Genomic DNA, 257,500 nt, shown 5'->3' on the forward strand with positions numbered 1-257,500 from the left:
GGAGGAGACAGGACACCGTGTAATGCAGCTATAGGAGGAGACAGGACACCGTGTAATGCAGCTATAGGAGGAGACAGGACACCGTGTAATGCGGCTATAGGAGGAGACAGGACACCGTGTAATGCGGCTATAGGAGGAGACAGGACACCGTGTAATGCGGCCATAGGAGGAGATAGGACACTGTGTAATGCGGCTATAGGAGGAGACACCGTGTAATGCAGCTATAGGAGGAGACAGGACACTGTGTAATGCAGCTATAGGAGGAGACACCGTGTAATGCAGCTATAGGAGGAGACAGGACACCGTGTAATGCAGCTATAGGAGGAGACAGGACACCGTGTAATGCAGCTATAGGAGGAGACAGGACACTGTGTAATGCAGCTATAGGAGGAGACACCGTGTAATGCAGCTATAGGAGGAGACAGGACACCGTGTAATGCAGCTATAGGAGGAGACAGGACACCGTGTAATGCGGCTATAGGAGGAGACACCGTGTAATGCAGCTATAGGAGGAGACACCAAGTAATGCAGCTATAGGAGGAGACAGGACACCGTGTAATGCAGCTATTGCAGGAGACACAGTGTAATGCAGCTTTAGGAGGAGACAGGACACCGTGTAATGCAGCTATAGGAGGAGACAGGACACCGTGTAATGCAGCTATAGGAGGAGACAGGACACCGTGTAATGCGGCTATAGGAGGAGACACCGTGTAATGCGGCTATAGGAGGAGACACCGTGTAATGCAGCTATAGGAGGAGACAGGACACTGTGTAATGCAGCTATAGGAGGAGACACCGTGTAATGCGGCTATAGGAGGAGACAGGACACCGTGTAATGCAGCTATAGGAGGAGACAGGACACCGTGTAATGCAGCTATAGGAGGAGACACCGTGTAATGCAGCTATAGGAGGAGACACCGTGTAATGCAGCTATAGGAGGAGACAGGACACCGTGTAATGCAGCTATAGGAGGAGACAGGACACCGTGTAATGCAGCTATAGGAGGAGACAGGACACCGTGTAATGCAGCTATAGGAGGGGACAGGACACCGTGTAATGCAGCTATAGGAGGAGACAGGACACCGCGTAATGCAGCTATAGGAGGAGACACCGTGTAATGCGGCTATAGGAGGAGACACCGTGTAATGCGGCTATAGGAGGAGACACCGTGTAATGCGGCTATAGGAGGAGACACCGTGTAATGCAGCTATAGGAGGAGACACCGTGTAATGCAGCTATAGGAGGAGACAGGACACCGTGTAATGCAGCTATAGGAGGAGACACCGTGTAATGCAGCTATAGGAGGAGACACCGTGTAATGCAGCTATAGGAGGAGACAGGACACCGTGTAATGCAGCTATAGGAGGAGACACCGTGTAATGCAGCTATAGGAGGAGACAGGACACCGTGTAATGCAGCTATTGGAGGAGACACCGTGTAATGCAGCTATAGGAGGAGACAGGACACCGTGTAATGCAGCTATAGGAGGAGACAGGACACCGTGTAATGCAGCTATAGGAGGAGACAGGACACCGTGTAATGGAGCTATAGGAGGAGACAGGACACCGTGTAAAGCAGCTATAGGAGACAGGACACAGTGTAATGCAGCTATAGGAGGAGACACCGTGTAATGCAGCCATAGGAGGAGACAGGACACCGTGTAATGCAGCTATAGGAGAAGACGGGACACCGTGTAATGCAGCTATAGGAGGAGACACCGTGTAATGCGGCTATAGGGGGAGACAGGACACCGTGTAATGCAGCTATAGGAGAAGACGGGACACCGTGTAATGCAGCTATAGGAGGAGACACCGTGTAATGCGGCTATAGGGGGAGACAGGACACCGTGTAATGCAGCTATAGGAGGAGACACCGTGTAATGCAGCTAGAGGAGACAGGACACCGTGTAATGCAGCTATAGGAGGAGGCAGGACACCGTGTAATGCAGCTATAGGAGGAGACAGGACACCGTGTAATGCAGCCATAGGAGGAGACAGGACACCGTGTAATGCAGCTATAGGAGGAGACAGGACACCGTGTAATGCAGCTATAGGAGACAGGACACCGTGTAATGCGGCTATAGGAGGAGACACCGTGTAATGCAGCTATAGGAGGAGACAGGACACCGTGTAATGCAGCTATAGGAGACAGGACACCGTGTAATGCGGCTATAGGAGGAGACACCGTGTAATGCAGCTATAGGAGGAGACAGGACACCGTGTAATGCAGCTATAGGAGGAGACAGGACACCGTGTAATGCAGCTATAGGAGGAGACACCAAGTAATGCAGCTATAGGAGGAGACACCGTGTAATGCAGCTATAGGAGGAGACAGGACACCGTGTAATGCAGCTATAGGAGGAGACAGGACACCGTGTAATGCAGCTATAGGAGGAGACACCGTGTAATGCAGCTATAGGAGGAGACAGGACACCGTGTAATGCAGCTATAGGAGGAGACACCGTGTAATGCAGCTATAGGAGGAGACAGGACACCGTGTAATGCAGCTATAGGAGGAGACAGGACACCGTGTAATGCAGCTATAGGAGGAGACAGGACACCGTGTAATGCAGCTATAGGAGGAGACAGGACACCGTGTAATGCAGCTATAGGAGGAGACAGGACACCGTGTAATGCGGCTATAGGAGGAGACACCGTGTAATGCAGCTATAGGAGAAGACGGGACACCGTGTAATGCAGCTATAGGAGGAGACACCGTGTAATGCAGCTATAGGAGGAGACAGGACACCGTGTAATGGAGCTATAGGAGGAGACAGGACACCGTGTAATGCAGCTATAGGAGGAGACACCGTGTAATGCAGCTATAGGAGGAGACAGGACACCGTGTAATGCAGCTATAGGAGGAGACAGGACACAATGTAATGCAGCTATAGGAGGAGACAGGACACCGTGTAATGCAGCTATAGGGGGAGACAGGACACCGTGTAATGCAGCTATAGGAGGAGACACCAAGTAATGCAGCTATAGGAGGAGACAGGACACCGTGTAATGCAACTATAGGAGGAGACAGGACACCGTGTAATGCAGCTATAGGAGGAGACAGGACACCGTGTAATGCAGCTATAGGAGGAGACAGGACACCGTGTAATGCAGCTATAGGAGGAGACAGGACACCGTGTAATGCGGCTATAGGAGGAGACACCGTGTAATGCAGCTATAGGAGAAGACGGCACACCGTGTAATGCAGCTATAGGAGGAGACACCGTGTAATGCAGCTATAGGGGGAGACAGGACACCGTGTAATGCAGCTATTGGGGGAGACATCGTGTAATGCAGCTATAGGAAGAGACAGGACACCGTGTAATGCAGCTATAGGAGACAGGACACCATGTAATGCAGCTATAGGAGGAGACAGGACACCGTGTAATGCAGCTATAGGAGGAGACAGGACACCGTGTAATGCGGCTATAGGAGGAGACAGGACACCGTGTAATGCAGCTATAGGAGGAGACACCGTGTAATGCAGCTATAGGAGTAGACACCGTGTAATGCAGCTATAGGAGGAGACAGGACACCGTGTAATGCAGCTATAGGAGGAGACACCGTGTAATGCAGCTATAGGAGGAGACAGGACACCGTGTAATGCGGCTATAGGAGGAGACACCGTGTAATGCAGCTATAGGAGGAGACACCGTGTAATGCAGCTATAGGAGGAGACACCGTGTAATGCAGCTATAGGAGGAGACACCGTGTAATGCAGCTATAGGAGGAGACACCGTGTAATGCAGCTATAGGAGGAGACAGGACACCGTGTAATGCAGCTATAGGAGGAGACACCGTGTAATGCAGCTATAGGGGGAGATAGGACACCGTGTAATGCAGCTATAGGAGGAGACAGGACACCTTGTAATGCAGCTATAGGAGGAGACAGGACACCGTGTAATGCAGCTATAGGAGGAGACACCGTGTAATGCAGCTATAGGAGGAGACAGGACACCGTGTAATGCAGCTATAGGAGGAGACAGGACACCGAGTAATGCAGCTATAGGAGGAGACAGGACACCGTGTAATGCAGCTATAGGAGGAGACAGGACACCGTGTAATGCAGCTATAGGAGGAGACACCGTGTAATGCAGCTATAGGAGGAGACAGGACACTGTGTAAAGCAGCTATAGGAGGAGACAGGACACCGTGTAATGCAGCTATAGGAGGAGACAGGACACCGTGTAATGCAGCTATAGGAGGAGACAGGACACCGTGTAATGCGGCTATAGGAGGAGACACCGTGTAATGCGGCTATAGGAGGAAACAGGACACCGTGTAATGCCGCTATAGGAGGAGACACCGTGTAGTGCAGCTATAGGAGGAGACAGGACACCGTGTAATGCGGCTATAGGAGGAGACACCGTGTAATGCAGCTATAGGGGGACACACCGTGTAATGCAGCTATAGGAGGAGACACCAAGTAATGCAGCTATAGGAGGAGACACCGTGTAATGCAGCTATAGGAGGAGACAGGACACCGTGTAATGCAGCTATAGGAGGAGACACCAAGTAATGCAGCTATAGGAGGAGACGGGACACCGTGTAATGCAGCTATAGGAGGAGACAGGACACCGTGTAATTCAGCTATAGGAGGAGATACCGTGTAATGCAGCTATAGGAGGAGACAGGACACCGTGTAATGCGGCTATAGGAGGAGACACCGTGTAATGCAGCTATAGGGGGAGACACCAAGTAATGCAGCTATAGGAGGAGACACCGTGTAATGCAGCTATAGGAGGAGACAGGACACCGTGTAATGCAGCTATAGGAGGAGACACCAAGTAATGCAGCTATAGGAGGAGACAGGACACCGTGTAATGCAGCTATAGGAGGAGACAGGACACCGTGTAATGCAGCTATAGGAGGAGACACCAAGTAATGCAGCTATAGGAGGAGACAGGACACCGTGTAATGCAGCTATAGGAGGAGACACCGTGTAATGCAGCTATAGGAGGAGACAGGACACCGTGTAATGCAGCTATAGGAGGAGACACCAAGTAATGCAGCTATAGGAGGAGACAGGACACCGTGTAATGCAGCTATAGGGGGAGACAGGACACCGTGTAATGCAGCTATAGGAGGAGACACCGTGTAATGCAGCTATAGGAGGAGACACCGTGTAATGCAGCTATAGGAGGAGACAGGACACAGTGTAATGCAGCTATAGGAGGAGACACCGTGTAATGCAGCTATAGGAGGAGACAGGACACCGTGTAATGCGGCTATAGGAGGAGACAGGACACCGTGTAATGCAGCTATAGGAGGAGACAGGACACCGTATAATGCAGCTATAGGAGGAGACACCGTGTAATGCAGCTATAGGAGGAGACAGTACACCGTGTAATGCAGCTATAGGAGGAGAGAGGACACCGTGTAATTCAGCTATAGGAGGAGACAGGACACCGTGTAATGCAGCTATAGGAGGAGACAGGAAACCGCGTAATGCAGCTATAGGAGGGGACAGGACACCGTGTAATGCAGCTATAGGAGGAGACAGGACACCGCGTAATGCAGCTATAGGAGGAGACACCGTGTAATGCGGCTATAGGAGGAGACACCGTGTAATGCGGCTATAGGAGGAGACACCGTGTAATGCGGCTATAGGAGGAGACAGGACACCGTGTAATGCAGCTACAGGAGACAGGACACCGTGTAATGCAGCTATAGGAGGAGACAGGACACCGTGTAATGAGGCTAATGTGTAATAATAAGTGTTCCTCTATCTCCCCATAGTGCCCATCACCTCTCTCATTATATCCTATCAGTGTGTAATAATAAGTGTTCCTGTATCTCCCCATAGTGCCCATCACCTCTCTCTCATTATATCCTATCAGTGTGTAATAAGTGTTCCTGTATCTCCCCATAGTGCCCATCATCTCTCTCTCATTATATCCTATCAGTGTGTAATAAGTGTTCCTGTATCTCCCCATAGTGCCCATCGCCTCTCTCTCTCATTATATCCTATCAGTGTGTAATAATAAGTGTTCCTGTATCTCCCCATAGTGCCCATCACCTCTCTCTCTCATTATATCCTATCAGTGTGTAATAATAAGTGTTCCTGAATCTCCCCATAGTGCCCATCACCTCTCTCTCATTATATCCTATCAGTGTGTAATAATAAGTGTTCCTGTATCTCTCCATAGTGCCCATCGCCTCTCTCTCTCATTATATCCTATCAGTGTGTAATAATAAGTGTTCCTCTATCTCCCCATAGTGCCCATCACCTCTCTCTCATTATATCCTATCAGTGTGTAATAATAAGTGTTCCTGTATCTCCCCATAGTACCCATCACCTCTCTCTCTCTCTCATTATATCCTATCAGTGTGTAATAATAAGTGTTCCTCTATCTCCCCATAGTGCCCATCACCTCTCTCTCTCATTATATCCTATCAGTGTGTAATAATAAGTGTTCCTGTATCTCCCCATAGTGCCCATCACCTCTCTCATTATATCCTATCAGTGTGTAATAATAAGTGTTCCTGTATCTCCCCATAGTGCCCATCACCTCTCTCTCTCTCATTATATCCTATCAGTGTGTAATAATAAGTATTCCTGTATCTCCCCATAGTGCCCATCACCTCTCTCTCTCATTATATCCTATCAGTGTGTAATAATAAGTGTTCCTGTATCTCCCCATAGTGCCCATCCCCTCTCTCTCATTATATCCTATCAGTGTGTAATAAGTGTTCCTCTATCTCCCCATAGTGCCCATCACCTCTCTCTCTCATTATATCCTATCAGTGTGTAATAATAAGTGTTCCTGTATCTCCCCATAGTGCCCATCACCTCTCTCTCATTATATCCTATCAGTGTGTAATAATAAGTGTTCCTGTATCTCCCCATAGTGCCCATCACCTCTCTCTCTCATTATATCCTATCAGTGTGTAATAATAAGTGTTCCTGTATCTCCCCATAGTGCCCATCACCTCTCTCTCATTATATCCTATCAGTGTGTAATAATTAAGTGTTCCTGTATCTCCCCATGGTGCCAATCACCTCTCTCTCTCATTATATCCTATCAGTGTGTAATAATAAGTGTTCCTGTATCTCCCCATAGTGCCCATCCCCTCTCTCTCATTATATCCTATCAGTGTGTAATAAGTGTTCCTGTATCTCCCCATAGTGCCCATCACGTCTCTCTCATTATATCCTATCAGTGTGTAATAATAAGTGTTCCTGTATCTCCCCATAGTGCCCATCACCTCTCTCTCTCTCATTATATCCTATCAGTGTGTAATAATAAGTGTTCCTGTATCTCCCCATAGTGCCCATCACCTCTCTCTCTCATTATATCCCATCATTGTGTAATAATAAGTGTTTCTGTATCTCTCCATAGTGCCCATCACCTCTCTCATTATATCCCATCAGTGTGTAATAATAAGTGTTCCTGTATCTCCCCATAGTGCCCATCACCTCTCTCTCATTATATCCTATCAGTGTGTAATAATAAGTGTTCCTGTATCTCCACATAGTGCCCATCACCTCTCTCTCTCATTATATCCCATCATTGTGTAATAATAAGTGTTCCTGTATCTCTCCATAGTGCCCATCACCTCTCTCTCATTATATCCTATCAGTGTGTAATAATACGTGTTCCTGTATATCCCCATAGTGCCCATCACCTCTCTCTCTCTCATTATATCCTATCAGTGTGTAATAATAAGTGTTCCTGTATCTCTCCATAGTGCCCATCACCTCTCTCTCATTATATCCTATCAGTGTGTAATAATAAGTGTTCCTGTATCTCCCCATAGTGCCCATCCCCTCTCTCTCTCATTATATCCTATCAGTGTGTAATAATAAGTGTTCCTGTATCTCCCCATAGTGCCCATCACCTCTCTCTCTCATTATATCCTATCAGTGTGTAATAATAAGTGTTCCTGTATCTCCCCATAGTGCCCATCACCTCTCTCTCTCATTATATCCTATCAGTGTGTAATAATAAGTGTTCCTGTATATCCCCATAGTGCCCATCACCTCTCTCATTATATCCTATCAGTGTGTAATAATAAGTGTTCCTGTATCTCCCCATAGTGCCCATCACCTCTCTCTCTCATTATATCCTATCAGTGTGTAATAATAAGTGTTCCTGTATCTCTCCATAGTGCCCATCACCTCTCTCTCATTATATCCTATCAGTGTGTAATAATACGTGTTCCTGTATATCCCCATAGTGCCCATCACCTCTCTCTCTCTCATTATATCCTATCAGTGTGTAATAATAAGTGTTCCTGTATCTCTCCATAGTGCCCATCACCTCTCTCTCATTATATCCTATCAGTGTGTAATAATAAGTGTTCCTGTATCTCCCCATAGTGCCCATCCCCTCTCTCTCTCATTATATCCTATCAGTGTGTAATAATAAGTGTTCCTGTATCTCCCCATAGTGCCCATCACCTCTCTCTCTCATTATATCCTATCAGTGTGTAATAATAAGTGTTCCTGTATCTCCCCATAGTGCCCATCACCTCTCTCTCTCATTATATCCTATCAGTGTGTAATAATAAGTGTTCCTGTATATCCCCATAGTGCCCATCACCTCTCTCATTATATCCTATCAGTGTGTAATAATAAGTGTTCCTGTATCTCCCCATAGTGCCCATCACCTCTCTCTCATTATATCATATCAGTGTGTAATAATAAGTGTTCCTGTATCTCCCCATAGTGCCCATCACCTCTCTCTCATTATATCCTATCAGTGTGTAATAATAAGTGTTCCTGTATCTCCCCATAGTGCCCATCACCTCTCTCTCATTATATCCTATCAGTGTGTAATAGTAAGTGTTCCTGTATCTCTCCATAGTGCCCATCACCTCTCTCTCATTATATCCTATCAGTGTGTAATAATAAGTGTTCCTGTATCTCCCCATAGTGCCCATCACCTCTCTCTCTCATTATATCCCATCATTGTGTAATAATAAGTGTTTCTGTATCTCTCCATAGTGCCCATCACCTCTCTCATTATATCCCATCAGTGTGTAATAATAAGTGTTCCTGTATCTCCCCATAGTGCCCATCACCTCTCTCTCTCATTATATCCTATCAGTGTGTAATAATAAGTGTTCCTGTATCTCCCCATAGTACCCATCACCTCTCTCTCTCATTATATCCTATCAGTTTGTAATAATATGAGATATGGTAAGAACTTACCCTTGTTATCTCTATTTCTACGAAGTCCATAGGGTTCCACAGGATACCTTGGGGTATAGGCGATGGCGGCAGACATCCAGGCACCACAGAGTTAAATTTTCAGCCTCCCAGGATGCACTGGGGTCCCTCTCCTATACCCCGCCCCCGAGCCTCAGGCCACTCAGTTTCGTAACAAGCCATAGGCCGGAGCAGGAGCAAAAAGGAGAGAGAAGACAGTCTGGAACACACAAGAATCACATTCTCACCAGAAGGAGACGGAGAAACCAGTGACCAGATCAAAGCCCATCTGCAGTACAGGTGCGACAGGGCGGGAGTCTTGTGGAACCCTATGGACTTCGTAGAAATAGAGACAACAAGGGTAAGTTCTTACCATATCTCATATTTTCTACTTCAGGGTCCATAGGGTATCCACAGGATACCTTGGGGATGTCCCAAAGCAGTATCCTTTAAGGGTGGAGACGCTCCTGTGCTGTAAGGAGAATCCGCCGCCGAAAGGAAGCATCCTGAGAGGCGAAGGTATCAAAAGCATAATACCTTACAAAAATATGGACAGATGACCACGTGGCTGCCAATCACCGCTGAGGCGCCACGTCGAGCTGCCCACGAAGGACCCACAGACCTAGTGGAAGAGCTTTAAATAGAGAATGGAACAGGAAGACCTGTGAATCCATCCTGCCAAAGTTAGCGCAGTGGCAGGCCAACCCTTTTTATGGAAACCAGAAAGGACAAAACCGAGAGTCTGATTTCCTAAATGGACTGGTACGGTCAACTTAAATTCTTAGCGCCCATACCACAGCCAAAGAGGCCTCACCAGCAGACAGGACTGGGGAAGTAAAGGGCGGTACTATAATTTCCTCATTGATGTGGAAACTAGACACCCCCGTAGGTAAAAAAACCAGGGCAAGTGCGAAGCACTGCCCTGTTCCTAGTAAAGATGAGAAAAAGGGAGGTCTACATGACAGAGCCTCCCATTCTGAGATCCTACTGGCCAAATTAAGAGCCAGAAGGAATACAGTCCTAGCCATAAGCCATCTGAAATCCACTGAGCCCAGTGGATCAAATGGCGGTCCTCAGAGAGCCCTAAGGACCACAGCCTAATCCCAAGGAGCCACAGGTGGAACAAAGGGATGCTGAATATAACGTACACCCTGCACAAAAGTGCGGACATCAGGAAGAGTAGCAATCCTACACTGAAACCATACTAACAGGGCAGAAACCTGCACCTTCAGGTAAGCAAGGCGAAGATCGTTATCTAAGCCCACCTGTAGGAAAGCCAACCTCTGGATATCCGGAATACCTGAGGAGCCTAGCCTCTAGGACGACACAACTGAAAGAAAGTATACCATACCCAATGGTAAATTCTTGCAGATAAAAGCTTCCGAGCTCTTAGCATGGACAGAGCCCCTGTTAACTATAGAGCTGGAAAAACTCCTAGACCTTAAGAGGGCAGTCTCCACCGCCACACCATCAAGGACAGACAACCCAGGTCTGGGTATCAGCCAGGATCCCGAGACAACAAGTCCGGGCGTAGAGGCAACAGCTTCGGAGTGTTAACTGAGAGGCTTCGAAGATCTGAGTAATAGTGCCATCTGGCCCACGCTGGAGCTATCAGCAGGAGCGTGCCTCCTTCTTGCTATTACTGGAGGAAGAAGGGATAACGGAGGGACGAGGTACACCACCTGGAAGGTCCACTGGACCTACCTACGTCTATCAAAAGAGTCTCATCTCTGAAAGGCTCCACTTGTTCACCAGAAGATTGAACATCTCCTGATAAAGAGGACATTTCTCTGAATGCACGTCTTGACGGCTGAGAAAGCCTGCTTTCCATCTGAGGATTCCTGAATGAACACTGCCGATGACGGCAGGGATATAGCCTTCCACCCAAGCCAGAATTCGGGACACCACTGTTAGTGTCGCCTGACTTCGGGAACCTCCTAGGTGGTTTACATAAGCCATCCTGATGGCGTTGTCAGACTGTACCTGCACGGTATTTCCGTGGAGGACCTATCCTGCATGCTGGAGAGCCTTGAATACTGCTCAGAGTTCTCAGATGTTTATGGGAAGCGCAAACACTACTGGTGTCCAACTGCCATGGAACAAGTGTGGACCCGCCACTGCTTCCCAGCCACGGATACTGGCGTCCGTCGTCAGAAGGACCCTGTCCGCAATCCCAAAGGGGGTGCCCCTTGTTTAGGTGAGCTTTCCGCAGCCACCAGGCCAGAGAGAGACAAACCTCCGGGGAAAGCCTATTGACTTTATCCGATGGGGCAACCCATCCCATCCGGAGAGGATCAAGTTTTACAGAGGTTTAGAGTGAAGCTGGGTACTCTCCACCATGTCGAACAGCGACACCCTGGAACCACATTGCCAAGTGAATAGACACTCGGCGACTCTGCAGGCAACTGCGTACCTTTGCCTGTAATGCAGAAATCTTTTCCTCAATCACAAAGATCCTCCGATGTTGGGATATGGATCATCCTCTGTGAAGAATCAGAGAGGACCATTTCCAGTTTATCAGTCAGCCCTAACGTAGCAACACAGATATTGTCCGTTGCATATGGTACTGAAGTATCTCTGGTTGCCCGGATAGGGTAACAAGCAGACCCCCTGCATCCGCAGGAGGGCTGCCATAACTGCCATGACCCTGGTAAACCGTGAGGCGCGGAGGCCAGACCAAGGGGCAATGCCAGAAACTGGAAATGCTTATCGACCACTGCAAACCTGAGGAAAACACTGGTGTGCTAAGAAAAGAGGGATATTCAGGTAGTCACCCTGAATACATCCAACGATACCACAAATTTCCCAGGCTCCATTGAATTATGGAATGCAGGGTCCCCCTCCCGAACCGAGGAACCCTTAAGAATTTGTTGAAGCATTCGAGGTTGAGAATGTCCTGGTAAGACCCATTGGGTGTCTGTACCAGAAAGAGGATGGAGTAATACCTCGTTCCCCTTTGGGGCAACGGAATGGGTACTATAACTCCTGCCTGGAGTGTAACACCCTCAAAAAGTACAGGGCCTTGTCCTGAATTGACAGAAGACCTGTAACGAAAAACCGTCTGGGAGGCTTTTACCGGGAGGAGAGGACATACCTTCAAGAAAATACTTCTCTTACCCCAGTGTCCGTGGTGGTCAGACACCAGCACTGGGCGAACTGGAGAAGCCGGCCTCCAACTCTGGGGTCTCCCGAGAGGAGGCCCGTCTCGTGAGGCTGAAGGCTTATAGTCCAACTTGGGAGTAGGGCGTCTTGTACTCCAAGCCTGTTCTTATGGCTGAGCAGATTTCCTGGCTACTGACTGTCTTGGAAAGCTGTATTTTAGACTTACCCTAGCCTCACAGGGCCGAAAAGACAAAGCCCCAGACCCTGATGGGACTGTAGCCGATGGCAGACACGCAGACCTAGCTGCTGCCTGTGGGGCCACAATTGCGTCCAGACGAGGGCCAAACAGGACTTGTCCCGTAAAAGGCAAAGCATTCCAAATGGAATCTGCGTCCGCTTTCCAAGAGCGCAACCACAGGGAGCGGCAAGCCGCTACTGCTGCCGAGGAGATTCTGGAAAGGAGTAGGCTATATGTAAGACTGTCTCATTATGAACGTGGCAAAGTCTCTTGAGAACTTGCCACTATCCACCGGCTCTGCTGGAGAGTCAGTGTGCAGAGATCCAGTTACCTACCCAGCGCTCCATGAATCTGGCCCCCCAGCACACGGCCATAGCCGGTCTGGAAGCCCCTCCAGCAAGGGAATATTGGATTTTAGATATATTTGCACCTTGCAATCTGGAACCTCCTTCAAAGAGGACCTGGAGGGCATGGGCAACGTAGCACTCCTCACTAGGCGTGTAACATGAGAATCTACCCGTAAAGGTAACTCCCATTCGGAAAAGTAATTATCCACAAAGGGGTATGCAAAAGGTCAACCGTTTTTGAGGCTGGAACCGCTTACCCGGATTTTCCACGCCTCCTCTAAATGATCCTCCTGACCAGATAGAGGAATTACAGTGGCAACACCCTTATCCTTAAAGAAGGCATATTTGGATTTAGCCACGGGGGATATGTAATAACCAAAGCCGCACGGACTGCCCGTAGAAGGCCAGGTATATAGACTTTAGACCCAGACTATGCCTCCTTTGCACTAAGGGGCTCGTGTCTGAAAAAGTCAATAATGTCACCGTCATCAGACGTCATGCCTTTACCCGTCTGAGACCCGAAAGGCCATTTAGAAGGCCGAAATGGTGACTCCCCCTGTAAAACGTCCATCAGGTGCTATACCATTTGGACAATAAATTCACCCACACAGGCTCCTGCGAGACCTGGGGCGGCGAAAAACAGGATACACTGGGGTACCATCAACTGTCCATGGACCCCTGCATGTGATGAGACCACCACAGGCTGCGATAACCCCTATGGGGAAACGCAGGGGGCGTTGCCCACAAAGGCTGTAAGCAGCTTAGCCAGCCGAGGGCGGTCCCCTTTTTTTGTGCAGGCACAGTGACAGAAATGGGGCGTGATATATAATACAACATGCCCTCCATAAACCCTCAGCGTCTACATATCCCTCCGCTAACTGCACATGATATCAGTACATTATAGCTGGAAGAGGATATCCTCGTTCACTTTCAGACATGAGGATTGTGAACGGAGCGTATGTGACCTCCCACACAGAAAAACCACGTTTACTGTGAGGTAATAAACACCCTGCAACACCGCACCGCAAGGGCTGTAGCAGAAGAACAGGGATAGGAAAAGGCTGACAGTCAGAAATGAAAGTACAGGCAAACAGCGCTAGCATTTAAGTCACATACAATGCACAGATAACATCCTGCATTACAAGCACTGCGATCAACTACACAGACCCGAGCCTGGTAGGAAACAGTGCTGCATACACTGACCTTAATTGAAGGAGAGGTATGCGGGGGACCCGGACCGCAATGGCACCTGTAACAGCTTCCAGCAGCGTTTGTCATTCCCAGCACATGTAGTGAGAAAATGGCCACCGAGGAGCAGAGAGGAGGCGGGCCCGGTGGAGGAGCGCTGACACAGCCCGCTGTGGAATGGCACAGTGCAGCGGGGGAGACGCCGGCTGTGAGACAGGGAAGGCATTCTCCCCTGGCGTGCTATTAACCCCTGGGACGCCACGCTGTACCGCACATGCTGCGGCCCGCTGTCCCTGGTGGTCTAGTGGAAGGCGCAGGATCAGTACCTGGCCCAACGCGCAGCCGGTCCCCAGGAAGCCCCCTGCCTGGGGACCAAACAGGACTGTGTTACCGGCGGGTGCCCACCGCGGGACCCCGCCGCTTACCTTGTTCCCCGTGCATCCGGCCACAGTCCAGGTAGCCAGGATCACCGCTAGCTGTGACCCCAGCTACCTACCAGCATCCCCAGATCGGTACCGGTGTTCTGGTACCGGCGGGGTGTAGGAGTGACAGCATGGACGTCAATACTGACTGTCCTATGCTGGAGCACTCTAGTTGTGCAGCCACAGCTGCGAAGAAATATTCAGGGGCCTTAAAAAGACCCCCCTCTGTACAGTGCGACTGGTCCGGCCAGGCACCTACGAAAACTGAGTGGCCTGAGGCTCGGGGGCGGGGAATAGGAGAGGGACCCCAGTGCATCCTGGGAGGCTGAAAATTTAACTCGGTGCCTGGATGTCTGCCGCCATCGCCTATACCCCAAGGTATCCTATGGACCCTGAAGTAGAAAATAAGTGTTCCTGTATCTCCCCATAGTGCCCATCACCTCTCTCTCATTATATCCTATCAGTGTGTAATAATAAGTGTTCCTGTATCTCCCCATAGTGCCCATCACCTCTCTCATTATATCCTATCAGTGTGTAATAATACGTGTTCCTGTATATCCCCATAGTGCCCATCACCTCTCTCTCATTATATCCTATCAGTGTGTAATAATAAGTGTCCCTGTATCTCCCCATAGTGCCCATCACCTCTCTCTCATTATATCCTATCAGTGTGTAATAATAAGTGTTCCTGTATCTCCCCAAAGTGCCAATCACCTCTCTCTCATTATATCCTATCAGTGTGTAATAATAAGTGTTCCTGTATCTCCCCATAGTGCCCATCACCTCTCTCTCATTATATCCTATCAGTGTGTAATAATAAGTGTTCCTGTATCTCCCCATAGTGCCCATCACCTCTCTCTCATTATATCCTATCAGTGTGTAATAATAAGTGTTCCTGTATCTCCCCATAGTGCCCATCACCTCTCTCTCTCATTATATCCTATCAGTGTGTAATAATAAGTGTTCCTGTATCTCTCCATAGTGCCCATCACCTCTCTCATTATATCCTATCAGTGTGTAATAATAAGTGTTCCTGTATCTCCCCATAGTGCACATCACCTCTCTCATTATATCCTATCAGTGTGTAATAATAAGTGTTCCTGTATCTCCCCATAGTGCCCATCACCTCTCTCTCTCATTATATCCTATCAGTGTGTAATAATAAGTGTTCCTGTATCTCCCCATAGTGCCCATCACCTCTCTCTCTCATTATATCCTATCAGTGTGTAATAATAAGTGTTCCTGTATCACCCCATAGTGCCCATCATCTCTCTCTCTCATTATATCCTATCAGTGTGTAATAATAAGTGTTCCTGTATCTCCCCATAGTGCCCATCACCTCTCTCTCTCATTATATCCTATCAGTGTGTAATAATAAGTGTTCCTGTATCTCCCCATAGTGCCCATCACCTCTCTCATTATATCCTATCAGTGTGTAATAATAAGTGTTCCTGTATCTCCCCATAGTGCACATCACCTCTCTCATTATATCCTATCAGTGTGTAATAATAAGTGTTCCTGTATCTCCCCATAGTGCCCATCACCTCTCTCTCTCATTATATCCTATCAGTGTGTAATAAGTGTTCCTGTATCTCCCCATAGTGCCCATCACCTCTCTCTCTCATTATATCATATCAGTGTGTAATAATAAGTGTTCCTGTATCTCCCCATAGTGCCCATCACCTCTCTCTCTCATTATATCCTATCAGTGTGTAATAAAAAGTGTTCCTCTATCTCCCCATAGTGCCCATCACCTCTCTCTCTCATTATATCCTATCAGTGTGTAATAAAAAGTGTTCCTCTATCTCCCCATAGTGCCCATCACCTCTCTCTCTCATTATATCCTATCAGTGTGTAATAATAAGTGTTCCTGTATCTCCCCATAGTGCCCATCACCTCTCTCTCTCTCATTATATCCTATCAGTGTGTAATAATAACTGTTCCTCTATCTCCCCATAGTGCCCATCACCTCTCTCTCTCATTATATCCTATCAGTGTGTAATAAGTGTTCCTGTATCTCCCCATAGTGCCCATCACCTCTCTCTCTCACTATATCCTATCAGTGTGTAATAATAAGTGTTCCTGTATCTCCCCATAGTGTCCATCACCTCTCTCTCTCTCATTATATCCTATCAGTGTGTAATAATAAGTGTTCCTGTATCTCCCCATAGTGCCCATCACCTCTCCCTCATTATATCCTATCAGTATGTAATAACAAGAGATATGGTAAGAACTTACCTTTGTTATCTCTGTTTCTACGAAGTCCATAGGGTCCACAGGGTTGACCTTGGGGTATAGGTTGGGAACCAAATCCGGGCACCACGCAGTTAAAGCTTTTAGCTCCCAGGATGCACTGGGTCCACTCTCCCTATAACCCCACCCCCAAGCCAGAGGCACCTCAGTTTGTAAGTAGCCAAAGGCCGGAGGAGGAGAGAAAAAGAGAGAGAAAACTGGAACACTCAATAACCATACTCACAGAAATGGGAGACGGAAAACCGGTGACCAGCCACACAGCCCATATGAAGCCAGGTGCGTCAGGGCGGGCGCCCTGTGGACCCTATGGACTTCGTAGAAACAGAGATAACAAAGGTAAGTTCTTACCATATCTCTTGTTTTCTACTTCAGGGTCCATAGGGGGTCCACAGGGTTGACCTTGGGGATGTCCCAAAGCAGTTCAACCAAGGGTGGGGACGCTCCTGTGCTGAGAGGAGAATCCGTCGCCAAAAAGGAAGCATCCTGAGAGGCAAAGGAAACCAATGCCTAGAACCTTAAAAAGGTGTGGACAGAAGACCACGTGGCCACCTAGTAAGGCAAAACAGCCGAGGCGCCACAGCGAGCCGCACACGAGGATCACATGGCCCGAGAAAAAACAAGCATCAACAACAGGAAGGCCTACCCATGGGTAGGCCCCTGAGGAAGACCTACGAGGCCATCCAGCCAACATTTGGTTATAGGCCGGCCATCCTTTCCTGTGAAAACCAGAAATCTCAGACCACCAATAAGGAGTCCGATTTCCGTAAGGAACCTGAACGGATCACATAAATCCAAAGAGGCCAGACCACAGTCAATGAGGCCACACCAGCCGAGAGGACTGGGGACAGAATGGCCGTACCATAAGTTCCAGAATAATATGGAACCTGAAAACCACTAAGAAGAAACACAGGGCGAGAGCAACTCACACCCTGACATGATGCCCTCCAGAAGAGGGAGCCACATGAGAACGCTCCCAATTCAGACACTCTCCTGGTTGATATAAACACCCTGAGAGAAAGAGAGAGCCTAAGCAATAGACCATGTAATGGCTATCACAACCAGCGGTTCCATTGACTGTCCCCGGAGGTAACGAAGAACCACTACTTACTCCCAAGGAGTCCCTAGGGAGGACAAATGGAGGCATAATCAAGAAAACACTCCAAAGGATGAACTGGATACCAGAGTGGAGCAATTCCATATCTTAACCATACTGACAGTGTAGAGATCCGCACTGTCAGGAAGACCAGGCCAAGTGTGAAACCCAAGCCAGCCGGAAGGAATGCCAGAATATCTGGAAATCCTGGACACCGGAGGATTGTATCGACAGGTACAATACCATAAGATTTATGGCTGCCACAGTTTGTGGTAGGTCCCAGCAAAAGCTGATCCATGTGCTCTAATCATTCCAACGATGACAAAGCCAGGGAAGCCGTAAGACCACTGTAAGGACACAGTCAAAGACAAACGACCCAGGTCCAAGGCAAAACCAAGGACCCTGAGACAACAGGTCCGGGCAGTGAAGCATCAGGGATGGAGTATCGATGTAGAGACTCCGAAGATCCAAGTACCCCTGACATCTGGGGCAATCAGGAGCCACCAGCAGGAAAGCATCTCCGTCTCGATTGAAAACACTTCCAAAGACCTCGAGGAAGAAGGGAGACCGGAGAACACAGGTACACAAAGTGGAAGGACCACTTCACCGACAAAGAGTCGCTGAAGGTTGCTTCAGAATCCCCAGAGCTGGACTGTAACACCATAGTGTGATAAAGTCAGAAGGCCATGAGGGTCACCTCAGGGGGGCCCCCCCTGCTCACCAGGAGATGAAACCTCTCTTGGGGAAGAGACTAGTCCCCGGGATGCACGTCGTGACGGCTGAGGACTCCCGCTTCCCAATGGAGAGCTCCTGAAATGAACGCTGCCGAGATGGTCGGGAGGAGACCCTCGGACTATGTCCGAATATGTGACATACCTGTCATTGCCACCCAACGAACAGTGTTGCTAAAAAGGAAGCCACTGTCCTGACCCTGTCGGACTGAACCTTTTCAGGTTCACCGGGAAACAAGAGTTATGCCAGAGTAAGTTAATTGACAGGGTGGAATCGACAGACGTCCAACTGCACTGAAAAGGATTCGATCCAGACACTGTCCATAGCAAAGAAAACCCTGGACGAGATGGCCATAGCCACCCGGACAGGGACCGACTTGCCTCCGGAGAGAGCATCATCGTTTGAACAGTTATCCGACAGAAAAAACTCGTTCCATCTGGAGATGAGCCAATTATGGAAAGGCCTGGAATGGAACTGAGCCCATTCCACCATGCATCCCAGAGTGTAAAGACATCTGTCGACTGCGCAGACAACCATGTACTCCTAATGGAAGAGTGGAGATTCCGTCTTACGCCAGAAGAATTCTCAGATTCTGAGAATCCAGCAGGGATCCTAGATGAAGAATACCCAGAGAGGGATGCAGGGAGGACTTTTTCCCCGTTGATTAAACGTCTGCACCCTGAAGAAGCCACAGTCATCCTGACCTGGCTGTAAAGTACCCCGGTGATCCCGCTAAGAGCAGGAGGCCGTCCAGGTACAGGAGCATTGGGATATACTGAACAGAAGAACTGTCAGAAAATCCAAAACGCTGGTAAACCCCTGTGGGGCTGAGGACAGTCCCAACAGGCAGAGCCCGAAAAATTGTAAGTGTTGCTGTGATACAGCAAACCTCAGCCCATGCTGAGGAAAGGTCTCTGTAAGTACCCGTAGGCACGCGTCCTGTATATCCAGTGATACCATAAAGTCCCCAGGTTCCAAACATCGTATGATGGAGCATAGGGATTTCCTCCTGAGCCCAGGTAGCTTTAGGAACTGGTTCAGGGAATTGAGACAGAGAATAGGCCAAAGAGGACCATTCAGCCACCGCACCAGAAAGAAAGCAGAACAACCAGTCCCTCACTGAGATAGTGGGGATGGCCTAATTAGCTCCGCTTACCGCAACAACTGCATAGCTTTCTGGATCTGTAAGGCCCTTGTAAAGAGGCCGCCTGAGCAAAGAGGGCATACCCTCCTACCCACGTAGCCGCGGCAACTTGACACTAGTACCGGGCGAACTGAGAAAATCGGTATCTCCCAGTTGTAGGCCTGTCCCGTCAGGCTGAAGAGATATCCGTAGGTTCAGAAGCAAGATCGGCTGGCAGTCCAGGCCTGCTCGGTACTGGATATGTCGGCCCTTGTAGATGCCGACAGTCTACGAAGAAACAGACCTTTAGGCTGACCCAGAGGACAAAAAGACTTAACAGACTTAGTCTGAGGCCTTGTAGTGGGCATAGCTGAAAGCGGTAAACTTGTCGTTAGTAATACTGCCAATGTTACTACAATCTTGTCAAGGTCAGGACCAAACAATATCAACCCTAAAGATGGTATCTGCACCTCTGCATTCCCAGAGCGCAGCCATAGGGTATTACGGAGGATACAGTCGCAGCCGGAACTCTGAAAGTTAGGAGACTGGTATCCAATATAGGCATTTCCACCTATGACAACTGCATATATTACGTGAGCGACCAAATACCTTTGAACCCCCGACGTGTTGGAGGGGAAAAAACGTTACAAATGCATCAACCCAATATGCAATAGTATTAACCAACCATGCTATAGCCATGGTAGGATGGGTAACAACTCCTGAAAGCAAGTATACTGATTTCAGGCAGAGTTACCACCTACGGATCCGAAGAATCCGACCACGCAGGAATGGGAGGCGTAGTAACGTCTGTAATCAGACGAGTAACACGCCCATCCACCCCAGGAGGGGCTCGTGATGACCCTCAGGGAATTTGGGACAGGAGGCCAAACACTGTTGTAACACCTCCTATCTGGCAACAGCCAGAGTCCCGCTATGCGATCCACCCGCTAGTCAGCAACAGGGAACCCGAAGGCACGTAATACTGAGGGTGTATGATACAGGTGCAGGTCAACATTCACTCTAACCAGAATGGACCTGCTACCAGCCCTAAAGCAGTGATAATAATACCTGAAATAGGCTTCCCCCCGTGTAAGAGGGAAAGAGCCCCAAACAGTATCCAGTTCACGGCAGAGCCAACTGGGAAGTAACCACAGGGCGTCAACCACGCCAATTAGCGTTTCGTAGAAAACGACATCCACCCAGGGTGGCTGTTGTGGTAATCCCTGCAAGGGGAATGACAGACTATTGTGGCACCAGGGGGAATTCATATACTGCGAAAAACCCCTGCAGGGAGCGGTAGTCTGTGTCACAGGGGAAGAGTGCAAGAAGCTGCGAGATACCCTGAGATGAAAAGGGCAGTATGGTGAAGTAACCCCAAGTGAGGTACAACAATGGGGCCCGCCCGGCGATCCGCAATTGAGAGGATCCCGAGAAAACAAACCGCCCAAGGGGGTCGTGTAAGGGGCCCAGCACCAGATGACGCCACATACAGAACCCTTTATGAGTCAAATCCTCCGCACTAACACCTGCAGCACATGACTTGCAGGATAGTAAAAATGGGTGCAGTATAACGCTCTATCTTCTGGTCAGACATATCTGACCAATCTTGGTGGAAATATTAAGCAGCGCTATACTGGTCCTGACTGATGCCAAAAATTAGCTGCAGGGACCCATTTTCAGCGTATGCAACACACAGTTCCATCTAAAATATGGCAACGTGCAGCACGCAACAGTATGTGACAAACCACACAAATATTAACCAGTATATAAATGTGAGGTCTCAGAACCACCCTAAGTACAGCTGTATTAGGGCAGATAAAGAAAAGGGATAGATATATACTGACAGGTGAGAGAATAAAGTACAGACAGTCAGCACTAGCATAAGTCACATACAATGCAGATATATACATATATACATAAACATGTCATATAATATACTGCACTATTACACTGCATTCAACTGCCCAGATTCAGTGTCTGGGAAGGCTACAGCGCTGTGTACACTGACCTGATGGTGAGGTACGCAGGGGGACTGGGCTCACTGTCATCCTAAGAGTTCTGCAGCACCACAGAGATAAAATGGCCGCTGGAGACCTCAGAGGAAGCGTGGCCCGCGGAGGAAGCAGCTCAGCGACGCCAGACTATGGATACTGAAAGGCGCGCTGAGCTGAGGGGAGGAGCCGCTGTAACAGGGAAGGCTGCCTCCCCTGGCCGGCTATTAACCCCCGGGACGCCGGCTCCCTGCACCGATCGTTAAGTCCCTGGTGGTCTAGTGGACACACGGGGTATGGGGGGCCCGCCGCCACTGCCGGCGCCTCCGGTCTGTCCCCTGAGACCGGAGGCACAGGACTGCATTTGAAATGCGCGGATCACCGCAAGCGGTGATCTGCGACCTTACCTGCTCCCCGTGGATCCGGCAGCAGTCCTGGGCGCCCGCAGAGTCCGGCTAGTACAGACACTGGGGTCCCGCTGAGATCCCCAGATCTGTACTGGCGTCTCAGCGCCGGCGGGGTGACGGAGCGGCAGCTTAGACGTCCTATGGACAGTCCGACGCTGCCGCTCTGAAGAGTCCAAAGTCCATGGAAAAAACTTTGTCCCTAAAAAAATAAAATAAGCTTAGGGGCTGCTAATCAGCTCCCCCTGCGCTAACGGTGACCCGACTCCGGCCGGGCACCAACTTAAACTGAGGTGCCTCTGGCTTGGGGGTGGGGTTATAGGGAGAGTGGACCCAGTGCATCCTGGGAGCTAAAAGCTTTAACTGCGTGGTGCCCGGATTTGGTTCCCAACCTATACCCCAAGGTCAACCCTGTGGACCCCTTATGGACCCTGAAGTAGAAAATAAGTGTTCCTGTATCTCCCCATAGTGCCCATCACCTCTCTCTCTCATTATATCCTATCAGTGTGTAATAATAAGTGTTCCTGTATCTCTCCATAGTGCCCATCATCTCTCTCTCTCTCTCATTATATCCTATCAGTGTGTAATAATAAGTGTTCCTGTATCTCCCCATAGTGCCCATCACCTCTCTCTCTCATTATATCCTATCAGTGTGTAATAATAAGTGTTCCTGTATCTCCCCATAGTGCCCATCACCTCTCTCTCTCATTATATCCTATCAGTGTGTAATAATAAGTGTTCCTGTATCTCCCCATAGTGCCCATCACCTCTCTCTCTCTCATTATATCCTATCAGTGTGTAATAAGTGTTCCTGTATCTCCCCATAGTGCCCATCACCTCTCTCTCATTATATCCTATCAGTGTGTAATAATAAGTGTTCCTGTATCTCCCCATAGTGCCCATCACCTCTCTCTCTCATTATATCCTATCAGTGTGTAATAATAAGTGTTCCTGTATCTCTCCATAGTGCCCATCACCTCTCTCATTATATCCTATCAGTGTGTAATAATAAGTGTTCCTGTATCTCCCCATAGTGCCCATCACCTCTCTCTCTCATTATATCCTATCAGTGTGTAATAATAAGTGTTCCTGTATCTCCCCAAAGTGCCAATCACCTCTCTCTCATTATATCCTATCAGTGTGTAATAATAAGTGTTCCTGTATCTCCCCATAGTGCCCATCACTTCTCTCTCATTATATCCTATCAGTGTGTAATAATAAGTGTTCCTGTATCTCCCCATAGTGCCCATCACCTCTCTCTCATTATATCCTATCAGTGTGTAATAATAAGTGTTCCTGTATCTCCCCATAGTGCCCATCACTTCTCTCTCATTATATCCTATCAGTATGTAATAATAAGTGTTCCTGTATCTCTCCATAGTGCCCATCACCTCTCTCTCTCATTATATCCTATCAGTGTGTAATAATAAGTGTTCCAGTATCTCCCCATAGTGCCCATCACCTCTCTCTCTCTCATTATATCCTATCAGTGTGTAATAATAAGTGTTCCTGTATCTCCCCATAGTGCCCATCACCTCTCTCATTATATCCTATCAGTGTGTAATAATAAGTGTTCCTGTATCTCCCCATAGTGCCCATCATCTCTCTCTCATTATATCCTATCAGTAAGTAATAAGTGTTCCTGTATCTCTCCATAGTGCCCCTCACCTCTCTCTCTCATTATATCCTATCAGGGTGTAATAATAAGTGTTCCTGTATCTCTCCATAGTGCCCATCACCTCTCTCATTATATCCTATCAGTGTGTAATAATAAGTGTTCCTGTATCTCTCCATAGTGCCCATCATCTCTCTCTCTCTCTCATTATATCCTATCAGTGTGTAATAATTAAGTGTTCCTGTATCTCCCCATGGTGCCAATCACCTCTCTCTCATTATATCCTATCATTGTGTAATAATAAGTGTTCCTGTATCTCCCCATAGTGCCCATCACCTCTCTCATTATATCCTATCAGTGTGTAATAATAAGTGTTCCTGTATCTCCCCATAGTGCCCATCACCTCTCTCTCATTATATCCTATCAGTGTGTAATAAGTGTTCCTCTATCTCTCCATAGTGCCCATCACCTCTCTCTCTCTCATTATATCCTATCAGTGTGTAATAATAAGTGTTCCTCTATCTCTCCATAGTGCCCATCACCTCTCTCATTATATCCTATCAGTGTGTAATAATAAGTGTTCCTGTATCTCCCCATAGTGCCCATCACTTCTCTCTCATTATATCCTATCAGTGTGTAATAATAAGTGTTCCTGTATCTCCCCATAGTGCCTATCACCTCTCTCTCATTATATCCTATCAGTGTGTAATAATAAGTGTTCCTGTATCTCCCCATAGTGCCCATCACCTCTCTCTCATATCCTATCAGTGTGTAATAATAAGTGTTCCTCTATCTCCCCATAGTGCCCATCACCTCTCTCTCTCATTATATCCTATCAGTGTGTAATAATAAGTGTTCCTGTATCTCCCCATAGTGCCCATCACCTCTCTCTCTCATTATATCCTATCAGTGTGTAATAATAAGTGTTCCTGTATCTCCCCATAGTGCCCATCACCTCTCTCTCATTATATCCTATCAGTGTGTAATAATAAGTGTTCCTGTATATCCCCATAGTGCCCATCACCTCTCTCTCTCATTATATCCTATCAGTGTGTAATAATAAGTGTTCCTGTATCTCTCCATAGTGCCCATCACCTCTCTCTCTCATTATATCCTATCAGTGTGTAATAATAAGTGTTCCTGTATCTCCCCATAGTGCCCATCACCTCTCTCTCTCATTATATCCCATCAGTGTGTAATAAGTGTTCCTGTATCTCCCCATAGTGCCCATCACTTCTCTCTCATTATATCCTATCAGTGTGTAATAAGTGTTCCTGTATCTCTCCATAGTGCCCATTACCTCTCTCTCATTATATCCTATCAGTGTGTAATAATAAGTGTTCCTGTATCTCTCCATAGTGCCCATCACCTCTCTCTCTCATTATATCCTATCAGTGTGTAATAATAAGTGTTCCTCTATCTCCCCATAGTGCCCATCACCTCTCTCTCTCATTATATCCTATCAGTGTGTAATAATAAGTGTTCCTGTATCTCCCCATAGTGCCCATCACCTCTCTCTCTCTCATTATATCCTATCAGTGTGTAATAATAAGTGTTCCTGTATCTCTCCATAGTGCCCATCACCTCTCTCTCATTATATCCAATCAGTGTGTAATAATAAGTGTTCCTGTATCTCCCCATAGTGCCCATCACCTCTCTCTCATTATATCCTATCAGTGTGTAATAATAAGTGTTCCTGTATCTCCCCATAGTGCCCATCACCTCTCTCTCTCATTATATCCTATCAGTGTGTAATAATAAGTGTTCCTGTATCTCCCCATAGTGCCCATCACCTCTCTCATTATATCCTATCAGTGTGTAATAATAAGTGTTCCTGTATCTCTCCATAGTGCCCATCACCTCTCTCTCATTATATCCTATCAGTGTGTAATAATAAGTGTTCCTGTATCTCCCCATAGTGCCCATCACCTCTCTCTCTCATTATATCCTATCAGTGTGTAATAATAAGTGTTCCTGTATCTCTCCATAGTGCCCATCACCTCTCTCATTATATCCTATCAGTGTGTAATAATAAGTGTTCCTGTATCTCCCCATAGTGCCCATCACCTCTCTCTCTCATTATATCCTATCAGTGTGTAATAATAAGTGTTCCTGTATCTCCCCATAGTGCCCATCACCTCTCTCTCATTATATCCTATCAGTGTGTAATAATAAGTGTTCCTGTATCTCCCCATAGTGCCCATCACTTCTCTCTCATTATATCCTATCAGTGTGTAATAATAAGTGTTCCTGTATCTCCCCATAGTGCCCATCACCTCTCTCTCATTATATCCTATCAGTGTGTAATAATAAGTGTTCCTGTATCTCCCCATAGTGCCCATCACTTCTCTCTCATTATATCCTATCAGTATGTAATAATAAGTGTTCCTGTATCTCTCCATAGTGCCCATCACCTCTCTCTCTCATTATATCCTATCAGTGTGTAATAATAAGTGTTCCAGTATCTCCCCATAGTGCCCATCACCTCTCTCTCTCTCATTATATCCTATCAGTGTGTAATAATAAGTGTTCCTGTATCTCCCCATAGTGCCCATCACCTCTCTCATTATATCCTATCAGTGTGTAATAATAAGTGTTCCTGTATCTCCCCATAGTGCCCATCATCTCTCTCTCATTATATCCTATCAGTAAGTAATAAGTGTTCCTGTATCTCTCCATAGTGCCCCTCACCTCTCTCTCTCATTATATCCTATCAGGGTGTAATAATAAGTGTTCCTGTATCTCTCCATAGTGCCCATCACCTCTCTCATTATATCCTATCAGTGTGTAATAATAAGTGTTCCTGTATCTCTCCATAGTGCCCATCATCTCTCTCTCTCTCTCATTATATCCTATCAGTGTGTAATAATTAAGTGTTCCTGTATCTCCCCATGGTGCCAATCACCTCTCTCTCATTATATCCTATCAGTGTGTAATAATAAGTGTTCCTGTATCTCCCCATAGTGCCCATCACCTCTCTCATTATATCCTATCAGTGTGTAATAATAAGTGTTCCTGTATCTCCCCATAGTGCCCATCACCTCTCTCTCATTATATCCTATCAGTGTGTAATAATAAGTGTTCCTGTATCTCCCCATAGTGCCCATCACCTCTCTCTCATTATATCCTATCAGTGTGTAATAATAAGTGTTCCTCTATCTCTCCATAGTGCCCATCACCTCTCTCTCTCTCATTATATCCTATCAGTGTGTAATAATAAGTGTTCCTCTATCTCTCCATAGTGCCCATCACCTCTCTCATTATATCCTATCAGTGTGTAATAATAAGTGTTCCTGTATCTCCCCATAGTGCCCATCACTTCTCTCTCATTATATCCTATCAGTGTGTAATAATAAGTGTTCCTGTATCTCCCCATAGTGCCTATCACCTCTCTCTCATTATATCCTATCAGTGTGTAATAATAAGTGTTCCTCTATCTCCCCATAGTGCCCATCACCTCTCTCTCATTATATCCTATCAGTGTGTAATAATAAGTGTTCCTCTATCTCCCCATAGTGCCCATCACCTCTCTCTCTCATTATATCCTATCAGTGTGTAATAATAAGTGTTCCTGTATCTCCCCAGAGTGCCCATCACCTCTCTCTCATATCCTATCAGTGTGTAATAATAAGTGTTCCTGTATCTCTCCATAGTGCCCATCACCTCTCTCATTATATCCTATCAGTGTGTAATAATAAGTGTTCCTGTATCTCCCCATAGTGCCCATCACTTCTCTCTCATTATATCCTATCAGTGTGTAATAATAAGTGTTCCTGTATCTCTCCATAGTGCCCATCACCTCTCTCTCTCATTATATCCTATCAGTATGTAATAATAAGTGTTCCTGTATCTCCCCATAGTGCCCATCACCTCTCTCATTATATCCTATCAGTATGTAATAATAAGTTTTCCTCTATCTCCCCATACTGCCCATCACTTCTCTCTCATTATATCCTATCAGTGTGTAATAATAAGTGTTCCTGTATCTCCCCATAGTGCCCATCACCTCTCTCTCATTATATCCTATCAGTGGGTAATAATAAGTGTTCCTGTATCTCCCCATAGTGCCCATCATCTCTCTCTCATTATATCCTATCAGTGTGTAATAATAAGTGTTCCTGTATCTCCCCATAGTGCCCATCACCTCTCTCTCATTATATCCTATCAGTGGGTAATAATAAGTGTTCCTGTATCTCCCCATAGTGCCCATCATCTCTCTCTCATTATATCCTATCAGTGTGTAATAATAAGTGTTCCTCTATCTCCCCATAGTGCCCATCACCTCTCTCATTATATCCTATCAGTGTGTAATAATAAGTGTTCCTGTATCTCCCCATAGTGCCCATCACCTCTCTCTCATTATATCCTATCAGTATGTAATAATAAGTGTTCCTGTATCTCCCCATAGTGCCCATCACCTCTCTCTCTCATTATATCCTATCAGTGTGTAATAATAAGTGTTCCTGTATCTCCCCATAGTGCCCATCACCTCTCTCTCTCATTATATCCTATCAGTGTGTAATAATAAGTGTTCCTCTATCTCCCCATAGTGCCCATCACCTCTCTCTCTCATTATATCCTATCAGTGTGTAATAATAAGTGTTCCTGTATCTCCCCATAGTGCCCATCACCTCTCTCTCTCATTATATCCTATCAGTGTGTAATAAGTGTTCCTGTATCTCTCCATAGTGCCCATCACCTCTCTCTCTCTCATTATATCCTATCAGTGTGTAATAATAAGTGTTCCTGTATCTCCCCATAGTGCCCATCACCTCTCTCTCTCATTATATCCTATCAGTGTGTAATAATAAGTGTTCCTGTATCTCTCCATAGTGCCCATCACCTCTCTCTCTCTCTCATTATATCCTATCAGTATGTAATAATAAGTGTTCCTGTATCTCCCCATAGTGCCCATCACCTCTCTCATTATATCCTATCAGTATGTAATAATAAGTTTTCCTCTATCTCCCCATACTGCCCATCACTTCTCTCTCATTATATCCTATCAGTGTGTAATAATAAGTGTTCCTGTATCTCCCCATAGTGCCCATCACCTCTCTCTCATTATATCCTATCAGTGGGTAATAATAAGTGTTCCTGTATCTCCCCATAGTGCCCATCATCTCTCTCTCATTATATCCTATCAGTGTGTAATAATAAGTGTTCCTGTATCTCCCCATAGTGCCCATCACCTCTCTCTCATATCCTATCAGTGTGTAATAATAAGTGTTCCTGTATCTCCCCATAGTGCCCATCACCTCTCTCTCTCATTATATCCTATCAGTGTGTAATAATAAGTGTTCCTGTATCTCCCCATAGTGCCCATCACCTCTCTCTCTCATTATATCCCATCATTGTGTAATAATAAGTGTTCCTGTATCTCCCCAGAGTGCCCATCACCTCTCTCTCATATCCTATCAGTGTGTAATAATAAGTGTTCCTGTATCTCCCCATAGTGCCCATCACCTCTCTCATTATATCCTATCAGTATGTAATAATAAGTTTTCCTCTATCTCCCCATAGTGCCCATCACCTCTCTCTCATTATATATTATCAGTGTGTAATAATAAGTGTTCCTGTATCTCCCCATAGTGCCCATCATCTCTCTCTCATTATATCCTATCAGTGTGTAATAATAAGTGTTCCTGTATCTCCCCATAGTGCCCATCACCTCTCTCTCATTATATCCTATCAGTGTGTAATAATAAGTGTCCCTGTATCTCCCCATAGTGCCCATCACCTCTCTCTCTCATTATATCCTATCAGTGTGTAATAATAAGTGTTCCTGTATCTCCCCATAGTGCCCATCACCTCTCTCTCATTATATCCTATCAGTGTGTAATAATAAGTGTTCCTGTATCTCTCCATAGTGCCCATCACCTCTCTCTCTCATTATATCCTATCAGTGTGTAATAATAAGTGTTCCTGTATCTCCCCATAGTGCCCATCATTTCTCTCTCATTATATCCTTTCAGTATGTAATAATAAGTGTTCCTGTATCTCCCCATAGTGCCCATCACTTCTCTCTCATTATATCCTATCAGTGTGTAATAATAAGTGTTCCTCTATCTCTCCATAGTGCCCATCACCTCGCTCTCATTATATCCTATCAGTGTGTAATAATAAGTGTTCCTGTATCTCCCCATAGTGCCCATCACCTCTCTCATTATATCCTATCAGTATGTAATAATAAGTTTTCCTCTATCTCCCCATACTGCCCATCACTTCTCTCTCATTATATCCTATCAGTGTGTAATAATAAGTGTCCCTGTATCTCCCCATAGTGCCCATCACCTCTCTCATATCCTATCAGTGTGTAATAATAAGTGTTCCTGTATCTCCCCATAGTGCCCATCACCTCTCTCTCTCATTATATCCTATCAGTGTGTAATAATAAGTGTTCCTGTATCTCCCCATAGTGCCCATCACCTCGCTCTCATTATATCCTATCAGTGTGTAATAATAAGTGTTCCTGTATCTCCCCATAGTGCCCATCACCTCTCTCTCATTATATCCTATCAGTGTGTAATAATAAGTGTTCCTGTATCTCCCCATAGTGCCCATCACCTCTCTCTCATTATATCCTATCAGTGTGTAATAATAAGTGTTCCTGTATCTCCCCATAGTGCCCATCACCTCTCTCTCTCATTATATCCTATCAGTGTGTAATAATAAGTGTTCCTGTATCTCCCCATAGTGCCCATCATCTCTCTCTCATTATATCCTATCAGTGTGTAATAATAAGTGTTCCTGTATCTCTCCATAGTGCCCATCACCTCTCTCTCATTATATCCTATCAGTGTGTAATAATAAGTGTTCCTGTATCTCTCCATAGTGCCCATCACCTATCAGTGTGTAATAATAAGTGTTCCTGTATATCCCCATAGTGCCCATCACCTCTCTCTCATTATATCCTATCAGTGTGTAATAATAAGTGTTCCTGTATCTCCCCATAGTGCCCATCACCTCTCTCTCATTATATCCTATCAGTGTGTAATAATAAGTGTTCCTGTATCTCCCCATAGTGCCCATCCCCTCTCTCTCCTTATATCCTATCAGTGTGTAATAATAAGTGTTCCTGTATCTCCCCATAGTGCCCATCACCTCTCTCTCATTATATCCTATCAGTGTGTAATAATAAGTGTTCCTGTATCTCCCCATAGTGCCCATCACCTATCAGTGTGTAATAATAAGTGTTCCTGTATCTCCCCATAGTGCCCATCACCTCTCTCTCATTATATCCTATCAGTGTGTAATAATAAGTGTTCCTGTATCTCCCCATAGTGCCCATCATCTCTCTCTCATTATATCCTATCAGTGTGTAATAATAAGTGTTCCTGTATCTCCCCATAGTGCCCATCACCTCTCTCTCTCATTATATCCTATCAGTGTGTAATAATAAGTGTTCCTGTATCTCTCCATAGTGCCCATCACCTCTCTCTCTCTCTCATTATATCCTATCAGTGTGTAATAATAAGTGTTCCTGTATCTCCCCATAGTGCCCATCCCCTCTCTCATTATATGGATATACAGAAGGGGATCTGAGTATGTCTATGAGGATGCTTGTGCTATATCCCTATGTAAGTAATACAAGGCTGGTCCATGTGGTACGCCAGGCACTGTACAGAGATAGATGCGGCACAGGCAGGCAGTGTCAGTCTTACCCTGGCACACAGCGTGGGTTTCCTTTATGATGGAGAAGACAGAAGACGTCTGCACTCTGGTAAAAGCGCTCTCCCAGCAGAATGTGAGAGTGTAATAATACAGGTCCAGCAGGACGGAGACGCGCGGATCACAGAGGCGGCCGTCCAGGGACAGCAGCGCAGCCAGAGCTCTGCGGGAACAGGACACATAGTGAGGAGCCAGGAACTTACTACTGACTCAGTGATGTCATATTCTAGGTCACGTACCTGCGCTGGTCATCCGCATGCTCCATCGCCTCCAAGTCATCCACACTCACATCTCTCCTAAGCACACAGAAAGCACAGCAATGCATAAACAATAATATATATATATATACACACACACACACACACACACGTATATATACATACATATACACATATATATATATATGTACACACACACACACACACACACACACACACACACGTATATATACATACATATTTTATATATATATATATATATATATATACACACACACACATATTATATACATACACACTCACATCTCTCCTAAGCACACAGAAAGCACAGCAAGGCATCAACAATACAAAAAAATATACATACATATACACACATATATATACACTGTTATATACATACACACACATTATATACATATACACACATACACATTATATACATACACACATAATATACATACACGTTATATACATACATACATACATACACATATACATACACACATATAAATATACATACAGTATTCACACAGAATACCCGTATGTCTACAAATAGTGCATAAACATATTTAAAATTTTTAAAAGAACCACAATGCAGATATCACATAGTGCCCGTACCTAGAACATAACTGTGTGGCTGATTACCACATGATTCATAACCATGTCCACCAGGCAATGCACCATCTACTGTCACCTCGTCCTCCGGTCACATGTACCAGGAACGTCTCCTGCTGGATGCAAACCACGCCGTGTGCCAGTACCTGAGCCCAAAGTGCAGCATGGGAACCACGCCGTGTGCCAGTACCTGAGCCCAAAGTGCAGCATGGGAACCACGCCGTGTGCCAATACCTGAGCCCAATGTGCAGCATGGGAACCACGCCGTGTGCCAGTACCTGAGCCCAAAGTGCAGCATGGGAACCACGTTGTGTGCCAGTACCTGAGCCCAGAGTGCAGCATGGGAACCACGCCGTGTGCCAGTACCTGAGACCAATGTGCAGCATGGGAACCACGTTGTGTGCCAGTACCTGAGCCCAGAGTGCAGCACGGGAACCACGCCGTGTGCCAGTACCTGAGCCCAGAGTGCAGCATGGGAACCACGCAGTGTGCCAGTACCTGAGCCCAAAGTGCAGCACGGGAACCACGCCGTGTGCCAGTACCTGAGCCCAGAGTGCAGCACGGGAACCACGCCGTGTGCCAGTACCTGAGCCCAGAGTGCAGCATGGGAACCATGCCGTGTGCCAGTACCTGAGCCCAGAGTGCAGCAGTGGAACCACACCGTGTGCCAGTACCTGAGCCCAAAGTGCAGCACGGGAACCACGCCGTGTGCCAGTACCTGAGCCCAGAGTGCAGCACGGGAACCACGCCGTGTGCCAGTACCTGAGCCCAGAGTGCAGCACAGGAACCACGCCATGTGCCAGTACCTGAGCCCAAAGTGCAGCACGGGAACCACGCCGTGTGCCAGTACCTGAGCCCAAAGTGCAGCATGGGAACCACGCCGTGTGCCAGTACCTGAGCCCAGAGTGCAGCATGGGAACCACGCCGTGTGCCAGTACCTGAGCCCAAAGTGCAGCATGGGAACCACGCCATGTGCCAGTACCTGAGCCCAAAGTGCAGCACGGGAACCACGCCATGTGCCAGTACCTGAGCCCAAAGTGCAGCACGGGAACCACGCCGTGTGCCAGTACCTGAGCCCAAAGTGCAGCACGGGAACCACGCCATGTGCCAATACCTGAGCCCAATGTGCAGCACGGGAACCACGCCGTGTGCCAGTACCTGAGACCAATGTGCAGCACGGGAACCACGCCGTGTGCCAGTACCTGAGCCCAGAGTGCAGCACGGGAACCACGCCGTGTGCCAGTACCTGAGCCCAAAGTGCAGCACGGGAACCACGCCGTGTGCCAGTACCTGAGCCCAAAGTGCAGCACGGGAACCACGCCGTGTGCCAGTACCTGAGCCCAGAGTGCAGCACGGGAACCACGCCGTGTGCCAGTACCTGAGACCAATGTGCAGCACGGGAACCACGCCGTGTGCCAGTACCTGAGACCAATGTGCAGCATGGGAACCACGTTGTGTGCCAGTACCTGAGCCCAGAGTGCAGCATGGGAACCACGCCGTGTGCCAGTACCTGAGCCCAGAGTGCAGCATGGGAACCACGCCGTGTGCCAGTACCTGAGCCCAAAGTGCAGCATGGGAACCACGCCGTGTGCCAGTACCTGAGCCCAGAGTGCAGCATGGGAACCACGCCGTGTGCCAGTACCTGAGCCCAAAGTGCAGCATGGGAACCACGCCGTGTGCCAGTACCTGAGCCCAAAGTGCAGCATGGGAACCACGCCGTGTGCCAGTACCTGAGCCCAAAGTGCAGCATGGGAACCACGCCGTGTGCCAGTACCTGAGCCCAAAGTGCAGCATGGGAACCACGCCGTGTGCCAGTACCTGAGCCCAAAGTGCAGCATGGGAACCACGCCGTGTGCCAGTACCTGAGCCCAAAGTGCAGCATGGGAACCACGCCGTGTGCCAGTACCTGAGCCCAAAGTGCAGCATGGGAACCACGCCGTGTGCCAGTACCTGAGCCCAAAGTGCAGCATGGGAACCACGCCGTGTGCCAGTACCTGAGCCCAAAGTGCAGCATGGGAACCACGCCGTGTGCCAGTACCTGAGCCCAGAGTGCAGCATGGGAACCACGCCGTGTGCCAGTACCTGAGACCAAAGTGCAGCATGGGAACCACGCCGTGTGCCAATACCTGAGCCCAATGTGCAGCATGGGAACCACGCCGTGTGCCAGTACCTGAGCCCAGAGTGCAGCATGGGAACCACGCCGTGTGCCAGTACCTGAGACCAATGTGCAGCATGGGAACCACGTTGTGTGCCAGTACCTGAGCCCAGAGTGCAGCATGGGAACCACGCCGTGTGCCAGTACCTGAGACCAATGTGCAGCATGGGAACCACGCCGTGTGCCAGTACCTGAGCCCAAAGTGCAGCATGGGAACCACGCCATGTGCCAGTACCTGAGCCCAAAGTGCAGCATGGGAACCACGCCATGTGCCAGTACCTGAGCCCAAAGTGCAGCATGGGAACCACGCCGTGTGCCAGTACCTGAGCCCAAAGTGCAGCATGGGAACCACGCCGTGTGCCAGTACCTGAGACCAATGTGCAGCATGGGAACCACGTTGTGTGCCAGTACCTGAGCCCAGAGTGCAGCATGGGAACCACGCCGTGTGCCAGTACCTGAGACCAAAGTGCAGCATGGGAACCACGCCGTGTGCCAATACCTGAGCCCAATGTGCAGCATGGGAACCACGCCGTGTGCCAGTACCTGAGCCCAGAGTGCAGCATGGGAACCACGCCGTGTGCCAGTACCTGAGCCCAAAGTGCAGCATGGGAACCACGCCATGTGCCAGTACCTGAGCCCAAAGTGCAGCATGGGAACCACGCCATGTGCCAGTACCTGAGCCCAAAGTGCAGCATGGGAACCACGCCGTGTGCCAGTACCTGAGCCCAAAGTGCAGCATGGGAACCACGCCGTGTGCCAGTACCTGAGACCAATGTGCAGCATGGGAACCACGCCGTGTGCCAGTACCTGAGCCCAGAGTGCAGCATGGGAACCACGCCGTGTGCCAGTACCTGAGCCCAGAGTGCAGCATGGGAACCACGCCGTGTGCCAGTACCTGAGCCCAAAGTGCAGCATGGGAACCACGCCGTGTGCCAGTACCTGAGCCCAGAGTGCAGCATGGGAACCACGCCGTGTGCCAGTACCTGAGCCCAAAGTGCAGCATGGGAACCACGCCGTGTGCCAGTACCTGAGCCCAAAGTGCAGCATGGGAACCACGCCGTGTGCCAGTACCTGAGCCCAAAGTGCAGCATGGGAACCACGCCATGTGCCAGTACCTGAGCCCAAAGTGCAGCATGGGAACCACGCCGTGTGCCAGTACCTGAGCCCAAAGTGCAGCATGGGAACCACGCCGTGTGCCAGTACCTGAGCCCAGAGTGCAGCATGGGAACCACGCCGTGTGCCAGTACCTGAGACCAAAGTGCAGCATGGGAACCACGCCGTGTGCCAATACCTGAGCCCAATGTGCAGCATGGGAACCACGCCGTGTGCCAGTACCTGAGCCCAGAGTGCAGCATGGGAACCACGCCGTGTGCCAGTACCTGAGACCAATGTGCAGCATGGGAACCACGTTGTGTGCCAGTACCTGAGCCCAGAGTGCAGCATGGGAACCACGCCGTGTGCCAGTACCTGAGACCGATGTGCAGCACCAATCCTGATCCCCTGGCTCTGTCCAGACCTCCGGGCTGTCCTGCAGCTACATGCACCCGGGATTTTGATTTCTTGAGGGTCTTCGGCATTTTCCTTGTGCCTCCCCAGCCAAGTACAGTCACTGGGCCCCACAAGGGGGGAAATCCTTATTCCTTTAGCAAATAAACGGCAGGTCATAAGCCAAAAAAAAGGCCGAATAAGCTGCCCCAGAGCAGCGGCCACACTTCCCCCAGGCAGAGGCAACTTGCCTGGGGAAGCTTGCAGGGGAAAGCCCCCTCCCACTCAGTCACCTACATTCACCAGGAGCTGCAGCAACACACACCCTCTCCTGATGTAGGCACGCAGGCTATAGACATAGGATGTAGGCACGCAGGCTATAGACATAGGATGTAGGCACGCAGGCTATAGACATAGGATGTAGGCACGCAGGCTATAGACATAGGATGTAGGCACGCAGGCTATAGACATAGGATGTAGGCACGCAGGCTATAGACATAGGATGTAGGCACGCAGGCTATAGACATAGGATGTAGGCACGCAGGCTATAGACATAGGATGTATACAAGCAGGCTATATATGATGTATACACGCAGGCTATAGATATACAGTCAGGTGCATAAATATTGGGACATTGACAGAACTGTCATATTTTGGCCTCTATTCACCACCACAATGGCTTTGAAATGAAACAAACAAGATGTGATTTACCTGCAGACTTTCAGATTTAATTTGAGGGTAATTACATCCAAATCAGGTGAACGGTGTAGGAATTACAATGGTTTCTATATGTGCATCCCACTTTTTAAGGGGCCAAAAGTAATGGGACAAACTAAACAATCCGACCCTGCCCCTGCACCGCCCCTTAATTGCGTCTGCCTATCAGGCAGTGGCATTCAAGGGCTTGCGTGCATCTTTGCAGAACCCATTCTGCAAACTCGTGGAATGGGTCCTGCGCGATAATTGGGAATCTGCGTTCAGCAGGGAATCGGCATGTATTACCACCAAACCTCAGCCCGGCGGATGAAATCCTGACGCCGGCAGATGAAGATCCTGACTGAGGTGCCTAACCCTAACGCCCCGCCCCAATACCTAACCTCCCCCCAGGGGTGCCTAAACCTAACCATCCCTCCCCGCGCCCTAAACCTAACCCCCCCCGGCAGAGTGCCTAACCCTAACCCACCCCCTCCCACTACCTAACCTCACCCCAGGGGTGCCTAAACTCAATCCCCCCTCCCCACACCCTAACCTCCCCCCCTAGTGCCTAACCCTAACCTCCTCCCAGGGGTGCTTGTCCCTAACCCCCCCTTCCCTTAGCCTAACCCTCCCAGCGGGTGCTCGCAGGCACCCTAAGTCTCCCCCGGGAGACCCTAAACCTAAAACTGCGGCTATCCGCTCCCGACTCCCGGGTTACCTACGATCGGTATGCCGAGCGTCGGGATTTCGGCGTTGGATAATGATAGGCGTCGGTATTTAGATGCCTATCATTAGGCCCATGCCGGGATTTCACTGTCGGCATTTCGACCACCGGCTTCCTGACTACATCCCGTTAAACAGGGCATTTGCGTGCACTGCTGAATGAGGCCCTCAGAGCCTTACGCTGGCCAACGTTTCCTGCTCCAACACATCAACTTCAAGAACTGAGCGTTAATGTTATTTCCTGATGAAGGTTTCTCCTCCACATTATAAGCTGGATCTGCCGGAGTCATCTCCTCAATGTTCCCCTATAGGCATGTAAGGATCATACATGTAACAGCGGCCATAGACAATGACAGATTATTTATTGGCTGATGTTGATCTCACAGCGTGTGGCCGGAATAAGAGAGAGGTAGTTTGTATGTAATGGTATAAAGAGTTCCCCGTGACTTGTGTATGCAGCCGTGGGTGCCTCTGGGTAAATAGGGTGAGACTTCCCCGTGACTTGTGTATGCAGCCGTGGGTGCCTCTGGGTAAATAGGGTGAGACTTCCCCGTGACTTGTGTATGCAGCCGTGGGTGCCTCTGGGTAAATAGGGTGAGACTTCCCCGTGACTTGTGTATGCAGCCGTGGGTGCCTCTGGGTAAATAGGGTGAGAGTTCCCCGTGACTTGTGTATGCAGCCGTGGGTGGCTCTGGGTAAATAGGGTGAGAGTTCCCCGTGACTTGTGTATGCAGCCGTGGGTGCCTCTGGGTAAATAGGGTGAGAGTTCCCCGTGACTTGTGTATGCAGCCGTGGGTGCCTCTGGGTAAATAGGGTGAGAGTTCCCCGTGACTTGTGTATGCAGCCGTGGGTGCCTCTGGGTAAATAGGGTGAGACTTCCCCGTGACTTGTGTATGCAGCCGTGGGTGCCTCTGGGTAAATAGGGTGAGACTTCCCCGTGACTTGTGTATGCAGCCGTGGGTGCCTCTGGGTAAATAGGGTGAGACTTCCCCGTGACTTGTGTATGCAGCCGTGGGTGCCTCTGGGTAAATAGGGTGAGACTTCCCCGTGACTTGTGTATGCAGCCGTGGGTGCCTCTGGGTAAATAGGGTGAGACTTCCCCGTGACTTGTGTATGCAGCCGTGGGTGCCTCTGGGTAAATAGGGTGAGACTTCCCCGTGACTTGTGTATGCAGCCGTGGGTGCCTCTGGGTAAATAGGGTGAGACTTCCCCGTGACTTGTGTATGCAGCCGTGGGTGCCTCTGGGTAAATAGGGTGAGACTTCCCCGTGACTTGTGTATGCAGCCGTGGGTGCCTCTGGGTAAATAGGGTGAGACTTCCCCGTGACTTGTGTATGCAGCCGTGGGTGCCTCTGGGTAAATAGGGTGAGACTTCCCCGTGACTTGTGTATGCAGCCGTGGGTGCCTCTGGGTAAATAGGGTGAGACTTCCCCGTGACTTGTGTATGCAGCCGTGGGTGCCTCTGGGTAAATAGGGTGAGACTTCCCCGTGACTTGTGTATGCAGCCGTGGGTGCCTCTGGGTAAATAGGGTGAGACTTCCCCGTGACTTGTGTATGCAGCCGTGGGTGCCTCTGGGTAAATAGGGTGAGACTTCCCCGTGACTTGTGTATGCAACCGTGGGTGCCTCTGGGTAAATAGGGTGAGACTTCCCCGTGACTTGTGTATGCAGCCGTGGGTGCCTCTGGGTAAATAGGGTGAGAGTTCTCCGTGACTTGTGTATGCAGCCGTGGGTGCCTCTGGGTAAATAGGGTGAGACTTCCCCGTGACTTGTGTATGCAGCCGTGGGTGCCTCTGGGTAAATAGGGTGAGACTTCCCCGTGACTTGTGAATGCAGCCGTGGGTGCCTCTGGGTAAATAGGGTGAGAGTTCCCCGTGACTTGTGTATGCAGCCGTGGGTGCCTCTGGGTAAATAGGGTGAGAGTTCCCCGTGACTTGTGTATGCAGCCGTGGGTGCCTCTGGGTAAATAGGGTGAGAGTTCCCCGTGACTTGTGTATGCAGCCGTGGGTGCCTCTGGGTAAATAGGGTGAGACTTCCCTGTGGTACTCAGGGGAGAAAACGTGGGGGGGAAAGCTGGTGGGCTATATATCACATGAGGGTCTTACTTACCACAAGCAGATCTGAGGTTTCTTCATCTTCAACTGAGGAAACAGAAGAAAAAAATGTGCTCATAATACAAAAGGAAAACTGATCATCAGTAACGGTACTTCCACATAGACAGCGCAGGGAGACCGGGCACCGGGAGGGGACACCTGACAGACCGGGGACCGGGAGGAGAAGGAAGAGGAGGAGGAGGGGACACCTGACAGACCGGGGACCGGGAGGAGGAGGAAGAGGAGGAGGAGGGGACACCTGACAGACCGGGGACCGGGAGGAGAAGGAAGAGGAGGAGGAGGGGACACCTGACAGACCGGGGACCGGGAGGAGGAGGAAGAGGAGGAGGAGGGGACACCTGACAGACCGGGGACCGGGAGGAGGAGGAGGAAGGGACACCTGACAGACCGGGGACCGGGAGGAGGAGGAGGAAGGGACACCTGACAGACCGGGGACCGGGAGGAGGAGGAGGGACACCTGACAGACCGAGGACAGGGAGGAGGGGGAGGGGACACCTGACAGACAGGGAACCGGGAGGAGGAGGAGGGACACCTGACACACCAGGGACCGGGAGGAGGAGGGACACCTGACACACCAGGGACCGGGAGGAGGAGGAGGGGGAGGGACACCTGACAGACCGGGGACCGGGAGGAGGAGGAGGGACACCTGACAGATCGGGGACCGGGAGGAGGAGGAGGGACACCTGACAGACCGGGGACCGGGAGGAGGAGGAGGGACACCTGACAGACCGGGGACCGGGAGGAGGAGGAGGGACACCTGACAGACCGGGGACCGGGAGGAGGAGGAGGAGGGGACATCTGACAGACCTGGGACCGGGAGGAGGAGGAGGAGGGACACCTGACAGACCGGGGACCGGCAGGAGGAGGAGGGACACCTGACACACCGGGGACCGGGAGGAGGAGGGACACCTGACAGACCAAGGACCGGGAGGAGGAGGAGGGGGAGGAGGAGGAGAAGGGACACCTGACAGACCGGGGACCGGGAGGAGGAGGAGGAGGGGGAGGAGGAGGAGGAGGGACACCTGACAGACCAAGGACCGGGAGGAGGAGGAGGGGGAGGAGGAGGAGAAGGGACACCTGACAGACCGGGGACCGGGAGGAGGAGGAGGAGGGGACATCTGACAGACCGGGGACCGGGAGGAGGAGGAGGAGGAGGAGGGACACCTGACACACCGGGGACCGGGAGGAGGAGGAGGGACACCTGACAGACCGGGGACCGGGAGGAGGAGGAGGGACACCTGACAGACCGGGGACCGGGAGGAGGAGGAGGGACACCTGACAGACCGGGGACCGGGAGGAGGAGGAGGGACACCTGACAGACCGGGGACCGGGAGGAGGAGGAGGGACACCTGACAGACCGGGGACCGGGAGGAGGAGGAGGGACACCTGACAGACCGGGGACCGGGAGGAGGAGGAGGGACACCTGACAGACCGGGGACCGGGAGGAGGAGGAGGGACACCTGACAGACCGGGGACCGGGAGGAGGAGGAGGGACACCTGACAGACCGGGGACCGGGAGGAGGAGGAGGGACACCTGACAGACCGGGGACCGGGAGGAGGAGGAGGGACACCTGACAGACCGGGGACCGGGAGGAGGAGGAGGGACACCTGACAGACCGGGGACCGGGAGGAGGAGGAGGAGGAGGAGACACCTGACAGACCGGGGACTGGGAGGAGGAGGAGGGACACCTGACAGACCGGGGACCGGCAGGAGGAGGAGGGACACCTGACAGACCGGGGACCGGGAGGAGGAGGAGGAGGGACACCTGACAGACCGGGGACCGGGAGGAGGAGGAGGAGGGGACATCTGACAGACCGGGGACTGGGAGGAGGAGGAGGAGGAGGAGGAGGGACACCTGACAGACCAGGGACCGGGAGGAGGAGTAGGAGGAGGAGGAGGGGACACCTGACAGACCGAGGACCGGGAGGAGGGGGAGGGGACACCTGACAGACCGAGGACCGGGAGGAGGGGGGGAGGGGACACCTGACAGACCGAGGACCGGGAGGAGGGGGAGGGGACACCTGACAGACCGAGGACCGGGAGGAGGGGGGGGGACATCTGACAGACCGGGGACCGGGAGGAGGAGGAGGAGGAGGGACACCTGACAGACCGGGGACCGGGAGGAGGAGGAGGAGGAGGGGACACCTGACAGACCGGGGACTGGGAGGAGGAGGAGGGACACCTGACAGACCGGGGACCGGCAGGAGGAGGAGGGACACCTGACAGACCGGGGACCGGGAGGAGGAGGAGGAGGGACACCTGACAGACCGGGGACCGGGAGGAGGAGGAGGAGGGGACATCTGACAGACCGGGGACTGGGAGGAGGAGGAGGAGGGACACCTGACAGACCAGGGACCGGGAGGAGGAGTAGGAGGAGGAGGAGGGGACACCTGACAGACCGAGGACCGGGAGGAGGAGGAAGAGGAGGAGGAGGGGACACCTGACAGACCGGGGACCGGGAGGAGGAGGAAGAGGAGGAGGAGGGGACACCTGACAGACCGGGGACCGGGAGGAGAAGGAAGAGGAGGAGGAGGGGACACCTGACAGACCGGGGACCGGGAGGAGGAGGAGGAAGGGACACCTGACAGACCGGGGACCGGGAGGAGGAGGAGGAAGGGACACCTGACAGACCGGGGACCGGGAGGAGGAGGAGGAAGGGACACCTGACAGACCGGGGACCGGGAGGAGGAGGAGGGACACCTGACAGACCGAGGACAGGGAGGAGGGGGAGGGGACACCTGACAGACAGGGAACCGGGAGGAGGAGGAGGGACACCTGACACACAAGGGACCGGGAGGAGGAGGGACACCTGACAGACCGGGGACCGGGAGGAGGAGGAGGGACACCTGACAGACCGGGGACCGGGAGGAGGAGGAGGGACACCTGACAGACCGGGGACCGGGAGGAGGAGGAGGAGGGGACATCTGACAGACCTGGGACCGGGAGGAGGAGGGACACCTGACAGACCGGGGACTGGGAGGAGGAGGAGGGACACCTGACAGACCGGGGACCGGCAGGAGGAGGAGGGACACCTGACACACCGGGGACCGGGAGGAGGAGGGACACCTGACAGACCAAGGACCGGGAGGAGGAGGAGGGGGAGGAGGAGGAGAAGGGACACCTGACAGACCGGGGACCGGGAGGAGGAGGAGGAGGGGGAGGAGGAGGAGGAGGGACACCTGACAGACCAAGGACCGGGAGGAGGAGGAGGGACACCTGACAGACCGGGGACCGGGAGGAGGAGGAGGAGGGGACATCTGACAGACCGGGGACCGGGAGGAGGAGGAGGAGGAGGAGGGACACCTGACACACCGGGGACCGGGAGGAGGAGGAGGGACACCTGACAGACCGGGGACCGGGAGGAGGAGGAGGGACACCTGACAGACCGGGGACCGGGAGGAGGAGGAGGGACACCTGACAGACCGGGGACCGGGAGGAGGAGGAGGGACACCTGACAGACCGGGGACCGGGAGGAGGAGGAGGGACACCTGACAGACCGGGGACCGGGAGGAGGAGGAGGGACACCTGACAGATCGGGGACCGGGAGGAGGAGGAGGGACACCTGACAGATCGGGGACCGGGAGGAGGAGGAGGGACACCTGACAGACCGGGGACCGGGAGGAGGAGGAGGGACACCTGACAGACCGGGGACCGGGAGGAGGAGGAGGGACACCTGACAGACCGGGGACCGGGAGGAGAAGGAGGGACACCTGACAGACCGGGGACCGGGAGGAGGAGGAGGAGGAGGAGGGGACACCTGACAGACCGGGGACTGGGAGGAGGAGGAGGGACACCTGACAGACCGGGGACCGGCAGGAGGAGGAGGGACACCTGACAGACCGGGGACCGGGAGGAGGAGGAGGAGGGACACCTGACAGACCGGGGACCGGGAGGAGGAGGAGGAGGGACACCTGACAGACCGGGGACTGGGAGGAGGAGGAGGAGGAGGAGGAGGAGGAGGAGGAGGGACACCTGACAGACCAGGGACCGGGAGGAGGAGTAGGAGGAGGGGGAGGGGACACCTGACAGACCGAGGACCGGGAGGAGGGGGAGGGGACACCTGACAGACCGAGGACCGGGAGGAGGGGGAGGAGGGGGGAGGGACACCTGACAGACCGGGGACCGGGAGGAGGGGGAGGAGGGACATCTGACAGACCGGGGACCGGGAGGAGGGGGAGGGGACACCTGACAGACCGGGAACCGGGAGGAGGAGGAGGGGGGACACCTGACAGACCGAGGACCGGGAGGAGGGGGAGGGGACACCTGACAGACCGAGGACCGGGAGGAGGGGGAGGGGACACCTGACAGACCGAGGACCGGGAGGAGGGGGAGGAGGGGGGGGGGACACCTGACAGACCGGGGACCGGGAGGAGGAGGAGGAGGGGGGACACCTGACAGACCGGGGACCGGGAGGAGGAGGAGGAGGAGGGACATCTGACAGACCGGGGACCGGGAGGAGGGGGAGGGGACACCTGACAGACCGGGGACCGGGAGGAGGAGGAGGAGGAGGGACACCTGACAGACCGGGAACCGGGAGGAGGAGGAGGGACACCTGACAGACCGGGAACCGGGAGGAGGAGGAGGAGGAGAAGACCCGGATAACGCCGGGCTATAGTCACTTACCCCGCACAGGGCCTCAGACCTCGGCCTCTCGTACTGGCTACACACAAACATCTCTCGGCCTCTCCCTTTGATTTGTGGTCTCCATGACAACCGCTTCTAACCTGTTACTAACAGTAACGCCACTGTCCAGAATTTAAGAGATTGAACCAATCAGAAGATTGCAAATTATAACTGACATCAGCATCAGCCAATCAACGTAAGGATTTCATGTCACAGGCCGGAAATGACGTAGTTAAGGAGTCTGCGTGCTGCGCACGCGCGTAACTGTCCCGATTGCCACATCCGGATGTCCCGGGAGGAAGATGGCGGCGAGTGTAAGAATCTCCATCACTGTAATATCATCTAATATGTCATAGAATGTCTATTATATCATTCTCTAATGGGGGAGGGACAGAGAGAGAGGAGAGGGAATGATGGTGACAGGACAGAGAGAGAGGAGAGGGAATGATGGTGACAGGACAGAGAGAGAGGAGAGGGAATGACGGTGACAGGACAGAGAGAGAGGAGAGGGAATGATGGTGACAGAGAGAGAGGAGAGGGAATGATGGTGACAGGACAGAGAGAGAGGAGAGGGAATGATGGTGACAGGACAGAGAGAGAGGAGAGGGAATGATGGTGACAGGACAGAGAGAGAGGAGAGGGAATGATGGTGACAGGACAGAGAGAGAGGAGAGGGAATGATGGTGACAGGACAGAGAGAGGAGAGGGAATGATGGTGACAGGACAGAGAGAGAGGAGAGGGAATGATGGTGACAGGAGAGAGAGGAGAGGGAATGATGGTGACAGGACAGAGAGAGAGGAGAGGGAATGATAATGACAGGACAGAGAGAGGAGAGGGAATGATGGTGACAGGACAGAGAGAGAGGAGAGGGAATGATGGTGACAGGACAGAGAGAGAGGAGAGGGAATGATGGTGACAAGACAGAGAGAGAGGAGAGGGAATGATGGTGACAAGACAGAGAGAGAGGAGAGGGAATGATGGTGACAGGACAGAGAGAGAGGAGAGGGAATGATGGTGACAGGAGAGAGAGGAGAGGGAATGATGGTGACAGGACAGAGAGAGAGGAGAGGGAATGATAATGACAGGACAGAGAGAGGAGAGGGAATGATGGTGACAGGACAGAGAGAGAGGAGAGGGAATGATGGTGACAGGACAGAGAGAGAGGAGAGGGAATGATGGTGACAAGACAGAGAGAGAGGAGAGGGAATGATGGTGACAGGACAGAGAGAGAGGAGAGGGAAAGATGGTGACAGGAGAGAGAGGAGAGGGAATGATGGTGACAGGACAGAGAGAGAGGAGAGGGAATGATAATGACAGGACAGAGAGAGGAGAGGGAATGATGGTGACAGGACAGAGAGAGAGGAGAGGGAATGATGGTGACAGGACAGAGAGAGAGGAGAGGGAATGATGGTAACAGGACAGAGAGAGGAGAGGGAATGATGGTGACTGGACAGAGAGAGGAGAGGGAATGACGGTGACAGGACAGAGAGAGAGGAGAGGGAATGACGGTGACAGGACAGAGAGAGAGGAGAGGGAATGATGGTGACAAGACAGAGAGAGAGGAGAGGGAATGATGGCGACAGGACAGAGAGAGAGGAGAGGGAATGATGGTGACAAGACAGAGAGAGAGGAGAGGGAATGATGGTGACAGGACAGAGAGGAGAGGGAATGATGGTGACAAGAGAGAGAGGAGAGGGAATGATGGTGACAGGACAGAGAGAGAGGAGAGGGAATGATGGTGACAGGACAGAGAGAGAGGAGAGGGAATGATGGTGACAGGACAGAGAGAGAGGAGAGGGAAAGATGGTGACAGGAGAGAGAGGAGAGGGAATGATGGTGACAGGACAGAGAGAGAGGAGAGGGAATGATGGTGACAGGACAGAGAGAGAGGAGAGGGAATGATAATGACAGGACAGAGAGAGGAGAGGGAATGATGGTGACAGGACAGAGAGAGAGGAGAGGGAATGATGGTAACAGGACAGAGAGAGGAGAGGGAATGACGGTGACAGGACAGAGAGAGAGGAGAGGGAATGATGGTGACAGGACAGAGAGAGAGGAGAGGGAATGATGGTGACAAGACAGAGAGAGAGGAGAGGGAATGATGGTGACAGGACAGAGAGAGAGGAGAGGGAATGATGGTGACAGGACAGAGAGAGAGGAGAGGGAATGATGGTGACAAGACAGAGAGAGAGGAGAGGGAATGATGGTGACAGGACAGAGAGAGAGGAGAGGGAATGATGGTGACAGGAGAGAGAGGAGAGGGAATGATGGTGACAGGACAGAGAGAGAGAGGAGAGGGAATGATGGTGACAGGACAGAGAGAGAGGAGAGGGAATGATGGTGACAGGACAGAGAGAGGATAGGGAATGATGGTGACAGGACAGAGAGAGAGGAGAGGGAATGATGGTGACAGGACAGAGAGAGGAGAGGGAATGATGGTGACAGGACAGAGAGAGAGGAGAGGGAATGATGGTGACAGGACAGAGAGAGAGGAGAGGGAATGACAGGACAGAGAGAGAGGAGAGGGAATGATGGTGACAGCACAGAGAGAGAGGAGAGGGAATGATGGTGACAGGACAGATAGAGAGGAGAGGGAATGATGGTGACAGGACAGAGAGAGAGGAGAGGGAATGATGGTGACAGGACAGAGAGAGAGGAGAGGGAATGATGGTGACAGAGAGAGAGACGAGAGGGAATGACGGTGACAGGACAGAGAGAGAGGAGAGGGAATGATGGTGACAGGACAGAGAGAGAGGAGAGGGAATGACGGTGACAGGACAGAGAGAGAGGAGAGGGAATGATAATGACTGGACAGAGAGAGAGGAGAGGGAATGATGGTGACAGGATAGAGAGAGAGGAGAGGGAGTGACGGTGACAGGACAGAGAGAGGATAGGGAATGATGGTGACAGGACAGAGAGAGAGGAGAGGGAATGATGGTGACAGGACAGAGAGAGGAGAGGGAATGATGGTGACAGGACAGAGAGAGAGGAGAGGGAATGACGGTGACAGGAGAGAGAGGAGAGGGAATGATGGTGACAGGACAGAGAGAGAGGAGAGGGAATGATGGTGACAGGACAGAGAGAGAGGAGAGGGAATGATAATGACAGGACAGAGAGAGGAGAGGGAATGATGGTGACAGGACAGAGAGAGAGGAGAGGGAATGATGGTAACAGGACAGAGAGAGGAGAGGGAATGACGGTGACAGGACAGAGAGAGAGGAGAGGGAATGATGGTGACAGGACAGAGAGAGAGGAGAGGGAATGATGGTGACAAGACAGAGAGAGAGGAGAGGGAATGATGGTGACAGGACAGAGAGAGAGGAGAGGGAATGATGGTGACAGGACAGAGAGAGAGGAGAGGGAATGATGGTGACAGGAGAGAGAGGAGAGGGAACGATGGTGACAGGACAGAGAGAGAGAGGAGAGGGAATGATGGTGACAGGACAGAGAGAGAGGAGAGGGAATGATGGTGACAGGACAGAGAGAGGATAGGGAATGATGGTGACAGGACAGAGAGAGAGGAGAGGGAATGATGGTGACAGGACAGAGAGAGGAGAGAGAATGATGGTGACAGGACAGAGAGAGAGGAGAGGGAATGATGGTGACAGGACAGAGAGAGAGGAGAGGGAATGACAGGACAGAGAGAGAGGAGAGGGAATGATGGTGACAGCACAGAGAGAGAGGAGAGGGAATGATGGTGACAGGACAGATAGAGAGGAGAGGGAATGATGGTGACAGGACAGAGAGAGAGGAGAGGGAATGATGGTGACAGGACAGAGAGAGAGGAGAGGGAAAGATGGTGACAGAGAGAGAGACGAGAGGGAATGACGGTGACAGGACAGAGAGAGAGGAGAGGGAATGATGGTGACAGGACAGAGAGAGAGGAGAGGGAATGACGGTGACAGGACAGAGAGAGAGGAGAGGAATGATAATGACTGGACAGAGAGAGAGGAGAGGGAATGATGGTGACAGGATAGAGAGAGAGGAGAGGGAATGACGGTGACAGGACAGAGAGAGGATAGGGAATGATGGTGACAGGACAGAGAGAGAGGAGAGGGAATGATGGTGACAGGACAGAGAGAGGAGAGGGAATGATGGTGACAGGACAGAGAGAGAGGAGAGGGAATGACGGTGACAGGAGAGAGAGGAGAGGGAATGATGGTGACAGGACAGAGAGAGAGGAGAGGGAATGATGGTGACAGGACAGAGAGAGAGGAGAGGGAATGATAATGACAGGACAGAGAGAGGAGAGGGAATGATGGTGACAGGACAGAGAGAGAGGAGAGGGAATGACAGGACAGAGAGAGAGGAGAGGGAATGATGGTGACAGCACAGAGAGAGAGGAGAGGGAATGATGGTGACAGGACAGAGAGAGAGGAGAGGGAATGATGGTGACAGGAGAGAGAGGAGAGGGAATGATGGTGACAGGACAGAGAGAGAGAGGATAGGGAATGATGGTGACAGGACAGAGAGAGAGGAGAGGGAATGATGGTGACAGGACAGAGAGAGAGGAGAGGGAATGATGGTGACAGGACAGAGAGAGAGGAGAGGGAATGATGGTGACAGGACAGAGAGAGAGGAGAGGGAATGATGGTGACAGGACAGAGAGAGAGGAGAGGGAATGATAATGACAGGACAGAGAGAGGAGAGGGAATGATGGTGACAGGACAGAGAGAGAGGAGAGGGAATGACGGTGACAGGAGAGAGAGGAGAGGGAATGATGGTGACAGGACAGAGAGAGAGGAGAGGGAATGATGGTGACAGGACAGAGAGAGAGGAGAGGGAATGACGGCGACAGCACAGAGAGAGAGGAGAGGGAATGACGGTGACAGGACAGAGAGAGAGGAGAGGGAATGACGGTGACAGGACAGAGAGAGAGGAGAGGGAATGATGGTGACAGGACAGAGAGAGAGGAGAGGGAATGATGGTGACAGGACAGAGAGAGAGGAGAGGGAATGATGGTGACAGGACAGAGAGAGAGGAGAGGGAATGATGGTGACAGGACAGAGAGAGAGGAGAGGGAATGATGGTGACAGGAGAGAGAGGAGAGGGAATGATGGTGACAGGACAGAGAGATAGGAGAGGGAATGATGGTGACAGGAGAGAGAGGAGAGGGAATGATGGTGACAGGACAGAGAGAGAGGAGAGGGAATGATGGTGACAGGACAGAGAGAGAGGAGAGGGAATGACGGTGACAGGAGAGAGAGGAGAGGGAATGATGGTGACAGGACAGAGAGAGAGAGGATAGGGAATGATGGTGACAGGACAGAGAGAGAGGAGAGGGAATGATGGTGACAGGACAGAGAGAGGATAGGGAATGATGGTGACAGGACAGAGAGAGAGGAGAGGGAATGATGGTGACAGGACAGAGAGAGGAGAGGGAATGATGGTGACAGGACAGAGAGAGAGGAGAGGGAATGATGGTGACAGGACAGAGAGAGAGGAGAGGGAATGACAGGACAGAGAGAGAGGAGAGGAATGATGGTGACAGCACAGAGAGAGAGGAGAGGGAATGATGGTGACAGGACAGATAGAGAGGAGAGGGAATGATGGTGACAGGACAGAGAGAGAGGAGAGGGAATGATGGTGACAGGACAGAGAGAGAGGAGAGGGAATGATGGTGACAGAGAGAGAGACGAGAGGGAATGACGGTGACAGGACAGAGAGAGAGGAGAGGGAATGATGGTGACAGGACAGAGAGAGAGGAGAGGGAATGACGGTGACAGGACAGAGAGAGAGGAGAGGGAATGATAATGACTGGACAGAGAGAGAGGAGAGGGAATGATGGTGACAGGATAGAGAGAGAGGAGAGGGAATGACGGTGACAGGACAGAGAGAGGATAGGGAATGATGGTGACAGGACAGAGAGAGAGGAGAGGGAATGATGGTGACAGGACAGAGAGAGGAGAGGGAATGATGGTGACAGGACAGAGAGAGAGGAGAGGGAATGACGGTGACAGGAGAGAGAGGAGAGGGAATGATGGTGACAGGACAGAGAGAGAGGAGAGGGAATGATGGTGACAGGACAGAGAGAGAGGAGAGGGAATGATAATGACAGGACAGAGAGAGGAGAGGGAATGATGGTGACAGGACAGAGAGAGAGGAGAGGGAATGACAGGACAGAGAGAGAGGAGAGGGAATGATGGTGACAGCACAGAGAGAGAGGAGAGGGAATGATGGTGACAGGACAGAGAGAGAGGAGAGGGAATGATGGTGACAGGACAGGGAGAGAGGAGAGGGAATGATGGTGACAGGACAGAGAGAGAGGAGAGGGAATGACGGTGACAGGACAGAGAGAGAGGAGAGGGAATGATGGTGACAGGACAGAGAGAGAGGAGAGGGAATGATGGTGACAGGACAGAGAGAGAGGAGAGGGAATGATGGTGACAGGACAGAGAGAGAGGAGAGGGAATGATGGTGACAGGACAGAGAGAGAGGAGAGGGAATGATAATGACAGGACAGAGAGAGGAGAGGGAATGATGGTGACAGGACAGAGAGAGAGGAGAGGGAATGACGGTGACAGGAGAGAGAGGAGAGGGAATGATGGTGACAGGACAGAGAGAGAGGAGAGGGAATGATGGTGACAGGACAGAGAGAGAGGAGAGGGAATGACGGCGACAGCACAGAGAGAGAGGAGAGGGAATGACGGTGACAGGACAGAGAGAGAGGAGAGGGAATGACGGTGACAGGACAGAGAGAGAGGAGAGGGAATGATGGTGACAGGACAGAGAGAGAGGAGAGGGAATGATGGTGACAGGACAGAGAGAGAGGAGAGGGAATGATGGTGACAGGACAGAGAGAGAGAGGAGAGGGAATGATGGTGACAGGACAGAGAGAGAGGAGAGGGAATGATGGTGACAGGACAGAGAGAGAGGAGAGGGAATGATGGTGACAGGACAGAGAGAGGAGAGGGAATGATGGTGACAGGACAGAGAGAGAGGAGAGGGAATGATGGTGACAGGACAGAGAGAGGAGAGGGAATGATGGTGACAGGACAGAGAGAGAGGAGAGAGAATGACGGTGACAGGACAGAGAGAGGAGAGGGAATGACGGTGACAGGACAGAGAGAGGAGAGGGAATGACGGTGACAGTACAGAGAGAGAGGAGAGGGAATGACGGTGACAGGACAGAGAGAGAGGAGAGGGAATGACGGTGACAGGACAGAGAGAGAGGAGAGGGAATGATGGTGACAGGACAGAGAGAGGAGAGGGAATGATGGTGACAGGACAGAGAGAGGAGAGGGAATGATGGTGACAGGACAGAGAGAGGAGAGGGAATGATGGTGACAGGACAGAGAGAGAGGAGAGGGAATGATAATGACAGGACAGAGAGAGGAGAGGGAATGATGGTGACAGGACAGAGAGAGAGGAGAGGGAATGATGGTGACAGGACAGAGAGAGGAGAGGGAATGACGGTGACAGGACAGAGAGAGGAGAGGGAATGACGGTGACAGGACAGAGAGAGAGGAGAGGGAATGATGGTGACAGGACAGAGAGAGAGGAGAGGGAATGATGGTGACAAGACAGAGAGAGAGGAGAGGGAATGATGGTGACAGGACAGAGAGAGAGGAGAGGGAATGATGGTGACAGGACAGAGAGAGAGGAGAGGGAATGACGGTGACATGACAGAGAGAGAGGAGAGGGAATGACGGTGACAGGACAGAGAGAGAGGAGAGGGAATGATGGTGACAGGACAGAGAGAGAGGAGAGGGAATGAAGGTGACAGGACAGAGAGAGAGGAGAGGGAATGATGGTGACAGGACAGAGAGAGAGGAGAGGGAATGATGGTGACAGGACAGAGAGAGAGGAGAGGGAATGACGGTGACAGGACAGAGAGAGAGGAGAGGGAATGATGGTGACAGGACAGAGAGAGAGGAGAGGGAATGACGGTGACAGGACAGAGAGAGAGGAGAGGGAATGATGGTGACAGGACAGAGAGAGAGGAGAGGGAATGATGGTGACAGGACAGAGAGAGGAGAGGGAATGATGGTGACAGGACAGAGAGAGAGGAGAGGGAATGACGGTGACAGGACAGAGAGAGAGGAGAGGGAATGATAATGACTGGACAGAGAGAGAGGAGAGGGAATGATGGTGAGTACAGAGAGAGAGGAGAGGGAATGACGGCGACAGGACAGAGAGAGAGGAGAGGGAATGACGGTGACAGCACAGAGAGAGAGGAGAGGGAATGATGGTGACAGGACAGAGAGAGAGGAGAGGGAATGATGGTGACAGGATAGAGAGAGAGGAGAGGGAATGATGGTGACAGCACAGAGAGAGAGGAGAGGGAATGATGGTGACAGCACAGAGAGAGAGGAGAGGGAATGATGGTGACAGGACAGATAGAGAGGAGAGGGAATGATGGTGACAGGACAGAGAGAGAGGAGAGGGAATGATGGTGACAGGACAGAGAGAGAGGAGAGGGAATGATGGTGACAGAGAGAGAGACGAGAGGGAATGACGGTGACAGGACAGAGAGAGAGGAGAGGGAATGATGGTGACAGGACAGAGAGAGAGGAGAGGGAATGACGGTGACAGGACAGAGAGAGAGGAGAGGGAATGATAATGACTGGACAGAGAGAGAGGAGAGGGAATGATGGTGACAGGATAGAGAGAGAGGAGAGGGAATGACGGTGACAGGACAGAGAGAGGATAGGGAATGATGGTGACAGGACAGAGAGAGAGGAGAGGGAATGATGGTGACAGGACAGAGAGAGGAGAGGGAATGATGGTGACAGGACAGAGAGAGAGGAGAGGGAATGACGGTGACAGGAGAGAGAGGAGAGGGAATGATGGTGACAGGACAGAGAGAGAGGAGAGGGAATGATGGTGACAGGACAGAGAGAGAGGAGAGGGAATGATAATGACAGGACAGAGAGAGGAGAGGGAATGATGGTGACAGGACAGAGAGAGAGGAGAGGGAATGACAGGACAGAGAGAGAGGAGAGGGAATGATGGTGACAGCACAGAGAGAGAGGAGAGGGAATGATGGTGACAGGACAGAGAGAGAGGAGAGGGAATGATGGTGACAGGACAGGGAGAGAGGAGAGGGAATGATGGTGACAGGACAGAGAGAGAGGAGAGGGAATGACGGTGACAGGACAGAGAGAGAGGAGAGGGAATGATGGTGACAGGACAGAGAGAGAGGAGAGGGAATGATGGTGACAGGACAGAGAGAGAGGAGAGGGAATGATGGTGACAGGACAGAGAGAGAGGAGAGGGAATGACGGTGACAGGACAGAGAGAGAGGAGAGGGAATGATAATGACTGGACAGAGAGAGAGGAGAGGGAATGACGGTGACAGGACAGAGAGAGAGGAGAGGGAATGATGGTGACAGGACAGAGAGAGAGGAGAGGGAATGATGGTGACAGGACAGAGAGAGAGGAGAGGGAATGATGGTGACAGGACAGAGAGAGAGGAGAGGGAATGATGGTGACAGGACAGAGAGAGAGGAGAGGGAATGACGGTGACATGACAGAGAGAGAGGAGAGGGAATGACGGTGACAGGACAGAGAGAGAGGAGAGGGAATGATGGTGACAGGACAGAGAGAGAGGAGAGGGAATGAAGGTGACAGGACAGAGAGAGAGGAGAGGGAATGATGGTGACAGGACAGAGAGAGAGGAGAGGGAATGATGGTGACAGGACAGAGAGAGAGGAGAGGGAATGACGGTGACAGGACAGAGAGAGAGGAGAGGGAATGATGGTGACAGGACAGAGAGAGAGGAGAGGGAATGACGGTGACAGGACAGAGAGAGAGGAGAGGGAATGATGGTGACAGGACAGAGAGAGAGGAGAGGGAATGATGGTGACAGGACAGAGAGAGGAGAGGGAATGATGGTGACAGGACAGAGAGAGAGGAGAGGGAATGACGGTGACAGGACAGAGAGAGAGGAGAGGGAATGATAATGACTGGACAGAGAGAGAGGAGAGGGAATGATGGTGACAGTACAGAGAGAGAGGAGAGGGAATGACGGCGACAGGACAGAGAGAGAGGAGAGGGAATGACGGTGACAGCACAGAGAGAGAGGAGAGGGAATGATGGTGACAGGACAGAGAGAGAGGAGAGGGAATGATGGTGACAGGATAGAGAGAGAGGAGAGGGAATGATGGTGACAGGACAGAGAGAGAGGAGAGGGAAAGATGGTGACAGGACAGAGAGAGAGGAGAGGGAATGACGGTGACAGGACAGAGAGAGAGGAGAGGGAATGATAATGACAGGACAGAGAGAGGAGAGGGAATGACGGTGACAGGACAGAGAGAGAGGAGAGGGAATGATGGTGACAGGACAGAGAGAGAGGAGAGGGAATGATGGTGACAGGACAGAGAGAGGAGAGGGAATGATGGTGACAGGACAGAGAGAGAGGAGAGGGAATGACGGTGACAGGACAGAGAGAGAGGAGAGGGAATGATAATGACAGGACAGAGAGAGAGGAGAGGGAATGATGGTGACAGTACAGAGAGAGAGGAGAGGGAATGACGGCGACAGGAGAGAGGAGAGGGAATGACGGTGACAGCACAGAGAGAGAGGAGAGGGAATGATAATGACAGGACAGAGAGAGAGGAGAGGGAATGATGGTGACAGGACAGAGAGAGAGGAGAGGGAATGACGGCGACAGGACAGAGAGAGAGGAGAGGGAATGACGGTGACAGCACAGAGAGAGAGGAGAGGGAATGATGCTGACAGGACAGAGAGAGGAGAGGGAATGACGGTGACCGGACAGAGAGAGAGGAGAGGGAATGATGGTGACAGGACAGAGAGAGAGGAGAGGGAATGATGGTGACAGGACAGAGAGAGGAGAGGGAATGATGGTGACAGGACAGAGAGAGAGGAGAGGGAATGACGGTGACAGGACAGAGAGAGAGGAGAGGGAATGATAATGACAGGACAGAGAGAGAGGAGAGGGAATAATGGTGACAGTACAGAGAGAGAGGAGAGGGAATGACGGCGACAGGACAGAGAGAGGAGAGGGAATGACGGTGACAGCACAGAGAGAGAGGAGAGGGAATGATGGTGACAGGACAGAGAGAGAGGAGAGGGAATGATGGTGACAGGATAGAGAGAGAGGAGAGGGAATGATGGTGACAGGACAGAGAGAGAGGAGAGGGAATGATGGTGACAGGACAGAGAGAGAGGAGAGGGAATGACGGTGACAGGACAGAGAGAGAGGAGAGGGAATGATAATGACAGGACAGAGAGAGGAGAGGGAATGACGGTGACAGGACAGAGAGAGAGGAGAGGGAATGATGGTGACAGGACAGAGAGAGAGGAGAGTGAATGATGGTGACAGGACAGAGAGAGGAGAGGGAATGACGGTGACAGGACAGAGAGAGAGGAGAGGGAATGACGGTGACAGGACAGAGAGAGAGGAGAGGGAATGATAATGACAGGACAGAGAGAGAGGAGAGGGAATGATGGTGACAGTACAGAGAGAGAGGAGAGGGAATGACGGCGACAGGAGAGAGGAGAGGGAATGACGGTGACAGCACAGAGAGAGAGGAGAGGGAATGATAATGACAGGACAGAGAGAGAGGAGAGGGAATGATGGTGACAGGACAGAGAGAGAGGAGAGGGAATGACGGCGACAGGACAGAGAGAGAGGAGAGGGAATGACGGTGACAGCACAGAGAGAGAGGAGAGGGAATGATGCTGACAGGACAGAGAGAGGAGAGGGAATGACGGTGACAGGACAGAGAGAGAGGAGAGGGAATGATGGTGACAGGACAGAGAGAGAGGAGAGGGAATGATGGTGACAGGACAGAGAGAGGAGAGGGAATGATGGTGACAGGACAGAGAGAGAGGAGAGGGAATGACGGTGACAGGACAGAGAGAGAGGCGAGGGAATGATAATGACAGGACAGAGAGAGAGGAGAGGGAATGATGGTGACAGTACAGAGAGAGAGGAGAGGGAATGACGGCGACAGGACAGAGAGAGGAGAGGGAATGACGGTGACAGCACAGAGAGAGAGGAGAGGGAATGATGGTGACAGGACAGAGAGAGAGGAGAGGGAATGATGGTGACAGGATAGAGAGAGAGGAGAGGGAATGATGGTGACAGGACAGAGAGAGAGGAGAGGGAATGATGGTGACAGGACAGAGAGAGAGGAGAGGGAATGACGGTGACAGGACAGAGAGAGAGGAGAGGGAATGATAATGACAGGACAGAGAGAGGAGAGGGAATGACGGTGACAGGACAGAGAGAGAGGAGAGGGAATGATGGTGACAGGACAGAGAGAGAGGAGAGTGAATGATGGTGACAGGACAGAGAGAGGAGAGGGAATGACGGTGACAGGACAGAGAGAGAGGAGAGGGAATGACGGTGACAGGACAGAGAGAGAGGAGAGGGAATGATAATGACAGGACAGAGAGAGAGGAGAGGGAATGACGGCGACAGTACAGAGAGAGAGGAGAGGGAATGACGGCGACAGGACAGAGAGAGAGGAGAGGGAATGACGGTGACAGCACAGAGAGAGAGGAGAGGGAATGATGGTGACAGGACAGAGAGAGAGGAGAGGGAATGATGGTGACAGGACAGAGAGAGAGGAGAGGGAATGACGGTGACAGGACAGAGAGAGAGGAGAGGGAATGACGGTGACAGGACAGAGAGAGAGGAGAGGGAATGACGGTGACAGGACAGAGAGAGAGGAGAGGGAATGATGGTGACAGGACAGAGAGAGAGGAGAGGGAATGATGGTGACAGGATAGAGAGAGAGGAGAGGGAATGATGGTGACAGGACAGAGAGAGAGGAGAGGGAATGATGGTGACAGGACAGAGAGAGAGGAGAGGGAATGACGGTGACAGGACAGAGAGAGGAGAGGGAATGATGGTGACAAGACAGAGAGAGAGGAGAGGGAATGATGGTGACAGGACAGAGAGAGAGGAGAAGGAATGATGGTGACAGGACAGAGAGAGGAGAGGGAATGATGGTGACAGGACAGAGAGAGGAGAGGGAATGATGGTGACTGGACAGAGAGAGGAGAGGGAATGACGGTGACAGGACAGAGAGAGAGGAGAGGGAATGGTGGTGACAGAGAGAGAGGAGAGGGAATGACGGTGACAGGACAGAGAGAGAGGAGAGGGAATGACGGTGACAGGACAGAGAGAGGAGAGGGAATGATGGTGACAGGAGAGAGGAGAGGGAATGACGGTGACAGGACAGAGAGAGAGGAGAGGGAATGATGGTGACAGGACAGAGAGAGAGGAGAGGGAATGACGGTGACAGGAGAGAGAGAGAGGAGAGGGAATGACGGTGACAGGACAGAGAGAGGAGAGGGAATGATGGTGACAGGACAGAGAGAGGAGAGGGAATGATGGTGACAGGACAGAGAGAGGAGAGGGAATGACGGTGACAGGACAGAGAGAGAGGAGAGGGAATGGTGGTGACAGAGAGAGAGTAGAGGGAATGACGGTGACAGGACAGAGAGAGAGGAGAGGGAATGACGGTGACAGGACAGAGAGAGGAGAGGGAATGATGGTGACAGGAGAGAGGAGAGGGAATGACGGTGACAGGACAGAGAGAGAGGAGAGGGAATGATGGTGACAGGACAGAGAGAGTTGAGAGGGAATGATTGTGACAGGACAGAGAGAGAGGAGAGGGAATGATGGTGACAGGACAGAGAGAGAGGAGAGGGAATGACGGTGACAGGACAGAGAGAGTGGAGAGGGAATGACGGTGACAGGACAGAGAGAGAGGAGAGGGAATGATGGTGATAGGACAGAGAGAGGAGAGGGAATGATGGTGACAGGACAGAGAGAGAGGAGAGGGAATGATGGTGACATGACAGACAGAGGAGAGGGAATGACGGTGACAGGACAGAGAGAGAGGAGAGGGAATGATGGTGACAGAGAGAGAGGAGAGGGAATGATGGTGACAGGACAGAGAGAGAGGAGAGGGAATGACGGTGACAGGACAGAGAGAGAGGAGAGGGAATGACGGTGACAGAGAGAGAGACGAGAGGGAATGACGGTGACAGGACTGAGAGAGACGAGAGGGAATGATGGTGACAGGACAGAGAGAGAGGAGAGGGAATGACGGTGACAGGACAGAGAGAGAGGAGAGGGAATGACGGTGACAGGACAGAGAGAGAGGACAGGGAATGATGGTGACAGAGAGAGAGACGAGAGGGAATGACGGTGACAGGACTGAGAGAGAGGAGAGGGAATGATGGTGACAGGACAGAGATAGAGGAGAGGGAATGACGGTAACAGGACAGAGAGAGAGAGGAGAGGGAATGATGGTGACAGGACAGAGAGAGAGGAGAGGGAATGATGGTGACAGGACAGAGAGAGAGGAGAGGGAATGATGGTGACAGGACAGAGAGAGGAGAGGGAATGATGGTGACTGGACAGAGAGAGGAGAGGGAATGATGGTGACAGGACAGAGAGAGGAGAGGGAATGACGGTGACAGGACAGAGAGAGAGGAGAGGGAATGGTGGTGACAGTACAGAGAGAGAGGAGAGGGAATGATGGTGACAGGACAGAGAGAGAGGAGAGGGAATGATGGTGACAGGACAGAGAGAGAGGAGAGGGAATGATGGTGACAGGACAGAGAGAGGAGAGGGAATGATGGTGACAGGACAGAGAGAGATGAGAGGGAATGATGGTGACAGTACAGAGAGAGAGGAGAGGGAATGACGGTGACAAGACAGAGAGAGAGGAGAGGGAATGATGGTGACAGGACAGAGAGAGGAGAGGGAATGATGGTGACAGGACAGAGAGAGAGGAGAGGGAATGATGGTGACAGGAGAGAGGAGAGGGAATGACGGTGACAGGACAGAGAGAGAGGAGAGGGAATGAGGATGACAGGACAGAGAGAGAGGAGAGGGAATGACGGTGACAGGAGAGAGAGAGAGGAGAGGGAATGACGGTGACAGGACAGAGAGAGAGGAGAGGGAATGACGGTGACAGGACAGAGAGAGAGGAGAGGGAATGATGGTGACAGGACAGAGAGAGGAGAGGGAATGATGGTGACTGGACAGAGAGAGGAGAGGGAATGATGGTGACAGGACAGAGAGAGGAGAGGGAATGACGGTGACAGGACAGAGAGAGAGGAGAGGGAATGGTGGTGACAGTACAGAGAGAGAGGAGAGGGAATGATGGTGACAGGACAGAGAGAGAGGAGAGGGAATGATGGTGACAGGACAGAGAGAGAGGAGAGGGAATGATGGTGACAGGACAGAGAGAGGAGAGGGAATGATGGTGACAGGACAGAGAGAGATGAGAGGGAATGATGGTGACAGTACAGAGAGAGAGGAGAGGGAATGACGGTGACAAGACAGAGAGAGAGGAGAGGGAATGATGGTGACAGGACAGAGAGAGGAGAGGGAAAGATGGTGACAGGACAGAGAGAGAGGAGAGGGAATGATGGTGACAGGAGAGAGGAGAGGGAATGACGGTGACAGGACAGAGAGAGAGGAGAGGGAATGATGGTGACAGGACAGAGAGAGAGGAGAGGGAATGACGGTGACAGGAGAGAGAGAGAGGAGAGGGAATGACGGTGACAGGACAGAGAGACTAGAGGGAATGATGGTGACAGGACAGAGAGAGGAGAGGGAATGATGGTGACAGGACAGAGAGAGGAGAGGGAATGACGGTGACAGGACAGAGAGAGAGGAGAGGGAATGATGGTGACAGGAGAGAGGAGAGGGAATGACGGTGACAGGACAGAGAGAGAGGAGAGGGAATGATGGTGACAGGACAGAGAGAGAGGAGAGGGAATGATGGTGACAGGACAGAGAGAGAGGAGAGGGAATGATTGTGACAGGACAGAGAGAGAGGAGAGGGAATGATGGTGACAGGACAGAGAGAGAGGAGAGGGAATGACGGTGACAGGACAGAGAGAGTGGAGAGGGAATGGCGGTGACAGGACAGAGAGAGAGGAAAGGGAATGATGGTGACAGGACAGAGAGAGAGGAGAGGGAATGATGGTGACATGACAGACAGAGGAGAGGGAATGACGGTGACAGGACAGAGAGAGAGGAGAGGGAATGATGGTGACAGAGAGAGAGGAGAGGGAATGATGGTGACAGGACAGAGAGAGAGGAGAGGGAATGTCGGTGACAGGACAGAGAGAGAGGAGAGGGAATGATGGTGACAGAGAGAGACGAGAGGGAATGACGGTGACAGGACTGACAGAGAGGAGAGGGAATGGTGGTGACAGGACAGGGAGAGAGGAGAGGGAATGATGGTGACAGGACAGAGAGAGAGGAGAGGGAATTATGGTGACAGGACAGAGAGAGAGGAGAGGGAATGATGGTGACAGGACAGAGAGAGAGGAGAGGGAATGATGGTGACAGGACAGAGAGAGGAGAGGGAATGATGGTGACAGGACAGAGAAAGATGAGAGGGAATGATGGTGACAGTACAGAGAGAGAGGAGAGGGAATGACGGTGACAAGACAGAGTGAGAGGAGAGGGAATGATGGTGACAGGACAGAGAGAAGAGAGGGAATGATGGTGACAGGACAGAGAGAGAGGAGAGGGAATGATGGTGACAAGACAGAGAGAGAGGAGAGGGAATGATGGTGACAGGACAGAGAGAGAGGAGAGGGAATGATGGTGACAGACCAGAGAGAGGAGAGGGAATGATGGTGACAGGACAGAGAGAGAGGAGAGTGAATGGTGGTGACAGAGAGAGAGGAGAGGGAATGACGGTGACAGGACAGAGAGAGAGGAGAGGGAATGACGGTGACAGGACAGAGAGAGGAGAGGGAATGATGGTGACAGGAGAGAGGAGAGGGAATGACGGTGACAGGACAGAGAGAGAGGAGAGGGAATGATGGTGACAGGACAGAGAGAGAGGAGAGGGAATGACGGTGACAGGAGAGAGAGAGAGGAGAGGGAATGACGGTGACAGGACAGAGAGAGGAGAGGGAATGATGGTGACAGGACAGAGAGAGGAGAGGGAATGATGGTGACAGGACAGAGAGAGGAGAGGGAATGACGGTGACAGGACAGAGAGAGAGGAGAGGGAATATTGGTGACAGAGAGAGAGGAGAGGGAATGACGGTGACAGGACAGAGAGAGAGGAGAGGGAATGACGGTGACAGGACAGAGAGAGGAGAGGGAATGATGGTGACAGGAGAGAGGAGAGGGAATGACGGTGACAGGACAGAGAGAGAGGAGAGGGAATGATGGTGACAGGACAGAGAGAGAGGAGAGGGAATGATTGTGACAGGACAGAGAGAGAGGAGAGGGAATGATGGTGACAGGACAGAGAGAGAGGAGAGGGAATGACGGTGACAGGACAGAGAGAGTGGAGAGGGAATGATGGTGACAGGACAGAGAGAGAGGAGAGGGAATGATGGTGACAGGACAGAGAGAGGAGAGGGAATGATGGTGACAGGACAGAGAGAGAGGAGAGGGAATGATGGTGACATGACAGACAGAGGAGAGGGAATGACTGTGACAGGACAGAGAGAGAGGAGAGGGAATGATGGTGACAGAGAGAGAGGAGAGGGAATGATGGTGACAGGACAGAGAGAGAGGAGAGGGAATGACGGTGACAGGACAGAGAGAGAGGAGAGGGAATGATGGTGACAGAGAGAGAGACGAGAGGGAATGACGGTGACAGGACTGAGAGAGAGGAGAGGGAATGACGGTGACAGGACAGAGATAGAGGAGAGGGAATGACGGTAACAGGACAGAGAGAGAGAGGAGAGGGAATGATAATGACAGGACAGAGAGAGAGGAGAGGGAATGATGGTGACAGGACAGAGAGAGAGGAGAGGGAATGATGGTGACAGGACAGAGAGAGAGGAGAGGGAATGTCGGTGACAGGACAGAGAGAGAGGAGAGGGAATGATGGTGACAGAGAGAGAGGAGAGGGAATGATGGTGACAGGACAGAGAGAGAGGAGAGGGAATGATGGTGACAGGACAGAGAGAGAGGAGAGGGAATGACGGTGACAGGACAGAGAGAGGAGAGGGAATGACGGTGACAGGACAGAGAGAGGAGAGGGAATGATGGTGACAGGACAGAGAGAGAGGAGAGGGAATGATGGTGACAGGACAGAGAGAGAGGAGAGGGAATGACGGTGACAGGACAGAGAGAGGAGAGGGAATGATGGTGACAGAGAGCGAGGAGAGGGAATGATGGTGACTGGACAGAGAGAGAGGAGAGGGAATGACAGGACAGAGAGAGAGGAGAGGGAATATTGGTGACAGAGAGAGAGGAGAGGGAATGACGGTGACAGGACAGAGAGAGGAGAGGGAATGATGGTGACAGGACAGAGAGAGGAGAGGGAATGATGGTGACAGGACAGAGAGAGGAGAGGGAATGACGGTGACAGGACAGAGAGAGAGGAGAGGGAATATTGGTGACAGAGAGAGAGGAGAGGGAATGACGGTGACAGGACAGAGAGAGAGGAGAGGGAATGACGGTGACAGGACAGAGAGAGGAGAGGGAATGATGGTGACAGGAGAGAGGAGAGGGAATGACGGTGACAGGACAGAGAGAGAGGAGAGGGAATGATGGTGACAGGACAGAGAGAGAGGAGAGGGAATGATTGTGACAGGACAGAGAGAGAGGAGAGGGAATGATGGTGACAGGACAGAGAGAGAGGAGAGGGAATGACGGTGACAGGACAGAGAGAGTGGAGAGGGAATGATGGTGACAGGACAGAGAGAGAGGAGAGGGAATGATGGTGACAGGACAGAGAGAGGAGAGGGAATGATGGTGACAGGACAGAGAGAGAGGAGAGGGAATGATGGTGACATGACAGACAGAGGAGAGGGAATGACTGTGACAGGACAGAGAGAGAGGAGAGGGAATGATGGTGACAGAGAGAGAGGAGAGGGAATGATGGTGACAGGACAGAGAGAGAGGAGAGGGAATGACGGTGACAGGACAGAGAGAGAGGGGGAATGACGGTGACAGGACAGAGAGAGAGGAGAGGGAATGATGGTGACAGAGAGAGAGACGAGAGGGAATGACGGTGACAGGACTGAGAGAGAGGAGAGGGAATGACGGTGACAGGACAGAGATAGAGGAGAGGGAATGACGGTAACAGGACAGAGAGAGAGAGGAGAGGGAATGATAATGACAGGACAGAGAGAGAGGAGAGGGAATGATGGTGACAGGACAGAGAGAGAGGAGAGGGAATGATGGTGACAGGACAGAGAGAGAGGAGAGGGAATGTCGGTGACAGGACAGAGAGAGAGGAGAGGGAATGATGGTGACAGAGAGAGAGGAGAGGGAATGATGGTGACAGGACAGAGAGAGAGGAGAGGGAATGATGGTGACAGGACAGAGAGAGAGGAGAGGGAATGACGGTGACAGGACAGAGAGAGGAGAGGGAATGACGGTGACAGGACAGAGAGAGGAGAGGGAATGATGGTGACAGGACAGAGAGAGAGGAGAGGGAATGATGGTGACAGGACAGAGAGAGAGGAGAGGGAATGACGGTGACAGGACAGAGAGAGGAGAGGGAATGATGGTGACAGAGAGCGAGGAGAGGGAATGATGGTGACTGGACAGAGAGAGAGGAGAGGGAATGACAGGACAGAGAGAGAGGAGAGGGAATATTGGTGACAGAGAGAGAGGAGAGGGAATGACGGTGACAGGACAGAGAGACGAGAGGGAATGATGGTGTAAGTGTGTGATCTCTGTGTAAGGGCGGTATTCAATTGCCGGCGAAAAGTCACAGTTTTTTTGCATGGTGTAGTTTCCGCCGTCATCGCTAGTTTTGCCCCCGGGAAAGTATTGCGCTCGTCCCCACTTTTCGCCCTATTCAATTGGAAAATTACGCAAGAACGCGTCCCGAAGAAACTCAAATAGGCGAAAAGTGCTGTCAGATTTGGGAAATTAACCTGACACCCCCCAAAAGATGCACTGATAGGGGGGATCACTATGGATACCACCGAATAGCCCTGCTGAAAGTATTTGGGGTGCTTAAATGTTCTCAATTTCTGCTAATTAGAGAATTTGCACAAGTTGTGAATAATTGTATTTTACAGGTTTTTTTGGGCAAAAATAAGTAGTCTCAGCAAATTAGGGGTACCTGCAAATGGGTGCAAGCATGGTTATAAATCGCTAAAGTGATGTTTTAAAAAAACGCACCTTCAGCAAACACCTGCAATCAAAAAAACAGCTTGGGTATACTTCTGGGACCCCCTGGAGTCTATTTAGCTAGTTTTTAACTTTGTCCCCCAACTGTGGTTTTTTTATTTGCCCCCAAAACGAAAGTACTTTTTTGGGGTGATCTTAAGTACATTTTTTGACGCAGTTTACCTTTGGGGGACATTCCCAAGGCTGCAGGTGTGTTACTGCAACTTTGCACCCCAAACCCCCAATTCTGCAATTTTTTCCACCTCCTATCAGAGGCGAATCTTTTCCGCTGGTTACAAGGCACAGACTTTTTGTAGCGGCGAAAAGTCTTTGCAATTGAATACGGCGGAAAGTTTCCCGACAGGCGAAATGACGTCATCGCCAAAAACTTTTAGCCGGCAATTGACTACGACCCTAAGTGTGTGATCTCTGTGTAAGTGTGTCTATTGTCAGGTAAGTGAGCTTCTTAGTGTAAGTGTGTGATGGTGGTATAGGTGTAATTATAAGTGTGATACGACGGTGTACATGTAATAATAAGTGTCTAATGTGGCGGTGTAAGTGTAATAATAAGTGACTGATGTGGCAGTGTAAGTGTAATAATAAGTGTGTGATGGCAGTGTACGTGTAATAATAAGTGTGATACGACGGTGTACATGTAATAATAAGTGTCTGATGGGGCGGTGTACATGTAATAATAAGTGTCTGATGGGGCGGTGTACATGTAATAATAAGTGTCTGATGGGGCGGTGTAAGTGTAATAATAAGTGTCTGATGGGGCGGTGTAAGTGTAATATAAGTGTGTGATGGGGCGGTGTACATGTAATAATAAGTGTCTGATGTGGCGGTGTAAGTGTAATAATAAGTGTCTGATGGGGCGGTGTAAGTGTAATATAAGTGTGTGATGGGGCGGTGTACATGTAATAATAAGTGTGTGATGGGGCGGTGTACATGTAATAATAAGTGTGTGATGGGGCGGTGTAAGTGTAATAATAAGTGTCTGATGTGTAAGTGTAATATAAGTGTGTGATGGGGCGGTGTACATGTAATAATAAGTGTCTGATGTGGCGGTGTAAATGTAATATAAGTGTGTGATGGCGGTGTAAGTGTAATATAAGTGTGTGATGGCGGTGTAAGTGTAATAATAAGTGTGTGATGGCGGTGTAAGTGTAATATAAGTGTGTGATGGCGGTGTAAGTGTAATATAAGTGTGTGATGGCAGTGTACGTGTAATAATAAGTGTGATACGACGGTGTACATGTAATAATAAGTGTCTGATGTGGCGGTGTAAGTGTAATATAAGTGTGTGATGGGGCGGTGTAAGTGTAATAAGTGTGTGATGGCGGTGTAAGTGTAATAATGAGTGTGTGATGGCGGTGTAAGTGTAATAATAAGTGTGTGATGGCGGTGTTAGTGTAATAATAAGTGTGTGATGGTGGTGTAAGTGTAATAAGTGTGATGGCGGTGTCGGTGTAATAAGAAGTGTGTGATGGTGGTGTCAGTGTAATAAGAAGTCTGTGATGGAGGTGTAATTGTAATAAGAAGTGTGTGATGGCGGTGTCAGTGTAATAAGAAGTCTGTGATGGAGGTGTAAGTAATAAGAAGCGTGTGATGGCGGTGTCGGTGTAATAAGAAGTGTGTGATGGCGGTGTCGGTGTAATAAGAAGTGTGTGATGGGGCGGTGTCGGTGTAATAATAAGTGTGTGATGGGGCGGTGTCGGTGTAATAATAAGTGTGTGATGGCGGTGTCGGTGTAATAATAAATGTGTGATGGCGGTGTAGGTGTAATAATAAGTGTGTGATGGCGGTGTAAGTGTAATAATGAGTGTGTGATGGCGGTGTAAGTGTAATAAGTGTGTGATGGTGGTGTAAGTGTAATAATGAGTGTGTGATGGCGGTGTAAGTGTAATAATAAGTGTGTGATGGCGGTGTAAGTGTAATGAGAAGTGTGTGATGGCGGTGTAAGTGTAATAATGAGTGTGTGATGGCGGTGTAAGTGTAATAAGTGTGTGATGGCGGTGTAAGTGTAATAATAAGTGTGTGATGGCGGTATAAGTGTGTGATGGCGGTGTAAGTGTGTGATGGCGGTGTCGGTGTAATAATGAGTGTGTGATGGCGGTGTAAGTGTAATAATAAGTGTGTGATGGCCGTGTAAGTGTAATAAGAAGTGTGTGATGACGGTGTAAGTGTAATAAGTTTGTGATGGCGGTGTAAGTGTAATAATAAGTGTGTGATGGCGGTGTAAGTGTGTGATGAAGCGGTGTAAGTGTAATAATAAGTGTGTGATGGCGGTGTAAGTGTAATAATAAGTGTGTGATGGCGGTATAAGTGTAATAATAAGTGTGTGATGGCGGTGTAAGTGTAATAATGAGTGTGTGATGGCGGTGTAAGTGTAATAATGAGTGTGTGATGGCGGTGTAAGTGTAATAAGTGTGTGATGGCGGTGTAAGTGTAATAAGAAGTGTGTGATGGCGGTGTAAGTGAAATAAGAAGTGTGTGATGCGATGTAAGTGTAATAATAAGTGTGTGATGGCGGTGTAAGTGTAATAAGAAGTGTGTGATGGCGGTGTAAGTGTAATAAGAAGTGTGTGATGGCGATGTAAGTGTAATAATAATGGTGTTCCCTCTAGCTTCGGCAGGAGGCAGGGCGCCGGAGCTAGAAAGGGCATGCGCGTGCGAGACAGAGAAGGGGGCGTGGTCATCGGAAAAGGGGGCGTGTCTATAAGACGCGTCCCCTTTTCGTCACTCTTGGGGGCGTGCCCGGCACTTACGGACACGCCGTGCAGCCCCCAAGCCCTGCAGACAGGGAGAAGAGATGCCGGGCGCATGCGCCCGGCGTCTATTCTCCGGCGGTGACCAGGTCACCGCATGTTTCTCCACCCGCGGGACACTGCGTCCCACGGGTGAGAACGGCTCCCGCAGGCTGTGAGGCCAGGGCGCTTTTTGCCCTCCTCATGGAGTGCAGGGTGCTTTTTGCCCTCCAGAAGGAGGGCAGGGCGCCACGCCCCGCTAAAACAGCCTAGCGGGAACGCTAAATAAGTGTGTGATGGCGGTGTAAGTGTAATGTGTGATGGGGCGGTGTAAGTGTAATAAGAAGTGTGTGATGGCGGTGTAAGTGTAATAATGAGTGTGTGATGGCGGTGTAAGTGTAATAATAAATGTGTGATGGCGGTGTAAGTGTAATAATAAGTGTGTGATGGCGGTGTAAGTGTAATAAGAAGTGTGTGATGGCGGTGTAAGTGTAATAATAAGTGTGTGATGGCGGTGTAAGTGTAATAATAAGTGTGTGATGGCGGTGTAGGTGTAATAATAAGTGTGTGATGGCAGTGTAGGTGTAATAATAAGTGTGTGATGGCGGTGTAAGTGTAATAATAAGTGTGTGATGGCGGTGTAAGTGTAATAATGTGTGATGGCGGTGTAAGTGTAATAAGAAGTGTGTGATGGGGCGGTGTAAGTGTAATAATAAGTGTGTGATGGCGGTGTAAGTGTAATAAGAAGTGTGTGATGGGGCGGTGTAAGTGTAATAAGAAGTGTGTGATGGCGGTGTAAGTGTAATAAGAAGTGTGTGATGGCGGTGTAAGTGTAATAATAAGTGTGTGATGGCGATGTAAGTGTAATAAGTGTGTGATGGCGGTGTAAGTGTAATAATAAATGTGTGATGGCGGAGTAAGTGTGTGATGGCGGTGTAAGTGTAATAATAAGTGTGTGATGGCGGTGTAAGTGTAATAATAAGTGTGTGATGGCGGTGTAAATGTAATAATGAGTGTGTGATGGCGGTGTAAGTGTAATAAGTGTGTGATGGCGGTGTAAGTGTAATAAGAAGTGTGTGATGGCGGTGTAAGTGTAATAAGAAGTGTGTGATGGCGGTGTAAGTGTAATAAGAAGTGTGTGATGGCGATGTAAGTGTAATAATAAGTGTGTGATGGCGGTGTAAGTGTAATAAGAAGTGTGTGATGGCGGTGTAAGTGTAATAAGAAGTGTGTGATGGCGATGTAAGTGTAATAATAATGGTGTTCCCTCTAGCTTCGGCAGGAGGCAGGGCGCCGGAGCTAGAAAGGGCATGCGCGTGCGAGACAGAGAAGGGGGCGTGGTTATCGGAAAAGGGGGCGTGTCTATAAGACGCATCCCCTTTTCGTCACTCTTGGGGGCGTGCCCGGCACTTACGGACACGCCGTGCAGCCCCCAAGCCCTGCAGACAGGGAGAAGAGATGCCCGGCGTCTATTCTTCGGCGGTGACCAGGTCACCGCATGTTTCTCCACCCGCGGGACACTGCGTCCCGCGGGTGAGAACGGCTCCCGCAGGCTGTGAGGCCAGGGCGCTTTTTGCCCTCCTCATGGAGTGCAGGGTGCTTTTTACCCTCCAGAAGGAGGGCAGGGCGCCACGCCCCGCTAAAACAGCCTAGCGGGAACGCTAAATAAGTGTGTGATGGCGGTGTAAGTGTAATGTGTGATGGGGCGGTGTAAGTGTAATAAGAAGTGTGTGATGGCGGTGTAAGTGTAATAATGAGTGTGTGATGGCGGTGTAAGTGTAATAATGTGTGATGGCGGTGTAAGTGTAATAATAAATGTGTGATGGCGGTGTAAGTGTAATAATAAGTGTGTGATGGCAGTGTAAGTGTAATAAGAAGTGTGTGATGGCGGTGTAAGTGTAATAATAAGTGTGTGATGGCGGTGTAAGTGTAATAATAAGTGTGTGATGGCGGTGTAGGTGTAATAATAAGTGTGTGATGGCAGTGTAGGTGTAATAATAAGTGTGTGATGGCGGTGTAAGTGTAATAATAAGTGTGTGATGGCAGTGTAAGTGTAATAAGAAGTGTGTGATGGCGGTGTAAGTGTAATAATAAGTGTGTGATGGCGGTGTAAGTGTAATAATAAGTGTGTGATGGCGGTGTAAGTGTAATAATAAGTGTGTGATGGCGGTGTAGGTGTAATAATAAGTGTGTGATGGCAGTGTAGGTGTAATAATAAGTGTGTGATGGCGGTGTAAGTGTAATAATAAGTGTGTGATGGCGGTGTAGGTGTAATAATAAGTGTGTGATGGCAGTGTAGGTGTAATAATAAGTGTGTGATGGCGGTGTAAGTGTAATAATAAGTGTGTGATGGCGGTGTAAGTGTAATAAGAAGTGTGTGATGGGGCGGTGTAAGTGTAATAATAAGTGTGTGATGGCGGTGTAAGTGTAATAAGAAGTGTGTGATGGGGCGGTGTAAGTGTAATAAGAAGTGTGTGATGGCGGTGTAAGTGTAATAAGAAGTGTGTGATGGCGGTGTAAGTGTAATAATAAGTGTGTGATGGCGATGTAAGTGTAATAAGTGTGTGATGGCGGTGTAAGTGTAATAATAAATGTGTGATGGCGGAGTAAGTGTGTGATGGCGGTGTAAGTGTAATAATAAGTGTGTGATGGCGGTGTAAGTGTAATAATAAGTGTGTGATGGCGGTGTAAATGTAATAATGAGTGTGTGATGGCGGTGTAAGTGTAATAAGTGTGTGATGGCGGTGTAAGTGTAATAAGAAGTGTGTGATGGCGGTGTAAGTGTAATAAGAAGTGTGTGATGGCGGTGTAAGTGTAATAAGAAGTGTGTGATGGCGATGTAAGTGTAATAATAAGTGTGTGATGGCGGTGTAAGTGTAATAAGAAGTGTGTGATGGCGGTGTAAGTGTAATAAGAAGTGTGTGATGGCGATGTAAGTGTAATAATAATGGTGTTCCCTCTAGCTTCGGCAGGAGGCAGGGCGCCGGAGCTAGAAAGGGCATGCGCGTGCGAGACAGAGAAGGGGGCGTGGTTATCGGAAAAGGGGGCGTGTCTATAAGACGCATCCCCTTTTCGTCACTCTTGGGGGCGTGCCCGGCACTTACGGACACGCCGTGCAGCCCCCAAGCCCTGCAGACAGGGAGAAGAGATGCCCGGCGTCTATTCTTCGGCGGTGACCAGGTCACCGCATGTTTCTCCACCCGCGGGACACTGCGTCCCGCGGGTGAGAACGGCTCCCGCAGGCTGTGAGGCCAGGGCGCTTTTTGCCCTCCTCATGGAGTGCAGGGTGCTTTTTACCCTCCAGAAGGAGGGCAGGGCGCCACGCCCCGCTAAAACAGCCTAGCGGGAACGCTAAATAAGTGTGTGATGGCGGTGTAAGTGTAATGTGTGATGGGGCGGTGTAAGTGTAATAAGAAGTGTGTGATGGCGGTGTAAGTGTAATAATGAGTGTGTGATGGCGGTGTAAGTGTAATAATGTGTGATGGCGGTGTAAGTGTAATAATAAATGTGTGATGGCGGTGTAAGTGTAATAATAAGTGTGTGATGGCAGTGTAAGTGTAATAAGAAGTGTGTGATGGCGGTGTAAGTGTAATAATAAGTGTGTGATGGCGGTGTAAGTGTAATAATAAGTGTGTGATGGCGGTGTAGGTGTAATAATAAGTGTGTGATGGCAGTGTAGGTGTAATAATAAGTGTGTGATGGCGGTGTAAGTGTAATAATAAGTGTGTGATGGCAGTGTAAGTGTAATAAGAAGTGTGTGATGGCGGTGTAAGTGTAATAATAAGTGTGTGATGGCGGTGTAAGTGTAATAATAAGTGTGTGATGGCGGTGTAGGTGTAATAATAAGTGTGTGATGGCAGTGTAGGTGTAATAATAAGTGTGTGATGGCGTTGTAAGTGTAATAATGTGTGATGGCGGTGTAAGTGTAATAAGAAGTGTGTGATGGGGCGGTGTAAGTGTAATAATAAGTGTGTGATGGCGGTGTAAGTGTAATAAGAAGTGTGTGATGGGGCGGTGTAAGTGTAATAAGAAGTGTATGATGGCGGTGTAAGTGTAATAAGAAGTGTGTGATGGTGGTGTAAGTGTAATAATAAGTGTGTGATGGCGATGTAAGTGTAATAAGTGTGTGATGGCGGTGTAAGTGTAATAATAAATGTGTGATGGCGGTGTAAGTGTGTGATGGCGGTGTAAGTGTAATAATAAATGTGTGATGGTGGTGTAAGTGTAATAATAAATGTGTGATGGCGGTATGTGTCTGATGGCGGTGTCGGTGTAGGCTGCAGGGTGAGAGAGTGTGTAGTGACCCCTTTTCTTCCTCTATTTAGGAGTGGGAGAGGAGACATTGACCATCCATAGAGTGATACTCTGTTCTCAGCAGCTATGTCTGGTGCTGGCAGTAAGAGAGCCTCAGGGGACGGGGTGTCTGGTCCCCCAGAGAAAAAACCCAATCATGAGGAAAAGACGCCAACCACGCTTATTGAGCCCATCCGTCTGGGGGGCATCTCCTCTACGGTTAGTGCACTCCGTATAACCTGGCCAGTAGTGATAGTAGCACATGGGTCTGTTACAGAGCTGGGTGGAGGCCATATGCCAAGTGTAGCTTCTGTGTTTTTGCTCTGCATATTCTCCGAATTAAAGTGCATGCGGCAGAGGGGAGTAACTGGGGTGTAACAAGGCTTAGTTCAGCGAAGGTGGGTGGCCGGGATTGCAGGCTGGCATAGTTGGCCACACTTAGTATAGGGCTGGTGCACATGTGCAGGGATAATGGCGGCTTTGCTGTACAGGCAGGGATTGGCCCAGACGTAGAGATAGGTACAACTCTGCATACGGGAGAACAGACGCATTTAGTTCAGCGAAGGTGGGTGGCCGGGATTGCGGGCTGGTATAGTTGGCCACACTTAGTATAGGGCTGGTGCACATGTGCAGGGATAATGGCGGCTTTGCTGTACAGGCAGGGATTGGCCCAGACGTAGAGATAGGTACAACTCTGCATACGGGAGAACAGACGCATTTAGTTCTGTGGGCGCACCCATGCCGCATTGGCTAAGATGGCCACCATCTGTGCTGGAACGCCATGTAGGGGAAATGCCGGTGCTATGTGCCTAATGTGGGCTGAATATATATCTCACGCTGTGCACAGTGTATGTAAACCTGTATAGCCATAACAGTAGTAGGCTGTATAGGTGGCAATCGGGGAGCTGCGTGGCAGAAATGTGGCTTTGCTGCGTTGTGCTGGCACGTGGGGCTCCTTCTCTACATCCTAAGAGGGGCGAGGATGATAATTAGGGAGCGGACCGGAGGACATCTTCCTCTGTGCCTGTCTGTGTGATTGATTTGTTTCCTGATGAATACATATTCTGTGTGGTAAGTGATAAATATTCCAAAGATGGACAAAATTGTGAAATTGCTGTCAAATGAGTTTAAACACAAATAAATATAAGGGGTCGTTTCTGAATGTGAGCGTCTATTCACCCGGTGCAACTTTTCTCACCCACGGGACACTGCGGCCCACGGGTGGCGAAGGCTCAGGGCAGGCTGTTTTAGCCGGGAGACTAGCCTAGCGCGAACACTACTATTGAACATCTTTAACTTCTAATTATGTTTGCATCTGCTTTTTATCCTATGGCTATATCCATTCTCTGAGACCAGTGTCTCAAAACCCGCTCCCGGCTCGCTAAGGTGAACTGGTCCACAGTAAGTGGCTAGAGGGGAATTACTGGAGCCTATTACAGCGTAGTAGGAGGAGTCGGTAACAGGTGGAGACTGACAGTATGCTGTGACGGGTGATAAAGTAGGCCCATCCAGTTATAGCATGCAATACAGGAGCCATTCAAACTCTGTGTCAAGCCCATCTTGTCCTCCCTGCACAAGGTGATAGAGAAATTGGGTCTTATGTGATTCAAAGAGCCACAGGATGATATAGCATATTATGTTTAATGGAAATAACGCTCCCTCCACAGGGTGATAGAGACCGTGCCTACTATGTTCTGTGGTAATAACCTTCTCTTCTCAGGGTGATAGAGACACTGCCTATTATGTGACATGGAGATCTTCCTCCACAGAGTGATAGAGGCACTGCATATAATGTGGCATGGAGATCTCCCTCTCTCCACAGAGTGATAGGGACACTGCCTACTATGTGACATGGAGATCTCCCTCCCTCCACAGGGTGATAGAGACACTGCATACTATGTGACATTGAGATCTCCCTCCACAGGGTGATAGAGACACTGCCTACTATGTGACATGGAGACCTCCCTCCACAGAGTGATAGAGACAGTGCCTACTATGTGACATGGAGACCTCCCTCCACAGAGTGATAGAGACATTGCCTACTATGTGACATGGAGATCTCCCTCCACAGGGTGATAGAGACAGTGCCTACTATGTGACATGGAGATCTCCCTCCACAGAGTGATAGAGACACTACATACTATGTGACATGGAGATCTCCCTCCCTCCACAGAGTGATAGGGACACTGCCTACTATGTGACATGGAGATCTCCCTCCCTCCACAGGGTGATAGAGACACTGCATACTATGTGACATTGAGATCTCCCTCCACAGGGTGATAGAGACACTGCCTACTATGTGACATGGAGACCTCCCTCCACAGAGTGATAGAGACAGTGCCTACTATGTGACATGGAGACCTCCCTCCACAGAGTGATAGAGACAGTGCCTACTATGTGACATGGAGATCTCCCTCCACAGGGTGATAGAGACACTGCCTACTATGTGACATGGAGATCTCCCTCCACAGGGTGATAGAGACACTGCATACTATGTGACATGGAGATCTCCCTCCACAGAGTGATAGAGACACTGCCTACTATGTGACATGGAGACCTCCCTCCACAGAGTGATAGAGACAGTGCCTACTATGTGACATGGAGACCTCCCTCCACAGAGTGATAGAGACACTGCCTACTATGTGACATGAAGATCTCCCTCCACAGGGTGATAGAGACACTGCCTACTATGTGACATGGAGATCTCCCTCCCTCCACAGGGTGATAGAGACACTGCATACTATGTGACATGGAGATCTCCCTCCCTCCACAGGGTGATAGAGACACTACATACTATGTGACATGGAGACCTCCCTCCACAGAGTGATAGAGACACTGCCTACTATGTGACATGGAGACCTCCCTCCACAGAGTGATAGAGACAGTGCCTACTATGTGACATGGAGACCTCCCTCCACAGAGTGATAGAGACACTGCCTACTATGTGACATGGAGACCTCCCTCCACAGAGTGATAGAGACACTGCCTACTATGTGACATGGAGACCTCCCTCCACAGAGTGATAGAGACAGTGCCTACTATGTGACAACGAGACCTCCCTCCACAGAGTGATAGAGACACTGCCTACTATGTGACATGGAGACCTCCCTCCACAGAGTGATAGAGACACTGCCTACTATGTGACCTGGAGATATCCCTCCACAGAGTGATAGAGACACTGCCTACTATGTGACATGGAGACCTCCCTCCACAGAGTGATAGAGACATTTCCTACTATGTGACATGGAGACCTCCCTCCACAGAGTGATAGAGACACTGCCTACTATGTGACATGGAGACCTCCCTCCACAGAGTGATAGAGACACTGCCTACTATGTGACATGGAGACCTCCCTCCACAGAGTGATAGAGACACTACATACTATGTGACATGGAGACCTCCCTCCCTCCACAGGGTGATAGAGACACTACATACTATGTGACATGGAGATCTCCCTCCACAGAGTGATAGAGACACTGCCTACTATGTGACATGGAGATCCACCTCCACAGAGTGATAGAGACACTGCCTACTATGTGACATGGAGATCTCCCTCCACAGAGTGATAGAGACACTGCCTACTATGCTACTATGTGACATGGAGACCTCCCTCCCTCCACATGGTGATAGAGACAGTACATACTATGTGACATGGAGATCTCCCTCCCTCCATAGGGTGATAGAGACACTACATACTATGTGACATGGAGATCTCCCTCCCTCCACAGGGTGATAGAGACAGTACCTACTATGTGACATGGAGATCTCCCTCTCTCTTAACACATCCTCCTTCATATTGATGCCTCTCTTCTGCAGGAGGAAATGGATATGAAGGTCTTACAGTTTAAGAACAAGAAGCTGGCGGAGCGCTTGGAGCAGCGACAAGGATTTGAAGATGAGCTTAGAGAGAAGATAGAGAAGTTAGAGAAACGACAGGCCACAGATGATGCTACCCTTCTAATCGTCAATCGCTACTGGAGCCGAGTGAGTTGAATTTACGGAGGTTTTGGTGGCAAGTATTCACCTGGGTTGTGGGAAGACTTTATTTTGTAATATGTTCCCATTCACCAAAGTGATTCATGGGCTATTCTGCAGGATATAAAGTGGCTAATGGGGTACAGGCCGGTAGTGTATGTATGAGATGAGGTAACAGGCCAATAGTGTGTGAGAGATGGGGAAACAGGCTGAGGTAATGTGTGTGTATAATACTGTATGTGGGAACAAGCCGGTAGTGTGTGTGTATGATATAGAGGAACAGGCTGGGTTAGTGTGTGTGTATGATATGTGGGAACAGGCTGTGGTAGTGTATGTATGAGATGAGGTAACAGGCCGGTAGTGTGTGTGAGATGGGGAAACAGGCTGAGGTAATGTGTGTGTATAATACTGTATGTGGGAACAGGCTGTAGTGTGTGTGTATGAGATGGGGAAACAGGCCGGTAGTCTGTGTGTATGATATAGCGGAACAGGCTGGGTTAGTATGTGTGTATGATATATGGGAACAGGCTGTAGTGTGTGTATGAGATGGGGGAACAAGCCGGTAGTGTGTGTATGATATAGAGGAACAGGCTGGGTTAGTATGTGTGTATGATATATGGGAACAGGCTCTGTAGTGTGTGTATGATATAGAGGAACAGGCCGGTAGTGTGTGTATGATATAGAGGAACAGGCTGGGTTAGTATGTGTGTATGATATATGGGAACAGGCTCTGTAGTGTGTGTATGATATAGAGGAACAGGCCGGTAGTGTGTGTATGATATAGAGGAACAGGCTGGGTTAGTGTGTGTGTATGATATGTGGGAACAGGCTGTGGTAGTGTGTGTATGAGATGAGGTAACAGGCCAGTAGTGTGTGTGAGATGGGGAAACAGGCTGAGGTAATGTGTGTGTGTGTATAATATGTGGGAACAGGCTCTGTAGTGTGTGTATGAGATGGGGGAACAAGCCGGTAGTGTGTGTGTATGATATAGAGGAACAGGCTGGGTTAGTGTGTGTGTATGAGATGGGGGAACAGGCTGTGGTAGTTTGTGTATGAGATGAGGTAACAGGCCAGTAGTGTGTGTGAGATGGGGAAACGCGTGTGTATAATATGTGGGAACAGGCTGTAGTGTGTGTATGAGATGGGGGAACAGGCCGGTAGTGTGTGTGTGTGTGTGATTGGGAAACCAACTTGGGTAGTGTGTTTGTATTAGATTGGTTACAGACCGGTAGAGTGTTTGTGTATAAGATAGGAGAACAGGCTGGTAGTGTATGTGTATGAGATGGGGGTACAGGTCTGTACAGTAGTCTGTGTGTATGAGATGAGGTAACAGGCCGGTAGAGTGTGTGTGTGAGATGGGGAAACAGGCTGGGGTAGTGTGTGTGTATGATATGTGGGAACAGGCTGGTAGTTTATGTATTACATGGGGAAACAGGCCGGTAGTGTGTGTATGAGATGAGGAAACAGGCTGGGGTGGTGTGTGTGTTTGAGATGGGTTACAGAGCAGTAGTGTGTGTGTGTGTATAAGATGGTGGAACAGGGTTGTAGTGTATGAGATTGGGGTACAGGTTGGTAGTCTGTGTGTATGAAATGAGGTAACAGGCCTGTAGTGTGTGAGTGGAACTGGCCAATAGGGTGTGTATGAGATGGGGGAACTGGCCACCAGGGTGTGTGTATGAGATGGAGGAACTGACCGGTTGGGTTTGTGTATGAGATATAGGAACTGGCCAGTACAGTGTGTGGATGAGATGGGGGTACTGACCGATAGTGTGTGTATCAGATAGGGGAAATGGCCGGTAGTGTGTGTGTGTTATGAGATGGGGGAACTAGCCGGTAGGGGGCGTGTATGAGATGGGGGAACTGGCCGGTAGGGTGTGTGTATGAGATGGAGGAACTGGCCGGTAATTTGTGTGTATGAGATGGGGGAAATGGCCGGTAATTTGTGTGTATGAGATGGGGGTAATGGCCGGTAGTGCGTGTGTATGAGATGGGGGAAATGGCCAGTAGGATGTGTGTATGAGATGGGGGAAATGGCCAGTAGGATGTGTGTATGAGATGGGGGAAATGGCCAGTAGGATGTGTGTATGAGATGGGGGAAATGGCCAGTAGGATGTGTGTATGAGATGGGGGAAATGGCCAGTAGGATGTGTGTATGAGATGGGGGAAATGGCCAGTAGGGTGTGTGTATGAGATGGGGGAACTGGCCTGTAGGGTGTGTGTATGAGATGGGGGAACTGGCCGGTAGGGTGTGTTGTATGAGATGGGGGTACTGGCCGTTAGGGGATGTGTATGAGATGGGGGTACTGGCCGGTAGGGGATGTGTATGAGATGGGGGAACTTGCCGCTAGGGGGTGTGTGTGCGTATGAAATGGGGGAACTGGCCGGTAGGGTGTGTTGTATGAGATGAGGGAACTAGCTGGTAGGGTGTATGAGATGGGGGAAATGGCCAGTAGGATGTGTGTATGAGATGGGGGAAATGGCCAGTAGGATGTGTGTATGAGATGGGGGAAATGGCCAGTAGGGTGTGTGTATGAGATGGGGGTACTGGCCGTTAGGGGATGTGTATGAGATGGGGGTACTGGCCGGTAGGGGATGTGTATGAGATGGGGGAACTTGCCGCTAGGGGGTGTGTGTGTGCGTATGAAATGGGGGAACTGGCCGGTAGGGTGTGTTGTATGAGATGAGGGAACTAGCTGGTAGGGTGTATGAGATGGGGGAACTGGAGGGTAGAGTGTGTGTATGAGATGTGGGAGCTGTGTGTGTATGAGTTGGGGGAACTGTCTGGTAGGGTGTGTGTATGAGATGGGGGAACTAGCCGGTAGGGTGTATGAGTTGGGGGAACTAGCCGGGAGGGTGTATGAGTTGGGGGAACTGTCCGGTAGGGTGTGTGTATGAGATGGGGGAACTGTCCGGTACTTTGTGTGTATGAGATGGGGAACTAGCCGGTAGGGTGTGTGTATGAGATAGAGGGGATCAGGACGGTAGTGTGTGTGTGTATGAGATAGAGGGGATCAGGACGGTAGTGTGTGTGTGTGTATGAGATAGAGGGGATGAGGACGGTAGTGTGTGTGTGTATGAGATAGAGGGGATCAGGACGGTAGTGTGTGTGTGTGTGTGTGTAATCAGCCTCTTCCTTAGTAATTCATACATTGTGTCCTCCTCCTACCAGCTGGATGAGAATGTGCAGTTGTGTTTGAAGCGTTATGATAGCGAGGCAGCTTTCCAGAACTATGCCCCTGATGGCCCTTCAGAAGAGAAGGAGAGTTCCCTGGAGACAGAGACTGGAGTGAAGGGGCTGCCGCCCTCAGAGGGGTCTGATCTGAAAGGTAATACGATGCAATATCTCTGAGTTGTCCTGATGGCAAGGGGTAATTTTGTGTCCTATAAACCAGAGCCCTGGTGACCGACTCAGCTGTACATCCTCCATCAACATGGTCTTTCCTGGGTATGCAGAGGTCTGTAATGTTGGTCGGCTTCATATGGCTCGGGACTGGAGGGCAGGCATGGGCATTTGCTTTTACTTTTTGTACATCTTATATATACAATTCATTGGTCTGTCCAGTTATGCCGTCAGACACCCCTGCACCGATTGGGATGAAACCAAAGCGAGGTGGTCCAGTTGGATCCTGGCCAGGTTTTAGGGGACTTAGGGTCCCGGTCGGACCTCCCGTCGGTGTACGCTGGGCAGAACTTTGACCCGTGAGCCTGTTCTGGGCCTTTCACTGGATGGATTTATACGAAAATTTCAGAGTGGTTACATTGGATCCCAGCAGACATACTAAGGGGGGGGGGGGTTGAGCTCCCTGTCGGACCTCCCATTGGTGTCCACTGGGCAGAACTGTGACGCGGGGAGGCTGTTCTGGGCCTTTCACTGGATGGATTTGGATGAAAACGTAACGCACAGAGGGGCAGCAATTGATCCGAGAGCCTAATGGAGTGTTGGGGTGCCGGTCTGACCTGACAATTCAGTGCGCTGAGCAGAACAGGGAGCCTGATCTGGGTCTTCCACTGGATGGATTTGGACAACATCACATAATAAAACGTAATAACTTGAAAAGATTTAAACACGGGCAACGCCGGGTACTTCAGCCAGTGTTTTATATTATAGAGATGACGTGTAATGTATCATTGCGTGATTCCTTCTGTGGCTAAAGCGGGCCAATTATCTGACGGGCGAATCTCCGATTTCTATTCAGCGTTTTAATTCGCAGTTCAACGGACTTTGATGAACTATTTCTTCGGTTGGTAGACAAAATACAACAGGTCACATATCCCAGACTCGCCGATTCTCATCAATTTTTGGTCGTAATCACCTATTCCAGATTGTCCAACATGTTAGGTTTTGCTTTTCCCCTGACCCAGGCATCGGCAGAACGGGAGAACGCGCCGTAACGGAACATACAGGGGCCTGGCAGGAGAGGGGTGCGCTTCTGTGGGCGACAGCTGTATCTTCCAGTGGATTTTGGGAAAGTTTTTAATAATTACAAAAAAAAAATGCAGACAGAATTTACAATCTGACTCAGAAATATAGATACACATGTTTAGCACATACAGGATTATTTTCAATATTTATAAAATAAACTAATTACATGAGTAGTGACATGGCAGAATATATGTAAATCAGCCTTAAGGTGCGTACACACGTAGCGATTCTTTGAACGATAGCGATGTCATTATCGTTCAGTCGTCCAAACAATCGTTCAGTTTCTGCCCTAAAACGATGAACGATAGCGACCAATGCGTGCTCCCGTTTGCAGTTGGTAGTTGCCGTTCATCGCCTGAACCTCCCGTCCTTCCTGACGATAATGTCGGGTTGAACATGTTCGGGGACCCCGGCACTGAGCGAAATCGTTCTTGATTTCATTCAGTTTTTGTGCTTCGTGTTATTATGGACACTAAGCAGACCCCTGCCGGGGACACACAGGACCATTTCGTTTGGGGAGAAAATTGTCCGTGTACACGCACCTTTACTCTGCAATATTCATAGTATATACCGGTGTTTCCCAAACCGTGTGCCGCAGCGCACTTAGAGGGGTGCCGCAGAGCACTTAGGAGCTCTTTCAGACCCGCTCGCTAGATGCGTTCGCTCGCACCCAGCGTATGCAAATCCTGCGCACGTCCAGCAAAGCAGGCGATCGCAAGGCATTAGCACGTCCACTATGTCTTGGCGTGCGATCACTTTGTGTATGCAGACACCCACCAGCCTATCTTTAGATGCCCACTTGCGCACGTCATCTCCAGAAAGTGTATGTAACCATCGGTACATCGAGGAACATCGGATGTGATCGCAGCGCTTGAGGTTGACTATACCCTGCTGCAAGCACTGCGAACACTTCAATGTGAGATACAACCAGATGATGTGTACTATGACGCTGCCTGTTTAATTATGCACGCCTCTGAAACGGCGTTAAGACGCTCAGACACGCCTGCGTTTGCACCTCCATTCCCCGTTTTTAGTGGCCTGCTCCTGTCACCACCCACAAACGGCCTCTCCTGTCACGCCGGGCTGCATCAGCTCCTTAGAGGGGCGCCGCTCTCATATGGTGACATGATGGGACTGTATAGATGTGTTACTTGGAGCCAGATCTCTCCCCACAGTATCCCTACAATTATCACACTTACAGCCATGGCCAAAGGTTATGAGAATAACACGAGTATTGGTATCACAAAGTTTGCTGCTTCAGTGTTGTTAGACCTTTTTGTCAGATGTTACTATGGTATACTGATGTAACATTACAGCATTACATAAGTGTCAGATGTTACTATGGTATACTGAGGTAGCATTACATAAGTGTCAGATGTTACTATAGTATACTGAGGTAACATTACAGCATTACATAAGTGTCAGATGTTACTATGGTATACTGAGGTAGCATTACATAAGTGTCAGATGTTACTATAGTATACTGAGGTAACATTACAGCATTACATAAGTGTCAGATGTTACTATGGTATACTGAGGTAGCATTACATAAGTGTCAGATGTTACTATGGTATAAAGACGTCACATTACAGCATTACATAAGTGTCAGATGTTACTATGGTATAAAGACGTAACATTACAGCATTACATAAGTGTCAGATGTTACTATGGTATAAAGACGTAACATTACAGCATTACACAAGTGTCAGATGTTACTATGGTATACTGATGTAACATTACAGCATTACATAAGTGTCAGATGTTACTATGGTATAAAGACGTAACATTACAGCATTACATAAGTGTCAGATGTTACTATGGTATACTGAGGTAACATTACATAAGTGTCAGATGTTACTATGGTATACTGAGGTAACATTACAGCATTACATAAGTGTCAGATGTTACTATGGTATAAAGACGTAACATTACAGCATTACATAAGTGTCAGATGTTACTATGGTATACTGAGGTAACATTACAGCATTACATAAGTGTCAGATGTTACTATGGTATACTGAGGTAACATTACAGCATTACATAAGTGTCAGATGTCACTATAGTATACTGAGGTAACGTTACAGCATTACATAAGTGTCAGATGTTACTATAGTATACTGAGGTAACATTACAGCATTACATAAGTGTCAGATGTTACTATGGTATACTGAGGTAATATTACAGCATTACATAAGTGTCAGATGTTACTATGGTATACTGAAGTAACAACATTACAGCATTACATTAGTGTTAGATGTTACTATGGTATACTGAGGTAACATTCCAACATTACATAAGTGTCAGATGTTACTATGGTATACTGAGGTAACATTACAGCATTACATAAGTGTCAGATGTTACTATATTATACTGAGGTAATATTACAGCATTACATAAGTGTCAGATGTTACTATGGTATAAAGACGTAACATTACAGCATTACATAAGTGTCAGATGTTACTATGGTATACTGAGGTAACATTACAGCATTACATAAGTGTCAGTTGTCACTATGGTATACTGAGGTAGCATTACATAAGTGTCAGATGTTACTATGGTATACTGAAGTAACAACATTACAGCATTACATTAGTGTTAGATGTTACTATGGTATACTGAAGTAACATTACAGCATTACATAAGTGTCAGATGTTACTATGGTATACTGAGGTAACATTACAGCATTACATAAGTGTCAGATGTTACTATGGTATACTGAGGTAACATTACAGCATTACATAAGTGTCAGATGTTACTGTGGTATACTGAGGTAACATTACAGCATTACATAAGTGTCAGATGTTACTATGGTATACTGAGGTAACATTACAGCATTTCATAAGTGTCAAAGACTTTTATTGACAATTACACCACTGGAAGAACACCAAGAGAAGTATGTATGCCAAATCCGATGATAAACTCTAGCGGATGAGGGCTACCGCGCATTCACATGGTGCGAATGACAGACAGTGAAATCCCTTATCTCTCAAGACAGATGTCTCAAGGGCCACCCCGTCTAAGCAAGGCGAGTCAGGTCCGGGTGGAAGCACGGGCCGTGTGACAGATGATCCGGCCGTGGAGGAACACGCAGTACAGCATCGATGGAGAGGTTCAGAAGATCCGCGTACCAAGCCCTTCGCTGCCAATCGGGAGCTAGCAGAATCACGGTGCCACATTTTAACTTTAACTTGCGAAGAACCCTCGATAGCAGCGAGATCAGAGGGAATATGTACATCCACCAGAAGGGCTGGTTCTCATGTGCGAGACTCATACCTTGGTACCTTATGGTTGTGCTAGACGCCATCAGATCGACATCCGGCAAGCCTCAAAAATGAACTAGAAGCTGAAAGACTTCCGGATGAAGGGCCCACACGCCTGAGTGGACATCTGGCTGCTTAGAAAGTCCACTTCCCAGTTTTGGACCCCCGTAATGAAAACCTCCAATAAAGCTGGTACATGATGCTCCGCCCCGCAAAGAATGAGACTCTCCTCCTTCATGGCGCTGTGACTGCGAGTGCCGCCCTGATGATTTATGTAAGCAAAGGCTGTCACATTGTCGGACTGTACCTGGACTGGGCGATGTTGTAGGAGTTGCTGAGTCTGACAGAGAGCCCTGAAGACAGCTCAAAGTTCCAGGATGTTGATCGGGAGGCGGCTCGACCCTGGAAGGACTGCTGGCAGGGCACAGCCCCCCACCCGCGAAGACTGGTATTTGTGGTGAGGAGGACCCATTCCTGAATCCAAAAGGGGTGATCCCTGTCCAAATGGGAGCTCTGGAGCTACCAAGCAAGGGAAAGACGAACCTCCCGAGATAGGACAATTGTCTGCAGCCTGATCTGGAGAATGGGATCCATTCTATTAAGCCAGAATCTCTGCCTGGAGTGAAACTGGGCGTACTCCACCATGTCGAAGGTGGAGACCAGTGAACCCAGGATTCGCATGCAGGTGTGTATTGACACCATAGAAGTTAAGATAGCAGTGTCCATGGTCGCTACGTCAATATCGTGCAAGCAGGGAGCCGCCTTACCTCTGTTGTCTTCGGTGTTTGGCTGCGGCTGGGATCCTCCGTGTGCTATGCTATGGGTCCCAGCTGAGGTCGCCAACCCGCACGCAGGCAACGGCGGCCACTTTGGAAAAGTGTTTGTCTATAGAATGCCCGGTGTTGCCTGCCCCAAAAAAATAAAAAGTAAAACTGAAGATAGAATGAGGCTGCTTTAGAAGCCTCGCTACATAGGTGCACGCTATTGCAGTAACAAACCTTGACTGGCCTGTCTGGGCGGGGTATAGGGGAGGAGGAGCCTAGGCTGATGGCAGGGTATAGGGGAGGAGTAGCCTGGGCTGGGGTTTTGGTATAGAGGAGGAAGAGCCTGGGCTAATGGCAGTGTATAGAGGAGGAGGAGCCTGGGCAGGGTATATAGGGGAGGAAGAGCCTGGGCTGAATGGTGGGGTATAGAGGAGGAAGAGCCTGGGCTGAATGGTGGGGTATAGAGGAGGATGAGCCCAGGCTGATGGTGGGGTATAGAGGAGGATGAGCCCAGGCTGATGGTGGGGTATAGAGGAGGAAGAGCCTGGGCTGATGGCGGGGTATAGAGGAGGAAGTGCCTGGGCTGATGGTGGAGTATATGGGAGGAGGAGCCTGGGCTGATGGGCTATAGAGGAGGAAGAGCCTGGGCTGATGGCGGGGTATAGAGGAGGAAGTGCCTGGGCTGATGGTGGAGTATATGGGAGGAGGAGCCTGGGCTGATGGCGGGGTATAGGGGAGGAGGAGCCTGGGCTGGGACGGGGTATAGGGGAGGAGGAGCCTGGGCTGATGGTGCGGTATAGGCGAGGAGGAGCCTGGGCTGATGGCGGGGTATAGGGGAGGAGGAGCCTGGGCTGGGGCGGGGTATAGAGGAGGAGGAGCCTGGGCAGATGGCGGAGTATATGGGAGGTAGAGCCTGGACTGATGGCGGAGTACAGGGGAAGAGGAGCCTGGGCTAATGGTGGAGTATAGGGGAGGAGGAGCCTGGGCTGGGGCAGGTTATAGGGGAGCAAGAGCCTGGGCTGATGGTGGGGTATAGAGGAGGAAGAGCCTAGGCTGATGGTAGGGTATAGGGGAGGAGGAGCCTGAGCTGAAGTCGGAGTATAGAGGAGGAGGAGCCTGGGCTGGGGCAGGGTATAGGGGAGGTAGAGCCTGGGCTGATGGTGGGGTATAGGGGAGGAGGAGCCTGGGCTGGGGCAGGGTATAGGGGAGGAGGAGGCTGGGGCAGGGTATAGAGGAGGAAGAGCCTGGGCTGGGGCGGAGTATAGAGGAGGAAGAGCCTGGGCTGGGGCGGGGTATAGGGGAGGAAGAGCCTGGGCTGATGGCGGGGTATAGAGGAGTAGGAGCCTGGGCTGATGGCGGGGTATAGGGGAGGAGGAGCCTGGGCTGATGGCGGAGTATAGGGAAGGAAGAGCCTGGGCTGACTGCGAGGTATAGGGGAGGAGGAGCCTGCGCTGATGGCGGAGTATAGGGGAGGAGGAGCCTGGGCTGGGGCAGGGTATAGGGGAGGAGGAGGCTGGGGCAGGGTATAGAGGAGGAAGAGCCTGGGCTGGGGCGGAGTATAGAGGAGGAAGAGCCTGGGCTGGGGCGGGGTATAGGGGAGGAAGAGCCTGGGCTGATGGCGGGGTATAGAGGAGTAGGAGCCTGGGCTGATGGCGGGGTATAGGGGAGGAGGAGCCTGGGCTGATGGCGGAGTATAGGGAAGGAAGAGCCTGGGCTGACTGCGAGGTATAGGGGAGGAGGAGCCTGCGCTGATGGCGGAGTATAGGGGAGGAGGAGCCTGGGCTGGGGCAGGGTATAGGGGAGGAGGAGGCTGGGGCAGGGTATAGAGGAGGAAGAGCCTGGGCTGGGGCGGAGTATAGAGGAGGAAGAGCCTGGGCTGGGGCGGGGTATAGGGGAGGAAGAGCCTGGGCTGATGGCGGGGTATAGAGGAGTAGGAGCCTGGGCTGATGGCGGGGTATAGGGGAGGAGGAGCCTGGGCTGATGGCGGAGTATAGGGAAGGAAGAGCCTGGGCTGACTGCGAGGTATAGGGGAGGAGGAGCCTGCGCTGATGGCGGAGTATAGGGGAGGAGGAGCCTGGGCTGGGGCAGGGTATAGGGGAGGAGGAGGCTGGGGCAGGGTATAGAGGAGGAAGAGCCTGGGCTGGGGCGGAGTATAGAGGAGGAAGAGCCTGGGCTGGGGCGGGGTATAGGGGAGGAAGAGCCTGGGCTGATGGCGGGGTATAGAGGAGTAGGAGCCTGGGCTGATGGCGGGGTATAGGGGAGGAGGAGCCTGGGCTGATGGCGGAGTATAGGGAAGGAAGAGCCTGGGCTGACTGCGAGGTATAGGGGAGGAGGAGCCTGCGCTGATGGCGGAGTATAGGGGAGGAGGAGCCTGGGCTGGGGCAGGGTATAGGGGAGGAGGAGGCTGGGGCAGGGTATAGAGGAGGAAGAGCCTGGGCTGGGGCGGAGTATAGAGGAGGAAGAGCCTGGGCTGGGGCGGGGTATAGGGGAGGAAGAGCCTGGGCTGATGGCGGGGTATAGAGGAGTAGGAGCCTGGGCTGATGGCGGGGTATAGGGGAGGAGGAGCCTGGGCTGATGGCGGAGTATAGGGAAGGAAGAGCCTGGGCTGACTGCGAGGTATAGGGGAGGAGGAGCCTGCGCTGATGGCGGAGTATAGGGGAGGAGGAGCCTGGGCTGGAGCAGGGTATAGGAGAGGAGGAGCCTGGGCTGATGGCTGAGTATAGGGGAGGAGGAGACTGGGCGGAGTATAGGGGAGGAGGAGCCTGGGCTGGGGCAGGGTATAGAGGAGGAGGAGCCTGGGCTGAAGAAATGTAACTGTTTGGTGAGCAGACTTTATCTCCCTGCCTATACCCAGCGTTGTCCCTGTGTCCCCTGTGGAAGGGTGAAGAAGAAATTAAAAGTCCATTAGGCATAACCATGTGAAAGGAGGCATTTAGTGTAAAGCACCCAGTGCCAGTTTTCAATGGACAAATTCACTGAAGAATAAAACAAACTGTTTATATAGAGCACACATATGCCCCAGCGCTATACAGAGAATATTACAGTCCCTGCCCCAGAGCAGCTTACACTCTATATTCCCTACTACGTGGGTGCACAAATACACAAGGTTTTCTTTTTCTTTGAGATGCCACTTAACCTAGCAGTATGTTCTTGGTTTGTGGAAGGGAGCCAGAGCACCAGAGGAAAGCCATGTAATCTTGGAGAGAACATACAAAATAACAACACACAGGCCCTTGGTCAGGATTTGAGCCCAGGGCTGTGAGGCAGTAATGCTATCCTCCGGTTTTCACTACGGATTCAGGATCTCATATTCTATAATTACTGCTACATATCCCTGATTCTGCAATGTCTATAGAAACGGAATTCAAAATCTGACCTCATCACTTGCACCACAAAAGTTCCTACATGCCGAGCTACCATTTCTCTAGTGCTCATGTAAGGATCGTGTATCTTGTGCCCTAGGTGGCTGCCTCGCCTGGTACCTTCATGGGTAGGCAGAAGAATACATGGATCTGGTGATTATGTAAGGATCGTGTATCTTGTGCCCAAGGTGGCTGCCTCGCCTGGTACCTTCATGGGTAGGCAGAAGAATACATGGATCTGGTGATTATGTAAGGATCGTGTATCTTGTGCCCAAGGTGGCTGCCTCGCCTGGTACCTTCATGGGTAGGCAGAAGAATACATGGATCTGGTGATTATGTAAGGATCGTGTATCTTGTGACCAAGGTGGCTGCCTCGCCTGGTACCTTCATGGGTAGGCAGAAGAATACATGGATCTGGTGATTATGTAAGGATCGTGTATCTTGTGACCAAGGTGGCTGCCTCGTCTGGTACCTTCATGGGTAGGCAGAAGATTACATGGATCTGGTGATTATGTAAGGATCGTGTATCTTGTGCCCAAGGTGGCTGCCTCGTCTGGTACCTTCATGGGTAGGCAGAAGATTATATGGATCTGGTGATTATGTAAGGATCGTGTATCTTGTGCCCAAGGTGGCTGCCTCGCCTGGTACCTTCATGGGTAGGCAGAAGAATACATGGATCTGGTGATTATGTAAGGATCGTGTATCTTGTGACCAAGGTGGCTGCCTCGCCTGGTACCTTCATGGGTAGGCAGAAGAATATATGGATCTGGTGATTATGTAAGGATCGTGTATCTTGTGCCCTAGGTGGCTGCCTCGCTTGGTACCTTCATGGGTAGGCAGAATAATACATGGATCTGGTGATTATGTAAGGATCGTGTATCTTGTGCCCAAGGTGGCTGCCTCGCCTGGTACCTTCATGGTTAGGCAGAAGAATATATGGATCTGGTGATTATGTAAGGATCGTGTATCTTGTGCCCAAGGTGGCTGCCTCACCTGGTACCTTCATGGTTAGACAGAAGAATATATGGATCTGGTGATTATGTAAGGATCGTGTATCTTGTGCCCAAGGTGGCTGCCTCGTCTGGTACCTTCATGGGTAGGCAGAAGATTATATGGATCTGGTGATTATGTAAGGATCGTGTATCTTGTGCCCAAGGTGGCTGCCTCGCCTGGTACCTTCATGGGTAGGCAGAAGAATACATGGATCTGGTGATTATGTAAGGATCGTGTATCTTGTGACCAAGGTGGCTGCCTCGCCTGGTACCTTCATGGGTAGGCAGAAGAATATATGGATCTGGTGATTATGTAAGGATCGTGTATCTTGTGCCCTAGGTGGCTGCCTCGCTTGGTACCTTCATGGGTAGGCAGAATAATACATGGATCTGGTGATTATGTAAGGATCGTGTATCTTGTGCCCAAGGTGGCTGCCTCGCCTGGTACCTTCATGGTTAGGCAGAAGAATATATGGATCTGGTGATTATGTAAGGATCGTGTATCTTGTGCCCAAGGTGGCTGCCTCGCCTGGTACCTTCATGGTTAGACAGAAGAATATATGGATCTGGTGATTATGTAAGGATCGTGTATCTTGTGCCCAAGGTGGCTGCCTCGTCTGGTACCTTCATGGGTAGGCAGAAGATTATATGGATCTGGTGATTATGTAAGGATCGTGTATCTTGTGCCCAAGGTGGCTGCCTCGCCTGGTACCTTCATGGGTAGGCAGAAGAATACATGGATCTGGTGATTATGTAAGGATCGTGTATCTTGTGCCCAAGGTGGCTGCCTCGCCTGGTACCTTCATGGGTAGGCAGAAGAATACATGGATCTGGTGATTATGTAAGGATCGTGTATCTTGTGCCCAAGGTGGCTGCCTCGCCTGGTACCTTCATGGGTAGGCAGAAGAATACATGGATCTGGTGATTATGTAAGGATCGTGTATCTTGTGACCAAGGTGGCTGCCTCGCCTGGTACCTTCATGGGTAGGCAGAAGAATATATGGATCTGGTGATTATGTAAGGATCGTGTATCTTGTGCCCTAGGTGGCTGCCTCGCTTGGTACCTTCATGGGTAGGCAGAATAATACATGGATCTGGTGATTATGTAAGGATCGTGTATCTTGTGCCCAAGGTGGCTGCCTCGCCTGGTACCTTCATGGTTAGGCAGAAGAATATATGGATCTGGTGATTATGTAAGGATCGTGTATCTTGTGCCCAAGGTGGCTGCCTCGCCTGGTACCTTCATGGTTAGACAGAAGAATATATGGATCTGGTGATTATGTAAGGATCGTGTATCTTGTGCCCAAGGTGGCTGCCTCGTCTGGTACCTTCATGGGTAGGCAGAAGATTATATGGATCTGGTGATTATGTAAGGATCGTGTATCTTGTGCCCAAGGTGGCTGCCTCGCCTGGTACCTTCATGGGTAGGCAGAAGAATACATGGATCTGGTGATTATGTAAGGATCGTGTATCTTGTGACCAAGGTGGCTGCCTCGCCTGGTACCTTCATGGGTAGGCAGAAGAATACATGGATCTGGTGATTATGTAAGGATCTTGTATCTTGTGCCCAAGGTGGCTGCCTCGCCTAGTACCTTCATGGGTAGGCAGAAGAATACATGGATCTGGTGATTATGTAAGGATCGTGTATCTTGTGACCAAGGTGGCTGCCTCGCCTGGTACCTTCATGGGTAGGCAGAAGAATACATGGATCTGGTGATTATGTAAGGATCGTGTATCTTGTGACCAAGGTGGCTGCCTCGTCTGGTACCTTCATGGGTAGGCAGAAGATTACATGGATCTGGTGATTATGTAAGGATCGTGTATCTTGTGCCCAAGGTGGCTGCCTCGTCTGGTACCTTCATGGGTAGGCAGAAGATTATATGGATCTGGTGATTATGTAAGGATCGTGTATCTTGTGCCCAAGGTGGCTGCCTCGCCTGGTACCTTCATGGGTAGGCAGAAGAATACATGGATCTGGTGATTATGTAAGGATCGTGTATCTTGTGACCAAGGTGGCTGCCTCGCCTGGTACCTTCATGGGTAGGCAGAAGAATACATGGATCTGGTGATTATGTAAGGATCGTGTATCTTGTGACCAAGGTGGCTGCCTCGCCTGGTACCTTCATGGGTAGGCAGAAGAATATATGGATCTGGTGATTATGTAAGGATCGTGTATCTTGTGCCCTAGGTGGCTGCCTCGCTTGGTACCTTCATGGGTAGGCAGAATAATACATGGATCTGGTGATTATGTAAGGATCGTGTATCTTGTGCCCAAGGTGGCTGCCTCGCCTGGTACCTTCATGGTTAGGCAGAAGAATATATGGATCTGGTGATTATGTAAGGATCGTGTATCTTGTGCCCAAGGTGGCTGCCTCGCCTGGTACCTTCATGGTTAGACAGAAGAATATATGGATCTGGTGATTATGTAAGGATCGTGTATCTTGTGCCCAAGGTGGCTGCCTCGTCTGGTACCTTCATGGGTAGGCAGAAGATTATATGGATCTGGTGATTATGTAAGGATCGTGTATCTTGTGCCCAAGTTGGCTGCCTCGCCTGGTACCTTCATGGGTAGGCAGAAGAATACATGGATCTGGTGATTATGTAAGGATCGTGTATCTTGTGACCAAGGTGGCTGCCTCGCCTGGTACCTTCATGGGTAGGCAGAAGAATACATGGATCTGGTGATTATGTAAGGATCTTGTATCTTGTGCCCAAGGTGGCTGCCTCGCCTAGTACCTTCATGGGTAGGCAGAAGAATACATGGATCTGGTGATTATGTAAGGATCGTGTATCTTGTGACCAAGGTGGCTGCCTCGCCTGGTACCTTCATGGGTAGGCAGAAGAATACATGGATCTGGTGATTATGTAAGGATCGTGTATCTTGTGACCAAGGTGGCTGCCTCGTCTGGTACCTTCATGGGTAGGCAGAAGATTACATGGATCTGGTGATTATGTAAGGATCGTGTATCTTGTGCCCAAGGTGGCTGCCTCGTCTGGTACCTTCATGGGTAGGCAGAAGATTATATGGATCTGGTGATTATGTAAGGATCGTGTATCTTGTGCCCAAGGTGGCTGCCTCGCCTGGTACCTTCATGGGTAGGCAGAAGAATACATGGATCTGGTGATTATGTAAGGATCGTGTATCTTGTGACCAAGGTGGCTGCCTCGCCTGGTACCTTCATGGGTAGGCAGAAGAATACATGGATCTGGTGATTATGTAAGGATCGTGTATCTTGTGACCAAGGTGGCTGCCTCGCCTGGTACCTTCATGGGTAGGCAGAAGAATATATGGATCTGGTGATTATGTAAGGATCGTGTATCTTGTGCCCTAGGTGGCTGCCTCGCTTGGTACCTTCATGGGTAGGCAGAATAATACATGGATCTGGTGATTATGTAAGGATCGTGTATCTTGTGCCCAAGGTGGCTGCCTCGCCTGGTACCTTCATGGTTAGGCAGAAGAATATATGGATCTGGTGATTATGTAAGGATCGTGTATCTTGTGCCCAAGGTGGCTGCCTCGCCTGGTACCTTCATGGTTAGACAGAAGAATATATGGATCTGGTGATTATGTAAGGATCGTGTATCTTGTGCCCAAGGTGGCTGCCTCGTCTGGTACCTTCATGGGTAGGCAGAAGATTATATGGATCTGGTGATTATGTAAGGATCGTGTATCTTGTGCCCAAGGTGGCTGCCTCGCCTGGTACCTTCATGGGTAGGCAGAAGAATACATGGATCTGGTGATTATGTAAGGATCGTGTATCTTGTGCCCAAGGTGGCTGCCTCGCCTGGTACCTTCATGGGTAGGCAGAAGAATACATGGATCTGGTGATTATGTAAGGATCTTGTATCTTGTGCCCAAGGTGGCTGCCTCGCCTAGTACCTTCATGGGTAGGCAGAAGAATACATGGATCTGGTGATTATGTAAGGATCGTGTATCTTGTGCCCAAGGTGGCTGCCTCGCCTGGTACCTTCATGGGTAGGCAGAAGAATACATGGATCTGGTGATTATGTAAGGATCTTGTATCTTGTGCCCAAGGTGGCTGCCTCGCCTGGTACCTTCATGGGTAGGCAGAAGAATACATGGATCTGGTGATTATGTAAGGATCGTGTATCTTGTGCCCAAGGTGGCTTCCTCGCCTGGTACCTTCATGGGTAGGCAGAAGAATATATATGGATCTGGTGATTATGTAAGGTTGGTGTATCTTGTGCCCAAGGTGGCTGCCTCGTCTGGTACCTTCATGGGTAGGCAGAAGATTACATGGATCTGGTGATTATGTAAGGATCGTGTATCTTGTGCCCAAGGTGGCTTCCTCGCCTGGTACCTTCATGGGTAGGCAGAAGAATATATATGGATCTGGTGATTATGTAAGGTTGGTGTATCTTGTGCCCAAGGTGGCTGCCTCGTCTGGTACCTTCATGGGTAGGCAGAAGATTACATGGATCTGGTGATTATGTAAGGATCGTGTATCTTGTGCCCAAGGTGGCTGCCTCGCCTGGTACCTTCATGGGTAGGCAGAAGAATACATGGATCTGGTGATTATGTAAGGATCGTGTATCTTGTGCCCAAGGTGGCTGCCTCGCCTGGTACCTTCATGGGTAGGCAGAAGAATACATGGATCTGGTGATTATGTAAGGATCGTGTATCTTGTGCCCAAGGTGGCTGCCTCGCCTGGTACCTTCATGGGTAGGCAGAAGAATACATGGATCTGGTGATTATGTAAGGATCGTGTATCTTGTGCCCAAGGTTGCTGCCTTGCCTGGTACCTTCATGGGTCTCTCATTCCCATGCATTACTTGCTCCCACTCACGGTTACAGGACTTTCTTCGTGCTGCATCCACTCTGTGGAATGCCTTACCACACACAATACAACTTTCCTCTAGTCTCCAATCCTTCAAGCGTTCCCTGAAAACTCACCTCTTCAGGCAAGCTTATCAGATTCCAGAACTGACCACATAACCTTCATAGCTTCCATATCTAATTACATCCCCTCTCACAGTCCACACATAACCTCACACATTGTCTTTCTCTCACATGCTCCTGACATTTGGCCGACATTCCTGTGTGACTGGATCAAGCAGCCCACCAAGAAACTCTGCGTTCTGGCCGGACCAAATGCGATAAATAGCACCTATCCTTGTGTATCAATGCCTATTTCCCTATAGATTGTAAGCTTGCGAGCAGGGCCTTCCTACCTATATATCTGTCTGTTATTACCCTGTTTTTTCTATTAATGTTTCCAATTGTAAAGCGCAATGGAATATGCTGCGCTATATAAGAGACTGTTAATAAATAAATGAGTAGGCAGAAGAATTCATGGATCTGGTGATTATGTAAGGATCGCGTATCTTGTGCCCTAGGTGGCTGCCTCATGGGTAGGCAGAAGAATACATGGATGACCCAAAATGTCTGCCTCACCTCTGCATTATATTCATGGTCTGTGTAGCACAGAGAATCCTATTGGAGAAAAGCACGAATATATATATATAATATATAATTTAAACAAGGGTGCACTCCCCAGACTTAGGAAAGACGGCAGGGATTAATCACAACAGGTCCATAGTTCACACTCACAAAAGAAAACATATATGTACATCAATAAACCTATACACGCGTGTACACATACACCTGGCCATATACAGTATATATATATAGGACTGTGCAAGGTGGTGAATATATGCATTAGAAAAACCTTTGTGTGGATGTAAAGGTATTGGTTGTCTGATAACTTAATATAACAACGGTAACTGAGTAGAAGGACTTGTTTGGAGCGAAACATGTCCATATATAGGGGCTTCCTAACCACTTATGTGAGTCCATGTCCTTCTGCTCGGCCACCGATCTGCCTAATTATAAGGACACCCGTTACTCGTGCAGAGCTTAGTGTACCTGGATCAGTGTACCCGGTAATCAAGCTGACAGCCATTCTGTAGCGGTCACTACCTACATTGCAGCCCGGGGTTTTCCGCATTGCCAGAGGACGCACAGCACACGGGAGCATGGAGTATATGGTATAAAGCCAGCTCGTGTTACGCACTGCCGAGTACACACAGGTTGTATCAGCCCAACATACAACAGACTTTGCCAATTTACAAGCATACTAACGGGTAAGAGAACAATACTGTTTTTACTACCTCGGCCGATGAGCAGATTACAAACTTTGTGTTACCTATATATCTTTTATTATGAGAGACTCAACACTTTTAAGGATCAAAGGTTTCTTGGACTAATAAGGATTATCATTCCACTTATACACACTGAGCCACGAGTGGTACCAGCAATCATTTTTATCATTATCATTTATTCATTGCATATATTTAACAAATGTAGTGTATTGTTGTTTCTACTTCAGGGTCCACAGGGTGACCTTGGGGTATAGCTGGATCCTGGATCCTCTGGCACCACGGAGTTAAAGCTTTTAGCTGCTCCCAGGATGCACTTGGGTCCAACCTCCCCCATACCCCGCCCCCGAGCCACAGGCACCTCAGTTTTAGATGGTGCCCGGCCGGAGTCGGGTCACCCTGCGGGGGGGGCTGCAGGAGCAGCCCCCTAAAGCTTTTTATTTAACTAGGTTAAATTTATTTTTACACTAGTTTTGTTCTCCAGAGCGGCAGCGCTGGGCTGTCTGTACAGACGCCCACGCTGCCGCTCCTTCTCCCTGCTGGCGCCGCGACGCCAGCACTGAACTGGGGATCGCGGCGGGGGAAGCCAGAGTCTGTACTAGCCGGACTCTGGCTTCCCCCGGGACTGCTGCCGGAAGACGCCGGGGAGATCAGGTAAGCCGCGCACCGCTGATTAGCGGCGGTGCGCGGGTTCCTTTTAAATGCAGTCCCATGCCCCCGGTCTAGGGGGCGCTAGCGGTGGCGGCGGGCCCCCCCTCCAGCGGAGGCATACCCCGCCAGACCACTAGACCACCAGGGTTAATATCGCGGCAAGCGGGATGCCGGCAACCCGGGGGTTAATATGCTAGCCAGGGGAGGAAGCCTTCCCTGTCAGCGGCTCCTCCCCTCAGCTCAGCGCGCCTTTCAGCTCGGAGTCTGGCGTCGCTGAGCTGCAGCTACTCGGCCACTCCTCCTCTGAGGTCTCCAGCGGCCATTTTCTTACTGGCAGCGTGGATACTCTCAGGGAGCACGCGGACCGGTCCCCCTGTGTACCTCTCCCCCGACAAGGACAGTGTACACAGCGCTATAGCCCTCCCAGACACTGAATCTGGGAGGTTGATTGTAGTGGAAAGGTGCAGTGAGTATATCTTCCTGCATGGTATGTGACTTTTGCTAGTGCTGCCTGTCTGTGTCTTTTTTCTACTTACTGTCAGCCTGTACCTATCCCTTTCCTTCTCCTACAAGCCCTACAGGTGTGCGGGGGAAGGGTGTTTCTACTGACCTCACCTATATAGATCACGTATTTGTGAGGTCCGTCACATACAGTTGTGTGCTACACGGTGCCATATTGTGGGCTGTTGTTCAGCACACTGGTGAGTGCGCACGTTTTCTTCCTAAGTCATGTCTGAGGAGGAGATTGAGCACTCCGGGGCTCCGGTATTGTTCTCCTGCAGGCGCTGTTCTGCAGGAGTGGATAGGGAGGATTTGTCACAGGACGGCCTGTGCGGACGGTGCCAGGCGGTCCCTGGTACGTCTAAACCTCCCATTTCGCAGGAGCCACCATGGGCGATGTTTTCCCAGGTGCTGGTGTTCATCGCGGACCGTCTGTTGGTCCCGACTGCCGCCCCTACTAGGGCGTTGCCCCAGCCTGCCATCCCCCATTCCCCGGGTGTCCCACAATTATTGCAGACTCCCCCGGGGTCTCAGCCTGTTGGTCCCTATGCGGGGTTGCCAATGTATATTCAGTCCACCCCTGTGGCACAGCCGGCTGTGGTGCCGTTTCAGGCTCCTGTGACAGCTCCTCCACCCTGGGTGGATGCGCTTTCCCACACTGTCCAAGATTTGGCGGCAGCATCTTCGGCTTTTCAGTCGATGTTGCGCAGTGACGTGCCCTCCAGGGCGTCTAAACGCTCAGTCATGGCACAGGCTGCGCATCTTTCGGATTCTGAGGGGTTCTCGGATGATGGTGAGGTACAGGATGACTCAGCCTCAGATGCTTCAGTCCAGGAGGTAGACACTAAGTCTTCCATCAATGTGCGGGCTCTGGTTAAGGCGGTGCGGGCTATTCTTCTGATTGAGGATGAGGCACCCGCTCCCAAGTCAAGGTATCCTAGTTTTAAAAAGGCTAAGGTTACTTCTACAGCGTTCCCCTTGTCTGATCAGTTGACTGATCACATGGCGGTGGCCTGGCAGACGCCCAGTAAGCGTTTCCTGCCACAGAAACGCTTGGCGTCCAATTATCCATTCCCGGAAGCGCATTGTAAGAAATGGGAAACTCCGCCTGCAGTCGATTCCCATGTAACACGCCTCATCAGGAGTGCTACTTTGCCATTGCCGTCTATATCCTCGCTGAAGGATCCTACGGACAGGAAGGTGGAGACTTGTCTAAAGTCTATTTATTCTCTCTCAGGGGCTGTAGCCCGGCCGTCCATGGCCATCTCCTGGGTGGCCAAGGCCATTGAGGGGTGGGCCAACGCCTTGGAGGACACGTTTACGGATGAATCTCCGGACGTCCAGAGGGCGTTGTTAGGACAGATGAGAGATGCCGCCTCCTACATTGGAGAAGCATCTTTGGATGCTAGTCTGTTGACCTCTAGGGTTTCGTCGGCAGCAGTGTCTGCTCGTAGATCCTTGTGGTTGCGGTCTTGGAGAGCAGACGCGGATTCAAAGAAAGGCTTGGAGGCCTTACCTTTTAATGGGGAATTACTATTTGGTCCGGACCTGGACAAAATAGTAGATACCCTGGCAAAATCCAAGTCAGCCTTCCTCCCTTCAGCTACTACACCTGCTAAGGTCCGGAGCTCGGCGTTTCGTTCCTTTCAGGTTCAGGGCAAGGCAAAGGGTCAGTCCTTCCCGAGGCAGTCCGCACCCAAGACCGCCTCAAAGCCAAAGAAGCAAGCCTGGAGTGCTAGGCGCCCTTCTTCCAAGCCAGAAGATAAGCCTTCTGCGTGATGGGACGGGCCTCCCTCTGGGGGACCCCAGAGTGGGAGGCCGACTTCTTCAATTCGCCCAGTGCTGGCACAATACCACCACGGATGCCTGGGTGCGAGAAGTGGTCTCCCAGGGGTACGCCCTGTCTTTTCGGCACAGGCCGCCTTGCCAGTTTTTTTGCACAAGTCCTTCTCAGGACAAAACCAAGGCCTTGCAGGTTCAGGAAGCCATAGAGGCCTTGCTGATGGCGGGGGTCATTATACCCGTACCACAGTCTCAACGTGGGATGGGGTATTACTCTACGCTGTTTCTGGTGCAGAAACCCAATGGCTCTCATCGCCCCATCCTCAATTTGAAGTCCCTGAACAGGTTTCTCAGGGTTCCCAAATTCAGGATGGAAACTTTGCGTTCCATCATACTGGCGATGGAACCGGGGGATTATATGGTCTCCCTGGATATCCAGGACGCCTACCTCCATGTGCCTATAGCAACATCGCACCAACGGTTTCTGCGGTTTGCTATTCTCCACAACCACTACCAATTCAGGGCTCTACCCTTTGGTCTCTCCACGGCACCAAGGGTATTTACCAAGGTGATGGCGGTCATGGCGGCTCACCTTCGGAGCCAGGGGATACGGTTGCTACCGTATCTAGACGACCTCCTCTTGCTGGCAAGCTCCCCGGAGATACTGATCCAGCATCTCCACCTGACGGTCGCTTGTCTACAGGCGCACGGCTGGTTGATCAACTGGAAGAAATCCTCCCTCATCCCATCACAACGGATGGTTCATTTGGGGGCCCTGCTGGACTCTCGTCAGCAACGGATTTTTCTGACTCCAGAGAAGGTCTCCTCCTTACAGCTGCGGATTCACAGTTGTCTGAGCAGTGGCAGAGTGTCGGTGCACTCAGCGATGAGAGTTTTGGGGTCCATGGTGTCGGCATTCGACATGGTGGAGTTTGCCCAGTTCCATTCCAGGCCTCTGCAGGGGCTGATTCTTTCAGAATGGAACGGATTGCCACACAGGATCCGCTCTCAGATGCTGGTGTTGTCCTCGGAGGTGCGTCTGTCCCTAGCCTGGTGGCTGCAGACAGCGCATCTCCTGGAGGGGCGCCCCTTTTGGATCCCGGAATGGGTTCTGCTCACGACAGATGCCAGTCTCCGGGGTTGGGGGGCGGTGACAGGCTCCTTGTCACTTCAGGGTCGTTGGTCGGCGGAGGAAGCGATTCTTCCCATCAACATCCTGGAACTGCGGGCAGTATACAGAGCCCTGCAGTCGTCCGGCACCGCTCTTCACGGAAGGGCCGTTCAGGTGCAGTCAGACAACGCCACCACGGTGGCGTACATCAATCACCAGGGAGAGACTCGCAGTCGAGCTGCGATGTCGGAGGTGTCCCGCGTCCTGGCTTGGGCGGAGCGCTATCTTCCAGCTCTCTCGGCAGTTTTCATCCCAGGAGTCCTCAATTGGGAGGCAGACTTCCTCAGCCGTTACGATGTGCATCCCGGGGAATGGTCGCTTCATCCAGAGGTATTCCAACTACTCGTGGACAAGTGGGGGCTGCCAGAACTGGACCTGATGGCGTCCCGTTACAATCACAAGCTGCCTGTGTACGGGTCAAGGACAAGGGACGCAGGCGCAAGTCTGATAGATGCGCTGTCGGTGAAATGGCTGTTTCAACTGGCTTACTTGTTCCCTCCGATATCTCTGCTGCCTCGGGTCCTGCGCAAGTTCAAACAGGACGGAGGCACACTGATCCTGGTGGCCCCAGCGTGGCCCAGAAGGCCGTGGTACTCCGATCTGCGGAGCCTGTCCATCGACGCTCCGTACCTCCTACCTCAACGGCGGGACCTGTTGTCTCAGGGGCCCTGTCTTCACCCGGATCTGGGTCGACTATCTTTGACGGCGTGGCTCTTGAGACAGCCGTCCTGAGGTCTCGGGGCTTTTCTAGCTCCGTTATTACCACCATGCTGAGGGCGCGCAAGCCTGCTTCCGCGAGGATCTATCACAGAGTGTGGCACACTTACTTTCAGTGGTGCGAGGCCAGAAACTATGATCCCCAGGTGTTCCGAGTTTCGCGTATTCTGGCTTTCCTTCAGTCCGGTTTGGACTTAGGATTACGTCTTTCTTCACTGAAGGTACACGTGTCTGGTCTGTCGGTGTGGTTCCAGCGCAGGATCGCTGCTATGCCGGACGTACACACCTTTTTCCAGGGTGTTTTGAGAATCCAGCCTCCCTTTGTGCCACCTGTGGCCCCGTGGGATTTGGCGGTGGTTCTTAGGGCCTTACAGGGTCCTCCTTTTGAGCCCTTGGAGTCAGTGGAGCTCAAGTGGCTAACTTTTAAAACTGTTTTCCTCTTGGCAATTGCTTCTGCCAGGAGGATTTCAGATTTGGGGGCGCTTTCTTGTCGTCCCCCTTTTCTGATTTTTCATCAGGACAGAGCGGTGCTTCGCACTCGTACTGATTTCCTGCCTAAGGTGGTTTCCAGGTTCCACATTAATCAGGAAATTGTTGTACCAGCCTTTCAGTCACCTGATCTTTCGGCTGGGGAGACTTCCTTAGACGTTGTAAGGGCACTCCAGGTTTATGTGGACCGGACTAGTTCTGTGAGGAAGTCGGATTCTTTGTTTATCCTCTTTGGTTTTCACAAGAGGGGTTGGCCTGCCAACAAACAGACTCTAGCCCGTTGGCTTCGTTCTGTTATTATTGAGGCTTATATGCAGGAGGGTTTACCTGTTCCAGCCTCGGTTAAGGCTCATTCCACTCGGTCCGTGGGCCCTTCTTGGGCTGCTAGCCGTGGCGCCTCTGCTGTTCAGCTCTGTAAGGCGGCCACCTGGTCTTCCATTCAGACCTTTTTGAGGTTCTATGCGTTTGACACCTTTGCCTCTCAGGATGCATCCTTTGGGCGCCGGGTTCTCCTATCAGCACAGGAGCGTCCCCGCCCTTAGTTGGACTGCTTTGGGACATCCCCAAGGTCACCCTGTGGACCCCTATGGACCCTGAAGTAGAAAACAAGAGATATGGTAAGAACTTACCTTTGTTATCTCTGTTTCTACGAAGTCCATAGGGTCCACAGGGCACCCGCCCTGACGCACCTGGCTTCATATGGGCTCTGTGACTGGTCACCGGTTTTCCGTCTCCCATTTCTGTGAGTATGGTTCTTGTGTGTTCCAGTCTTCCTTCTCTCTGTTTCGTCTCCTCCTCCGGCCTGGGCTGCTTACCAACTGAGGTACCTGTGGCTCGGGGGCGGGGTATGGGGGAGGTTGGACCCAAGTGCATCCTGGGAGCAGCTAAAAGCTTTAACTCCGTGGTGCCCGAGGATCCAGGATCCAGCTATACCCCAAGGTCACCCTGTGGACCCTATGGACTTCGTAGAAACAGAGATAACAAAGGTAAGTTCTTACCATATCTCTTGTTTTTTTTGTTGTTTTTTTATATGTGTATTATGTTGATATTAAATATATTCTTCTTTTATTGAGAGAAGCCTTGTTATATTACGTTATCAGTCAACCAATGGTTTTCGTTATAGGTCCGCGCTCCAAGGGAGTCTGTCTGCCTCTAGCTGCTATACACAGAGGAGGTATCCCAACCTCATAAGAATACGTATTAAAACAGGGGTTTGTGTAAGCGCTTTAAGGTCTAGTTAAAAGGTGTAAGTTTTATATTGATCCTGGTGTCAGGTATTGTATACACAGAATGTCGTGTGGTTTTCTGTCGTCCCCGGTGTGAGCCACCTGGTAGTTCTGTAGGTTGGGTGATCTTCGGTGGGACATTTGAGGTGGAGAGGCGACTAGCAGATACCAGTGGAGAAGGGATAAAAGACTTTATTTTGGAATATATCGTCAGTGACTCTTTATTGTGGGACTATATAAGAATACTCTGCCTAAAGGTTTTGCCACCAGTTCTTCTGAACATCTATTGTACATTATGCCTATAAAGAACGTCCATCCTACAGAACTACAAGGTGACGGACACCGGGATCGATATAAAACCACTCGACATTCTGCATACACTTCTATGTATAGATACCTGACACCCAATCATACCTTTACATCCACGCAAAACAAATGCTAATGCATATATTCACCACCTTGGCGCAGTCCTACATATGTGTATATGTGTACACGTGTGTATAGGTTTTTCCATGTACATATGTTTTCTTTTGCGAGTGAGTTCCTCCATAAGTGCCCTGCACATGCATAATGTGTGCGAACCAGACGCTGCGATCGCAGAGGCTACGCAGACCCATGGCAGAGTGAGTGACAGGAAGTGTCGCTTGGGGGGGGGTGGTCGGGTGAACGCCGGCGTGCCAGTGCTAGGGGCGTGCATAAATTATCCACTGCGATACCAGATGCCGCCTGAGGTCTCATAGCGTGCGCAGAAGTAATCCCTGAGTGAGGTCTGGGCTTCCCTAACTGTCCGATGTTACCGATTGTATAGCTATGATGTCATAGTGTACGGATGTGAGTATGGGAAAGTGGGCGTCCTTATGTCAGGCTGCGATCACAATGGAATGCAGACATTTACATGTTACCGCTGATATTAGCAACTGCGCTGCGTGCGTATAAGCAGAATAGCGATCCGGAGTGAATCAGGCCCTCTGTCTATCGATGATATGTGCAATGTCGTGCAGTGTCCTCTGGGGGGCGCTGTTCCACAGGAGTCAGTCATGTGATGTCTCCTTTTCCTGCAGACTCCCCTGAACCTCCCTCGGCTCCGCCAGCACCTCCTGTTTCTGGCGTTCTCCCAGAATCCTCTCTAAACTTCTTGGCCACGTTGGCTTGCAGTACCACGGAGGAGATCGAGCTGCAGCTGCAGGAACGCATGGAGTTTAGTAAGCGAGCCGTGTCCTGTGTGGTGGAAACCTCCAATAAGCTTCACTGCAGAATGCAGGAATTGTGCGAGCGCATACAGCGTGGCGGTAAGTGGGGGACGGCCCTGTCATCTCCCAGGCTTTCCACGCTGATAACCCATTCCTTGTGTCGCCTCTAAATAACTTTAAATTATTTTGTTTTGGAAAAATGTTTGAGTCTCCTGTTTTACAGCTTAATAAGTGTCCCATAAATCTGCCAGCCGATTCACTGATCCACTGACCGAACCAGTCAGAAATGCCGCCACCTCCAATGTGACTGATCCACCTCTCCCGTATATCCCCCTTCCCCTCCACCTCCAATGTGACTGATCCTCCCCATCCCTTCCACCTCTCCCGTATATCCCCCCTACTCCTCCACCTCCAATGTGACTGATCCTCCCCATCCCTTCCACCTCTCCCGTATATCCCCCTTCTCCACCTCCAATGTGACTGATCCTCCCCATCCCTTCCACCTCTCCCGTATATCCCCCCTTCTCCTCCAATGTGACTGATCCTCCCCATCCCTTCCACCTCTCCCGTATATCCCCCTTCTCCTCCACTTCCAATGTGACTGATCCTCCCCATCCCTTCCACTTCTCCCGTATATCCCCCCTTCTCCTCCACCTCCAATGTGACTGATCCTCCCCATCCCTTCCACCTCTCCCGTATATCCCCCCTACTCCTCCACCTCCAATGTGACTGATCCTCCCCATCCCTTCCACCTCTCCCGTATATCCCCCTTCTCCTCCACCTCCAATGTGACTGATCCTCCCCATCCCTTCCACCTCTCCCGTATATCCCCCCTTCTCCTCCAATGTGACTGATCTTCCCCATCCCTTCCACCTCTCCCGTATATCCCCCTTCTCCTCCACTTCCAATGTGACTGATCCTCCCCATCCCTTCCACCTCTCCCGTATATCCCCCCTTCTCCTCCACCTCCAATGTGACTGATCCTCCCCATCCCTTCCACCTCTCCCGTATATCCCCCCTTCTCCTCCACCTCCAATGTGACTGATCCTCCCCATCCCTTCCACCTCTCCCGTATATCCCCCCTTCTCCTCCACTTCCAATGTGACTGATCCTCCCCATCCCTTCCACCTCTCCCGTATATCCCCCCTCTCCTCCAGCTCCGCTTGTGTCGCCTCTACATAACTTATTCCTTATTCCCCCTTTTACCTCTGCCATATCTGACCCCCCGCTCTCCTGTGATAACTGCTCCCTCCCACCCCCTTTCACCTTCCACCCTTACCCTGTCCCCCTCTGTGGTGACTGCTTCCTTCCACCTCTGCTGTAATAGTTGCCCTTTACCCTTCTGCAGTGACTGATTACCCCCCCCCCACACACACACCTTTCCCTGTTGTAATAGGTACCCCTCCCCCCTCTATAGTGACTGATCTCTCGCTCCCCTCCTCCACTGTAACATATACCCCTCCCCCCTCTGCACTGACTGATCTCTCACTCCCCTCCTCCACTGTAACATGTACCCCCTCCCCCCTCTGCACTGACTGATCTCTCACTCCCCTCCTCCACTGTAACATGTACCCCTCCCCCCTCTATAGTGACTGATCTCTCGCTCCCCTCCTCCACTGTAACATATACCCCTCACCCCTCTGCACTGACTGATCTCTCGCTCCCCTCCTCCACTGTAACATGTACCCCCTCCCCCCTCTGCACTGACTGATCTCTCACTCCCCTCCTCCACTGTAACATGTACCCCTCCCCCCTCTATAGTGACTGATCTCTCACTCCCCTCCTCCACTGTAACATATACCCCTCCCCCCTCTGCACTGACTGATCTCTCGCTCCCCTCCTCCACTGTAACATATACCCCTCCCCCCTCTATAGTGACTGATCTCTCACTCCCCTCCTCCACTGTAACATATACCCCTTCCCCCTCTGCACTGACTGATCTCTAGCTCCCCTCCTCCACTGTAACATATACCCCTCCCCCCTCTGCACTGACTGATCTCTCACTCCCCTCCTCCACTGTAACATGTACCCCCTCCCCCCTCTGCACTGACTGATCTCTCACTCCCCTCCTCCACTGTAACATGTACCCCTCCCCCCTCTATAGTGACTGATCTCTCGCTCCCCTCCTCCACTGTAACATATACCCCTCCCCCCTCTGCACTGACTGATCTCTCGCTCCCCTCCTCCACTGTAACATGTACCCCCTCCCCCCTCTGCACTGACTGATCTCTCACTCCCCTCCTCCACTGTAACATGTACCCCTCCCCCCTCTGCACTGACTGATCTCTCGCTCCCCTCCTCCACTGTAACATATACCCCTCCCCCCTCTATAGTGACTGATCTCTCACTCCCCTCCTCCACTGTAACATATACCCCTTCCCCCTCTGCACTGACTGATCTCTAGCTCCCCTCCTCCACTGTAACATATACCCCTCCCCCCTCTGCACTGACTGATCTCTCGCTCCCCTCCTCCACTGTAACATATACCCCTCCCCCCTCTGCACTGACTGATCTCACTCCCCTCCTCCACTGTAACATATACCCCTCCCCCCTCTGCACTGACTGATCTCTCACTCCCCTCCTCCACTGTAACATGTACCCCTCCCCCCTCTGCACTGCTTGATCTCTCACTCCCCTCCTCCACTGTAACATATACCCCTCCCCCCTCTATAGTGACTGATCTCTCACTCCCCTCCTCCACTGTAACATATACCCCTTCCCCCTCTGCACTGACTGATCTCTAGCTCCCCTCCTCCACTGTAACATATACCCCTTCCCCCTCTGCACTGACTGATCTCTAGCTCCCCTCCTCCACTGTAACATATACCCCTCCCCCCTCTGCACTGACTGATCTCTCACTCCCCTCCTCCACTGTAACATGTACCCCTCCCCCCTCTGCACTGACTGATCTCTCGCTCCCCTCCTCCACTGTAACATATACCCCTCCCCCCTCTATAGTGACTGATCTCTCACTCCCCTCCTCCACTGTAACATATACCCCTTCCCCCTCTGCACTGACTGATCTCTAGCTCCCCTCCTCCACTGTAACATATACCCCTTCCCCCTCTGCACTGACTGATCTCTAGCTCCCCTCCTCCACTGTAACATATACCCCTCCCCCCTCTGCACTGACTGATCTCTCGCTCCCCTCCTCCACTGTAACATATACCCCTCCCCCCTCTGCACTGACTGATCTCTCACTCCCCTCCTCCACTGTAACATGTACCCCCTCCCCCCTCTGCACTGCTTGATCTCTCACTCCCCTCCTCCACTGTAACAGATACCCCTCCCCCCTCTGCACTGACTGATCTCTCTCTCCCCTCCTCCACTGTAACATATACCCCACCCCCCTCTATAGTGACTGATCTCTCGCTCCCTTCCTCCACTGTAACATATACCCCTCCCCCCTCTGCACTGACTGATCTCTCGCTCCCTTCCTCCACTGTAACATATACCCCTCCCCCCTCTGCACTGATTGATTTCTCACTCCCCTCCTCCACTGTAACATATACCCCTCCCCCCTCTGCACTGACTGATCTCTCACTCCCCTCCTCCACTGTAACATATACCCCTCCCCCCTCTGCACTGACTGATCTCTCGCTCCCCTCCTCCACTGTAACAGATACCCCTCCCCCCTCTGCACTGACTGATCTCTCGCTCCCCTCCTCCACTGTAACATGTACCCCCTCCCCCCTCTGCACTGACTGATCTCTCACTCCCCTCCTCCACTGTAACATGTACCCCTCCCCCCTCTATAGTGACTGATCTCTCACTCCCCTCCTCCACTGTAACATATACCCCTCCCCCCTCTGCACTGACTGATCTCTCGCTCCCCTCCTCCACTGTAACATATACCCCTCCCCCCTCTATAGTGACTGATCTCTCACTCCCCTCCTCCACTGTAACATATACCCCTTCCCCCTCTGCACTGACTGATCTCTAGCTCCCCTCCTCCACTGTAACATATACCCCTTCCCCCTCTATAGTGACTGATCTCTCACTCCCCTCCTCCACTGTAACATATACCCCTCCCCCCTCTGCACTGACTGATCTCTCGCTCCCCTCCTCCACTGTAACATGTACCCCTCCCCCCTCTATAGTGACTGATCTCTCACTCCCCTCCTCCACTGTAACATATACCCCTTCCCCCTCTGCACTGACTGATCTCTAGCTCCCCTCCTCCACTGTAACATATACCCCTTCCCCCTCTATAGTGACTGATCTCTCACTCCCCTCCTCCACTGTAACATGTACCCCCTCCCCCCTCTGCACTGATTGATCTCTCACTCCCCTCCTCCACTGTAACAGATACCCCTCCCCCCTCTGCACTGACTGATCTCTCTCTCCCCTCCTCCACTGTAACATATACCCCACCCCCCTCTATAGTGACTGATCTCTCGCTCCCCTCCTCCACTGTAACATATACCCCACCCCCCTCTATAGTGACTGATCTCTCACTCCCCTCCTCCACTGTAACATATACCCCTCCCCCCTCTGCACTGACTGATCTCTCACTCCCCTCCTCCACTGTAACATATACCCCTCCCCCCTCTGCACTGACTGATCTCTCGCTCCCCTCCTCCACTGTAACAGATACCCCTCCCCCCTCTGCACTGACTGATCTCTCGCTCCCCTCCTCCACTGTAACATATACCCCTCCCCCCTCTGCACTGACTGATCTCTCACTCCCCTCCTCCACTGTAACATGTACCCCTTCCCCCTCTGCACTGACTGATCTCTCGCTCCCCTCCTCCACTGTAACATATACCCCTCCCCCCTCTGCACTGACTGATCTCTCACTCCCCTCCTCCACTGTAATGGGTACCCCTCCCCCCTCTGCACTGTAACAGATACCCCTTCCCCCTCTGCACTGACTGATCTCTCGCTCCCCTCCTTCACTGTAACATATACCCCTTCCCCCTCTGCAGTGACTGATTACCCCCTCCCTTCCCTCTGTGGTGACTTATCCCCTCTTTAGCTACGCTGGGACATAAGCTCTTCATCTCACTTTTCTTCCTGTCTGGCAGACTTTGACCAGTTGGACGAAACACTTCGAACTCTAAACAAGGACCTGATTGATGAGAACAACCGGCTCCAGGACTTGTCCACTGTGCTGCAGGAGAAACACCATCGCATTTCATTACAGGTGAGTGACCCAGGACCTGGAATTACAGGAGATGGGATACAAATCAGTCTAGTGGTGTCTAGCTGGTCTCCGTTTCCTCTGTCCCATGAGAGAATTTTATAGTTATTGACACCTCTTAGTGGAATGTGAAAATGCTGTCACTAGCCGTAATATCCAGATGCTTTCCACACTGTACTGACAGATTCACTGCCGGGATGTCCTATGGCTACCGAAATCTGAGTCTGTCCATATTTTATCACTTACTGTCACACTCCAGCGACGCGTTTCGCCAATTTAGGATGTGCTAAGACTACCTAAATCTGAGTCTGTCCATATTTTTTTCTTATTATAATTATGTTTAAAATATAACTTTCTACTTCAGGGTCCATAGGGTATCCACAGGATACCTTGGGGTATAGGTGTGACGTCAGTCGCTGGGCACCATAGAGTTAAGCTTTTCAGCCTCCCAGGATGCACTAGGGTCCCCCTCCTATACCCCGCCCCCGAGCCAAGGCACCTCAGTTTAGTTTGGTGCCCGGCCGGAGTCGGGTGCACCTGTCGGAGTGGGGGCTAGAAGAGCCCCTGAAGCCTTCTTCAGTGCAGCTGTGGCTGCACATCTGGTTGTACAGCATGGACAGTCAGTCCTGACGTCCATGCTGTCTTCCCTACACCCCCGCCGGTACCAGAACGCCGGTACCGATCCGGGGATGCTGGTGAGCATCTGGGGTCACAGCTAGCGGTGACCCCAGATGTTCCGGACCATGGCCGGATCCAAGGGGGCCAAAGGTAAGCAGCGGGGTCCCGCGGTGGGTCCCCGCTGGTCACATGGTCCTAAGTCCCCAGGCAGGGGGGCTCCCTGGGGACTGGCTGCAGCGTGGAGCCAGGCGACCAACCTGCGCTTTCCACTACCCCCTGGGACAGCGGACCGCAGCAGAGCGGTAGCGCTGCGGCGTCCCAGGGGTTAAATGCATGCCAGGGGAGCGCGCCTTCCCTGTCTCACAGCCGGCGCCTCCCCCACTGCACACAGCCCTCTCTGCACGCTGCCGACTGGTCCTGTGGCAGCGCTCCTCCCCCAAGGCCAGCCTCCTCTCTGCTCCTCGGCGGCCATCTTCTCTAGAACGCATGGTGGAAGCGCTGGACGGAAGCATCGTGGTGTGGGTCCCCCCGCATACCTCTCCTCCGCTGTGGTCAGGTCTGTGTATGCAGCGCTGTCTCCTACCAGGCCCTGTGTCTGCGTAGTTGAGTGATCAGCGCTGTTAGTGCAGGAATTGATTTTCTTTGCATTGTATGTGACTGTGCTAGCGCTGCCTGTAACTTTTCTCTAAACTGTCAGCTTTATTACTGTCCCTGTTCTTTCTGCTAAGCCCTTGCGGTGCGGTGCTGCAGGGTGGTCTCTCGCCTATTTAAGTGATAATTGGTGAGAGAGGTCACATACGTGGTGCCATCATGTCCGAAAGTGATTTTCCCCTCCGGCTACAGTGTACTACGTGTAAAGTACCGTTAGCGGAGGGGGAGGGTAGCGCGGAGGGCCTTTGCCGGCAGTGTTTGTCCATGGCGCGGCCTCTTACGGTTATAGCACCGTTACAGGAGCCGCCCTGGGCTTGTTTCGCTCAGGCGCTTACAGTCTTAGTGGGCCAGTTAGCTCCGCAGCCCGCGTTTACACCGATGGGTTTATCCCAGCAGTCAGTGGTGTCGTCACCCATGCAGGGTTTCCCATGACAATTGGTGGTACCCCACAGTCTCCCTATTTCCCCGCTCCCGGTTTCTCAGGAGCCAGAGTGGGTTAACTCCCTGACGAGTTCTGTACAGCACTTGTTGGATGTGTTGCAAGGGGAGTCTGTGATGCGGCCGCATAAATGGCCGGTGCCGTCTCTGTCGGCTCCTTATGAGGATGACGAGGGGACGTCTGATGATGGGGAGATTCTGGATCCTTACAATCAGGAACCTCTCCATACTAAGGACGCTGATGCTAAGTCCAAAGTATATATTCCTGGACTTATTCGGGCGGTCCGCACAGTCCCCCAGCGGCTAAATCTAAGTATGCCTTTTTCAAAGATGTGAAGGGCGATGCCACAGTCTTTCCTCTATCGGGTCAGTTGGTGGACCATTTAGAGGAGGTGTGGAAACAGCCTGGCAAAAGATACCAGCCGCAGAGACGTCTGGCGGTGGCTTATTCGTTCGCGGATAATTATTTTGCAAAGTGGGAATCCCCTCCACAGGTGGATTCTCACGTGACCCGTCTTGTCCGTAGTGCCACATTGCCGATGCCATCTATGTCCTCCCTTAAGGATGCTACGGACCGCAAGGTGGAGATCTGCCTGAAGTCCGCTTATTCCCTTGCGGGGGGGGGGGCAGCGCGGCCGGCTAAGGCCATTTGCTGGGTTGCCAGAGCGATGGAGCGCTGGGCGGATTCATTAGAGGCTTCTTTTGATTCCGACTGTCCGGCCGAACAGGCGGAGTTGATTGGTAATCTCCGTGATTCGACCACTTATATCAACGAGGCGGCTCTAGACATTAGTACTCTGGTGTCTAGAATTTCTTCAGCAGCGGTGGCTGCTCGTCGTACCTTGTGGCTGCGATCCTGGAAGGCGGACGCAGATTCCAAAAAGGGTCTGGAGGCGTTGCCGTTTACCGGAGAAGTTCTCTTCGGTCCGGATCTGGATAAGATTGTGGCCACGCTAGCGGCAGCCAAATCGGCTTGTCTCCCGTCGGCCGCTGCTCCTTCTGGTTCTGGACCATCGTCCTTTCGGTCATCTAGGGCCCAGGGCAGGCCCAAACCACAGTCGTTTCCTCAACAGGCTGGCCCTAAGAAATCGGCCAAGCCTCGGAAGCAGGCATGGAGTACCAGACGTTCGGCCCCCAAGCCAGATGACAAGCCTGCGGCCTGACGGTCCGGGCCTCCCTTTGAGGGATCCCAGGGTGGGAGGCCGCCTGCTGCAGTTCGCCCAGTGTTGGTCAGCCACTACGACAGACACTTGGGTTCTGGAGGTGGTTTCCCACGGATACGCCCTCTCCTTCCGGCACAGACCCCCGGCTTGATTCTTCACCACGGGTCTACCATCAGACCGGAACAAGGCTACGGAGCTGCGGAAGGTATTGCACACTATGCTCCAGGCTGGAGTTATAGTGCCTGTTCCATTCTCCCAGAGGGGCCAGGGTTTCTATTCAAATCTTTTTTTGGTACAGAAACCCAATGGGTCATATCGTCAGATTCTCAACCTCAAAGCACTCAACAAGTCTTTGCGGGTTCCGAAGTTTCGGATGGAGACCCTAAGGTCCATCATTCTGGCGCTGGAACCTGGGGACTACATGGTGTCATTGGACATACAGGACGCTTACCTGCATGTCCCTATTCTTTTGCGCCATCAACAGTTCCTCAGGTTTGCAATCCGCAGCGACCACTTCCAGTTTCGGGCTTTACCTTTTGGCCTGGCGACAGCACCACGTGTTTTCACCAAGGTGATGGCGGTCATGGCGGCTTCTCTGCGGTTGCAGGGAGTCCGAATGTTGCCGTACTTGGACGACCTGTTATTGGTAGCAGGATCTCCAGAGCTCCTGTTACGCCACTTGGACCTGACCATTGCACTGCTGCAACGGCACGGCTGGCTAATCAACTGGCAGAAGTCCACTCTAATCCCATCTCGGAGGATTCTGCATCTTGGAGCCTTATTGGACTCGGGACAGCAAAGGATCTTCGTGACGGTGGACAAGATCTCTGCCTTACAGTCAAGGGTGCGCAGTTGTCTGCACAGCCGCCGGGTGTCCCTACACTCGGCGATGAGGTTACTGGGCTCCATGGTGTCGGTGTTCGACATGGTGGAATACGTCCAGTTTCACTCCAGACCTCTGCAGCACCTGATCCTGTCCAAGTGGAACGGGCTGTCTCAGTCTCTGAAGTCCCAGACGATTGTGCTCACCCCGGAGGTTCGCCTGTCCCTTGCGTGGTGGTTACAGACGACCCACCTCAACAAGGGACGTCCGTTCTGGGTTCCAAATTGGGTCCTGTTGACAACGGACGCCAGTCTTCGGGGCTGGGGAGCAGTTTCGGGTCCACACTTGTTCCAGGGCAGGTGGACGCCGACAGAAGCGGAGCTTCCAATAAATATCTTGGAACTCCGTGCGGTCTTCAATGCTCTCCAGCAGGCACATCGGTTTCTCCAGGGTCACCCGGTGCAGGTCCAGTCGGACAACGCTACCACCGTGGCCTACATAAACAGGCAAGGAGGAACTCGCAGTCGGGCGGCTCTCGTAGAGGTCTCTCGGATCCTGGTTTGGGCGGAGCGCAATCTTCCGGCCATATCAGCGGTCTTCTTCCCGGGAGTTCTAAATTGGGAGGCGGACTTTCTTAGTCGCCAGGACGTTCATCCGGGGGAATGGTCCCTGCACCCGGACGTTTTTCAACTGCTGGTGGACTGGTGGGGTCTTCCAGAGATCGACCTCATGGCGTCCCGGCACAACAACAAGTTGCCGGTGTACGGGTCTCGCACAAGAGACGAAGGGGCGTCTCTTGTGGATGCTCTGTCCGTCCGGTGGACGTTCCGGTTCGCATACCTGTTCCCTCCGGTCTCCCTTCTTCCACGGGTAATCCGGAAATTCAAACAGGAAGGAGGGAAGCTCCTGTTGGTAGCTCCCGCGTGGCACAGACGGCACTGGTTCTCAGAGCTTCAGGGTCTGTCCGTGGACAGTCCTCTGCGGTTGCCGCTACGACCGGACCTTCTGTCTCAGGGTCCTTGTCTTCACCCGGACCTGACTCGGCTGTCTTTGACGGCGTGGGTGTTGAGACGGCCATGCTGAGGTCCCGGGGGTTTTCCAGCTCTGTGGTGCGTACCATGGTGCGAGCTCGGAAACCGTCTTCCGCGAGGATATACCATCGCGTGTGGCATACGTTCTTCCAGTGGTGTCGACCGAGAGGTTATGCACCGCGGGAGTTTCGTCTGTCTCGGATTCTCGCCTTCCTGCAAGCGGGACTAGATCATGGGCTTCGCCTTGCTTCTTTGAAGGTACAGGTTTCCGCCCTATCTGTCTGGTTTCACCGTAGGATTGCTACAATCCTGGATGTGCGCACCTTTATGCAAGGTGTTCTTCGCATTCAGCCGCCCTTTGTTCCACCTGTGGCGCCTTGGGATTTGGCTGTGGTCCTGAGGGCTCTCCAAGGACCGCCGTTTGAACCACTGGGCTCAGTGGATCTTAAATGGCTAACAGCTAAGACTGTTTTCCTTCTGGCCATTGCTTCGGCCAGACGTGTTTCTGAGTTAGGGGCTCTTTCTTGTAGACCCCCTTTCTTGGTTTTTCATGGGAACAGGGCAGTGCTCCGCACTCGGCCCGAGTTTCTTCCCAAAGTTGTTTCCCAGTTTCATGTTAACGAGGAAATCGTTGTTCCGGCCTTTAACTCACCGGGTCTTTCCGTGGGTGAGGCCTCTTTGGATGTTGTGCGGGCCTTAAGGACTTATGTTGACCGCACTTCTTCGTTTAGGAAGTCGGACGCTTTGTTTGTCCTCTATGGCTTCCGTAAAAAGGGTTGGCCTGCTTCAAAGCAAACTTTGGCAGCCTGGATCCGTATGGCTATTTCTGAAGCTTATCTTCATGAAGACCTACCGGTTCCTCCTTCTCTGAAGGCTCATTCCACTAGGTCTGTGGGTCCTTCGTGGGCAGCTCGACGTGGTGCCTCTGCAGTTCAGATCTGCAAGGCTGCTACGTGGTCCTCTGTCCATACCTTCGTGAGGTATTACAGGTTTGACATCTTCGCCTCTCAGGATGCTTCCTTCGGGCGGCGGATTCTCCTTTCTGCACAGGAGCATCCCCACCCTTAAAGGATACTGCTTTGGGACATCCCCAAGGTATCCTGTGGATACCCTATGGACCCTGAAGTAGAAAATATGAGATATGGTAAGAACTTACCCTTGTTATCTCTATTTCTACGAAGTCCATAGGGTTCCACAGGACTCCCGCCCTGTCGCACCTGTGCTGCAGATGGGCTTTGCTCTGGTCACCGGTTTTCCGTCTCCCTCTGGTGAGAATGTGATTCTTGTATGTGTCCAGATCTTTTTTTCTCTCTCTTCCTTCTCCTCCTCCGGCCTATGGCTTGATAACTAACTGAGGTGCCTTGGCTCGGGGGCAGGGTATAGGAGGGGGACCCTAGTGCATCTTGGGAGGCTGAAAAGCTTAACTCTATGGTGCCCAGCGACTGACGTCACACCTATACCCCAAGGTATCCTGTGGAACCCTATGGACTTCGTAGAAATAGAAATAACAAGGGTAAGTTCTTACCATATTTTTAATAATATATTTATAAGGCGAAAAGTCTAGTGAAAAAATATATAACATTTTTGCTATCTGTACCCTATAGGCTTGTGTATGCAAAAATATCTCATCTCCTGTTTTAATAAATTACTGTTCCTAAATAACTCATTAAAAACAGGAGATGAGATATTTTTGCATACACAAGCCTATAGGGTACAGATAGCAAAAATGTTATATATTTTTTCACCAGTCTTTTCGCCTTCTAAACAAATGTATTAATATTAAAAGTTATGTTTTAAACATAATTATTGAAGTGTGCCCCAGATAAGACATATAGTCTGCTCTACTTGCATCAATTTCGAAGAATAAAAAGAAACTGCACTAGGGAATCGGACTTCAAGATACAAGCATTAGAAATGAAGAAGCAATTTATTGAAAAACATTATGACCACAAAAAAGTGGACAATGCAATGAAGAAAGCCTCGGAAATTGAGAGGGATACACTCCTGCGAACCAACAAGAAGAAATATACACAACCGAACCAAGAAGATCCAATCAGATTCATCACAGAATACAGTCGGGATGCCCCACAACTTCAGGCCATCCTGAGAAAACACTGGCACATACTACTAGGGGATGAAACATTGAATTACATAATACCTCAAAAACCATCAGTAACCTACAGGAAAGCGCCAGATCTCAAAAAGAAATTAGTTACCAACCATATCAAGAAAAATGAATCTGTACAAACTACATTATTTGGAACTAAACCACAAAATGGCTTCTACTACTGCGGAACCTGCATTAGTTGCAGAACATTTAACATTACTACCAAATGTATTAAAACATTTACATCAACCACAACCAAGAGAGAATATAGGATTGAAGAACACATCACTTGCGAAAGCAAAGGAATAATATACTTAGCTGAGTGCCCCTGCGGTTACCAATACGTGGGGAGGACAATAAGAAAATTAAAAGTAAGAATGGCAGAACACGTCAACAACATCCGAAAAGGCCTTGAAAGCCACAGTCTTTCACATCACTTTAAGCAGCAACATAAGAACAATCCACGAGAACTCAAAATAATAGGAATAAAACAAGTAAAAACAAACTGGTGAGGTGGAAATTTTGAACATCAGATCTGTAAGGAAGAACTTAAATGGATTTTCAATTTAAAAACATTCGAACCAGAAGGTCTAAATATAGAAAATGAGGTGAAAAAAGTGATCACGCAATAGACATTGAGTCATGACAACCAACTCGAATGAGTAGGTATATAACTATACACTAGGGACATTGAAGCAAGGTAGGGTTTGAATTTATATACAGTCACACTACACATGAGAGTATGACAACAATTTCAAGTAGTTTTTGTTCATTTGATTTTATTTTATTTCATTATTTATTTTAATTTTATTTTATTAATCCTATATCAGTATACTACATCATATTTCAAGAAGTATGCCATGTAATTATATTTGTATGGTTGATGTATGTTATATGTATGTGGTTAAGTTTGTGAATAACAGGACAGATACAGACATCAGGGTCAGGTGCATACTAACATCAAGTCCACGATTATTGAGCTTTTTTACAGTACTGTGTATCCTCAATTTACGTCAATACCTAATGGATCTAATTGACTATGCCTCTGTGGACATGTTACACAAAAATCCACTAATGATATGCACTGCACAGTAAAGATAAACGCTATGGGAGAGATGCCATACAATCTCAGCATAGCAATCTCCATGACAACCGGAACTCCATGTCAACATGTGACGTCATAGACAGCGGGTATTTAAAGGAACTGTCCGAGACATCCTGCACTGCATCTCTGAAGAAGGCCCTGTGGCCGCTACGCGTCGGAGCTGACATTAACCAATTCCCCCTGAGACACAGATCTCCCGTCAGAGGTGATCACAGACGGCCGTCTGAACACACTGATTCCTAACACCGCGAGACTCATACCCGGAAGTATCGCGGTCACGGAGTTGGACAGCGAGGCTACCAAGGAACCAAGCCAGAGAGGCACACATCCGTGTACTCCGGCATACGAAACCTAGGAAGAAGCCAGGACGATCTACTCAGCATCCACCGTCCACTTCACTCCCGGGGCTCCAGACGAAGAGAAGTGAAGAAGGTGGAAAGACTGCGCTCTGGAAGACTACTGTGGGTAAGTAGGGTACCCGGGGTTACGGGACGCCGTACCTCGAAGCCCTGCTCACCATTGGGACACATTCAACTTCAAGCAATTACCATTGCATTAGTGACCCACGGGATTTATTAATCCATTAATGGTGCCATCATCCAGGATTGTACTGTAACATCCCATATCCATCAGTGCAATCGCTGGATACATAACAAACCCACATAACATAACGGGTTTCTGTGGAACTTAAAGTAAATTTTTTCCTTTTTTCCCCCCCTTTTTTTGTTTATTTTCCTCTTGTCTACATACATTTTTTACCCCTGCTTGCCCATAGAAACACTCGCAGGTTTTCACTTTTTTATTATTGATTTTTGAGTGCATCTTCTTTTATTCAGATCCTGTCCTTATTGGTGTCCTGGTTCGTTTTGTGTTGTTTTGTCTTGTCTTTGTCCTATATGTATACATGTATCGGCATAATCTATACTACATATATGCTATATTAAGTTTTACTCACCTTGCAAATTAATTTAATGTTTATTGTATTTATTGTGACATCAGCATACAATAACACCACCACCTGTGATTGAGCGCGGGCTATCCCGATTGCAATTGCTCTACTTGCACCCTAGCAAGAACCTTGTTAGTCTAACTTATATCTGGGAGCACCACGAACCCAGTGTCATCATTTATTTTGAAGAGAATGGCCTAATGGTGTTTTTTTTAATTTTGATTGTCAATCTATTTATCTTGTGCAGAACCAAACTTTAATTTTCCTACCTAAATATGAGTCTGTCCATATCCTATTTCTTACTGTCAAACTCCAGAGATGTGTTTCACCAGTTTCGCCAGGATGTGCTATGACTATCTAAATATGAGTCTGTCCATATCCTATTTCTTACTGTCACACTCCAGCTACGTGTTTCGCCAGTTTAGCCAGGATGTGCTATGACTACCAAAATATGAGTCTGTCCATATCCTATTTCTTACTGTCAAACTCCAGAGATGTGTTTCACCAGTTTCGCCAGGATGTGCTATGACTATCTAAATATGAGTCTGTCCATATCCTATTTCTTACTGTCACACTCCAGCTACGCGTTTCGCCAGTTTAGCCAGGATGTGCTATGACTACCTAAATATGAGTCTGTCCATATCCTATTTCTTACTGTCACACTCCAGCGATGTGTTTCGCCAGTTTAGCCTGGATGTGCTATGACTACCAAAATATGAGTCTGTCCATATCCTATTTCTTACTGTCACACTCCAGCTACGTGTTTCGCCAGTTTAGCCAGGATGTGCTATGACTACCGAAATCTGAGTCTGTCCATATCCTATTTCTTACTGTCACACTCCAGCGACGCGTTTCGCCAGTTTACCAGGATGTGCTATGACTACCAAAATATGAGTCTGTCCATATCCTATTTCTTACTGTCACACTCCAGCGATGCATTTTGCCAGTTTAGCCTGGATGTGCTATGACTACCAAAATATGAGTCTGTCCATATCCTATTTCTTACTGTCACACTCCAGCGACGTGTTTAGCCTGGATGTGCTATGACTACCAAAATATGAGTCTGTCCATATCCTATTTCTTACTGTCACACTCCAGCGATGTGTTTCGCCAGGATGTGCTATGACTATCAGAATATGAGTCTGCCCATATCCTATTTCTTACTGTCACACTCCAGCGACACGTTTCGCCAGAATGTGCTATGATTACCAAAATATGAGTCTGTCCATATCCTATTTCAGTGTTGGCTAACCTTGACACTCCAGCTGTTATGGAACTACATAACCCAGCATGCACTGCTACAGTTTTGCTATTAGGGCATGCTAAAACTGTGGCAGGGCATGCTGGGATATATAGTTCCACAACAGCTGGAGTGTCAAGGTTAGCCAACACTGTCCTATTTCTTACTGTCACACTCCAGCGACGCGTTTCACCAGTTTAGCCTGGATGTGCTATGACTACCAAAATATGAGTCTGTCCATATCCTATTTCTTACTGTCACACTCCAGAGATGTGTTTAGCCTGGATGTGCTATGACTACCAAAATATGAGTCTGCCCATATCCTATTTCTTACTGTCACACTCCAGAGATGTGTTTCGCCAGGATGTGCTATGACTACCAAAATATGAGTCTGCCCATATCCTATTTCTTACTGTCACACTCCAGCGATGTGTTTCGCCAGTTTAGCCAAAATGTGGTATGACTACCAAAATATGAGTCTGTCCATATCCTATTTCTTACTGTCACACTCCAGAGATGTGTTTCGCCAGGATGTGCTATGACTACCAAAATATGAGTCTGCCCATATCCTATTTCTTACTGTCACACTCCAGAGATGTGTTTTGCCAGGATGTGCTATGACTACCAAAATATGAGTCTGTCCATATCCTATTTCTTACTGTCACACTCCAGCGACGCGTTTCGCCAGTTTAGCTTGGATGTGCTATGACTACCAAAATATGAGTCTGTCCATATCCTATTTCTTACTGTCACACTCCAGTGATGCGTTTTGCCAGTTTAGCCAGAATGTGCTATGACTACCAAAATATGAGTTTGCCCATATCCTATTTCTTAAGGTCCATGAATTTTCCGTCTTCTGTTTTGCACTAACCTTGATTATTTCAGTAGCTGTGTTCTATGTATTATTTCTGTGTGATTAAAATCTGTCCTATATGCTACCAGCACCATGAGCTACAAGACAGAGTCATATCATCTGAAACCAAGGTATCCGAGATGGAGCGCAGCATTGAGGACCTGCAGTGGGACATCGAGAAACTGCGCAAACACGAACAGAAGCTGAATCGTCACCTGGCGGAGGCTTTGGAGCAGGTAGAGACGGATGCTCATCTCCTTGTATATCTTTCTCACTCTGCAGTTGTACACTCACATGCTGCTTCTTCTACAGCTTAATTCAGGATATCATATTTCGGGAAGTTCTGGAAGCTTCCAGGGAGGACAGACCACATTGACTGTGCAGAAGGTAATATAGACACAGCTGGCCCCTCTGAGCTGCTTCATGACGCTATCGGGTCCCCTCTACTGTCTCACCTTCCTTTAGTCCACAACCTATTCCAAACCCTTCCCCAGCCCGTGACCGTCACTGTCGCTTTCCCCCCTGTCCAGTTTGAGATGCTGAATGCTGAACTGGAGCAGAACCAAGAACTGGCCAATAACCGCATGTGTGAGCTGGAGAAGCTGCAAAACGAGCTGCAGGCAGCAGTACGGCTCAAGGAAAAATTAAAGGTACTTCTAAGCTAGATTGCTGAGTAAGGGGCATGAGGCAAGATTCCCAGCCATTGCTTACCTTTCCTGTCTCTCTACAGCTGGACCTGAGGACTCTCCCCGAGGAGGCCGTCAGAGGCACACAGGACTTCCGCTGCCTGCAGTCTCACTTTTCTCTCCTGTACAACGAATCCTTGCAAGTGAAAACACAACTGGACGAAGCTCGGGCTCTCCTCCTCAACACGAAGAACAGTCACCTGAGGCAGATTGAGCGCATGGAGGTAAGCCTTATACCAGGGTGTTCCAGACACCTGTCATTGTCTTTAGCATGGGAACTCATATCGGCTTTTCTCTACTCAGAGTGAGGAGTTGTCTGTCCAGAAGAAACTACGGACCGAGGTGATTCAGCTGGAGGACACTCTGGCCCAGGTCCGCAAGGAGTACGAGATGCTGAGGATCGAGTTTGAACAGAATCTGGCTGCCAATGAACAAGCCGGTACATTGAGGCATAGAATGGCTGTGGAAGATAAATGGCGCGTTGGGTGACCATGGTGGGCTTATGGTTGGACTATCAAATTTTTCCTGTCTTTCAGGTCCCATTAACCGTGAGATGCGTCATTTAATTGGGAGTCTTCAGAATCACAACCACCAGCTAAAGGGAGATGTTCAACGATACAAGCGCAAGGTCCGAGATGCTCAAGGAGAGGTGAGCAAGGTGAGGGAGAAGTCCTCCTGTCCTAGGATGGGCTTCCTCTGCCACCCGTAATATCAGTCAGTAAGGTCATCGTTGGGGCATTAGCTTCACACTGACTGTATATGAGATGATGAGAGAAGTGACACCACCTGAGAGACAGAGGAGATATATGAGAGAGATGTGACACCACCTGAGAGACAGAGGAGCTATGAAAGAGGTGACACCACCTGAGAGACAGACGAGATATGAGAGAGAGGTGACACCACCTGAGAGACAGAGGATATATGAGAAAGGTGACACCACATGAAAGACAGAGGAGATATGAGAGAGGTGACACCACATGAGAGACGGAGGAGATACGAGAGAGGTGACACCGCCTGAGACACAGAGGAGATACGAGAGAGGTGACACCGCCTGAGAGACAGAGGAGAGAGGTGACACAGCCTCAGAGACAGAGGAGATATGAGAGAGAGAGAGGTGACACCGCCTGAGAGACAGAGGAGATATGAGAGAGAGAGGTGACACCAAATGAGAGACAGGAGATATGAGAGAGAGGAGATATGAGAGAGAGAGGTGACACCACATGAGAGACAGAGGAGCTATGAAAGAGGTGACACCACCTGAGAGACAGACGAGATATGAGAGAGAGGTGACACCACCTGAGAGACAGAGGATATATGTGAAAGGTGACACCACATGAAAGACAGAGGAGATATGAGAGAGGTGACACCGCCTGAGACACAGAGGAGATATGAGAGAGAGGTGACACAGCCTCAGAGACAGAGGAGATATGAGAGAGAGAGGTGACAGCGCCTGAGAGACAGAGGAGATATGAGAGAGAGGAGACAGAGGACATATGAGAAAGAGAGGTGACACCACATGAGAGACAGAGGAGATATGAGAGAGAGAGGTGACACCACCTGAGAGACAGAGGAGATATGAGAGAGAGAGGTGACACCGCCTGAGACAGAGGAGATTTGAGAGAGAGAGGTGACACCGCCTGAGAGACAGAGGAGATATGAGAGAGAGAGAGGTGACACCGCCTGAGAGACAGAGGAGATATGAGAGAGAGGAGACAGAGGAGATATGAGAGAGGTGACACCACATGAGAGACAGAGGACATAGAGAGGTGACACCACATGAGAGACAGAGGACATATGAGAAAGAGAGGTGACACCACATGAGAGACAGAGGAAATATGAGAGAGAGAGGTGACAGCACCTGAGAGACAGAGGAGATATGAGAGAGGTGACACCGCCTGAGACAGGAGATATGAGAGAGAGAGGTGACACCGCCTGAGAGACAGAGGAAATATGAGAGAGAGGTGACACCACCTGAGAGACAGAGGAACTATGAGAGAGAGGTGACACCACCTGAGAGACAGAGGAGATATGAGAGAGAGGGGTGACACCACATGAGAGACAGAGGAAATATGAGAGAGAGAGAGGTGTGACACCACATGAGAGACGGAGGAGATATGAGAGCGAGTGGTGACACCGTCTGAGAGACAGAGGAGATATGAGAGAGAGAGGTGACACCGCCTGAGAGACAGAGGAGATATGAGAGCGAGAGGTGACACCACCTGAGAGACAGAGGATATGTAAGTCCCTAGGGGCAGCCCTTCCTGCCGTATCCCCAGTGGTCACTCTGGGATGTTTTTGGGCCAGGTGCTAATCACGGCTGAAGGGCACATTATATTTTTTATATTTTTATTGCAAATTTTGGATTCGGTGCTAAAAGTAAATGATATTTTATGTGTAAATTGGGCACTTTTTATTATTTAAGCTTTGTTTTGTATTATGTTATTAGTTCTTCACTAAAGATCATCTTCTTAAAAGGAATATTTATATTCAATAAAATAACAATTTTAATACTATTAAACACAATTAATTACTGTTCTTTAGTATTAACAAAGCTGCCCATAGGCCCCTCTCTGAGTATGTCCCCTGCGTGCATTGCTCTAGTGTCTACCTGCTTTATGACTGTCGCCTGTAGTAGGAGGGGATCAGGGAGATGTCAACCCCTCCAGCTGCTGGTCACTGTTATGGCTTCTGGCGCTGGAGGAGCGGCATTGTCGCCGCCGGAGGCAAAGTCTGGGAGCAGAGGACTTCTATGTCCTGGCACTTGCTGGGGCAGCTAGTTGCTGGCCTGAGACCCCCCGCTCATGGAAGCTGGTCTGCAAGAGGGGAGCGTTGAGGGGAGCGGCAGCAGCTGCCCCAGGTAGAAGCCCAGGCCCCAGCTAGCATTGGGAGTGCTGATCACTCACTGCTGGACACCTATACAGGGGAATTAGAACTACTTATGCCGTGTTAGCCAATGGGCCTCCGTCTGCTCTGGAAGCGTTATGGTTGGCCACACACCGAGAGGAGGAACGGATCAACCTGGTCCACATCATGCAGAGGATGAATATTTCTTACAGTGGCATCCATGGTGCTCTGCAACAGGGCATAGCATGAACACTTATTCCTTGGTGTCCTGCTATCCTGGTCTCTCAGCTAGCGCTTTGTGTTGTCCTATGTTTTATCCAGCGGTCAGGACGACCGGTATCTAACCAGACACGATTTCCTTTTCTGTGGACTGGAGAAGCCTGCATGTCCCTAAGCTGCCTGTCTTTCTCTCTAGATGCGGCTACAGGTGGGCGCTCCCCCGTGCCCGGCCCCCAGCCTTTCCAGCGCTGATGTGACCACCACAGTAGTGAAAGAAGAGGAGGCAGACGTGAAGAAAGAGCAGCCTGGAGCTGTGACGCGTGACCCAGAGACTCCTACTACTCCTGACGTAAAAAAAGAGGAGGAAGAACCAAGAAAGGAGCCCGAGCGCAGTAAAACGCGTGAGCGAGAAATGGAGAGGGAGCGAGAAAAGGAACGAGACAGAGAAAAGGAGCGAGACCGTGACCGAGACAAGCAGAAGACGGATGAGAGCAAAAGGAAGGATTCCGATATCTTGAAACAGCTGAGAGTAGAACTGAAGTAAGATGCTCCCTGTGATACGTCTATCTCACCTGCTCCCTTTTATCTACCTTCCCTCTTCTCCTTTCATCACCACTTACCCATTGCCTCCCCCCTACTGCTCTTACACCCGTTACCTCCCCCCTACTGCTCTTACACCACTTACCCATTATCTTCCCCTACTGCTCTTACACCACTTACCCATTACCTCCCCCCTACTGCTCTTACACCACTTACCCATTACCTCCCGCCTACTGCTCTTACACCCATTACCTCCCCCCTACTGCTCTTACACCACTTACCCATTACCTCCCCCCTACTGCTCTTACACCACTTACCCATTGCCTCCCCCCTACTGCTCTTACACCACTTACACATTGTCTCCCCCCTACTGCTCTTACACCACTTACCCATTGTCTCCCCCCTACTCCTATTACACCACTTACCCATTGTCTCCCCCCTACTGCTCTTACACCACTTACCCATTATCTTCCCCTACTGCTCTTACACCACTTACCCATTGTCTCCCCCTACTGCTCTTACACCACTTACCCATTGCCTCCCCCCTACTGCTCTTACACCACTTACCCATTGCCTCCCCCTACTGCTCTTACACCACTTACCCATTGTCTCCCCCTACTGCTCTTACACCACTTACCCATTACCTCCCCTCTACTGCTCTTACACCACTTACCCATTACCTCCCCCTACTGCTCTTACACCACTTACCCATTACCTCACCCTACTGCTCTTACACCACTTACCCATTACCTCCCCCTACTGCTCTTACACCACTTACCCATTGCCTCCCCCCTACTGCTCTTACACCACTTACCCATTGCCTCCCCCCTACTGCTCTTACACCACTTACCCATTACCTCCCCCTACTGCTCTTACACCACTTACCCATTACCTCACCCTACTGCTCTTACACCACTTACCCATTACCTCTCCCTACTGCACTTACCCATTACCACCCCCCTACTGCTCTTACACCACTTACCCATTGCCTCCCCCCTACTGCTCTTACACCACTTACCCATTGCCTCCCCCTACTGCTCTTACACCACTTACCCATTGTCTCCCCCTACTGCTCTTACACCACTTACCCATTATCTTCCCCTACTGCTCTTACACCACTTACCCATTGTCTCCCCCTACTGCTCTTACACCACTTACCCATTGCCTCCCCCCTACTGCTCTTACACCACTTACCCATTGCCTCCCCCTACTGCTCTTACACCACTTACCCATTGTCTCCCCCTACTGCTCTTACACCACTTACCCATTACCTCCCCTCTACTGCTCTTACACCACTTACCCATTACCTCCCCCTACTGCTCTTACACCACTTACCCATTACCTCACCCTACTGCTCTTACACCACTTACCCATTACCTCCCCCTACTGCTCTTACACCACTTACCCATTGCCTCCCCCCTACTGCTCTTACACCACTTACCCATTGCCTCCCCCCTACTGCTCTTACACCACTTACCCATTACCTCCCCCTACTGCTCTTACACCACTTACCCATTGCCTCCCCCCTACTGCTCTTACACCACTTACCCATTACCTCACCCTACTGCTCTTACACCACTTACCCATTACCTCCCCCCTACTGCTCTTACACCACTTACCCATTACCTCCCCCTACTGCTCTTACACCACTTACCCATTACCTCACCCTACTGCTCTTACACCACTTACCCATTACCTCTCCCTACTGCACTTACCCATTACCACCCCCCTACTGCTCTTACACCACTTACCCATTGTCTCCCCACTACTGCTCTTACACCTCACCTTTCCTCCTGCTTACCTGCTACCTCACTGCCTCTCCTCCTGCTTACCTGCTACCTCACTGCCTCTCCTCCTGCCTTCCTGCTACCTCACTGCCTCTCCTCCTGCTTACCTGCTACCTCACTGCCTCTCCTCCTGCCTTCCTGCTACCTCACTGCCTCTCCTCCTGCTTACCTGCTACCTCACTGCCTCTCCTCCTGCTTACCTGCTACCTCACTGCCTCTCCTCCTGCTTACCTGCTACCTCACTGCCTCTCCTCCTGCTTACCTGCTACCTCACTGCCTCTCCTCCTGCTTACCTGCTACCTCACTGCCTCTCCTCCTGCTTACCTGCTACCTCACTGCCTCTCCTCCTGCTTACCTGCTACCTCACTGCCTCTCCTCCTGCTTACCTGCTACCTCACTGCCTCTCCTTCTGCTTACCTGCTACCTCACTGCCTCTCCTCCTGCTTACCTGCTACCTCACTGCCTCTCCTCCTGCTTACCTGCTACCTCACTGCCTCTCCTCCTGCTTACCTGCTACCTCACTGCCTTTCCTCCTGCTTACCTGCTGCCTCTTATCCTGCTACCTCACTGCCTCTCCTCCTGCTTACCTCATACCTCACTGCCTCTCCTCCTGCTTACCTGCTACCTCACTGCCTCTCCTCCTGCTTACCTGCTACCTCACTGCCTCTCCTCCTGCTTACCTGCTACCTCACTGCCTCTCCTCCTGCTTACCTGCTACCTCACTGCCTCTCCTCCTGCTTACCTGCTACCTCACTGCCTCTCCTCCTGCTTACCTGCTACCTCACTGCCTCTCCTACTGCTTACCTGCTACCTCACTGCCTCTCTTCCTGCTTACCTGCTACCTCACTGCCTCTCCTCCTGCTTACCTGCTACCTCACTGCCTCTCCTCCTGCTTACCTGCTGCCTCACTGTCTCTCCTCCTCCTTACCTGCTGCCTCACTGCCTCTCCTCCTGCTTACCTGCTGCCTCACTGCCTCTCCTCCTGCTTACCTGCTGCCTCTTATCCTGCTACCTCACTGCCTCTCCTCCTGCTTACCTGCTACCTCACTGCCTTTCCTCCTGCTTACTTGCTGCCTCTTATCCTGCTACCTCACTGCCTCTCCTCCTACTTACCTGCTAACTCAATGCCTCTCCTCCTGCTTACCTGCTGCCTCACTGTCTCTCCTCCTCCTTACCTGCTGCCTCACTGCCTCTCTTCCTTCTTACCTGCTGCCTCACTGCCTCTCCACCTGCTTAACTGCTGCCTCATTGTCTCTCCTCCTCCTTACCTGCTGCCTCACTGCCTCTCCTCCTGCTTACCTGCTGCCTCACTGTCTCTCCTCCTCCTTACCTGCTGTCTCACTGCCTCTCCTCCTGCTTACCTACTGCCTCTCCTCCTGCTTACCTGCTGCCTCACTGCCTCTCCACCTGCTTACCTGCTGCCTCACTGTCTCTCCTCCTCCTTACCTGCTGCCTCACTGCCTCTCCTCCTGCTTACCTGCTGCCTCACTGCCTCTCCACCTGCTTAACTGCTGCCTCATTGTCTCTCCTCCTCCTTACCTACTGCCTCACTGCCTCTCCTTCTGCTTACCTCCTGCCTCTTATCCTGCTACCTCACTGCCTCTCCTCCTGCTTACCTGCTGCCTCACTGTCTCTCCTCCTCCTTACCTGCTGCCTCACTGCCTCTCCTCCTGCTTACCTGCTGCCTCACTGTCTCTCCTCCTCCTTACCTGCTGCCTCACTGCCTCTCCTCCTGCTTACCTGCTACCTCACTGCCTCTCCTCCTGCTTACCTGCTACCTCACTGCCTCTCCTCCTGCTTACCTGCTACCTCACTGCCTCTCCTCCTGCCTTCCTGCTACCTCACTGCCTCTCCTCCTGCTTACCTGCTACCTCACTGCCTCTCCTCCTGCCTTCCTGCTACCTCACTGCCTCTCCTCCTGCTTACCTGCTACCTCACTGCCTCTCCTCCTGCTTACCTGCTACCTCACTGCCTCTCCTCCTGCTTACCTGCTACCTCACTGCCTCTCCTCCTGCTTACCTGCTACCTCACTGCCTCTCCTCCTGCTTACCTGCTACCTCACTGCCTCTCCTTCTGCTTACCTGCTACCTCACTGCCTCTCCTCCTGCTTACCTGCTACCTCACTGCCTTTCCTCCTGCTTACTTGCTGCCTCTTATCCTGCTACCTCACTGCCTCTCCTCCTGCATACCTGATACCTCACTGCCTCTCCTCCTGCTTACCTGCTACCTCACTGCCTTTCCTCCTGCTTACTTGCTGACTCTTATCCTGCTACCTCAATGCCTCTCCTCCTACTTACCTGCTAACTCACTGCCTCTCCTCCTGCTTACCTGCTGCCTCACTGTCTCTCCTCCTCCTTACCTGCTGCCTCACTGCCTCTCTTCCTTCTTACCTGCTGCCTCACTGCCTCTCCACCTGCTTAACTGCTGCCTCATTGTCTCTCCTCCTCCTTACCTGCTGCCTCACTGCCTCTCCTCCTGCTTACCTGCTGCCTCACTGCCTCTCCTCCTGCTTACCTGCTGCCTCTTATCCTGCTACCTCACTGCCTCTCCTCCTGCATACCTGATACCTCACTGCCTCTCCTCCTGCTTACCTGCTACCTCACTGCCTTTCCTCCTGCTTACTTGCTGCCTCTTATCCTGCTACCTCACTGCCTCTCCTCCTGCATACCTGATACCTCACTGCCTCTCCTCCTGCTTACCTGCTACCTCACTGCCTTTCCTCCTGCTTACTTGCTGACTCTTATCCTGCTACCTCAATGCCTCTCCTCCTACTTACCTGCTAACTCACTGCCTCTCCTCCTGCTTACCTGCTGCCTCACTGTCTCTCCTCCTCCTTACCTGCTGCCTCACTGCCTCTCTTCCTTCTTTCCTGCTGCCTCACTGCCTCTCCACCTGCTTAACTGCTGCCTCATTGTCTCTCCTCCTCCTTACCTGCTGCCTCACTGCCTCTCCTCCTGCTTACCTCCTGCCTCACTGCCTCTCCTCCTGCTTACCTGCTGCCTCTTATCCTGCTACCTCACTGCCTCTCCTCCTGCATACCTGATACCTCACTGCCTCTCCTCCTGCTTACCTGCTACCTCACTGCCTTTCCTCCTGCTTACTTGCTGCCTCTTATCCTGCTACCTCACTGCCTCTCCTCCTACTTACCTGCTAACTCACTGCCTCTCCTCCTGCTTACCTGCTGCCTCACTGTCTCTCCTCCTCCTTACCTGCTGCCTCACTGCCTCTCTTCCTTCTTACCTGCTGCCTCACTGCCTCTCCACCTGCTTAACTGCTGCCTCATTGTCTCTCCTCCTCCTTACCTGCTGCCTCACTGCCTCTCCACCTGCTTACCTGCTGCCTCACTGTCTCTCCTCCTCCTTACCTGCTGCCTCTTATCCTGCTACCTCACTGCCTCTCCTCCTGCTTACCTGCTGCCTCACTGTCTCTCCTCCTCCTTACCTGCTGCCTCACTGCCTCTCCTCCTGCCTTCCTGCTACCTCACTGCCTCTCCTCCTGCTTACCTGCTACCTCACTGCCTCTCCTCCTGCTTACCTGCTACCTCACTGCCTCTCCTCCTGCTTACCTGCTACCTCACTGCCTCTCCTCCTGCTTACCTGCTACCTCACTGCCTCTCCTCCTGCCTTCCTGCTACCTCACTGCCTCTCCTCCTGCTTACCTGCTACCTCACTGCCTCTCCTCCTGCTTACCTGCTACCTCACTGCCTCTCCTCCTGCCTTCCTGCTACCTCACTGCCTCTCCTCCTGCTTACCTGCTACCTCACTGCCTCTCCTCCTGCCTTCCTGCTACCTCACTGCCTCTCCTCCTGCTTACCTGCTGCCTCACTGCCTCTCCTCCTGCTTACCTGCTGCCTCACTGCCTCTCCTCCTGCTTACCTGCTACTTCACTACCTCTCCTCCTGCTTACCTGCTACCTCACTGCCTCTCCTCCTGGTTACCTGCTACCTCACTGCCTCTCCTCCTGCTTACCTGCTGCCTCACTGTCTTTCCTCCTGCTTACCTGCTGCCTCACTGCCTCTTCTCCTGCTTACCTGCTACCTCACTGCCTCTTCTCCTGCTTAACTGCTGCCTCATTGTCTCTCCTCCTCCTTACCTGCGGCCTCACTGCCTCTCCTTCTTTTTACCTGCTGCCTCACTGCCTCTCCTCCTGCTTACCTACTGCCTCTCCTCCTGCTTACCTGCTGCCTCACTGCCTCTCCACCTGCTTACCTGCTGCCTCACTGTCTCTCCTCCTCCTTACCTGCTGCCTCACTGCCTCTCCTCCTGCTTACCTGCTGCCTCACTGCCTCTCCACCTGCTTAACTGCTGCCTCATTGTCTCTCCTCCTCCTTACCTGCTGCCTCACTGCCTCTCCTTCTGCTTACCTGCTGCCTCATCCTGCTACCTCACTGCCTCTCCTCCTGCTTACCTGCTGCCTCACTGTCTCTCCTCCTCCTTACCTGCTGCCTCACTGCCTCTCCTCCTGCTTACCTACTGCCTCTCCTCCTGCTTACCTGCTGCCTCACTGCCTCTCCACCTGCTTACCTGCTGCCTCACTGTCTCTCCTCCTCCTTACCTGCTGCCTCACTGCCTCTCCTCCTGCTTAACTGCTGCCTCATTGTCTCTCCTTCTCCTTACCTGCGGCCTCACTGCCTCTCCTTCTCCTTACCTGCTGCCTCACTGCCTCTCCTCCTGCTTACCTACTGCCTCTCCTCCTGCTTACCTGCTGCCTCACTGCCTCTCCACCTGCTTACCTGCTGCCTCACTCTCTCCTCCTCCTTACCTGCTGCCTCACTGCCTCTCCTCCTGCTTACCTGCTGCCTCACTGCCTCTCCACCTGCTTAACTGCTGCCTCATTGTCTCTCCTCCTCCTTACCTGCTGTCTCACTGCCTCTCCTTCTGCTTACCTGCTGCCTCATCCTGCTACCTCACTGCCTCTCCTCCTGCTTACCTGCTGCCTCACTGTCTCTCCTCCTCCTTACCTGCTGCCTCACTGCCTCTCCTCCTGCTTACCTGCTGCCTCACTGCCTCTCCTTCTCCTTACCTGCTGCCTCACTGCCTCTCCTCCTGCTTACCTACTGCCTCTCCTCCTGCTTACCTGCTGCCTCACTGCCTCTCCACCTGCTTACCTGCTGCCTCACTCTCTCCTCCTCCTTACCTGCTGCCTCACTGCCTCTCCTCCTGCTTACCTGCTGCCTCACTGTCTCTCCTCCTCCTTACCTGCTGCCTCACTGCCTCTCCTCCTGCTTACCTACTGCCTCTCCTCCTGCTTACCTGCTGCCTCACTGCCTCTCCACCTGCTTACCTGCTGCCTCACTGTCTCTCCTCCTCCTTAACTGCTGCCTCACTGCCTCTCCTCCTGCTTACCTGCTACCTCACTGCCTCTCCTCCTGCTTACCTGCTGCCTCACTGCCTCTCCACCTGCTTAACTGCTGCCTCATTGTCTCTCCTCCTCCTTACCTGCTGCCTCACTGCCTCTCCTCCTGCTTACCTGCTGCCTCACTGCCACTCCACCTGCTTACCTGCTGCCTCACTGCCTCTCCTCCTCCTTACCTGCTGCCTCACTGACTCTCCTCCTGCATACCTGCTGCCTCACTGCCTCTCCTCCTGCTTACCTGCTGCCTCACTGCCTCTCCTCCTGCTTACCTGCTACTTCACTACCTCTCCTCCTGCTTACCTGCTACCTCACTGCCTCTCCTCCTGGTTACCTGCTACCTCACTGCCTCTCCTCCTGCTTACCTGCTGCCTCACTGCCTCTCCTCCTGTTTACCTGCTGCCTCTTCTCCTGCTTACCTGCTGCCTCACTGTCTTTCCTCCTGCTTACCTGCTGCCTCACTGCCTCTTCTCCTGCTTACCTGCTACCTCACTGCCTCTTCTGCTTACCTGCTACCTCACTGCCTCTCCTCCTGCTTACCTGCTACCTCACTGCCTCTTCTCCTGCTTACCTGCTACCTCACTGCCTCTCCTCCTGCTTACCTGCTACCTCACTGCCTCTCCTCCTGCTTACCTGCTACCTCACTGCCTCTCCTCCTGCTTACCTGCTACCTCACTGCCTCTCCTCCTGCTAACCTCCTTACTCCTTTTGTTTGCTTATACATCTTCACCTTCCCTTAACCTGCTTTCTACATCATTTCCAAATCATGGCTCCCTCCGAGTTACAGTGCTTTCATTTTCCTTGTTCTCTTGTCACATGCAGGAAGGCCCAGGAGAGCCAGAAGGAGATGAAGCTGCTGCTGGACATGTACAAATCTGCCCCAAAGGAGCAGAGAGACAAAGTGCAGCTAATGGCGGCCGAGAGGAAGACCAAAGCCGAGGTGCGTCTACAGCGATTCCTATTATTGTTTCTTCTTTAGGGTCTATAGGGCTCCACAGGGGAGACATTGGGGTGTAGGTGGTACTTGGAGGACCGGACACCAACAGCAAAGTATTTCCCTGTCCCACGATGCCTCGGTCCTTCCCCCTATACCCCGCCCATAGCCTGCAGGCAGATCAGTTTAGTTGGTGTCCGGCAGGAGCTGGATCACCGTTATAACAGTGGGGCTGCTATTACGCCGCCTAAGCTTATTTTTATGATTTACCTTTATTTTCATTTATGTTACTTCGAAAGCAGCAGCGTGAGACAGTCCTCTGCTCCATCACCCCTCCACAGTGCCGCGACTCCAGCCTCGGCTAGGTACTTAAGGCGGGGCATGTAACTAAATTGTATACATTAATACCCAGAGCTGTAATTTTGACCTATAAAAGCCTTTTTATGGTATGTGATTCACACACATGATATAATGGGAACTACTATTATATATCACATGTAGTGGAGACCCATTAATACTAGGTGTGTTGACCAACTATATATTAACATTATATACCGTCTGTGACCGGACGCCTTTCGTCTAGGCCGGCCCTGCTCACGGGTTAGCGCTTTCGGACTCCCACTCACTGTCAGTGACCGCCTGTCACTGACTCCGCCCACTGCGCCGTGGGCGTGTAACGATGCTGCCACCACCAAACTCTACCATCGGCGTTTGGAACTGCTTCTTAGTTACCCTCAGGCTCCTACCGCCGGCGCCTGGAACTGCTCTGCTGCGTATGCGTCGATTAACTGCGGACACACCTCCTGTTTGGTGTCGGCTGTTCCCACCTGATCCCTCACAATGGACGAGGTCTGCACGGTAGCGGGCAGAGGGTTTGAACTTGGAGACGCTGAGCTCTTACCCAGAACAGCAGGAGAACGGAATAGCGTTTTGCGCAATTCTGTTGGTCGCAGGGTACAGATGTAGTAGAATTTAAAGGCAAACGGTGTTTATTTGCTCAAAGTCTTAAAGACCCTCCCTTCGGATTGAAGGGGAATAATCAGCATACATAAGATGTTACAGCAATTCTTCTCCACAAAGGATTTTCAAAGATGTACAATATTACCAGGCATGAAGCCTCCTTTTATACCACTCTAATACACATTTCCACAGGGGTAAGCCCGCCCTGTGGTTTCCAACCAATCATCATAAGTGCATGACCTGTGCATGTGCTGGCCACATGCACGTTTAACATTGTCCTCTATGGACACGTGGGAGTGGTCACTCCCCTGAGCCTGAGACTACCTGGTGTTTTGGTCGCCACCCAGGATTCAGCTCGTCTAGGGCCAGGGGAGGTTTTCCTAAAAAACCCTACTTCCAGGAATCTGCTAAGGGACCAAGCTTGCTACCCCTGCCTGAATCTGAGCTCCAGAGGTGGGCAAGCTGGGTCCCCGGGCACGGTTTCCTGACCATGGAAGGGAAGCGATTTGAAGCTCCCTAAACCCACTTAGCTGGCTGCATTAGCTCCCTATGCATCCCCTCATACCACTTCCAGGCATGAGGCTGCATAGGAGAACATTTTATTCCCCTAGGGAGGAGGCTGGGGGACCCAGCAGCCCACAGAGAGCTCCAGATCCCCCTGAACCTTCACAGACCACAGGTAAGTGCATTTTACTTAAATTATAAATTTAAAATACATTGTTTTATTACATACACACCAAACCTGTGCCCTGCATCAGGCTGTTACACACTTGCAGCACTGCAGCCCAGGACCTCCCTGTCCCTGGCTCAGTGCTGCACAAGCCATTTTAAATGCATTTATTTTTATTTATTATTTTACTGTGCCCAGCGCTAAATTTTAAATTACCAACGTGGGTCCCAGTGCACCCATTAAAAACGACTTTTCTTCTTTGTATATGTGATTTCTATAATGTTTAAGTAGTCTGTAGCACCTCTGCAAGCTTAATGTTTAATCTTTACATACAGATGAACTGAGTAACAGCTAATTGGAGAGAGGACAAACGAAACTAAACTATAAACTACATAATAGATGGCTGGTGCGGGGTTGGGGCTCTATTTGTAACTATTGAAGAATAACAAGCAGTTGCTGCTCCCACTATGGTGTCCTGTAAGTCCTGGTCAGCAGGCTCAGCTACAGGATCTCATTCAGGATGGTCTTTGTACATCATATAATACTGCCCCGGACCCATCAGCCCCGGTGTCCTCTCCTCAGGACCGCCCTCCCATTTGGGCTACCTTTTCACAGGTGCTGCCAAAAATTGCGGACCCTGTGGTAGCTCCCCCTATGGGATGGCCACAGCAGGTACTCCCAGCAAATCCTCTGCCTCCCCCATGTGTATAGGTACTTTCTACCTCAGTGCAGAGTCTGGCGAATCCCTCTACAGCCTCTCACCAAATGCTGCAAAAGGAGAGACCCTTACCCAGTAACCCTACTAAGCGTAATGTGTTATCTTCCCAGTCCTCCCAGCTATCAGAGTCTTATGTATCATCTGGGGAGGGAGAAGACACAGACCTCTCTCACTCTGACTCCCCATCGGGAGAAGAAAAGCCCCCCTTACCTAGTAACCTACTAAGCGTGCTGTGTTATCTTCCCAGTCCTCCCAGCTATCAGAGTCTGATGTATCATCTGGGGAGGGAGAAGACACAGACCTCTCTCACTCTGACTCCCCATCGGGAGAAGAGGAGCCCCCCTTACCTAATAACCTACTAAGCGTGCTGTGTTATCTTCCCAGTCCTCCCAGCTATCAGAGTCTGATGTATCATCTGGGGAGGGAGAAGACGCAGACCTCTCTCACTCTGACTCCCCATCGGGAGACTAGGAACCCCCCTCTAACTTGAATATACCTGCACTTGTAAGAGCTGTAACATCTATTCTACAAAAGGAAGAGACAGAACCCGCACCTAAGGGAAAAGAGTCATCTTTAAATGGCAAAAGGTAGTTTTACTAGAGTTTCCTTACTGTAACCAGCCATCTGATCATAGGAGTTACACATGGAATATACCCGGTAAAAGGTTTCAGCTGCCTAAGCGTTTAAGTTCCTTTTACCCTCTTCCAGCTACTGATTGCACTAAATGGGAAGTTACCCCAGCAGTGGATTCCATGTGACACATCTGGTTAAGAATGCTACCTTACCTATCCATACTGCAAATGCCTTAAAGGAGACTACGGGTAGAAGGATTGGAGCTTGCCTGAAATCTATACGCTCTCTTACAGGAGTTATTACTCGTCCTGCCAGGGCTACGGCCTGGGTGGCAAAAGCCATTGAGAGTTCTACAGATGCCCTAGAAGAGAAATTTCCCTCTGATGCTTCAAGGTAACAACTATCCTACATATCTCACATTAGAGATGCAGCCTCCTATTTGGGTGAAGCAACTATGGATACGACTCTCCTAGCTTCCAAAGCATTTGCTACTTCTGTGGTAGCCCGCCGTATTGTTTGGCTCCGGTCATGGAAGGCAGATTTGGACTCTAAAAAGGCTTTGGACTCTCTGCCTTATTCCGGGGATATCCTGTTTGGCCCAGAATTGTCAAGATTGTGACTACCTTGGCAGCTTCCAAGGCGGCGTTCTTGCCCTCTGCATCTACTACGAACCCTCGGATGTCATCCTTTCGGTCGTTTTGTCCTCAGTGAAAAGCTAAAGGTCAGTCCTTTCCAAGGCAGTCTGCATCCACTAAGGCCTCCAAGCCTAGGCCCAAACAGGCCTGGGCTACTAGACGTCCACCATTATTCTGCCCTTTTCTTTCTTCAGAAGCCCAACGGGTCTCATCGGCCTATCCTCAACCTCAAGTATCTGAACAAGTTTATCAGGGTGCCCAGGTTTCGTATGGAAACCCTTCGCTCTATTGTCCTGGCTATGGAGCCTGGGGACTTTATGGTGTCTCTGGACATTCAGGATGCTTACCTACATGTACCGATAGCGCCTTCTCATCAGCAGTATCTCCGGTTTGCTATACTGCAGCAACATTACCAATTTCAAGCTCTGCCATTTGGGCTTTCTACAGCTCCTCGGGTCTATACCAAGATCATGGTAGTTATGGTGGCTTATCATCGTCGTCAGGGGATCAGACTTCTCCCATACTTGGAGGATTTCTTAGCAAACTCCCCAGAGGTTCTGCACCACCATCTACAAGTAACCATTGCCTTTCTACAAGCGCACAGTTGGCTGATCAACTGGAAAAAGTCTTCCCTGACTTCTTCTCAAAGAATGGTGCATCTGGGAGCCCTCCTGGACTCTCAGGCTCGGAGAATCTTCCTGACAGCAGACAAAATCTTTGCAATACAGCCAGGGGCGGATTTATCACTAGGCAACCTAGGCGCCCCCGTAGGGCCTTCGGGGCCCCGTGGCCAATCCACTCCCCCTCCCTGCTGCCGCCATCGGCACGAGGACAAACACAGCAGCAGCACGGTCCGGGGCACTGTGTACAGTCAGTGTGAGCTGGAGCAGTCACACCACAATGCCTTCAGCCTGTCTCCTTGTCACACACAGTGCAGTGCTCCGCACCCCTCCTCAGGGTACTGCAGTGTAGCCAGCCTCCTCTGATCACCTCCCCCTTCCCCCACAGTGTAACCAACCTCCTCCGATCCCCTTCCCCACGTAGTTACCAGCCTCCTCCGACCACCTTCCTCCCCGAGTTCTCCACTCCCCCCTGCAGTCTAGCCAGCCTTTTATCCTATGATGACCTTCCCCCCTCCCCCGCAGTGTAGCCAGCCTCCCCCGATCACCTTAGCCCCCAGCCCCCGCAGTGTAGCCAGCCTCCCCAATCACCTTCAACCCCCTCCCGCAGTAGCCAGCCTCCTCGATCACCTTCACCCCCTCCTTTCCCCGTTTCCTCCCATCTCACCCTATTTTCCCCACTTTCCTCCCATTTCCCTCTGTTCTTTCACCCATTTTCTCCTGAGACATTTCAAGTGGGGTCCAGAGCGTGGCTGCAGCTGTCTTTTTTTATTCTTCCTCTTGTAACAGCCCACAACTGGTGTTGTATAGACAAGCACGTGCGCTGTGGAGGAGTGCAAGCTGCCGTTATTGTGGAGGCATGTTTCACTCAGGCCTAATGGGTGGACTGGTGAGTGAGAGTAGGTGTGTGTGTGTTAGTGTACGCCTCGCTTTAAGTTGTCACCACCAGGGGAAGGGACCTACTACTACCCCCACCCAGTCTCTATTATACCTACTTTAATCTATACATGGGACTGTTTGAAGGAGGAGGGCCCCAAAACGGTACCTTGCCTAGGGCCTAAATCCAGCTCTGATTACAGCACAGAGTGCGCAGATTACTCCACAGTCGCCGAGTGTCAATTCACTTTGCAATGCAGACCGTGGCATCCATGGTGTCCACCTTCGACGTGGTGGAGTTCACTCAGTTTCACTAAAGGCCCCTACTACACCTGATCCTATCCAGGTGGAACGGGCTGCTCCATCTGCTCAGATCCCGGCCAATGGGCTTCTCTCCGGAGGTTCACCTGTCCCTAGCCTGGTGGCTACAGATGTCCCACTTAAACAAGGGTCACCCCGTTTGGAACTCGGACTGGGCACTCCTCACCACAGACATAAGCCTCCTTGGGTGGGCCGCAGTGACCGGCCAGCACTCCTTCCAAGGACGCTGGACTCCAGCAGAGGAAGTCTTACCAATCAATGTCTTGGAACTCCGAACCATTTACAAAGCCCTCACTCTGGCTCGGGATTGTCACGGCTTGGCATGCACCTGGACCCGGAGTGGAGTCGGATGGCGAGTGAGGGTTCGTTTGCTGGTACTTGAAAGCAGCCGGCCTTAGGGGAGTATGACTCATGAAGGAATGGTTTATACGAAGGGGTGAGACAGGCTGGGAAACACTGGCGGCACTCGGAGAACCGGGGTTGGCTGGGTAAACAACGGGTAGCCGGTGTCAGGAGACAGGTAGTAACAGGAGCAGAACCGCACCAAGGCTGAGAGGTGAATCTGCAGGAACACACTGGAGCGATGGCACTTTTAAGGAGCAAGGGAGCACAGAGAACTAGCTCACAGCATACGCTGTGATAGACGTTGCACTTGCAACTAAGGAGCCTCTTGACAGCCCTTTAGTACCCTCAGGTAGTGCAGGATTGGCTGCTAGCCTCCCTAGCCCAGGCTGTTACCTGATTGGCCCAAATCAACATGTGACCCAAATCCAAGATGGCCGCACCCAGTGGTCAGTGTGCAGAAGCACTGTCAGACTCAACTTCTCTCACCTTCCTCCAGATGGAATCCCTTAGTCTGCGGAGGCTCACAGTACCCAGCGCTGCTCTCCAGGTCCCTGCACCCCCACCGGAGACGCCATGCCAGAGCACCCGGAGCGGTAAGGACCACGATCTCGGCAGCCTGTCAGCCCTGATCGTTACAGGGATATTGTTCAGGGCAGGCCAATACAAGTACAGTCTGACAACACCACAGCAGTGGCCTACCACAATCACCAAGGAGGCTCTCGAAGTCGGTCAGCAATGGCAGAAGTGTCCCACGTTCTCACATGGCCGAACGCCATCTCCCAGCAATGTCCGCAGTGTTCACCCTGGGGATTCTCAATTGGTAAGCGGAAGGGAGTAATCTCTACATCCAGAAGTCACTGAGCTCCTGGTGGACAAATGGGGTCTACCGGATGTGGACCTCATTGCCTCACGACACAACCACAAGCTTCCAGTGTACGGGGCCAGGACGAGGGACCCCGACGCAGCCTTCGTGGATGCATTATCTGTGAGGTGGACCTTCCATTTGGCATACCTCTTTCCTCCAGTTTCCCTTTTGCCCCGGGTTCTTCAGAAGTTCAAGCAAGAAGGGGGCACATCCTGTTGGTAGCTCCGACTTAGCCCAGACACCATTGGTACTCCAACCTTCAAAGTCTTTCCATAGACGTTCCTGTCCAACTTCCTCTGCAACCAGACCTGTTGTCTCAGGGTCCCGTCTACATTCGGACCTGGCCCATCTGTCTTTAACAGCTTGGCTCTTGAAACATCCCTCCTAAGGTCTAAAGGGATTTCTAGCTCTGGTCCAGATCATTCTCAGAGCATGTAAACCGGCCATTGCCAGGATTTATCACTGAGTGTGGCATACATATTTCCAGTGGTGGTCTACTAGAAACTATGACCCTCAGGTTTTTAGGGTTTCTAGAATCTGTGCCTTTCTTCAGGCTAGATTGGATCTCGGACGCACCTAGCCGCTCTGAAAGTGCACATCTCTGCTCTGTCCATCTGGTTCCAGCGCAGAATTGCTCCTTTACCGGATGTTCACACCTTCCTGCAAGGTGTTCTACGTATATAACTTCCCTTTGTCCCTCCTGTGACTTTGTGGGATTTGTCCGTGCTTCTCCCCGCACTTCAGGAATCTCAATTCGAACCCCTGAAGTCAGTAGATGTCACATGGCTCACTGTGAAGACTGTTTCCTCTGGCTATAGCATCTGCCCGTAGGGTAGCAGATTTAGGGGCGCTCTCCCATTTCTCCCCTTTCCTAATCTTTCATCCAGACAGGGCTGTTCTCCGAACACGCCCTGGCTTCCTCTCCCGTTTCCACCTTCATGAGGAAATTGTGGTTCTGGCCTTTCAATCACCAGACCTCTCTGGATGTGGTCCGTGCTCAGAAGATCTGCATGGACCGTACTAGCTCCATCAGGAAATCGGACTCCCTCTTTCTCCTATATGGACTCCACAAGAAAAGATAGCTATCTCACAGGCTTACACGCAGACTGGCCTTCCTGTGACTGCTATAATATCTGCTCATTCTACTCACTTTGTGGCTCCCTCGTGGACAGCCCGATGTGCCGCCTTTTCTGAACAAGTATGCAAGGCAGCCACGTGTTCTTCTGTCCACACCTCTCTTTGCCTTTGATACATTTGCCTCTCAGGATGCTTCCTTCGGGAACCGGGTTCTCCTCTCAGCTCAGGAGCTTTCCCGCCCTTGAACAACTGCTTTGGGACATCCCCATTGTTTCCTTGTAGAGCCCTATGGACCCTGAAGAAAAAAACAAGGGTAAGTTTTACCATAACTCTCCTTAACTCTTTCTTTGAAGTCCCTAAGGTCCACAGGGCACCTGCCCTGACACTCCTAGCTTCTATGGATTTCTTCTCTTGGTCATTCCTCAGTCTACCAGTCTTCCTTCTCTCCTGTCCTGCTCCTGCCTTATGCTTGTTAACAAAACCGAGTTGCCGTCAGGGTGTGGGCGGTGTATAGGGGGAAGAACCGGAGTATCCTGGGATTGAAAAGCTTTGCTGTTGATGTCCGTTCCTCCAAGTAACACCTACACCCCCATTGTCTCCCTGTGGACCCTATGGACTTTGAAAAAAGAGAGTTAACAAGGCTAAGTTTTACCAGAACTCTCTTTTTTCTACTACACACACTTTCCATCAGGGGGAAGTGCTGTCTCCTACACTACACACTTCCCATCAGGGGGAGGCGCTGTCTCTTACACTACACACACTGCCATCAGGGAGAGGCGCTGTCTCTTACACTACACACACTTCCCATCAGGGGGAGGCGCTGTCTCTTACACTACACACGCTTCCCATCAGGCGGAGGTGCTATCTCTTACACTACACACACTTCCCATCAGGGGGAGGCGCTGTCTCTTACACTACCCACTCTTCCCATCAGGGGGAGGCGCTGTCTCTCACACTACACACACTGCCCATCAGGAGGAGGCGCTTTCTCTTACACTATACACACTTCCCATCAGGGGGAGGCACTCTCTCTTACACTATACACACTGCCCGTCAGGGGGAGGCACTGTCTCTTATACTACACACACTGCCCGTCAGGGGGAGGCACTGTCTCTTACACTACACACACTTCCCATCAGGGGGAGGCACTGTCTCTTATACTACACACACTGCACGTCAGGGGGAGGCACTGTCTCTTGCACTACACACACTTCCCATCAGGGGGAGGCGCTGTCTCTTACACTACACACACTACCATCAGGGGGAGCCGCTATCTCTTACACTATACACACTTCCCATCAGGGGGAGGCGCTGTCTCTTACACTCCACACACTTCCCATCAGGGGGAGGCGCTGTCTCTTACACTACACACTCTTCCCATCAAGGGGAGGCGCTGTCTCTTACACTACACACACTGCCCATCAGGAGGAGGTGCTGTCTCTTACGCTACACACACTTCCCATCAGGGGGAGGCGCTGTCTCTTACACTACACACACTGCCCATCAGGGGGAGGCGCTGTCTCTCACACTACACACACTACCCATCAGGGGGAGGCGCTGTCTCTTACACTACACACACTTCCCATCAGGGGGAGGCGCTGTCTCTTACACTACACACACTGCCCATCAGGAGGAGGTGCTGTCTCTTACACTACACACACTGCCCATCAGGAGGAGGTGCTGTCTCTTACACTACACACACTTCCCCATCAGGGGGAGGCGCTGTCTCTTATACTACACACACTGCCCATCAGGAGGAGGTGCTGTCTCTTACACTACACACACTTCCCATCAGGGGGAGGCGCTGTCTCTTACACTACCCACTCTTCCCATCAGGGGGAGGCGCTGTCTCTTACACTACACACACTTCCCATCAGGGGGAGGCACTGTCTCTTATACTACACACACTTCCCATCAGGTTGGGAGGATGTCTCATCCGGTAAGGACACTCTCATGCTAGATGCTGTATTTGGCAGGTGGAGGAGCTCCGGTTACGAGTTCAGGCTCTTGAAGAAAAAGACAGAAGAGAGAGGAAGAAACTGGCTGATGAGGAGGCGCTACGGAAGATAAAACTGGCAGAGGAGCAAATTGAACATTTACAGAGGAAGCTAAGCGCTACCAAACAGGTGAGATTTTTATTAGGTGCTGTACCGCTGCTCCCTACATAACATTACTCTGTGCTCCCTACATAACCATTACTCTGTGGCTGCTGTACCGCTGCTCCCTACATAACATTACTCTGTGGCTGCTGTACCGCTGCTCCCTACATAACATTACTCTGTGGCTGCTGTACCGCTGCTCCCTACGTAACATTACTCTGTGGCTGCTGTACCGCTGCTCCCTACGTAACATTACTCTGTGGCTGCTGTACCGCTGCTCCCTACGTAACATTACTCTGTGGCTGCTGTACCGCTGCTCCCCACGTAACATTACTCTGTGGCTGCTGTACCGCTGCTCCCCACGTAACATTACTCTGTGGCTGCTGTACCGCTGCTCCCCACGTAACATTACTCTGTGGCTGCTGTACCGCTGCTCCCTACATAACATTACTCTGTGGCTGCTAAGGAGGGACGTTAGCGTTAGGCACTAGGGGGGGGAGGTTAGGGTTAGGCACTAGGGAGGGAGGTTAGGGTTAGGCACTAGGGGGGAGGTTAGGGTTAGGCACTAGGGGGGGAGGTTAGGGTTAGGCACTAGGAGGGGGAGGTTAGGGTTAGGCACTAGGGAGGGAGGTTAGGGTTAGGCACTAGGGAGGGAGGTTAGGGTTAGGCACTAGGGGGGAGGTTAGGGTTAGGCACTAGGGGGGGAGGTTAGGGTTAGGCACTAGGAGGAGGAGGTTAGGGTTAGGCACTAGGGAGGGAGGTTAGGGTTAGGCACTAGGAGGGAGGTTAGGGTTAGGCACTAGGGGGGAGGTTAGGGTTAGGCACTAGAGAGGGAGGTTAGGCACTAGGGGGGGAGGTTAGGGTTAGGCACTAGGGAGGGAGGTTAGGGTTAGGCACTAGGGGCTAAGGTTAGGCACTAGGGAGGGAGGTTAGGGTTAAGCACTAGAGGGGAGGTTAGGGTTAGGCACTATGGGGGCAGGTTAGGGTTAGGGACTAGGGGGGAGGTTAGGCACTAGGGGGGGAGGTTAGGGTTAGGCACTAGGGGGGGAGGTTAGGTTTAGGCAATGGGGGGGAGGTTAGGCACTAGGGAGGGAGGTTTGGGTTAGGCACTAGGGAGGGAGGTTAGGGTTAGGCACTTGGGGGGGTAGGTTAGGGTTAGGCACTAGGGGGGGAGGTTAGGGTTAGGCACTAGGGAGGGAGGTTAGGGATAGGCACTAGGGGGGGAGGTTAGGGTTAGGCACTAGGGGGGGAGGTTAGGGTTAGGCACTAGGGAGGGAGGTTAGGGTTAGGCACTAGGGGGGGGAGGTTAGGGTTAGGCGCTAGGGAGGGAGGTTAGGCGCTAGGGAGGGAGGTTAGGCACTAGGGGGGGAGTTAGGCACTAGGGGGGGAGGTTAGGGTTAGGCACTAGGGGGGGAGGTTAGGGTTAAGCTTTACGGGGGAGGTTAGGGTTAGGCACTAGGAGGGAGGTTAGGGTTAGGCACTAGAAGGGAGGTTAGGGTTAGGCACTAGGAGGGAGGTTAGGGTTAGGCACTAGGAGGGAGGTTAGGGTTAGGCACCAGGGGGGAGGTTAGGGTTAGGCACGAGGGAGGGAGGGAGGTTAGGGTTAGGCACGAGGGAGGTTAGGGTTAGGCACTAGGGATGGAGGTTAGGGTTAGTCACTAAGGGGGGAGGTTAGGGTTAGGCACTAGGCGGGAGGTTAGGGTTAGGCACTAGGGAGGGAGGTTAGGGATAGGCACTGGGGGGGAGGTTAGGGATAGGCACTGGGGGGGAGGTTAGGGATAGGCACTAGGAGGGAGGTTAGGGTTAGGCACGAGGGAGGGAGGTTAGGGTTAGGCACGAGGGAGGTTAGGGTTAGGCACTAGGGATGGAGGTTAGGGTTAGTCACTAAGGGGGGAGGTTAGGGTTAGGCACTAGGCGGTAGGTTAGGGTTAGGCACTAGGGAGGGAGGTTAGGGATAGGCACTGGGGGGGAGGTTAGGGATAGGCACTGGGGGGGAGGTTAGGGATAGGCACTAGGAGGGAGGTTAGGGTTAGGCACTAGGAGGGAGGTTAGGGTTAGGCACTAGGAGGGAGGTTAGGGTTAGGCACTAGGAGGGAGGTTAGGGTTAGGCACTAGGAGGGAGGTTAGGGATAGGCACTGGGGGGGAGGTTAGGGATAGGCACTGGGGGGGAGGTTAGAGTTAGGGACTAGGAGGGAGGTTAGGGTTAGGCACTAGGAGGGAGGTTAGGGTTAGGCACTAGGAGGGAGGTTAGGGTTAGGCACTAGGAGGGAGGTTAGGGTTAGGCACTAGGGAGTGAGGTTAGGGTTAGGCACTAGGGAGAGAGGTTAGAGTTAGGCACTAGGGAGGGAGGTTAGAGTTAGGCACTGGGGGGGAGGTTAGAGTTAGGCACTAGGGATGGAGGTTAGGGTTAGGCACTGGGGGGGAGGTTAGGGTTAGGCATTACGGGGGAGGTTAAGGTTAGGCACTGGTTAGGGGGGAGGTTAGGGTTAGGCACTGGGGAGGGGGGAAGTTAGGCTTAGGCACCACTATGGTAGGGTTAGGGTAGAGAGAGGAGAGGGTTAGGTTACTTACCTGCTGCAGTCGGGATATCGATCCGTTGGGTTAGGGCTGATTGTGTGATGTGCCGCTGATTGCATAGGGTGGTAGCATAGCATAGTGACTCTGTATTCTGGTACTTGTTTTCCTGTCGCAGGAGGAGGAGGCTCTGCTGTCAGAAATGGATGTGACCGGACAAGCGTTTGAGGATATGCAGGAACAGAACATTCGCTTGATGCAACAACTACGAGAAAAAGATGACGCAAATTTCAAGCTGATGTCCGAGCGGATAAAATCCAACCAAATCCACAAACTGCTGAGAGAGGAGAAGGAGGAGCTGGCGGACCAGGTGCAGGGGCTGAAGACGCAGGTAATCCCCGCTGGCGGTCTGATGATGTATGTATAATGTGTGTGACGCGCCGTGTGACGTGCCGTGTCTCTCGCAGGTGGACGCTCAGCTCTTACAGGTGCAGAAGTTGGAGGAGAGGGAGCGGGTTCTGCACACATCTCTGGCTGCCATAGAGAAGGAGCTGACACTCAGGACGCAGGCACTAGAGATACAGAAAAGGAAGGTGAGTCCAGGCCTCCGCATCTGATCATGACATGCCGCCGTCTCTGGGCGTGGTACCGCCATATTTATAGCCATTGTTCTTTTGTGCTTCCATTTTCTCACTGTATTTTCTTGTAGGCTGTTGAAGCAGCTCAGCTTTCAGAAGACCTGAAGGTTCAGCTAGAACACATTGTGAGCACTCTACGAGACACTCAGAGCTTTGTGTGTGATAACCGTACAGCAAAGGAAAAGGAGTCATTCAGCCTAAAGCGAGCGCAGGTACCAGCATACGCCTACGTGTCTGTCACCACCTACCACCACTCGCGCCCTGCTGACACTCTTCTACTTCATGCAGGAGGAGATCTCACGGTTGCGTAGAAAACTAGAAAAACAGAAGAAGATGGAAGTTTATGCAGACGCTGACCAAATCTTACAGGAAGAGATTAAAGAATATCGGGTAAGATGTGAGAGGAACACGGTAATAATTAAAGGTAGATTGTGACACAGGCTACAGAGATTAGGGGGAAGGATAAAAGGACGAGGGCACAAGACATCCTACTGAGAATGAGATGGGGGCACAGGACACAGTGATCGGGGTGAGAGGAGAATGAGATGGGGACACAGTGATCGGGGGGAGAGGAGAATGAGATGAGGGCACAGGACACAGTGATCGGAGGGAGAGGAGAATGAGATGGGGGCACAGGACACAGTGATCGGGGTGAGAGGAGAATGAGATGACGACACAGTGATCGGGGTGAGAGGAGAATGAGATGAGGGCACAGGACACAGTGATCGGGGTGAGAGGAGAATGAGATGAGGGCACAGGACACAGTGATCGGGGGGAGAGGAGAATGAGATGGGGGCACAGTGATCGGGGTGAGAGGAGAATCAGATGGGGACACAGTGATCGGGGTGAGAGGAGAATGAGATGAGGGCACAGGACACAGTGATCGGGGTGAGAGGAGAATGAGATGAGGGCACAGGGCACAGTGATCGGGGTGAGAGGAGAATGAGATGAGGGCACAGGACACAGTGATCGGGGTGAGAGGAGAATGAGATGAGGACACAGTGATCAGGGTGAAAGGAGAATGAGATGGGGCACAGGACACAGTAATCGGGGTGAGAGGAGAATGAGATGAGGACACAGTGATCGGGGTGAGAGGAGAATGAGATGGGGGCACAGTGATTGGGGTGAGAGGAGAATGAGATGAGGGCACAGGACACAGTGATCGGGTGAGAGGAGATTGAGATGAGGGCACAGTGATCGGGAGATTGAGATGAGGGCACAGTGATCGGGGTGAGAGGAGAATGAGATGAGGGCACAGGACATAGTGATCGGGTGTGAGGAGAATGAGATGACGGCACATTACACAGTGATTGGGGTGAGAGGAGAATGAGATGAGGGCACAGGACACAGTGATCGGGATGAGAGGAGAATGAGATGGGGGCACACGACACAGTGATCAGGGTGAGAGGAGAATGAGATGGGGCACAGGACACAGTGATCGCGGTGAGAGGAGAATGAGATGAGGACACAGTGATTGGGATGAGAGGAGAATGAGATGAGGACACAGTGATCGGGGTGAGAGGAGAATGAGATAGGACACAGTGATCAGGGTGAGAGGAGAATGAGATGAGGGCACAGGACACAGTGATCGGGGTGAGAGGAGAATGAGATGAGGGCACAGGACACAGTGATCGGGGTGAGAGGAGAATGAGATGAGGGCACAAGACACAGTGATCGGGGTGAGAGGAGAATCAGATGAGGGCACAAGACACAGTGATTGGGGTGAGAGGAGAATGAGATGAGGGCACAGGACACAGTGATCGGGGTGAGAGGACAATGAGATGAGGGCACAGGACACAGTGATCGGGGTGAGAGGAGAATGAGATGAGGGCACAGGACACAGTGATCGGGGTGAGAGGAGGACACAAGACACAGTGATCGGGGTAAGAGGAGAATGAGATGAGGACACAGTGATCTGGGTGAGAGGAGAATGAGATGGGGCACAGTGATCGGGGTGAGAGGAGAATGAGATGAGGACACAGTGATCAGGGTGAGAGGAGAATGAGATGGGGCACAGGACACAGTATTCGGGGTGAGAGGAGAATGAGATGAGGACACAGTGATCGGGGTGAGAGGAGAATGAGATGGGGGCACAGTGATTGGGGTGAGAGGAGATTGAGATGAGGGCACAGTGATCGGGAGATTGAGATGAGGGCACAGTGATCGGGGTGAGAGGAGAATGAGATGAGGGCACAGTGATCGGGAGATTGAGATGAGGGCACAGTGATCTGGGTGAGGAGAATGAGATGGGGGCACAGTGATCAGGGTGAGAGGAGAATGAGATGAGGGCACAGGACATAGTGATCGGGTGTGAGGAGAATGAGATGACGGCACATTACACAGTGATCGGGGTGAGAGGAGAATGAGATGAGGGCACAGGACACAGTGATCGGGGTGAGAGGAGGACACAAGACACAGTGATCGGGGTAAGAGGAGAATGAGATGAGGACACAGTGATCGGGTTGAGAGGAGAATGAGATGAGGACACAGTGATCGGGGTGAGAGGAGAATGAGATGGGGGCACAGGACACAGTGATCGGGGTGAGAGGAGAATGAGATGAGGGCACAGGACACAGTGATCAGGGTGAGATGGGGCACAGGATACAGTGATCGCGGTGAGAGGAGAATGAGATGAGGACACAGTGATTGGGATGAGAGGAGAATGAGATGAGGACACAGTGATCGGGGTGAGAGGAGAATGAGATAGGACACAGTGATCAGGGTGAGAGGAGAATGAGATGAGGGCACAGGACACAGTGATCGGGGTGAGAGGAGAATGAGATGAGTGCACAGGACACAGTGATCGGGGTGAGAGGAGAATGAGATGAGGGCACAAGACACAGTGATCGGGGTGAGAGGAGAATCAGATGAGGGCACAAGATAGTGATCGGGGTGAGAGGAGAATGAGATGAGGGCACAGGACACAGTGATCGGGGTGAGAGGAGAATGAGATGAGGGCACAGGACACAGTGATCGGGTGTGAGGAGAATGGGATGAGGGCACAAGACACAGTGATCGGGGTGAGAGGAGAATGAGATGAGGGCACAGGACACAGTGATTGGGGTGAGAGGAGAATGAGATGAGGGCACAGGACACAGTGATCGGGGTGAGAGGAGAATGAGATGAGGGCACAGGACACAGTTATCGGGGTGAGAGGAGAATGAGATGAGGGCACAAGACACAGTGATCGGGGTGAGAGGAGAATCAGATGAGGGCACAAGACACAGTGATTGGGGTGAGAGGAGAATGAGATGAGGGCACAGGACACAGTGATCGGGGTGAGAGGAGAATGAGATGAGGGCACAAGACACAGTGATCGGGGTGAGAGGAGAATGAGATGAGGGCACAAGATAGTGATCGGGGTGAGAGGAGAATGAGATGAGGGCAAAGGACACAGTGATCGGGGTGAGAGGAGAATGAGATGAGGGCACAGGACACAGTGATCGGGGTGAGAGGAGAATGAGATGAGGGCACAAGACACAGTGATCGGGGTGAGAGGAGAATGAGATGAGGGCAAAAGACAGTGATTGGGGTGAGAGGAGAATGAGATGAGGGCACAAGACACAGTGATTGGGGTGAGAGGAGAATGAGATGAGGGCACAGGACACAGTGATCGGGGTGAGAGGAGAATGAGATGAGGGCACAGGACACTGTGATCGGGGTGAGAGGAGAATGAGATGAGGGCTCAGGACACAGTGATCGGGTGAGAGGAGATTGAGATGAGGGCACAGTGATCGGGAGATTGAGATGAGGGCACAGTGATCGGGGTGAGAGGAGAATGAGATGAGGGCACAGTGATCTGGGTGAGGAGAATGAGATGGGGGCACAGTGATCAGGGTGAGAGGAGAATGAGATGAGGGCACAGGACATAGTGATCGGGTGTGAGGAGAATGAGATGACGGCACATTACACAGTGATTGGGGTGAGAGGAGAATGAGATGAGGGCACAGGACACAGTGATCGGGTTGAGTGGAGAATGAGATGAGGACACAGTGATCGGGATGAGAGGAGAATGAGATGAGGGCACAGGACACAGTGATCTGGGTGAGAGGAGAATGAGATGGGGCACAGGACACAGTGATCGCGGTGAGAGGAGAATGAGATGAGGACACAGTGATTGGGATGAGAGGAGAATGAGATGAGGACACAGTGATCGGGGTGAGAGGAGAATCAGATGAGGGCACAAGACACAGTGATTGGGGTGAGAGGAGAATGAGATGCGGGCACAGGACACAGTGATCGGGGTGAGAGGAGAATGAGATGAGGACACAGTGATCTGGGTGAGAGGAGAATGAGATGGGGCACAGTGATCGGGGTGAGAGGAGAATGAGATGAGGACACAGTGATCAGGGTGAGAGGAGAATGAGATGGGGCACAGGACACAGTAATCGGGGTGAGAGGAGAATGAGATGAGGACACAGTGATCGGGGTGAGAGGAGAATGAGATGGGGGCACAGTGATTGGGGTGAGAGGAGATTGAGATGAGGGCACAGTGATTGGGAGATTGAGATGAGGGCACAGTGATCGGGGTGAGAGGAGAATGAGATGAGGACACAGTGATCGGGTGTGAGGAGAATGGGATGAGGGCACAAGACACAGTGATCGGGGTGAGAGGAGAATGAGATGAGGGCACAGGACACAGTGATTGGGGTGAGAGGAGAATGAGATGAGGGCACAGGACACAGTGATCGGGGTGAGAGGAGAATGAGATGAGGGCACAGGACACAGTGATCGGGGTGAGAGGAGGGCACAAGACACAGTGATCGGGGTGAGAGGAGGGCACAAGACACAGTGATCGGGGTGAGAGGAGGGCACAAGACACAGTGATTGGGGTGAGAGCAGAATGAGATGAGGACACAGTGATCTGGGTGAGAGGAGAATGAGATGGGGCACAGTGATAGGGGTGAAAGGAGAAAGAGATGGGACACTGATCAGGGTGAGAGGAGAATGAGATGGGGCACAGGACACAGTAATCGGGGTGAGAGGAGAATGAGATGAGGACACAGTGATCGGGGTGAGAGGAGAATGAGATGGGGGCACAGTGATTGGGGTGAGAGGAGAATGAGATGAGGGCACAAGATAGTGATCGGGGTGAGAGGAGAATGAGATGGGGCACAGGACACAGTGATCGGGGTGAGAGGAGAATGAGATGGGGGCACAGGACACAGTGATCGGGGGGGAGAGGAGAATGAGATGAGGACACCGTTATCGGGGTGAGAGGAGAATGAGATGAGGACACTGTCCTCATCTCATTCTCATCTCACCCCGATCACTTTGTCCTCATCTCATTCTCATCTCACCCCGATCACTCAGTGATTGGGGTGAGAGGAGAATGAGATGAGGACACAGTGATCGGGGTGAGAGGAGAATGAGATGAGGGCACAAGATAGTGATCGGGGTGAGAGGAGAATGAGATGAGGGCAAAGGACACAGTGATCGGGGTGAGAGGAGAATGAGATGAGGGCACAGGACACAGTGATCTAGGTGAGAGGAGAATGAGATGAGGGCTCAAGACACAGAGATCGGGGTGAGAGGAGAATGAGATGAGGGCACAAGACACAGTGATCGGGGTGAGAGGAGAATGAGATGGGGGCACAGTGATTGGGGTGAGAGGAGAACGAGATGAGGGCACAGTGATCGGGGTGAGAGGAGAATGAGATGAGGGCACAAGATAGTGATCGGGGTGAGAGGAGAATGAGATGGGGGCACAGGACACAGTGATCCGGGTGAGAGGAGAATGAGATGGGGGCACAGGACACAGTGATCGGGATGAGATTGGGGCACAGGACACAGTGATCGGGGTGAGAGGAGATTGAGATGGGGCCACAGGACACAGTTATCAGGATGAGAGGAGAATGAGATGAGGGCACAGGACACAGTGATCGGGGTGAGAGGAGAATGAGATGAGGGCACAAGATAGTGATCGGGGTGAGAGGAGAATGAGATGAGGGCACAAGATAGTGATCGGGGTGAGAGGAGAATGAGATGAGGGCACAGGACACAGTGATCGGGGTGAGAGGAGAATGAGATGATGGCACAGGACACAGTGATCGGGGTGAGAGGAGAATGAGATGAGGGCACAGGACACAGTGATCGGGTGTGAGGAGAATGGGATGAGGGCACAAGACACAGTGATCGGGGTGAGAGGAGAATGAGATGAGGGCACAGGACACAGTGATTGGGGTGAGAGGAGAATGAGATGAGGGCACAGGACACAGTGATCGGGGTGAGAGGAGAATGAGATGAGGGCACAGGACACAGTGATCGGGGTGAGAGGAGGGCACAAGACACAGTGATCGGGGTGAGAGGAGGGCACAAGACACAGTGATCGGGGTGAGAGGAGGGCACAAGACACAGTGATTGGGGTGAGAGCAGAATGAGATGAGGACACAGTGATCTGGGTGAGAGGAGAATGAGATGGGGCACAGTGATAGGGGTGAAAGGAGAAAGAGATGGGACACTGATCAGGGTGAGAGGAGAATGAGATGGGGCACAGGACACAGTAATCGGGGTGAGAGGAGAATGAGATGAGGACACAGTGATCGGGGTGAGAGGAGAATGAGATGGGGGCACAGTGATTGGGGTGAGAGGAGAATGAGATGAGGGCACAAGATAGTGATCGGGGTGAGAGGAGAATGAGATGGGGGCACAGGACACAGTGATCGGGGTGAGAGGAGAATGAGATGAGGGTACAAGACACAGTGATCGGTGTGAGAGGAGAATGAGATGGGGGCACAGGACACAGTGATCGGGGTGAGAGGAGAATGAGATGAGGGCACAGTGATTGGGGTGAGAGGAGAATGAGATGGGGGCACAAGACACAGTGATTGGGGTGAGAGGAGAATGAGATGAGGGCACAGGACACAGTGATCGGGGTGAGAGGAGAATGAGATGAGGGCACAGGACACAGTGATCGGGGTGAGAGGAGAATGAGATGAGGGCACAGGACACAGTGACCGGGGTGAGAGGAGGGCACAAGACACAGTGATTGGGGTGAGAGCAGAATGAGATGAGGACACAGTGATCTGGGTGAGAGGAGAATGAGATGGGACACTGATCAGGGTGAGAGGAGAATGAGATGGGGCACAGGACACAGTAATCGGGGTGAGAGGAGAATGAGATGAGGACACAGTGATCGGGGTGAGAGGAGAATGAGATGGGGGCACAGTGATTGGGGTGAGAGGAGAACGAGATGAGGGCACAGGACACAGTGATCGGGTGAGAGGAGAATGAGATGAGGGCACAGTGATCGGGGTGAGAGGAGAATGAGATGAGGGCACAGTGATCTGGGTGAGGAGAATGAGATGGGGGCACAGTGACCAGGGTGAGAGGAGAATGAGATGAGGGCACAGGACATAGTGATCGGGTGTGAAGAGAATGGGATGAGGGCACAAGACACAGTGATCGGGGTGAGAGGAGAATGAGATGACGGCACATTACACAGTGATCGGGGTGAGAGGAGAATGAGATGGGGGCACAGGACATAGTGATCGGGTGTGAAGAGAATGGGATGAGGGCACAAGACACAGAGAGAGGGTTCAGAGGAGAATGCGATGAGGGCACAAGACACAGTGATCGGGGTGAGAGGAGAATGAGATGGGGCACAGGACACAGTGATCGGGGTGAGAGGAGAATGAGATGGGGGCACAGGACACAGTGATCGGGGGGGAGAGGAGAATGAGATGAGGACACCGTTATCGGGGTGAGAGGAGAATGAGATGAGGACACTGTCCTCATCTCATTCTCATCTCACTCCGATCACTTTGTCCTCATCTCATTCTCATCTCACCCCGATCACTCAGTGATTGGGGTGAGAGGAGAATGAGATGGGACACAGTGATCGAGGTGAGAGGAGAATGAGATGAGGGCACAAGACACAGAGATCGGGGTGAGAGGAGAATGAGATGGGGGGACAGGACACAGTGATCGGGGTGAGATGAGAATGAGATGAGGACACAGTGATCGGGGTGATAGGAGAATGAGATGAGGACACAGTGATCGGGGTGAGAGGAGAATGAGATGAGGGCACAGGACACAGTGATTGGGGTGAGAGGAGAATGAGATGAGGGCACAGGACACAGTGATCGGGGTGAGAGTTGAATGAGATGGGGAGACAGTACACAGTGATTGGGGTGAGAGGAGAATGAGATGGGGGCACAGGACACAGTGAGGAGAATGAGATGGGGGCACAGGACACAGTGATCGGGATGAGAGCAGAATGAGATGAGGACACTGATTGAGGTGAGAGGAGAATGAGATGGGGGCACAGGACACAGTGAGGAGAATGAGATGGGGGCACAGGACACAGTGATCGGGGTGAGATGAGAATGAGATGGGGGCACAGGACACAGTGATCGGGGTGAGAGGAGAATGAGATGAGGGCACAGTGATTGGGGTGAGAGGAGAATGAGATGGGGGCACAGGACCCAGTGATTGGGGTGAGAGGAGAATGAGATGGGGGCACAGGACACAGTGAGGAGAATGAGATGGGGCACAGGACACAGTGATCGGGGTGAGAGGAGAATGAGATGGGGGCACAGGATACAGTGGTCGCGGTGAGAGGAGAATGAGATGGGGGCACAGGATACAGTGATTGGGGTGAGATGAGAATGATATGGGGACACAGTGATCGGGGTGAGATGAGAATGAGATGGGGGCACAGGACACAGTGATTGGGGTGAGAGGAGAATGAGATGGGGGCTCAGGACACAGTGATCGGGGTGAGATGAGAATGAGATGAGGACACAGTGATCGGGGTGAGAGGAGAATGAGATGGGGGCACAGGACACAGTGATCGGGGTGAGAGGAGAATGAGATGGGGGCACAGGACACTGATTGGGATGAGAGGAGAATGAGATGCGGGTACAAGACACAGTGAGGAAAATGAGATGGGGGCACAGGACACAGTGATCGGGGTGAGAGGAGAATGAGATGAGGGCACAAGATAGTGATCGGGGTGAGAGGAGAATGAGATGAGGGCACAAGATAGTGATCGGGGTGAGAGGAGAATGAGATGGGGGCACAGGACACAGTGTGGAGAATGAGATGAGGACACAGTGAGGAGAATGAGATGGGGGCACAGGACACAGTGATCGGGGTGAGAGGAGAATCAGATGAGGGCACAAGGCACAGTGATTGGGGTGAGAGGAGAATGAGATGAGGGCACAGGACACAGTGATCGGGGTGAGAGGAGAATGAGATGAGGGCTCAAGACACAGTGATCGGGGTGAGAGGAGAATGAGATGAGGGCACAAGATAGTGATCAGGGGTGAGAGGAGAAAGATGAGGGCACAGGACACAGTGATCGGGGTGAGAGGAGAATGAGATGAGGGCACAGGACACAGTGATCGATGTGAGAGGAGAATGAGATGAGGGCACAAGACACAGAGATCGGGGTGAGAGGAGAATGAGATGGGGGCACAGGACACAGTGATCGGGGTGAGATGAGAATGAGATGAGGACACAGTGATCGGGGTGAGAGGAGAATGAGATGAGGACACAGTGATCGGGGTGAGAGGAGAATGAGATGAGGGCACAGGACACAGTGATCGGGGTGAGAGGAGAATGAGATGAGGGCACAGGACACAGTGATCGGGGTGAGAGGAGAATGAGATGGAGGCACAGGACACAGTGATCGGGGTGAGAGTTGAATGAGATGGGGGCACAGGACACAGTGATTGGGGTGAGAGGAGAATGAGATGGGGGCACAGGACACAGTGAGGAGAATGAGATGGGGCACAGGACACAGTGATTGGGGTGAGATGAGAATGAGATGGGGGCACAGGACACAGTGATCGGGGTGAGAGGAGAATGAGATGAGGGCACAGTGATTGGGGTGAGAGGAGAATGAGATGGGGGCACAGGACACAGTGATCGGGGTGAGAGGAGAATGAGATGAGGACACAGTGATCGGGGTGAGAGGAGAATGAGATGGGGGCACAGGATACAGTGATTGGGGTGAGATGAGAATGATATGGGGACACAGTGATCGGGGTGAGAGGAGAATGAGATGGGGGCACAGGACACAGTGATTGTGGTGAGAGGAGAATGAGATGGGGGCACAGGACACAGTGATTGTGGTGAGAGGAGAATGAGATGGGGGCACAGGATACAGTGATCGGGGTGAGAGGAGAATGAGATGAGGACACAGTGATCGGGGTGAGAGGAGAATGAGATGGGGGCACAGGACACAGTGATCGGGGTGAGAGGAGAATGAGATGGGGGCACAGGACACAGTGATCGGGGTGAGAGGAGAATGAGATGAGGACACAGTGATCGGGGTGAGAGGAGAATGAGAGGAGGGCACAGGACACAGTGAGGAGAATGAGATGGGGGCACAGGACACAGTGATCAGCGCATTCCAATACATATGGTAACAATCCTTTATTATTGGTCTGGTGTGTAAATGTCCCGTGTGGTTTTTATTTCCATGAAGGCCCGTCTCACCTGCCCGTGCTGCAATACCCGCAAGAAGGACGCCGTTCTCACCAAGTGCTTTCATGTCTTCTGCTTCGAGTGTGTGAAAACCCGATATGACTCCAGGCAACGGAAATGTCCCAAGTGCAACGCCGCCTTCGGAGCGCATGACTTTCATAGGATTTATATCAACTAGTGGCCGGGACCACGACATGGACAGGACTGGTGATCCTACGTGTAGTGGGAGAGTTGGCTGCTCTCTGTTTGGGTCTGGACCACAGTAGCCGTGTGATGGGGGGGGGGGGGTTGTTTGTTCAAATTGGACAATAAAGAGACCAACATGATCAACATTTCTGATCCACCTGACGTGTGTCACGTGTGTGACTATACAGGTTATATGTATGGAGGTATGTATAGCAATACTTTTAAGGATCCAACACGTGATGGTGAGATCGCCTCATGTATCTCATCGGTCACCATGTGTATGACGTGTGCTGTGTCATGGTGATGTCATACTCTGTGTGAGTTACATTGTGTAGCAGTGAGATAGAGTGTGTCTGTGATGTCATATTGCCTGTGTATGACGTGTGCTGTGTCATGGTGATGTCATACTCTGTGTGAGTTACATTGTGTAGCAGTGAGATAGAGTGTGTCTGTGATGTCATATTGCCTGTGTATGACATGTGCTGTGTCATGGTGATGTCATACTCTGTGTGAGTTACATTGTGTAGCAGTGAGATAGTGTCTGTGATGTCATATTGCCTGTGTATGACGTGTGCTGTGTCATGGTGATGTCATACTCTGTGTGAGTTACATTGTGTAGCAGTGAGATAGAGTGTGTCTGTGATGTCACATTGCCTGTGTATGACGTGTGCTGTGTCATGGTGATGTCATACTCTGTGTGAGTTACATTGTGTAGCAGTGAGATAGTGTCTGTGATGTCATATTGCCTGTGTATGACGTGTGCTGTGTCATGGTGATGTCATACTCTGTGTGAGTTACATTGTGTAGCAGTGAGATAGAGTGTGTCTGTGATGTCACATTGCCTGTGTATGACGTGTGCTGTGTCATGGTGATGTCATACTCTGTGTGAGTTACATTGTGTAGCAGTGAGATAGTGTCTGTGATGTCATATTGCCTGTGTATGACGTGTGCTGTGTCATGGTGATGTCATACTCTGTGTGAGTTACATTGTGTAGCAGTGAGATAGAGTGTGTCTGTGATGTCATATTGCCTGTGTATGACGTGTGCTGTGTCATGGTGATGTGTGAGTTACATTGTGTAGCAGTGATATAGAGTGTGTCTGTGATGTCGTATTGCCTGTGTATGACGTGTGCTCTGTCATGGTGATGTCATACTCTGTGTGAGTTACATTATGTAGTAGTGAGATAGAGTGTGTCTGTGATGTCATATTGCCTGTGTATGACGTGTGCTGTGTCATGGTGATGTGTGAGTTACATTGTGTAGCAGTGATAACAGGATTTTGGTACTTACCAATAAATCCCTTCGATTCCATAGGGGACATTGGAGGCTAAAGACAGTGGGGTATAGACGGTGCTATTTGGGAATTTTTAAGTGTGACTAGCTCCTTCCCCTCTATACCCCCCTATAAGCCCAGTCTTAGAAAACTGTGCCCGAGGGGAGCTGAGATAAAGACAAATGGAAAAGGAGGAGGTGAAGGAAGTACACAGAACATTTTAGAAGGTTGAAATAACAGTAACACAACAAGAGAAGAGACGTCAAACCAGTCTCTAACAGTCATAACATAAAATGACCACAACCCTAGCAGGAAGGAACAGCGCAGGGTGGGCGTCCAGTGTCCCTATGAAATTGGAGAAAGGGATTTTTCGGTAAGTACCAAAATCCTGTTTCCTCCTGCATCCACTAGGGGACACTGGAGTCTTCATGACAGTAGGGATGTCCCAGAGCTCCCATCACGGGCGGGAGAGCGCTGAGAACCCTGCAAAACAGACCGGCCATACTGCGCTGCAGAGGCCACAATGTTAAATCTATAAAAACGAATAAAGGTATGCCGGCCAGACCAAGTAGCCGCCTGGCAAAGTAATTCCATGGAAACCCCGCACGCAGCCGCCCACGAGGAACCAACTGAGCCAGTTGAATGTGCTGTAAGAGAAGGCGGAGGATCACTAGAGGAGGCCATATACGCCTGTCTGATGGTCAGACGAATCCAGCGGGCCAGCAACTGCTTGGAAGCTGGCCAACCAGGACAAACAGCATCATAGAAAACAAAGAGTGTTCTACGTGTGGCTTAAGTCCTCTCCACATAGATACAAAGAGCCCTAACAACATCCAAGGGTCTTGACGAAGGTGAATCCTGTGGAAGAAAATGGTACCACACTAGGTTGTTGATGTGGAAAGCCGGAACCTCCTTAGGAAGAAAATCCGTTCTTGTACGGAGGTCCGCTCTATCCTCATGAAATACCAAGAATGGAGGATGACAGGATAGAGCTCCCAGTTCCGACACCCTCCTGGCTGAGGCCAGTGCGAGAAGAAGTGTTAACGTCTTCGAAATGGATCTTTCTACTTCAGGATCCATAGGGGTCCACAGGGTGACCTTGGGGTATAGCTGGATCCTCGGGCACCACGGAGTTAAAGCTTTTAGCTGCTCCCAGGATGCACTTGGGTCCAACCTCCCCTATACCCCGAGCCACAGGCACCTCAGTTTAAGATGGTGCCCGGCCGGAGTCGGGTCACCCTGCGGGGGGGGGGCTGCAGGAGCAGCCCCCTAAAGCTTTTTATTTAACTAGGTTAAATTTATTTTCTACTTCAGGGTCCATAGGGGGTCCACAGGGTTGACCTTGGGGTTATAGCTGGAACAGGATCCATGGGCACCACACAGTTAAGCTTTTAGCTCCCAGGATGCACTTGGGTCCTCCTCTATACCCCGCCCCCGAGCCACAGGCACCTCAGTGTAAGCTGGTGCCCGGCCGGAGTCGGTCACCGCGCAGGGGGGCTGCAGGAGCAGCCCCCAGAAGCTTTTTATTTTAAGTTAAATTTTATTTATTTTTAATCTATTTTTACTACAGACGGCAGCGAAGGGCTGTCTGTACAGACGCCCACGCTGCCGCTCTGATCCCCGACTGGCGCCGCGACGCCAGTACTGATCTGGGGATCGCGGCGGGAGGGCAGAGTCCGTACTAGCCGGACTCTGTCTACCTCCCAGGACTGCTGCCGGAGTCGCCGGGGATTCAGGTAAGCCGCGCGTCGCTGGCTAGCGGCGGCGCGCGGAATGCCTTAAATGCAGTCCTTTAGCCTCCGGTCCGGGGGACAGACCGGAGGCTGCTGGCAGTGGTGGCGGGCCCCCCCATAACCCGTGGGACCACTAGACCACCAGGGATAAAGGGGCAAGCGGGAAGCCAGCATCCCTGGGGTTATGGCCAGCCAGGGGAGGAAGCCTTCCCTGTTTAGCGGCTCCTCCCCTCAGCTCAGCGCGCCTTTCAGCACGCAGTCTGGCGTCGCTGAGCTGCAGATTCCTCGGCCACTCCTCCTCTGAGGTCTCCAGCGGCCATTTTCCCAGTGGCAGCGCAGATCTCAAGGAGCACGTGGACCGGTCCCCCTGTGTACCTCTCCCCTGATTAAGGACAGCGTACACAGCACTATAGCCCTCCCAGACACTGAATCTGGGCAGGTTGATTGTAGTGTAAAGGTGCAGTGAGTATATATTCATGCATGGTATGTGACTTTTTGCTAGTGCTGCCTGTCTGTGCTTATTTTCCGCTTACTGTCAGCTTATACCTATCCCTTTACTTCTCCTACAAGCCCTGCAGGTGTGTGGGGGAGGGGCGTTTCTACTGACCTCACTTATATAGATCACGTATTTGTGAGGTCCGTCACATACAGTTGTGTGCTACTCAGTGCCATATTGTGGGCTGTTGTTCAGCACACCGGTGAGTGCGTTTTACTTCTACCCTGGTGCCAGATATATAATATATTCTGTCATGTCAGACGAGGAGGTTGAGCGCTCAGTGGCTCCGGTGTTGGCCTCCTGCGGACGCTGTTCTGCAGGAGTAGATAGGGAGGATTTGTCACAGGATGGCCTGTGTAGTCGATGCCAGGTGGCTCCTGGCCCATCCAGACCTTCTCTGGCGCAGGAACCACCGTGGGCGATGTTTTCTCAAGTGCTGGTGTCTATTGCGGACCGTCTGTCGGTCCCGACTGCTCTCCCTACTAGGGCGGTGCCCCAGCCGACCATCCCCCATTCCCCGGGTGTCCCGCAGTTATTGCGGAGTCCTCCTGGGTCTCAATCAGTTGGTCCCTATGCGGGGTTGCCTATGTATATACAGGCTTCCCCTGTGCCGCAGCAGCCTGTGGTACCTTTTCAGGCCCCTATGGCGACGCCTCCACCATGGGTGGATGTGCTCTCCAACTCCGTGCAAAATTTGGCGGCCGCTTCCTCGGCTTTTCAGTCAATGTTGCAGACTGACATGCCTTCTAGGATTTCTAAACGCCCACTCATGACACGGGCTGCTCAGGTATCGGACTCAGAGGGTTCCTCAGATGATGGGGAGGTCCCTGATGACACTGACTCGGACGCCTCGGTCCAGGAAATGGATACCAAGTCGTCCATTAATGTGCGAGCACTAGTTAGGGCGGTGCGAGCTATTCTTCTTATAGAGGATGAGGCACCGGTTCCTAGGTCGAAGTTTCCTAGTTTCAAAAAAACTAAGGTGGCTTCTGCGGTGTTTCCCCTGTCGGATCAGTTGACGGATCATATGGCGGTAGCTTGGCAGGCGCCCAGTAAGAGATTCCTTCCTCAGAAGCGGTTGGCTTCTAATTACCCCTTCCCTGAGGCACATTGTAAAAAATGGGAAACTCCACCGGCGGTGGATTCCCATGTCACCCGTTTAACTCGGGGCGCCACCTTACCATTACCGTCGATATCCTCGCTGAAGGATCCCACGGACAGGAAAGTTGAGACTTGCTTAAAGTCTATTTACTCCCTCTCCGGGGCGGTGGCCCGACCGTCCATGGCCATCTCCTGGGTGGCCAAGGCCATTGAGGGGTGGGCCAATGCATTGGAAGATACCTTCCCGGACGACGCTCCGGATGTCCAGCGGGCGTTGTTGGGACAAATGAGGGACGCCGCTTCTTACATTGGAGAAGCTTCTTTAGATGCTAGTCTGCTGACCTCGCGGGTATCGGCTGCAGCGGTGTCTGCCCGCCGATCCTTATGGTTGCGGTCCTGGAGAGCGGACTCTGATTCAAAGAAAGGTCTGGAGGCCTTACCTTTCAATGGGGAATTACTATTTGGTCCGGACTTGGACAAAATAGTGGACACCCTGGCTAAATCCAAGTCGGCCTTCCTCCCTTCGGCGGCACTGCCTGCTAAGGTTCGGAGTTCGGCTTTTCGTTCCTTTCGGGTTCAGGGTAAGGCGAAAGGTCAGTCCTTCCCGAGACAGTCTGCGAGTAAGACGGCCTCTAAACCCAAGAAGCAAGCCTGGAGTGCTCGGCGCCCTTCTTCCAAGCAGGAAGATAAACCTGTGGCCTGATGGGGGACCTCAGAGTGGGAGGCCGACTTCTTCTATTTGTCCAGTGCTGGCACAATACCACCACGGATGCCTGGGTTCGAGAAGTGGTCTCCCAGGGGTACGCCCTGTCTTTTCGGCACAGACCACCCCACCAGTTTTTCTGCACAAGTCCTTCTCAGAACAAGACCAAGGCGTTACAGGTTCAGGAGGCTATAGAGTCCTTGCTGAAAGCAGGGGTCATTGTTCCCGTTCCTCTATCACAACGAGGGACGGGGTATTATTCGTCTCTGTTTCTGGTGCAGAAACCCAATGGTTCTCATCGCCCTATCCTCAACTTGAAGTCTCTGAACAAATTCCTCAGAGTTCCCAAGTTCAGGATGGAAACGTTACGTTCCATCATTCTGGCGATGGAACCGGGGGATTACATGGTGTCCCTGGACATCCAGGACGCCTACCTCCATGTTCCGATAGCATCTTCACACCAGCGGTATCTGAGGTTCGCTATCCTTCAACACCACTATCAGTTCCGGGCGCTACCATTTGGTCTCTCCACGGCACCGAGGGTGTTCACGAAGATTATGGCGGTCATGGCCGCACATCTTCGGAACCAGAATGTACGGCTGCTGCCGTACCTGGACGACCTCCTGTTGCTGGCGAGCTCCCCGGAGGTACTGCTTCAACATCTCCACCTGACGATCGCTTGCCTGCAAGCACACGGGTGGTTGATAAATTGGAAAAAGTCCTCTCTGATTCCATCACAGCGGATGGTTCATTTGGGAGCCCTGCTGGATTCGCGTCAGCAAAGGATCTTCCTGACTCCGGAGAAGGTCGCCTCACTACAGCTGCGGATACGCAGTTGCCTGAGCCGTTGCCGCCTGTCGGTCCATTCGGCTATGAGAGTTCTGGGGTCCATGGTGTCGACATTCGACATGGTGGAATTTGCTCAGTTCCATTCCCGGCCCCTACAGGGGCTGATTCTATCAGAATGGAACGGGTTACCTCACCGGATCCGCTCTCAGGTGCTGGTGTTGTCTCCGGACGTTCGGCTATCTTTGGCTTGGTGGCTTCAGACAGCTCATCTGGTCGAGGCGCGCCCATTTTGGATCCCGGACTGGGTCCTGCTCATGACGGATGCCAGTCTCCGGGGTTGGGGGGCAGTGACCGGCTCTTTGTCGCTTCAGGGTCGTTGGTCAGCGGAAGAAGCACTTCTCCCCATCAACATCCTGGAACTGCAGGCAGTATACAAGGCCCTGCAGTCGTCCGGCCCCGCTCTTCACGGAAGGGCGGTACAGGTGCAGTCCGACAACGCCACCACGGTGGCGTATATCAATCACCAAGGCGGAACTCGCAGTCGGGCAGCGATGTCGGAGGTGTCTCGTATCCTGTCTTGGGCGGAGGGTCACATTCCAGCGATCTCGGCGGTCTTCATCCCCGGAGTCCTCAATTGGGAGGCGGACTTCCTCAGCCGTCACGACGTGCATCCCGGGGAATGGTCGCTTCACCCAGAGGTGTTTCAGCTACTCGTGGACAGGTGGGGACTGCCGGAGTTGGACTTGATGGCCTCCCGTCACAATCACAAGTTGCCCGTTTACGGGTCAAGGACAAGAGACGCAGGTGCAAGTCTGGTGGACGCGCTGTCGGTGACATGGACGTTTCACCTGGCGTATCTGTTTCCTCCGATATCCCTGCTTCCTCGGGTTCTGCGGAAATTCAAGCAGGACGGCGGCATGCTCGTGCTGGTAGCTCCGGCATGGCCCAGACGTCCTTGGTACTCCGATCTCAGGAGCCTCTCCATCGACGCTCCGTACCTTCTTCCTCAACGTCGGGACCTGTTGTCTCAGGGGCCCTGCCTTTACCCGGATCTGGGTCGGCTGTCTTTGACGGCGTGGCTCTTGAGACATCCGTCTTGAGGTCTCGGGGCTTCTCCAGTTCGGTTATTGGTACGATGCTCAGGGCACGCAAGCCTGCTTCAGCACGGATTTATCACAGAGTGTGGCACACTTACTTTCAGTGGTGTGAGTCCAGACTTTATGATCCTCAGGTGTTCCGAGTTTCTAGGATCTTGGAATTTCTTCAGTCAGGATTGGATCTCGGCTTACGCCTTGCATCTCTGAAGGTTCATGTGTCCGCCTTGTCCGTGTGGTTTCAACGGCGATTGCAATACTACCAGACGTTCACACCTTTTTCCAAGGTGTTCTCAGGATCCAGCCTCCCTTTGTGCCTCCTGTGGCTCCTTGGGACTTGGCGGTGGTGCTACGGGTCCTGCAGGGTCCTCCGTTTGAGCCTCTTGAGGCGGTGGAGCTCAAGTGGCTGACATTTAAGACGGTTTTTCTCCTGGCAATTGCTTCGGCCAGGAGGGTGTCTGAATTGGGGGCGCTTTCCTGTCGCCCTCCTTTCCTGATTTTTCACCAGGACAGAGCGGTGCTCCGCACTCGTCCTGAGTTTTTGCCCAAAGTGGTCTCGAAGTTCCATATTAATCAGGAACTTGTTGTGCCAGCTTTTCAGTCCCCTGATCTTTCAGCTGGTGAGACTTCCTTAGATGTGGTCCGGGCGCTTAGAATTTATGTAGACCGGACGGCTTCGGTTAGGAAGTCTGATTCCTTGTTTATCCTCTTTGGTTTTCACAAGAGGGGTTGGCTTGCCAACAAACAAACGTTAGCCCGTTGGCTTCGTTCTGTTATTTGTGAGGCTTATGCACAGGAGGGCTTACCTGTGCCAGCCTCTGTTAAGGCTCATTCCACTCGTTCTGTGGGTCCCTCTTGGGCTGCTAGACGTGGCGCTTCTGCTGTTCAGCTGTGTAGGGCGGCCACTTGGTCTTCAATTCAAACGTTTTTGAGGTTCTATGCGTTTGACAACTTTGCCTCTCAGGATGCATCCTTTGGGCGCCGGGTACTCCTTTCAGCACAGGAGCGTCCCCGCCCTTAGTTGTACTGCTTTGGGACATCCCCAAGGTCAACCCTATGGACCCTGAAGTAGAAAACAAGAGATATGGTAAGAACTTACCTTTGTTATCTCTGTTTCTACGAAGTCCATAGGGTCCACAGGGCGCCCGCCCTGACGCACCTGGCTTCAAATGGGCTGTGTGGCTGGTCACCGGTTTTCCGTCTCCTATTGCTGCGAGTATGGTTTCTTGTGTGTTCCAGTCTTCCTTCTCTCTGTTCCATATTCTCCTCCGGCCTAGGCTGCTTACCAACTGAGGTGCCTGTGGCTCGGGGGCGGGGTATAGAGGAGGACCCAAGTGCATCCTGGGAGCTAAAAGCTTAACTGTGTGGTGCCCATGGATCCTGTTCCAGCTATAACCCCAAGGTCAACCCTGTGGACCCTATGGACTTCGTAGAACCAGAGATAACAAAGGTAAGTTCTTACCATATCTCTTGTTTTTACATTAGTTCTTTTCTCCAGAGCGGCAGCGCTAGGCTGTCTGTAAGACGCCCACGCTGCCGCTCCTCCCTGCTGGCGCCGCGACGCCAGCACTGAACTGGGGATCGCGGCGGGGGAAGCCAGAGTCTGTACTAGCCGGACTCTGGCTTCCCCCGGGACTGCTGCCGGAAGACGCCGGGGAGATCAGGTAAGCCGCGCACCGCTGATTAGCGGCGGTGCGCGGGTAATGCCTTTTATATGCAGTCCCATGCCCCCGGTCTAGGGGACAGACCGGGGGCGCTAGCGGTGGCGGCGGGCCCCCCCTCCATCGGAGGCATACCCCGCCAGACCACTAAACCACCAGGGTAATTAAGCGGCAAGCGGGATGTCGCAACCTTGGGGGTTAAATATGCTAGCCAGGGGAGGAAGCCTTCCCTGTCAGCGGCTCCTCCCCTCAGCTCAGCGCGCCTTTCAGCTCGGAGTCTGGCGTCGCTGAGCTGCAGCTACTCGGGCCACTTCTCCTCTGAGGTCTCCAGCAGCCATTTTCTTACTGGCAGCGCAGATCTTCAGGGAGCACGCGGACCGGTCCCCCTGTGTACCTCTCCCCCGACAAGGACAGTGTACACAGCACTATAGCCCTCCCAGACACTGAATCTGGGCAGGTTGATTGTAGTGGAAAGGTGCAGTGAGTATATCTTCCTGCATGGTATGTGACTTTTGCTAGTGCTGCCTGTCTGTGCTAATTTCTACTTACTGTCAGCCTGTACCTATCCCTTTTCTTCTCCTACAAGCCCTACAGGTGTGCGGGGGAAGGGTGTTTCTACTGACCTCTCTTATATAGATCACGTATTTGTGAGGTCCGTCACATACAGTTGTGTGCTACACGGTGCCATATTGTGGGCTGTTGTTCAGCACACTGGTGAGTGCGCACGTTTTCTTCCTAAGTCATGTCTGAGGAGGAGATTGAGCACTCCGGGGCTCCGGCATTGTTCTCCTGCAGGCGCTGTTTTGCAGGAGTGGATAGGGAGGATTTGTCACAGGACGGCCTGTGCGGACGGTGCCAGGCGGTCCCTGGTACGTCTAAACCTCCCATGTCGCAGGAGCCACCATGGGCGATGTTTTCCCAGGTGCTGGTGTCCATCGCGGGCCGTCTGTCGGTCCCGACTGCCGCCCCTACTAGGGCGTTGCCCCAGCCTGCCATCCCCCATTCCCCGGGTGTCCCACAATTATTGCAGACTCCCCCGGGGTCTCAGCCTGTTGGTCCCTATGCGGGGTTGCCAATGTATATTCAGTCCACCCCTGTGGCACAGCCGGCTGTGGTGCCGTTTCAGGCTCCTGTGACAGCTCCTCCACCCTGGGTGGATGCGCTTTCCCACACTGTCCAAGATTTGGCGGCAGCATCTTCGGCTTTTCAGTCGATGTTGCGCAGTGACGTGCCCTCCAGGGCGTCTAAACGCTCAGTCATGGCACAGGCTGCGCATCTTTCGGATTCTGAGGGGTCCTCGGATGATGGTGAGGTGCAGGATGACTCAGCCTCAGATGCCTCAGTCCAGGAGGTAGACACTAAGTCTTCCATCAATGTGCGGGCTCTGGTTAAGGCGGTGCGGGCTATTCTTCTGATTGAGGATGAGGCACCCGCTCCCAAGTCAAGGTATCCTAGTTTTAAAAAAAGCTAAGGTTACTTCTACAGCGTTCCCCTTGTCTGATCAGTTGACTGATCACATGGCGGTGGCCTGGCAGACGCCCAGTAAGCGTTTCCTGCCACAGAAACGCTTGGCGTCCAATTATCCATTCCCGGAAGCGCATTGTAAGAAATGGGAAACTCCGCCTGCAGTCGATTCCCATGTAACACGCCTCATCAGGAGTGCTACTTTGCCATTGCCATCTATATCCTCGTTGAAGGATCCTACGGACAGGAAGGTGGAGACTTGTCTATTTATTCTCTCTCAGGGGCTGTAGCCCGGCCGTCCATGGCCATCTCCTGGGTGGCCAAGGCCATTGAGGGGTGGGCCAACGCCTTGGAGGACACGTTTACGGATGAATCTCCGGACGTCCAGAGGGCGTTGTTAGGACAGATGAGAGATGCCGCCTCCTACATTGGAGAAGCATCTTTGGATGCTAGTCTGTTGACCTCTAGGGTTTCGGCGGCAGCAGTGTCTGCTCGTAGATCCTTGTGGTTGCGGTCTTGGAGAGCAGACGCGGATTCAAAGAAAGGCTTGGAGGCCTTACCTTTTAATGGGGAATTACTATTTGGTCCGGACCTGGACAAAATAGTAGATACCCTGGCAAAATCCAAGTCAGCCTTCCTCCCTTCAGCTACTACACCTGCTAAGGTCCGGAGCTCGGCGTTTCGTTCCTTTCAGGTTCAGGGCAAGGCAAAGGATCAGTCCTTCCCGAGGCAGTCCGCACCCAAGACCGCCTCAAAGCCAAAGAAGCAAGCCTGGAGTGCTAGGCGCCCTTCTTCCAAGCCAGAAGATAAGCCTTCTGCGTGATGGGACGGGCCTCCCTCTGGGGGACCCCAGAGTGAGAGGCCGACTTCAATTCGCCCAGTGCTGGCACAATACCACCACGGATGCCTGGGTGCGAGAAGTGGTCTCCCAGGGGTACGCCCTGTCTTTTCGGCACAGGCCGCCTTGCCATTTTTTTTGCACAAGTCCTTCTCAGGACAAAACCAAGGCCTTGCAGGTTCAGGAAGCCATAGAGGCCTTGCTGACGGCGGGGGTCATTATACCCGTACCACAGTCTCAACGTGGGATGGGGTATTACTCTATGCTGTTTCTGGTGCAGAAACCCAATGGCTCTCATCGCCCCATCCTCAACTTGAAGTCCCTGAACAGGTTTCTCAGGGTTCCCAAATTCAGGATGGAAACTTTGCGTTCCATCATACTGGCGATGGAACCGGGGGATTATATGGTCTCCCTGGATATCCAGGACGCCTACCTCCATGTGCCTATAGCAACATCGCACCAACGGTTTCTGCGGTTTGCTATTCTCCACAACCACTACCAATTCAGGGCTCTACCCTTTGGTCTCTCCACGGCACCAAGGGTATTTACCAAGGTGATGGCGGTCATGGCGGCTCACCTTCGGAACCAGGGGATACGGTTGCTACCGTATGTAGACGACCTCCTCTTGCTGGCAAGCTCCCCGGAGGTACTGATCCAGCATCTCCACCTGACGGTCGCTTGTCTACATGCGCACGGCTGGTTGATCAACTGGAAGAAATCCTCCCTCATCCCATCACAACGGATGGTTCATTTGGGGGCCCTGCTGGACTCTCGTCAACAACGGATTTTTCTGACTCCAGAGAAGGTCTCCTCCTTACAGCTGCGGATTCACAGTTGTTTGAGCAGTGGCAGAGTGTCGGTGCACTCAGCGATGAGAGTTTTGGGGTCCATGGTGTCGGCATTCGACATGGTGGAGTTTGCCCAGTTCCATTCCAGGCCCCTGCAGGGGCTGATTCTTTCGGAATGGAACGGATTGCCACACAGGATCCGCTCTCAGATGCTGGTGTTGTCCTCGGAGGTGCGTCTGTCCCTAGCCTGGTGGCTGCAGACAGCACATCTCCTGGAGGGGCGCCCCTTTTGGATCCCGGAATGGGTTCTGCTCACGACAGATGCCAGTCTCCGGGGTTGGGGGGCGGTGACAGGCTCCTTGTCACTTCAGGGTCGTTGGTCGGCGGAGGAAGCGATTCTTCCCATCAACATCCTGGAACTGCGGGCAGTATACAGAGCCCTGCAGTCGTCCGGCACCGCTCTTCACGGAAGGGCCGTTCAGGTGCAGTCAGACAACGCCACCACGGTGGCGTACATCAATCACCAGGGAGGGACTCGCAGTCGAGCTGCGATGTCGGAGGTGTCCCGCGTCCTGGCTTGGGCGGAGCGCTATCTTCCAGCTCTCTCGGCAGTTTTCATCCCAGGAGTCCTCAATTGGGAGGCAGACTTCCTCAGCCGTTACGATGTGCATCCCGGGGAATGGTCGCTTCATCCAGAGGTATTCCAACTACTCGTGGACAAGTGGGGGCTGCCAGAGCTGGACCTGATGGCGTCCCGTCACAATCACAAGCTGCCTGTGTACGGGTCAAGGACAAGGGACGCAGGCGCAAGTCTGATAGACGCGCTGTCGGTGAAATGGCTGTTTCAACTGGCTTACTTGTTCCCTCCGATATCTCTGCTGCCTCGGGTCCTGCGCAAGTTCCAACAGGACGGAGGCACACTGATCCTGGTGGCCCCAGCGTGGCCCAGAAGGCTGTGGTACTCCGATCTGCGGAGCCTGTCCATCGACGCTCCGTACCTCCTACCTCAACGGCGGGACCTGTTGTCTCAGGGGCCCTGTCTTCACCCGGATCTGGGTCGACTATCTTTGATGGCGTGGCTCTTGAGACAGCCGTCCTGAGGTCTCGGGGCTTTTCTAGCTCCGTTATTACCACCATGCTGAGGGCGCGCAAGCCTGCTTCCGCGAGGATCTATCACAGAGTGTGGCACACTTACTTTCAGTGGTGCGAGGCCAGAAACTATGATCCCCAGGTGTTCCGGGTTTCGCGTATTCTGGCTTTCCTTCAGTCGGGTTTGGACTTAGGATTACGTCTTTCTTCACTGAAGGTACACGTGTCTGCTCTGTCGGTGTGGTTCCAGCGCAGGATCGCTGCTATGCTGGACGTACACACCTTTTTCCAGGGTGTTTTGAGAATCCAGCCTCCCTTTGTGCCACCTGTGGCCCCGTGGGATTTGGCGGTGGTTCTTCGGGCCTTACAGGGTCCTCCTTTTGAGCCCTTGGAGTCAGTGGAACTCAAGTGGCTAACTTTTAAAACTGTTTTCCTCTTGGCAATTGCTTCTGCCAGGAGGGTTTCAGATTTGGGGGCGCTTTCTTGTCGTCCCCCTTTTCTGATTTTTCATCAGGACAGAGCGGTGCTTCGCACTCGTCCTGATTTCCTGCCTAAGGTGGTTTCCAGGTTCCACATTAATCAGGAAATTGTTGTACCAGCCTTTCAGTCACCTGATCTTTCGGCTGGGGAGACTTCCTTAGACATTGTAAGGGCACTCCAGGTTTATGTGGACCGGACTAGTTCTGTGAGGAAGTCTGATTCTTTGTTTATCCTCTTTGGTTTTCACAAGAGGGGTTGGCCTGCCAACAAACAGACTCTAGCCCGTTGGCTTCGTTCTGTTATTATTGAGGAGGGTTTACCTGTTCCAGCCTCTGTTAAGGCTCATTCCACTCGGTCCGTGGGCCCTTCTTGGGCTGCTAGCCGTGGCGCCTCTGCTGTTCAGCTCTGTAAGGCGGCCACCTGGTCTTCCATTCAGACCTTTTTGAGGTTCTATGCGTTTGACACCTTTGCCTCTCAGGATGCATCCTTTGGGCGCCGGGTTCTCCTATCAGCACAGGAGCATCCCCGCCCTTAGTTGGACTGCTTTGGGACATCCCCAAGGTCACCCTGTGGACCCCTATGGACCCTGAAGTAGAAAACAAGAGATATGGTAAGAACTTACCTTTGTTATCTCTGTTTCTACGAAGTCCATAGGGTCCACAGGGCACCCGCCCTGACGCACCTGGCTTCATATGGGCTCTGTGACTGGTCACCGGTTTTCCGTCTCCCATTTCTGTGAGTATGGTTCTTGTGTGTTCCAGTCTTCCTTCTCTCTGTTTCGTCTCCTCCTCCGGCCTGGGCTGCTTACCAACTGAGGTGCCTGTGGCTCGGGGGCGGGGTATAGGGGAGGTTGGACCCAAGTGCATCCTGGGAGCAGCTAAAAGCTTTAACTCCATGGTGCCCGAGGATCCAGGATCCAGCTATACCCCAAGGTCACCCTGTGGACCCTATGGACTTCGTAGAAACAGAGATAACAAAGGTAAGTTCTTACCATATCTCTTGTTATAGACTCCAAAGGTTCGAACAGAGAAGACTATAAGCAGGAAAGGACAAGATCCAAATCCCATGGATCCATAGGAGGAACACAGGGTGGACGTAATTGTATCATACCCTGCAGAAAAGTCTGAACCGGTATCAATACCAGCTTCTTTTGGAAGAAAATAGAGTTCTGAACTTTGAGAACCCAAACCGGCTGAAAAACCTGCTTGCAGAAATCTGGCTGAGTTGAATTTTGTAGGAGGAGACCCTCTACGTTCAACCCCTGAAACATAAACCTTCCAAATATGGTGGTAATGTTTCAAAGTAACTTCTTACTAGGTTCTGAGCATAGTAGGGATTACCCTGGGTGGGATCCCTTTACGTTATAAATGGCCCTTTCATGCAGCAAAATGTAGCCGCTTTAAGTCTGGATAGACTAAAGAATCCTGTAATAAGAGATCTTCTCTCAGACGCAGGGGCCACGGATTGTGGATCCGCAGAAGTTGTATGATGGAATACCAACTCTACGAGGCCAATCCGGAGCTACCAATAAAACCCCTGGTCTTCTCCCTTTTGATGTGTGGAATCGAGGGAGAAGAAAGAACGGAGGGAACAGATAGACAAAATGGACTTGCCATGGCGCTGACTGTGTGTCCACTGCCTCCGGGTCACTCGTTCGAGGGCAGTAGAGAGGCAGTTGATGATTTTGTCTGGATGCCATGAGGTCGACCTGCGGAAGACCCCACCGTTGGACAAGCTGGTGAAAAACCTGAGCATGTAGTGCCCCTTCCCCTGGATGCACATCCTGCCGATAGCGAACTTTTCCACCCAGATTAGAATCCGGCTTCTTTCATAGCCAGCCAACTTCTGGTTTGTTTATGTATGCCGCTGTCGTAGCATTGTCCGACTGGACCCTGAGTACTCGGTCCAGCAACAGTAAATCTGCTGTCCGAATAGCGTAGAACACTGTCTTTAATTTCAATATGTTCATAGGCAGACCTGCTTCCTGTGATGTCCAGGGGCCTTGGAAGTGAAGTTCCTGAATGACAGCACCCCTGCCACACTCAGAATATCTTTCCCTCCTTTTAGGTGTACCGAATGGATATCAGAGTTCTGGGACTTAACCCTACCCATTGGTGAAGGAAAAGATGGGATCCTGTCCATTTTGAGAAGGAGCTGAAACGTCCTTCCTTAAGGAATGGCCACGATCTTCCCCAGGAGTTGGATGCAACCATGCACCGATACCTGGCGATGTTGAAGGACCGTTCACACCATCTTCTGAATAGAAGTTGCCTCTTCCTGAGGGAGGAACACCCGCTGACATAATGTCCACGATCATTCCCAGAAACTAGCCTTTGCCTTGGTTGCAGATGGGACTAGGGAAAGATCAGGATCCACCCTTGACGAATGAGAGGGCTGTGAGTCACTGTGATGTTCAGATTTGTCCCTGGAATGGGCCTTCAGAAGGAGCTCGTCCAGGTAAAGGATAATAGCGATCCCTTGATTCCGAAGGAGACTCCTCATCACAGCCAAAAACCCTTGTGAATACCCTGGGGACTGATGATAAGTCGAAGGGAAATGCCTGAAACTGGAAATCTGAATTTCGAACTGCGAATCTCAGAAACGCTTGGTGATGCGGCCAGATAGGGGTGTGAGGAAAGGCATCCTTGATATCTACAGATACCACGAATTTGCCTTCCTCAAGTCACGCAATCACCAATTGAAGGAACTCCATCCTGAACTTGAAAATCCTTAGGTATGGATTGAGATCCGTCAAGTACAGACTAGGTTTGACCGAGCCGTCCAGCTTCGGAACTATGAAGAGACTGGAGTAAAAACCCTTTCCGGTCTGATTTCTGGGAACGTAGACCACCGCTCTCGTGGATAGAAGCCTGTGTATTGCTTCTTGTAAAACGACACTCCTGTCGTTGGAAACTGGTAAACCTGGTAAAAAAAACCTAGGTGGAGGTTGAAGTTGAAAGACGAGCTTGTATTTTCCATACTTCTCTGAAGTCCCATTTTAGATCGTGTCATGGTGAGGTCATACCCTGTGTGGGACAGAGTGTGTCCTGGTGAGGTCATACCCTGTGTGGGACAGAGTGTGTCCTGGTGAGGTCATACCCTGTGTGGGATAGAGTGTGTCCTGGTGAGGTCATACCCTGTGTGGGATAGAGTGTGTCCTGGTGAGGTCATACCCTGTGTGGGATAGAGTGTGTCATGGTGAGGTCATACCCTGTGTGGGATAGAGTGTGTCATAGTGAAGTTATCTCCTGTGTGGGATAGATGGTCATGGTGAGGTCATACCCTGTGTGTGATAGATTGTGTCACGGTGAGGTCATACCCTGTGTGTTATAGATTGTACCACTGTCCAGAATGCGCCCACAATTCAAATGTCAATCCAATAGTTAGTGGGAAATGTGGAACTTCTAGCGGTAACATAACGGATGGCCGCACCGCAAGAGCCTTTCCTTTCTTCTTCAGGGTCCATTGGGGGACCCACTGGGATACCATGGGGTGTGCGTGGTTGCAGTGATCCGGGCACCAAACAGTCAAAGCTCTATCTCCCAGGATGCATCGGTCATCCTCCACATATACCCCACCCCCAGGCAGTTTTACATTTGGTGCCGGCATGACCGGTCGCACCTTTTTTTTTTTTATTTGACATGGGGCAGCCTCAAGCTTCATTATATTTTTTATTTCCTTGTTTATCTGAGCAAGCAGCAAGCTGTCCTAATGGCGCCTGTGCCGTGCTCCAGCTACCTCCGCCGGCGCTGCAACACCCGATGAGTGCTCTGGTGATTACGGCGGGGCTCTGCCAGCTGCTCCCCTGTGGACCCAGGGCTGCAGCCGGACAAACGGAGAAGAACAGGTAAGGCGATTCCCTGCGGTGGAGACTTGAGAACACTGCAGTGGGGCAACTGGTTCGTCCACTCCCCCACTAGACCACCGGGGCAGTGAAAAGCTAGCGTCTGGGACCATGTACAGTAGAGGCTGTGGCACCCGATGGTTGATGCGACAGCGGGGAGGTAAGCTCTCCCCCGGCAGCCCCTCCCCCAGCCCAGAGCGCGATCCCTCACAAGAGGTTTCCAGCCTCTGAGCTCTTCCTCCTCCTCACCCTCCTCCCGACATGAGGCTCTCAGCAGCCATTAATCAGAGGCTTTTCTGAAGCTACAGGTGTCGGGAGATTCAGATCCAGTCTCCCTGTATACCTCTCCCTGGGGCCGGGTTATACAGTGCACAAATCCTACCAGCCCTGTGAGGTGTGAGTAGTTGATTCAGTGTCCATTATAAGTATATTTATATGCATTGTATGTGACTTGTGCTAGCTCTGCTGTGGTGATAGATATAAATGACAAAAGTTTTAAGACCATCTATCACTGCTGCTCTTGTTAAACCCTCAACTACCAGGTGTGTAGGGGTTCAGTATTACTTCACGTTTACCTGTATTTCTACTTCAGGGTCCATAGGGGGTCCACAGGGTTGACCTTGGGGTATAGCTGGATCTGGATCCACGGGCACCACGCAGTTAAAGCTTTGCTGCTCCCAGGATGCACTTGGGTCCGTCCTCTATACCCCGGCCACAGGCACCTCAGTTTTAGTTGGTGCCCAGCCGGAGTCGGGTCACCCTGTCGCAGTGGGGCTGCAGGAGCAGCGCCTAAGCTTTATTTTAAAAGAGAAATTTTTTATTTTTTTCTACTTTTTTTACACTTTTAGAGCGGCAGCATCAGACTGTCCTTTAGGACGTCCACGCTGCCGCTCCTTCTCCCCGCTGGCGCCGTGACGCCAGTACAGCTCTGGGGATCGCGGCGGGACCCCAGAGCCTGTACTAGCCGGGCTCTGGGGACTCCCTTGACTGCTGCCGGACGCGACGGGGATCAGGTAAGCCGCGGGTCGCCGCGTGCGGCGGCCCGCGGATACTTTACATGCAGTCAGAAGCCTCCGGTCTCTGGGGACAGACCGGAGGCGCTAGCGGCGGCGGCGGGCTCCCCCTCAATTGAGGAATACCCCGCATGTCCGCTAGACCACCAGGGTAACAGGCTGGTAGCGGGACCGGCAACCCGGGGGTTAATTGCTAGCCAGGGGAGGCAGCCTTCCCTGTCTAGCGGCTCCTCCCCTCAGCTCAGCGCGCCTTTCAACTAGCAGTCTGGCGTCGCTGAGCTGCTCTTATCTTATGGCCACTCCTCCTCTGAGGTCTCCGGCAGCCATCTTTACTGGCACATCGCAGACTCCCAGGCGGTATCAAGTGGACCGGTCCCCCTGTGTACCTCTCCCCGGCTAAAGGACAGTGTACACAGCGCTATATCCCTCCCAGACACTGAATCTGGGCGGTTGATTGTAGCGGAAGGTGCAGTGAGTACTAACTTTTCTGCATTGTATGTGACTATTGCTAGTGCTGCCTGTCTGTGACTTATTCTCCTTGCTGTCAGCTTATAACTATCCCTTTCCTTCTCCTACGGCCCGGCAGGTGTGTGGGGGAAGGGCGTTTTTCTGAGACCCTCACTTATATAAAACACGTATTTGTGGGGTCAGTCACATACTGTTGTGTGCGACACAGTACCATATCTGGGCTGTTGTGTCGCATACTGGTGAGTGCGCAGGTGTTAAAACCGTAATTCCTCTGGTGATACGTATTTCTTGTGAGTTACGGTATCATGTCTGATGAGGAGACTGAGCGCTCTGTGGCTCCTGTGTTATTTTCCTGCAGACGCTGTGCTGCTGGAGTTGATGGGGAGGACTTATGTCAGGATGGTCTGTGCGGGCGGTGCCAGCTGGTACCGGGCCCCTCCAACCCCCCTGTATCACAGGACCCTCCTTGGGCGATGTTTTCACAGGTGCTGGCGTCTATTGCGGACCGGTTATCGGTCCCATCAGCGGTCCCTTCTAGGGAGTTGCCGCAGCCCACCATCCCCCATTCCCCGGGGGTTCCACAAATGTTGCGGTCTCCCCCCGGGGCCCAGACTGTGGGTCCTTACTCGGGACTGCCTGTGTATGTGCAGTCTTCCCCAGGGACGCGTCAGTCTGTAGTGCCTTTGCAGAGTTTTGCTCCGACGGCTCCTCCGCCTTGGGTGGATGTTCTATCCAGCTCCGTACAGAGTCTGGCGGCTTCATCCTCGGCGTTTCAGTCCATGTTGCAAGGTGATGTGCCACCAAGGGCGTCTAAACGTCCGGTTGTGAGTTCACTAGCTGCGCAGTTGTCGGACTCGGAAGTGTCCTCAGATGATGGAGAAATCCATGAGGACTCTGACTCTGATGTCATGGGGCAGGAGGTGGAAGCTAAGTCCTCCATTAATGTTCCAGCCTTAGTTAGGGCGGTGCGGGCTATCCTACATGTTGAGGATGATGCGCCGGCTCCTAGGTCGAAGTTTCCTAATTTTAAAAAGGCCAAGGTGACTTCAACTGTGTTCCCCCTGTCTGATCAATTAGCGGATCATATGGCGGCGGCCTGGCAATTACCCAGTAAGAGGTTCCATCCACAGAAGAGGTTGGCGGCGAACTATCCTTTTCCTGAAGCTCATTGCAGGAAATGGGAAACTCCGCCGGCGGTGGATTCCCACGTTACCCGCTTGATCAAAAGCGCGACGCTGCCATTGCCGTCTATCTCCTCTTTGAAGGATCCCACGGACAGGAAGGTGGAGACTTGTTTAAAGTCCATTTATTCTCTTTCCGGGGCTGTGGCTCGCCCGTCCATGGCTATCTCCTGGGTGGCTAAAGCCATTGAGGCATGGGCCAATGCCTTGGAGGATACCTTTCCTGATGAGGCTCCGGATATCCAGAGAGCGTTAGTGGGACAGATGCGGGATGCAGCTTCCTATATTGGGGAAGCGTCTTTGGATGCCAGCCTGCTCACTTCTAGGGTGTCTGCTCGGCGCTCCCTGTGGCTGAGGTCCTGGAGGGCTGATGCAGATTCAAAAAAGGGTCTGGAGGCCTTGCCTTTTAATGGTGATTTACTATTTGGTCCGGATTTGGACAAAATAGTGGATACTTTGGCTAAGTCCAAGTCGGCTTTTCTCCCTTCGGCCTCTGCGCCGGCTAAAGTGAGGAGCTCTGCCTTTCGGTCCTTTCGGGTTCAGGGTAAGGCCAAGGGCCAGTCCTTCCCGAGACATTCGGCGACCAAGGCCGCACCCAAGCCCAAGAAGCAGGCATGGAGTGCTCGGCGCCCTTCTTCCAAGCAGGAGGATAAGCCTGCTGCCTGATGGGACGGGCCTCTCTCTGGGGGACCCCAGAGTGGGAGGCCGACTTCTCCAATTCGCCCAGTGTTGGCACAATACCACCACGGATGCCTGGGTTCGAGAAGTAGTCTCTCAGGGGTACGCCCTGTCTTTTCGGTTCAGGCCGCCCCACCAGTTTTTCTGTACGAGTCCTTCTCTGGACAAGACCAAAGCTGGTCAGATTCAGGTAGCTATAGAATCCTTGCTACAAGCAGGGGTCATTGTTCCCGTTCCGCAGTCTCAGCGCGGGACGGGGTACTATTCTACTCTGTTTCTGGTACAGAAACCCAATGGTTCTCATCGCCCTATCCTGAATTTGAAGTCTCTGAACAGATACCACAGAGTTCCCAGGTTCAGGATGGAAACGTTACGTTCCATCATTCTGGCGATGGAACCCGGGGATTATATGGTCTCCCTCGATATCCTGGACGCCTATCTCCATGTGCCCATAGCACCGGCACATCAGCGGTATCTGAGGTTTGCTATCCTGAACCATCACTACCAATTTCGGGCGTTGCCTTTTGGCCTTTCCACGGCTCCGAGGGTGTTCACCAAGGTGATGGCGGTTATGGCTGCCCACCTTCGGGGTCAGGGTCTACGTCTGTTGCCGTACCTGGACGATCATCTGCTGCTGGTGAGCTCCCCGGAGGTGCTTCTTCGACATCTCCACCTGACCATTGCTTGTCTTCAAGCACACGGGTGGTTGATAAACTGGAAGAAGTCCTCCCTGGTTCCATCACAGCGGATGGTTCATTTGGGAGCCCTGCTGGATTCTCGTCAGCAACGGATTTTCCTGACTCCGGAGAAGGTCTCCTCCCTGCAGCTGCGGATACACAGTTGCCTGAGCAGTTGCCGCCTGTCGGTCCATTCAGCTATGAGAGTTCTGGGGTCCATGGTGTCGACATTCGACATGGTGGAATTTGCCCAGTTCCATTCCCGGCCCCTGCAGGGGCTGATTCTATCGGAATGGAAAGGGTTACCTCACCGGATCCACTCTCAGATGCTGGTGTTGTCCCCGGAGGTTCGGCAGTCTTTGGCTTGGTGGCTTCAGACGGCGCATCTGGTCGAGGGGCACCCCTTTTGGATCCCGGACTGGGTCCTGCTCACGACGGATGCCAGTCTTCGGGGTTGGTGGGCAGTGACCGGCTCATTATCGCTTCAGGGTCGTTGGTCCGTGGAAGAAGCACTTCTCCCCATCAACATCCTGGAACTGCAGGCTGTGTACAGGGCCCTGCAGTCGTCAGGCCCCGCTCTTCACGGAAGGGCGGTTCAGGTGCAGTCCGACAACGCCACCACGGTGGCGTACATCAACCACCAAGGGGGAACTCGCAGTCGGGCAGCAATGTCGGAGGTGTCTCGCATTCTTGCTTGGGCGGAGTGTCACGTTCCAGCGATCTCGGCAGTCTTCATTCCCGGAGTCCTCAATTGGAAGGCGGACTTCCTCAGCCGTCACGACGTGCATCCCGGGGAATGGTCGCTTCACCCAGAGGTGTTTCAGCTACTCGTGGACAGGTGGGGGCTGCCGGAGCTGGACTTGATGGCCTCCCGTCACAATCACAAGTTGCCCGTTTACGGGTCAAGGACAAGAGACGCAGGCGCCTGTCTGGTAGACGCTCTGTCGGTGAAATGGACGTTTCACCTGGCGTATCTGTTTCCTCCGATATCCTTACTTCCTCGGGTTCTGCGGAAATTCAAGCAGGACGGCGGCACGCTCGTGCTGGTGGCTCCGGCGTGGCCCAGACGTCCTTGGTACTCCGATCTGAGGTGCCTCTCCATCAACGCTTTGTACCTTCTTCCTCAGCGTCTGGACCTGTTGTCTCAAGGGCCCTGCCTTTACCCGGATCTGGGTCGGCTGTCTTTGACGGCGTGGCTCTTGAGACAGCCGTCTTGAGGTCTAGGGGTTTCTCCAGTTCGGTTATTGGTACCATGCTCAGGGCACGCAAGCCTGCTTCCGCGCGGATTTACCACAGGGTGTGGCGCACTTATTTTCAGTGGTGTGAATCCAGAAACTATGATCCGCAGGTGTTCCGGGTTTCCAGAATCTTGGAGTTTCTTCAATCGGGTTTGTACCTCGGCTTACGCCTGGCCTCTCTGAAGGTTCATGTGTCTGCTTTGTCCGTGTGGTTTCAGCGACGGATTGCTACACTGCCAGACGTTCACACCTTTTTCCAAGGTATTCTCAGGATCCAGCCTCCCTTCGTGCCTCCGGTGGCTCCGTGGGACTTGGCGGTGGTGCTGCGGGTCTTGCAGGGTCCTCCTTTTGAGCCGCTTGAGTCGGTGGAGCTCAAGTGGCTGATGTTTAAGACCATTTTTCTCCTGGCAATTGCTTCTGCCAGGAGGGTTTCAGAATTGGGGGCGCTTTCCTGTCGCTCCCCTTTTCTGATTTTTCACCAGGACAGGGCGGTGCTCCGCACTCGTCCTGAGTTTTTGCCCAAAGTGGTCTCAAAGTTCCACATTAATCAGGAACTTGTTGTGCCAGCTTTTCAGTCACCTGATCTTTCCGCTGGTGAGGCTTCCTTAGATGTAGTCCGGGCACTTAGAATCTACGTGGACCGGACTGCTTCGGTTAGGAAGTCGGATTCTTTGTTTGTCCTCTTCGGTTTTCACAAGAGGGGTTGGCCTGCCAACAAGCAAACGTTAGCCCGTTGGCTTCGTTCAGTTATTTGTGAGGCTTATGCACAGGAGGGTTTACCTGTGCCAGCCTCTGTTAAGGCTCATTCCACTCGTTCTGTGGGTCCCTCTTGGGCTGCTAGACGTGGCGCCTCCGCTGTTCAGCTGTGTAAGGCGGCTACTTGGTCTTCAATTCAGACGTTTTTGAGGTTTTATGCGTTTGACACCTTCGCCTCTCAGGATGCATCCTTTGGGCGCCGGGTACTCCTTTCAGCACAGGAGCGTCCCCGCCCTTAGTTGAACTGCTTTGGGACATCCCCAAGGTCAACCCTGTGGACCCCCTATGGACCCTGAAGTAGAAAACAAGAGATATGGTAAGAACTTACCTTTGTTATCTCTGTTTCTAGGAAGTCCATAGGGTCCACAGGGCGCCCGCCCTGACGCACCTGGCTTCAAATGGGCTGTGTGGCTGGTCACCGGTTTTCCGTCTCCCATTTCTGTGAGTATGGTTTCTTGTGTGTTCCAGTCTTCCTTCTCTCTGTTTAGTCTCCTCCTCCGGCCTTAGCTGCTTACCAACTGAGGTGCCTGTGGCCGGGGGCGGGGTATAGAGGAGGACGGACCCAAGTGCATCCTGGGAGCAGCAAAGCTTTAACTGCGTGGTGCCCGTGGATCCAGATCCAGCTATACCCCAAGGTCAACCCTGTGGACCCTATGGACTTCGTAGAAACAGAGATAACAAAGGTAAGTTCTTACCATATCTCTTGTTTTGTGAGGGTGTCACTCTGCATTACTAGCCATACACTGATTGTGTGCTGCTGGCTGGTTATTACTATGTCTTCTAAGGGTAAACATGAGCCTGAGGCCCCTGTGCTGGTTACTTGCAGATCCTGTGCATTGGGCTTGTCCCCTCAGGATTCTGTGCAGGATGGTCTGTGTGCTATGTACCTCCCCAGCTCACCGTACCAGCCCCTGCCCAGGAGCCACCTTGGGCGTCTTTCTTATCCCAGGTTATGACGCAGCTAGTGGATCGCTTATCAGTCCCCATGCTGCCTCCCAGCATGGGGTACCCACAGCTATTACAGCCTACTATGTCGGTGCCCCTTATGCATCCTCCTTGGATGTTTATGCCCACTCAGTTCAGAATATGGCTGAAACATCTGCCACCTAACAGCAAATTTTGCAGACAGACCATTAGCCACCAAAGCACGTAGGCAGACTGTACGTTCCTCTCAGTCCACCCAGCTGTCAAATTCTGATGCATCCTCTGAGGATACAGATGACGCACAAGGTTCTCTCCCTCGGGCGAGGATGACCGTCATTCAACAGTGGAGAACAGCTCACTGAGCTCATTAGAGAAGCTTGGGGTACTCCTGGCAAATGGTTCAAGGTCCCAAAAAGACTAGCGTCTATTTACCCTCTCCCTACTGCCGAGTGTACTAAGTGGGAAGTCCCTCTCACTGTTGATTCGCATGTGGCACGCTTAGTTAGAAGCTCTATGCTGCCTTTACGGTCTACATCCTCCCTTAAGGAGGCCATGGATAGAAAACTGGAGGCTTGTTTCAAGTCAGTCTACTCGCTTTCTGGCGCTATTACTCGGCCGGCTATGGCTGCGGCCTGGTTAGCTAAGGCTATTGAAGATCATAAACTGTATGAGGGGACACCCACGGTTCTGATGGGGTATGGAGCTTGTCTTGGAGGTTTTGTCCTCCCTCCATTAATATAGGAAAAGAAAAATACCAAGAAGACTCGGACAGCGCTCAAACCCTATTTTATAAATTGTATGTAATGAGTGCCAGAGCGTGTATGTATCTCACACAATATGTAACCCAGGAGAGAGAAAAACCACGTACAGCCCCTGTGTGGCTGTATCTAGTGTGGCCTCTGGTACTGATATAATGTTGAATGTTTCATAGTGAGACCTGGCCTCTTGGGTGACATCGGGTGGGTATGTTTGGCAGGTGATAAACAGAATCACAGAAATGGACAATTTAAGTATTAAGTAAAGTTTTACTGCATGAATAAAATCACAAAGAAGAATATAGAAATCTAGCGTTGAATGTTCATATAAAGACAAAAGGTTCCCGGCGCTAACAGTGGTGTATATGGATAAAGTGTCAAAATTTGTTGCACACCTATACGAGAGGCTTCGCCAAGCTTCTCACAAAGAATGTTCATATAGTACCACCAGTGGGCATCCCTCAAGTACATGTATGGATCCTAAATGCCACTTGTGGCAGGCATTCAATAAAAGTATAATCTAGGTGTTCTGTAAAGGTGCTATAACTGTTCTTAGCCCCTGAGATCTTCTGAGTTCCTGTGGCGTGCCCTGGCGTCCCGTGGGTCCACTCTATTTAAGTATGCTGGTGAAATCAGTCAGTGAAGTTGCCCGGGTGATCTTCGGGGCAGAGCGAGGAGCAGTGGGTGTTACAGTGGACTTAGCTGCCAGATCGGGGCTGACCCAGCTGTGGTCTGCCTCATTAGAAGCACCCCCGCTGTGGCCGTGCCCCTAGGACAACAACTGCCTAAGGAGGGAGTTGCTCCGCTCAGGTCCGATGGACACTTTACCGTGCACTCCCTACACCATGAAGGGACTTGCCCTACGTCCACTGGTTACCCGCGCTGTGCTCACTCGTACAGCTGGGGCCCTCCTCTCCAGTGTCTGTGTCCTTTGCCGTCTTGCGTCTGGTGCCGCTGCACTGTCCAGTTGTTCGCGCAGTTCCGGATCACATGACCTTGTACTGCTGGATGTGCCGATAGAGTTTCTGGCTATTTAGATTATTTGTTTTTGTAAGTGGCAACTCTGTCCCCAACGCGTTACGGTCCTTCTTTGGACCTTCCTCTGGGAGATAAGCGCTTGTTCTGATTTCGTGTAAGGGTTTTGGTTTTTTTTTACCTCGCCTTGGTAGCCGCCCCTTTTCTGATTGGTCGGTGATTTCTGCATATTGATAGGTTGTTAGTGTCACCGTGATGTAATAGACTGAGATCATTTGTCACTTTGATCCGGATTTCCAGGTTTCTCAGTATACAGTTCTTGTTCATTTTCTATATTGGTTAAGTTAATGTGCAGCGCTCTTCAGTGTAATCAAATACATTGATACATAATAGACATATTCTAACAGTAATAGATTATAGTAATATAACAACCTGATGTGACATATTAATGTGTCATAGTATGGGACGGTGTATTGCATATTAATTACATTTAGTTGTTAATCTCCTGCAAGCTGTGCTTATTCATGTTTTTCTACCATTATTTCTCTTATAAAGTTCCATATATACGGTGTGAGGAGGGAAAAATCCCCCCGTGCTGGTCCTTACTTGCATATAACAGACTTAATTTCGTTATGGATATTCAAACCTTTAGGGGCTAGTGTTCCCATTTCTTTCATGTATTTCAACTCCTCTCTATTGCTGGACTTTACATGGTCCCCACCTCTCCAATTTGGCTGTACTGTTAGTATACCTGTACATTGTATTGTGGCGGGTCACAGTTGTGGTGCTTCTGGAAGTGAAGAGAGAGAGGGTGGTCTGCGGTGCCCTTTTTAATGCTGCGCACATGTTCATTTAATCTTGTTTTCAGTGGACTGATCGTGTGCCCTATGTATTGTTTCGGGCAAGGGCACTGTAAAGCATACAGTAGATGACACCCTTGCTGTTGTCAGTGTCCTTTATGTTGAATTTGTGCTGGTTTGTGATTGACTCTATCACATGAACTGGTTTCGTGCTTCTTCTTTTTGTAGTGGTGCTTGCAGTGCTTATCCTACAGTAGTAGAATCCTCCTTTTAGTGTTTTCTTGTTTAGAGTGGTTGGTATGAGGCTTTGAGGTGCAATGTGGTTCCTAACCAATTTTTTTCTTTAAATCTGGTGCTTTCCTGAATGATGGGCAGAGGCACTGGAAGACAGCCTGCCATCAGACGCTACCAGGGAACAATTGGCCTACATTTCCCATATTCAGGCAGCAGCCTCTTATTTTGGAGAAGCTACATTGGATACTGGACTCTTGGCCTCCAAGGCATTGGCGACCTTGATAGTCGCCCACCGGGTCCTTTTGGCTACGGTCCTGAAAAGCTGACACAGACCCCAAGGAGGCCCTTGAATCCTTACCCTTCTCTGGAGACAGGCTGTTTGGGAGTTGGACAAAATCGTGGCTACTGTTGCAGCCCCAAAATCTGCTTTTCTGCCATCAGCGGCTGCCCCTAAGCTTAGGCCATCCTCTTTTCAGTCAGTTCGCTCGCAGGGTAAGGCCTAAGGACAGTCCTTTCCCAGGCAGCCTAGTTCTCTCAAGACCACAAGCCAAGCAGTCTTAATCGTTCAGACGTCCAGCTTTCAAGTCTGACGACGAGCCCATCGTCTGATGGGGTGGGCCTCCTCCTGGGAGATCCCAGGATGCTAGGCCGACTTCTTCGATTTGCCGACTTGGCATCAAATAACAACAGACGCCTGGGTCCGAGAAGTGGTCTCTCAGAGGTACGCTCTCGCCTTTCTGAAGCGTCCTCCCCAGCAATTGTTTTGTACAGGTCCCCCATCAGACCCTGTCAAGGCCCTGGCCCTCCAGGAAGCCATTCATTCCCTGCTGAGTTCAGTTGTGGTAATATCGGTTCCTTCGGTTCATCGAGGAACTAGTTTTTATTCCATTCTCTATTTGATTCAAAAGCCCAACTGGTCTTATTGGCCTATTCTGAATCTCAAATCCCTTAAATTTATCCGAGTGCCCAAGTTCCGCATGTAAACTCTACGATCAATTGTCCTGGCATTGGAGCCTGGGGATTTCATGGGTACTTTGGACATTCAGGATGCATACCTGCGTGTGCCTATTACTCCAACCCACCAACTGTCCTACGGTTTGATGTTCTGTAGCAACATTACCAGTTTTGGGCTATGCCCTTTGGTCTATCTATGGCCCCTTGTGTCTATACCAAAATGGCAGTTATGGTTGCCCACCTCAGGCGTCAGGGAGTCAGAATCCTGGCATACCTAGACGACCTCTTAATGTTGGCACAGTCACCAGCTGTGTTACAAAGCCATCTCCAGCTGACCGTGGACTTCCTGCAAACACACAGCTGGCTCGCCAATTGGAAAAATTCCTCCCTCTCTCTAACACAGCGAATGGTACATCTGGCAGCACTCCTGGATTCTCGAATACAGAGGATCTTTCTACCAGTGGACAAAATTTCAGCACTGCAATTGCGGATGTGCAACTTGCTTCAGTCGAAAGGTGTATCCATTCACTCGGCGATGCAGGTCCTGGAGTCCGTGGTATCCACCTTCAATATGGTGGAATACTCCCAGTTCCACTCCAAGCCCCTTCAACAACTGATTCTCTCCCGGGGGAACGGGCAGTATCATCTAATCCGGTCCCAGATGATCCTCCTCTCTCCGGAGGTTCGGCTTTCCCTCTCATGGTGGCTGCAGACGTCCCATCTGAACAAGGGTCGCCCTTCTGGATTCCAAATAGGGAGCTTCTCACTACAGATGCCAGCCTTCGCGGATGGGACGTGGTAACCGGTCATCATACCTTTCAGGGATGGTGGACAACCCAGAAATGTCACCTGCCCATAAATAGTCTGGAGCTTCAAGCAGTGTAGAGAGTACTCACTCGGACGCAAGACCTTCTCCGGGGCAAGCTAGTCCAAATCAAGTCCGACAATGCGACCGCGGTAGCCTACCTCAACCATCAGAGAGGCATGAGAAGTCGGGCAGCCATGCAGGAAGTGGCAAACATCCTGGTCTAGGCCAAATGTCATCTCCTGGTGGACAAATGGGTCCTACCAGAAGTAGACCTTATGGCCTCACTTCACAGCCACAAGGTCCTCAGGTCCAGGACCAGAGACCCCTCAGCCGCTTTCGTGAATGCTCTGACAGTGAGGTGGGACTTCAATCTCGCATATCTCTCTCCTCCGATCTCCCTCCTCCCAAGGGCTCTACGAAAGTTATGGCAAGAAGGCGACACATGATGCCGATAGCCCCAGCCTGGCCTAGACTCTGACCTACGGAGTCTCTCCATAGACACTCCTTTTCCACTTCCTCTACGGCGGGATCTGTTAGTGCAGGGCCCTTGCCTGCACCCGGATCTATCTCGTCTGTCTTTGATGGCGTGGCTCTTGAGTCATCCCTCTTAATGGCCAAGGGTTTCTCACGCTCTGTGGTCCAGATGATGCTCAGGATGCGTAAGCCTTCCTCAGCCTGCATCTATTACAAATGTGAGGATACGGGGTTCTCTCAATCACCCAGACACCGAGCAGATGAAACCAACGTGATGGTTTATTTTTCCACAGCACACAGAAATAGATAATTTCAGGACAAGCAGTAAATCCAGTGAACGGGCAATAAACAGGTAGCAGTCCAGACAGAGGCAGTCCCAGTAGAGTATAATGTCCCAGAACAATTCCACAAAATAGCTAGAGACCCTCAGTCCCCACAGTAGAAACTATCACTGATCACACAGCAGTGAATAGCGTATGTCCACTCAATCGCTTCCAGGACCCCACACGTAGAAACTATCAGAGATCACACAGCAGAGATAGTCCCTGGGTACAATCAAGCATTTCCAGGACCCCATACAGTAGAAGCTAATCACAGAACACACAGCAATGAATAGCGTATAGGTCCTTGCAGAATTTCCAAAGTATAAATCCACAGAACTGGTGATGCGTTCCACTAGTACCATGGCAGAGTGAGGCCTCTTAGCCAAAGTCAGCGACTAACATGTGGAGTTGCCTTCGGTGACATGTTTTAAAATCTTCCAATTTCCCACGATATTGTGACCACCCAGGGGGGGTTGCACCGTCTCCTGATTGGTGCGGGTCCCTTATGCTGTCACTTTCTCCTACCTCCTCCGGATATTACTTCCCTGACGAACACCTGCTGGGATGGTTCCGTTCGGGCTACCAGATTCATGTGAGATACAAAACAGGCAAATGGAAGGAGGAGTAAATCCTGAGCGTCCCCTGGGGAGGTTGGAAGTAACTTAGAGGGTCTTTTGTTCTGGGAGGTGTCACCTTGCTCTAGTGGTTACAAATAACACAGACATATGGACCAGGCTAACATCAAGGCTTATCCAGTATTAAACATTACAATTACTGACATTATTATATTACAGTACATAATATACATGATAAAGTAAATGTGTGTCCTGAGAATGATCACATATACACTAGGAGATGGATGGGGGACACAAAAGGACTAAAAAGTAAATTGATCTCTGCAATGACTGAGATGCTGCCAGTACATTTGTAACACACATCTCATGTCCTCACATTCCTCTCCCACTTTTTAGGCCTTTTTCCCAGGGGTGATCAGGACACATTACAGACTGGGCGAGGAGGTGTGCAGGGTAAAGCATCTTGTGGGTGAGTGTGCCACCAGTGTCCCACAGAGTAATGTAACATAAGAGCCAGGATGTGAGAAGAAGTCTAGTTAGACAATCCGCAAGTACAAAATTACAATATAACATGTCCCCTTTTACCACCAGAGGATTTAGCAATTCCCCCAAGTCAGACGTTCGGTGTTCCCCCTTCACATTATCACACCCCTTTCCCCAAAGCATACCAATCAGATGTCCTAATGTCCTCACTTCTGGAACACAGGGGCAGTGGGTACCTTCCCCCTCACCACCTTGTACAAGTAACAGCTGCCCATGGGCAGGCAAATATTGGGGCTCTGTACATGGCACTTCTGTGGCAGTGTCCATTCCTTCCTCCCCCAAACACCAACTGGGGGGCTGACAACTTTCAGTGCAACATGTGGGCTCCTCACGGCTCGGGCCCCAGGATGAACCTTGTATACGGAACAATGCAGTTGGTGGCTGCAGGGAAGCCACCAGGACAGGCTGGCCCTGTCCTGGCCCTCCCCCCTCAAAAGCCAGTGTCTCACCTGGAACTTCTTCTGGACTGTCCTCCTCCTTGGTAACTCCCTCTACTAGCCCGGTCGGCTGGATAACTGGTTGGGTACCACACCAGGTTTTAACCGCTGAACACTCCAAAATTATCTCCACAAATGCCTTGTGTTCTGTGAGATGCAGGGGGCCGGGTTGTGCAGTGCCTTCTCCCTGGGGTGGGAGAAGGGGTTGCAAGCACTGTCTCCTGACATCCACCTGGTCTGTACTTGCTGGAATCTTACCAACGGCAGGCATATCCCCTGGCACATAGTTACAGTCCACACCACTGTCCGAGTTATTACAGGGTGATAACAAATCCTCTTCTGATTTATGATCTGATTTTAAGGTAACAGTCTTTGCTACCCATGTTCCGTTTAAATCACAGGATACGTACCAACATTTTGCCTGCAATTCCTTAGTTTCCAAATAGGGGATCGGGTACAATCCTTCATATCCTTCAGGGGGAGTTAGGATAGCAGGACATACACTGGGCATTTTCTCCTCAGCCACCCCCGATGAAATAAGAGTCTGCCATTGCCAGTTCATCATGATGGGCCTCTCCCAGCTGAGTATGCTGAACAGCCTGGACTACGATGCCATCTGCGACTGGTATGCTTGTGGTCGGGAAGTGAGACAGTACTCCCCCAACCTTGGTGATCTCCTCTCGGACACCATCCACATAGATCCCCTGGCAGCTGGTTAATAGGTCTCCATCTTCCACCTCAGCAAAAGGGAAGGTGCAGTGCGACTCCTCCTGGGGTGCCTGTATTATGGGCACTGCTTCCTTCACTTGGGTGCTATCCTCTCCCAGTATAGTACACTGGGCAGCTGTGTCCTTTGGGAGTGGGAGAAGCTGTTGCAGGCGGTGCCTTTCCGCATCCACCCTGCAACACTGGTCCCGCCAGCCTGGGGTATCCAGGAGACCACGATCTGAGGCCTCTTCCTCTGCCACAACAAAGCACGACTCCAGACACTCCAGCTGTTCCCCCACACTCATTGGTGGGCTGTGATCGAGTATAAATGTCCGATAATCAGTGAACGCTTTGGTGGGGTCCCCCTGGTTCTCGAGTATACACTGGAGGATTTCCCTGCGCGTGCCGAATTGGCCAGGGATACCCCGCAGCTGGCATTCTGCTATCAACTCCTCCATGCACAGTTCTTCCAGAGGGCTTAGGGGCCCCCCTGACAACGACCCCGCTCCACTGGTAACAGTTAACTTTGGGGCAACCCCCTCGGTTGTCTGGCCGGGTTGCAGTAGTCCTATCTTGGATCTTTCCTCTGGGTCTGTCCAGGAGGACAACTTATCCTGGACCTGCCCTTCTGTCTTTGTACAGTGGCTTCCTTGTATCATTTGGGTCATTGTAGCCTTCACTTCCTCCGTGAATTCTTCAAACTCTGGTTCATCCAGCATCTTCCATGTGACTGCTTCACTTCTGCAGTGCATGAAAGCATCTCCCAGATAACACAATTTGTCTGTTAAGCTGGATACTCTCCACCCGCTAATCATCCTCCGAGCATCATTCCAGTACGCCCATATGTACTGCATCCTTATAATAAATAAAATATCCGGCTTCCTAGCCTGCCGACATGCCGACGTAGCTCCATCCACGAGCTTCACTGCCCTGGGAGACTTGAGGCACTGACTTTCTTTCCTTAGCACCATTTTACCTTTTACAGGACTGGCGACCACTCAGTTGCTGGGACCACTTTACTGCAAATTCCTTACATATGGCCTGATCCTCTCTTCTCTATTGTGAGTGACTTCACGCTTTCACTGATCCTCGATTGATGTCTGAATGATCCCACTGTCGCTGCCGCCAAATGTGAGGATACGGGGTTCTCTCAATCACCCAGACACCGAGCAGATGAAACCAACGTGATGGTTTATTTTTCCACAGCACACAGAAATAGATAATATGTCAGGACAAGCAGTAAATCCAGTGAACGGGCAATAAACAGGTAGCAGTCCAGACAGAGGCAGTCCCAGTAGAGTATAATGTCCCAGAACAATTCCACAAAATAGCTAGAGACCCTCAGTCCCCACAGTAGAAACTATCACTGATCACACAGCAGTGAATAGCGTATGTCCACTCAATCGCTTCCAGGACCCCACACGTAGAAACCATCACAGCAGTGATAGTCCCTGGGTACAATCAAGCATTTCCAGGACCCCATACAGTAGAAGCTAATCACAGAACACACAGCAATGAATAGCGTATAGGTCCTTGCAGAATTTCCAAAGTATAAATCCACAGAACTGGTGATGCGTTCCACTAGTACCATGGCAGAGTGAAGCCTCTTAGCCAAAGTCAGCGACTAACGTGGAGTTGCCTTCGGTGACATGTTTTAAAATCTTCCAATTTCCCACGATATTGTGACCACCGAGGGGGGGTTGCACCATTTCCTGATTGGTGCGAGTCCCTTATGCTGTCACTTTCTCCTACCTCCTCCGGATATTACTTCCCTGACGAACACCTGCTGGGATGGTTCCGTTCGGGCTACCAGATTCACGTGAGACACAAAACAGGCAAATGGAAGGAGGAGTAAATCCTGAGCGTCCCCTGGGGAGGTGGGAATTAACTTAGAGGGTCTTTTGTTCTGGGAGGTGTCACCTTGCTCTAGTGGTTATGAATAACACAGACATATGGACCAGGCTAACATCAAGGCTTATCCAGTATTACAATTACTTACATTATTACAGTACATAATATACATGCTAATGGAAATGTGTGTCCTGAGAATGATCACACATACACTAGGAGACGGGAAGGGGGGACACAAAAGGACTAAAAAGTAAATTGATCTCTGCAATGACTGAGATGCTGCCAGTACATTTGTAACACACATCTCATGTCCTCACAATAGAGTTTGTCACTCTTTCAATGGTGCTCCCCCAGAGGCTATGACCCTACAGTGTTTAGAGTCTCCTGGGTGCTTACCTTTCTCCAGGCTGAGTTAGACCTCGGCCTCCACCTGGCCTCCCTTAGAGTTCAGGTTTCTTGTTCCAGAGAAGGATCGTTTCCCTGGCTGATGTTAGAATATTCTTTCAAGGTGTTCTCAGTCTTCAACCTCCCTTTGTCCCTCCAGTGGCCCCGTTGGATTTGTCCTTGATTCTCCGGGCTCTACAGGCTTCTCCGTTTGAGCCTCTGGACTCAGTAGACCTTAAGTAGCTGACGGCTAAGGCGATTTTTCTCCTCACTACCCCCTCTGCCCGCAGGGTTTCTGATTTGGCAGCGCTCTCCTGTCGCTCCACCTTCTTGATTTTACATCCAGACAGAGCTGTCCTCACTGGGCTGGTTATCTTCATAAAGTGGTATCCCGGTTCCATTTAAGTGAAGAATGTGGTTCCGGCCTACCAGTCCTCGGACACCTCTGCAGGTAAAGCCTCTCCTGGATGTATTTCATGCTCTTCGGATCTACGTGGATCGTACCAAGTCCTTGAGGTAATCAGATTATATTTTTGTGTTGTATGGCTTTCACAAGCGAGGCTGGCCAGCTAACAAACAGACTCTGGCTCAATGGCTCCACATGACAATCTCTCAGGCCTACACGCAAGCTGATCGTCCTGTTCCAAATAGGATTACAGCACATTCTACTCTGTCTGTGAGACCCTCGTGGGCGGTTCGATGTGGCTCTTTTGCTGAACAAGTTTCCACCTTCATGAGGAAATTGTGGTTCTGGGCTTTCACAGGCATACACGCAGATGGCCTTCCTGTGCTGGCTACAGTATCTGCTCATTCTACTCGCTCTGTGGGTCCCCTTATGGGCAGCCCAACATGGTGACTCTGCTGAACAACTATGCAAAGCGGCCACATGGTCTTCCATCCACACCTTTCTCAGGTTCTATGCCTTTGATACCTTTGCCTCTCAGGATGCTTCCTTTGGTTGTCTAATTCTTCTTTCTGCTCAGGAGCGTCCCCACCCTTAGAGAAAGCTGCTTTAGGACAGCCCCATGGTATCCCTGTGGATCCCTATGGACCCAGAAGAAGAAATTAAGAGTTATGGTAGACTTACCTTTGTTAACTCTATTTCTTTGAAGTCCATAGGGTCTACAGGTCGCCCACCCTGACGCACCTGGCTTCATTGGGTTATTTTTCTCTCGGTCACGGATTCCCTCATCTTCTGTGAGAGTGTTTCTGGTGTACATTGTCCTTCCTTCTCCTGCCTTGGGATTGTTTACAAAACTGTCTGCCTGTGGCTGGGGGCGGAGTATATATGGAGGAGGCCCGGGGCATCCTGGGAGCTAAAGCTTAACTGTTTGGTGTCCGGATAACTCCAACTACCCCCCCACCCCTCCCAAATGATATCCCTGTGGACTTCGAAAAAATAGAGTTAACAAAAGTAAGTTTTACCATAACTCATATTATAAATGGTGGTTTCTTGTACAGAGTATGGACCATAAATGACCATAGGGAGGTCCTAAAATGACATCCTTCCACCTACACTCCCCCAGAGCCAGCTCAGGCAGTCCCAAGTTTTTTGTTATTTTTACCTTTAGAGTTTAGTGGTGCAGGCGCCGTATACGACACCTGCACTGCGACTCCTACTACCTCCGCCGAGCCGGCAATGCCAGCATCTGCCTTGTGCCACTGGGTTTCTGGCAGGGCTCAGCTGGGCTGGGTAGTGACTTGGCTGAGGCCTGGGACTGCAATCAGGGTAAAGGAGATGAAGGTAAGTGCGCTAAAGCAGACCCTTACCTCCGGTGAGAGACGCATCGGAGGTCGGGCTGTGTGTGCAGGAAACCCAGAGCGCACCACTAATATAATTATTAACTGTGCTTGTGTAGAGGTGGGATACCTCTTTTTAGTGGAGCTGCTAGGGTCTTTACAAACGAGAGATCGAGAGCGCTGTTAATCCCCCTTTTTTTCATGTGTGTGCAGGAAGACTCCTCACTAGATGACCGGGGGCCATATAGTCTGCTGCCAGGGATGGGGGGCAGGATGCGCTAGAGCGCACTAGTCTGTGTCCTGCCGCCTTGTAGTGCAGTGTACCTGGCCAATCGAGAATCACAGCCCAGGGGAGATAGGCGCTCCCTAGCCGCTCCTCCCCCCAGACACTAACTTCTGGTGGGAACTCCGGTGTCTGGTATAAAAGGCCTCATGGTGGAGATGCAGGTCAGCATTGTTGGAGTGCGCTGCAGCGATGTTCTCTGAGGCTGCTCTGTCTCCCTATATCCCTCTCCATCAGGTTTGGCATATAGTGTTCTCTATGTCCTACCATAGAGTGTAGGACATGATGGCTCTGGGGGAGTGTAGGACATGATGGCTCTGGGGGAGTGTAGGACATGGCGGCTCTGGGGGAGTGTAGGACATGACGGCTCTGGGGGAGTGTAGGACATGACGGCTCTGGGGGAGTGTAGGACATGATGGCTCTGGGGGAGTGTAGGACATGATGGCTCTGGGGGAGTGTAGGACATGATGGCTCTGGGGGAGTGTAGGACATGATGGCTCTGGGGGAGTGTAGGACATGATGGCTCTGGAGGAGTGTAGGACATGATGGCTCTGGGGGAGTGTAGGACATGATGGCTCTGGGGGAGTGTAGGACATGACGGCTCTGGGGGAGTGTAGGACATGACGGCTCTGGGGGAGTGTAGGACATGACGGCTCTGGGGGAGTGTAGGACATGATGGCTCTGGGGGAGTGTAGGACATGATGGCTCTGGGGGAGTGTAGGACATGATGGCTCTGGGGGAGTGTAGGACATGATGGCTCTGGAGGAGTGTAGGACATGATGGCTCTGGGGGAGTGTAGGACATGATGGCTCTGGAGGAGTGTAGGACATGATGGCTCTGGGGGAGTGTAGGACGTGATGGCTCTGGAGGAGTGTAGGACATGATGGCTCTGGGGGAGTGTAGGACATGATGGCTCTGGGGGAGTGTAGGACATGATGGCTCTGGGGGAGTGTAGGACATGATGGCTCTGGGGGAGTGTAGGACATGATGGCTCTGGGGGAGTGTAGGACGTGATGGCTCTGGGGGAGTGTAGGACGTGATGGCTCTGGGGGAGTGTAGGACATGATGGCTCTGGGGGAGTGTAGGACATGATGGCTTGGTGGCAGCTATGCTGTCTTTATCTGTTGGGTCTTGATAAAGATCCAGGTGGACCAAACATCAACATACTATGATGGTATTATCTGCGGTGAGTTCCCTTGTACTGGATTTTTTATGTTTTGGACTATGTGTCTTTAATGGAGCACCCCATGATGGTGACAGGTCCAGTGTGCAGCTTGATTGAGAAGTGTGTATATATAAAGCGAAGATATGTATATTCTTTAGAGCCTTACTTGGATATTTGTTTTTAAGTGGTGAAGGGTAGTAGTCAATTGTAACCCTGGGCAACACTGACAGCGGGGGCTGCGCCTGATGCGATGACGTCACTAGTGGGCGCTAGTCCCGGAAACAGCAAGCTGTGGGTGTCCTGTGCATGGGGTGAGAGTCTACTTACGGTACGTGTGTTACATTTCTGTTTTATTCTTGAAAACATTTTGAATAAAAGTGAAACGTTGGACAGTATTGTCGTGGTAGCAGTTTCTGCTTCTTTATACTATTTCCTGTTGAGTGCTACTGCTGTTGTTTTTTGGTCTGTATATGTGTATATATCTGTGTGCGTGTGTGTGTTTATGTGTGATATATATATATATATAGACATGCCTACATCTAAGCCGATTGGTTTATTGCTCAAAGAGCAAATTGTACCGTGTTCTCCTTCTGTTTTTCCCCTCCTGGGGGTGTTCTCCTTCTGTTTTTCCCCTCCTGGGAATGTTCTCTTTCTTCTGTTTTTCCCCTCCTGGGAGTGTTCTCCTTCTTCTGTTTTTCCCCTCCTGGGAGTGTTCTCCTTCTTCTGTTTTTCCTCTCCTGGGAGTGTTCTCCTTCTGTTTTTCCTCTCCTGGGGGTGTTCTCCTTCTGTTTTTCCTCTCATGGGAGTGTTCTCCTTCTTCTGTTTTTCCTCTCCTGGGGGTGTTCTCCTTCTGTTTTTCCTCTCATGGGAGTGTTCTCCTTCTTCTGTTTTTCCCCTCCTGGGAGTGTTCTCCTTCAGTTTTCCCCCTCCTGGGAGTGTTCTCCTTCTGTTTTTCCCCTCCTGGGAGTGTTCTCCTTCAGTTTTTCCTCTCCTGGGAGTGTTCTCCTTCTGTTTTTCCCCTCCTGGGAGTGTTCTCCTTCAGTTTTCCCCCTCCTGGGAGTGTTCTCCTTCTGTTTTTCCCCTCCTGGGAGTGTTCTCCTTCTGTTTTTCCCCTCCTGGGAGTGTTCTCCTTCTTCTGTTTTTCCCCTCCTGGGGGTGTTCTCCTTCTGTTTTTCCCCTCCTGGGGGTGTTCTCCTTCTGTTTTTCCTCTCCTGGGAGTGTTCTCCTTCTGTTTTTCCTCTCCTGGGGGTGTTCTCCTTCTGTTTTTCCTCTCCTGGGAGTGTTCTTCTGTTTTTCCTCTCCTGGGAGTGTTCTTCTGTTTTTCCCCTCCTGGGAGTGTTCTCCTTCAGTTTTTCCTCTCCTGGGAGTGTTCTCCTTCAGTTTTTCCCCTCCTGGGAGTGTTCTCCTCCAGTTTTTCCCCTCCTGGGAGTGTTCTCCTTCTGTTTTTCCTCTCCTGGGAGTGTTCTTCTGTTTTTCCTCTCCTGGGAGTGTTCTTCTGTTTTTCCTCTCCTGGGAGTGTTCTTCTGTTTTTCCCCTCCTGGGGTTGTTCTCCTTCAGTTTTTCCTCTCCTGGGAGTGTTCTTCTGTTTTTCCCCTCCTGGGAGTGTTCTCCTTCAGTTTTTCCCCTCCTGGGAGTGTTCTCCTTCAGTTTTTCCCCTCCTGGGAGTGTTCTCCTTCAGTTTTTCCCCTCCTGGGAGTGTTCTCCTTCAGTTTTTCCTCTCCTGGGAGTGTTCTCCTTCTGTTTTTCCTCTCCTGGGAGTGTTCTTCTGTTTTTCCTCTCCTGGGAGTGTTCTTCTGTTTTTCCCCTCCTGGGAGTGTTCTCCTTCAGTTTTTCCTCTCCTGGGAGTGTTCTCCTTCTGTTTTTCCCCTCCTGGGAGTGTTCTCCTTCAGGTTTCTCCTCCTGTGTAAAGGCACACATCCCACTAGCAGACCCTAAAATGACTGCACGATGACGACATTGTTATCGTGCGGTCGTTTGTCAGTGTGTGATGTGCCTATAATGAACGAGCAGTTGTTCAGTGTAGGCACAATCAATCATCCCATAACATGCTCAACCTGACGTTATCGTCAGGCTGTTCAGTGTGTTTGCCCGATGATAGATGTCTAAAATGACCAGTGGGAGCGCGCATCGCTGGTCGTTTTAGACATTTTAAAGAATGATTTGGGAACGACAAAGATATCAGTATTGACCAATCGCTCATTTTAATCGTGTAGTGGATGTGCATCTGAAATCTGCACTTCTCCTACAATGTAAGAACACTTAGGTACCCCCGGGGTTGGTTAGGCTAGGGGAAGGGGGGTTAAGGTTAGGCACACTCGGGGAGGGTTAGGCTAGGGGAAGGGGGGTTAGAGTTAGGCACGCCCGGGGAGGGTTACGCTAGGGGAAGGGGGGTTAGAGTTAGGCACGCCCGGGGAGGGTTACGCTAGGGGAAGGGGGGTTAGGGTTAGGCACCTCCCTGGGAGGGTTACGCTAGGGGAAGGGGGGTTAGGCACCCCTGGGGAGGGTTAGGCTAACAGAAGCGGGGTTAGGGTTAGGCACCTCCTGGGAGGGTTAGGCTAGCAGAAGCGGGGTTAGGGTTAGGCACCTCCTGGGAGGGTTAGGCTAGGGGAAGGGGGGTTAGGGTTAGGCACACCCGGGGGGGGGTACCTTGCCTAGATACAGCTATTATGTAAGTCCCACGTATTGTGCATTTCCCGTCACGGACACAGGGATAATGCTGATAAATCGCAGATACATTACATAACTCATCTGGATAACACGTTGCTTCATTCTTCAGCTGCCAAAGGTGCAAAATGTAAAAAGAGAATTATATCTCCCACTGATCTCTCCAGTCACCGTATGTATGACACATTAACATGTGTGAGATCAGGCCACGGTGATGTCATACCCTCTATGAGGCGGAATGTGTACCTTGGGGCACAGTAATATCATAGCCTTACCAAAAAGACGGCGCCGCTTGTTTGGCGAGGTAGCCGAGTGATGGCGGTGCCTGTTTGCTACCTCACCAAACAGACTGCGCCGTCACACTGTGCTACCTCACCAAACAGACTGCGCCCTCACACTCTGCTACCTCACCAAACAGACTGCGCCCTCACACTCTGCTACCTCACCAAACAGACTGCGCCATCACACTCTGCTACCTCATCAAACAGGCACCGCCGTCATACTCTGCTACCTCACCAAACAGGCACCGCCGTCACACTCGGCTACCTCACCAAACAGACTGCGCCATCACTCGGCTACCTCACCAAACAGGCACCGCCGTCACACTCTGCTACCTCACCAAACAGACTGCGCCATCACACTCTGCTACCTCACCAAATAGGCACCGCCGTCACACTCGGCTACCTCACCAAACAGGCACCGCCGTCACACTCTGCTACCTCACCAAACAGACTGCTCCCTCAAACTCTGCTACCTGGTGAGGTAGCAGAGTGTGATGGCGGTGCCTGTTTGCACCATCACACTCTGTGATGGCGGTGCCTGTTTGGTGAGGTAGCAGAGTGTGATGGTGCAAACAGGCACCGCCATCACACTCTGCTACCTCACCAGGTAGCAGAGTTTGAGGGAGCAGTCTGTTTGGTGAGGTAGCAGAGTTTGAGGGAGCAGTCTGTTTGGTGAGGTAGCAGAGTGTGATGGCGCAGTCTGTTTGGTGAGGTAGCATAGTGTGATGGCGCAGTCTGTTTGGTGAGGTAGCCGAGTGTGATGGCGCAGTCTGTTTGGTGAGGTAGCCGAGTGTGACGGTGGTGCCTGTTTGGTGAGGTAGCAGAGTGTGATGGCGGTGCCTGTTTGGTGAGGTAGCAGAGTGTGATGGCGGTGCCTGTTTGGTGAGGTAGCAGAGTGTGATGGTGGTGCCTGTTTGGTGAGGTAGCAGAGTGTGATGGTGGTGCCTGTTTGGTGAGGTAGCAGAGTGTGATGGTGGTGCCTGTTTGGTGAGGTAGCAGAGTGTGACACTCCATCGGGTCTCCGTGTGACTTTATAGACAGGGTTCTTTTTATTTCTCAGATTTCAGATACAAAGAGATCTTCTTGTTGTGAGGCCCAGTCGGTGAAACGCGTTGCTGCCTTCATTTTCCAGGGTGCGTTCTGCTAACCTGCTTGCACACATCAGATTGGTCCTGAATATATTGCTGTATCTGTGAGAGAAGAAAGACGCTCTGGTTATATGGCGGCACTCTGCAATCACATGATATGGAGAAAGTGCGGGAAGCTTACACTGCGCAACAGGGAAAGTGTTTCTGACGTGACAATAGTTACTTCTAATGTGAAAAACGAGTACGATATTTAAAACTCTTAAGTTAGCTCTTGTTTATGTTGATTTAGGGCTATTTTGTAGAATAATAGGGTATTCGGCGTCTAGAGAATACATAGGTTGGTAAACCCGAGTACAGGAATACGGAGTCATGGTCGGCCATGTTTTGTTACGGTCTGCATATAGCCTGCATTAAGTGGAGGGGGATATCTTCAGTATCCTGACCAAAAGGGAAGACAGCATTCAGAATGCCGACACTTGTCAGAATGCCGACCACCGCCATCCCAAAGATAAGTAGCAGGGTTAGATAGTAAGGGGGGAGGGTTAGGATTAGGCACTGGGGAGGGAGGGGGAGTGTTAGGGTTTATTATACAGACACTTACTGGTCGATATCCTGTCGGGATGCCAGCGTAGGGATTTTGACCGCTGGGATCCTGAGCTCCGCCATCCTGTACCCATCCCAGTGAAGGTTATGGGTGATGTTCCGATCATTTGTATGAGCTTTGTGGGTATAAATGACGCTGATTGCCAGTATCCCATGTAAATGTGTTTTCTTGTCCCCCTCTCAGTGATGCTGAGAGTCCTTTGTCCTTTGTGTGTAACAAATTTATCAACCTCCTGAGAATGAAAACTGCGACGAGCCCTCCGGGTTAGTGGGAAACCTGTAACGGTGCTGGGAGAAGGATTATAGGGCATTCTGTCACCGTGTACACGGGCTCCTCCCTTGCACTGCCAGCTCTTATAGGGCCCTGGGTCCTAGAGATGCTCTGATGGCTGGAGGAAGGGCATCTCCTCATCCCATGTCCAGGAGCCGACCAGTGGAAGGATAATCTGCCGTCTGCTCCCCCGCGCTGGAACACGCTTAGGGTGGGCGTAGACACTAGCGCATTAGTGGCTACCACCAAATTTGGAGTCACCATAGGATTAGACTGACCGGTAGCCAATCAGAGCCACAGAACATTCCCGTCTCGCTAACACAGCACCCGATACACTGTGCGTCATGTCCCCGTTCTCGTCACACTAGGGCTTGTCCAATGCTCCAGGAGCCCCAAGCCTCTCCTATCACAGTGCGGGTGACATGGGCATAGTGCAGCAGCGGTGACTGAGTCCCCTCCTGCCCGCAGGACACAACGGCACACGGGTGGGACAGCTACATTTGGGTCGGTTATGTTACTCTGTTCAGCCATTTGCAGGTTTAGGGCCTGGATCCGGGTTGCACGCACAACTGAGTTCATTCACTTAATATAACTGCGCATGTACGGAAATCCCAATATCTCAGAGTGTACGCAGGAAGGTGCTGCCGCAAGCGAGGCGCGGTCTGTAATGTGGCAACGTTCAGAGCGTACCTGGGAGGTGGCTAGTAACACACGCAATAATGGTCCGTCTAAGGGGAGGGTTGCGGGTGCGTTCCCACAGTCAGTTAGAGAAATTGAACCTATCGTATGGCTGGCGCAGGTGGCGAGACCGATGGTGGCGTATCAGGACATTACTGCGCCTATGGACGCTTCTAGCGCACTTGGGAGAACACACAGCTCCAGGGATTGGGGAAGATAGTGTACATGCATAGACAGGGTATGATAGTGTACAGTACATGCATAGACAGAGTATGATAGTGTACAGTACATGCATAGACAGAGTATGATAGTGTACAGTACCAGAGTATGATAGTGTACAGTACATGCATAGACAGAATATGATAGTGTACAGTACCAGAATATGATAGTGTACAGTACATGCATAGACAGAGTATGATAGTGTACAGTACATGTATAGACAGAGTATGATAGTGTACAGTACATGCATAGACAGAGTATGATAGTGTACAGTACATGTATAGACAGAATATGATAGTGTACAGTACATGTATAGACAGAGTATGATAGTGTACAGTACATGCATAGACAGAGTATGATAGTGTACAGTACATGCATAGACAGAGTATGATAGTGTACAGTACATGCATAGACAGAGTATGATAGTGTACAGTACCAAAGTATGATAGTGTACAGTACATGTATAGACAGGGTATGATAGTGTACAGTACCAGAGTATGATAGTGTACAGTACATGCATAGACAGAGTATGATAGTGTACAGTACATGCATAGACAGAGTATGATAGTGTACAGTACACGCATAGACAGAGTATGATAGTGTACAGTACCAGAGTATGATAGTGTACAGTACATGTATAGACAGGGTATGATAGTGTACAGTACCAGAGTATGATAGTGTACAGTACATGCATAGACAGAGTATGATAGTGTACAGTACATGCATAGACAGAGTATGATAGTGTACAGTACATGTATAGACAGAATATGATAGTGTACAGTACATGTATAGACAGAGTATGATAGTGTACAGTACATGCATAGACAGAGTATGATAGTGTACAGTACATGCATAGACAGAGTATGATAGTGTACAGTACCAGAGTATGATAGTGTACAGTACATGTATAGACAGGGTATGATAGTGTACAGTACCAGAGTATGATAGTGTACAGTACATGCATAGACAGAGTATGATAGTGTAGAGTACATGCATAGACAGAGTATGATAGTGTACAGTACATGTATAGACAGAATATGATAGTGTACAGTACATGTATAGACAGAGTATGATAGTGTACAGTCCAGAGTATGATAGTGTACAGTACATGCATAGACAGAGTATGATAGTGTACAGTACATGCATAGACAGAGTATGATAGTGTACAGTACCAGAATATGATAGTGTACAGTACATGCATAGACAGAATATGATAGTGTACAGTACATGCATAGACAGAGTATGATAGTGTACAGTACACTATCATACCCTGTCTATACATGTACTGTACACTATCATACTCTGTCTATGCATGTACTGTACACTATCATATTCTGGTACTGTACACTATCATATTCTGTCTATACATGTACTGTAAACTATCATACTCTGGTACTGTACACTATCATACTCTGTCTATGCATGTACTGTACACTATCATATTCTGGTACTGTACACTATCATACCCTGTCTATACATATCCTGTACACTATCATACTGTATATACATGTACTGTACACTATCATACCCTGTCTATGCATGTACTGTACATTATCATACCCTGTCTACACATGTACTGTACACTATCATACTCTGTCTATGCATGTACTGTACACTATCATATTCTGGTACTGTACACTATCATACTCTGTCTATACATGTACTGTACACTATCATACTCAGAATATGATAGTGTACAGTACATGCATAGACAGAGTATGATAGTGTACAGTACATGTATAGACAGAGTATGATAGTGTACAGTACATGCATAGACAGAGTATGATAGTGTACAGTACCAGAGTATGATAGTGTACAGTACATGTATAGACAGGATATGATAGTGTACAGTACCAGAGTATGATAGTGTACAGTACATGCATAGACAGAGTATGATAGTGTACAGTACATGCATAGACAGAGTATGATAGTGTACAGTACATGTATAGACAGAATATGATAGTGTACAGTACATGTATAGACAGAGTATGATAGTGTACAGTACATGCATAGACAGAGTATGATAGTGTACAGTACATGTATAGACAGAATATGATAGTGTACAGTACATGTATAGACAGAGTATGATAGTGTACAGTACCAGAGTATGATAGTGTACAGTACATGCATAGACAGAGTATGATAGTGTACAGTACATGCATAGACAGAGTATGATAGTGTACAGTACATGTATAGACAGAATATGATAGTGTACAGTACATGTATAGACAGAGTATGATAGTGTACAGTACCAGAATATGATAGTGTACAGTACATGCATAGACAGAGTATGATAGTGTACAGTACATGCATAGACAGAGTATGATAGTGTACAGTACCAGAATATGATAGTGTACAGTACATGCATAGACAGAGTATGATAGTGTACAGTACATGTATAGACAGTATGATAGTGTACAGTACATGTATAGACAGAGTATGATAGTGTACAGTACATGTATAGACAGAGTATGATAGTGTACAGTACCAGAGTATGATAGTGTACAGTACATGCATAGACAGAGTATGATAGTGTACAGTACCAGAATATGATAGTGTACAGTACATGCATAGACAGAGTATGATAGTGTACAGTACATGTATAGACAGAGTATGATAGTGTACAGTACATGCATAGACAGAGTATGATAGTGTACAGTACCAGAGTATGATAGTGTACAGTACATGTATAGACAGGATATGATAGTGTACAGTACCAGAGTATGATAGTGTACAGTACATGCATAGACAGAGTATGATAGTGTACAGTACATGCATAGACAGAGTATGATAGTGTACAGTACATGTATAGACAGAATATGATAGTGTACAGTACATGTATAGACAGAGTATGATAGTGTACAGTACCAGAATATGATAGTGTACAGTACATGCATAGACAGAGTATGATAGTGTACAGTACATGCATAGACAGAGTATGATAGTGTACAGTACCAGAATATGATAGTGTACAGTACATGCATAGACAGAATATGATAGTGTACAGTACATGCATAGACAGAGTATGATAGTGTACAGTACACTATCATACCCTGTCTATGCATGTACTGTACACTATCATACTCTGGTACTGTACACTATCATACACCTGTCTATACATGTACTGTACACTGTCTATGCATGTACTGTACACTATCATACTCTGTACTGTACACTATCATACCCTGAGTATGATAGTGTACAGTACATGCATAGACAGAGTATGATAGTGTACAGTACATGTATAGACATTGTACAGTACATTGTATAGACAGGGTATGATAGTGTACAGTACCAGTCTATACATGTACTGTACACTATCATATTCTGTCTATACATGTACTGTACACTATCATACTCTGTCTATGCATGTACTGTACACTATCATACCTGTCTATACATGTACTGTACACTGTCTATACATGTACTGTACACTATCATACTCTGTCTATACATGTACTGTACACTATCATACTCTGTCTATGCATGTACTGTACACTATCATACCCTGTCTATACATGTACTGTACACTATCATACTCTGGTACTGTACACTATCATACCCTGTCTATACATGTACTGTACACTGAGTATGATAGTGTACAGTACATGTATAGACAGAGTATGATAGTGTACAGTACATGTATAGACAGAATATGATAGTGTACAGTACAAGCATAGACAGAGTATGATTGGTACTGTACACTATCATACCCTGTCTATACATGTACTGTACACTATCATATTCTGGTACTGTACACTATCATATTCTGTCTATACATGTACTGTACACTATCATACTCTGGTACTTGTACACTATCATACTGTCTATGCATGTACTGTACACTATCATATTCTGGTACTGTACACTATCATACCCTGTCTATACATGTACTGTACACTATTATACTCTGTCTATACATGTACTGTACACTATCATACTCTGGTACTGTACACTATCATACCCTGTCTATGCATGTACTGTACACTATCATACCCTGTCTATGCATGTATTGTACACTATCATACTCTGGTACTGTACACTATCATACTCTGTCTATGCATGTACTGTACACTATCATACTCTGGTACTGTACACTATCATATACTGTCTATACATGTACTGTACACTATCATACTCTGTCTATGCATGTACTGTACACTATCATACTCTGGTACTGTACACTATCATACCCTGTCTATACATGTACTGTACACTGAGTATGATAGTGTACAGTACATGCATAGACAGAGTATGTTAGTGTACAGTACATGCATAGACAGTCTATGCATGTACTGTACACTATTATACTCTGTATATACATGTACTGTACACTATCATACTCAGGTACTGTACACTATCATATTCTGTCTATACATGTACTGTACACTATCATACTCTGTCTATGCATGTATTGTACACTATCATACTCTGGTACTGTACACTATCATACCCTGTCTATACATGTACTGTACACTATCATAGTCTGGTACTGTACACTATCATACTCTGTCTATACATGTACTGTACACTATCATACTCAGAATATGATAGTGTACAGTACATGCATAGACAGAGTATGATAGTGTACAGTACATGTATAGACAGAGTATGATAGTGTACAGTACATGCATAGACAGAATATGATAGTGTACAGTACCAGAGTATGATAGTGTACAGTACATGCATAGACAGAATATGATAGTGTACAGTACCAGAGTATGATAGTGTACAGTACATGCATAGACAGAGTATGATAGTGTACAGTACATGCATAGACAGAGTATGATAGTGTACAGTACATGCATAGACAGAGTATGATAGTGTACAGTACATGTATAGACAGAGTATGATAGCGTACAGTACATGTATAGACAGGGTATGATAGTGTACAGTACATGTATAGACAGAGTATGATTGGTACTGTACGCTATCATATTCTGACTATACATGTACTGTACACTATCATACTCTGGTACTGTACACTATCATACTGTCTATGCATGTACTGTACACTATCATATTCTGTTACTGTACACTATCATACCCTGTCTATACATGTACTGTACACTATTATACTCTGTCTATACATGTACTGTACACTATCATACTCTGGTACTGTACACTATCATACCCTGTCTATGCATGTACTGTACACTATCATACCCTGTCTATGCATGTACTGTACACTATCATACCCTGTCTATGCATGTACTGTACACTATCATACCCTGTCTATACATGTACTGTACACTATCATACTCTGGTACTGTACACTATCATACTCTGGTACTGTACACTATCATATTCTGTCTATACATGTACTGTGCACTATCATACTCTGTCTATGCATGTACTGTACACTATCATACTCTGGTACTGTACACTATCATACCCTGTCTATACATGTACTGTACACTATCATACTCTGGTACTGTACACTATCATACTCTGTCTATGCATGTACTGTACACTATCATACTCTGTCTATGCATGTACTGTACACTATCATACCCTGTCTATACACGTACTGTACACTATCATACTCAGTGTACAGTACATGCATAGACAGAATATGATAGTGTACAGTACCAGAGTATGATAGTGTACAGTACATGCATAGACAGAGTATGATAGTGTACAGTACATGCATAGACAGAATATGATAGTGTACAGTACCAGAATATGATAGTGTATGATTGGTACTGTACACTATCATATTCTGACTATACATGTACTGTACACTGAGTATGATAGTGTACAGTACATGTATAGACAGAATATGATAGTGTACAGTACCAGAGTATGATAGTGTACAGTACATGCATAGACAGAGTATGATAGTGTACAGTACATGCATAGACAGAGTATGATAGTGTACAGGACATGTATAGACAGAGTATGATAGTGTACAGTACCAGAATATGATAGTGTACAGTACATGCATAGACAGAGTATGATAGTGTACAGTACCAGAGTATGATAGTGTACAGTACATGTATAGACAGAGTATGATAGTGTACAGTACATGTATAGACAGAATATGATAGTGTACAGTACAAGCATAGACAGAGTATGATTGGTACTGTACACTATCATACCCTGTCTATACATGTACTGTACACTATCATACTCTGGTATTGTACACTATCATACTCTGTCTATGCATGTACTGTACACTATCATACGCTGGTACTGTACACTATCATATACTGTCTATACATGTACTGTACACTATCATACTCTGTCTATGCATGTACTGTACACTATCATACTCTGGTACTGTACACTATCATACCCTGTCTATACATGTACTGTACACTATTATACTCTGTCTATACATGTACTGTACACTATCATACTCTGGTACTGTACACTATCATACCCTGTCTATGCATGTACTGTACACTATCATACCCTGTCTATGCATGTATTGTACACTATCATACCCTGTCTATGCATGTACTGTACACTATCATACTCTGTCTATGCATGTACTGTACACTATCATACTCTGGTACTGTACACTATCATACTCTGTCTATACATGTACTGTACACTATCATACTCTGGTACTGTACACTATCATACTCTGTCTATACATGTACTGTACACTATCATACTCAGAATATGATAGTGTACAGTACATGCATAGACAGAGTATGATAGTGTACAGTACATGTATAGACAGTGTACAGTACATGTATAGACAGGGTATGATAGTGTACAGTACATGTATAGACAGAATATGATAGTGTACAGTACATGTATAGACAGAATATGATAGTGTACAGTACCAGAGTATGATAGTGTACAGTACATGCATAGACAGGGTATGATAGTGTACAGTACCAGAGTATGATAGTGTACAGTACATGTATAGACAGAGTATAATAGTGTACAGTACCAGAATATGATTGGTACTGTACACTATCATACTGTCTATGCATGTACTGTACACTATCATATTCTGGTACTGTACACTATTATACTCTGTCTATACATGTACTGTACACTATCATACTCTGGTACTGTACACTATCATACCCTGTCTATGCATGTACTGTACACTATCATACTCTGGTACTGTACACTATCATACCCTGTCTATACATGTACTGTACACTATCATACCCTGTCTATACATGTACTGTACACTGTCTATACATGTACTGTACACTATCATACTCTGGTACTGTACACTATCATATTCTGTCTATACATGTACTGTACACTGAGTATGATAGTGTACAGTACATGCATAGACAGAGTATGATAGTGTACAGTACATGTATAGACAGGGTATGATAGTGTACAGTACCAGAGTATGATAGTGTACAGTACATGTATAGACAGAGTATGATAGTGTACAGTACCAGAATATGATAGTGTACAGTACATGCATAGACAGAGTATGATAGTGTACAGTACATGTATAGACAGTATGATAGTGTACAGTACATGTATAGACAGAGTATGATAGTGTACAGTACATGTATAGACAGAGTATGATAGTGTACAGTACCAGAGTATGATAGTGTACAGTACATGCATAGACAGAGTATGATAGTGTACAGTACCAGATTATGATAGTGTACAGTACATGCATAGACAGAGTATGATAGTGTACAGTACCAGAGTATGATAGTGTACAGTACATGTATAGACAGTCTATGCATGTACTGTACACTATCATACTCTGGTACTGTACACTATCATACTCTGTCTATGCATGTACTGTACACTATCATATTCTGGTACTGTACACTATCATACTCTGTCTATACATGTACTGTACACTATCATACTCTGTCTATGCATGTACTGTACACTATCATACTCAGTGTACAGTACATGTATAGACAGAATATGATAGTGTACAGTACCAATCATACACTATCATATTCTGGTACTGTACACTATCATATTCTGTCTATACATGTACTGTACACTATCATACTCTGTCTATGCATGTACTGTACACTATCATACTCTGGTACTGTACACTATCATATTCTGTCTATACATGTACTGTACACTATCATACTCTGTCTATGCATGTACTGTAAACTATCATACTCTGGTACTGTACACTATCATACCCTGTCTATACATGTACTGTACACTATCATACTCTGGTACTGTACACTATCATACTCTGGTACTGTACACTATCATACTCTGTCTATGCATGTACTGTACACTATCATACCCTGTCTATACATGTACTGTACACTATCATACTCAGTGTACAGTACATGCATAGACAGAATATGATAGTGTACAGTACCAGAGTATGATAGTGTACAGTACATGCATAGACAGAGTATGATAGTGTACAGTACATGCATAGACAGAATATGATAGTGTACAGTACCAGAGTATGATAGTGTACAGTACATGTATAGACAGGGTATGATAGTGTACAGTACCAGAGTATGATAGTGTACAGTACATGCATAGACAGAGTATGATAGTGTACAGTACATGTATAGACAGAATATGATAGTGTACAGTACCAGAATATGATAGTGTATGATTGGTACTGTACACTATCATATTCTGACTATACATGTACTGTACACTGAGTATGATAGTGTACAGTACATGTATAGACAGAATATGATAGTGTACAGTACCAGAGTATGAAAGTGTACAGTACATGCATAGACAGAGTATAATAGTGTACAGTACATGCATAGACAGAGTATGATAGTGTACAGTACATGTATAGACAGAGTATGATAGTGTACAGTACCAGAATATGATAGTGTACAGTACATGCATAGACAGAGTATGATAGTGTACAGTACCAGAGTATGATAGTGTACAGTACATGCATAGACTGTCTATACATGTACTGTACACTATCATACTCTGGTACTGTACACTATCATACTCTGTCTATGCATGTACTGTACACTATCATACTCTGGTACTGTACACTATCATACTCTGTCTATACATGTACTGTACACTATCATACTCAGTGTACAGTACATGTATAGTCAGAATATGATAGTGTACTGTACACTATCATACTCTGTCTATACATGTACTGTACACTATCATACTCTGTCTATGCATGTACTGTACACTATCATACTCTGGTACTGTACACTATCATATTCTGTCTATACTTGTACTGTACACTATCATACTCTGGTACTGTACACTATCATACTCTGTCTATACATGTACTGTACACTATCATACTCTGTCTATGCATGTACTGTACACTATCATACTCTGGTACTGTACACTATCATATTCTGTCTATACATGTACTGTACACTATCATACTCAGTGTACAGTACATGTATAGTCAGAATATGATAGTGTACAGTACCAGAGTATGATAGTGTACAGTACATGTATAGACAGGGTATGATAGTGTACAGTACCAGAGTATGATAGTGTACAGTACATGCATAGACAGAGTATGATAGTGTACAGTACCAGAGTATGATAGTGTACAGTACATGTATAGACAGGGTATGATAGTGTACAGTACCAGAGTATGATAGTGTACAGTACATGTATAGACAGAGTATGATAGGGAGGGAGGGAGGGAGGTTCTCGCCTGCTGAGCTCCTCTCTCTCAGGTGTATGATGGTGATTGTAGTGCGGCTGCGCTACTGCAGGGAGGAAAGCATTAACAGTATATGAGGTATGTGCTGGGGGCATGGTGCTGTGCTAGGTGATTATTGCAGGGGGGGAATTATTGTAAAGTGGTTAATACAGGTTGGAGAGTGCATTTAAATGGGGAAGGGGAATGCTGAGGTGTACATTGAAGGGGGGAGGGGTGCTGTGACAGACCTGCCCCACACACTCTATTCTGTCACCCACCACACCTGCCCCACAGACTCTACCCTGTCACCCACCACATCTGCCCCACACACTCTACCCTGTCACCCACCACATTTGCCCCACACACTCTACCCTGTCACCCACCACATCTGCCCCACACTCTACCCTGTCACCCACCACATCTGTCCCACACACTCTACCCTGTCACCCACCACATCTGTCCCACACACTCTACCCTGTCACCCACCACATCTGTCCCACACACTCTACCCTGTCACCCACCACATCTGTCCCACACACTCTACCCTGTCACCCACCACATCTGCTCCACACTCTACCCTGTCACCCACCACATCTGTCCCACACACTCTACCCTGTCACCCACCACATCTGTCCCACACACTCTACCCTGTCACCCACCACATCTGCCCCACACACTCTACCCTGTCACCCACCACATCTGCCCCACACACTCTACCCTGTCACCCACCACATCTGCCCCGCATACTCTTACTCTGTCACCCCAGGCCAGACTCCACAGATTTTCTCACCATGTCACTTACTAGGCCTGAACCACAGTTTCTCTCACCCTGCGAAACACCTGACCTGTCCACGCAGACAGTGCTGAAATGTCGAGACCACTTGATTGCATTTGCACCCCAGTCCAAAAGTTGGCAGCTAGCCCCTGGTCCCCTCCCTAAGCCTCCACCACCTGTCCACCTCCTATCTCTGTGGGTTGGGTCGGGTCGTCCCCTGGGGCTGCTGGAGGACAGCTGAACCAAACTCGGGGACATACATTATCTACCATATTTTTTCTTGTGGAGGCCAATGTGTATGTTTTTTTTTTTCCCTGTGGGGGGCTAATGTGTTTGTTTTGTCGTTCTCTTGTGTGGGCCAATGTTTTGTATTTTTTCCTGTGCTGGTTTTCCATCCCAATCCGCCCATGGTGCCACATAACTGCTCAGACCTCAGTTGCATAGACTGCATGTGTGTATTCCAATGAGCACACAATTCTGTGAATTAGCAGCTCCACCATTTTGTGAGTGACAGCAATCTCATTCTGTGAGAGTGCTGAATCTGCAGTTAACCACAGGGTGTGATGGCATACCATACGGTATCTGTATTACGCAAGGAACACGTCCATTAAGGCGTCAGCCTTAATGATCGTAATTTCATTGCTTTTTGAAGTTTGAGTGGCAGAAAATCAATAGGTTTTGTGAAATTTCAGATCATGTCTAAGCAGCCTTAATGGGACATGTGACACCGTAAGGTTTTTTGTGTATGGTATACAGTGTGTATATGTGTGTGTGTGTGTGTGTATAACACTGTCTGTACGTACCTTCTCCAGCTGTCTCAGGGTGTCACCCACGTCCACACTCCTGCTCTCCTCATCCTGCCCGCGGATACTCTGGAAGATGTTCAGCGTCGCCATCTTTATGGTGCCAAGCAGAAGAATCTTCTTAGTGGCCGTATTCTGAATGTGAGCCCAGCGAGAGTCCTGCGGAGGACAGAGAGCAAAGCTGGGGCCATGTATACTCACATCAGGGCTCACAGGGGAATTATATACACAGACAGACAGCACAGTGGTCCTTACAGGATGCATGGCAAATACAACATATAGCATCACCACTACAGTATATCAGTAATGTGGCACCTGCAACTGCTACTACTGCTGGCAAATACAGTACTTCTCCATTATGTCATACTGGGCTATGTGATGTCATACTGGTCCTAGCAATGTCAGGTGTCACACCAGGCTCTGCACCACATATGTGATATCACACAGAGATCTGGTCTGGGCTATGTGATGTCATACTGGTCCTAGCAATGTCAGGTATCACACCAGGCTCTGCACCACATATGTGATATCACACAGAGATGTGGTCTGGGCTATGTGATGTCATACTGTTCCTAGCAATGTCAGGTGTCACACCAGGCTAGGATGTCAACACCCGGATATCCTACGCTGGATCTCATATACAATATATAATTATAGCCTCCATCCCATTATATCCAAGTGTGATTTCTCTGTTCAATTTACACCTTCCCGTCTGTTCTTACCCACAGCAGACTCTGGTTTTTGGCATCTTCCAGACAGTTCTGTAGTTGGCCATGTTGGTTACTGAGCTGTAAAACCAGGTTATTTCCATCCTCCAGATGGTGTGAGATTTGCCCCTTTGCTTCCTGTATTGCTGCCTGGGCCTCCTGTGCCCCCTGCTGGAGGTAACTTGAAGCGGCCACCAAAGTGTGGAACCGAGAAATGACATCACTGACCTCCTGGAACTGACAGAGCACATTAGTCATTGTAACATCAGATGAGCACAGCTTATGTCACAACCACCTGACTGGTATATACCTGCCCCCATCAGACAGCTATCACCCCATTTACAAAGAGAAACATAGCGCATCCCTCGCCCAGGTACATCTCCTTGCCACATTTATCAAGACGTCTTCTTCATTGCTGTAAATCCTCTCATGTGGAAGGCCAGGTGCCTGGACACCACTTATGGTAAAATGACCATTGTTCAGCTCTAATGTCCCAAGTGACTTATGCATCCAGAAGTTGTGTATATTTCACCAGATAATTCTCCTGACAACATCCCCTAAAGTCTGGGGTCTCTCATCAGATTGCCCCTTTACAGACCTCCATTCCTGCAGTCACCCTTCTTCTGGTTCTCTACCCATTAGTATCATACAACACTTCATGTGGATTCCATAAGTCATAGACGATCTCCAAATAAAGATGTACCATTTCTAGTATACAAATATAGGTTTCCAGTCATCTTAGGAATGCTATGGTCTTCCACCATATTCCTGAAATTTGTTTAACGTAATAACCCCCCATTCAGTGACTCTGCTTTTGTACATGATCAAGTTATGTATCAATGCTAATATAAATATGTACAGCACATACACGGACACACACAGAGACACAGTGTGGGGTGTGTGTGTGTAACGCACTAGAGTACCTCTTGGGTAGGACCTTTCTGGCAATAACCTCTATGGTAACACGCTGTAGGTCCCTCATGGGTAAGATACTGTATGAACTCTCGGTTAATGTATTATAGGACCTTTCTGGTAATGTGTTCTGGAACACCTCTGGTAACATGGTGTAGGACCCTATCGCGGAGTGTATTGTAGTACCTCTTGGGTAACACATTTTAGGACCTCTCTGTTATTGTGTTGTTGAACCTCTTGAGTAACATGCTGTAGGACCCTCTCAGGAAAAGCGTTGTGGGACCCTCTCGGGTAACACACTGTAGGATCCTCTCTGGGTTTTGCAATGTGTTGTGGAATCTCAGGTAAACACACTGTAGGAACTCTTGGGTAACATATTATACCTCTCTGGTAATGTGTTGTGGAACCTCTTGGGTAATACGCTGTAGAACCTCTCATGTAATGCAGTGTAGGGCCTTTCATGTAACACAATGCAAGAACAATCGGGTAACCCATTGTAGGACCTTTCAGGTAACGCATTGTAGGAACCCTCGTGTAACGCACTGTAGGGCCTCTCGGGTAACATACTGTAGGACTTCTCTCGGGTCACGTACTGTAGAACCTCTCGGGTAATGTATTGGAGGTAGGGCCTCTCGGGTAACGTACTGTAGGGTCTCTCGGGTAAAGTATTGGAGGTAGAACCTCTCAGGTACTGTATTGGAGTTAGGACCTCTCGGGTAACGTACTGTAGACCCTTTCGGGTAACATATTGCCCATGCAGAAATGTGAACTAACGACAGTCACAAAGGCAGTGTAAATATATTGCAAATGTGTTATTTCTAGGTTTCAGTTAGTAACTTTAAGCTTCATATTATATATGCACCTATGACTTAGTTCTCACTGTTTTGTGGATTAGTGTCATAAAAGCAGTTTCATCATACTTCTATACCTACTCACGGCACTGTATGTACAACATGTATATACATATATCCCTCCTATGGGGTCTCCCGGCACTGGTACCTCCGCCGATGTCTGTACTACTTTGCGCAGATACTGGTGGAACTTTGTGTATCGCTGTATTTGGAGCTGAATCTTCAGCCTCTGCCTGACCAGCTCTTCATACTCCTCCTGGAGGATCCTCAGCTCTCGCTCTTTGCGGGTGTAAATCTCCCGATCCTTTATCATCCTATTCTCTGCCGCCAGCCGCTTCTGTTCATTCTCCTGGAAGGAAGGAGATGGCGTGAACAGGACGGCCCCTCAGTGTATGAGAATAGACACATGGGTACATCCAGATCGGCACATCATGCCCGTCTACAAGGCCTCGTTTTCCTCACATCCCATAGAGCAGGAGCGGGGAACCTTTCTGCCGAGGGCCATATTGATACATATAACATTATTCACGGGCCTAGTGCAGACCGCACTACCTCTGTGTGACATCACAGGGGGCGGGGGCCATAATCGCCGGTGATTACAGCAATGCACGGAGCATCCTAAGGACACTCCAGGCGGTACTGCTGCATAGATTCTGGCTGTAGGGTGCCACCATTATAGGCACCCTGATAGATCGATGAGGCTAACAGAAAAAAAGGTCAGAGGGCCGACCAAACACGATGCCGCAGGCGTTATACGGCCCCCTGAGGTTCCCCATCCCTGCCATAGAGGAAATGCAAATCCTTACGCAGGAAAAGCAGCAATGTAGCGTGACGGACTGATGTGTGCGCAGGCAGCGCGGCTGTACATTGAGGTGAAGTACTCCCGGCGGGGCTCTGAGGGGGACTAGCTAGCAGGCTCTCCGGACCACAGAGCGCAGCCCGGAATCCAGGGGACAGGTAAGGCAGGGACCCGCGTCTTTGTGCAGTCTTCCCTCTGGTCTCAGGAGACAGACCGCAGGCGCTGATGTGGACACTGGTGCGCCCACGACTCCACTAGACCCCCGGGGCATATATAACACTGGCACAGGGCAGATTTTACAGGCCAGGGGATCTGATGGTTAACGGATGCAGCCCCTCCCCCAGCTCAGGACGCCATTCCACCGCGGTCTGTGTAAGTGATTGTAGTGAGAATTGCAGATATATACAGTGTTTTCCTGCGTTTGTATGTGACTTGTGCTAGCGCTAATCTCTACTTTCTATACTGACACAGCTTATACCTTTCCCTTTATTCTACTATACCCTGATATACTACGGTATCTCCCATAGATTTGGGAGGGCTATCACATACTATATAGCACGGTTGCACACTACACTGTGCCATATTACACATACATCAGGGTTGCTCAGTGCACTGTGCCAGATTGTGTATGTTATTATCCCTGTGACTATATCTGGCAGAGGAAAGAATAACAAGCAGCCTGATGCTCCTACTCTGATTTCTTGTACGTCCTGCTCAGTGGGCTTATCTCCAGAGGACCTCACTCAGGATGGTCTTTGTACACATTGCTACACCGCCCTCAGCCCTGGTTCCTCCTCCTGAGGATCCCCCCTGGGCGGCCTTTTCACAGGTGTTGGCAAAAATTGCAGACCACCTAGCGGTCCCTGTGGTAGCTCCCCCTATGGGATGGCCACAGCAGGTACTTCCTGCAAATCCTCTGCCTCCCCCATGGGCATACGTACTGTCTACCCTCAGTGCAGAGTCTGGCGGATCCCTCTCTCTTTGCAGCATTTGCTGAAAGGCTGTAGAGACCCTTAAGGTGAGTACAGACCTGTGACCAGACGGCCTCAGCCTCCCGTCCCGATCACAGATTGGATTTTGATACCCACTGGGTCTTGGGGTATTGGATTAGAAAGACCTGTGAACTCCAGGTGAGATCTGGATGGAAGCTTTCTGTGTGAAGAGAGTCAAATGGCCAAATCTTCCTGATATGTCCCTGAGATTGGTAGAGTTTGGTGGTGACAGCATCGTTACACGCCCACGGCGCAGTGGGCGGAGTCAGTGACAGGCAATCACAGGCATTTATCACACAGTGACAGAATATCTATGTAGAATAACCAGTAATAGTATTCACTTCTGTCTTCCTGCAATATTCAGGAAATCATGAAAAACAAACACTCTTTTCCCCAGAGGTGCAGACACACAAGAGACAGTCTCAGGGACATATCACAGGAAGCGCAGACACACAAGAGACAGTCTCAGGGACATATCACAGGAAGCGCAGACACACAAGAGACAGTCTCAGGGACATATCACAGGAAGCGCAGACACACAAGAGACAGTCTCAGGGACATATCACAGGAAGCGCAGACACACAAGAGACAGTCTCAGGGACATATCACAGGAAGCGCAGACACACAAGAGACAGTCTCAGGGACCTATCACAGGAAGCGCAGACACACAGGAGACAGTCTCAGGGACATATCACAGGAAGCGCAGACACACAAGAGACAGTCTCAGGGACATATCACAGGAAGTGCAGACACACAAGAGACAATCTCAGGGACCTATCACAGGAGGGTTTGGCCTTGTGACTCCTCACACCGTCACACAGAACGCTCCCATCCTGGTCTCCCCTGGAGATCACTGACCACAACAAGTCTGTCATTTCCTAGCAGGAGGTCAGATGAATAGAAAATCAGCATCTAATTTCCTGCAGTCACAGAGGCTGCTCATGTCTTATACAGGAATATCCAAGAAGTGCAGTTATATATATATATATATATTAGTGATGAGCGGTTCGGATTCTGAGGAATCCGAACCGCTCCGAACAGGTGGAATCCGAGTCCACCCGAACGCAAGTTCGGGTGTTCCCGCCTGACTCGGATTCCACCTCGAGGCCGAACGTCACCCATCCGGCGTCGGATTCTCGCGAGAGCCGAGTGACGTTCGGCTTCTATAAAAAGGCGCGGCGCCCGGCAGTTGGCGCCATTTCTCGCGTGACGCGTAGTTAGGTAGTTAGCTAGTGCGCTGTCTGTTCTAGTGTTAGATAGAGCAGCAAGAACACTGCCTACTCTATTCTGTGACTTTACTGGGCATAAGCCCTTTGTGTGTGCTCCGTGACTGGGCATAATAAGCCCACTGTGTGTATGTGTACTCTACTACTCACTGTATTATACAAGCTCCGTGACAACTGACAGGGCATAGCCCACTGAGTGTATTATACAAGCTCCGTGACAGGGCATAGCCCACTGAGTATTATACAAGCTCCGTGACAGGGCATAGCCCACTGTGTCTATTATACAAGCTCCGTGACAGGACATAGCCCACTGAGTGTATTATACAAGCTCCGTGACAGGGCATAAGCCCACAGTATTATACAAGCTCCGTGACAGGGCATAGCCCACTGTGTCTATTATACAAGCTCCGTGACAGGGCATAGCCCACTGAGTGTATTATACAAGCTCCGTGACAGGGCATAGCCCACTGTGTCTATTATACAAGCTCCGTGACAGGGCATAGCCCACTGAGTGTATTATACAAGCTCCGTGACAGGGCATAGCCCACTGTGTCTATTATACAAGCTCCGTGACAGGGCATAGCCCACTGTGTCTATTATACAAGCTCCGTGACAGGGCATAAGCCCACTGAGTATTATACAAGCTCCGTGACAGGGCATAGCCCACTGAGTGTATTATACAAGCTCCGTGACAGGGCATAAGCCCACAGTATTATAGAAGCTCCGTGACAGGGCATAGCCCACTGTGTCTATTATACAAGCTCCGTGACAGGACATAGCCCACTGAGTGTATTATACAAGCTCCGTGACAGGGCATAGCCCACTGTGTCTATTATACAAGCTCCGTGACAGGGCATAGCCCACTGTGTCTATTATACAAGCTCCGTGACAGGGCATAAGCCCACTGAGTATTATACAAGCTCCGTGACAGGGCATAGCCCACTGAGTGTATTATACAAGCTCCGTGACAGGGCATAAGCCCACAGTATTATAGAAGCTCCGTGACAGGGCATAGCCCACTGTGTCTATTATACAAGCTCCGTGACAGGACATAGCCCACTGAGTGTATTATACAAGCTCCGTGACAGGGCATAAGCCCACTGTGTCTATTATACAAGCTCTGTGACAGGGCATAGCCCACTGTGTCTATTATACAAGCTCCGTGACAGGGCATAAGCCCACTGAGTATTATACAAGCTCCGTGACAGGGCATAGCCCACTGAGTGTATTATACAAGCTCCGTGACAGGGCATAAGCCCACAGTATTATAGAAGCTCCGTGACAGGGCATAGCCCACTGTGTCTATTATACAAGCTCTGTGACAGGGCATAGCCCACTGTGTCTATTATACAAGCTCCGTGACAGGGCATAAGCCCACTGAGTATTATACAAGCTCCGTGACAGGGCATAGCCCACTGAGTGTATTATACAAGCTCCGTGACAGGGCATAAGCCCACAGTATTATAGAAGCTCCGTGACAGGGCATAGCCCACTGTGTCTATTATACAAGCTCCGTGACAGGGCATAAGCCCACTGTGTCTATTATACAAGCTCTGTGACAGGGCATAGCCCACTGTGTCTATTATACAAGCTCCGTGACAGGGCATAAGCCCACTGTGTCTATTATACAAGCTCTGTGACAGGGCATAGCCCACTGTGTCTATTATACAAGCTCTGTGACAGGGCATAGCCCACTGTGTCTATTATACAAGCTCCATGACAGGGCATAAGCCCACTGTGTCTATTATACAAGCTCCGTGACAGGGCATAGCCCACTGAGTATTATACAAGCTCCGTGACAGGGCATAGCCCACTGTGTCTATTATACAAGCTCCGTGACAGGGCATAGCCCACTGTGTCTATTATACAAGCTCCGTGAAAGGGCATAAGCCCACTGTGTGTATACAAGCTCTGTGACTCCAGTTCATAGTGATAAAGTAATATGGATCACGAGAATGAACTGAGAGGAGAGCAGAAACAACATGTAAATGCTAGCCTTGCAGCGGCTGGAAGTCCATCACTTTTATCTAAAGCTGATGCTCAAGGGCGTAGAGGCTTTAAAACCTTAGGGAACCTGAAATCAAAAAATGTAGATTTTACAGGGGTAAAGACAAAAAAAAAAACCTCTAAAGACTACTACTATTGCAGAGAAACAGAAAATTGGCAACATACCATTCACCACACGTAGCGGCAAGGAAAGACTCAGGCTTTGCCCTTTATTTTTGAGTGGTGGTTCTGCAACTGTCAGTGAGGCATCTTGTGCCTCTCGTGATGATAAAAGACCTTTTCAATCAGACTATAGAAGTGTGAAAAAATTTAAAACCAATAAGGCAGTCGAACAAACTGTGTTTTTTGAAAATGGCATTTCTATGTGTAAGCCTGACCTTTCAGAGAAGCCGCCCTCCACAGTTTCTTTTCCATCTGTAGTTGTGGGGATGAGCAGTATTGCTGAGGACATAGAAATTGAGGATGCCACCGTGGAATTGCAAGAGGATGAGAGGAATATATGTGCAGCTGACGCTGGCACTAATGAGGATGTTGAGGATGAGGATATTATTTGTATAAGTCAGGCACCAGTGGAAGCAGCTTTTGGCTAAGATAAGAAGGCCATTGCCATGCCTGGGCATAGAACCAACAAATCCACATCTTTTGTGTGGAATTACTTTTACCCAAACCCTGACAACGTTTGTCAAGCCATTTGTAGCCTCTGTGAGACCACAGTTAGTAGAGGTAGGGACGTTAAACATCTAGGAACCTCTACGCTATTACGTCATCTGCAGCGAGCTCATGACAGGTGTTTGATAACAGAAACTACTGCAAAAAAAATAACAACAAGCAGTCCAGTATTAGCTAGATGCCTTCTCTCTACTAAATCCCAGCACCTGCAATCTCCGCCAACAACACCTTCCTCCTCAATATCCTCAGGAATGATCAGTGGTAGCACTAACAAATTGGATGTTGTACTAAGTCACGGTGACTCCTCCAATTTCCAGGACACCTCAGAAGACACTGAATCTTTGAGCGCTAGGCCTGCTGCTGCTGCTGCTGGTGGATCTTCATCCCAGAAGTGGACCAAGAAGACTACTAGTAGTATACCAAAAAAAGAATTGACTGTTAAAGAATCTCTTGCAAGGGGAAGCAAGTATGACAGCTCTCACCCTGTCGCACAGCGGATCACTGATGCCATGACAGCTATGCTAATATTAGATCTGCGTCCAATATCCTCAATTAATGCAGTGGGATTTACACAGCTAATTGAGGTCATGTGTCCCCGGTACCAAATTCCATCTCGGTTTCATTTTACCCGAAAAGCCATTCCTCGGCTGTACCAGGACGTTAAACAGAACCTAATTATTGGTCTGCAAAATGCTATTGTACCCACTGTCCACTTAACCACAGATATGTGGACAAGCGGTAGTGGACAAACTAAAGATTACATGACTGTGACGGCCCACTGGGTGGGTGAATCGCCTTCAGCAGCAGCAGTATCTAACAAACAACACCAGCTCATTCAGAGGCAGGCAACTCTGTGCATCACCGGATTCAATAAGAGGCATACCACTGACAACCTCTTAGAAAAACTAAGATGTCATAGAAACATGGCTTACCCCACTTGGACTCTCCTCAGGATTTGTGATTTCTGACAATGCTACAAATATAGTGAAAGCATTACAGCTGGGTGAATTCCAACACATCCCCTATTTTGCTCACACAATAAACTTAGTGGTGCAGGGTTTTTTAAAAAATGACAGGGGCGTTCAGGAGATGCTGTCTGTGGCCCGAAAAAATTTTGGGACATTTTCGGCATTCAGCAACAGCGTGCAGGAGATTGCAGCACCTGCAAGAGCAGTTTAATTTGCCCTGCCATCAACTGAAGCAAGAAGTGGTAACGAGGTGGAACTCAACCCTGTATATGCTTCAGCGGATGGAGGAGCAGCAAAAAGCCATCCATAGCTATACGACAAGCCATGACATTGGGAGAGGAGGGGGAATGTACCTTACCCCAGCACAGTGGAGAGTACTTTCTGTCTTGTGCAAGGTGCTCAAACCATTTGAAGTTGCCACTTGTGAAGTGAGTGCTGACACTGCTAGCTTGAGTAAGGTGATTCCCCTGATTTCGCTTTTGGAAAAGCAGCTGGAGAAATTGAAGGATGATATTAAACAAAGTGATTCTGCAAAGTATGCTGGACTGATAGATCAAGTCCTTTGTTCGCTTCGCCAGGATCCACGGGTGGCCAAGATCTTGAAATCTGATCATTATATTTTAGCAACCATTCTTGATCCTAGGTTCAAGTCATATGCTGTGTCTTTCTTTACAACTGACCCAGATCTTAAAAGAACCAAAGCGCTCCTGGTGAGCAAGTTGGCAGCTGAAGTGAAACATGGCACTACGATGACGTCTCCTCCTTCGGTTTCTCCAGCAGCAGCCAGAAAAAAATGCACCTTTTCCAAAAGACCCAGTGGTGATGCAGATAAGTCAAGTCAACATTTTGACATCTGGTCGGGTCTAAAAGATTTGCCCAACACCAGTGACACCTCTACCGCAACTCCATCTAATACGATTACCATCCAAAGAATGGTGGAGGATTATTTTCAGTACACCATACACGTAGATATGTCACAGAGTCCCTTCGAATATTGGAAGAAAAAAAAGGCAATTTGGAGACCCTTGTATAAACTGGCTTTGCATTATTTAAGCTGCCCACCCTCCAGTGTGTACTCGGAGAGAGTTTTCAGTACAGCCGGGAACCTTGTGAGAGAACGACGAAGGAGGCTACTTCCACAAAATGTAGAAAAAATGATGTTCATTAAAATGAACTGGAAATTTCACGAGGAAAACCTTTCCCACCAATCACGTCACAGTACAGATACTTCTGTAAGGGTAGATTCCAGCGGGGATGAACTGATATTGTGTGAGGAATCGGATGATGTACACACTGATGAGGGTGAGGATGGCAATGATGGTGACATCATGCCACTGTAGACCTGTTGCCTTTAGTAGATTGGAAGATTTTTTTGTGGGGGCCCAAACAAACCAAGCACTTCAGCCACAAAGTGGCAGTACCTGTCGCTGAAATGCTTAGTTTGTTAAAGTGTGCATGTCCTTTTTAAGATCCAACATAAAGGGTGGGTGGGAGGGCCCAAGGACAATACCATCTAGCACTACCTTTCATTTCTGCCACTGCTGTGTGGCATAGTTTCATAGATGTGCTTTAAACTGTGGTGTCTGTGCCAGCCACTGCGCCGCTGCTCTGACGCTTGGTCACCAGTCAGCTCACTGCAACCTTTGGCCAATAATGGTGAAAACAATAATTTAAGCTGTGAGGTGGTCTAAATTGACTGTAAATGACTGGAAATTAATGTTATTGAGGTAAATAATACTCTCTAGGAAGAAAAAAAAGCCCAATTTATGTAATTTTAGCTTTTTTTGCCAGTTTTGGCAAAAAATCCAAAACCAAATCCGGACGACGAATTAGAACCAAATCCAAATCCGGCAAAAATGGTCCGGCGCACATCCCTAATATATATATATATATATATATATCTCCAAGATCTGGCACTCACAGGTATGCATGTAACTGGACCGGGTGCCCTCCTCCTCCTCCTCCCTTCACCAGGTGCCCGCGGTATCTGCACCGACGCTAGGGACATTACTGTCCCTGCACGTCGGCTGATGCTGGGATCAAACTCGTGATCCCAGCACAGCCTTCCACATCAGCGCCTTTATTCAGCGCTTTTATCAAGCTTATACCACAATACAAATACAAATGACAAACTTAAATAGCTCACCCCCCAGCAGGCCAAACCTCCGGTGTTCCACACGTGCGCTGCCAGACAGCAGTCGCACAGGAAATGACGTCATAGTCAGCCCCTAGTGTAGCTATGGTGATATGAATACACACTAATGCAAGTTGTGACAGATAATCAAGTGATCACAGAGTATATACACAGAGTATATACACACAGTGTTAAATCCGCTTGAAACAGAATTTACACCATTAAGTGAAAATCGATAAAAAAAAATCGATACTCTAAAATTAACTTCGGCAAAAAGCTGTAATTATACTAAAAGCACCATGAGCACTACCTACACCTATACATACAAGACTGACAACATAAATAAGACATACCTTAAAACACATAACGTTAGACACATGGAACAGCATCAATTGCAATGCACAATAACATATTAGTGTACACAGTCATAAGACATCTGGTAGTAACATGTACCCACATTACGTCAGCCCTCAAAAAATATGACTATAATCAGGCCCGATTATAGTCACATTTTTTGAGGGCTGAGTCGGCTGACGTAATGTGGGTACGTACATACGTCGCTGAATCCAGCTATGTGTACGTAGCATTTTTTATCCGGAGTGCCGCCTGTTGTCGGAGTATATTATATATATATATATATATATATATATATATGTATGTATATATATATATGTGTATGTATATATACAGTCAGGTGTATAAATATTGGGACATTGACAGAATTTTCAGATTTTGGCCTCTATTCACCACCACGATGGTTTTGAAATGAAACAAACAAGATGTGCTTTACCTGCAGACTTTCAGATTTAATTTGAGGGTAATTACATCCAAATCAGGTGAACGGTGTAGGAATTACAATGGTTTCTATATGTGCCTCCCACTTTTTAAGGGACCAAAAGTAATGGGACTATCCACTCAAAAGCTATTTCATGGACAGGTGTGGGCTATTCCCGCGTTATTTCATTATCAATTAAGCAGGTAAAAGGTCTGGAGTTGATTCTAGGTGTGACATTTGCATTTGGAATCAGTTGCTGTCGACTCTCAATATGAGATCCAAAGAGCTGTCACTATCAGTGAAGCAAGCCATCATTAGGCTGAAAAATCAAAACAAACCCATCAGAGAGATAGCAAAAACATTAGGTGTGGCCAAATCAACTGTTTGGAACATTCTTAAAAAGAAAGAACGCATCGGAGCATCAACACCAAAAGACCCGGAAGACCACGGAAAACAACTGTGGTGGATGAGAGAAGAATTATTTCCCTGGTGAAGAAAAACCCCTTCACAACAGTTGGCCAAATCAAGAACACTCTCCAGGAGGTAGGTGTATATGTGTCAAAGTCAACAATCAAGAGAAGACTTCACAAGAGTGAATATAGAGGGTTCACCACAAGATGTAACCCATTGGTGAGCCACAAAAACCAGGAAGACCAGATTAGAGTTTGCCAAACAACATCTAAAAAAGCCATTACAGTTCTGGAACAACATCCTATGGACAGATGAGACAAAGATCAACTTGTACCAGAGTGATGGGAAGAGAAGAGAAGGAAAGGAACTGCTCATGATCCAAAACATACCACCTCATTAGTGAAGCATGGTGGTGGTAGTGTCATGGCGTGGGCATGTATGGCTGCCAATGGAACTGGTTCCCTTGTATTTATTGATGATGTGACTGCTGACAAAAGCAGCAGAATGAATTCTGAAGTGTTTCGGGCAATATTATATGCTCATATTCAGTCAAATGCTTCAGAACTCATTGGACGGCGCTTCACAGTGCAGATGGACAATGACCCGAAGCATACTGCAAAAGCAACCGGAGAGTTTTTTAAGGCTAAAAAGTGGAATGTTATGCAATGGCCAAGTCAATCCCCTGACCTGAATCGGATTGAGCATGCATTTAACTTGATGAAGACAAAACTGAAGGGAAAATGCCCCAAGAACAAGCAGGAACTGAAGACATTTGCAGTAGAGGCCTGGCAGAGCATCACCAGGGATGAAACCCAGCGTCTGGTGATGTCTATGCGTTCCAGACTTCAGGCTGTAATTGCCTGCAAAGGATTTGCAACAAAGTATTAAAAAGTGAAAGATAGATTTAGGATTGTTTAGTTTGTCCCATTACTTTTGGCCCCTTAAAAAGTGGGAGGCACATATAGAAACCATTGTAATTCCTACACCGTTCACCTGATTTGGATGTAATTACCCTCAAATTAAATCTGAAAGTCTGCAGGTAAAGCACATCTTGTTTGTTTCATTTCAAAACCATTGTGGTGGTGACTAGAGGCCAAAATATGAAAATTTTGACAATGTCCCAATCTTTTTGGACTTGACTGTATATATACACATACACACACATTATATATATATATATATATATATATATATATATATGTGTGTATATATATATATATATATATGTGTATGTATATATGTGTATGTATGTATATATATATATATATATATATATATATGCCTGTAGAGGGGCACTCGCATAATCGTATTCAAATGCCGAGGTGCCATCCATAAATTAAGTATACATACAAAGACCCCTGTACCCCAGGGACCAGGCGGCACTCAGTAGACTTTCAAAATGACAAACAGATTTTAATCCATAAATTGACGTTTCAAGACCTACACTGTCTTTTCATCAGGATATACATTACATGAATAAAGTAAAAATAAACTCACCTATATACCCGTGTGTGTCACAGAAAAAGCTACCACCAGCTGCTTTCCATGACCGGCGTTGTCTCGTGGAGCGCAGGGTCCGTGACCTCATCACACTGCGTCTAGACCAGCGGGGAATACAAAAAAGGAAAATGGGCTACAGTAAGCTCAGATTATGAAGAAAAACGGGTTTACCGTTGGCTTAGTGGCTTTGGACCAACTCCAACAGGCCCCCCTAGAGGATGTCCTAATTGGAGAAATAGGAAACAAAAATTCAGAAAGGAAGCAATGTCCTCATAGAGTGACAGTGACTTCCAGGTACAGGATTCGGATGAACCTTCAACTCCACAGTCTATCCCTTTAGGGGTAAGCACCAGGAAGCAGGGAGAACTACCACCATTAAACCCACAAGACGTGGGGGCCAGACCAAAAGGCTCCGGAAAGGTAACCAGGAAGAAAACCTGATATTTAATCTTTCGTCTAGAATTATTACAGAAATGGAAGCTAAGGTACTTAATAAAGGTTTGTCCTTTATTCCAACTAACAAACATAATGAATTCAATTGGAAGTTAGATAACTATAAATTCGCACGTACATTAAGACGTAAAGAATACTTTCAACATCAAGAAAACCCTAACTTTGAGGAAACTTCTACATCGTTTGCATCTTTTTTAAAAAAGTACTCTTCTTCAAATTTTGATCCGGCATCTAACAATGCTTCCATTAAAACGTTTTCTAGACTGATGGATGACTCAGTATACAGGTTTTCCCAGGCACAACCTAAAATATATCACAATTTATCCCCAGAGGAACAGGTAGCCCTGAAAACGCTGGCAGAGGACTCCTCCATAATTATTCGCCCTGCGGACAAAGGGGGAGCCATAGTTATCCAGAATTTACAAGATTACCAGTCTGAGATTGATAGACAATTGTCTGATCACAATACATATGAAAAGCTCTGTGGTGATCCAACGGGAGTGTACAAAAGAGAACTGGATAATATCCTAACACAAGCCCAGGAGAATAAAATCTTGGAACCTAAGGTCATTAAAGTATTAACGCAAACACATCCTGTGGTACCATTATTGTACACTGTGCCCAAGATCCATAAAGATCAGACAACACCACCGGGCAGACCTATCATCTCTGCCCGAGGATCGTTATACCAACCCATCTCCCAATTTCTGGATAACCTTATACAACCATTTGTGATGGCACAAAAAACATTCCTCAAGGATACTACGTCCCTCTTACAAAAACTCTCCTCGTTTGGATATGTACCAGACAATACTTTAATGTGCACACTTGATGTGAAGAATCTATATACAGCGATACCACACAAGGAGGGCATTGCTGCCACAAGAACTTTCCTACACAAGGTGAATTTTGACATTGATCTCTTTGTATCCCTGTTGGAACTTACTTTAACTAGAAATTATTTTGTATTTAATGGCGAATATGATTTACAACAAAGCGGATGTGCCATGGGCTCGAATGTGGCACCGGCCTTTGCCAACATATATATGTTTGCCCAGGAAGAACAGTTTTTCTTCACTGACCCAAATATTGCAGCTAACATTAGTCTCTATGTGAGATACATAGACGATTTGTTCCTGCTCTGGAAAGGGGATGAATCATCCTTTAAAACCATGATCTCCAATATCAACTACCAGAATACTCTGATTAAGTTTACGTTTGAGTCCAGTACCTCGTCCATTCACTATCTGGACGTTACTATTGAGATAATTAACAATAAGTTTGAGACATCACTGTATACCAAGGATACCGATCGAAACACTTTACTTATGTCAAGTAGCTTTCACCCTCCGGCGTTGAAGAAGGGACTGGCTAGGTCCCAGATGATAAGCGCATTGCGGATCACCAGCAAAGACAGTGATGTGGAAAGGGCACTGGATCAGATTGTTATTAAGTTTGAAAATAGAGGATACAACAAACAGACATTATTAAAGCAAAAGACAGAAGTATTACAATTGTCAAGGTCTACTCTATTGAACAGCAGCACTGTACGGGATATTAGGGATAAGATCCCCCTGATTACAGAGTATACATTGAGTCTCCCATATCCAAAATGATTGGGACCAGGGGTATTTTGGATATCGGAATATTCCGTATTTTGGAATAATTGCATATTATATTAAAATGTCTAAGGTATAGGGCCCAAATCTAAACACAGACTGCATTTATGACTTATATACACCTTATACACACAGCCTGCAGGTCATTTTATACAATATTTTCAATAATTTTGTGGCTCAAACAAAGTTTGTGTACATACATGAAATTTATTTATGTGTCATATACACCTTATGCACACAGCCTATAGGTCATTTTATACTTTATTTTTAATAATTTTGTGCCTTAAACAAAGTTTGTGTACATTGAACCATCAAAAATCAAAGTTTTCACTGTCAGTCATGCTAAAAATATTCCGTATTTCGGAATATTTGGATATGGGATACTCAACCTGTATACGTTGGCCAGTTCAGTGATCCCTAGAGCATCAAAGGCACTCTGGCCAATTATCCGGAGTGATAAAGATTTGCCCGGACTATCTAACAAATATCCGCTAGTAAGCTATAGGCGGGGCAGGAATCTTAAAGACATCCTGGTGAAGAGCGACATAACTCCTTTCAAACAGAAGAATGAACTCTCTTTCATTAAACAACCTGGATGCTATAGGTGCATTTCTTGCACCATATGCAAATTTTTGGAGACAGGCTCTACGGTTAAACATCCACACACGGGGAAAGTATTCAACATCAAACATGTGGTCACTTGCCCAACCCGCTGTGTCATATATATGATAACCTGCCCGTGTGGCTTGTGCTATGTCGGGTAAACAATCAGAATGTTCAAGGAGAGAATGGCGCTCCATCGGTCGGCTATTAAAGCGGCCATCGAGGGTAAAACAAGTGAACAACCAGTGGCTCGCCACTTCAGTGAAGCAAAACATCAATTGAAGGATTTGAACTATAAAATCATTGATCACATCAGGGCCGAAACTAGGATTTTTGTCACCAGGGGCAAGACAGTAATTTGGCGCCCCCCATGTAATTCCCCCTGCAGTAGTGCCCATATTGTAATGCCCCCATAGTAATGCCCATATGTTAATACCCCCAGAGTAATGCCCCTCTGTAGTGCCCATGCTCCCATATTAATGCCCCTGTAGTGCCCATGCTTTCATAGTAATGCCCCTGTAGTGCCCATGCTCTCATAGTAATGCCCCTGTATTGCCCATGCCCCCATAGTAATATCCCTGTAGTGCCCTTACAGTAATGCCCCTGTAGTGCTCATGCCCCCACAGTAATGCCCCTGTGGTAATGCCCCTGTAGTGCCCATGCCCCAATAGTAATGCCCCTGTAGTGCTCATGCCCCATTAGTAATGCCCCTTATTGCCTATGCCCCCATAGTAATGCCCCTGTGGTAATGCCCCTGCCCCCATAATAATGCCCCTGTAGTGCAGCTTATTAAAAAAAAAAATACTTACCTTGAACCCCGCTCCTGCATCCAGCGTCGCGTCCGGTCCGCCGGCTGGTCCTTGGAACTATGGGGGAGATGTCATGACGTCTCCCCCATAGTGCCCGTGGGGAGAGCCGGAAGCTGAAGTTCGGGAGAGAACTCCAGCCTCCGGCTACACCGCGTCGCTGCAGAGAAGGAGCCGGGCGCCCGCTGGTAATAAATATTACCAGCGGACGTCCGGCTTGGAGCCTCTCTGCAGCGCCGGGCTGGAGGTCACTGGCACCAGGTACAGCGGCTCACCCGGTGCACGTGCACCTCCAGCCCCCCCCTAGTTGCGGCCCTGGATCACATACCCCCATTAAAGCGAGGAGGAGATAGAGCAAAACTTCTCTCCATTAGGGAAGCACGTTGGATTTTTTCCTTGAATGCAGTATCCCCTGGAGGACTGAATGAAAAACTCCCTTGGAACTTATGTCTATAATTGACCTATATATTATGGATCTGTAAGTCGATCTATGTTTGTCCTGCATTGAACATTTTGATTTTTTTTCCTTTAAACAACCTGGATCTCATAGTTATATACAACTAGCTGTGTATGGTTGTGTTGTATCTATATATTTGCTTGTTGGTCTTTTATTGGTGTTGCCCTTATCTATGGGCACTATTTCACATAACTGATACTCTTGGTTCCGTTTGGCCGTATTTCGTAACATGTTTCGTGTGTTGGTTTTATTAATATGCAGTGATTTTATATTACAGCACCGTTTAGTATCAATAACTTATGCGCTTGCTTTCCACAGCTGGCCGATCGGTGAGCAGCGGTGGTCCGCGATCCTGGACACCGCATACTCTGTTTGAGAGTCAAGTTGTTTACTTTTCTTGGTTACTGTTTCCCTGACAACGTCGGGATTCCCCGCTGGTCTAGACGCAGTGTGATGAGGTCACGGACGCTGCGCTCCACGAGACAACGCTGTTCATGGAAAGCAGCTGGTGGTAGCTTTTTCTGTGACACACACGGGTATATAGGTGAGTTTATTTTTACTTTATTCATGTAATGTATATCCTGATGAAAAGACAGTGTAGGTCTTGAAACGTCGATTTATGGATTAAAATCTGTTTGTCATTTTGGAAGTCCGCTGAGTGCCGCCTGGTCCCTGGGGTACAGGGGTCTTTGTATGTATATATATGTGTATGTATATATATATGTGTATGTATATATATATATATGTGTGTGTATATATATATATATATATGTGTATGTATAATATATGTGTGTATATGTATATGTATATATATATATATGTATATATATATATATATATATATATATATGTATGTATATATATATGTGTATGTATATATATATATACGTGTGTGTATGTATGTATATGTGTATGTGTGTGTCTCTTTTTGGACATCATAGAATGTAAGCTCTCACGAGCAGGGCCCTCATCCCTCACGTGCTTCTCCTCCCCCTACGTATAGTATAATTTACTCCTAACTCCCCACAATGACACCTAACACCTGGTTGCTCATGTCCTGCTGCTTGTGTTATGCAGCTAAGCTATGTGTATAACCTTGTCCTTGTCCTACATTGTTTTCTATTACTATTAACTGTTTTCTTGTGTGCTCATTTATGTACTGTGTAAGGCGCTGCGGAACCTTTGTGGCGCCATATAAATAAAGGATAATAATAATAAATAGTTGCACGGCTGTGAACTCTCTGCATGCTGACCCCCTAAGCCAAGGGGAAGACTTTCCTTGAAGACTATTTGAGCAATAAAGAGTGAGCTCCAGCCTCCAGCTGCAGGGAGGGAGCCACCAGGCGCCTGGCCTACCATACTGTTACCAGGAGAGAGGAGGTAAAGACGGCTCTCCTATGACTCTGTGAGGCGCTCTTATTCACCGATAACACAGAACTTTTATAATGGACTCACAGGACATCATTTGTGTATTTTTTGTTTGTCTGTCCTGAGAGTCCATTATAAAAGTTCTGTGTTATCTTTGAATGACAGTCTGGCGGGTGGTATCAGCTGTGGGAGGGGGGGATGGCGGGCAGGCATCTGGGGCGCCCTGGGCGTACGCGCCAGTCCTGACCGCTGTGATCACTGTCTTACCATAGTGACATTCTTGAATTTCAGAGAGTAGTTTTGTAGCTCCTCCTTCTGCGTTTTCAGCCCCTCCCACTGCAGGGCGAGACCTTCTATGGCCGTTTCAAAATCCTAAAAATAAGCAAATAATATATATATATATATATATATATATATATATGATGTGGAATATAAACCTGGAGTACAGTAATCAGTGTGATTCTTGGGGTTACTGTAGCATTATATTGGGGACTGTATAAACCTTGGGGTGTCAGTAGCATTATATTGGGGACTGTATAAACCTTGGGGTGTCAGTAGCATTATTTTGAGGACTGTATAAACCTTGGGGTGTCAGTAGCATTATATTGGGGACTGTATAAACCTTGGGGTGTCAGTAGCATTATATTGGGGACTGTATAAACCTTGGGGTGTCAGTAGAGAGAGGCAGCGGCCTTATTTATAAAGATGGGAGATGTCGCCCCCAGGAGCGGGGATGTAACGTGAGAGACTATACATCATTCACAACATGAACCTATTGTCTGGCAATAATCACTAATAACAGGAGTCATGATTCTCCCCCATATACACAGTTCTGGGGTCTCTGCAGACCCTACTGATGGCCTCCAATCACAGAGCAGGAGACATTTTAGTATAACTCCAGGAACATCACAGACAGCACTGAGGCAATGAGGCACAGGTGTGTATGCAGCATCAGTCACCTGAAGCCAGGGGGTGATCACAGACAGCACTGAGGCACAGGTGTGTATGCAGCATCAGTCACCTGAAGCCAGGGGGTGATCACAGACAGCACTGAGGCACAGATGTGTGTGCAGCATCAGTCACCTGAAGCCAGGAGGTGATCACAGACAGCACTGAGGCACAGATGTGTATGCAGCATCAGTCACCTGAAGCCAGGAGGGGATCACAGACAGCACTGAGGCACAGGTGTGTATGCAGCATCAGTCACCTGAAGCCAGGAGGTGATCACAGACAGCACTGAGGCACAGATGTGTATGCAGCATCAGTCACCTGAAGCCAGGGGGGTGATCACAGACAGCACTGAGGCACAGGTGTGTATGCAGCATCAGTCACCTGAAGCCAGGAGGTGATCACAGACAGCACTGAGGCACAGATGTGTATGCAGCATCAGTCACCTGAAGCCAGGGGGGTCCGAGCTGAGTGGAAGCCAGATGAAGAGGCCAAACAGCTGTGTCAGAGACCAGGAGCAGCCAGACCAGAGTGTAAGCATAATAATGAGGGCCAGTGGCCTTATATATCCCCAGGGTGCAGGGGATTGGCTGTAGCCAGGAAGTGGGCGGAGAGCACAGAGTGCATTAGTATTTTCCCTAATGAGAATGTGATTGACCATTACTCAGACACAGGGCTGTATTCCAACCGGGGCCGGGCTGCACATGTTGCGCTTCTGGCAAATGCCAGATGGGCCGGCGTCAAACCCCAACCGAGTAGCTCCACCTCCCGGCGCTCTACTTGGCCAGGATACTGAAAGACGGGGCAGGCTGTAACTCGTAACACGCCCCCATGAGTTGAGGCTACACCCATTTTGCAGGCTCGCTCGTAGGGGGGGCTGCCTGAGACCCTTTGATAAAGCTGTGAGACACACAGGGAAACGCATCAGAACCTTTCTGTACTGAAGTTCTTCATCTGCAGCTGGGACTTTTCACATCTTTACACACCTGGACCAATCCTCCAAAACTTCTCTGGCTATATTGCTTCATCTGTAGTGATCCAACAACATCCACCAGGCTCATCCACACGAAGGGACGACCACCTTGCAGGATTGTCTCTGCTAATAACCCCGGATGGCTGGACCGTAGTGGTAATTATACGAGACTGTGACATCATCTACTACATCTATGTAGTCATATCACTTACCATGCAAACAAGGCTATAACTAGGAAAAGGTGTATGTGGATCTAACAGTCTACCTCCCAGATACTTCATTATTCAGAGCACAACCTCTCGGTGTAGTTACCTATTATACTATAGAGATTAACTCAGAATTTTAATCCATATTATTTTACTATTGCCGCATGATTTTTATACCAGCTGTGCTTTAATAAATGTTCCTTTTTTCACCATTCGCAATCTGTTACACATCACTTTTTATATGACATATTCATATATATCTAGCGCTGTATCTATATACCTTGTAGCTGCCTCAGACCGTCCCTGGTTCCAACAATGATATAAGGGTATTCCCACCATCTCATATCACTCTATCCGCACCCCAGACACATGGCCGTTAGATACCCATGAGGGGGCCTGGGGGTCTGATATTGGGAGACCCCCTAGAAAAGGAAGGCAGGAGTAACAATTACAGGAAATGGTACATAGCGCCGGAACGTCATCATATAACCCCAATATGTGCTGGAGGGAGGGTGCGCAGAGAGGCCGGAGCTACTTCATCATATAACCCCAATATGTGCTGGAGGGAGTGTGTGCAGAGAAGCCAAAACTACATCATATAACCCCAATATGTGCTGGAGGGAGTGTGCGCAGAGAGGACGGAACTACTTCATCACATAACCCCAATATGTGCTGGAGGGAGTGTGCGCAGAGAGGCCGGAACTACTTCATCATATAATCCCAATATGTGCTGGAGGGAGGGTGCGCAGAGAGGCCGGAGCTACTTCATCATATAACCCCAATATGTGCTGGAGGGAGTGTGTGCAGAGAAGCCAAAACTACATCATATAACCCCTATATGTGCTGGAGGGAGTGTGCGCAGAGAGGCCGGAACTACATCATATAACCCCAGTATGTGCTGGAGGGAGTGTGCGCAGAGAGGCCGGAACTACTTCATCATATAACCCCAATATGTGCTGGAGGGAGTGTGCGCAGAGAGGCCGGAACTACACCATATAACCCCAATGTGTGCTGGAGGGAGTGTGCACAGAGAGGCCGGAGCTACTTCATCATATAACCCCAATATGTGCAGGAGGGAGTGTGTGCAGTGAGGCCGCAGCTACTTCATCATATCACCGCAATATGTGCTGGAGGGAGTGTGTGCAGAGAGGCCGCAGCTACTTCATCATATAACCCCTATATGTGTTGGAGGGAGTGTGTGCAGAGAGGCCAGAACTACACCATATAACCGCAATGTGTGCTGGAGGGAGTGTGCGCAGAGAGGCCGGAGCTACTTCATCATATAACCCCAATATGTGCTGGAGGGAGTGTGCGCAGAGAGGCCGGAACTACTTCACCATATAACCCCTATATGTGATGGAGGGAGTGTGCGCAGAGAGGCCGGAGCTACTCCATCATATAACACCAATATGTGCTGGAGGGAGTGTGCACAGAGAGGCCAAAACTACATCATATAACCCCTATATGTGCTGGAGGGAGTGTGCACAGAGAGGCCGGAACTACTTCATCATATAACCCCAATATGTGCTGTAGGGAGTGTGCGCAGAGAGGCCGGAACTACTTCATCATATAACCCCAATATGTGCTGGAGGGAGTGTGCGCAGAGAGGCCGGAACTACATCATATAACCCCAGTATGTGCTGGAGGGAGTGTGCGCAGAGAGGCCGGAGCTACTTCATCATATAACCCCTATATGTGCTGGAGGGAGTGTGCGCAGAGAGGCCGGAACTACTTCATCATATAACCCCAATATGTGCTGGAGGGAGTGTGCACAGAGAAGCCAAAACTACATCATATAACCCCTATATGTGCTGGAGGGAGTGTGCACAGAGAGGCCGGAGCTACTTCATCATAAAACTCCAATATGTGCTCAAGGGGGTGTGCGCAGAGAATCTGCAACTACATCATATAACCCCAGTATGTGCTGGAGGGAGTGTGTGGAGAGAGGCCGGAACTACTTCATCATATAACCCCTATATGTGATGGAGGGAGTGTGCGCAGAGAGGCCGGAGCTACTCCATCATATAACACCATTATGTGCTGGAGGGAGTGTGCACAGAGAGGCCGGAGCTACTTCATCATATAACCCCAATATGTGCTGGAGGGAGTGTGAGTAGAGAGGCTGGAACTGCATCATATAACCCCAATATGTGCTGGAGGGAGTGTGTGCAGAGAGGCCGGAACTGCATCATATAACCCCAATATGTGCTGGAGGGAGAGTGCGCAGAGAGGCCGGAGCTACTTCATCATATAACCCCAATATGTGCTGGAGGGAGTGTGCACAGAGACGCCGGAACTACATCATATAACCCCAATGTGTGCTAGAGGGAGTGTGTGCAGAGAGGCCAGAACTACTTCATCATATAACCCCAATATGTGCTGGAGGGAGTGTGCGCAGAGAGGCCGGAGCTACTTCATCATATAACCCCAATATGTGCTGGAGGGAGTGTGCGCAGAGAGGCTGGAAATACATCATATAACCCCAATATGTGCTCGAGGGAGTGTGTGCAGAGAGGCCGAACCTTCTTCATCATATAACCCCAATATGTGCTGGAGGGAGTGTGCACAGGGAGGCCGGAACTACATTATATAACACCAATATGTGCTGGAGGGAGTGTGTGCAGAGAGGCCGGAACTACATCATATAACCCCTATATGTGCTGGAGGGAGTGTGTGCAGAGAGGCCGGAGCTACTTCATCATATAACTCCAATATGTGCTGGAGGGAGTGTGTGCAGAGAGGCCGAACCTTCTTCATCATATAACCCCAATATGTGCTGGAGGGAGTGTGCACAGGGAGGCCGGAACTACATTATATAACACCAATATGTGCTGGAGGGAGTGTGTGCAGAGAGGCCGAACCTACTTCATCATATAACCCCAATATGTGCTGGAGGGAGTGTGCACAGGGAGGCCGGAACTACATTATATAACACCAATATGTGCTGTAGGGAGTGTGCGCAGAGAGGCCGGAGCTACTTCATCATATAACCCCAATATGTGCAGGAGGGAGTGTGTGCAGTGAGGCCGCAGCTACTTCATCATAAAACTGCAATATGTGCTGGAGGGAGTGTGTGCAGAGAGGCCGCAGCTACTTCATCATATAACCCCTATATGTCTTGGAGGGAGTGTGTGCAGAGAGGCCGGAGCTACTTCATCATATAACCCCAATATGTGCTGGAGGGAGTGTGCGCAGAGAGGCCGGAGCTACTCCATCATATAACCCCAATAAGTGCTGGAGGGAGTGTGTGCAGAGAGGCCGGAACTGCATCATATAACCCCAATATGTGCTGGAGGGAGTGAGCGCAGAGAGGCCGGAGCTACTTCATCATATAACCCCAATAAGTGCTGGAGGGAGTGTGTGCAGAGAGGCCGGAACTGCATCATATAACCCCAATATGTGCTGGAGGGAGAGTGCGCAGAGAGGCCGGAGGTACTTCATCATATAACCCCAATATGTGCAGGAGGGAGTGTGCACAGAGAGGCCGAAACTACATCATATAACCCCGATATGTGCTGGAGGGAGTGTGCGCAGACAGGCCGGAACTACTTCATCATATAACCCCAATATGTGCTGGAGGGAGTGTGCGCAGAGAGGCTGGAACTACTTCAACATATAACCACAATATGTGCTGGAGGGAGTGTGCGCAGAGAGGCCAGAGCTACTTCATCATATAGCCCCAATATATGCTGAAGGGAGTGTGCGCAGAGAGGCAGGAACTACATCATATAACCCCAATGTGTGCTGGAGGGAGTGTGCACAGAGAGGCCGGAGCTACTTCATCATATAACCCCAATATGTGCTGGAGGGAGTGTGCGCAGACAGGCCGGAGCTACTTCATCATATAACTCCAATATATGCTGGAGGGAGTGTGTGCAGAGAGGCAGGAACTACATCATATAACCCCTATATGTGCTGGAGGGAGTGTGTGCAGAGAGGTCGGAGCTACTTCATCATATAACTCCAATATATGCTGGAGGGAGTGTGTGCAGAGAGGCCGGACCTACTTCATCATATACCCCAATATGTGCTGGAGGGAGTGTGCACAGAGAGGCCGGAACTACATCATATAACACCAATATGTGCTGGAGGGAGTGTGTGCAGAGAGGCCGGAGCTACTTCATCATATAACCCCAATATGTGCAGGAGGGAGTGTGTGCAGTGAGGCCGCAGCTACTTCATCATATAACCGCAATATGTGCTGGAGGGAGTGTGTGCAGAGAGACCGCAGCTACTTCATCATATATCCCCTATATGTGCTGCAGGGAGTGTGTGCAGAGAGGACGGAGCTACTTCATCAAATAACCCCCAATTGTGCTGGAGGGAGTGTGCGCAGAGAGGCCGGAACTACATCATATAACCCCAATGTGTGCTGGAGGGAGTGTGCACAGAGAGGCCGGACCTACTTCATCATATATCCCCTATATGTGCTGGAGGGAGTGTGAGTAGAGAGGCCAGAACTACAACATCATATAAGCCCAATTTGTGCTGGAGGGAGTGTGCACAGAGAGGCCGGAATTACATCATGATATAACCCCAATATGTGCTGGAGGGAGTGTGTGCAGAGAGGCTGGAGCTACTTAATCATATAACCCCAATATGTGCTGAAGGGAGTGTGCGCAGAGAGGCCAGAACTACATCGTATAACCCCAATATGTGCTGGAGGGAGTATGCACAGAGAGGCCGGAGCTACTTCATCATATAACCCCAATATGTGCTGGAGGGAGTGTGTTCAGAGAGGCTGGAGTTACTTCTTCATATAACCCCAATATGTGCTGGAGGAAATGTGTGCAGAGAGGCCAGAGCTACTTCATCATATAACCCCAATATGTGCTGGAGGGAGTGTGCGCAGAGAGGCCGGAACTACATCATATAACCCCAATATATGCTGGAGGGAGTGTGTGCAGAGAGGCCAGAGCTACTTCATCATATAACCCCAATATGCGCTGGAGGGAGTGTGCGAAGAGGCCAGAGCTATCATATAACCCCAATATGTGCTGGAGGGAGTGTGCACAGAGAGGCCGGAACTACATCATATAACCCCAATATGTGCTGGAGGGAGTGTGTGCAGAGAGGCCAGAACTACATCATAGAACCCCTATATGTGCTGGAGGGAGTGTGCACAGAGAGGCCGAACTACATCATATAACCCCAATGTGTGCTGGAGGGAGTGTGCGCTGAGAGGCCGGAGCTACTTCATCATATAACTCCAATATGTGCTCAAGGGAGTGTGCGCAGAGAGGCCGGAACTACATCATATAACCCCAATGTGTGCTGGAGGGAGTGTGTGCAGAGAGGCCGGAACTACTTCACCATATAACTCCAATATGTGCTGGAGGGAGTGTGCGCAGGGAGGCTGGAACTACATCATATAACCCCAATATGTGCTGGAGGGAGTGTGCGCAGAGAGGCTGGAACTACATCATATATCCCCAATATGTGCTGGAGGGAGTGTGCCCAGAGAGGCCAGAGCTACTTCATCATATTACCCCAATATGTGCTGGAAGGAGTGTGCACAGAGAGGCTGGAACTACAGCATATAACCCCAATATGTGCTGGAGGGAGTGTGCGCAGAGAGGCCAGAGCTACTTCATCATATAACCCCAATATGTGCTGGAGGGAGTGTGCGCAGAGAGGCTGGAACTACTTCATCATATAACCCCAATATGTACTGGAGGGTGTGTGTGCAGAGAGGCCAGAGCTACTTCATCATATAACCCCAATATGTGCTGGAGGGAGTGTGCACAGAGAGGCCGGAACTACATCATATAACCCCAATGTGGGCAGGAGGGAGTGTGCGCAGAGAGGCCGGAACTTCACCATATAACCCCAATATGTGCTGGAGAGAGTGTGCGCAGAGAGGCCGGAACTACTTCATCATATAACCCCAATATGTGCTGGAGGGAGTGTGTGCAGAGAGGCCAGAACTACATCATATAACCCCTATATGTGCTGGAGGGAGTGTGCGCAGAGAGGCCGAACTACATCATATAACCCCATTGTGTGCTGGAGGGAGTGTGCGCAGAGAGGCCTGAGCTACTTCATCATATAACTCCAATATGTGCTCAAGGGAGTGTGCGCAGAGAAGCTGGAACTACATCATATAACCCCAGTATGTGCTGGAGGGAGTGTGTGGAGAGAGGCCGGAACTACTTCATCATATAACCCCTATATGTGATGGAGGGAGAGTGCGCAGAGAGGCCGGAGCTACTTCATCAAATAACCCCAATATGTGCAGGAGGGAGTGTGCACAGAGAGGCCGAAACTACATCATATAACCCTGATATGTGCTGGAGGGAGTGTGCGCAGACAGGCCGGAACTACTTCATCATATAACCCCAATATGTGCTGGAGGGAGTGTGCGCAGAGAGGCTGGAAATACTTCATCATATAACCACAATATGTGCTGGAGGGAGTGTGCGCAGAGAGGCCAGAGCTACTTCATCATATAGCCCCAATATATGCTGAAGGGAGTGTGCACAGAGAGGCCGGAACTACATCATATAACACCAATATGTGCTGGAGGGAGTGTGCGCAGAGAGGCCAGAGCTACTTCATCATATAACCCCAATATGTGCAGGAGGGAGTGTGTGCAGTGAGGCCGCAGCTACTTCATCATATAACCGCAATATGTGCTGGAGGGAGTGTGTGCAGAGAGACCGCAGCTACTTCATCATATAACCCCTATATGTGCTGCAGGGAGTGTGTGCAGAGAGGCCGGAGCTACTTCATCATATAACCCCAAAATGTGCTGGAGGGAGTGTGCGCAGAGAGGCCGGAACTACATCATATAACCCCAATGTGTGCTGGAGGGAGTGTGCACAGAGAGGCCGGAGCTACTTCATCATATAACCCCAATATGTGCTGGAGGGAGTGTGAGTAGAGAGGCCAGAACTACATCATCATATAAGCCCAATTTGTGCTGAAGGGAGTGTGCGCAGAGAGGCCGGAACTACTTCATATAACCCCAATATGTGCTGAAGGGAGTGTGCGCAGAGAGGCCGGGACGACATCATGATATAACCCCAATATGTGCTGGAGGGATTGTGCGCAGAGAGGCCGGACCTACTTCATCATATAACCACAATATGTGCTGGAGGGAGTGTGCGCAGAGAGGCAAGAGCTACTTCACCATATAACCCCAATATGCACTGGAGGGAGTGTGCGCAGAGAGGCTGAAGTTACTTCATCATATAACCCCAATATGTGCTGGAGGGAGTGTGCTCTGAGAGGCCGGAGCTTCTTCATCATATAACCCCAATATGTGCTGGAGGGAGTGTGCGCAGAGAGGCCGGAGCTACTTCATCATATAACCCCAATATGTGCTCGAGTGAATGTGCGCAGAGAGGCCGGAATTACATCATATAAGCCCAATGTGTGCTGGAGGGAGTGTGCGCAGAGAGGCCGGAACTACTTCATCATATAACCCCAATATGTGCTGGAGGGAGTGTGCGCAGGGAGGCTGGAACTACATCATATAACCCCAATATGTGCTGGAGGGAGTGTGCGCAGAGAGGCCAGAGCTACTTCATCATATTACCCCAATATGTGCTGGAGGGAGAGTGTGCAGAGAAGCCGGAACTACATCATATAACCCCAATGTGTGCTGGAGGGAGTGTGCGCGGAGAGGCCGGAGCTACTTCTTCATATAACCCCAATATGTGCTGGAGGGAGTGTGCGCAGAGAGGCCGGAGCTACTTCATCATATAACCCCTATATGTGCTGGAGGGAGTGTGCGCAGAGAGGCCGGAGCTACTTCATCATATAACCCCAATATGTGCTGGAGGGAGTGTGCACAGAGAGGCCGGAACTACATCATATAACCCCAATGTGTGCTGGAGGGAGTGTGTGCAGAGAGGCTGGAAATACTTCACCATATAACTCCAATATGTGCTGCAGGGAGTGTGCGCAGAGAGGCCGGAACTACATCATATAACCCCAATATGTGCTGGAGGGAATGTGCGCAGAGAGGCCGGAACTACATCATATAACCCCAATATATGCTGGAGGGAGTGTGCGCAGAGAGGCCGGAACTACGTCATCTTATAACCCCAATATGTGCTGGAGGGAGTGTGCGCTGAGAGGCCGGAACTACTTCTTCTTATAACCCCAATTTGTGCTGGAGGGAGTGTGCGCAGAGAGGCCGGAACTACTTCATCATATAACCCCAATATGTGCTGGAGGGAGTGTGCGCAGAGAGGCAGGAACTACTTCATCATATAACTCCAATATATGCTGGAGGGAGTGTGTGCAGAGAGGCCGGACCTACTTCATCATGTACCCCCAATATGTGCTGGAGGGAGTGTGCACAGAGAGGCCGGAACTACATCATATAACACCAATATGTGCTGGAGGGAGTGTGCGCAGAGAGGCCGGAGCTACTTCATCATATAACCGCAATATGTGCTGGAGGGAGTGTGTGCAGAGAGACCGCAGCTACTTCATCATATAACCCCTATATGTGCTGCAGGGAGTGTGTGCAGAGAGGCCGGAGCTACTTCATCATATAACCCCAAAATGTGCTGGAGGGAGTGTGCGCAGAGAGGCCGGAACTACATCATATAACCCCAATGTGTGCAGGAGGGAGTGTGCACAGAGAGGCCGGAGCTACTTCATCATATAACCCCAATATGTGCTGGAGGGAGTGTGAGTAGAGAGGCCAGAACTACATCATCATATAAGCCCAATTTGTGCTGGAGGGAGTGTGCACAGAGAGGCCGGAATTACATCATGATATAACCCCAATATGTGCTGGAGGGAGTGTGTGCAGAGAGGCCGGAGCTACTTCATCATATAACCCCAATATGTGCTGAAGGGAGTGTGCGCAGAGAGGCCAGAACTACATCGTATAACCCCAATATGTGCTGGAGGGAGTATGCACAGAGAAGCCGGAGCTACTTCATCATATAACCCCAATATGTGCTGGAGGGAGTGTGTGCAGAGAGGCTGGAGTTACTTCTTCATATAACCCCAATATGTGCTGGAGGAAGTGTGTGCAGAGAGGCCAGAGCTACTTCATCATATAACCCGAATATGTGCTGGAGGGAGTGTGTGCAGAGAGGCCGCAGCTACTTCATCATATAACCCCTATATGTGCTGAAGGGAGTGTGCGCAGAGAGGCCGGAACTACTTCATATAACCCCAATATGTGCTGGAGGGAGTATGCGCAGAGAGGCCGGAGCTACTTCATCATATAACCCCAATATGTGCTGGAGGGAATGTGCGCAGAGAGGCCGGAATTACATCATATAAGCCCAATGTGTGCTGGAGGGAGTGTGCGCAGAGAGTCCGGAACTACTTCATCATATAACCCCAATATGTGCTGGAGGGAGTGTGCGCAGGGAGGCTGGAACTACATCATATAACCCCAATATGTGCTGGAGGGAGTGTGCGCAGAGAGGCCAGAGCTACTTCATCATATTACCCCAATATGTGCTGGAGGGAGTGTGTGCAGAGAAGCCGGAACTACATCATATAACCCCAATGTGTGCTGGAGGGAGTGTGCACGGAGAGGCTGGAGCTACTTCTTCATATAACCCCAATATGTGCTGGAGGGAGTGTGCGCAGAGAGGCCGGAGCTACTTCATCATATAACCCCTATATGTGCTGGAGGGAGTGTGCGCAGAGAGGCCGGAGCTACTTCATCATATAACCCCAATATGTGCTGGAGGGAGTGTGCGCAGAGAGGCCGGAACTACATCATATAACCCCAATGTGTGCTGGAGGGAGTGTGTTCAGAGAGGCCGGAAATACTTCACCATATATCTCCAATATGTGCTGCAGGGAGTGTGCGCAGAGAGGCCGGAACTACATCATATAACCCCAATATGTGCTGGAGGGAATGTGCGCAGAGAGGCCGGAACTACATCATATAACCCCAATATATGCTGGAGGGAGTGTGCGCAGAGAGGCCGGAACTACTTCATCTTATAACCCCAATATGTGCTGGAGGGAGTGTGCGCTGAGAGGCCGGAACTACTTCTTCATATAACCCCAATTTGTGCTGGAGGGAGTGTGCGCAGAGAGGCCGGAACTACTTCATCATATAACCCCAATATGTGCTGGAGGGAGTGTGCGCAGAGAGGCTGGAACTACTTCATCATATAACCCCAATATGTACTGAAGGGTGTGTGTGCAGAGAGGCCAGAGCTACTTCATCATATAACCCCAATATGTGCTGGAGGGAGTCTGCGCAGAGAGGCCGGAACTACATCATATAACCCCAATGTGTGCTGGAGGGATTGTGCGCTGAGAGGCCGGAACTACTTCACCATATAACCCCAATGTGTGCTGGAGGGAGTGTGCGCAGAGAGGCCGGAGCTACTCCATCATATAACCCCAATATGCGCTGGAGGGAGTGTGCGAAGAGGCCAGAGCTATCATATAACCCCAATATGTGCTGGAGGGAGTGTGCACAGAGAGGCCGGAACTACATCATATAACCCCAATATGTGCTGGAGGGAGTGTGCGCAGAGAGGCCAGAGCTACTTCATCATATTACCCCAATATGTGCTGGATGGAGTGTGCGCAGAGAGGCTGGAACTACATCATATAACCCCAATATGTGCTGGAGGGAGTGTGCGCAGAGAGGCCAGAGCTACTTCATCAAATAACCCCAATATATGCTGGAGGGAGTGTGCGCAGAGAGGCTGGAACTACTTCATCATATAACCCCAATATGTACTGGAGGGTGTGTGTGCAGAGAGGCCAGAGCTACTTCATCATATAACCCCAATATGTGCTGGAGGGAGTGTGCGCAGAGAGGCCGGAACTACATCATATAACCCCAATGTGTGCTGGAGGGAGTGTGCGCAGAGAGGCCGGAACTTCATCATATAACCCCAATATGTGCTGGAGGGAGTGTGCGCAGAGAGGCCGGAACTACTTCATCATATAACCCCAATATGTGCTGGAGGGAGTGTGCGCAGAGAAGCCGGAACTACATCATATAACCCCAATGTGTGCTGGAGGGAGTGTGCGCAGAGAGGCCGGAACTACATCATATAACCCCAATATGTGCTGGAGGGAGTGTGCGCAGAGAGGCCGGAGCTACTTCATAATGTAACCCCAATATGTGCTGGAGGGAGTGTGCGCAGAGAGGCCGGAACTACTTCATCATATAACCCCAATATGTGCTGGAGGGAGTGTGTGCAGAGAGGCCAGAACTACATCATATAACCCCTATATGTGCTGGAGGGAGTGTGCGCAGAGAGGCCGAACTACATCATATAACCCCAATGTGTGCTGGAGGGAGTGTGCACAGAGAGGCCGGAGCTACTTCATCATATAACTCCAATATGTGCTCAAGGGAGTGTGCGCAGAGAAGCTGGAACTACATCATATAACCCCAGTATGTGCTGGAGGGAGTGTGTGGAGAGAGGCCGGAACTACTTCATCATATAACCCCTAAATGTGATGGAGGGAGTGTGCGCAGAGAGGCCGGAACTACTTCATCATATAACCCCAATATGTGCTGGAGGGAGTGTGCACAGGGAAGCCAAAACTACATCATATAACCCCTATATGTGCTGGAGGGAGTGTGCACAGAGAGGCTGGAACTACATCATATAACCCCAATGTGTGCTGGAGGGAGTGTGTGCAGAGAGGACGGAACTACTTCACCATATCACTCCAATATGTGCTCGAGGGAGTGTGCACAGAGAAGCCGGATCTACATAACATAACCCCAGTATGTGCTGGAGGGAGTGTGTGCAGAGAGTCCGGAACTACATCATATAACCCCAATATGTGCTGGAGGGAGTGTGCACAGAGAGGCCGGAGCTACTTCATCATATAACTCCAATATGTGCTCAAGGGAGTGTGCGCAGAGAAGCTGGAACTACATCATATAACCCCAGTATGTGCTGGAGGGAGTGTGTGGAGAGAGGCTGGAACTACTTCATCATATAACCCCTATATGTGATGGAGGGAGTGTGCGCAGAGAGGCCGGAGCTACTTCATCATATAACCCCAATATGTGCTGGAGGGAGTGTGTGCAGAGAGGCCGGAACTGCATCATATAACCCCAATATGTGCTGGAGGGAGAGTGCGCAGAGAGGCCGGAGCTACTTCATCATATAACCCCAATATGTGCAGGAGGGAGTGTGCACAGAGAGGCCGAAACTACATCATATAACCCCGATATGTGCTGGAGGGAGTGTGCGCAGAGAGGCCTTAACTACTTCATCATATAACCCCAATATGTGCTGGAGGGAGTGTGCGCAGAGTTGCTGGAACTACTTCATCATATAACCACAATATGTGCTGGAGGGAGTGTGCGCAGAGAGGCCAGAGCTACTTCATCATATAGCCCCAATATATGCTGAAGGAAGTGTGCGCAGAGAGGCCGGAATTACATCATATAACCCCAATATGTGCTGGAGGGAGTGTGCTCAGGGAGGCTGGAACTACATCATATAACCCCAATATGTGCTGGAGGGAGTGTGCGCAGAGAGGCTAGAGCTACTTCATCATATTACCCCAATATGTGCTGGAGGGAGTGTGTGCAGAGAAGCCGGAACTACATCATATAACCCCAATGTGTGCTGGAGGGAGTGTGCGCGGAGAGGCCGGAGCTACTTCTTCATATAACCCCAATATGTGCTGGAGGGAGTGTGCGCAGAGAGGCCGGAGCTACTTCATCATATAACCCCAATATGTGATGGAGGGAGTGTGCGCAGAGAGGCCGGAACTACATCATATAACCCCAATGTGTGCTGGAGGGAGTGTGTGCAGAGAGGCCGGAAATACTTCACCATATATCTCCAATATGTGCTGCAGGGAGTGTGCGCAGAGAGGCCGGAACTACATCATATAACCCCAATATGTGCTGGAGGGAATGTGCGCAGAGAGGCCGGAACTACATCATATAACCCCAATATATGCTGGAGGGAGTGTGCGCAGAGAGGCCGGAACTACTTCATCTTTTAACCCCAATATGTGCTGGAGGGAGTGTGTGCTGAGAGGCCGGAACTACTTCTACATATAACCCCAATTTGTGCTGGAGGGAGTGTGCGCAGAGAGGCCGGAACTACTTCATCATATAACCCCAATATGTGCTGGAGGGAGTGTGCGCAGAGAGGCTGGAACTACTTCATCATATAACCCCAATATGTACTGGAGGGTGTGTGTGCAGAGAGGCCAGAGCTACTTCATCATATAACCCCAATATGTGCTGGAGGGAGTCTGCGCAGAGAGGCCGGAACTACATCATATAACCCCAATGTGTGCTGGAGGGATTGTGCGCTGAGAGGCCGGAACTACTTCACCATATAACCCCAATGTGTGCTGGAGGGAGTGTGCGCAGAGAGGCCGGAGCTACTTCATCATATAACCCCAATATGCGCTGGAGGGAGTGTGCGAAGAGGCCAGAGCTATCATATAACCCCAATATGTGCTGGAGGGAGTGTGCACAGAGAGGCCGGAACTACATCATATAACCCCAATATGTGATGGAGGGAGTGTGCGCACAGAGGCCAGAGCTACTTCATCATATTACCCCAATATGTGCTGGATGGAGTGTGCGCAGAGAGGCTGGAACTACATCATATAACCCCAATATGTGCTGGAGGGAGTGTGCGCAGAGAGGCCAGAGCTACTTCATCATATAACCCCAATATATGCTGGAGGGAGTGTGCGCAGAGAGGCTGGAACTACTTCATCATATAACCCCAATATGTACTGGAGGGTGTGTGTGCAGAGAGGCCAGAGCTACTTCATCATATAACCCCAATATGTGCTGGAGGGAGTGTGCGCAGAGAGGCCGGAACTACATCATATAACCCCAATGTGTGCTGGAGGGAGTGTGCGCAGAGAGGCCGGAACTTCATCATATAACCCCAATATGTGCTGGAGGGAGTGTGCGCAGAGAGGCCGGAACTACTTCATCATATAACCCCAATATGTGCTGGAGGGAGTGTGTGCAGAGAGGCCAGAACTACATCATAGAACCCCTATATGTGCTGGAGGGAGTGTGCGCAGAGAGGCCGAACTACATCATATAACCCCAATGTGTGCTGGAGGGAGTGTGCGCAGAGAGGCCGGAGCTACTTCATCATATAACTCCAATATGTGCTCAAGGGAGTGTGCGCAGAGAGGCCGGAACTACATCATATAACCCCAATGTGTGCTGGAGGGAGTGTGTGCAGAGAGGCCGGAACTACTTCACCATATAACTCCAATATGTGCTGGAGGGAGGGTGCGCAGGGAGGCTGGAACTACATCATATAAACCCAATATGTGCTGGAGGGAGTGTGCGCAGAGAGGCCAGAGCTACTTCATCATATAACCCCAATATGTGCTGGAGGGAGTGTGCGCAGAGTGGCTGGAACTACATCATATATCCCCAATATGTGCTGGAGGGAGTGTGCGCAGAGTGGCTGGAACTACATCATATATCCCCAATATATGCTGGAGGGAGTGTGCGCAGAGAGGCCAGAGCTACTTCATCATTTTACACCAATATGTGCTGGAGGGAGTGTGTGCAGAGAGGCTGGAACTACATCATATAACCCCAATGTGTGCTGGAGGGAGTGTGCGCAGAGAGGCCAGAACTACTTCATCATATAACCCCAATATGTACTGGAGGGTGTGTGTGCAGAAAGGCCAGAGCTACTTCATCATATGACCCCAATATGTGCTGGAGGGAGTGTGCACAGAGAGGCCGGAACTACATCATATAACCCCAATGTTTGCTGGAAGGAGTGTGCGCCGAGAGGCCGGAACTACATCATATAACCCCAATATGTGCTGGAGGGAGTGTGCGCAGAGAGGCCGGAACTACTTCATCATATAACCCCAATATGTGCTGGAGGGAGTGTGTGCAGAGAGGCCAGAACTACATCATATAACCCCTATATGTGCAGGAGGGAGTGTGCGCAGAGAGGCCGAACTACATCATATAACCCCAATGTGTGCTGGAGGGAGTGTGCACAGAGAGGCCGGAGCTACTTCATCATATTACTCCAATATGTGCTCAAGGGAGTGTGCGCAGAGAAGCTGGAACTACATCATATAACCCCAGTATGTGCTGGAGGGAGTGTGTGGAGAGAGGCCGGAACTACTTCATCATATAACCCCTATATGTGATGGAGGGAGTGTGCGCAGAGAGGCTGGAACTACTTCATCATATAACCCCAATATGTGCTGGAGGGAGTGTGCACAGGGAAGCCAAACTACATCATATAACACCTATATGTGCTGGAGGGAGTGTGCACAGAGAGGCTGGAACTACATCATATAACCCCAATGTGTGCTGGAGGGAGTGTGCGCAGAGAGGACGGAACTACTTCACCATATAACTCCAATATGTGCTCGAGGGAGTGTGCACAGAGAAGCCGGAACTACATAATATAACCCCAGTATGTGCTGGAGGGAGTGTGTGCAGAGAGTCCGGAACTACATCATATAACCCCTATATGTGCTGGAGGGAGTGTGCACAGAGAGGCCATAACTACATTATATAACCCCAATGTGTGCTGGAGGGAGTGTGCACAGAGAGGCCGGAGCTACTTCATCATATAACTCCAATATGTGCTCAAGGGAGTGTGCGCAGAGAAGCTGGAACTACATCATATAACCCCAGTATGTGCTGTAGGGAGTGTGTGGAGAGAGGCTGGAACTACTTCATCATATAACCCCTATATGTGATGGAGGGAGTGTGCGCAGAGAGGCCGGAGCTACTCCATCATATAACCCCAATATGTGCTGGAGGGAGTGAGTGCAGAGAGGCCGGAGCTACTTCATCATATAACCCCAATATGTGCTGGAGGGAGTGTGCACAGAGAGGCCGAAACTACATCATATAACCCCGATATGTGCTGGAGGGAGTGTGCGCAGAGAGGCCTTAACTACTTCATCATATAACCCCAATATGTGCTGGAGGGAGTGTGCGCAGAGTTGCTGGAACTACTTCATCATATAACCACAATATGTGCTGGAGGGAGTGTGCGCAGAGAGGCCAGAGCTACTTCATCATATAGCCCCAATATATGCTGAAGGGAGTGTGCGCAGAGAGGCAGGAACTACATCATATAACCCCAATATGTGCTGGAGGGAGTGTGCGCAGACAGGCCGGAGCTACTTCATCATATAACTCCAATATATGCTGGAGGGAGTGTGCGCAGAGAGGCCGGAACTACTTCATCATATAACCCCTATATGTGCTGGAGGGAGTGTGCGCAGAGAGGCCGGAGCTACTTCATCATATAACCCCAATATGTGCTGGAGGGAGTGTGTGCAGAGAGGCCGGACCTACTTCATCATATAACCCCAATATGTGCTGGAGGGAGTGTGCACAGAGAGGCCAGAACTACATCATATAACCCCAATATGTGCTGGAGGGAATGTGCGCAGAGAGGCTGGAGCTACTTCATCATATAACCCCAATATGTGCTGGAGGGATTGTGAGTAGAGAGGCCAGAACTACATCATCATATAAGCCCAATTTGTGGTGGAGGGAGTGTGCACAGAGAGGCCGGAACTACATCATGATTTAACCCCAATATGTGCTGGAGGGAGTGTGTGCAGAGAGGCCGGAGCTACTTCATCACATAACCCCAATATGTGCTGAAGGGAGTGTGCGCAGAGAGGCCGGAACTACATCGTATAACCCCAATATGTGCTGGAGGGAGTGTGCACAGAGAGGCCGGAGCTACTTCATCATATAACCCCAATATGTGCTGGAGGGAGTGTGTGCAGAGAGGCTGGAGTTACTTCTTCATATAACCCCAATATGTGCTGGAGGAAGTGTGTGCAGAGAGGCCGGAGCTACTTCATCATATAACCCCAATATGTGCTGGAGGGAGTGTGTGCAGAGAGGCCGCAGCTACTTCATCATATAACCCCTATATGTGCTGAAGGGAGTGTGCGCAGAGAGGCCGGAACTACTTCATATAACCCCTATATGTGCTGAAGGGAGTGTGCGCAGAGAGGCCGGAACGACATCATGATATAACCCCAATATGTGCTGGAGGGAGTGTGCGCGGAGAGGCCGAAGCTACTTCATCATATAACCCCAATATGTGCTGGAGGGAGTGTGCGCAGAGAGGCCGGAACTACATCATATAACCCCAATGTGTGCTGGAGGGAGTGTGTGCAGAGAGGCCGGAACTACTTCACCATATAACTCCAATATGTGCTGGAGGGAGTGTGCGCAGAGAGGCCGGAACTACATCATATAACCCCAATATGTGCTGGAGGGAATGTGCGCAGAGAGGCCGGAACTACATCATATAACTCCAATATATGCTGGAGGGAGTGTGCGCAGAGAGGCCGGAACTACTTCATCTTATAACCCCAATATGTGCTGGAGGGAGTGTGCGCAGAGAGGCTGGAACTACTTCATCATATAACCCCAATATGTACTGGACGGTGTGTGTGCAGAGAGGCCAGAGCTACTTCATCATATAACCCCAATATGTGCTGGAGGGAGTCTGCGCAGAGAGGCCGGAACTACATCATATAACCCCAATGTGTGCTGGAGGGAGTGTGCGCTGAGAGGCCGGAACTACTTCACCATATAACCCCAATGTGTGCTGGAGGGAGTGTGCGCAGAGAGGCCGGAGCTACTTCATCATATAACCCCAATATGCGCTGGAGGTAGTGTGCGAAGAGGCCAGAGCTATCATATAACCCCAATATGTGCTGAGGGAGTGTGCACAGAGAGGATGGAGCTACTTCATCATATAACCCCTATATGTGCTGGAGGGAGTGTGCACAGAGAGGCCGGTACTACATCATATAACCCCAATATGCGCTGGAGGGAGTGTGCGCAGAGAGGCCGGAACTACTTCATCATATAACCCCAATATGTGCTGGAGGGAGTGTGCGCAGAGAGGCCGGAGCTACTTCATCATATAACCCCAATATGTGCAGGAGGGAGTGTGCGCAGAGAGGCCGGAACTACTTCACCATATAACCCCAATGTGTGCTGGAGGGAGTGTGCGCAGAGAGGCCGGAGCTACTTCATCATATAACCCCAATATGCGCTGGAGGTAGTGTGCGAAGAGGCCAGAGCTATCATATAACCCCAATATGTGCTGAGGGAGTGTGCACAGAGAGGATGGAGCTACTTCATCATATAACCCCTATATGTGCTGGAGGGAGTGTGCACAGAGAGGCCGGTACTACATCATATAACCCCAATATGCGCTGGAGGGAGTGTGCGCAGAGAGGCCGGAACTACTTCATCATATAACCCCAATATGTGCTGGAGGGAGTGTGCGCAGAGAGGCCGGAGCTACTTCATCATATAACCCCAATATGTGCAGGAGGGAGTGTGCGCAGAGAGGCAGGAACTACATCATATAACCCCAATATGTGCTGGAGAGAGTGTGCGCAGAGAGGCCGGAGCTACTTCATCATATAACCCCAATATGTGCTGGAGGGAGTGTGCGAAGAGGCCAGAGCTATCATATAACCCCAATATGTGCTGGAGGGAGTGTGCGCAGAGAGGCTGGAACTTCATCATATAACCCCAATATGCGCTGGAGGGAGTGTGCGCAGAGAGGCTGCTACTTCCCCTCTCCCTGATCGCATCAGCCATTACTGCTTCACATCATATACAGAGAATATTACTATACCAGGCTGCAACAATGCCATATAGATCTGGGGCCCACAGCACCCCCATCCCGTGCTTTGCACATGGAGATAGATACCCCCCCAAATATACCTTTCCATACCCTCATGCTGTGATTTAGTTATTTATATAGCACACACATTCCGCATCGCTGTACAGAGAATATCTCACATCAGGCTGCCCCGGTGAGCTTACAATCATATCTATCTATAATATATTCCCTGCCATGTGCTCACACATACACACAAGGGTTAATTTAATGTTGGGAGACAATTCTCCTACTCCCTTCTGTCCCTCCCGACATTCCCCCCAACCTTCCACCTCCTCACCACCCACACCCTGATCACTGTGCCGCTGGGAGACCACTGGTGTCAGGCGTTCAGCCGTTACACGTCATATACTCACTGTGGTATCCCCGTGTCTGATATAACTTTGTGTATAACATACTGTATGTCATGTGTACAGCAACACTCTAATGTCTCATCAATACATATAGTAATATGGCCCAGGCTTCGCTCTGCCTCCATCCTACCCCCGCTCTGCCTCCATCCTACCCCTGCTCTGCCACCGTCCTACCCCCGCTCTGCCACCGTCCTACCCCCGCTCTGCCACCGCTCTGCCTCCGTCCTACCCCCGCTCTGCCTCTGTCCTACCCCCACTCTGCCTCTGTCCTACCCCCGCTCTGCCTCCGTCCTACCACCGCTCTGCCTCCACTGGACTAGTCCCCTCCTGGTGGTCTGTTCCAATGCGGTGGGAGTCATTCCGCATGATGGAGACAGGACAGATGACCATCATATTATTATAGAGATTCTATTCCATCTTGTGATATCGCTCCCGTCACACTTGTACCCTGTATAATCCTTAAAAGAATAAACAAATGCAGCCAAATCTGTCTGAATATGTATTGCCAGTTATTACCGCTTCCCCGAGACAGCTCTGTAGCCGGCATGGTGGTCCTGGGTAACAGTGCCGTAACTAGAAGTTTGTGCACCCCTGTTCCAGTCCCAAACACCTGCAGCCCGACTATCAGGCTGCGGCTAAACCCCCTTTGCGACCGGAGCCACAGCACCATCACGGCACAGGCGTAGTGAAGCTTGATGCGATCCACTGGTCATTCGCGTCCGAAACGCCACTGTGCTCGCGGCTGTATCAAGTTTACTTAACGCGCATATCACAACCTATTTCCAGGAAATAATCCAAAGCCCAGAAAGGTGCAGATAACACCGGGTACAGCACAGAGGCTGCGCGTGGCCGTAAGCAAAGTATCTGCGCCAGGGGCGGAACTATGGGAGACAATGGAGGTGTCTGCCGCCGGGCTCCAGCCCTGAAGGGTCACCTCCTATATCGCCCACAATATATTCACCCCACTTAGGGCTGCAACTATGTACCCGGAGTGTACCGTCACAGCCGCCCAATACATGGCACCACTTCCCGGCACCTGATATGTCACCATACACTAGCGGAGAGCTCCAAGTCATACCATAAGCTGCTTCCTCTGTATATCTATAGCCTGACCCTACTCACTGGTGTCACTGCTCCTCATCAGCTTCTGATGTCAGTGTGACAAGTCCAGTGCCCCCCTCACCCACATCTCTCCTTCCCTCTCCTCCCTGGTGCCCTCCTCACCCACATCTCTCCTTCCCACTCCTCCCTGGTGCCAGCACTAACCATAGACCTGTGCAGCAGTCCCTGTGCCCCCCTCACCCACATCTCTCCTTCCCACTCCTCCCTGGTGGCAGCACTAACCATAGACCTGTGCAGCAGTCCCAGTGCCCCCCTCACCCACATCTCTCCTTCCCACTCCTCCCTGGTGCCAGCACTAACCATAGACCTGTGCAGCAGTCCCAGTGCCCTCCTCACCCACATCTCTCCTTCCTGCTCCTCCCTGTTGCCCCCCTCACCCACATCTCTCCTTCCCACTCCTCCCTGGTGCCAGCACTAACCATAGACCTGTGCAGCAGTCCCAGTGCCCCCCTCACCCACATCTCTCCTTCCCACTCCTCCCTGGTGCCAGCACTAACCATAGACCTGTGCAGCAGTCCCAGTGCCCCCCTCACCCACATCTCTCCTTCCCACTCCTCCCTGGTGGCAGCACTAACCATAGACCTGTGCAGCAGTCCCTGTGCCCCCCTCACCCACATCTCTCCTTCCCACTCCTCCCTGGTGCCAGCACTAACCATAGACCTGTGCAGCAGTCCCTGTGCCCCCCTCACCCACATCTCTCCTTCCCACTCCTCCCTGGTGCCAGCACTAACCATACACCTGTGCAGCAGTCCCAGTGCCCTCCTCACCCACATCTCTCCTTCCCACTCCTCCCTGGTGCCAGCACTAACCATACACCTGTGCAGCAGTCCCAGTGCCCTCCTCACCCACATCTCTCCTTCCCACTCCTCCCTGGTGACAGCACTAACCATAGACCTGTGCAGCTGTCCTAGTGCCCCCCTCACCCACATCTCTCCTTCCCGCTCCTCCCTGGTGGCAGCACTAACCATAGACCTGTGTAGCAGTCCCAGTGCCCCCCTCACCCACATCTCTCCTTCCCACTCCTCCCTGTGCCCCCCTCACCCACATCTCTCCTTCCCACTCCTCCCAGGTGCCAGCACTAACCATAGACCTGTGCAGCAGTCCCAGTGCCCCCCTCACCCACATCTCTCCATCCCGTTCCTCCCTGGTGGCAGCACTAACCATAGACTTGTGCAGCAGTCCCAGTGCCCCCATCACCCACATCTCTCCATCCCGCTCCTCCCTGGTGCCAGCACTAACCATAGACCTGTGCAGCAGTCCCAGTGCCCCCCTCACCCACATCTCTCCTTCCCACTCCTCCCTGGTGGCAGCACTAACCATACACCTGTGCAGCTGTCCCAGTGCCCCCCTCACCCACATCTCTCCTTCCCACTCCTCCCTGGTGCCAGCACTAACCATAGACCTGTGCAGCAGTCCCAGTGCCCCCCTCACCCACATCTCTCCTTCCCACTCCTCCCTGGTGCCAGCCCTAGCAATGTACCCGTGCAGCAGAGTCCTGATTGGCCCGGGGTTAGGCGCGGCTGCAGATCTTCTTTCAGGAGCTGAATACATAAATACCTGCAAGCTCTCCCTGATATAGCAGCAAACTCCCCGACTCCCTGAAGAGCCTAGTAATCTCCCTGATTCAGTGGCGTATCTATAGGGTGGCCCCGCACTGCACACCCTGCACCCATATCATTTTAAACTAACTTGTCTATCGTCCCTCATCAGGTGTCAGCGCTGCTCAGATCACCGTAAAGTGACATGCCCATGTTCTCTGTGTGTGTGTGTGTGTGTGTGTGTCTGTGTCTGTGACATGCCCATGTTCTGTGTGTGTGACTGTGACATGCCCATGTTCTGTGTGTGCGTGACTGTGACATGCACATGTTCTGTGTGTGTGACTGTGACATGCCCATGTTCTGTGTGTGTGACTGTGACATGCCCATGTTCTGTGTGTGTGACTGTGACATGCCCATGTTCTGTGTGTGTTTGTGACTGTGACATGCCCATGTTCTGTGTGTGTGACTGTGACATGCCCATGTTCTGTGTGTGCGTGACTGTGACATGCCCATGTTTTGTGTGTGTGTGTGTGTGTGTGTGTCTATGACATGCCCATGTTCTGTGTGTGTGTGACTGTGACATGCCCATGTTCTGTGTGTGTGTTTGTGACTGTGACATGCCCATGTTCTGTGTGTGTGACTGTGACATGCCCATGTTCTGTGTGTGCGTGACTGTGACATGCACATGTTCTGTGTGTGTGACTGTGACATGCCCATGTTCTGTGTGTGTGACTGTGACATGCCCATGTTCTGTGTGTGTGACTGTGACATGCCCATGTTCTGTGTGTGTGACTGTGACATGCCCATGTTCTGTGTGTGTGTGTGACTGTGACATGCCCATGTTCTGTGTGTGTGTGTGACTGTGACATGCCCATGTTCTGTGTGTGCGTGACTGTGACATGCCCATGTTTTGTGTGTGTGTGTGTGTGTGTGTGTCTGTGACATGCCCATGTTCTGTGTGTGTGTGACTGTGACATGCCCATGTTCTGTGTGTGTGTTTGTGACTGTGACATGCCCATGTTCTGTGTGTGTGACTGTGACATGCCCATGTTCTGTGTGTGCGTGACTGTGACATGCACATGTTCTGTGTGTGTGACTGTGACATGCCCATGTTCTGTGTGTGTGACTGTGACATGCCCATGTTCTGTGTGTGTGTGTGACTGTGACATGCCCATGTTCTGTGTGTGTGTGTGTGTGTGTGTGACTGTGACATGTCCATGTTCTGTGTGTGTGTGTAACTGTGACATGCCCATGTTCTGTGTGTGTGTGTGACTGTGACATGCCCATGTTCTGTGTGTGTGTGTGTTACTGTGACATGCCCATGTTCTGTGTGTGTGTGTGTGTGTGTGTGTGTGTGACTGTGACATGTCCATGTTCTGTGTGTGTGACTGTGACATGCCCATGTTCTGTGTGTGTGACTGTGACATGCCCATGTTCTGTGTGTGTGTGTGACTGTGACATGCCCATGTTCTGTGTGTGTGACTGTGACATGCCCATGTTCTGTGTGTGTGTGACTGTGACATGCCCATGTTCTGTGTGTGTGACTGTGACATGCCCATGTTCTGTGTGTGTGACTGTGACATGCCCATGTTCTGTGTGTGTGACTGTGACATGCACATGTTCTGTGTGTGTGTGTGACTGTGACATGCACATGTTCTGTGTGTGTGTGACTGTGACATGCCCATGTTCTGTGTGTGTGTGTGTCTGTGTGTTTGACTGTGACATGCCCATGTTCTGTGTGTGTGTGTGTGACTGTGACATGCCCATGTTCTGTGTGTGTGACTGTGACATGCCCATGTTCTGTGTGTGTGTGTGTGTGTGTGTGTGTCTGTGACATGCCAATGTTCTGTGTGTGTGTGTGTGTGTGTGTGTGTGTGTGACTGTGACATGCCCATGTTCTGTGTGTGTGACTGTGACATGCCCATGTTCTGTGTGTGACTGTGACATGCCCATGTTCTGTGTGTGTGTGTGACTTCGACATGCCCATGTTCTGTGTGTGTGTGTGACTGTGACATGCCCATGTTCTGTATGTGTGACTGTGACATGCCCATGTTCTCTGTGTGTGTGACTGTGACATGCCCATGTTCTGTGTGTGTGACTGTGACATGCCCATGTTCTGTGTGTGTGTGACTGTGACATGCCCATGTTCTGTGTGTGACTGTGACATGCCCATGTTGTGTGTGTGTGTGTGTGTGTGTGTGTGTGTGTGTGTGTGTGTGTGTGTGTGTGTGTGTGTGACTGTGACATGCCCATGTTCTGTGTGTGACTGTGACATGCCCATGTTCTGTGTGTGTGTGTGTGACTGTAACATGCCTATGTTCTGTGTGTGTGTGTGACTGTGACATGCTCATGTTCTGTGTGTGTGTGACTGTGACATGCCCATGTTCTGTGTGTGTGTGTGACTGTGACATGCCCATGTTCTGTGTGTGTGTGTGACTGTGACATGCCCATGTTCTGTGTGTGTCTGTGTGTGTGACTGTGACATGCCCATGTTCTGTGTGTGTGTGTGACTGTGACATGCCCATGTTCTGTGTGTGTGACTGTGACATGCCCATGTTCTGTGTGTGTGTGTGACTGTGACATGCCCATGTTCAGTGTGTGTGTGTGTGACTGTGACATGCCCATGTGTGTGTGTGTGTGTGTGTGTGTGTGTGTGTGTGTGTGTGTGTGTGTGTGTGTGTGTGTGTGTGACTGTGACATGCCCATGTTCTGTGTGTGACTGTGACATGCCCATGTTCTGTGTGTGTGTGTGTGACTGTAACATGCCTATGTTCTGTGTGTGTGTGTGACTGTGACATGCTCATGTTCTGTGTGTGTGACTGTGACATGCCCATGTTCTGTGTGTGTGACTGTGACATGCCCATGTTCTGTGTGTATGACTGTGACATGCCCATGTTCTGTATGTGTAACTGTGACATGCCCATGTTCTCTGTGTGTGTGACTGTGACATGCCCATGTTCTGTGTGTGTGTGACTGTGACATGCCCATGTTCTGTGTGTGACTGTGACATGCCCATGTTCTGTGTGTGTGACATGCCCATGTTCTGTGTGTGTGACTGTGACATGCCCATGTTCTGTGTGTGTGTGACTGTGACATGCCTATGTTCTGTGTGTGTGTGACTGTGACATGCCTATGTTCTGTGTGTGTGTGTGACTGACATGCCCATGTTCTGCCTGTACATTACTTGTGGAGACGGAACATGTCTGTAATGTGATTGTTTTTAAGCAAGTTTAAAATATATTGGAGAAACGCCTGTAACTCTCATGTGTAAGTTTAAAGACAAATTTCCCATGTAACAAACACCCCAAATACATGTTCTACATAAATATCCCATAATTGAGCTTTTTAGAGAAAATCACCTGAAAAATGACATCTTTACTGGCTAAATAAAGCTGATAAGTGCCTCCAAGTGTGAGGTCATACATTGGGAGGGGGGTCCCAGGGGTCCCGCACTGATTCATCACCCGTCTGCGGACACTCTTACCCCTCTCTCCGCCTCCAGCGCCCTCTGCATCATCTGATCCTGTCTCTTCCTGTGCAGCAGCCGGATCGCCGGGGACTGAGGTTCCTCATGTCTAGGAGGGAATTTCCTGCACAAGAGACAAGAGAGATGATACGGAGGGAAATGGATGATTGCTAGATAGTATTAGATGGCGGCATGGTGGCATAGTGGTCAGCATTACTGTCTCACAGACTGAGGTTCCTCATGTCTAGGAGGGAATTTCCTGCACAAGGAACAAAAGAGATACGGAGAGAAATGGATGATTGCTGGATAGTAATAGATGGCATGGTGGCATAGTGGTCAGCATTACTGTCTCACAGACTGAGGTTCCTCATGTCTAGGAGGGAATTTCCTGCACAAGGAACAAAAGAGATACGGAGGGAAATGGATGATTGCTAGATAGTAATAGATGGTGGCATGGTGGCATAGTGGTCAGCATTACTGTCTCACAGACTGAGGTTCCTCATGTCTAGGAGGGAATTTCCTGCACAAGAGACAAGAGAGATGATACGGAGGGAAATGGATGATTGCTGGATAGTAATAGATGGCGGCATGGTGGCATAGTGGTCAGCATTACTGTCTCACAGACTGAGGTCATAGCTCATCTATGTAGAGTTTGTATGTTCCCCCACGTTTGCGTGAGTTTCCTTTGGGTGCTCCAGAACACATACCTGTAGGGTCATTGGTTTCTGACAGAAGAGAACCCTAGGGTGTATGTGCGCCCATGTTATAGGGAATATAGGGCGGCTCACCCCCTGCCCAACGCTGCCCGCAGCATCATTACCAGGCAAGCTGCCCGACTACTACACTCATGGCTGTCTCTCTATTACAGGGGGGTGATCGCCCCAATTTCTCCCTTCCTTGCTGGATCCGTCACCCGGAGCACAATCACCCTCGCTGTAGCGATAGACAGAGAGACAGAGCTGGCGAGATAGAGCGCGCGAGCAATACAGAGACAGAGCGAGCGAGACAGACAGAGACTCTGTATATGATTAATTGCTATAGACACAATGAGACAGGCACACAGAGGCACAGGGAGACATACCTGAATAGTCTGAGGAGCTCCTGTCCATACTGAACGTAGAAATGCTCTTCTACATCCATCCTATGTACAGCCGGCAGCAGAGAGACCCCAGCAACTGCTACTAGCCACCCGGAAACAGAGAGACCCCAGCAACTGCTACTAGCCACCCGGCAACAGAGAGACCCCAGCAACTGCCACTAGTCACCCGGCAACATAGTGACCTCAGCAACTGCCACTAGCCACCCGGCAGCAGAGAGACCCCAGCTACTGCCACTAGTCACCCGGCAACAGAGAGACCCCAGCTACTGCCACTAGCCACCCGGCAACAGAGAGACCCCAGCTACTGCCACTAGTCACCCGGCAACAGAGTGACCCCAACAACTGCCACTAGCCACCTGGCAGCAGAGAGACCCCCAGCAACTGCCACTAGTCACCCGGCAGCAGAGAGACCCCAGCAACTGCCACTAGTCACCCGGCAACAGAGAGACCCCAGCAACTGCCACTAGTCACCCGGCAGCAGGGAGACCCCAGCAACTGCCACTAGTCACCCGGCAACAGAGAGACCCCAACTACTGCCACTAGTCACCCGGCAACAGAGAGACCCCAGCAACTGCCACTAGCCACGGCAAAATAGAGACCCCAGCAACTGCCACTAGTCACCCGGCAACAGAGAGACCCCAGCTACTGCCACTAGTCACCCGGCAGCAGGGAGACCCCAGCAACTGCCACTAGTCACCCGGCAACAGAGAGACCCCAACTACTGCCACTAGTCACCCGGCAACAGAGAGACCCCAGCAACTGCCACTAGCCACGGCAAAATAGAGACCCCAGCAACTGCCACTAGTCACCCGGCAACAGAGAGACCCCAGCAACTGCCACTAGCCACCCGGCAGCAGAGAGACCCCAGCTACTGCTACTAGCCACCCGGCAACAGAGAGACCCCAGCTACTGCCACTAGTCACCCGGCAACAGAGAGACCCCAGCAACTGCTACTAGCCACCCGGCAACAGAGAGACCCCAGCAACTGCCACTAGTCACCCGGCAGCAGAGAGACCCCAGCTACTGCCACTAGCCACCCGGCAGCAGAGAGACCCCAGCTACTGCTACTAGCCACCCGGCAACAGAGAGACCCCAGCTACTGCCACTAGTCACCCGGCAACAGAGAGACCCCAGCAACTGCCACTAGCCACCCGGCAACAGAGAGACCTCAGCAACTGCCACTAGTCACCCGGAAACAGAGAGACCCCAGCAACTGCCACTAGCCACCCGGCAGCAGAGAGACCCCCAGCTACTGCCACTAGTCACCCGGCAGCAGACAGACCCCAGCAACTGCCACTAGCCACCCGGCAACAGAGAGACCCCAGCTACTGCCACTAGTCACCCGGCAACAGAGAGACCCCAGCTACTGCCACTAGTCACCCGGCAACAGAGAGACCCCAACAACTGCCACTAGCCACCTGGCAGCAGAGAGACCCCCAGCAACTGCCACTAGTCACCCGGCAGCAGAGAGACCCCAGCAACTGCCACTAGTCACCCGGCAACAGAGAGACCCCAACTACTGCCACTAGCCACCTGGCAGCAGAGAGACCCCAACTACTGCCACTAGTCACCCGGTAACAGAGAGACCCCAACTACTGCCACTAGTCACCCGGCAACAGAGAGACCCCAGCAACTGCCACTAGCCACCCTGCAAAATAGAGACCCCAGCAACTGCCACTAGTCACCCGGCATCAGGGAGACCCCAGCAACTGCCACTAGTGACCCGGCAGCAGAGAGACCCCCAACTACTGCCACTAGTCAAGCGGCAACATAGAGACCCCCAGGTACTGCCACTAGCCACCCGGCAGCAGAGAGACCCCAACTACTGCCACTAGCCACCCGGCAGCACAGAGACCCCAACTACTGCCACTAGCCACCCGGCAACAGAGAGACCCCAGCTACTGCCACTAGCCACCTGGCAACAGAGAGACCCCAGCTACTGCCACTAGCCACTCGGCAGCAGAGAGACCCCAACTACT

The 257,500-nt window shown here is 50.4% G+C and overlaps 3 protein-coding genes across 4 annotated transcripts; 1 reads left to right on the forward strand and 2 right to left on the reverse strand.

Moving 5' to 3' along the window:
- Positions 1–31,325: 31,325 nt before the first annotated feature.
- On the reverse strand, positions 31,326–44,118 carry LOC148433699 (cilia- and flagella-associated protein 119-like; the record flags this gene model as incomplete). Its single annotated transcript, XM_088465816.1, has 4 exons — positions 43,961–44,118; positions 39,332–39,363; positions 31,572–31,628; positions 31,326–31,495 (listed from the first exon to the last, which is right to left on the reverse strand). Coding segments are annotated over exons 1-4 (310 nt in total), but the record flags the coding sequence as incomplete, so codon positions are not given.
- RNF40 (ring finger protein 40) lies at positions 43,930–153,796 on the forward strand. 2 transcript variants are annotated; one of them, XM_088465818.1, is made up of 20 exons: positions 43,930–44,274; positions 71,078–71,264; positions 74,862–75,029; positions 78,190–78,346; positions 101,540–101,767; positions 106,696–106,814; positions 117,879–118,025; positions 118,102–118,176; positions 118,320–118,439; positions 118,520–118,699; positions 118,779–118,914; positions 119,012–119,133; positions 121,735–122,078; positions 130,040–130,157; positions 139,788–139,937; positions 142,604–142,816; positions 142,893–143,018; positions 143,135–143,275; positions 143,352–143,453; positions 153,499–153,796. In XM_088465818.1, exons 2-20 carry the CDS (start codon positions 71,133–71,135, stop codon positions 153,673–153,675), a joined length of 2,955 nt encoding a protein of 984 aa, XP_088321944.1. In that variant the 5' UTR covers positions 43,930–44,274; positions 71,078–71,132; the 3' UTR covers positions 153,676–153,796. The 2 variants fall into 2 exon arrangements, with proteins under 2 accessions (XP_088321944.1, XP_088321945.1); XM_088465819.1 differs by having other exon boundaries at positions 43,931–44,274; positions 119,012–119,124.
- A 34,421-nt stretch (positions 153,797–188,217) lies between these two features.
- Positions 188,218–255,562, reverse strand: LOC148433701 (coiled-coil domain-containing protein 42-like). Its single transcript, XM_088465817.1, has 8 exons — positions 255,504–255,562; positions 254,441–254,546; positions 227,458–227,562; positions 210,552–210,752; positions 208,656–208,877; positions 207,934–208,092; positions 189,416–189,510; positions 188,218–188,302 (listed from the first exon to the last, which is right to left on the reverse strand). The coding sequence occupies exons 1-8, from the start codon at positions 255,560–255,562 to the stop codon at positions 188,218–188,220; spliced, it is 1,032 nt and encodes a 343-aa protein (XP_088321943.1).
- Between the last annotated feature and the right edge of the window lie 1,938 nt (positions 255,563–257,500).

This window comes from Taudactylus pleione, unplaced genomic scaffold, assembly GCF_031769625.1.
Source record: "Taudactylus pleione unplaced genomic scaffold, aTauple2 ptg002162l, whole genome shotgun sequence".
Taxonomy (NCBI): Eukaryota; Metazoa; Chordata; class Amphibia; order Anura; family Myobatrachidae; genus Taudactylus; species Taudactylus pleione.

Coding starts and splice junctions, on each gene's coding strand:
- RNF40 (XM_088465818.1), top strand. CDS start 71,133: ATGTCTGGTGCTGGCAGTAAGAGAGCCTCAGGGGACGGGGTGTCTGGT. Junction 118,177..118,319: donor CCACATTGACTGTGCAGAAG/GTAATATAGACA, acceptor CCCCCTGTCCAG/TTTGAGATGCTGAATGCTGA. Junction 118,440..118,519: donor GGCTCAAGGAAAAATTAAAG/GTACTTCTAAGC, acceptor GTCTCTCTACAG/CTGGACCTGAGGACTCTCCC.
- LOC148433701 (XM_088465817.1), bottom strand. CDS start 255,562: ATGGATGTAGAAGAGCATTTCTACGTTCAGTATGGACAGGAGCTCCTC. Junction 208,878..210,551: donor TAGTACAGACATCGGCGGAG/GTACCAGTGCCG, acceptor GTGCTCTGTCAG/TTCCAGGAGGTCAGTGATGT. Junction 189,511..207,933: donor CCCTGAGACAGCTGGAGAAG/GTACGTACAGAC, acceptor CCCTGATTGCAG/TCCCAGGCCTCAGCCAAGTC.